At 38.2% G+C, this 288,358-nt stretch overlaps 6 protein-coding genes and 1 long non-coding RNA gene across 19 annotated transcripts in view; 1 reads left to right on the top strand and 6 right to left on the bottom strand.

Moving 5' to 3' along the window:
* dnmt3ab (DNA (cytosine-5-)-methyltransferase 3 alpha b) overlaps window positions 1-66,541 on the bottom strand; it is a 94,928-nt gene extending 28,387 nt beyond the window's left edge. Inside the window, exons 1-9 of one of the 6 annotated variants that reach the window (XM_030125999.1) lie at window positions 66,458-66,534; window positions 65,025-65,246; window positions 53,255-53,362; window positions 44,306-44,657; window positions 32,911-32,957; window positions 29,082-29,228; window positions 9,982-10,416; window positions 7,444-7,602; window positions 5,950-6,057 (exon numbers count right to left, since the gene is read on the bottom strand). In XM_030125999.1, coding sequence (XP_029981859.1) covers window positions 5,950-6,057; window positions 7,444-7,602; window positions 9,982-10,416; window positions 29,082-29,228; window positions 32,911-32,957; window positions 44,306-44,657; window positions 53,255-53,362; window positions 65,025-65,174 — 1,506 coding nt within the window. In that variant the 5' untranslated portion in view covers window positions 65,175-65,246; window positions 66,458-66,534. Of the gene's footprint in view, window positions 1-5,949; window positions 6,058-7,443; window positions 7,603-9,981; window positions 10,417-25,611; window positions 25,735-25,861; window positions 25,987-29,081; window positions 29,229-32,910; window positions 32,958-44,305; window positions 44,658-53,254; window positions 53,363-65,024 lie in introns of those variants that run through there. The other 5 variants (XM_030126000.1, XM_030126002.1, XM_030126001.1 and 2 more) reach the window with 5 other exon arrangements.
* Window positions 66,542-74,226: 7,685 nt separating this feature from the next.
* Window positions 74,227-76,384, bottom strand: LOC115413269 (uncharacterized). Its single transcript, XR_003934443.1, has 2 exons — window positions 74,783-76,384; window positions 74,227-74,373 (listed from the first exon to the last, which is right to left on the bottom strand). It is a non-coding gene; the product is annotated as an uncharacterized LOC115413269 (long non-coding RNA).
* A 3,146-nt stretch (window positions 76,385-79,530) lies between these two features.
* dtnbb (dystrobrevin, beta b) lies at window positions 79,531-166,063 on the bottom strand. 6 transcript variants are annotated; one of them, XM_030126009.1, is made up of 21 exons: window positions 165,873-166,063; window positions 157,804-157,850; window positions 153,252-153,319; window positions 150,913-150,993; window positions 150,564-150,777; window positions 145,163-145,248; window positions 143,446-143,600; window positions 143,241-143,346; window positions 137,252-137,418; window positions 133,639-133,763; window positions 121,135-121,209; window positions 107,442-107,532; window positions 104,995-105,083; window positions 102,967-103,080; window positions 96,415-96,511; window positions 94,992-95,012; window positions 85,889-86,048; window positions 84,450-84,539; window positions 83,119-83,172; window positions 82,951-82,974; window positions 79,531-80,272 (listed from the first exon to the last, which is right to left on the bottom strand). In XM_030126009.1, the coding sequence occupies exons 3-20, from the start codon at window positions 153,316-153,318 to the stop codon at window positions 82,961-82,963; spliced, it is 1,806 nt and encodes a 601-aa protein (XP_029981869.1). In that variant the 5' UTR covers window position 153,319; window positions 157,804-157,850; window positions 165,873-166,063; the 3' UTR covers window positions 79,531-80,272; window positions 82,951-82,960. The 6 variants fall into 6 exon arrangements, with proteins under 6 accessions (XP_029981869.1, XP_029981865.1, XP_029981868.1 ...); XM_030126005.1 differs by lacking the exon at window positions 82,951-82,974; XM_030126008.1 differs by lacking the exon at window positions 82,951-82,974 and having other exon boundaries at window positions 133,639-133,760.
* Window positions 166,064-170,922: 4,859 nt separating this feature from the next.
* On the bottom strand, window positions 170,923-194,669 carry asxl2 (ASXL transcriptional regulator 2). Of its 3 annotated transcripts, XM_030126327.1 has the most exons (14): window positions 194,493-194,669; window positions 192,373-192,455; window positions 192,177-192,179; window positions 191,171-191,279; window positions 189,391-189,529; window positions 186,970-187,088; window positions 184,190-184,316; window positions 183,425-183,484; window positions 181,425-181,585; window positions 181,111-181,207; window positions 180,868-180,973; window positions 177,932-178,515; window positions 177,789-177,853; window positions 170,923-176,867 (listed from the first exon to the last, which is right to left on the bottom strand). In XM_030126327.1, exons 1-14 carry the CDS (start codon window positions 194,547-194,549, stop codon window positions 175,038-175,040), a joined length of 3,540 nt encoding a protein of 1,179 aa, XP_029982187.1. In that variant the 5' UTR covers window positions 194,550-194,669; the 3' UTR covers window positions 170,923-175,037. The 3 variants fall into 3 exon arrangements, with proteins under 3 accessions (XP_029982187.1, XP_029982185.1, XP_029982186.1); XM_030126325.1 differs by having other exon boundaries at window positions 177,789-178,515; XM_030126326.1 differs by lacking the exon at window positions 192,177-192,179 and having other exon boundaries at window positions 177,789-178,515.
* Window positions 194,670-195,993: 1,324 nt separating this feature from the next.
* LOC115414313 (kinesin-like protein KIF3B) lies at window positions 195,994-211,233 on the bottom strand. Its single transcript, XM_030127613.1, has 8 exons — window positions 209,830-211,233; window positions 208,326-208,427; window positions 207,306-207,428; window positions 206,904-207,022; window positions 203,727-203,843; window positions 200,747-200,861; window positions 198,383-198,564; window positions 195,994-196,796 (listed from the first exon to the last, which is right to left on the bottom strand). Exons 1-8 carry the CDS (start codon window positions 211,231-211,233, stop codon window positions 196,646-196,648), a joined length of 2,313 nt encoding a protein of 770 aa, XP_029983473.1. The 3' UTR covers window positions 195,994-196,645.
* A 1,062-nt stretch (window positions 211,234-212,295) lies between these two features.
* hadhab (hydroxyacyl-CoA dehydrogenase trifunctional multienzyme complex subunit alpha b) lies at window positions 212,296-230,528 on the bottom strand. Its single transcript, XM_030127138.1, has 20 exons — window positions 230,411-230,528; window positions 227,955-227,996; window positions 227,776-227,846; window positions 227,541-227,674; window positions 225,393-225,531; window positions 224,648-224,767; window positions 223,259-223,361; window positions 223,046-223,168; window positions 222,838-222,956; window positions 222,665-222,721; window positions 222,463-222,572; window positions 221,090-221,224; window positions 220,727-220,898; window positions 220,526-220,612; window positions 220,311-220,451; window positions 218,351-218,419; window positions 216,287-216,482; window positions 216,077-216,191; window positions 215,843-215,988; window positions 212,296-212,825 (listed from the first exon to the last, which is right to left on the bottom strand). Exons 1-20 carry the CDS (start codon window positions 230,475-230,477, stop codon window positions 212,680-212,682), a joined length of 2,292 nt encoding a protein of 763 aa, XP_029982998.1. The 5' UTR covers window positions 230,478-230,528; the 3' UTR covers window positions 212,296-212,679.
* A 5,856-nt stretch (window positions 230,529-236,384) lies between these two features.
* Window positions 236,385-286,789, top strand: rps6ka5 (ribosomal protein S6 kinase, polypeptide 5). The gene is made up of 17 exons (XM_030126606.1): window positions 236,385-236,688; window positions 245,235-245,306; window positions 245,484-245,702; window positions 245,940-246,055; window positions 246,156-246,257; window positions 251,086-251,169; window positions 251,278-251,381; window positions 251,481-251,631; window positions 254,063-254,224; window positions 261,349-261,474; window positions 265,933-266,066; window positions 268,748-268,841; window positions 275,020-275,190; window positions 275,522-275,713; window positions 283,301-283,460; window positions 285,500-285,663; window positions 285,908-286,789. The coding sequence occupies exons 1-17, from the start codon at window positions 236,619-236,621 to the stop codon at window positions 286,217-286,219; spliced, it is 2,433 nt and encodes an 810-aa protein (XP_029982466.1). The 5' UTR covers window positions 236,385-236,618; the 3' UTR covers window positions 286,220-286,789.
* Window positions 286,790-288,358: the final 1,569 nt, after the last annotated feature.

Here is a 288,358-nt window from a genome sequence, read left to right as displayed (position 1 = left end):
GTGTTGTATCATGTCTGCTGTTATTTTTTGGGAGTGCCCTCATACTTCCTTATAATGGGTACACTGTAAAAAAATCTTGTTGTTTTTACCAAAAAAAAAACAAAACAAAAAAAATGGCAGCTGTGGTTTCCAGAACAATACTGTAAAAAACACATCCAACAGTAAACATATTTACAGAGTAACATGTAGACTGAACAGTTTAAACATGTAGATTGAACAGTTTAAACATGTAGATTGAACAGTTTCAACGTGTAGATTGAACAGTTTAAACATGTAGATTGAACAGTTTAAACATGTAGATTTAACAGTTTAAACATGTAGATTGAACAGTTTAAACATGTAGATTGAACAGTTTAAACATGTAGATTGAAGAGTTTAAACGTGTAGATTGAACAGTTTAAACATGTAGATTTAACAGTTTAAACATGTAGATTGAAGAGTTTAAACATGTAGATTGAACAGTTTAAACATGTAGATTTAACAGTTTAAACATGTAGATTGAAGAGTTTAAACATGTAGATTGAACAGTTTAAACATGTAGATTTAACAGTTTAAACATGTAGATTGAAGAGTTTAAACATGTAGATTTAACAGTTTAAACATGTAGATTTAACAGTTTAAACATGTAGATTTAACAGTTTAAACGTGTAGATTGAACAGTTTAAACGTGTAGATTGAACAGTTTAAACATGTAGATTGAACAGTTTAAACGTGTAGATTGAACAGTTTAAACATGTAGATTGAACAGTTTAAACATGTAGATTTAACAGTTTAAACATGTAGATTTAACAGTGGATTTAAATGGTAAATGTTCTGCACTTCTTTAGCTCATTTTCTCCTCCTTCATGGTGTCCACAGCTCTTTCCAAATCCACCAGGTCCAACTGGGACCAGTTTAGGGTTCAGTGTCTTCCATGGACACTTGGACACATGGACAGTCAGAGCCAGGATTGGAACCACCAACCCTTTGGTTACTGGACGAGCCGCTCTACCAACTCTACCAACCCATTCATTTACTAATTTAAAATGGTACATTGGTAAATGTTTACTTTTTTATAACTTTTATATATATATAAAAAAAGCAAATATGCCGTTATTTCAACATTATGGCCTTTGCAGTTTAAATGGCACCACATTATATTTCAATTCACAGTTTTATTTTCTAAAAACAATCATTTCTTCATACTAATCTGGTTTTGTTCACATACTCTTCCTGTAAAAACTACAGCTATATTTGATTCAATCATTAACACAAAAATCCTTTCAAATAAACAACTTTCCATTGTATTGTCACAGTTTTTTTATGTTGCAGTTTAACAACTTTTTGGTGTGAATTCTACAGTCATTTTTTACAGTGTAGAAGAAGAATTGTCCAATGTTATTAGGCTTCTTGGGAAGGGAATGTCTTCTAGTTTGTGTTTAAAAAATAGAACATTATCTACATTATATCAGTTTAAGCATGGCTACTGACCCTAAGAATGAAAAAGCAGGACAGACACTCATCAAAAAGTTGTTAAAAATCTATCTGAAAAGACAGAAATTATTCACAAAATAGTTTTTTTTCCACAGACAAGGCATCAAAAAAGTAAACCATCCTGGAAAAGTGGGAAATCTTACTTCAGGAATGTTTGTCCATGTTTGGTTTTTACTTTTTATTTGAGTTCATTATTTCATTCCTGCTATATGAACACTGACGGTACGGACCTTACGCTACAAACTTTACATCGACTTTGCATGAGTCAGAGGTTTTGTTCAAAATTCCAAACTAACATGCAGTTACTAAACCAGTGTGCAAGAAATGTAATGTGTTTGAGAATGTAGAATTTGATTCAATTGGACAGAACTTTACTGATCGTGTGGGCAGGTTCCAGGAGCAGCACAACACCGAATATAAAAGAATAAGAAGAAAATGGAAAAGAAAATAATAACAATAAAAAGTAGTACTGCTACTACTAAAAGTAGTGAAACAGGCAACTGTATATTAGAAGTACTAGTAGTAATAAATAATAAAAACTGTAATAATAATAAATAATACTAATAAAAAAATAAATAATTACACAATAATATATTATACCAGAACTACTACCACTACTACTTCTTCTACGACTACTACTTCTACTACTACTACCACTACTAGTACTAATAATAATAGCATGTGATTTGTGCATTATTTCTTCATAAATAATACAGTATGCAGCTCTGGACAATTCAATAGCATTCCAATTGTGATGAACAGACTAGCAAAGCTGCCGGCAGAGTGAACAGTAGTACAGATGCTGGTCTTTATTGTTTCATCAATGATATGAAATAATAAACCTCCTTTCTCCCAAGTGGATGTGGTCAGAAGGGGTAAGAATGTCATGTGGATGGATGGATTTAGATTAAAAAGGTCTAAACAAAATGACAATAATATCACTTTTACTGGTTACTAGCATTTTTATCACCTTGAGATGAGATGTGTGTGGTGAGACCTTATGAGAGTTCATACACAAGTCTCAACCAAAGTCCATTTTCTCAATTTATGTGTCTGAGAAATGTCATTTGAATGTCAGGATGTGAAAAGGAGAGGACGGCCATGGTCCTGTAGTGGATGATTTTACTTCTTGGTGTGAAAACTTTTACCTGTCCATCAGTGTCTCCAAAACCAAGGATATGACTGTTGATTTCTGTAGGTCTTCCCATAATGTATTACAAACCGTTATTCAAAATAAGGCTGTTGAAAATGCGCATGAATACAAATACTTAGGGACCATTATTGATGGGAAATTATCATTTGAGAGTAATATAGAGGCGGTGTGTGAAAAGGCCCGACAGGGACTTTTCTTTTTAAGAAAGATGAAATCATTGAATGTGTGCAGGACTCTGATGACTTTGTTTGACCAGTGTTTTATTCAGTCTGTTTGAACATTTTGCATTGTGCTGTGGTATGGTGGTCTGTTACGACCCTGAGGTCGTACATGTATATATGTCATTTGTTATGTAATCCCACCCTGGCCTGTAGAGGGTCAGTGGTGTATATGTGTGTATATGTGTGTGTGTGCTGAGGTCCAGGTGGCTGGATCAGATTGGTGGAACGCGTGTCCTGTGGACTGGCCAGCCTGGAGCGCACAGACTGCTAACTGGTGGAGGAAGACGGAGTCCACCTTTAAAACAGCCTGTGGACCGCCCAGCCCCGCTGCTCGACCTCACCCTGCTCCCAACCAACGCCTCCAGTTTTGTGTTATGAGAGAGAGAGTTTTTGGGCATTTTGATATTTGTATTTAATCACATTGTAAATAGTTTACGGTCATCGCAGCACTTGTTTAGGGTGAGAAGTCTATTTTATTTTCATCACGTTTTCTCCTGTTTTGAGTTGGGAGGCCAGGTTAGTCCTGTGTATTTTTGTTTCTTTATTTTTGACTAGGGAAGTATAGAGTGTTTGAGTTGGTTTGGTTTGTTCTTTTTGTCACTGCTCACCCTACATTAAATAAGTCGCTGCTTGGCTTTGATCTAACATCATCTGTCACGGTCTTTCTTGGGAGTGGGATTCCAGTGGGGAGTCATTCTATGTTCTGCCCTTTTGTACCTCTAGACTAGGACATGACACGGTCTTCCAATGACCAGCAGGAGGAAGCTAACTAGGCTGGTAAATGTAGCATCAAAGGTGGTTGGGGTCCAGCTAACCCAGCTGCAGGACATGGATGATAAACGGCTCAGCGGTAAGGCCAAACACAGTTTAAACTGCCCTGATCACCCACTGTTTGTGGAGTTTAATTTGGTCCCCTCTGGTCGCTGTTTTAGGCTTCCTCAACTGAGAACCGGACAGGCTGGGGATTCCTTTATTCCTGTGGCTGTTAGGAATCTGAACTCACGTAGCTGATATCTGGAATTTTTTTTTTTCATGTGACAATTTTTAAAATCTTTTTTATGTGATTATTTATTTTTGAAGGCTCATGACCATTCTGGCAGTTAACTGGTGTACTGCACTATTGGACCTTTTTTTACTTGTGTTGGGAAGGGAGGGGCTCCACTGTGTGTTTTCCTGTATTGTGTAATTTGATTGGGGTGGCATCTGGGGGTGCTGTTTCTGGGTATGTGTTTTTGTGTATGTGCTTATGTGTTTATGATCCCTGCTGCACACCCAATTTCCTTTCCAAAGGATAAATAAAGTTGAAAGTTGAACGGATATGTGGCTTGTGGAAAATGGGTTCAGTGTTTACTAGGGTGACTTTGGGGTGAAAGGGCCTGTGGTGTCTCCTAAAAGGGCGAGGCACCATAAAGAAACAGGAAAGGACTATCCGGTCTACTACCTAGTTTCTTTGAACAACTTTTGGTTCATTCATTCATTCATTCATTCATCTTCTGGACCTGCTTTGTCCTCAGTAGGGTCACAGGGGGTGCTGGAGCTTGTCCCAGCTACCTATGGGCAAAGGCAGGGTCCACCCTGGATGAGTTTCCAGTTCATTGCAGGACTGACATATAGAGACGAACAACCAGTCACTCTCACATTCACACCTATGGGCAATTTAGATGAACCAGTTAAGCCAGGGCTGTCAAACTCCTGTTAGTTCAGCTCCACATTCAGCCAAATTAGATCTGCAGTGGGCCGGACCAGTGAAATAATAACAGAATAATATAGAAATAATGTCAATTCCAAACTTTCCTCTATGTTTTAGAGCAAAAAAAGTAAAATTAAGCAATAAAAATGTTTATATCTACCAACTATCCTTTAAAATGATGTGAATAACATGAACAAACTGACATTTCTTTACATCATTTACATGTATAAACTTACAGATCACAGTGGATCTTATTGCAGAGCTGCTTATTTTGCACTGTTATGCACTGCTGTCTATTAAAGAAAAAACACAGTTTTTCAGCACTATGGTAGTGTATATATGTATATAATACCTTTTTTTCTCTTTTTCACTCGAAGGCAAACACTTCTGTTTTTCTACATTCTTATTCTTATTTTTTTATTTTTTGATATCTGCTTCTTTTAACTGCACCAACAGAACCAAGACAAATTCCATGTAATGAAAAATTACTTGATAATAAATCTGATTCTGATCTACAAGTACACAAAACAGTTAATAACAGACAGAATATTGGTAAACTTGCACTTCAGACATTTCAAAATGTTCGCATTTGTTTGGGTTATTCACATTTTTGTGAAATGGTAGTTTGTTTTTGCGTAAAAACAGTAAAATGACATGAAAATGTTTATATTTACAGAAAGAAAAATGTGGAGCTGTGAGTATTTATGAGTTATTCTGATAGTATTTGACTGATCTGACCCACTGGAGATTAAATTGGTCTGTTTGTGGAACCTGAACTAAAATGATTCCTATCTTCAGTGTAATTTCTGCATTTTACAGATTCATCCCAGGGGCCGGACTGGACCCTTTGGAGGGCCGGATTTGGACCCCGGGCCGCATGTTTGACACCTGCGAGTTAAGCTATCAGTGCATGTCTTTTGGATGGTGGGAGGAACTGGAGTTGGAATTGAACCCTGGACCTTCTTGTTGTGAAGCACCAGTGCTATTCACTGCACGGTCACCTTCGAATGACGTACTGTTTATCTGCAGAAAAGTACGTTGAACGTCTGGAATCTGACAGAGATTGTTATGCAGCATGTATGTTATTCTTTACAGAGCAATTACTGCCTCAACAATGAAAGAAAGGTTCTAAATATTCTGACGGGGTAATATTTTTCCCAAATGCTACTTAAACTGAGGCAGTGTGAATGAGATCGCTTGAAAATTACCTCTATCGATTGTAATGAAGGAGCACGTCCCTTATTGAAACCGTCCAGCTCGCTGAAGTGTACAATGAGGAAATACACAATAAATGGACGACTATGCAGAGGAAGAGTCAGTATTTCATATTTGAGTCAGCTGAGCTCAGTTTAAAAGGTTCGTTTTCATGAAGAAACGGTGCTGAAGAAAACTATTGGAGCTGAAACCCTCACCTGTAGCACCTCGTAGATGGCTTTCTTGTACATGGGTTGCTTGTTGTAAGTTGGTTGGTGAAAGGCATTGTTAAAGCAACTCAAAGGCATGAGTTTCTCTACACAGACCTGTAAAAATACACAGACAAGAAACACTTATTCTTGTAAAGGCACTGTTGTTATTAATGTAAAAAGTCCAAAAATGTAAAATGTATTAGCTCCATGTTTCTATTGTAAGTGAGGAACTGGCTGAATCAATAACATAAAATGTTCATTGTGGTTAGGGCTGTGTATCGGCAAGAATCTGGTGATACGATACAAATCACAATACTATGATCACAATACGATATATCATGATACTGTTAAAAAGGCAATTTTTTGTTTGCTTCTTTTTTTTAATGATTATTTCCTTGAAGAATTGAATTACATCCAAAATATGTCCAAATACTAAACACATTTTATTTGATCAGAACAGGACCTAATGCTATATCACAAAATGTTCCTGTGTTCAAACTGGAATTCTGTTTTACAGACACTACAGTTTCAGATCCTGTTCAAATGTTCAGATTCTATTAGTTCAGAACTAACATTATAACATTATTTTTGTGCAATACCAACAAAGGACCAAACATCTGCCTCTCAGACAGTAAAAAGTGTTTTTAGGATGATTCAAATAACCATTATTTAATAAAACAGTGTTAAATAATAATAAATTATAAACAATAAAGAAAAACCAAAAACAAAAATGAACCTCTGTCATATCTGCATTTGAATAAATACCTAAAAATATTGACACAGTACTTTTTTAATATCGATACAGTATTGTGAAATGAAATATCGTGATATATTGCAGAACCGATATTTTCTAACAGCCCGAATTGTGGTTCTCAATGTAAAAAGAAGGCTGTGTTGCTTAATTCCTGCTTTTACGAAAACAAATCTGACAGCAGTATTAATTAGGGGTGTAAGAAAATATTGGTTCTGCAATATATCGCAATATTTCATTTCACAATACTGTATCGATATCAAAAAGTACTGTATGGATATTTTTAGGTATTTATTCAAATGCAGATATTGTGGAGGTTCATTTTTGTTTTTCTTTAGTATTATTTAACACTCTTTTATTAAATAATGTTCGTTCCTCTGTTGGTATTGAACTCCAATCCTGTTCTGATGTTAGTTGTGAACTAATAGAATCTGAACATTTGAACAGGATCTGAAACTGGAATGTCTGTAAAACAGAATTTCAGTTTGAACACAGGAACATTTTGTGATAGAACATTAGATCCTGTTGGGATCAAATAAAAATGTGTTTAGTATTTGTGCAGATTTCTGGTGTAACTCAATTCTTCAAGGAAATAATCATAAAAAAAAAAAAGAAACAAGCAAAAAAAATTGCCTTTTTTACAGTATTGTGATATATCGTATCGCAATCCTAGTATTGTGATTTGTATCGTCTCGCCTGATTCTTGCCGATACACAGCCCTAGTATGAAAACTGACTCTAAACACCCACCACTGAGAATTTTCCATCTCCAAACCACATGACCCATCTAGTTCCCTCGGCAGCTCTGCTCCGTCCCGTCATCCACCATGATACGATGCGGCCTGGCCACCACGAGAACCCTCGCAGCTTCCCCCAAACCAGCTCGCCGATGCCAAAACCACGGCCGTCCTACACACAAAGACAAATCATGTGCTCTGGGTTTACCTTGGGGCACAACCATGAAACCTTTTAAAACCAGTCACAGCTGGTTTACTTTTCTTTACTTTGAGATGGTAAAGCGGAGATAAAAAAAAAAAAAAAAAAAATCATAAAACAGTAGTATTCCAAGATAAAACATATTACACTGGGAAAACCACAGAGGGAAAAACACACAAAAATAAACAGCAGGAGTTTCAGGTTGCACATGTAACTGGCAGAGGTGCTATAGACAACAAAAACTATAACTAGAAAGAAGAAATGATTTCATTATTCAAATAAAAATAAAAGCTGACAACATTTCAAAAGCACCAAAACTAAATAACAAAGTAAACAAACAAAACAGAACTGCAGGTAAAATCTGCTTAATTTTCATTTTCCTTCAGCTTTAAAGGTTTTTGGTGTTTGAGAAGTAAATGCATAATATCGCATCTGTAAGAAACAATGGCAAAGCATATTTGATGGCAAGCGTCTTCATGTAATGTTTTTGATCTCATATAAATCAAAAATTTCTTGCTCATACCTGAAAAACACAAACTAAAGTGACCAAATGTTCCTGTTTCTTTGGGAGTGAAGTCCTCCGGCCTGCTGCTGTCATCGGTGTGCTGCACCTCCCTGTTCTCAATACAGGTGTGCATCTGACATCAGCAACCTGTTCACTTGAGCAACTTTGTTTTTCTTCTTCCTCTGTTCATTGTAAGTTCCTGTGATGAGGTTGAATGTCCGAACCATCAGCTCAGTGTTTTCACACTATGAATGAACCAAACCATGGTTCAGTTTTGGCCCGTTTCCACTACGTGGTATCGGCTCGACTCGGCCGTTTTGCGTTTCCATTACAAAAAAGGTCCTGGAATCTGGTACCCGGTACTAGTTTTTTGGTATCCCCTCCACTGAGGTTCCAGGACTGAGGACCAAATACTAAAAGGTGACGTATAAAACACTGCAGACCACTGATTGGTCAGACAGTTGTCTCTGTGACCCGCTGTTTTACAAAAAACAGATGTGGAAGTGGACAGTAACTATGTCGGTAGGTTAATCCACATGATAACAGCCCAAAACTACACCATGGTTTGTCGAGGAGGTTCAGACATAAAAATTCAGCCTGAGCTTGATGAGACAACACGCAACGAGCAAGTTTATCCGCAACTCTGAGCAGACGACACAGAAGTAACACACCGCATCGCTATGACGACCAGGTACTCCTCAGTCAGTAGTATCCTGTAATAGAAACGGTCTCCAGAAATAGGACCTGGTACCCGAGTCGAGTCGAGCCGAGCCGGTTCCACGTAGTGGAAATGCAGCATTTGAAACAGACCAGGAAAGAGATAAAGACTATTTGCCCTAAATGGTGGTCCATGGTGGTCCACCTGCATATTTGGTCGCATCAAACTAGGGATGCACCAATACCACTTTTTTCCAGACCAAGTACGAGTACTTCCATTTGAGTACTTGCTGATACAGAGTACCGATACTAGTCCTTAATAATCCCATCATTCCAGTTGTTAGTTCCTTTTGTAAATGTGCTTTACTGTCGTTGTCATTAGTCTGACTGGAACAAAGTGCTGCTACTGACATTTAATGTGTTAGAATGAGCGTTTGTTAATTAATCCACCAGGGTGCGCTGCTCTGAATTAACCATACTGGACAAATACCACGAAGAAGAGGAAAGTTTAATGAGAAGAAGAAGAAGAAAGCCTGTAATAAACCTGTAGATGACAGAGGAACACTACTGTGATACTAATGTTGCAGCGTTTTCTCTGTAAGGTTTAAAAGTTTAGCTTCAGCAGGAAGAGAAAAGACAAATGAGTGAGAGGTTTGGTTTTCACTTCCACTGGCGGGGGTCCGCACCGCTCCGTACTCCCGCTGGTATTCTCTGTCACAAATTCATCCCAGGGGCCGGACTGGACCCTTTGGCAGGCCGGATTTGGCCCCCGGGCCCCATGTTTGACACCTGTGTTATAAGCCATCAAAATATGGCCCATTAAAGGCCAAATAAAGGCAAACGGTAAAGGTACATTTTTGATATTTCAAAAATTTGTCAGAAATTCAAAAATCTAAATTTCTCAAAACTCTGAACAAACTTTGTAGACATTGTCCCAAGGAAACTACAAGAAAATTTTTAATTAAACTGACCAGTAGTTTCATCAGAGAAAATGTTGGAAGAAATTGCTAATGAAGACGATTACGAAGACAATGGCAAAGACGACGAAGACTATGACGATGAAGACGACGACAGACGCGGTGCCTTCACAATAGCTCATGGCCTATCAGCCTCTCAAAAAAAATGAGACCCCTGTTGTCCGTTTACATTCATCTAATATCATCTGAATCTCTCTGCAGGTAAAGTCTCACCTCATATTCAGGCTCTGTGTCTGCAGGCTTTGGGGACGTCTTGTCTCCACCTCCGATGGCCACGGGCTCAGGGGTCGTAGCCACCGTGGGGGAGGCCGGGTCAGTGGGCTGCTGCTGCTGCTGCTGTTGCTGTTGCTGTTGTTGCTGTTGCTGTTGTTGCTGTGGTGGCTGAGGTGGCTGAGGCGGCTGCTGATGTTGCAGCTGCTGAGGTGGCTGTGACTGCTGTTTGTACTGAGGCTGTGGCTGAGACTGAGTGTGCGACTGTTGCTGAGGCGGTGGCGGCGGCGGCAGTAGCGGCGGCTGCTGCTGCTGCTGCTGTTTCGAAGGCAGCGGGTGTTTGATTATGAAGACCTCTTCTCTCTGGGTCACTGGCTCCTTCTCCTCATGATCTTTCATGGCATTCATTGCTGACATCAGTTTGGCTTTTTTCTCTGCCTGTAACACAAACCAAGGAGGTTTCCGAATTATTACATTTAAACACAAAGTTTACTTTGATTGAATTTTACTTTTTACATGAATATTAATTAAGGTCCTGGGTTCGATTCCAATACCAGTCGACGGGGCTGGGACCTTTCTGTGTGGAGTTTGCATTAGGGCTGAAAGATACATCGTTATCGTATCTATATCTAAATATGAACATTCAAGATATTAGTATTGAAAAAGCAACAATATAAACAATATAGATTTCCCCCACGCTCACCCTGCATGTACAGCTCTGGAAGTCACAACAAATTTCATTTTTACGATTGCCCTTGAATGCACCCTGGCTTAGCAACATGGCAAGAAAATCCTTGTACATGCAGGCCACCAGCTCTACGTCCGACAGAATCTGGAGCGCATCAGGACACACTGTGAGTTGTGAGAGGTCCTGTCTGAAGCCAGACACGGTTAACAAGCTAGTGTTCCTGCCAAAGTCTGTAGAAGCTGTGCTGTAACTGCCTCTGTTCTGTGAGGAGAAAATGCATTTTCTGAAAACAGTTCTGTTGTCTTTAGAAGAACAGAACATGTTGCACTTCAGTGCACTTTCACTGTTTCCCCCTCCACCAGCTGCTGCATAGATTTGTTATGTATTGGTAAAGCAGAGCTGCAGTAAAATGTTTGATTTGTAATTTATTTATTCGTACTTTATGTTAATGTTGATGACTGGCAGTGAGTTCTTATAAAAGAAACTGCACTTTCCACATTCTTTTGTATTATGTTTGTTTTTTTTCTGAAAAATGCTTGGTTTTCACTGAACCCGTAGTCGTATCATATCAATATCGAGATATCTGGCATGAATATCAAGACATGAAATTTGATCCATATCGTTCAGCCCTAGTTTACGGATTCTCTCTGGTACTCTGGCTCCTCCCACCATCAAACACATGCTCTGATAGGTTAGTTGGTTAATCTAAATTGTCCACAGGTGTGAATGTGACAGTGTGTTTGTCTCTATATGTTCAGTCTGTGATGAACTGGTCACATGTCCAGGGTGAACCCCGCCTTCGCCCATCAGTAGCTGGGATAGGCTCCACCCCTGTGACCCTAGTGAGGATAAAGCGGGTTCAGAAAATGAATGAATGAATGAATATTAATACAGTGTTACTGATGAGACATTATCATCAGATTTTGTGTCTGATATAAGAAAAAAAGCCAGTTCTTCTGTGTACTTCCGGTCAGGTTCTCTCTTCTGCTGAGTTGAAGGCCTTATTTTTAATATAACCAAATACTGTAGATAGGAAGGATGATTACAGCAGACAAGACTTTCAGCTTTAACATGAGAACCGGAGCATTGTTTTAGGACTGATTTATTTAAAGCTCCAAGGAACATTAAAATATCCTAAATCTAACCTGTATCTAAACATGAAAAGCATAGTGATGTGAAGGCCTCTTTTTCAACATAAATAAGGACATGGCACAATAAAATAGACAATAAAATAATAAAAAATAACCAGTCAGTAAAGTAATAGAACCTTGCAAATAATTAAATTCAAACAAATGAATCAGTTCAAATGACAACAGCTAAATAAAAATGTGACAGAATTATAGAATAATCGATTTAACACACCCTAATACTGAAAATGAAGGGACTTCAAAATCTTTCTGCAATATATTCCAAGTAGTAGGTTGATTTTAGACATTTAAAGAAGTAGGAAAAAAACATTTTATGCCAAATTTTTTATTTAATAATATTTAATGTTCAACAGATTATTCTTCTACCAACTAAAATAAAAATCTCCTGAATCACACTTGGTTAAGTCGATGCCATTCCTCACCCCTACACCCTTGTTTCCTCTTTTCTGACTGAATACTTGAAAAAGGCAAATAGAAGAACACAAACAGATTAAAAGGAGCTACAATAACCAAAAAGTAAGTAAAATTTCTTTATATCAAAAAGGTCCTTTCTGACCCACAGAGGGTATTACAAAGCTTTGTTTAGTTTAGTTTTATTTAGTTTTGACTTTTTTTCTCTAATTCAGTTAGTTTGAATTTGTTTTTAGAGCAGGTTTGCTAGTTTTTATTAGTTTTCATTATTTTCTAAATGCTTAGTATTAGTTTAGTTGTAGTTCAGTCGTCTCTTTTCTCTTCTTCTTTGTCGTACTCAAATAAATCCCAGACAGGACTCTGCTGCTTTCTCCCAACTTTAGTCTCCATGTTTCCAGGTAGAGTGGGGACCAGAAGACGACTGGAAACCACAAGTGAACACAAGTGACAGACCAACAAATATCATATGGTGCCAGCAGCTAAAATTGCTAGAGCGAAATAAATCGATTTTATATCAATCTGGCATTGACAAAGACGAAAACGAAGGGAATTTTATCCATAATTTTTATCCGTTTTAGTTAGTTTTGTAAACACACTGTACAGTTTCAGTTAGTTATGTTTTTTTTCTTTTAATTCTAGTTTTTATTTATTTCAGTTAACGACAATGTTTTTTCAATTCTAGTTTTCGTCATTTCATTAGTTTTCGTTAACGATAATAACCTTGTTCTGCAGGACAACCTTGGGACAGTCATCCTTCTCCTGTAAGAGTATTAAACTCTGGAACTCACTGCCATCAGAAGTAAAATCCAGCTCAGAGTTTAAAACGTTTACCACCAGAACCAAAACCTGCTTAAAGACAAAACACAACTGTTCTCATCTGTAAATACTGTATATATTGTGTAGGAGAGTGAGTGAGTGAATGAATGAATGCCTCATATCATGTAACACAACAACATTGGATTATTGAATTGTATGGTACGATCGTTTTAAATGATGCATATTTTATATTGTACTGCAGTGTTGTGGAAGAGCCCAACTGGAACTGGAGTTGAGAATTAGCACTAGCTATAATCTCTATATGCATCACATCAGCTGCAAGCTTGTAACCATGTTTGACTGCATTGTCCCTGTCAAATAAATAAATAAATAAATAAATACATACATTTGCCTGCAGTCTGGACGTAGCCTATGACTTTACTTATGACATTACTGTAAGGTTGCAAGGCAGTCTGCAGGTGTATTTGCTGACGTCATCTCCTACTGCAGTGGGTCCCAACCTTTTTTTGGCTCGTGACCCCATTTTAGCGTCACACATTTCTGGTGACCCCAGACTTTCAAAACAGACACATTTTTTTGCTGAAATTAATTTTATTTTCCTTGGTCAGGATATGTCCAGTCAGTCCAGCTTGTATTTACAAGGCTGACAATTAAAACTGAACAAACAAGAACTGAAAACGTGAATTACGAAAGAGCTGCAGCATCTGAACCCTCAGTGGTCTGAGCCGATTTTGGCTGTTTTTGAGTTCTTTTGATTTTGCCTTTATATAGTATATAAACAAATGTTTACTATACCCATGTTTAGTATCTTTTTTTTCAGCACAACTTCATTTATATCATGTCTATTATTTTTTTCACTTTAACCTACTATAAAAACACAAAAGGCCAAAAAACACAAAAAATATAAAATCCGATTTGAAAAATGTATATAATTTATTGCATAAATAACACACAGATGCTTAACGAACCTTCTCAAAGACTTTAAAACTGAATATTGGCTCCAAATATTAAGTATATAAAATCAAAATTGTAATAAATTAAAAATATACTCAAATATTTGACCTAAAACCATGTCTTTACATAGGTGTTTTCTCCGGTTTTCTCAATCAATTACTAGAAATTCCAGGCGACCCCATGTGGGGTCCCAAGCCCAAGGTTGAAAAACACTCTCCTACTGGAATATGTCTCCTTAGAGCAGTGGTTCTCAGTCTTTTTCTGTGGGGCCCCCCTTTGGTGCACAAAAAATCTCCAAGCCCCCCTCAACCCCCACAACATTGTACCTGTGGTGCAATTATTAGTTTTATTGAAAGAAACATCTATATCATAAGAATACTTTTTGCTTTTCCTTGAATAATTTGTTGTGCAAATTAAAAATAACAGATTTTTGATTGAACAATTCAAATGAACTCAACAAGACTGCTCTGAGACATTATTTTTCAAAAATAAAAATAGGAAATGTGGAATTATCTTACAACTATGACAATAAGGTACTTTTTTTTTTAGAACAAACACATTTTGGTAACAAAGATGAACATTTTAACAATATCAGTGGCTGCAATGAGCCTGTTTATGTTGCACATCTGACAACATCAAAGTACAAACTGTGCAAAAACAGAAACATTGCACATTTTTCTTTTCCAGTCCAATGCTTGTCCACTCTCCAAACCTAAACTCTTTGTCTAGTCCAGTGTCAGATCACCATGGCAGCAGATTTGTTTGTTGTACGTCCCTAAAATGAGTCCAGGGTGCTCCAGCGCTAAAACATTAGTTCCACCTGATACATGTTCAAACCTGAAGAAAAAATAAACACCTAGGAATGATCCTATGCCCCCCCGGCAAGCCTTCGTGTCCCCCCCGGAGGGGCCCACCCCGCATTTTGAGAAACACTGACTTAGAGGGAAATGATGTATGAATGTAACTTGGCTGCATTCAATAGTGAAAACTATGAAACCAAGAGTAAAACAATTATTTTTGTCACTAAAGTCAGTTGGACTGGAAAGTGCTTCTTACAACTGAGCGGTGAAGCAGTGACTCATGGGTGGCAGCATGTGACAGGACAGGGTTCCCTCACATTTAGACATGGGCTGATTTCATAAAGCTAACACAAAACCATAGAAGCTTTCAAGCTTGGGCAGACTTTTTCCATCTTAAGCAAACTTTGAATAATACTCCAAACACATTACACCCTACACTACTACACTTTGTTTATTTAAAGTTGTAGATTACAGCTGTTTGTTTAGTGCAGCTGCTACATGACATGGTTTAAAAAACAGTGATAGCACAGTTTTTTATGACTCCAGTCAAGATTAATGTCTAGACCTGTTCAAACAAGTTATCAGAAAAAGGACAATTCGCTGCATATGACTTCTGATCTAATGGAAACATGGCAAGATCAGTTTCACGAGTACTTGAAATTCTAATAGAATGTTGGGTAAAGCTGCCACAGACACAGAACAATAGTTACTGCATGCTGATATTCAAACTGAAGACCAAAGATTCCCACCAGTTCACAAGTGATGAAAACAACAGCTGACCTCCTTATAATTAGTAAAGCTTTGGTCACACGTAGCATTAGGAAACAAAGGTATCTGGTGTCGGATGTCACTGACCCTTCTCTGAAGATTTATAGCATTTAAATTTAAGGGTCAGGAGAGTGGATTTCTTACCCATGATGGGAGAGATTAGACCAGTGGTTCCAACCTTTTTGGCTCCTGACCCTATTTTAACATCACACATTTCTGGTGACCCCAGACATTCAAACGGAGACTTTTTTTTTGCTAAAATTAAGTTGTTTTGATCATGTAATAGTTTGCTACACTATGTTGCAAATGACATTAATTTTAGAGGACATTTAGTCTATATAATGTATATTATTGTGGGCAGAGGCAGTAAATCCAGGTGTAGATTACTGTACAAAAGGAGAATTTGATTTTCCTTGGTCAGGATCAGTCCAGTCAGTCCAGCTGTGATTTACAAGGAAGACAATTAATACTGAACAAACAACTTCAACAACAATCCATTCTACAACTTCATTTCTCTATATAGTAATTATTTGTTTTAATCTGTTTATTTCCTTGTATTTTATGGATTGTTTAATCTTGTTGTACAGTGTCCTTGGGTGTCTTGAAAGGCGCTTATAAATAAAATATATTATTATTGTTATTATTATTATTATTATTATTATTATATTATTATTATAAGAACTGAAACTATAAATTATGAAAGAGCTGCAGCATCTGAAACTGACCACAGTGAACATTTGACACAGTAACAGAACCACAGTGCTGCAGTTTCACAGTTTGTCGTGTCTGTTATGTGATTGTCTCTCTCAACTCACCATTTATTTTTTATTAGTAGGTTTTTTTTATTTATTTATTTTTTATTTCTATCAATTACTAGACATTTCAGGTGACCCCATTTGAATTCCAGGTGACCCCTAGGTTGAAAAACACTGGATTAGATCATAAAGGAAAAAAAGAGACATAAAAGTGCATGAATGTTTGCCTACATGACTGACTGTACAACTATCATAAATGAGTCCTGCCTGCCAGAACACCTCACACTGTCACTTGTCACAGGAGTCTGGGAACCGAGTTCGTTTCCCATAGGACTGTATTCAAACACAGCCTCTGGTCTTCCTTTGTCCTGGCTGCGATGTATCTGCAGATTGAAATCTTACATCTTTAGAGAGAATACTGTTACTGTATGTATGTAACTATTATCTTATTGGTATATGAACAGTCTACAAAGTGTTACTTTAACCCTTTCATGCACAGTGGTCACTCCAGTGGACAGTTCCTCTCCAGCTGTTCTCTTGTATATTCATGGGTTTTGTTGTTTTAGTTCCATATCAGCCACAGTGGACGATCATGCACCATCCCATAATACAATGACATACAGACCATTACTGTCACTTTGCTGTTCTTCATAAACCTGATCTGCACTAACAGGTTTGAGTCTAAGTCACTTGTTATTTGTTAGATATCAAGTTTTTTTTTTTTTTTTGCATATTATCTCCATAAAGTGAGTAATAACGAGCATTAGAATGTGTTAAAATGTGAGAAAACATCAGATTTGCAGCATTAAAAATGTTCTTATTTCATTGTTTTCATATTACTTTCTTAGGGAACAGGATTAGGGCCACTGGACTTGAATCTCAGAATTCTGATGTTAAACTCAGAATCCTACCTTTAATCTCTTTAATTTTGTGTTTCACCAAGTGTAAAGTTACACGTTTAGTGTGGGTGCTAGGTGTAAATGCACTGTAACAAAATTATACATTTAGTGTAGATGCTGGGTGTAAATGTAATAAAATATGCAAGTGTAGTGTAACAATCGTTACACATTTAGCGTGGACATATGTTATATGCTTAATATTGATGCTAGGTGTAAATGGAACAACATTGGTGAGGATGTTAGGTTTAAACATACATGTAGATGTACAGCCATGGCAGAAAGTTTTGCCGATAGCACATTTTGTTACATAAATGGGATTTATTTACCAATAAAAGTTTTTAACCTGATAAAATGTTATAATTGTTCAATGTCCCTTAGAAATTCATGTGTGAGTGGATTAAAGTGAGGGCAGATGTGACGTCTAGATGAACTGGGATTGTGGGTGTGAAATTATGGGATGGACCTTATGATGCATTTAAGTTATCCGCTCCTTTGGTGAAGTTAAAAAAACAAAAAAAACAAGAGTACTTTAAGTTTAAATTATTCAGAAACATTGAATTGAGATGGTAGATGTGTTTTTGTTGATTTTTTTTTTTAATTTATTTTTTATTATTCTGGTGTGAATGCTCGATGCTGTACACATTTAAGTCGATATAAACAGTGGATTAGGTGAAAAGGATAGGCAAAAAAAATAAGCTTTTGCTTCTAGCCTATTCCTTTTTTGGTTTTTATGTTTATTATGATTGATGTACTGAGTACAATGATTGATGTAAAATCAAAAATACATTCATTCATTCATTCAAATATGTGGAAAAAATAACTGAAGCAGGAAATTTGGGAAAGCAAAGTGTCACGTAGAGGAACAACTAAAAGCCTTTTAGGAGGCCATACTGTTGATACTAGGCGTAAATACAAGAAAAGAGGTTTGGTGTGTAAATTTGGGAAAAGCTACTTGTTTTAAAACAGAAACTACTGATGTTCGTTTATTATCTTTTTTTTTTTTTTTTTTACATATGATTTGCTTTATTATTTCTTACATGTTCAAACATGTGAATCAATGAATCAACTGTACACTAACCCCTGAAGTAGAAAAACATGTGAGCGCAACAGCTAATAACCTATCATCCAAGTTACTGTCAATGACTTATCAGCATCGCTGATATATTTCGTTTTCCACAATCCACAGTTCCTCTTTTACCAAGGGGTTAAAACAAACTGTCTACCTTTGTCTACACTGTAAAAAAAAAAAAATCCTGCTGTTTTTACAGAAAAAAAACTGGCAGCTGTGGTTACCAGAACAACACTGTATAAAATACATCCAACTGTAAACATATTTACAGAGTAACATGTAGATTGAACAGTTTAAACATGTAGATTGAACAGTTTAAACGTGTAGATTTAACAGTTTAAATGTGTAGATTTAACAGTTTAAACATGTAGATTTAACAGTTTAAACATGTAGATTGAACAGTTTAAACATGTAGATTTAACAGTTTAAACATGTAGATTGAACAGTTTAAACATGTAGATTTAACAGTTTAAATGTGTAGATTTAACAGTTTAAACATGTAGATTGAACAGTTTAAACATGTAGATTTAACAGTGGATTTAAATGGTAAATGTTCTGCACTTCTTTAGCTCATTTTCTCCTCCTTCATGGTGTCCACAGCTCTTTCCAAATCTACCAGGTCCAACTGGGACCAGTTTAGGGTTCAGTGTCTTCCATGGACACTTGGACATATGGACAGTCAGAGCCAGGATTGGAACCACCAACCCTTTGGTTATTGGACGAGCCACTCTACCAACTCTACCAACCCATTCATTTACTAATTTAAAATGGTACATTGGTAAATGTTTACTTTTTTTAAATAACTTTTATATATATATATATATATATATATATATATATATATATATATATATATATATATATATATATATATATAAAGTAAATACACTGTTATTTCAACATTATGGTCTTTGCAGTTTAAACGGCACCACATTGTTTTTCAATTTACAGTTTTATTTTCTAAAAACAGTAGAAATCCATCATTTCTACATCCAAATCTGGTTTTGTTCACATACTCTTCCTGTAAAAACTACAGCTATATTTGATTCAATCGTTAACACAAAAATCTTTTCAAATAAACAACTTTGCATTGTATTGTCACTTACAGGTTTTCTATGTTGTTACATTTGGACATGTAGACTGTGAGGATAGTGGATCTGAATATGTGCTGTATGAGTCCAGAGTCTGGCTGTGGGATTCTGATAGGCTTTGTAAACACTGCTTTATCTCTGATTGTAAGGGTCATTTCTCAATAGCAGTGCATACAGTCAGTCTATAGTATCCAGAGCTGCTGCCAAGGGTTCAGTGGGTTTGTGGTACCTGACACTGAACTGCTAGGTCGATCAGAGAGGACAAGATGCAGCCGCTACTTTAAGCCTCTCACAGTAAATCCGCAACAGCTGCGCTCATTCTGATGTCTCTGTCTGAAACACACACGGTAGGACTCACATGCTAACTTTCTTCTCCTCTCACTCTGCCTGGCTTTTAAACACACACAATATATGTGTGCAGTCCCATACGCGTAAACACGTGTTAGTCATACTATAGGCTCCATGTGAAAAAGGCCTACACAGCTGTGCTTACGCTCCTCAAGTCTTTCTCAGGTTCTCATGTCTCACACACAGGGTAGAAGTCCAGAGCAGGACTATACATGTGTGAGAAGGGGGGGGGGGGCAAGAAGACGACAGATACAGGGAGACTGTGGGATCGTGTATAGCACTACTACCCTGCGACCTCTCTCCCAGTGTGTCTCATAAACAATAGAGCCTTTAAGGGGAGGTGGTGCCTAGACAGCGTGGGGAGGGGTTTTTGGTGGAGAGTAGAAACATGTGCTGTTCAATCAAGAGGCTCTGTGGTTTATAAATATCTGTACTGTAGAGCGGGATGGATGGTTCAAAGCCTTTGGCCATATGTGTTAGGTCTCCAGTGTGCTTATGTGCTTGTGATGGAGCACAAGCACACTGGAGTTAGTGTTCAACAGCCTTCGTGGATGTGCGCTTCCAGATGGTAAACTGTAAAAACCAACAATTAACTCTTTCATGCACAGTGGTCACTACAGCGGACAGCTATTCTATGTCTGTTCTGTTGTATATTCGTGATTTTTGTTGTTTTAGTTCCATATCAACCAACACAGTGGACACTTATGCACCATCCCATACACTGCAACTCATACCATTACTGTAACTTTATGTTCTTGATAAACCTGATCTGCACTATGTTTAAGTGTAAATCAATTATTTGTTAGAAAGTTGTTGTTTTTTTTTTTGCATATTATCTCCATGAAGTGGGTAATAACTAGCATTAGAAGTAAGTAAGTAAGTAAATTTTATTTATAGAGCACTTTTCACAGACAGAGTCACAAAGTGCTTTATCAAACCAAAATCAAATCAAATTTACAGAATCCTCCAGAAGCTAAGACTGGTGACAGTGGTGAGGAATATGTTAAAATGTGAGAAAACATCAGATTAATAGCATTAAAATGTTTTTATTTCATTGTTTTCATCTCACTTTCTGATATTGGGTTTTAAACACGTTTCTTTACTTCAAAAATGAAATGCATGGACATTTTTTATAACTCCATGAAAAAAAAAACAAAAAAAAACTTGATCACAATTTTTTTTTTCATTCCTAAGGAGGAATAAAAACAAGATGAAAGAAAAAAATCTTGACTAAGGTTGTCATAATTCATGCATGAAAGGGTTAAACTGCTATATGTGCAGAGAGGCTGGCAGTAATCAAGTACTTAAACTCTGTCACTTTGTTACCATGGAGTTTTCAGGTATATGTGGGTTAGTTGAGTACGTTTTAGTTTTACTGAAGTAATGTAACTAAGTAACTAAGACAGAAACAACAGAAAAGACCAAAAAAAATGATTAAACTGGCATAACGACATACAACACAAAAGATTAAACAAAATGAAAAGGTAAAAAAGGAAAGGTGTGGCAAAAGAAAGTTGCATAAACAACTAGATAAAGAACAAGATAAAAACAAAGTGAAAGACATAACCAGACCAAAGCAAAGTGTATGACATAGCAAGATGTAACAAGATAAAATGACATAACAATGTATATAATACGTAAAAGACGAAAGAAAATGAAAACCATGTAAAAGACAAAACACGACAAAAGAAGACACGCAAGATCTAACAAGTCAGAAAGAAATAAAAGATACAACAAGATGAAAATGTAAAAGATGGAGCAAAAGAAAAACTACATGAAAAAAGAGTAAAGCACAAAACAAAACCAAAGCAAAGTCAAAGACGTATGTAAGTATACATAAAAGATGTAGCGAGATGAAAACCATTTAAATATATTCTTTTAATGGACATTAAAACGGTTTAATAGTCTTCATACAACCTGTACTTAACCCTCTGGTATCCTGTCCACCAAGGCCCTTACTAAGCACCAAGTGTGCCTTTTTCACACACTTGTGGAATAATGTCAAAAAAATTTTGTACAGTTTGTTTTTAATTCTTTTACACTTTTTTCTATTTCATCAACTTGAGCCGTAAATAAAAATATCAAATACTCAATAATTGTCACATTTTTTAACCCTTTAAATGCCGTGTTTGTAATGGAAACAAACCATTTTTTTAATGCAAAAAGCACAAAAAAAAATTTTTTTTCAATATACTACATAAAAAGTGGATCAGATTATTTGATTTTTTCATCCTGGCATATGTCAGTGATTAACTCCAACATCGGTTAATTTGCATTATTATTTTTGGCGCTAGGTCAAATGTTCAAAATACTAGCATCTGTCACCAAGTGTGCCAAAAATGCACACCTATAAGTCAAACTATTAAATATTATATATTGATTTATTTTTCTGCTCTAATTTGATTTTATTTTTGTAAATCCAGGTCAGTCCTAATCATACAGATCAAATAATCATTCATTTTAGATTTTTTTTAACCCTTTAAACGATCTCTTTTCATCATGATGTCACTACATTTTTTTATGCAAAAAAAACCTAAATATGTTTGTTTTTTTCAAAATACTACAAAAAATTGGATTACACATTATTTGATTTTTGCAGCCTGGCATATGTCAATGATTAACAGCAACATTAATGATGTTAATAAATTAATTTAGACCCTCACCTCTCAAATGAAGCCCAGATCTCAGTAAAAGCAGGATTTATGCCTTAAAGGCTTTTGGATCAAAAACAGTGGTTCTAATGTTAGAAATAGTGCGTTTTAGGCACACTTGGCAGACAGATCTAGCATCTGTCTGTCTGGTCATTTTCTTTTGTTTACAATGTGCAAATTTTAGTTGGTGGCCAGAATTTTAAAGATCATGCACAAATGAACAACTTTTGAATTCTAACCTTATTTAAATTGTGAAAAATAATATGAAGTTTTTTAACACAAAGTGCAAAGTGTGCCTAAAAAGCACACCTGGATACCAGAGGGTTAATTTTTTATTTTTTTTTAAAACTGGGCTTTGTCACTTCTACCGCAGTAAAGGAGTTGAATCAGAACTTCTGCGTCTACCAGTCTTTTTTTTTGCTTCCTCTTTAATTCTTGCCTGTGTATATGTAAGAGGAGACACAGTCTGTAATGTCATGAAGAGTACAATGGGCTGGCTGAGCTACAGCAAATCAAGTTTTATGCTTTTATTTCAGATTATCTCTGATGACCAATAATCACAAGAACACTGAGAGAAATTTAAGGAGCAATTAATGAGCCAAGGTGCTGTTATTGTGCTCATTTCGGTGTGTTTAGGGTCCAATGGCTGTCTCCATGGTACCTTGTGCTCAGAGCCAATGAGAAAGAGACGCTGAAAATGCCAGTGTTGGGGGGAGGAGGAGAGAAAGTACAGTGGCTATAAGAACCAGATATTTGTCTCTAGACTTTTTTCCCTCAGTTGTAAATGCCCCCTTTTGGGGGCCTCACAGTGTGTGTACAGCTCCACCAGCAAGACAGGCCCTAAAGGGGAAAATAGGAAGGGAGGTAGCAGAGACACAATGCGGTCTTTATCATTTACGCACGCCTGCCTGTCACTGACAGCTCAGAAATACCACCACTTATATCCGCTGTCACGCCGCGCTGAAGGCAAACACCAAAATGACAAACTGTATGACATACTATAGATGCAGAAACACAGGAGAGCAACTGCACTGTAAAAAAATCCTGTTGTTTTAACGGAAAAAAACTGGCAGCTGTGGTTTCCAGAACAATACTGTAAAAAACACCTCCAACTGTAAACATATTTACGGAGTAACATGTAGATTGAACATTTTAAACATATAGATTGAACAGTTTAAACATGTAGATTTAACAGTTTAAACATGTAGATTTAACAGTTTAAACATGTAGATTGAACAGTTTAAACATGTAGATTTAACAGTGGATTTAAATGGTAAATGTTCTGCACTTCTTTAGCTCATTTTCTCCTCCTTCATGGTGTCCACAGCTCTTTCCAAATCCACCAGGTCCAACTGGGACCAGTTTAGGGTTCAGTGTCTTCCATGGACACTTGGACATATGGACAGTCAGAGCCAGGATTGGAACCACCAACCCTTTGGTTATTGGACGAGCCGCTCCACCAACTCTACCAACCCATTCATTTACTAATTTAAAATGGTACATTGGTAAATGTTTACTTTTTTATAACTTTTTTATATGCATATAAAAAAGCCAATATGCCGTTATTTCAACATTATGGTCTTTGCAGTTTAAACGGCACCACATTGTTTTTCAATGTACAGTTTTATTTTCTAAAACCAATAGAAATCCATCATTTCTTCATACTAATCTGCTTTTGTTCACATACTCTTCCTGCAAAAACTACAGCTATATTTGATTCAATCGTTAACACAAAAATCTTTTCAAATAAACAACTTTGCATTGTATTGTCACTTACAGTTTTTTTATGTTGCAATTTTACAACTTTTTGGTGTAAATTCTACAGTCATTTTTTACAGTGTGTGTTGAAAACATCTACTCTCATTCTATTCAGAAAAATGCTTAAGAAGAATACAAATGACAAGTCCAACCTAATCATGAGGTGTGTAATCATGAGGTTTTTGTTACATGTCAAGAACAGAAAAAACAGAAGCTGTGCAGGCCTCAGGCAGAGTGTAGAGACATGTTGGGTGCACAATAAGGGATAATCTGACTTAGAGGTCTATACAGCATGATACCCTGAGGGCTCAAGGGGTGACAGAGTGCATGGGAGACAGAAAAAAGAGACCAGATATTGGTCTCCAGGGTGTGCAGATGATACTTTAGTATCCAACCCGGCACATACTTGTTAACAAAAAAGGTCCCATTTACTGTGTGGTTTCAGTTATTTATAAGACAATAACAATCTTACAACTGTCAGTTTTAAGGTTGTTAACTTTACAAGGACAGGTTATTAGATTCAAAATGCCAAAAGTGCAGCTCAGTTGACACAGTTCTGCACGAGGCCTGAGAACTACATTCAAAGACAACAAGCTTAAAGCAATCTGAATACATGAAAAAAGATGCTAAGTAGAAGGAAAGGTGTAATGGAATGAAAACAAACAAGCACTCTGATAGAAAGTAAAAGTTAGATTAAACAAACTGTCACTGAACATTACTTCCTCACACGACTTGACAGCGAGTCTTTGAAGCAACACAAAAGAGTTTGACCTTTGAATGCAGCAGTCTCTCATGCGCAACAGGCAGGAGAGGCACAGCGGGAACTGTTTTGTGTAATTGTTTGATGGATTATACAGTGAAATATGTCTTCAACGCAAAGACTTACAAAACTTATCTGCTGAGCGGGGTTCTCCTTTAAGTCAGGACAGGTGGAGTTAACTTGAGACTCATCAGAGAAAGAAGCTGACCTTAAACCTAAAGAAAACTGTTCTTAAAAGTAATAAAAATACGGCCCTGCGAATGGAGAAATGGCACATTACATTTGTGATTTTAGCACAGATCCCTACAAAGACAAAGTATTTTATGAGTGGCCTTGGGGGGTCACACCAAAAGAGGCCATCTGGTTCTCATTGTAGTGCATCCTTTTAAGAGATAATTAAGAATATTACAGAGTAGACCATGAATATATAAACAGAAAGTGGAGTTGTTAAAAAAAAACACTCCCTAAGGAATCTGCAAAGTAGTTCTTTGAAATGCATTCAAGTGATCAAATGGCTGTTCTTATGATAAATCTATGCTCAACATAAAACAGAACACAAAGGGTATATGATCCAGGCAGGAAAAAGCTTTCAGGCTTACACAACCATGCAACCTTTTTCCTAGTTAAATGTTAGGTAAGGTCAAATCATAGAGGCTTCGAAAAACAGCAACAATTCTAGGTGCATATTTCTGACCTAAAAAACTGACATTTCTAGGCGATACACTGAAACAGGAAATACTTTCAGCACATATTCACCCCATGGGAGAAGGTTTTTTTTTTTTGTGTGTGTGTGTGTGAGCAACTTTTTCCCTAACACAACTTCATTCTTCCTTTTTAAAGAGACGGTTTCCCTTTAAGCTGTGCGCAGCGGAGCAGATGGTCCACAACAACAACTCTCGTGGAAATACCTGAAGTCAGCATATTCCCCCCTCGCTGTAAGCAGGCTAATCAGACATGCACACACTATCCCCCCTGTGTTATCAAACAAACAATGCAGTGCACATACCCATACACGCCAGCGCGCAACCCTCATAATCCAGTAGTGTGGGGCTTACGAGTTTTTTTTTCACCCCCACTCTCCGGGTGGAGGAGATCGCTTCAAAAAAGAAAGCATGAACATTTCTTTGTCTGGGAATTCAGGGTCAGGTGATTACCGACAGGAATTCTGGTTGGCTAGAGAGGACTTGCAAAATGTTGGCAGCGAGCCAAGAGGCTGTCTTGCAAAGCAAGGGCTGGAAATTTGCAGCAAACCTCATCTTCACCCTCATATCTATGGCACAGAGTTAATTTCCATAGCAGTGGAGTGGGGGGGGGGGTGTCACAAAAAGAATGGAGGGGGAGGGAAAAATGGAGAGGGAGAAGTCCACTGTAACTAACACAAGGCATATGGGGAAAAAAGAGAGAGATCCCATCCCTCGAGAAAGTGCAAGACAGCGGCAACCCACTGTCCTGCAACCCCTCACTATGTCCTCCTCCTCCTCCTCCTCCTCCTCCTCCTCCTCCTCCTCCTCCCAGCTGCAGTGAACATGCAACAGCAAAAAGCTCTGTGGCAAGAGTAGAACCATATCTGAGGGTTATATGCATTATATTAGTCCCTGAGAAAGGGCTTTGAAGTCAAAACAAATCAGTCTTTGTGCAAATTAGATCAAAGCTCGCAAAAGACCAGATGAGAGAGGGGGCAAATAAAACAGGCCCACTCCCAATTTGCATCTCACAAATCCCCTTAAATCTCAGCCTTGTAGAGCCACTTGTTTAAGAAAATCCACCTCTGTTTTGGGAAATGTGAACTGCCCACTACTTCCCTCATATATTTTATGACATTTCACTAGTGGTAGTCCTAATTTGGCAATATTTCCTCCCCGGAGACTGGGGGTTTGGTTGGCCTAAGAAATTGAAGACCCCATGTTGTTATTAATCATTACTGAGAGCAGTCATAATTAACATGACTGAGTAATGTGCAATGTGGTTTTGATGTTAACACTGCACTGCATTACAGACTTTTATTAGTGTTCCAGAAGAAAATGAAAATGACGGCTTTAATGCCTTCTGACTGCACTAAATAACACTGATGGTTTGTTAATAAAAATAAATCAAGTTCAACACAAGGTTTGCAATTAATTGGCTGTTCTGGAGCTTTGGAACACACAGAACACTATTAAGCTCACTAAGTCCCTCCCCTCTTGGTTACTGTTGTGGGCTCAAAGGGAACTGGTTCCGTTTGGTAGCTGATGAAAAGCCTGGCGCTTGGCGGTCCGTACTGCAGCTTGGTGTACCGGGTCACAGCAGCTTAGTGCAACGGTCTGCAAGCCCAACAGGAGCCGACGTTCAGAGCCTGGAGCCCGGCTTCCTGCGGGGCACGACGCTGCGATGTGGGAGTAGGGTTGGCATTAATGACGTTAAATAAAATGACATTCGCCAGCTTTAAAGAAAATATAAACAGCAGACGAGTGTAAATGTGTATTAATTAATGGGTCGGACCTGGTGGAGAGCATTATTCAGAACTAGATCCGAGGTCTGTGGACGAGCGGCTTGGTCTCCCGGTTCACTGCGTTTTAGAGCCCCTCCCAGCCCCACAGGAGGCGGAGCTTTGAGGGTGCTAAGCGGGGCTTGGAGGTCGGAACACAGCTTGGTTCTGAGTTCTGTAAACCAAACTAGTTCCATGATCCTGAAATGGAACTGGTGCTGTAAAGGGAACCGGTTACGAGAATGAAACCAACTTCACGCTCCCCTGAAGGGTTTTCAGCAGCACAGCAGACAGGTAGAAGGAGCTCCTGCCTGGACCAGCCACGACTGGACTGGACTGAGAAGATCAGAGCCCAATTTTTATTTTTTCATAAAACAGTATCTCTTTAATTCAGAAAAACAGAGCCAATTTTTTTTATAACTTATTTTTTCTCGTAATTACAAGATAATGGGGGCGGCTGTGGCTCAGGTGGTAGAGCGGGTCGTCCAATAACCAAAGAGTTGGCGGTTCGAATCCCGTTCTGTCCTAGTCAGTCCATTGTGTCCTTGGGCAAGACACTTCACCCTCCCTGCCTCCAGTGCCACCCACACTGGTGTATGAATGTTTGGTGGCGGTTGGAGGGGCCGTAGGCGCAAACTGTCAGCCACGCTTCTGTCAGTCTGCCCCCCCCCAGGACAGCGGTGGATACAGATGTAGTTTACCACCACCAGAGGGACAATGTGAGAGCCAATGAATAATGGGTCAACAATGTAAAGCACTTTGGGTGTCTAGAAAAGCGCTATATAAATCCAGTCCATTATTATTATCATCATTATCTCATTAATTCAGAAAAACAGAGCTGAATTTTATTTTTTTGTGTGAATGCAGTACGCTTCCGTAAGTATGTAAGAAACACTGCGCCTTGATTTATTTCCAACTTTGCCTCTGATGCAGTTTTTCTTTGGGATGCACAGACCTTGAACTTTTATACTTATGCACTAATAGGAATTGGAGAATATCACCATCACTCATATGTACATCTAAACCATTTATTTGGCAGCAATTTGTATTTTTACATTTTTTATTTTGATTGTTTCTCAGGTTTGCTAATCAAATCAGGCATTGTTTTGTAAGTAAGTAAAATATTACACTACTTTACAGTAATCTGTAACCCTTTACATTTCAAATGTAACCCTGAAACCCAAACACTGTTCCTGATGATCTAGGACATACTGCTGGAAAGAGGTATGGCTGCTGAGATTTTCATGTCAAATCCAAAACGTTTGCAAATAAGAACAGAACTATTAGCACGGCTCACTTCATGAGTTAGAGGGAGAGTATGTTTTTGTATGATTTTGGTTAACTGCCCAGTGTCATTTTTAATAATTTTGTCTCGGATTCAGAACATCAAAGCAGTCAGAATGATGCAAATCTAAAATTACTGCAACATTTCCATCCGGAAATGAAATGAAACATCCGTCATGTCAAAGCATCAAACAGACGTGATCAAGGCAGCTGCCTGTGATTTTTCTTTAGCCAGTACAATACACAGAACTAAGCCAGGAAACACCGGCAGGAGCCAACCGAACCAGCAGCCCTGAAAATCCACTGAAATAAATGGTACCTTCATGAGATATCAAATGACCCATCAAATACACTTGGCTGGGAAAAGCAGCATGAGCCCTAACTTTAAACATTGGCGCCTCTAGTCCACGCCTGTCAGTCAAAGTGGTGTTTCATCATCCCCACGAAACGGTGGCTGGGACTGAGCTGGGGTACTCACCTCCATCTTCCACTTGGCCAGCCACTCCTCTCTGGTCCGCTTGCTAATGTAATAAGGGTCACCAGCCTGGAAGGTTATTCTGGGCATGGGCCTCTGACGAAGGCTGATCTCCCAACCAACTCCCCCTCGCAGCCTCCCTCGACCTCCCTGTTTGAGGTGTTAAAAAAAAAAAAAAGTTAGCTACGTATTTTTGAGTCTTCCTTTTTGAGGTTGTCTCACAAGGAAGCGTCCAGATTTGTGGTAAATCTGTGCATCCAATCTGTCTAGAGGCCATGTGACAGACTCTGATGAACATGTGAGTAATTGGTGGTTGAGGCGATGGGGTTGTCTGATTTCTAAAAAGATGATGACTCACATGTTGAGGTGACAGTGCCGTATGGTCCTATCAAATTGGTAGCTTGTGACTGGTGAGCAAACAAAATGTGATGCCACAGTATCAAAATCCAACTCCATGGCAACAGTCTTAAGGTCACCAATGCCAAACGATTCAAGAAGCTCCCAAGTGTATTTGATATTTCACATCTATATACCATTAGGTACCATTTCTTTCACAAGTCCAAAGGCAAGAGAACTGGTGAGATGTTATGAGCCTTAACGATAAACAGAACATGCAAAGCCTACCTTGGTCTTGGTAGGTACCTAGGTAGGTATGGTATAGTCTGAGTGAAAGATTTCACGATGACTGTAGGAAACAGAATTATTATAGATAATAAAAGTGAACTAAATCTTAACTAAAAATGATTTCTTAGCTGACATATACAGTCGTCCTCAAAATTATTCATACCCCTGCCATTTTTGTGATTTTTTTGCTTTTGTGATGAAATGAACAAGTTTCATCAAATTTGTTTGTGACTTACATGTGATGCACAAGTGAGGGAATAACAACAAATGATATTTGAAGAAATACTGATTGTACGTCCCAGCAGGACAATGACCCCCAAGCATACCACCAAGGTAGTGCAGCAGCGGTTCAAGGACATGACCCAGTCCAAGTCCTGACCCAAATCATATAGCGGCTAAAATGTGCTTAGAGGTCTTATTTGTGTCTTTGTGCATCAGAAATCAATCTCAGTGAATCTAAAGGAACTTTGTGTTGGTAAATGACAGTTGTTCAAATGGACAGGATTTCAGTTCTGTTCAACATGTTGATGCTCATATGAACTATGTTTTCAGCTCAAAAATGAACAATTTCAGCACAATTAATGCTAGATTTTCATGTCACAAATGGACAAGTTCTATTTGAACTGAATTGAGCTGAAAAACAAATCTTCTCTTCTTTTGGATTCCCCAGTTTTTCTTCCCAGATTCTCTCCTACATATCAAATCCGATTCTCTCTAATTATTTCTTTAGATCTGCGACTTACTGCACTCATACAATCTGTGGACTGTTGTGTTGACGGAAGTTGGAAAATCTTTTTGTTGAAGGGATGCATGCGCTAAATTAGCTTTGCTTTAGCGTTTTAGCTTTGCATTAGTTTTTATTTCCCAGATTTTCTTCCTGCAGTAAGTCACATGACCATGATCTGAGCCTCAGTTTGTGATCATACTGACCCCAGCGGACTAAAGGAATGATTAGGGAGAACTGAACTGACCCAAATCACTCCTAAAATACTACAAATCACCTCTAAAAGCCTGGCTACGTCTGAGCAGAGGAATGAAGCCATTCTGCTAAGCTAGGCTAAGCTAAGCTAACGTTAGGGCTGCAGTTCAAACTGTTTGTCCCACTGGTGGAACTCATTAGTTCAGGACAAATGAATGAATCCAAAGCCAGTGTTGAACTGTTCCTTCAGGGTTTTCCAGGCTGGTAGATCCCATCAGAATAGCCCACTGGAACGCTTTGGGAAGACTAGACTCCAGTGCAGATTCTTCCACCAGCGCAGAATGTGTGCGTCATCGCCACAGGACAAGACACTGAGCATGTGCAGAATGGAAGGAATAAAGTCCAAACGGAATAAAGGCTTTACATGTCCAGGAAGAATTTAGACCGCATTCAAAAGGGGATTAAACCACTGACTTTAATCAGGTTTAAATTTAATCCCAACTTTTCTTTTTCAACTGGAATAAGGTGTTTACATGGACATCTGAAATAGGATCCAACCTGTAATCAGTTTAAACCAGGAAGAAAAGTTGTCATGGAAACGCACGGTGTCTGTAAAGATGGACCGTGTGACAACGCCTCAAAAATGAAGCCAAAGCATCTCAATCTCTTAATATATTTATGTAGCAGGAAGAAAGTATTATGGAGTTCATCTTTGTTTATTCATTCTATGTATAAACTCCATGAAGATATCAGCATTAATGGATGAGTCCATATGAAGCACAGCAGCAGGTTCCAGAAGTAGAGCAGACTAAAGACACAAGATACTGAAGACCCAAACTGAGGATCTTGAGGGCTGTTGGGTATTCTGTCACTACCAGTGAATGAGACCAAATGTACATCCTTGCAAAACAAACTCCAAAATAAACATTCATGTAAGCATTTGTGATTCTTATCGAACCTTTAACAGTTCATGGTTCACTTTAATATAATGGTTTTCCCAATTTGGTGTTTTAATAAACAGTGGTTTTGTGAGACATCTTTAATGTCTGTTGATAGACTCTGTCATCCTTCATTCTACAACCTCTATAAATCCAGACCTTCCTTGTCACCTAAAAATTAAAATTACTTCTTAGACAAAAATACATAAGCTCTTGTAAATCCAACTAAAACCAAAATTGAATCAAAACCTCCACCAAAAGACTGCATAACAATAAATTGACTTTTCAAAACTGCAACAAGCTGTTTTATTAGTACCCTTAAAATCTAAAACATTAAATTATCAATTAAAAAACTAAAAGCTCTTCTAATCAATAGATAGAAGAAAATTATAAACAAGTCACAAGGTGAGAACAGCTGTGAAAGATGAAACCCTGACAACATACCAGTCCTAGTCTCATCTGTTTTCCTGTATGTATGTATGTATGTATGTATGTATGTATGTATTGTTACGGCTGGGGCCGTTGGTGGTTCTGTTTTTTTTTTTTTTTTTCCTTGCCTCCACCTTCAATCTGGGGCCAACTGGGAACACCTGAATTCAATTCGCCACCTGCCTATAAAAGCCTGGAGCTCCGACCATAAGGAGGAGACTGGGTCCACCGCTGCAGTTTACTTTTTGTTTGTCGTAACTTTTGTTATTTATAAGTAATTCTGGCTATGTACAATTTCTTTTTTCTATAATAAATTTCCAGTCTTTTTGCTACAAGCGACCTGCTCTCCACGTTTTCCTTTGCTGTCTCCCGGACCATCTTTTTCTTTCTTTTAATTTTTGTCATGTGTCAGTACCCTAGACCTCCTGGCACGTAACAGTATGTATGTATGTATGTATGTATGTATGTACGAGGGCTGTTCAATAAGTTCATGGCCTCACCCAGAAATACTGGTTGTTATAATACAGGATGTTACATTCTTTCGTGATGGGATAGTGATGCTTGAACATCGATGGACCAAGTGCATTGCTGTAAATGGAGATTATGGTGAAAAATAAAATATAAATTATCAGTCTGTGTTGTTCTGTTCTGGGTGAGGCCATGAACTTATTGAACGGCCCTCGTATGTATGTATGTATGTATGTATATATATATATATATATATATAAAAAACCTGCGCTTTTTCAAGTTGCAAAACCAAAATGACTTCACTTCTGTTCAGTCTGCACCTCGGTCATCTATCAGTTGGTGACAGGAAAGGTAATTCAGTACTAAAAGGAAGCTCCAGCCCTAGCAAGTGTGAAAGACACCTGAAGAGTTACATCAGCCAGAGAACAAAGACACAACAGAGCAGAAATCTTACCTCGGTCTTGACTGCATCTCCCCCATCCTCCTCCTTGTGCTCCACATCTAGAGAGAAGACAGCAACACAATGGATGGCCTGAATCATTCACAAAACACTGGAAACTGGCCACATCGGTTTTCCTTGTGTCTGTATTAGATTTAAGTTGCTTCATTTATCAATAAACCACATAGCACATTTATTAACCCCCAGCATTCAGTTTACCTATCACCGCTTCCCATTAATCAGTGTGTCTAAGGCAAATAATTTGCTATAATTAATAAAAATGCTGAGAGTTACTAGCTAGAGAAAGTCTCTAAGCATGCTGAGAGTTCAAAATTGTCCAGGATCACTAGAGCTTGTGCTCTCAGGTGCCATATGAGGGTTTGATGCAACCCAGAGGGTTAGCGTGGTTGGCCAGGTTATGATGAGTATGGACAAAAGCCAGGTTTACTTTGGCATGTGTCACACTTGTGACCTTATATTCCCCTTCATGAGACACACAGCTGGTTGCTATTAGCATGGCCCCTCCCACGCTGCTGACACTCAACTGTGAAAGCAACAGCATACTGCTTCACTTCTGCAGCTCAGGGCCTGGATATAATCTCCCTGCCAATCTCCAAAAACCTCAACAGGATCAAGACATGAGTGTTTTCTGGCTAGAGTTGAGTTGAGCAAAAGTGGACTGGAAAGAGATGCTGCAGTTGGTATTTGTCTTTGTTAGCTGGAACACACAAAAAGTGATGGAGACAATACTCGTGTCCCTTATTTTACATATTTACAATAGTGAAGAAATTAAATAGCATTCTGACGTACTTTCATCCTTGACCTTGGGCATAGTTGAAATACAGTCATACAGGTAGATCCATTTTGGAGCCGCTGTGGGGCTTTCAATCATATCCCATAATGATACAGAGACCATATTTAAATATCATTATATAGCACTGCTCTACCCTGCCAGTTTCAGTCTGCTTGATGATTCCCAGTAGGTGGAGTTTACCCAGCTGTCATGGAAATGGAAAAGTTAAAACGGCCATTTTTCTTTGCTCTCTTTGAACCCACCTACATGAGAAATCTTTTAAGTAGCTGCAGTCAGTATTTCTATTTTTAAAAATCACACAAAAGTTACTTACAGTGAGTTGATATGATTTCCAAACCCAGATTTGTGTGATTGTTCACTTTACAGTTCCCAGAGGTGGAATGCAACTAAGAACTTCTGCTCTTAAGTATTGTACTTGAATACACATTTAAGGTACATCAATTTAGATTTATATTTTATTGTGGCTTCACTCCATTGGCTTCCTGTGCATTTTAGAATTGATTTTAAGATTTGACAGATCACTTTTAAAGCCCAGCTGGGCCTGGCCCCTAGCTACAGAGCTGGCATGTTAACCACTTATGAGCCGGTACGCTGCCTTAGATCCTCGGGCGGGGGGGTCCTGGCTGTTCCAAGGTCAAGGCTTAAATAAAGGACAAACAGACTGAAAAATAGTTTCTTTCCAAGAGCCATCACCACCCTGAACTCTCACACGTAACCATCACAGCCATCAGTATAATGGACAATGTGCAATATATCTATCGCTGTCACTGCTGCTGCTACCTCATACATAACTACGTAAACATTCATTCACCCCGTGCAATACAATCATTCCCACATGTAATATATATCCATCTGTGAATATTAATCACCCTGTGCACTATAATTATTCTGTATATATTCAACCACTCTGTGCAAAACATTTTTAAATTTATTATATTCTCAATTTTATCCTTTTATCTCCAAAAAAAAGTTAATGCAAATAAGTTAATAATGTTTTTCCAGCACTCATTCTGGTCTCTACCATTTTATTTGGACATAAACATAATATACATAATAGACAATGTTGCAAATGCATGTTTTAGTACAACTGTAGCTGTGGTTAATGGGTTTCACTAAAAAGACTGTACAATTACTTGGTTTCACAGTGAAGTCAATAAGGTAGTGCTAAGCATTAGTTGAACTCTGGCCTCTAACGATCAAGTATCTCCCTTTTGTCCAAATATGGTCATTTTATGCTCCAAAACTCCAATATGATGGCAGCCAAATCACTACTACTATTTTCAAACTGGTAATTCAGAAAACAGAGGGAGGTGTTAAGATTCCTCTGTCCAATACTGATGTGCACTCTGTGGTTTGAGTGCAGAACTTTTATCTCTAGTGTGGTATAAGCAGGTTTACATTTGCTTATATGTAAGTATGTGCCCAACAACAAGACAACAGCTGGACAGGGACAAAGTGGACACATTGATGGTGAACATCATGTACCATTTGGTAGCCAACTCCCTCAGGAATTGCTATTTATGTATTTATTGTAATTCAAAGTAAAACACTTAAAATGGAAACTTCCTCCTAAAGTGATGTTTAATAAATCTGAATTCCTGAATACTAACAGCACATTCTTAGAAAGGCAAATATTTTGCAGCAGGAAAGGAAAATGTCTATACATAGATGAGGCTGAAAAACCAAAGTGAGAGGGGCAGCGGTGGGGTAAAAATGGTCAAAAATAGCAATGAAAATATTTGGTGAAATGTGAACTGAAATTATAGTCTTATAAAAAGGAACAATAAAAGCTACAGTTGGGATTTCCCATTAGCTTTGCCATGATTTATGATCTCAAGGTCTGGAACAATAAGGGCACGATATTCAGTCTTGAACTGCATTGTTTTCCTGTGTTCAGCTGAGGAGAGATGGGTCAGCCAGGGAGTGTGGACACCACCCAACTGAAACACTAGGACCGCATTCAGGATTCATACAAAGTTTTACACCCCAGCAGCAGCAAAAAAACACATCTGAAGATAAGACAGCCAAAATCAGCTCCATTGTAAGGGGCTTAAACTGGCACCAAATGGTATTAACTTTCACAATGTTTAGTTTGAACATAAGCAAGCGTTCCTAAAAGTGTGTGGGCTCAGTGACACGACACCGGTGGAGTATACAAATCATTCAGGCAGCTGTGCCTTAAATTAGCATGGTGGCACGACCTGAGTAAACATGACTACACTGTAAAAAATGACTGTAGAATTAACACCAAGAAGTTGTAAAATTGCAACATAAAAAAAACTGTAAGTGACAATACAATGCAAAGTCGTTTATTTGAAAAGATTTTTGTGTTAACAGTTGAATCAAATATAGCTGTAGTTTTTACAGGAAGAGTATGTGAACAAAACCAGATTTGGATGAAGAAATGATGGATTTCTATTGTTTCTAGAAAATAAAACTCTAAATTGAAATATAATGTGGTGCCGTTTAAACTGCAAAGACCATAATGTTTAAATAACAGCATATTTGCTTTATATATATATATATATATATATATATATATATATATTTATATATATATATATATATATATAAAGTCATAAAAAAGTAAACATTTACCAATGTACCATTTTAAATTAGTAAATGAATGGGTTGGTAGAGTTGGTAGAGCGGCTCGTCCAATAACCAAAGGGTTGGTGGTTCCAATCCTGGCTCTGACTGTCCATATGTCCAAGTGTCCATGGAAGACACTGAACCCTAAACTGGTCCCAGTTGGACCTGGTGGATTTGGAAAGAGCTGTGGACACCATGAAGGAGGAGAAAATGAGCTAAAGAAGTGCAGAACATTTACCATTTAAATCCACTGTTAAATCTACATGTTTAAACTGTTAAATCTACATGTTTAAACTGTTAAATCTACATGTTTAAACTGTTACATCTACATGTAACTCCGTAAATATGTTTACAGTTGGATGTGTTTTTTACAGTATTGTTCTGGAAACCACAGCTGCCAGTTTTTTTCTGTAAAAACAACAGGATTTTTTTTTACAGTGTATCTGCAGAACTGGAGTCCAAACGCTATCATAACACTTGAGCCCTGAGAGGCTAAGGACAAATCTGATGGCATGTTTTCTGCACATCCAACACTGGCTTGTCAGTGAAGTACCCTACAGACCTGTCCAAACAATAGTGGGCTGTCTTAGCAGCCTCTTCAAAGTTGGGTCACTGTAGCTGAGCCTCCACTCTCCAGCCCCACCCACCAAGTTCATCCCTCCCCCATCCCGTGCTTTTTTCCGTCTCTCTCTCCTAGTCTCCTTGTCCTCATTGGGAATAAGTGACTATATAACAAATCGGCAAGGCAGCACGGACCGCCAAGGTCACCGGGTTTGTGAGGGGAGCTGGCTAATGTTGCCCACTGAGAGTATACCTTGCCAGTTTGAGTGGGTTCCAGCTCCTGTATTGCTAGAGCTCAGTTAACACTCCAGCCCAAGCTCAAATCCTTCCTGTGCCCTCCAGATGGATAACAGAAACCCTGTTTAGCTGGCTATTGATCCACCGCTGCCCCGCCCCCCCCACCGAGGTCTCAGCTCTGACACAAATACACCAACACTCTCTTTATTCAGACTTAATATCTCCTGATGTGTATTTTTAGGATTTACTGTTTACTTCAAAGCACGTTGTCATTTGGACATGCCGTTTAAAGCAAACGGGCTGTTTTTGCAGGTAGACAGTCTTTTTTTTCCTTTAAAGGGAGAAGTGATAGTTGTTTTTCCCCCAGCATCTTTGCACTTTAGAGATAAGAGTCGTATTAACCCTTTCATGTATCAGTGATGAGAATCTTAGTCAATATTTTTTTTCTTGAGTGTTTTTATTCCTCTTTAGGCATAAAAAAAACAATGCAAATGAATTTTTTTATGAACCTATTTTTTGTGGAGTCACAAAAATGTCCACTCAGCTGGACACCATGCATTTAATTTTGGAAGTAAAGAAACATGTATTTAAAACTCATCATCAGAAAGTGATATACTGTGTGACAACTATGAAATAAAAACATTTTTAATGCCGCTAATTGCTAAATCGCTAATGTTTTCTCACATTTTATCATACTCTAATACTAGTTATTACTCATTTCATGGAGATAAAATCCTCCTCAGACCCAGGAATTTGACAGTTTTAGCTTTTTTACATTAAAAAAATTATCTTGATTGTAAACTGCATAATGCAACAGTTTTTTCAGATACATTTTTAAAATTATTTTTATTTATCGAATGATTTTTTTAATGGAATGTCCTTTGCAATGGACAGCAATTTTAAAGTAAAACTGTCAAACTTTTGCCCCCTACAGAGGACACAATGCATTGTTGGGTCTCAGGAGGATATGCAAAAAAAGCCCAAAACTTTTTTTTCCAGGAAAACTGTTAATTACAGTCTAATAACAATTAGCAATTGATTTACACTAAACATGTAAGTGCAGATCAGGTTTATCAAGAGCAGCAAAGTTACAGTAATGGTCTGAATGTCAGTGTATTATTATGGGATGGTGCATGAGCGTCCACTGTGTTGGCTGATATGGAACTAAAACAAAACCCATGAATATACAAGAGATGAAGAGGAGAGAGCAAGAGAGAAGAAGGTGGCGAAGATAGATAACGATTAAATTCAACCTAGAGGACATTTTATTTCAAAATAATGATATGAAGTAGCATTTTCACACATGCTGTGAAAATGACCTTACTGGTATGATTTTGGTCAACAGTTGGGAAGATAACATCAGCAACAGCCTACAACTCTGACAAATAATGTTAGCTAAGCAGTAACATACTACTCACCAACTAACAGACACAAACTATTCAAATGCTAATATCATATTCAAATCAAATCCAATGCATTAATATAGCGTCACATCATAACAAAAGTTATCTCATGACACTTTACATTTGGAGCTGGTCTAAAGCAGACTCTGCTGCTAGAGTCCTCACTAAGACCAGAGAAGTGGACCACATTAGTCCACCTCTGAGCTCCTCCCACTGGACCACATTACTCCACCTCTGAGCTCCTCCCACTGGACCACATGAGTCCAACTCTGAGCTCCTCCCACTGGACCACATTAGTCCAACTCTGAGCTCCTCCCACTGGACCACATTAGTCCACCTCTGAGCTCCTCCCACTGGACCACATTAGTCCACCTCTGAGCTCCTCCCACTGGACCACATTAGTCCACCTCTGAGCTCCTCCCACTGGACCACATTAGTCCACCTCTGAGCTCCTCCCACTGGACCACATTAGTCCAACTCTGAGCTCCTCCCACTGGACCACATTAGTCCACCTCTGAGCTCCTCCCACTGGACCACATTAGTCCACCTCTGAGCTCCTCCCACTGGACCACATTAGTCCACCTCTGAGCTCCTCCCACTGGACCACATTAGTCCAACTCTGAGCTCCTCCCACTGGACCACATTAGTCCACCTCTGAGCTCCTCCCACTGGACCACATTAGTCCACCTCTGAGCTCCTCCCACTGGACCACATTAGTCCAACTCTGAGCTCCTCCCACTGGCTGCCTGTCCGTCAGAGGACAGACTTTCCAGTTCTGTTGCTGGTCTATAAAGCTCTGAATGGTTTAGGACCAAAATCCATCAGTGACCTCCTGACCCAGTATGAACCCCCCAAACCCCTCAGGTCATCTGGATCCGGTCTGTTGTCAGTTCCCAGAGTCAGACCCAGATCTGCAGAAGCTGCGTTCAGCTTCTATGCTCCACATGTCTGGAACAAACTTGTAGAAAACCTCAGATCAGCTGAAACAGTCAGTTTATTTAAACCCAGGTTCCAGACCCACCTGTTCTCAGCTGCATTTGAATACAGTTTGGATTCATCAGTTCAGATCTGCACTGTTCCTTTTAAGCTAAAAGTTTTTATCTGTTTTATTTACTTGTCTGTTTTATCTGTTTTATCAGATTTTTTGTTTGTTTGTTTTTCTCATGCATCTGCTTTGTATTGCTTTTGCTGTAATGCTTTTAATGTTTTATGTAAAGCACTTTGAATTGTCTTGTACATGAAATGTGCTATAGAAATAAACCTGACTTGCCTTAATATCCAAAAGCAAACACATGACAACTACAGACTGCTTGCACTGTGATCACACATTGCAGTGACACCATGTATTAAAATTTCATCAACATCTGCTGCAAGTCTTGAGACACTTTCATGTCTGAACCTCAGTGCACACAACTGTTGTCTTGTGTCTACGTGGCGAATACTGCTTCCTATCACCTATCTAGTTCCTCCTTTTGCTATTTATCAGTCTACTGCTTGTTTTTTCTGGTAATAATGTGATTTTAAATGGTGTCTCAAAAGACGTTGACACTAAAGGACATGCACAAAGTTTACAAATGCATGCACAAATTCTATAATATATCAAATAGTCTACTTTCCTGCTTTACTTTTCTGGACATTGTAATAAGTTGCTATGCAGCGATGATAGTTGAAGTCGTCTTCCATTTTGTTGGCATGAACTTCGCCTTCTGAAATAGACTAGAGTTCACCATTTTCAGGAAGTGACACAAATGTTTTGGGGCTTTTCCCTACAGAATTCAAGTGTGCAAACTGAAGCATGCTTTTGATTTTTTTTTTTTTTTTAAAAAGCATCATCCTGTTTGTCTAACTCTTAAAGCTATACTGTACAATCTGGCATTTTTCCACTTTTCTTTTGTAATTTTAAAATGCTCCTAATAAGAGTGTGGCAAACTAAAATGTAAAAGAAATCCACCAGGTTTTGAAACTCAAAAATGTTTAATTCTCATATATTTCTGCTAAAAGTCTGACTAATCACTTTATCAGTCGTCCATCCTCAGGAGTTTGGGTCTGCTCCAGGTTTGTGCTGTTAAAAGGAAGTTTTTCCTTCCACTGTCTCCACTCACTAGTGTTTACTCCTGGAGGATTCTGTTGGTTTCTGTAAATTGGCTTAGAGTCTGGTTTCAACCATATCAATATGTAAAGTGTCATGAGAGAACTTTTGTTATGATTTGGTGCTATATAAATAAAATTTGATTTGATTTGATTTGATTTCACAGGGGGGCATATCAGACCTGACACAGTTGGATCCGAACTGGATCCAAATGTACCTCCAAATGTACCTACAGTTGGATGTGTTTTTTACAGTATTGTTCTGGAAACCACAGCCGCCAGTTTTTTTCCATAAAAACAACAGGATTTTTTTTACAGTGTGTCAAATGTTCACTGTGGTCAGTTTCAGATGCTGCAGCTCTTTCATAATTCATAGTTTCAGTTCTTGTTTGTTCAGTATTAATTGTCCTCCTTGTAAATCCCAGCTGGACTGACTGGACAGATCCTGACCCTTTGTGCAGTAATCTACACCTGGATTTACTGCCTCCGTCCACAATAATATACATTATATAGACTAAATGTCCTCTGAAATTAATGCTAATTTGCAACATAGTATAGCAAACTATTACATGATCAAAAACAAATTAATTTTAGCAAAAAAAAAAAAAGGTTTCCATTTTCAATGTCTGGGGTCGCCAGAAATGTGTGATGTTAAAATGAGGTCACGAGCCAAAAAAGGTTGGAACCACTGACTCAGACCAAAGACCACACAGCGGTTATCTTGGTTTTTGCTTCCCAGTAAAGTAACAAATCCTAGCGGCACAGATCAGGTGAGTGAAGAGTGCAGACTCAGTTTGTAAAGTCCTGGGCACAACGCCATCCACCTGACAGGGGCCCCCCCGACGGAGAGGCGGCCACAACAGAGACCTGCCAACTCCGACAGAGGATCGTTGCCAGGAGACGAGTGGCTCCTCCCATGGCTTTATTTACTGCACTCCTCATCAAGGTCAGAGCCGGTGAGTCCTCAGTCAAGAGACGGGTGAAAAAGACACATGGATAATAGAAAGAGGAAGACAGGACGAAGAAAAAGAGAGAAGGCGGCAGTAGCTTAATCGTCACCTTCCAAACCTCCAAACTACAGAACCTGTCAGCACTAGTTTAACAAACAATGAGCCACGAATTTGGATCTAAACAACTTACAATTTACACTCTTAGATTTAAGGCTTGTTGAGACCTTAAGAGGATAACTTGTAGCAAACTTTAAGACACATTTTATTTAAAAAGTTTATGACAAATCTTCAAGCACTACAGGTAAATAGAAAGTTAAGTTTGCAGGTCATGCAGAGATAAGTCTGATGTAGGGCTGAGCACTATGGTCAAAAGTACTGGTTGTAGATTTAAACTATTTGTAAAAGACTTAATGAGATAAAAATGACATGACGGACATTATAAGACGCAACTGATCAAAGAAGCAAAAAACCCAAAGGATGTAAAAGATGTAACAAGACATAAATAATGTAAGACCCAAAAAGACACAAACAACAAAACAGACACAACAAGATGCAAACTAGGTAAAAGATGCAAAAAGATGGAAACACAGTAAATGACATAAAAGAAGCAACAAGACGCAAAGACGTAGAAGAACCAACAGGATGCAAATCAAAGTTCATGATCAATTATCATGATAAATGTCAAGTCATAACTTCCAGAGGAAGTCACACAGTTATTTGTAAAACATAACCTAACAGCCACAACAAGACAAAAACTATGTAAAAGAAAAGATAACATGATGAGAGCAACGTGAAAAATGATGCACAAGAGGCAGTAAGGTGAAAAGAGTGTAAAAGACGCTTCAGACAATTTATTCAAAAAAAAAAAAAGTGATATGAGCAGTGTAAAAACTGTGTACAAGTACAAGTGAATTCATTATTTTACAAATGAGAACAATTAATTTTGTATGTTTTTGTAGTTTTAGTTGAAGGGGTACAAAAATTACACCCCAAGGAAAACGTAATATTGTAATGGAATACATACAATCATTATTTAATTTCCTGGTCGTAGTTTTATGTAAGAATATGTTTTTTTAGAGTGTTAAGTTACTTTACATCTTGCTAACAGGTAAATACAAGTATCAAGTAAAAAGATTTAGGTGTCAGATGTAGGTTTGAAGCTTTGTAAGATCCAATATGTGGACTTTAACACCGAAAAACTGGACTCATATTGACAAAAAGATTCATTTGAAGATGTGTTAAATTAGCTGTGTGAAATTAGAGAACATGTATATCTTAACCTCACATTTAACACTATTTAACCCTTTCATGCATGAATTATGAGAACCTTAATCAAGATTTTATTCTAGACATTTAAGCATGAAAAAACAAAACAAACAAAAAAAAACTACGCAAATTATTTTTTTATGATTCTATTTTTCATGGAGTGATATATTATAGTGATTGGACTGATATACTGTGAGAAAACTATGAAATAAATGCTGGTAATCTGAAGTTTTCTCACATTTTAACATAGCTGCATGGATATATGCAAAAAAAAACAACTTTTTGTTTAACAATTCACAATTTTTTACACTCAAACATATTATTGCAGATCAGGTTTACCTAGAACAGCACAGTTACAGTAATGGTCTGAATGTCAGTGTATTATTATGGGATGATGCGTAAACGTCCACTGTGTTGGCTGATATGGAACTGAAACAATAAAATCCATGAATATACAAGAGAACACCTTTGAACTGCTGTCCACTGGAGTGACCACTGTGCATGAAAGGGTTAATGACTATGGCTGAACATTGACAAAATGTAAGATTTGGAAGTGCACCACCTGTAATTAGACCAGGGCTGTCCAACTCATGTTAGTTCAGTTCCACATTCAGCTAAATTAGATCTGCAGTGGGCCCAACCAGTAAAATAATAATATAGAAATAATGTCAACTCCAAACCTTTCTCTGTGTTTAAAAGCAAAAAAAGTAAATTTACATTATGAAAAGGTTTACATCTACAAGCTATCCTTTCAAACATTATGAATAACATGAACAAACTGAAAAAATAAGTGTAATTTTAACACTATTCTGCCTCAGTTTATCATTTACACATGTTTATTATAACTGACTGATCACAGTGGATCTACAAACACACAAAACATTTAATAACAGGCAGAAAATTGTTAAAATTGTACTGACTTCTCTTAAGACATTTCAGGTTGTTCATATTTGTTCAGGTTATTCACATTTTTTGCAAAATTATACTTTGTTTTAGTATAAATACATGAAAATATTTACATTTACAAAGAGAAACATTTGCAGTTGTCATTATTTCTCTGTTATTCCGATAGTATTTGACTGGTCCTGCCCACTGCAGATTGAACTGGTCTGAATGTGGAACCTGAACTAAAAGGATTGTTCATATCTTAGTGTAATTTTTGCATTTCACAAATTCATCCTAAGGGCCGGACTGGACCCTTTGGCGGGCCGGATTTGGCCCCCGGGCCGCATGTTTGACACCTGTGAATTAGACTAATACTGGTACAATCTACAAAGTGTATTGCAGCATCAGTGCAACACTTCCAGCCTGTGTGTCCCTCATCCTGCTCGTATCAATACCAAGCTCTGAGTGCAGCTAGACACACCCACTCGCTCTGACATCCATTTATAGTTCATTAGACTAAATCTTTTCCTGGTCACATGCGTACGACTTTTCCCTGCTGAAAACCCACACAGAGTGGATCAAAAGATAAAGACTTGAATGAAACCCAGACTCACATTTGGTCGGGCGCTCCAGTTTCCGCCTCCCTCGTTTCTTGCGCGGTGGCGTCAGGCTGCCGTCCTTGTCTTTCTCAGAGTCCTGCTCTTCCTGACTGGGAAGGAATCCGTTCTTATGGGAAGGGTTCAGGCTCTGACCCTGGGAGCCGTCCTCTGCCCAGTAGGTGGAAGGCTCTCTGGGGATCCTGTTCTCCACTTCCCTCTTCTCCTGTTTGGGGAAGCTGGCCTCAGACGTCCGGTCTCTGTGCCCGCCCATGTCTCCGTTGTGGACCTGTGCCATGGACGGCCTACTGATCCCAGTGTAGCTGTTGCCCACTCCCACACCATCTCTGAGAGAGCAACAGCTCTCCACCTGCAGGCATGAGGAAGAGGACATTGAAATGTTAGCCTCCTGGCAATCTGTCAGGTGCAGAGCCTGTAAATGCTGCAGTAGTATTTTACAGTTTGATGTTTTGAAGGTGCCCAACACTGGTGTTCCTGTCAGCAGTTAGGACACATCACTGGATACACTCCTGATCAAAATGTTAAGACCCGTTGAAAAATGGCAAGAATTTACATTTTGCTCTGTTGGATCTTAAGAAGGTTCTAAGTCAGGGGTGTCAAACTCTTTATAGTTCAGGGGCCACATTTAGCCAAATTTGATCTGAAGTGGGCCGAACCAGTAAAATAATAACATAATAATATACAGACAATGTCAACTCCAAACTTTTCTCCATGTTTTAGAATGAAAAAAGAAAAATTACATTATAAAAATGTTTACATCTACAAACTATCCTTTAAAACAATGTGAATAACAGAAACAAATTGAAATGTCTTAAGAAAAATAACTTACATTGTAACAGTTTTATGCTTCAGTTTATCATCTACACATGTACATTATAACTTACAAATCAAAGTGGATCTACAAATACACAAAACATTTAATAACAGACAGAATATTGGTAAAATTGCACTTAAGACATTTCAGGTTCATATTTGTTCAGGTTATTCTTTTTTTATGAGAAATGATAGTTTGTTTTAGTATAAATAAAGTAAAATTACATAAAATGTTTACATTTACAAAGAGAAAATGTTCGAGTTGTCATTATGTACAGGTTATTCTAATCGTATTTACTGGTCTGACCCACTTGAGATTAAACTGGTCTGAATGTGGAGCCTGAACTAAAATAATTAATATTTTCAGTGTAACTTTTGCATTTCACAAATTCATCCCACGGGCCAGAATGGACCCTTTGGCGGGCCGGATTTGGCCCCCGGGACGCATGTTTGACACCCCTGTTCTAAGTAGAGTTTCAAAATGCAGAAAGAAGAAATGGAACTGAAAAAATTCCCTGATGTTCAAACCTGGTCATTCAGTACATTTAGGCAGTTAACTGACATCATTTTATGGACACATGACGTTGTTGAACCTACATCTGACCAACTGAGGCAACAGGAGATCATACCACTGCCCATAGGTGCACTAGGCATGAAGGCTCATCACTTCACCCACTTGGTCTTCTCACCCTGACGTGCCCATCACTCTGGAAGAGGGTCAGTCTGGACTCCCCAGATCAGAAGACCTTTTTCCATTCAAACACAGTTCAATGTATGAAAGTGTTGTTGAACTGTTGAAACATATGAATCACTGCAGTTATTATCCAATGGCAGGATCTAAAATGAGTTTAATTCAGGTGGGGACTTTTTTTCCTGCACTCAGAAGCACGGATCATCGGCAGTATAGAAAGAGGTTTATTATAGACATGAGTTTTTAGAAACTATATAAAAAGTTATGCATGCAAATCGATTCTATTTCCATTATCAGTGTTGCTCATGAGTCCTTTTGAGTCCTGTGATTTCTAACTATTTTCTGTATAAAAAACAGCAGGCCTACACACATTTTTAGCACCAACACAATTATTTTATGGTAAGATTTCTGTAAGATTAAGGAGGGTTTAGGTATTTTGAAACAACTGTGATGTAGAGCCATTTAACTAAGATACATGTAGAGGACGATTAAAGTACAAACTATTGGCTATGGTGGAGAATCGTTAATATTTGGCTTCTCCACAAACACTGACTGTGGGGAAATTTATACCTTGCATGATTAAAAAAGAAGCTGTTACCTAGATTTTTATGGTTAGTTTCTTGTTCAGTTCCACTTTTTTTTTTTTATTTATTACTTTGACCTTGATATTCAGTTAAACAATTATTGTATTTCTTATAAACATATATTATATAGTAAGAAGATAGTTCATGTTAGACATGCATGTGTTTTAAAGTAACTTTTCAGGTGGAGGGGTGAAGATTACACTGGCACATATGTGCCATGTTCAGGGCACATGTATCACCACAGCACTGAGTACATCCACAGCGTCTGTGAGCTGAAACAGGCCTTCATCTCCTCATATATAGGCATGTGCTTTTTCCTGTGCCAAACTATTCTCATTTGATCTGCCTTTAAAATCAACAATCCATGGCCTAGTTTAAATATTCAGAGGATTTACACCAAATCAACCAATAGAGCAGGGCTGTCAAACTCATTTTCTTCTGGGGGCCACATTCAGCCCAATTTAATCTGCAGTGGGTCGGACCAGTACAATAATAGCATGAGAACCAATAAATAATGACAACTGCAAATTGTTTTAGTGCAAAAAATAACATTCAATTATGGCAATATTTACAAATTATCCAAACAAAAAGGATAACCTGAAAAAACATGAAATTTGTTAAGAAATATAAGTACAATTTTATCAATATTATGTCTTGACTTATCATTTATACATGTGCGTTACAGATCAGATCCACAAAGGCACAAAACATTTAGTCACAGGCAGAATATTGTTAAAATTGCACTTAATTTACTTTAGACATTTCAGGTTGTTCATATTTGTTCAGGTTATTCACATTTTATTGTTAAAATATAGTTTGGAAATGTAAATATTTTCATAATTTAATGTTTTTTTGCACTAAACCAGGGAAAAAATGGTGTTGTCATTTTTCATAGGTTATTATATTATTTTTGAATTTGATGCCCTAACTTGCACTTTGCAAATTCATCCCAGGGGCCAGATTGGAACCTCTGGCGGGCCGGTTTTGGCCCCCGGGCCGCATGTTTGACACCTGTGTCATAGAGGCTCTAGAGATGTAGTGCATGATACATCTGATTTTATCAACGTTTCATAGTTAAAGGAAATTGGTCAAAAGTCCATAATCCAGAGACTCTCAGCAGGTGATGTGATATTTGACTGGGAAACAAAGAAAACAATAAACAAGGTCATTTGAAAGAAAATGTGAATGAACAAATACTTCCATTTAGGGATGTAATAATAACAACCGGTATAACGATAAACTGCAGTAAAATTGCCAATGGTTAGTATTACCGTTTAAATTCTAATTCTCATGATAAATTTGTTTGATTACCGCAGAAAACTCCTATGTAAAGATATGTTTTTATGTAAAATATTTGAGTATACTTTTAATTTACTCCAATTTTAATTTTCTATACCTAATATTTGGAACCAATATTCAATTTTAAAGTCTTTGAAAAGGTTCGTTAAGCATCTGTGTGTTATTTATGCAATAAATTATATACATTTTTCAAATCGGATTTTATATTTTTTTTGTGTTTTCTGGCCTTTTATGTTTTTATAGTAGGTTAAAGTGAAAAAATAATAGACAGATGATATAGATGAAGTTGTGCTGAAAAAACAGATCCCAAACATGGGTATAGTAAACATTTGTTTCTATAGTATATAAAGGCCAAATCAAAAGGACTGAAAAACAGACAAAATAGACTCAGACCACTAAGGGTTAATATTGGAATGTTTCTGCCAACACAAAGTGCATTCTGCCAATTATTTGATTTGGGTTTTTGGTTGTTTTTTTGTTTGTTTTCAAAATCCAACTTGGTTAAATTCTTTCAGTGTGTGTATTAGTACTTTTAGAACATTTTGAGCACAATTTCAACAATACCACGATAATAATGATAACCGCGAAAATTTTAGTCACAATAGCCGTGATATGAAATTTTCATATGGTTCCATCCCTACTTCAGTTTCAAATTGGACAGGCTTTCTGGAGCTCTATCTGAACAGAATCAGAGTTGGACCTTGCGTTTAACATTCATTAGTCGGTGAATTACAGCAGCTCTCATTCAGCTCTGTTAAATTAAAGCTGTAAACTTTAGAGTCGAGTAAGTAAACCTGCTGCACAGCCATTAACTTTGGGGTGAGTAAGGGATTACATTACAGTGCATCAGGTACACTAGTGCTGCACTTCCTGTAGCCCTGCAGTCTTCATTACAACAGCACAGAAACATGTAAAGAATGTTGGCTGTTTGACAACAGATTTTCCCTCTGTCCAGTTTGTTACGCCCATTACTATCTATTTCATACAAACAGAGACACTCATCTAAAGCTTTCTGAACATGGGTTACAGAGGGCGACAATCACTGAGGAGAATATCCAAAGGTATTCATGTCTGGAATTTAAAGAACAGCAGGAGTGTGTGTCTTGATAGTGTCTGTGTTTCTGCCTAAAAAAGCCATGAATTCACTTTCACAGACAAACTCATTTACTAGGTCACAGAGCAGAAAGTAGAGCACGTCTTGGGAGATCAGACTGTCAACACTGATGACAGCAGCGTTGAAGCTTTTATCTGCTGTACAAGGAGAAGGTGGCAGCTTGCATTTAGTTGCTGGTCAGGCAACCCCTCAGGAGGGATCTCTCTTTCAGCAGAACATATTTAGCAAACATAAGACCCTGTGCCAGAGGCTGAAAGGTCAGCTCCACTCTGAGTCATGTATCAGGCAAACACAAACAAAGTCAAGTCGAGATTTAATATGACCCACATACTTATAAAACACGTTTGGACTACGTCTGCGTCATAAGTGCAACGCCGATTAAGCATATCCTAGCAGCTTGAGATGCAAAATAAAATTCAGTGAAAGTTGTACTGTATCGTAAAACAAAGCTACACTGAGCCAAGCTTGGTTTTCAGGCATCCCCCACTGGCCACAAAAGCCTACATGACTTCATCCTTGTAGTAACTGAGAACAAATTAACTGTAAATGTTGAACAATTCCACTCATTCAAAGAGCAGCTCCCAAGTAAATCAGTTTGACAAGATGAATGAAAACAACAAACCCACAGCTCAGGCACTATTAATACTCTGACTCACTTCATAACTCGAAAAGAGGATGCAGTGTGTGTGTGTGTGTGTGTGTGTGTGTGTGTGTGTGTGTGTGTGTGTGTGTGTGTGTGTGTGTGTGTGTGTGTGGGAGGGAGCGTAGGCAAATACACACAGACACAGGAAGTCATGTCAAACAAACACTCACAAAGAGCCAAACTACAGAAAAGACACACAAAGCAGTTCACACAACTGTTGCAGAAAGAATTACACAGTGAATTCAGTGACCCAGTCAACTGCATGTGGCCCCTGGCAGAGGTCAGAGGTCACAGTCGGTAAATCTGGTAGCGCAGACAAACACACAGAAGCCAAAGCAAAAACACCGACTGCCAAAGACAATGTGCTGCTACTTAACAACTTTCCACACTGATACACACAGCGCAAACTAACCCATAGACACTGATACATAATAAGACAGATAACAGACAGACAGGCACGTCCTCTGAACATCTAGTCAGTTTGATGGCAGCTCAGTTTCCAAAAAGGATGGCAGGATGGCAGCAGGCAAACTCCGAAAACTGAGACTTCAAAACAGCTCTCCATAGTCCACAAACGTTAAAAAAAAAAAAACAACCTCATATTGTCTCTCATAGGTTACAGTCACATTATTAACTCAGTGGTTATACTGAACACCTTTATTTTTGATGGGCGCTCCTATCTGAAAGCACTAAATGTTACCATACCCATCAGATCTTTGTGCTTTCTGGGAAAAACAACAAATCACAAAACCTTAAAGCTTGTAACATCACATCATTCCCAGCTATCAAGAGCTCTACCATCATTTAATTGTAAGCATAAAAAAGAAAATGTCCAGGTCAGGGAGCCCCACATAGTCAAAACCCAACCCAAACGAAGGCCTGCAGACAGCATACTAAGTTTTTCAGAGTTAATAACTCATTGAGCAAAGGTAAAACGACACTTGTGTAGTTGCTTTAAGCGTCTGGCACATGTGGATGCCCCACAGCTGTGAAAACACTCACTATGGGGTATTACTTGTTATTAATGTGCCTAAGCTGCTTTAAATACACTGATGCAAACCTGCAGCATATCCAACTACATGTGTATTTATCAGAGGTGTTTTCTGTCAGACTGCAGTGGAAGCTCAGCTTCCCCTAAAATGACTCACATTAAATGCTCAAATCTGTTCAGTTGTTTTCATTTCATTGACTCCAAATGTGTTGGAACACGTTCATCTCTCAGACCAGTTGGTTCAGAATCAGTTTGATCCCAGATCAGTGGACTGGATGTTGTTCACTTCTCCTCCATTCCCGTGTCTGTGTTTGTTCATTCCATCTCTGCTCAGTGCATTTGTCTGTAGACGCTCAGCGTCCATGCACTTCAATGGGACTGAGTGGAACTGCTTTAAACTGACTCTAAACTGGACGCTAATTGGATAAATGCCACCGTGTTGTCCCGCCCCCTGGACGCTCAGCGTCTCTGGGGGTGAATGGAGCTGTGGGCGGAGCTCGGCCGGGCCGGACGCTGAGCTTCCACGTGCTGATTGGAGGATCAGTCCAAAGGCTGAATCCTGTTTGATTGACAGCTGTTTTCAGATCTGCTCCTTCACTGACACAGTTCAGTTTAATACCGTCACACATTCTGCTGGGAAATCACAGAAACCAAATGAACTGTTCATTTCTTGCACTGTAAATAAAACACACTCACTGTACTTCCTTGTTTCAATTTAACATAATTTCAGCGTTTTCTTGTTTAGTTGGTACGATAAGGTCACTGAGCATTTTCTGAAAAAGGAACGGAGGACGAATTTATGTTTAAATAACTGGACTTTTTTTTGACGTAAGCTGAAAATGAGCTTCCTCTGTCTGAAAGACGAGCAGCCGACACTGGTACTTATGTGTAAATATATTTAAGTCTTCCTTTTTTAGTTTGTCGAATCACAGTGAGAATTAATTAGCATGTTTTTAAGGAGAGGATTATGCAAATGGTAACATCTCAGGGAGAAAAACCCAAATACGCCTTGGCCCTGGAGTCATTAATAAACCACTAGAGATACGAAAGGCGTTGTAAAATGATTACACATAGTTACAAGATAGTTAATGTCCAATGTTAAATTACAATTGATACAATGCTATCATTAACAATCAGGCTTCAAGAATTTACTACGGCCTCTAGCCAAAATATCTTATATTGTGCAGAAAATACAGTACATATAGTAAAATTGCAAACCTCTCAGTTGACTTTTTTACAAATCAAAGCCACTGAAATGACATCATTAGAGCACCACGGCCTCTTCAAACCCTAACGGCAGGTAAGTGCTCCTAAAGTGTGCTAAGTGCTAATGCTAATGCTAGGTACTGTGTGTGTATTAGGATGAATAAAATGCAGATCTATTTTTATTGGCCCTGTTGGAGACCATTGGTCCAACACGGCCAATAAAAACAGTTAACCTTTAACCTTCTTTCTGCCACGCTCATAAGCCCAGCTCTCACAAATAAGGAGGAAACACTGGAGTGGTTTACACAGAGAAAATGGACAGGGAGCTGTGTGATGATCAGACATTTTCTGTCTGTTCTCTCCCCACCGACACCTGACCAGACACTGAAGTGGGTACGACTGTTGAATTCATAATAATAATAATAATAATAATAATAATAATAATAATAATAATCATCATCATCATCATCCTACTATAACACACATTCTGTGTCCGCCTGGCGTACAGCCGTCTGATCAATGTTCCACCACAGGAGGGCATTTGTACGGGTTTTCCTCAGCCTTCACAGGCCCGATCACCACCAAACTCGCCAAATGAACACAAACATTACATGACTATCAACGACGCACAATTTTATGTCTGTATTCAAAGGTTGTGAGGTATGCTGGGAGATTTTAACAGGGTCCCAGTTCACCACGCACCAGATCCCAGTACACCTCAGACCGGGTCCCAGCTCACCACAGACCGGGTCCCAGCTCACCACAGACCGGGTCCCAGCTCACCACAGACCGGGTCCCAGCTCACCACAGACCTTCACAATCGCCGCAAAACTCACCAAATGAATAGAAACATTACCTGACTGTCTACTAGGCACAATTTTATGTCCGTATTCAAATGTTGTGAAGTATGCTGGGAGATTTTAGCTTCTCATGCTATTGTACAATGGCACCACGGGTACAATGCCGCTAGTAATAATAATAATTATTATTATTATCATTATTATTATTATTATTATTATTATTATTATTATTATTATTACTAGCGGCATTGTACCCGTGGTTCCTTGTACGATAGCACCTTCCCGTGGTGCAACAGCAGCATTGCACCCAAACGCCCTCCCGTGTCCCGTGTTTGTAACATCGATCGGACATCGATGGGATGGACAGATATCAAGATTCCGGATGGCTCCAACAAGTCTTCAGTCTTATGACCTGTTTAAAGTTAGAACCGTGTTTTGAAGTTAAAGCAAGATGATATAATGTGGATCTAAAAAGGTCCACCCCAAACCCCCTGGGGGAGCCACCACACTCCATCCCTCCCCAGTCTTGCATGCACTAGGGGTGCAGTGCCACCCCGCCGCAAGAGACCCAACAACCAGCACCCCGCCCCAGGCCCCAACCGCCACCACGGCCGCACCCCGCCACCACACCCTGAGAAAACCCCCAGAGACACCCCCCAACACCCGTAGAGGCAGCAGCCCCCCAGTCACACCTGCACAGCCCCCCCCACCACCACCACACCACAGCCCTCCCTTAGTCACTAATTCACCTTTTTTTTTTTTTTTTTTTTCCCCAAATATACAACAGCTGAACACTGAAACTCACTGGAAATTGTTTGCGCTTTCTTCCAACCTTGCCAACTTTACAAGAGGCACTACTTTTAGGTGACTTCTCCTCTGTCATCAGGTCCATGTCCAGTATTGTGCTCTCACCCTGTAAAAAAGAAAACAATGCCATGATTCAGCCAGAAAAACAAAAATTGCTGTACTTAAACTGAAGGGTGTGATTGGCATATAGAGCATCCTTCTAGGACACAGGTGTCAAACATGCGGCCCGGGGGCCAAATCTGGCCCGCCAAACATTCCATTCTGGCCCTGCAGGATGAAAGCGCAAAAATGAACCTGAACAGTCCAGGCTGAACAAATCCTTTTGGTTCAGGTTCCACATACAGACTAATGTGACCTCAAGTCCAAATAACAACACAATAACCCATAAATAATGACAACGACAAATTCTTTGTGAAAAATTATGTGGAAAAAATTTAAATGAAAAAAATAACATTACACTGTGAAAATATTGACATTTACAAAACTATTCTTTCACAATAAAATGCAAATAAATACATAAATAAAAACAAAGATGAACAACCTGAAATGTCCAATTTGAACAATATTCTGTCTGTTCCTAAATGTTTGGTGCATTTATGGATCCACTGGGATCTGCAGTTGTGTTCATAATAACAGATGGAATATTGGAGAAACTGTTCACATTTTAGTTCCAAACTCCAAAATTTTCACAATATTCTGCCTGTTCCTAAATGTTTATGGAACACTGTGTGTAAATGTACATGTAGAAATAATAAGTTGAGGCATAATATTGTTAAAATGTTGGTGTTTGGAACTAAAATGTGAACAATTTCTACAATATTACATCTCTTATTATGTGGAAATTGTTCACATTTTAGTTCCAAACTCCAAAATTTTCACAATATTCTGCCTGTTACCAAATGTTTATGTAACACTGTGTGTAAATGTACATGTAGAAATAATAAGTCCAGGCGTAATACTGTTAAAATTGCACTAATTTTTCAAATGAAATTTCCGTTTTTTCAGGTTATTCACATCTTTTTTTGTAAAATGTAAATATTTTCATAATTTAATTTGAGGTGTTTTTGTACTAAAACAAAAAGAAAAACTTGGATTTGTCATTATTTATAGATTATTAAGTCATTATTTTACTGCTCTGGCCCGCTTGAGATCAAATTGGGCTGAATATGGAACTGAACCAAAATGAGTTTGACAGCCCTGGTCTAGGACAAACTGGATTATGAGTGACACGTTCACCTCTACAGGAACACACAAACCTGCACAGCACTAAAACACTTGAACATTTCGGGGTGAGCGGGGGGTGCTGCAGTGGGTACTGGAGTGTCTGTGGCTGAGTGGACTATGAGACAGATAGAAATGGAATGACACGTCCCTTTGAACGCGGCTGAAGTGAACGCAGCGCTGACCTTCCACAGACAATTCCCTCTTGACACTGTTACAAAGACGTCGAGCGGCCCCCGTCTTCCCCTTCTCACTACAGTTTCCCTTTGATTAATAAAAGTGTCTACACCACGAACAAAGCTCCATGTCCGCCACCACCAAGTACCCCTGGGGTGGATGGGAGAAAAGATGATCCTAATGTAGATGCTTTGAGTTTCAATATTGACTGAATAGGACCACCAGCACCAGCTCTGAATGCAAATGAGACTGCAAGGCCGTTCATGACAGCTGCGGTGAGTGTGTGTGTGTGTGTGGGGGGGGGGGGGCTGGGTCCTTATTAAATTCCTGCAGTACTGAATGTGAGATTCCCTGGCAGATAAATGTGTTCTTCACACTGGAAGGCATTCTGCACTTGTTCTGCTGACTCCGTTGGGTGGTTCTGTTTATTTTAAGCCTACACACTGTATCAGAGGATACAGTGAGAAAACCACTGAGACAAGATATAGAACCATGTCTGTTCAGACTGGGTGGCTTTAAACTACTTAGGGCAGTGTTTTTCAACCTTGGGGTCGGGACCCCATGTGGGGTCACCTGGAATTTCTAGTAATTGATAAAAATAAAAACTTACTAATAAAAAATATATGGTGATTTGAGAGAGACAATCACATACATAAAAGACAAACTGTGAGTGTGAAACTGCAGCACTGTGCTTCTGTTTCTGTGTCAAATGTTCATTGTGGTCAGTTTCAGATGCTGCAGCTCTTTCATAATTCATAGTTTAAGTTCTTCTTTGTTCAGTTTTAATTGTCAGCCTTGTAAATCCAAGCTAGACTGACTGGACAGATCCTGGCCAAAGGGGGGTAAACTTTATTATCCCCAAGGGGCAATTTGTTCTACAGCCAGCAGTATCACACAGACAACAAACCAACAATAAATACAATAAACAGTACATTAAAGACAATAGCACCAACATTACAAAGAGTTATTAACACTGTATCTGCGACCTGATGGAAGCACCTGAACTCATCATCCAGGGGATGGCTGGGATAATAAGTCCCTCAGTCTTAGGTGAGTCAAAGTTGCTTCCATTACGCACACACTGTAAGACCGGATAGTTGAGTTTACTTAAAAAATCTCAGTTAACTCGTTGCCTTAAAAAATTTAAGTAATGAGTAACGAAAACTTGAGTGTATTAAACTTCAATGCTTGATTTGAATGGAATTACTATTTTAAGTACAACACACTAAATGTCAAGTTAATTTAACTTCAAATTTGTTGCAATGTCAATTGTTTTGTAGAATCATTAGACTGAATATCATCAGTTCATTGGACTCAATTTCAAGTTGATTTAAATTAAAATCTTTTGCAATATACAGTGCTTTATTTGATTATTCAATTTAGTATATTGTAGCACAGATGGAAGTTAATGAAGTTAGCTCAGTGTCATTTGCCAGTACAGGAAGTGCTTTTAATTTGGCAAAACCTTAAGATTTCCTTTGAACAAGAACTATGTTATCTGAACAGTAAACCCATAGTTGTTCCTCTGGCTCTGACTCCTGGTGCAACTGGACAAAAATACAAACAAACACAAAAAGGCCAATAAACACTGACACACACACATTAAGTCCAAATGAACACTAACAGCACAACCCACTGAACCCCTGCACAGAAAAACAACACATTTTCAACAACATGCCCAAGACCCACAATGCACTGCACAGATAAAAAGGTGTGGTCAGGGCTAAAACTGAGTGATTTAAATCCATTCAACTTCAACTTTTTCGTACTTTCGACTATGTCTATAAATTAGTAGAATATACTGAACATTTTATAGTAATGTCATTAAACTTAAATCATTTAAGTACATTGGAATTAAAGCATTTTAGTAAATACAACTTCCGGGCTTACAGTGCAGATCAGTTGAAGAAAAAATGATGATAAACACGATAAACACTGGTTAGACACTACCACACACAACACACTGCACAACTGCTGCTGCCTGTCGCCATTACCAGCACCACCGCTGCCTAAGGAAAAGAAAATTCTCCCTTTGTGCAGTAATCTACACCTGGATTTACTGCCTCCGTCCATAATAATATACATTATATAGACTAAATGTCATCTAAAATTAACATTTATTTGCAGCATAGTATAGAAAACTATTACATGATCAAAAACAAACACATTTTAGCAAAAAAATGTCTTTGTTTTGAATGTCTGGGGTCACCAGAAATTTGTGATGTTAAAATGGGGTCAGGAGCCAGAAAAGGTTGGAAACCACTGATTTAGGGTTTAATTACGGAGTTAAAGTAAGCAGAAGCAAGTATACATGTTATTCTACCACAGTGTCTCTCTACTTCAATATTTAAAAACAGTCTTAAAATATATTAAAATCTATAAAGCACTCAAGACAGAACAAACCTTTGGCCAGCAAAGCTAACACTACATTACTTGTGTCACACACTATGTATAAGGCACAGACTGACAGAGAGGGCATTAGTCTGATCATCATCATAATTAGGAAATATCAATATTTAAGACAAAGCAAAACTACAGTAAGCAGCAGTGAGAGGGGAAATGCAACTAGAGCTACACAAAACTGTTTTGCATTACATTACATTATGTTACATTACATACATAGTTGTATTTTTGCCTGTTCTATAGCTATTAGAGATGAGTTTTTTTACATTTGTGTTCAAAGAATGAGCGCCAGTTTAAGTTGGTTAATCAGTTGGTCATATCGTCATTGTTAATTCATGCTCTCCATACAAACCAATCATGAACAGTCTGGTCCAACCAGCTGTAAAGCATCATGAGATCATTTCTGTTATGTACATGGCACTATAGAAATAAAATAGGATTGATTGATTGATTGATCAATTGATTGAAGAAGTGGGTAAACCTCAAGTATACTGCTTATTTTTTAAAACACTGCAAACAATTTTTCTGACTTTACATACGCAGCACTCAGGGACAAACAGTACTATAAATATTAGCTCTCCATCTCTATAATGTAAAACATGAATCTCTATCTTTTAGATCACCATGTATATATGTGTATGTGCATAGTGTCAAAGATACTGTTATGTACATTTATTTGTGACATTAATAGGGGAAATAAATAATAATAATAATAATAATAATAATAATAATAATAATAACAATAATAATAATAAAATATTAAGACAAAGGTCAATAGGTCGATAACCTGAAAACTTCTGAAATACAGTCAATTTAAATAATCGTCTGTTGTGACCATGACTTTTGATCTTTCAAGATTAGAATACTGTTTTTAGTACTAGCACATTGAGACAAATTAGATTCAAATTAAATTGTTTTTAAACCTAGATATGAATTTAACCAGGTTAACGAATGGGAATGTAGTGGGTTCTCCTGACCTTGACCTAAATGGGCAGAATGTAATTATCTATAGTCAATGATTACTTCAAATCAGGGTGATTAGCTCACAGTTGTGAATGCTAGACTGCTAACAGACAAACAAACAATGATGTAGGAACGTAACGATTACCGGCATAATGATGAACTGCGGTAAAATTCCTGACAGTTAGTATTACTGCTTCAAATTCTAATTATCATTAAAACCATGTTTAATTACCGCATTTTGAAAACGTCACAGTGACACTGCTCATTTCCTGGAGAAGCAGCAGCATCCCAGGTGCGCATGTGTCGTTTGGCCTGTTTGGCCTCTGACAACAGGATGGACAGCACCAACAGCACTAACCCTAACCCCTAACCCCTAACCCACTGGAAGGTTTAATGTGGATAATGTTTCTGCCACACTACTTTGTTTAAAACGGTAGTGTTGCTTTTATATGCTCATCTGATTTGTAGATAAGGTACATGAAACAGTGAAAGTGTTCGTTCTGTTCCAGTTCTTAAATCTGTGAGCCTAGATCTAGTTTGGAGGACTGAATGTAAAGAAAAGTATTGTTGGTTCTTATCTACAATTTCCACAAAGTGCAGTTTCTTCTTACGGCCATAAGGTGCCATCTTTAATGCACATTTGTATGTTTGATGTTTACATGATAATATTTTAATGTTTCTGCAACAGAAAGTAAATTGTGCATTTTTTTTTTTTTTCAAAATAAAACGTGGTTAAATTGTTTCAGTGTGTCTATAAGTACACTCACAGTCAACGAAAACTTTGAGACCATATTTTTTGACATAATTTTCATTTTGAAACCCTAAACTGGAATGTTTTCATATGAATCATTTGTTTAGGATATCTGCATACAGAGACAAAAATCTAAAGTTTCAAGAATAATTTCCAAACAAAAAACTTAACTAAAGAAAATGGCTCCTGCCAAACACACAGTCCCTACAGTAGTGGTCCTGGTCCTGGTCCTGGTCCTGGTCCTGGTCCTGGTCTGCAGTTGTCCCTGTCTCTCTCCCTGGACTCGGTCTGTGTTCATCAGAGCCTGTGGTGTTGTGGCGTTCCTCCAGGTTTGGGACCAGCCCATCCATAGTCCTGGCTGTATGACTGGAGCTCAGACCGGCCTCCACCATACCCAGGTCCAACCCACAGACGACGTTCAGGTGACAGACGTGGCATGGTGCGTTCACTGGACTAACAATGGAGGCCTTTTTTGGGCCTTTATATAGGCCTTCCAAACCAGTCCTCAGATTGTGCACAGACCCACTGAGTACTGCTCAGTGTGTATTTGGTCCACTTTAGTAAACAGACCAACCCATGTGCAATGAACCGAGACAACAGGACAACTCCTCATTATCTGAACGACCCCAGCACTAAGGCAGCAAGAAATCCACTATGAAGAATTACAACCAACTACAAGTAGAACTATGCAGACATTTACACCTCAGAGTTTCTGATGACTGTCAGTATACTTTCTGAATATTTTGAGTACATTTCAACAATAACGTGATAATAATAACTGTGATCATTTTGGTCAGAAAAACTGTGACATGAAATGTTCATATTGTTACATCCCTACAATGATGTAAACATAATGTAATGTAATCAAAGACCCCCCCCCCCCCCCCCCAAGACATAAACACTGTCCATCTGACCTCAGACAGAGCAGAGCACACAGCATCATCACCCACACAACACAGTTCCACACCAGCGTCTGCCCTGCCACAGAACGACTGAGGAACAGACTGGGAGTGTGTCCTACCTGCAGCGTTCTCATGTGCAACATCCTTTACAGCAATTTGTGGATAGCATTTATTTTTAGATATTTATTACAAGTCACTGTGCTAGTGTCTTTTAACTGTTTTTATACTGCTTTCAGATTTTTAGATATTTATATACTTCTATACTGCTTATATCTGTGACTTTTATTTAACTGTATCTTATAACCTTCATACTTGCACTGAGAGACCACAGCAGAGTAATACCAAAAGACCTGAATGTGTACAAACGACAAATAAACTATCTATCTATCTATCTATCTATCTATCTATCTATCTATCTATCTATCTATCTATCTATCTATCTATCTATCTATCTATCTATCTATCTATCTATCTATCTATCTATCTATGTCCTCACTGGAGGTAATTAAAAATTCTAGATACTGTGTTTAAAAAAGTATTGCTGTAACTTATTACTCCAGCTGATTAAAATAAACATGGACTCTGACACAGTAGCAGCACCGAGCCCGTTTACAGAACCTCAGACCAGTTATTACCCCTCTGCCTACCTCTGCCCAAATGGGTACTGTAATCATTTTGCCGTCTGTCTGTCCCTCTATCTGTCCATTCAACAACGTAATCACATTATCTGAAGAATGCACTAAAATATCTGCACCAAATGTATTCTGTGGATGCATCTTGGCATGGAGCAGAAGCCTATTGAAAACAGGTCAACTTGACCTAGTTTTTTCAAGGTCAAATGTCCGTGTGCAGTTCGAATATCTGAGTACTTTCAAATATAAATATGTATGGAATAAGCTTTACACACAGACAATCTAATCTAAATTATAGGGCAGTAACTTTTAACAGAATCTTACACTATATTAAAACTGTGCAGTATGTTATGTTTATTATTTATGTGCTTATATATTTTAAATCTAGACACATTAACCATTATTTCTCATTGAATTGTCATTCTCACATTTTCGGCAGATCTAAAAGACGCTAAACTACATTGCATAACATGGCAAAATATTAAATTCCTGATGATATACATGTCAGCTATGTTGTAAAACCACTCATGTAACACATAACTGTATCTCCTCTCAGATTGTCTAATATACAGATGAGGCTAAAATGGTACCTACACATTATTATTTCAAAATGTGGTCTAACACACACATCCACATGGACATTTTGCAAATGGTTTAAAAGATGGAAGACATTAATTAGTGTGGGGGGATTTCAAAGGTCAGGCCCTGCTCCGCTCTGAGTGTGTGTACTGAAAAGATGGAATAAATCCATCAGCCATTTCTGTCCCTGGGTATTACATACCCTCATTTACATAAAGAGATAGATGTTTGTGATCAAGGTACTGATACCATGATTGATGAGCAGGGGGATAAAAGAGAGAAACATGGTGTTAAAATGTGGGAAAAAACATGATTCTAATAAACGCATGTGAACAGAAATGTACAAACCTAGAAATGGTTACTTTAAATGTAGATGTTAATGTAGGGAAAAAGTCTTTTCCAGACAGCGCTGGATTCATTGTGTGATGACTATTAGAGCGTCTGGTCCTTAGGTTTTGTGGCAGAATTTGCATAGATAATGGCACGTTTTGAGTGCAGCCTGGTGTGCAGACTCATTTGGGAACCACTTAAATGGATGACACAATTCAGTGGTGCCGGGCTATCGCTGCAGGAACAGATTATGCCAGCCCGTTCATCCAATTCCCAACCAAGACACTTGGATGAAAACATGAAAATACAACGCCATTTTCAAACACAGACTCAACCTCATATTTAAAGAAGAAAAACCACAACAGAAAAATGATCAAATATGATCTGTTGTTGCCTGAAGTGAACCCTATTTACACTGTCAAAATCTCTGCACTATTTCTGTCTGGGTAACCGGTTATTTAAGGCAGTGTCTGTTGCCAGGCAACAAGACTAAGGGCAGTACTGTGTAATGGGAACATGGAAGAAGAGGACAGATCCCCCCAGTAAAAGAGCCAGAGAGCCATTCCAGCTCCAGCTCCAGCTCCAGTTCAACCTCCACCAGCCAACGCCCACCTCACCAGCCACCATTACAAACAGCAAATGTCACGTAATCCAGCTGCAACTCGCATCCCTCACAGATGCTGTCGTCACTGCGGTCACCAAGCATCAGCGATAATGACGCTGTCTGCATCATGAAAGATGACAAGGCAGTCGACATGCTACCATTCTTCACACATTCGGCTGTTTCTTCAATAAATATAAGAAATGACGAATACTCCAGTGAGATTACAAAGATCCTGATGGATTAGACTGACTGAGTGACTCCATTCATAAAACTGGGAGTGTTTTTAGTGGACTCTGATCTGAAGTGACTGCACAACAAATCGTTTTGATATTTCAAGGCTCCATCCACGCTACAAAAGCTTCTCTGACCAAAAATCTTGAATCATTTCAGCATATATTCAGGCAGTGCAGGAATGTCTTCATAGAGGTAAAAAAGTACTGACACATTGTAGTAACACACTGTTGTTGAGCTCACGAGTGAATACTCTCCTTTGAAATCAGCTCTGGGGAGGGTTTTTTTTTTCTTAAAGCTTTTATAAAAGGTGCAATTTACATTTAGAGAGTGAAATCCACACCAACAGTTATGCACAGTTCATAAATAGGTCATGCAAATCATGCAAATAAATCTAAACATGGTTGAAAACTGCTCAGATTTAAACCCCTTGGACCCTAGATACACAATGAACAGTGAAACTGTAGGAAGATCATGAGTGTAGGGATGGAACCATATGAAAATTTCATATCACGGTTATTGTGACCAAAATTATCACGGTTATCATTGCTATCGCTGTATTATTGAAATTGTGCTCAAAATGGTCAAAAAGTACTGATACACACACTGAAATACTTTAATCAATTTGTATTTTAAAAATATTAAAATAAATAAAATAATAGGCCCAATGTCCCTTCTGTGTCAGAAACATTCAAATATTAACCCTTAGTGGTCTTAGCCTCTTTTGTCTGTTTTTCAGTCCTTTTGATTTGGCCTTTATATACTATAGAAACAAATGTTTACTATACCCATGTTTGGGATCTGTTCTTTCAGCACAACTTCACCTATTTCATCTGTCTATTATTTTTTCACTTTAACCTACTATAAAAACATAAAAGGCCAGAAAACACAAAAAATATATAAAATCCGATTTGAAAAATTTCTACTTTATTGCATAAATAATACAAAGATGCTTCATGAACCTTTTCAAAGACTTTAAAAGTGAATTTTTGTTCCAAATATTAGGTATATAATATTAAAATTGTAATAAATTAAAACTATACTCAAATATTTGACATAAAAGCAAATCTTTACATAGGCGTGTGGTAATCAAACACGGTTATCATAATAATTAGAATTTAAACGGTAATACTAACCATCTGTAATTTTACCGCAGTTTATCGTTATACCGGTAATCGTTCCATCCCTACATGAGTGTCACCTCTTTGCTTCTATACTTTGCTGTGTAGCCAACATTCCTAGCTAACAAAATGTCAATTAAAACATGACCTATCTCATCTACACAGCCTTGAGAGATAAGCTAAAATTACTACGGTTCCCAGGTTATGAGTACTAAAAATGCATTAACCAAGACAACACATAAAAAAATGTTTTGTAAAATATGTTCAGTTGTAGTATTTTTGATTCCATATCATCCTTTTAATAAGTGAGGCTACAGGATAATTAACGGTTAGCCAATAACATACACTGCTAGAACAAAATAAGAGCAGACGTAGCTAAAATGATGACTAGTATGGCTTCATATGGGGAATATTAAGAACAAATTTGTGTCCCATATAAACTGTACACAGCTCTGTCCTACACATGCTGCATACTATTGGATTTATTGCCATACATGATGGTACACACAGATGCAGAGGACAGAATACTTTGTGAGGGGGCATAACAAGATTTAGAACCATATAAAATGAAGAACAAACAGTTTTTGGACTACATTTTAACTCAACTTTGACATTAGACATGTATTTTTCCTGTTCCAACACAAATTTCTAGAGATTGTAAGTTGACAAAATTCTCATTTACCTTACACCAGCACATCACACTGTAGAGGAGTCTAAATGTTGAAGAGACTTGCAGTGATCGTATATTTTTTTAAAAACTACTGTATGCAAGTAACATCCAAGAGGGCTGAACCAGGTAAATTTAATACTGGTCTTAATAGGTTATTGTATTCAGTCTACAATAGCTTACATTTCTGATTATTAAAGATGACATTAGTTAACGTTGATTCAATTGTGATCACATTGGGAAATGCACTAAAAAGAGATCACCAGGTATGAGCATAACTACTACTGATCCAATTATTGTACATTTGGTATTATTGCCGCCAAAATTGTAGTAAAAATTAGATATGCCTGATGACACACATCTGGCAACAATGAGTCTACCTTCAAACAGGTCATAAACTCTACACTGTAAAAAATGACTGTAGAATTAACACCAAAAAGTTGTAAAATTGCAACATAGAAAAACTGTAAGTGACAATACAATGCAAAGTTGTTTATTTGAAAAGATTTTTGTGTTAACGATTGAATCAAATATAGCTGTAGTTTTTACAGGAAGAGTATGTGAACAAAACCAGATTTGGATGTAGAAATGATGGATTTCTATTGTTTTTCGAAAATAAAACTGTAAATTTAAAAAGAATGTGGTGCTGTTTAAATTGCAAAGACCATAATGTTGAAATAACGGCATATTTGCTTTTTGTTTTTTTTTTAAATAAAAAGGTTATAAAAAAAGTAAACATTTAACAATTTAACATTTTAAATGTGTAAATGAATGGGTTGGTAGAGTTGGTAGAGCGGCTCATCCAATAACCAAAGGGTTGGTGGTTCCAATCCTGGCTCTGACTGTCCATATGTCCAAGTGTCCATGGAAGACACTGAACCCTAAACTGACCTGGTGGCTTTGGACACCATGAAGGAGGAGAAAATGCACTGAATAAGTGCAGTCCATTTACCATTTAAATCTACATGTTTCAAATGTTCAATCTACATGTTTAAACTGTTAAATCTACACGTTTAAAATGTTTAATCTAATGTTTAAAATGTTAAATCTACATGTTACTCTGTAAATATGTTTACAGTTGGATGTGTTTTTTACAGTATTGTTCTGGAAACCACAGCTGCCACTTTTTTTCCGTTAAAACAACAGGATTTTTTTTTACAGTGTACATACTTTGGAGTATTTCTTACCATTCTGTTTCCCTGTGGTTCAGCATAGTCGGAGCTTTTGAATGCAGGGCTGGTGGCGTTGGTGACAGTGTTGGACGGCATTGTTGAGTGTCTTATGACCTTAGGGGTTATGTCTGCGATGGGTGATGTGCAGCTTGGGAGATGTTTCATATGAAAAATAAAGTTAAAATAAATTTAAAAAAAATAAAAAACAGAAATGAGAGATGAATCCTCTTCTCTCTCCTGAAAGATCAGAAAAAGAAAAACAGAATCAGCGTGGGAGCAACATCATTTCTACTGTGATTGTGATTTGACATCAGTCTGCAAACTTCATGCTGTAAAAGAGTTGAAATCTGTCACATCCACAAAATGACTTTCGGTTTGTCTTTGGTGAACAGGCATTATGTGAGCATGAAGCTGGGCCACTGCACAGACCACGTCACATATAGAAGCTCTTCTATAGGATACTGTGTGTTCCTACTACCGCCTATAGGGTCTGTCTGTGGACACCACATGTGTGCATGGCTGTGCAGCTGCATACAAGTCCACCTTAAATATCCGCTATTGTGCACACAACTTCTCCAAAAAGCTGCACAAAATCTGAGTGATGATCATGCAGTTTGAAGTAGATCTTTCAATAATTCATGTGGCTTTTTCACCCTCAGAGTGTGGGTTAAAGTTCCTCCAGCAGTCAGACAGACATGCGCACACACCACAGCCACTTCCACTGCTGCACTGACAAAAAACACTGTGCACATATCTGTTCATGTGTTGCTCTATCAGTTCATTGTATGGAAGGGCTGAGGCACGGTTCCTGACAGTGGCTTCTGCTTCAGTTCTGCAGAGGCTGCTGCAGTCCAGTCCTGCTAAAGAACTGCACCAACAAGCAGAACATCCACAGAATCCCGGCTTGTGTCCCCGGCCACAGGCGGTGTTGTCCGCGCATGTCCATGCCCATCCCAGCTCTGCACCCCCTCCACACTCTGCACAGATCCCATCCACTCACTCCATGGATGACTGAGACGGTGTGTGCGCTGAAAATGTGCAGTTTTTGCATGTGTTTGCAGCAGGGGGTGTCTGCAGGGTGACCAGGGCACTGGGCTCTGCTACAGGCCACAGCCACTGGAGCACCAGTGCCGTTAGTGGTGAATGAGGCCGGTGCTCTGACGGCGTGATCCGGTTCCTCTGTGAAAATTCGGTCAAGTTCAAGTGCACATCCCATCTGCAGCAGCACCTCTGCAAAAGCACAGCCACTACACTAGGTCCCCGGTTCCATCGACTGCCTTCCGCTCTAAGGGCTTTCAGCTTTTTGGTTTTTTTTTTTTTTTTTTTTTTTGGTTGTTTTTTTTTGTGTGTGCTTTTTTTGTCCTGATAGCAGAGGTTCCTTCCTGTGCGCTTCTACCGGTACCGGCTTCAACGGCTCTAAACGCATTCAATCGCTCTGTGTTCGTTACCCTTTTTTCCCAGTCCCAGGCCTGAGCCTTTTTGTCTCGCTTGCTCCCGGAGCCTCCTTCCTCTTCTCTCCCCGTCCTCCTCCTCCCCAGCCGGCCAGCTCTGCTCCAGATGCGCCGCTCTCACTGCAGGGGCCTGCACAGGCTGGGGCTGCTCTGGGTCCTAGAGCCAGCCGGGTTCAGGCTGCACAGAGCAACATGGACACCACAGCCCACAGCCTCTGGCTCCTCCTCCTGACATCTACAAGTGGCACAAACCCACTGTTTACTCTGGTAGAAGGACAGACAGGATAGAAGAAATACCAAAAATGTCCAAGATCTGAGATGTCTTCAAAGTACAAGTTAAACAGTCTTTCAGACAGAGGAAGCTCATTTTCAGCTTACGTCAAAAAAAAAGTCCAGTTATTTAAACATAAATTCGTCCTCCGTTCCTTTTTCAGAAAATGCTCAGTGACCTTATCGTACCAACTAAACAAGAAAACGCTGAAATTGTGTTAAATTGAAACAAGGAAGTACAATGAGTGTGTTTTATTTACAGTGCAAGAAATGAACAGTTCATTTGGTTTGTGTGATTTCCCAGCAGAATGTGTGACGGTATTAAACTGAACTGTGTCAGTGAAGGAGCAGATCTGAAAACAGCTGTCAATCAAACGGGATTCAGCCTTTGGACTGATCCTCCAATCAGCATGTGGAAGCTCAGCGTCCGGCCCGGCCGAGCTCCGCCCACAGCTCCATTCACCCCCAGAGACGCTGAGCGTCCGGGGGCGGGACAACATCGTGGCATTTATCCAATTAGCGTCCAGTTTAAAGTCAGTTTCCAGCAGTTCCACTCAGTCCCATTGAAGTGCATGGACGCTGAGCGTCTACGACAAATGCACTGAGCAGAGATGGAATGAACAAACACAGACACGGGAATGGAGGAGAAGTGAACAACATCCAGTCCACTGATCTGGGATCAAACTGATTCTGAACCAACTGGTCTGAGAGATGAACGTGTTCCAACACATTTGGAGTCAATGAAATGAAAACAACGGAACAGATTTGAGCATTTAATGGGAGTCATTTTAGGAGAAGATGAGCTTCCACTGCAGTCTGGGAGAAATCACCTCTGCTGGCCAGGTAATGTATTGTTTAAGAAACAAAAATGGGGACTCATTATCGTTAACATTAGAAATGCATTATGCTGAGATGTTGTTAACACAGCATGGCAATATGAAACATAATTCAGACATTACATCGGTCAAATGAGTCCCTTTTTAGTCTTTACACATTGTATAGTAGCCTGTAGAACAGAGACAGTGGTCATATAGCAGATTACAGAATCCATGCTAGTGCCTCGATATACGCCCGCTGTCTCTCCTGTAGAATTTAACTGACTACTCATGCAGAGGAGTGAAGAGCAAGTTGACCAATATGACCATTGCTAACAGTAGTTATTTGTCAGTAGTCTTGATCTTTAATTATTTTGCAAACCATCACTAATGAAGCATAAACATAATTAACAGATGATAAACTTACAGTGTAGGACTTGTTGCTTGCCATGGTGGTTCCTTGTCGTAAACGCTCATGCTGGATCTGGCAGCCTGTAGTCTGGGGGGTAGGCGGAGGGGATACCACGCTCTACAGGAGTTTGAATGTGATTGCAGTACCAGTTTAACCACAAACCTACATTCGGCTCCTTTAAAGGAGTGATATTTTTCTTTTTTAAATGGAATTATGCCTTTTAAAAACATTTCCCTGTGGTCTCCATAAACTGTAAATGCTCTGCTTGGCTCTGAATTCTTCATTCATTCATCTCCACAGGTCCAGCTTCAACCCTATTTCTGACTAATGACACCAGAAAGGTGGTTTGGAGTGCTGGCCCTTTAAATGCACAGGAGACACTTCAGGCCCCGCCCCCTCCAAATTGTCAGCTGTGCTGCTCTGTCCTGTCCAATCAACAACTGAACATTTTAGGTAATCAGTTTAAAGTTTGGACATATTTTCAGTCTGGCCTACAACCACTGCTGCTGACAAACAATGGGCTCTATGCTCCGCCCCACTACTGCCTGAACGTCAGGGGGGTCCTCTATTTCCTGTCTCTCATGATTGGACACACTGATTAATGCAGGTGTGCCTAATTAATCAGTATCACAACAAGAAGTAGCAGACACACCTGGATTAGTCAGTGTGTCCAACAATGAAAGACAGGAATAAAGGACCCCCCTGACGTTCAGGCAGTAGTGGGGCAGAGCGTAGAGCCCATTATGGCGTACTCTGAGGCATGTCCGTCTGAAGTCTGGACCTCATATGTGCAAATGTGCAGATGGAACGAGTTATAGACTCAACAGCTGAAGCAGGAATCCACTCAGTTTTTGCCAAAATGAATATAAAGATAACTGCAGCACCTGGAGGGTTTACATTCAAACTTTTTGAACTATTAGGGTCTAAATACACAAATAAATGAACCCAAGACTAATAAAAGTGGGTTTAGACAAATATGACCCCTTTAACATCCTTCTGCCCCAGTTCCACCCTTTTTTAGCTTAGTAGCTTAGTGGCCAATAGGCTGTAAGCTACTGTCGTCATGCGGCATCCAGCGGCGTCTGTCGTCCGTTACAAAACATTCCATCGTCTTCTTCCCTGAAACTCCACTTCTGACTTCAAACTTGGTCTACAGCTTCTGTATGATGATGTCAACACAAGGGATTGAAATTATTTGGATCCGGATCTGATTCTGGATTTGGTGCCACTTTGAAACATTTTCCCATTATAACAGATAGGAAGTGGATTGATCCAATAAATCATTAAGTATCAATGATATCAAGTGTGAATTTGAATTTTTGACAGATCTGATTGGAATATGAGCAAAACATGGACTATTTCTGTAATAGAATAAATACACAGAACTGGGTGAGAATAAATGGATCTGGATACATTTCCCAAAGCTTTGAATTTGGCCGCTAAGATACAGGGCCACTGGTCCGATTTGTACTAAATATGGACAGTTATTTCCTGAAAATAGCAACAGTAACGTCAAGGCTTCAGAATGGCGGTGGGGGATGTCACAGAGGGTTTGTATTTAGTTAATGATGTGAATCTACCTTTATTTACAGAGGAATTTGGTTATGTTGAAAATGTATGCAAACATGTCAGTCGCTCCAATGCCATAATCTTTCAAAGTACAATTGGCTTTACACCTGCACATCAAAATGGAAGTGTGATACAGCAGCTCATCCATTCAAAGATTTTAACTTAAGATTTAAACCAAGTTCCACTAATGGCTCTTTGTCTACATTTCATTTCCTCAAGTGCAGATGGAACGAGATATGCATTCTCTTATCACGTTCATTCCATTAACCCTACAGCAATCTACACGGCCTGATCACAATCAAGGTGTACATGTATATTTGCATCAGTTCTTAATCAGTATTTCAAACAGATCCCCCCAAAACCATTCCTAAAATGTTTCTTTGTCCATCTTATTACTAGATCTGTCAATCCTCCAAATTGAAAGAAAACTGGATCAAAACTGATCAAATGTCGACCCAATGAGCGTGAAAACATGGGCACAATTTGATTGTTATAAGAGAGCAAAATGATTGTCCATAATGTTTTGTAACACAATAAATAATTCCTCCTCAACTCCTGTGTCTGTTTTATTCCAAATACACACATCACATTGCTTTTCATTTATTGATCCTTTTTGTTGAACAGCTGTTTGATTATCAATTCTTATTTTCAGTATTAAGACAATCCACCATTTTGTTGTTAACCCCTTCTTTTCCAGCCCTTTAATTGGAATAATAGAATGGGAACCTGTTCTTTCAGTATTATTAGGACTAAATCTGCACAACTAGACAGATGTGGCTCTGCTCCCTGGTATGCTGCACAACATTTGGAACAATGTGTCAAAAGGATGTTTACGTGGAAGCGCATGTTTTCAATGGTGCGTTGTTCACCCAAATTCCTGGAGTGTCCGTACACCAATATACTTCCATCACTAATCTGGACTCTATGCCTTACAGATCTACTGTTCTCACTGGTTCCACATGTTTGTGTCCTCCTGTACCAGAAGACTTAGTTCCAGATGGAACACAGATGCCACCATGTGCTCAGAAACATTTCCATTCACATCTGCTAGAGTCCGTACACCAGTAGTGTCCGTACACCACATTCTAAATATGTGGCTCTGATTTGACTGTTTCTGTCAATATATGGAATTTTTCAGCAGGCATGCTTTGGACACCACATCTATGCAAGAAACAATGCATGATTCTGCTGAGGTCTGAAACATTTGTATATGTGTGTAGGCATTAAATATGGAGGCTGTTAGGCTGGAGTGTCCGTACAGCCAAGAATGTGTGATCTGACAGGGGTACAAGCCTGACACATTTAGAGGAGACACCAGAATACACACAGATTTTGGACTTTAAAAGAGAAATATCAGACAAATCAAATGGCCTGTCTGATTTTTGGATAGAGCAGTATTATTTTTTATCTCTATGTGCACCCTTTCTGGTACCTGGACTGGGATCAGGCCGACAGCACCGCTGCATATTTTATTCCTCGCCCGCCCACCAGACGGAGACACAGGGTGAGTTAAATGTCACAGGTTTGCTCGATGCAGGAGTGCCAAAGGGCTCAGAGGACAGACGTTCTGTGGGGCAGGTCAGGGGCGTTTGAACAGAAGCAGTAGGAAATGTTCATGCAATGTTCAGGCGGATGTGGTTGACTGATTTCCTCTTTTTCACGGACTGTCGAGTCAACGGCGCAGAGTGGTTCACGTGATGACAGCAGCAGTGAAACCATGACACTTGACCTACAGGCAGGAGCGGAGCTGTCAACTCTGTGCGTCTCCCTAGAAACCCACAGGGGAGGATGCTGATAGGTTCACATGTCTTGACCTGATCCCATCTGTTTAGTTTCTGAACCTGAAGCACCAGTAAAAATGACCTTTTCTACAATATGAAGAAAAACACATCTGGGGTTTGTTTAACCACCTTGAGAGCCTGGGATGGACATACTGTGTAAATATGAACAATTTTAGATTTAATGATTGCAAAACACTTGTCGTCACAGATATGTCAATCAATGAATCAATGGTTTTCTGGTTTGTCCTCCTAAATCCATGCGTCCATATTCATCGTGCTGTGAGGATTTCTCATGCAGCATCTTGGGTTGAAGGTCACACACATTCAGTGTCGGTTTCCATCCTTGGTCTTTACGCAATGAGAATTCCTTCGACTCCATGAGTCCTGTAGCTGGTAAAAGACTGAAATTGTTTGCACATATGTATTGAGAAATATTCATTTTGAGATTATTGTCAATACTGTCAGTTACAAGTTTCTGTTGAATCACAACCCATTCTTGTGCAGACTCATCCTCCTGTTGCTCACCTGACAAAACAGACTGTTGTGTATATTCTGTATACTTTAATCTAATATTGTCAGTCAGTGAAAATAGTGAAAATGTTTTTTCTTTGCATTCTTGGTTAAGTAAAGGTTCAAGAGAATTAACAAGTCACACATTTTAGTTTTGATCACGTTAGAAAATGTCCAAACTGATCTGGAGATAGCGATTGTAAAATAATGAGGGAGGAACACACGGCCCTTTGTTACTGGAGCTGTTTTGAGGCTTCACCTTCTGGACCACTGGGTATGTTTCAAAGTTACACTGTTTTTGGAACAATACTGAAGCTCTGAGTAGCATTGTAGGTCAGCAGATTGGTCTGTCTGACTGAAATACCGCTTCAACCTTTTTTTTGGTACATATATTTTCTACCTTTTTTTTCCCAGAGGTCTCTGCCCACGGGATCAGTAATGTTCCATCTAATCTAACCTAACCTAACCTAATCTAATCTAATCTAATCTAATCTAATCTAATCTAATCTAATCTAAATATTCATTGTAAATCCTTAAAATGTTGATCTGCCAACATTCTCTCCCCTATCAATTTTTTTTTTTTTTTTTATTTACTTAACCTTTATTTTACCAGGTAGGTAAAATAAAGGTTAAATAAATACATAAATAAATAAATACCAGTTCTCATTTACAATGGTGACAATCATGCATTTTTGATTAAATGTTTTTCAGTTAATTTTCATGCTCTGTATTACATGAAATCTCTAAACATAAACAAGATGGACCAGTGTGAGTTTCAAATTTTACATTTTCTCTCAGGAGATTACTGCTAATGACTTCAGTGATCCCATGACTCTGACATTTTTAGTTAATAACACTGAAAATGTATCTGCACTTATACTATCAATAATAATCATGACATGACCAGTAAGAGCAATATTTTACATCTTTTTTTAATATATCTCACATTTGATTTATTTACAAAAGACAGTGACTTTGTGACATAAAACTATGTTTTGTAAAATCAACATGAGAACCAAATGTTTACCAGAAGCATAACCATACAGAACACATACACAGATCAATAACATTAGGGGAGTGTTGTCATTGAGGATATCCTCTTTGCACATTATTTCTCTGCAAACAATAAAAGGGTCACAATGTATGCACCTCTACATGACTCACTGTGTTTTGTTTGTTTTATTCCAGGTTTGGTCTGACAGGGTATATTACACTATTGCCTCTGCAAGAAATGACATCAGTGACTGTCTACGAGAAGGGCTGGAATGTGTTTTCTACCTTTAAGTATTAATGCAAGTTTTTCCAGGTTCCAGCAGTGGAAATCATTAAATGTGAATATCTCCAGGCATTCTGTGAATAAACTATATGGGCAGCGACAACAACATACTAATGCAGATATACTTTAATATATAGCATACCTGTACTTTGTATGACACACAATGTCTGGAAACAGTGTGGCACAAATGTAAAGGCTGAGCATAACTTTTTTTCCCCCAGAACACAATAAATAAATCAGATCTCTACAAAGTCACAGACTAAAACTCAGAAAGGCTGATAGATCATCTTATTTGCTGAAAGTTACTTACAAAACAGCTACAGGCACAAACTGAAAGAATGAAAATAAATAAATAAATAAATAAATAAGGAAGCTAATGTTTGACAGTGCACTGCAAAGGGTGGCTAGAATGAAGGGGAAGACAGTGACTCACTTGGTTAAATTGTGAAGCGTTTTACTCATTTATGGTCCTTTGCATTTGGATAAACAGATCTTTTTGCAGCACAGAATTTGAAGTCACATATAGCTTCAGTTTGCCCTTCGATATCAGGGTGACTTCTGCAAAGTGTGAGTGTGCATGTGATAATCTCATTACAATTACTCTACTCCACTAATACTGTAAACCAGAAGAATAACAAGGATGGAAACAGAGCATTAACAGAGAACGGAATGAAAAAAACATCACAATTAGAACGACAATAACAGAGGAGCCTTGCTTGGTTCCTTTTCTTTGACACAGTGTAACAGGTTGATGAAAGCTTCTCCGTAGCTGACACAACAGGCCGACTGTACAAATCTCACATCTGTCTGATTAGACTTCCTTTGAGCATTGGACATAATGCTTTTTAAATAGATCATATTCACACTGTGGCCATTCTTCTCTGATGTCATGGTCTAGGTGAGGAGCACATTTAGCATTAGCATATTAAAAAACAAACAAACAAACAAAAAAAAAGCATTAACATTTCACAGCTTCACTACTGATCAGCGACTGAAAACACAATGAACAGTGAAAATCCAGTGAGCGGTGCACTGGATCATATTTCATTTTAAAACACATTTGATAACCATTAACTACCGTTACACAATGGCTAGCATTAACATTTAACCGTTCCCTAGTTAACTTTGTTTCCAGGTGTCTTTTTAGTTGGCGATAACCTTGAGCTACTGTTGGCTAATGCTAAAGGCTAAGTTAGCATTATGCTACGTACTAGCCAACACTGCCATTTGAGAGCATTGCATGACGCAGTAAAAATGTAAATTACATCTGAAATATTACTCTGTCTATTCACAATTTAGAATTTGTTGTAAATTTATTCATCTTATTTGGAAAATTTCATATACATAAAAACAAATACACTGAAACACACCCAAATTTTAAAATCTTCCTATTGGAATTTGAAAATATTAAATCTTTAGAATTTATCAATAATAAATTTTTAAAAAAGCTCTAACACCTTGGCTATTTATAAAAAAATTCTTTAATATTGTCTGAACTCTGTTGCATTTATTTATTTATTTACTTTTTTATACTATTATTTGTATATCATGCTTTGTATCTTTAAATCTATGCATTATTTTCTTAAACTTATATGTTCAAATGCTTTTTCCCTTTTGACATCTTGTTGTTTGTTCAAATTATTGTACTGTACACTCAAATGTTTTCAATAAAGTTGGGAAGTTGGGAACTCTGTCTTGTTAGGTTGCTGTCTTTCCATCTGTCTGTACACAGCAAAACAGTGACTGATATTTTCAAATGAATTTACATCTTTATTATCATAACGTGAACTAGGAAGTGGTTTAATGCTAATATAAGCTATCATCATGTCAGGCAGAATAAATATGTTGTTTTGCCAGCAGCTAGAACATTACACTATTACTATCACCATTTGATCTTCTCACTTTGAGTATGACATCAAAGGAAAACGACTGCTGTGTGAATGTGGTCAGTTTGGAGTTTTGCATTATTAAAGCAGAACCAGAAAACTGATCTGCACTTTGTGTTGGATTTGAACAGCTACCCTGGAGAATAAAAGACTGTGAATGGGAGTATGAAACTGTGTCCACCTGTATGTCTGATCGTCCTCTGATATAACTTTCTTCCTCTGACAGAAAAATTCACACACACAAACAACAGAATATCCAGTGACATGCTTCACCAAAAAGCACTTCAGAAAAGTCCTTTAGCCTTCATATGAAGCACATTCTCATCCCAGTGTTTATTCACTTACTGATATTTTCCTCGTCTAAGAGTTAAAATCCAAAATAAGTTGAACTACTTTACAAGCCATCTGATTCGCTTTTGCTGACTTGGTTAACAATGGAAGTATCTTTTTGGAACAAAACCCCTTCATTTGAATCATCATAGACTTTTTCCATCTGTGTCCAGTAATCTCTATTCAATAAGGACATTACTACGTTTCATCTAGAATAGCTCTTTAGTCCCTGAGCACCTACCATCATTGCACATAAATGTTCAATAATCCTTTATTAACTAAATAAAGCTATCAAAGCATCTCCTACTTATGTACTATGACATCACATCCCCACATATGGTATGAGTGTTCATTTTACAACTAAAACTCAACACCTAATTCATACTCAGAAACATCCTGAGGTCCATCCCTATGCTTGAAAAACAATAAATACTTAAGACTATCAGCTCTAGTCGGTGTATTTGGAAGGAGGCACCATCCTGCGATGAGTGTTACAAATGCCCTTAAGTTGTACGTTTGCTTGGTTTGTTGAACTTTTCACCAGTGGGGGAAGAGACAATGAGCCTCAGCTCATTCTAGTGTTCGTTGGACAGTAACCCCTTGGTTGGTGTTGACCTTAAGCGCAGCCCTCTTGTTTGCACTGAGAGCACAGTAGCAGCAGTACAGTATGGGACTCAGCAAGTGTGTTTATGAAAACCAGCTTTACAGGGATGGCTATAAGCTTTGCAACTGCATCTTATTAATGCAATAATAAAATGTGCTAGAAAACACACTGATGAACACAGCAACTGATCAGATTGACTTTTCAGTCATTTACTGTAATGAGGGTTGATTGTTTTCAAGATCCTACAGTGACAGTCATTTATGTAGTTCACAGTAGGGTAGAAAAACAGAAAACCTGGACTGGAACTGAGGACTTTTGTTTGATGGGGAATGACATGCAACAAATGCACTTCAGATCTGAGAACACTTGTATCTTGGTATATACACAGCCTAGCTAAAAAAAAGGCCCCCAAACAGGTTTAACACAGCAAATGGTGAATCTCTTTCATTTAGATAATTACTGCAGTGATTAAACATCTGGTTCCAACCAGCTCTATATATAAAGCAGGGTGGTCCAAAAACAGTTTTTTCAGATTCTCTGGATTCGAACCCTGCATTTGGTTCCATATGTGGCCAAATTACTTTGGTCCAAATTTTATGCAAATTAATTAATATTTAGAGGTGTCACAGACAGGTGCAGATGTCTCTATATACTCTAACAGAACTGTCCAAATGAATAAGGCAGATTAGAAGAATTTGTAATTTTATTCTCAAAATCAAACTGACACTCACATAAAAATGTTCCTTAAAAGTCCAACAACCACTGTTGGTTTATTGAAATGACCAAAAATGTTCCTGTGTTCTTTGACAACTTGTTGCCAGTACTGTTTGTGATCTGCATTTGTTGTTCGGCTACAGTTGAAGTCTGGAATAAGCTCCGCCCCTCTGTCAGTGACATCACTGACAGCTTTAGTGGAATGCCCAGTTTTCTCCTCCTTCTGAAAGTCTGCATCATCAGCCCAGTCTACTGGAGGAACTGTTCAGAATGTTTGTGGCAGATCCAAAGGTTCAAACAAACGCATGGTGCTGGTGGAGACAAAAGCCCTGATCTGCTTCCCTTCAAAATCTGATGGATGAAGGACATCCCAACGCTTTAGAGGAACCAAAGAACCTGCATTTAACATCATGGTGTCCACCATCAGCTGCTTCTGCTCTGGTGTCACACTGGAGTCACAGAATGGACCACAACCAGTTCTACACTCCAGTACCACAGATGTGGGCGGAGTTACTTCATCCATATATTTACTCCAGTACCACAGATGTGGGCGGAGTTACTTCATCCATATATTTACTCCAGTACCACAGATGTGGGCGGAGTTACTTCATCCATATATTTACTCCAGTACCACAGATGTGGGCGGAGTTACTTCATCCATATATTTACTCCAGTACCACAGATGTGGGCGGAGTTACTTCATCCATATATTTACTCCAGTACCACAGATGTGGGCGGAGTTACTTCATCCATATATTTCCAGCTGAATCCCTCAAACCGTGGTTTTGATAGTACTGCTCTTCTCTTACAGCTCAGCTCGTCTATGCTGAAAATGAACGATTAGTCCATTTCCAGGAAACTTCCAGCAACTTGTGCAACCTCTAAAACATCTGCTTTTTCTTCCAAATTTTTTCCTAAATCATCTTTTGAATGCCAAAACCTAATGCAGGGTTCTAATGGAGGTGATCTGAAACTGTATTTTTCACCAGGATTGTTGGACCACCCTAATGTAAAGTGTCATGAGATGACTTTTGTTATGATTTGATGCTATATAAATAAAATTTGATTTGATTTATTCTTCAACTGCATCAAGTTCTTTAACCTTAACTGCTGCAGTGAGTAACTTTTTATTTCTTAAACAACCATCCATTTGAATAAGAACACAAAGATTTGACTGTGTTTCAGTGGAACAAAAAAAAGGTCATGTGGTCTGATGAGTCCAGACCGACCCAGACCGACCCAGTTCCGATGTGATGGGCACATCAGGGTGACAAGAGAGGTGGATGAAGTGATGAGCCATAATGCCTAGTGCTTACAGTACAAGCCTATGGGGGCAGGGTTATGATCAGGGGTTACAGTTACAGGTCTAGGTTCAACAATGTTAGACGTCCATAAAATGATAGAAATAAATGTAATGGCATGGCACACGCTTATGGATATGATAGATCAGTGACTGGGCGCCATAATAATAACAGCTAAAGGTGATCTGGTGACTATGGATGTTCATTTTTTTGGCCAGGCTGTGTATTTCCTCCTCCTCTGCTCATGTATTGAACCACTGAAAGCCTCTTCAGCAGAATGAACAGAAGAGCTCATTACAACAGTTTCACTGGTCCTTCATAGGTTACGAAGCAGTTTTAGAATTCAGCTCAAACTTTTGGTTTTGGAGGTTTAGGACTTTGCAGAGACAGGTTCTCCAATCTGTCATAGACCTGTTGGAGTCCTACTATTCTACTCAGCGTGTCAGGTCTTCTTCTGATCACACATTGTTAGTGATTTCCCACACTCCTTCCAACCAGTGTCACCTGTAGACTATGGAGAGCACTGTCCTGTCTTTACATTTGGCTGATCCAAGACCTTTTATTTCAATAAGTCTCTAGTTAGCTTGCTAGTTAGCTAGCTAGCTTATTTACAATATTTGTTTCTGAATATTGTTATGTGTTTGCTGCATATATGTATCTGGATTTTGTCATTTGTATTTTGTTGTCCTTTGTTACCTGCCCAGAGACTATAGATGCAAATTACCAATTTTATGAAATGGATATCAATGGCCAAAAAACAAAACCTCCAATCTGCAAATTTTTAGATTTTGAGTTTTCACATTAAATGGTGAGAACAAGGATGACTCCACATTTTCAGTCTATCTGCAGAAAAATCCCACCCTTTCTTACGACATGAAGGTCACCTGACAACAACAACAAAGACCGTACTATAATAAAACTAGAAGCACTCGGAGAGCGAAGACCTCCGCCAAGGCTGATCAGTGGCCGCCCACGTGGGCCCCCCCACCCCCGATCACCCCCAAAAGTTAATCATTTCTTCCTTATCCCATTTCCAACAAACCCTAAAAATGTCATCCAAATCTGTCCATAACTTTTTGAGTTATGTTGCACACTAACGGACAGACAAACAAACAGACAAACAAACCCTGGCAAAAACATAACCTCCTTGGCGGAGGCAACTAAACCATCAATGAATCAGATTGTATTTATATAGTGCCAAATCATAACAAAAGTTCTCTCATGACACTTTACATACAGAGTTGGTCAAAACCAGACTCTAAGCCAATTTATAGAAACCAGCAGAATCCTCCAGGATCCACATTTTTTTTGTTTCCTGAAAAAAGTAATTTTTTCAGATAGGAGGTTTTGTATTTTGGCCATCGATATGTTTAACCTTTGAACATCCATGCTTTTCATGGATTCCAAACCCTATCCTTAGTTTAGGATTAGGGTAAGAGTTTAATCTGATCTTTGTATAAACTGATGTAGTTTATGTTCTGTAATCATAAAGACACAAACCAGATCAAATACAGTCGAATAAATGCATTTTAGCTTTAAACTCTTTCTGTTATAAAAAGGGTAGTTGGTGACTTGGTGGAAGTTAAGTGGATAAATCTTGCGTTTTTTACACTGATGTTCATCAACGTGCGTTGTCCTGAACGAATAAAAACAAAGTACAGTATGTACTAAGTAAAGTAAGGAACCCCTGCCACATATGAACTGCTCAACAGTAGACAACACCTCAGATTACACATGTGAATGTAAACACACAGCATGAATTTGGAAGCAGGACATTTCTGACACCCCAGCTGTCATCATAAACCCACAAGGAGCTGGCATAGCATGGTACAGTACTGAAACCCAGACATGAGTGCAAGTTCATGCAAAAATGATTCAAAACCAAAAAATTCAAAGAAATGCTAGCACTAATTATACAAAAGCAACAACAGGGAACATGTTTCGACTTGAGGCCTCCTCCGCATCGCAGTGTTCCCAAGGTGGTGTGTTTACAGTTTTATATACAGAATGATCAGCTGCAATAAAAGAGTTAGGGGAGAAAGCACAGCAAGCCATTCCTTAGCAGTCAGAAGGGAACTTGTTGGGTAATTACAGTAGTTTTTGTATACAGGACAACAAACACACTCGCTAATTAGACACATCTTGCTACCTGCAAGGTGCGGCGAAACTTTTTTTTTTTTTTCACATAGTGAAATCCTGTTAGATTACAGCATGCATTAATCTACGTGCTAATGCCAGGGGAGATTTAGTTGTTGTTACTGATTCTTCCCAGTTGATGACTGTATGTCCTTACAGGATGGGATGGTCGTCTCTTTCCCTCAGTGCTTCTGTACTCTCACTGTGCCTGGACACACACACACACACACACACACACACACACACACACACACACACACACACACACACACACTCTTAATATGCATCAATCCTCTGCAGTCTGGATGTATGACTTTGCAAAAGCATAATTGTTCATATAAATGACTATATGGCGATGTGCCATGGTGTCGCTACTTCTGGATGGAGAGTTGTAGAAGCCGCTCAGTAGTAAAAGCCAAACAACTATATTACTCTCTGATGAAGGTACCATGCAAATGTTGAGCTTTTCCAGGCCAACAAATGAAGACACAATGCAGTGATAATTAGCTGCTACTGCTCTGATTACTGAAAATAAATGTTCTCAACACAACTTAATTCTGAAGTTGACTAAAACAATTATAAATGAATAATGAGAAGGGTTTTAGTTGCAATCATTTCATCTTAACTTTTAACTACCATTTTATCTCTGAATATGAGAATTTAAAAAAGGCTGATGCTATTTACACTCATGTAACCCTTAGCCAACCATGAGATTTGAACCTAGGTGTTGTACTGTAGGAAATTTGGATCTGACAGACCTGTGTTCCAAAGCAGGGCTGTCCAACTCATTTTAGTTCACTTCCACATTCAGCCAAATTTGATCTGCAGTGGGCTGAACCAGTAAAATAATAACAGAATAATATAAAAATAATGTCAACTCCAAACTTTTGTCTATGTTTTAGAGCGAAAAAAGTAAATTTACATTATGAAAACGTTCACATCTACAAACTATCCTTTTAAAAGATGTAAATAACATGAACAAACTGAAAACATCAGTGTAATTATAACAATATTCTGCCTCAGTTTATCACTTACACATGTACATTAGAACTTACAGATCACAGTGGATCTACAAACACACAAAACATTTAATAACAGGCAGAATATTGTTCAAATTGTCCTTACTTAATATTTCAAGTTGTTCATATTTGTTCAAGTTATTCACATTTTTTGCAAAACTATACTTTGTTTTAGTGTAAATACATGAAAATATTTACATTTACAAAGAGAAAAATGTGGAGCTTATGATAGTATTTGACTGGTCCTGCCCACTGGACATTGAACTGGTCTGAATGTGGAACCTGAACTAAAAGGATTGTTCATATCTTAGTGTAATTTTTGCATTTCACAAATTCATCCCCAGGGCCGGACTGGACCCTTTGGCGGACTGGATTTGGCCCCCAGGACGCATGTTTGACACCTGTGTTCTAAAACACTGCTCATGTTGTGGAAAAATCTATTATGTGCCAAACATGATGATTTTTAATATATTCCCTAAAACTAAGCAAGTACTTTTGGCACTGAACTCACAAAACAAAGTAACTGAAAAGTGTAGTGTAAGCTCTACTCTAAAACTACTCGATTTCATGTGGGAATTGAACCCTGCTCTCAACCTACGAAGTCACTGATGGATCTATTTAGTCATAACAACAGGAGACCTCTACAACCCTAAAATTAGAGACAGACAGAACCATATGGAAAGTGCTAATTAAAATGAAATGCAGTGATATTAAAATGTCCTTTGACTTGTGTTTCATTGTAGACCAAATGAATACAACATGTTTGTCTACTGTCTGTTTCATCTGTCACACATTCTACAGATCCGTTCCATTCACATCCAATGACTTCAAATAATAATGTGACATGAACAGATGATTGTAATCATAATTTGAATCAAAAACAGCATCCAGAAATGGAGCAAAAAAATCCATGTAAATCCGTGTATCATTCGTTCATTCGTTTTTCAATTTAAAAACAAAAAACAAAAAAAAACACTTGTTTTTTTGTTTTTCATTTTCAAAACCACAATGAAAATATGGTTTGATAATGATTTGTTTATCCATTTCCCGATTTTGTGCTCAAATGAAAAATGGAAAAAACGGATAACGACCGTTTTATCCAATTTTGCTATTTTCAATATAGTTCAGTTGTCTGACCCGGAAGTAGTCGCTACTAGGGAAAAAATAAACAAACGGAATTTTCCAAATTAACGAGATACTGTTTTCTGAAAAAATTTAAATTCGGAATTCCAAATTAATTTTTTGTGTGAATGTGATACGCTTCCGTACATATCAAACAGCTGCTTAATTATAGCAAAATATTCCTCCAGTCCAGCCATGATTCCGTTTATTTATTTTTTCCCCAGTAACGCCTACTTCCAGGTCAGATAACTGAACTATACTGAAAACAGCAAAATCCGATGAAACGGTCGTTATCTGTTTTTTCCATTTTTCATTTGAGCACAAAATCATGAAATGGAAAAACAAACCGTTATCTGTTTTTCATTCTGGTTTTGAAAATGAAAAACAAAAAAACAAGTCGTTTTTTTTTGTTTTTTTGATTTTAAATTGAAAAATGAATGAACAAATGATACACGGATTCAAAAATAGTCTAAATATTGCCAGTTTGTCAACAGATAAATGGGAAAATTATTGAAATGTTTAAAAAAAAATGTCCCTAAAACAAATATAGGAAGGAATTTGGGTCTATTTCTTATTTGGGGTTGTAACATTAAGTATAATTTTGTACACATACATGGGTGTAAAAAGCAGAATAATTGCTGTATGACTCTTTCCCCCGGGTGCAGATTGACACTCATTGCAACTATGGCCTTTTCCCACTTCTGTGTTGTGTGTATAATATTTATGAATTAATTACAATTCCTACTTTGTGTTGTTCATTCTGCTTCATCTGAAAAAAGAAAGGAAATAGTGCATGCTTATATAAATGGCCAAGCTTTATACATGACAAATAATAGTGCATTCAGTCTGTGAGTGGCATACTGTTTAACATTACTATGACTGATGGCATGCAGCCAATGACAAACAGGCTCACCTCTGTCTCCTCCGTTCCTCATGTTGGTCTCATCTTCATCTCCCCCATCGTCCACTTAAAAAATGAATTGAATTTAATGATGCACAGTGATGTTTAAGCAAGATATAAAGACTACATTAGACAAAAGCAGACACAAGGATGTTCTAGATAAGAAATCTGTAGTAGAGAGTCAAATAAAAGGTTGAATTCCTTAAAAGACCACAACTCAAACAAGCGTCTGAAGACTCATCAGGTTAAAATCTCAGACTTTTAAATAACAGGGTGAGAGGTAATACTTATATATATGTGATATTTATGTCACACTTTCAGAGAAAGATATGTAAACAGACTGTATGTGTTATTTTCTATTTGTGCTTTCTTTCTATTTTCTTTATTCTTTGATTATCCCTCTGGTACCACGTCCACCAAGGCCCTTACTGAGCACCAAGTGTGCCTTTTTGGCACATTTGTGGAATAATGTCAAAACATTTTTTCATAGTTTATTTTTAATTCTTTTACACTTTTTTCTATTTCATAAACTTGAGTCATAAATAAAAATACCAAATACTCAATAACTGTCACATTTTTTAACCCTTTAAATGCCGTGTTTGTAATGTAAACAAACCATTTTTTGATGCAAAAAAAATTAAAAATTAATGTTTTTTCAATATACTCCATAAAAAGTGGATCACATATTATTTGATTTTTTTATCCTGGCATATGTCAGTGATTAACAGATACATCGGTTAATTTGCATTATTATTTTTGGTGCTAGGTCAAATGTTCAAAAATACTAGCATCTGTCACCAAGTGTGCATAAAATGCACACCTATAAATCAAACTATTAAATACTATATACTGATTTATTTTTCTGCTCTAATTTGATTTTATTTTTGTAAATCCAGCTCAGTCCTAATCATACAGATCAAATGTTAGAAATAGTGCGTTTTATGCACACATGGCAGACAGATGCTAGTCTGGTCATTTTCTTTTGTTTACAATGTGCACATTTGAGTTGGTGGACAGAATTTTAAAGATCATGCAAAAATGAACAACTTTTGAATTCTAACCTTATTTAAATTGTGAAAAATAATATGAAGTTTTTCAACACGAAGTGCAAAGTGTGCCTAAAAGGCACACCTGGATACCACCGGGTTAATCAATTGATTGATGTTTTGATATATGTTTGTAATGAATTACTAAATTACAATAACAAAAAAAAGGAAAAGAAATATTTCATAACTCCAAAAATGATAAGATTGCTCTTTTTTTGGACTTTCTAAGCCCTACAGATACTCAAATAAGACAAAATGAACGTCATAGATATAAAACGCATGCTGCCTCAGACTAACCTGAGTGGAGCTCTTTCACCAGCGAAGACATGGTGTTTGTGATTGAATCAGCAGCAACTAGTAGATCATTCCGAAGATTTCTAGGTACACCTGGGGAAGCCATTTTCAAAGTAGAGGAAAACACAGAACACAGTAGAATGAAGTGTGATCATGAAGGAGTAACACAGATATGAAACAGGATTAGGAGGGTTTGGCTTTAGTACATCTGCTTATTAAAGAACGGCTTTTTAAAGAGACCTTAAATCTTTTCGACCTGATCACAGTCAAGGTGTACAAGTATATTTGCATCAGTTCTTAATCAGTATTTCAAACAGATCCCCCCAAAACCATTCCCAAAATGTTTCTTTGTCCATCTGATTACTAGATCTGTCAGTCCTCCAAATTTGAAGAAAATCGGATCAAAACTGAAAATGCCGACCCAGTGAGCGTGAAAACATGTGCACAATTTTACTGTTATAAGAGAGCAAAATGATTGTCCATAATGTTTTGTAACACAACAAATAATTCCTACTCAACTCCTGTGTCTTTTTTATTACAAAATACACACTTGTACAGCATTTCTATGTTGTGTATTGTCTATATGTCCATACTGTTGTTTTATGGTTTAAATTGGAGGCTGACAAGTTTCCTCACTGAGGATTAACCCTTTCGTGCACAGTGGTCACTCCAGTGGACAGTTATTCTACAGCTGTTCTCTTGTATATTCACAGATTTTGTTGTTTTATTTGCGTATCAACTGACACAGTGGACGCTAATGCATCCTCCCATACATTGCAATTCATCCCATTACTGTAACTTTCCTGTTCCTGATAAACCTCATCTGCAGTGACATATCTGAGTGTAAACCAATTGCTAATTGTGATTAGACTGTAATATTTTTTTTTTTGTTGCTAAATCAAAAAGTGTTTTTTTGCATATTATCTGAGTGAGTAATAACTATTATATGTTAAAATGTGAGAAAACATCTGCGGCAGCATTCAAAATGTTTTTATTTCATAGTTTTCATGCAGTATGTCAGTAAATGCATGTTTCTGTGCTTCACAAATGTCATTTTTAATCTGTTCTGTTGTTTGTACATGCAGCCTGTGCTGCTACTCATTCTGTTTGTGTGCTCCCTCTTGGCCAGGTAGTTATTGTAAATGAGAATCAGTTCTCAACTAACGTACCTGGTTAAATAAATGTTAAATTAAAAAAAATAAATTAAAAGGCATGGTGTCCAGCTGAGTGGACTTTTCTGTAACTCCATGAAAAAAAAAGGTTCATAAAAATGTCAATCACATTGTTTTATTTTCATGCCTAAAGAGGAATAAAAACACTAAGGGAAAAAATTTTGATTAAGGTTCTCATAATTCCTGCATGAAAGGGTTAATAAAGCTAATTGAGCTGAATCTAATCTAAAATGTAACATCTGGATCTATGACATTACCAAGTAGACTCACCCTGAGCGAATGCCTCCAGCACATCCCCTCCCACTCCTGCCAGGCAGTCCTGTGGTGTGTGAGTCGGGGTGGACCCAGCTGAAGTGGAGCGAATGGGCATGGGCATGGAGCAGCCCGCACCGTGACTGGGGGACGAATGAGGGGAGCTTCCGGACTGGGACTGCAACATGAACACCACAACAAATAGAATGTCATCTGCATATTAGCATTTCAACACAGGATGCAGTTTCTGCTGCGACAGGTCTTACATCAACACAACAGACATGTGGTCATAGATGATGGTCGGAACCAGCACAGGGCTGTCCAGCTCATGTTAGTTCAGTTCTACATTCAGCTAAATCTGATCTGCACTGGGCCCAACCAGTCAAATAAGAACAGAATAATATAGAAATAATGTCAACTCCAAACTTTCCTCTATGTTTTAGAGCGAAAAAAGTACATTTATATTATGAAAATGATTACATCTACAAACTATCCTTTCAAAACATGTGAATAACATGAACAAACTGAAAAAATAAGTGCAATTTTAACACTATTCTGCCTCAGTTTATCATTTACACATGTACATTAGAACTGACAGATCACAGTGGATCTACAAACACACCAAACATTTAATAACAGACAGAATATTGTTCAAATTATACTTACTTCTCTTAAGACATTTCAGGTTGTTCATATTTAATAATAATAATAATAATAATAATAATAATAATAATAATAATAATAATAATACATTTTTTTTGTATAGCACTTTTCATAGAACTCAAAGACACTGTACATACAGCAGATAAAAACAGACACCAAACACATTAAAAACAGATAAAAAGCAGGTGAAAAAGGCAGGTATACAAATATAAAACAATTAAACATTAAAATTACACATTAAAAGCAATCTTAAATAAATGAGTATTTGTTCAGGTTATTCACATTTTTTGCAAAATTATACTTTGTTTTAGTATAAATACATGAAAATATTTACATTTACAAAGAGAAACATTTGCAGTTGTCATTATTTCTCTGTTATTCTGATAGTATTTGACTGGTCCTGCCCACTGCAGATTGAACTGGTCTGAATGTGGAACCTGAACTAAAAGGATTGTTCATATCTTAGTGTAATTTTTGCATTTCACAAATTCATCCCCAGGGCCGGACTGGACCCTTTGGCGGGCCGGATTTGGCCCCCGGGACGCATGTTTGACACCTGTGAACTAGCATGAGACCATGGGAGTTTTTGTCGCCACCGCTGAAGAAAATCTACTGTTCATAATGACATGACACCACTGACAGATGATGAAATAAAACACATTTATGTGGAATGAAGGATTTCTCTGAATTTGAGCATAATTTGATATAATCTAAGTACTTACAACAAAACATCTAACATAGCCCCAGTTGTTGTGAGATATTTTAACCCTTTCATGCATAAATTAGGAGAAGCTTAGTCCAGATTTTTTTCTTGAGTGTTTTTATTCCTCTTCAGGCATGAAAAAACAGTGCAATTGAATTTTTTTATTGAACCTATTTTTTATGAAGGTAGATTTGTTTCTTTATTGCTCTAACCATAAAAAAAAAAAATTCAATCAAAGAAAAAAAGTGTTGAATGCAAAAAAAAAAATTATAAGATCCAAAAAAATTGCATTTGAACACTTTTTTTCTTTGATTGAAAAGTATTTTTTATTATTTTTTTTGTTTTTTTTGAGTGAAGTGAATTTATTTATTTTTTTATTGAAAATATTTGTTTTTGGTTTGTACTTGTACCATAGTAAATGTACTGTGATTCATTCCACTACTAGAAAACAAAGTCAAATAAAGCAATTTCGGGTGATTTAACTGGTAAAATATTCAATAAAATAATCAGAAATATAATTAAAAGTAACAAAATAAGACAAATGCAAAAAATTTTTAAGATCCAAAAAATTGCATTTGAACACTTTTTTTCTTTGATTGAGTGAGGCTTTTTTTCTTGATTTTTTTTTTTTTTTTTAATGGAAAATATTTCTCTTTTTTTTTTGTTAAAGCAATAAAAAAACAAATCTACCTTCAGAATTTTTCATGGAGTTCCAAAAAAGTCCATTCCGCTGGACACCGTGTGTTTAATTTTTGAAGCAAAGAATGCAAATATCAGAAAGTGATCTACTGTGTGAAAACTATCAAATCAAAGCATTTTTAACGCAGCTAATCTGATGTTTTCTCACATTTTATCATATTCCCAATTTTTATTAGCAAATGATTTACACTCAAGCATGTTAGTGCAGATCAGGTTCATCAACAACAGCAAAGTTACAGTAATGGTCTGAATATCAGTGTATTATGGGATGGTGCATTAGTGTCCACTGTGTTGGCTGATATGGAACTGAAACAACAAAACCCATGAATATACAAGAGAACAGCTGGAGAAGAACTGACCACTGGAGTGAGCACTGTGCATGAAAGGGTTAATGCAGAAATGTTATGTAATCAACCCTGGCATTGACACTTTGCTGTCAAGTGGAAAAAATACCCACAGACTTAATTCAAGCCCAGATGCCATGGCCATGGTCTGGACTTCAATCAAATGAATGACTTTAGAGGCTTGAGTAGTTCAGTACTAATGCTCCTGTTTGCCTTTACACTGTGTCCTTAGCTCCTGAGAAGCTCAATCATGGAAAAACAAACTGCTTAGAAACACTGTTGGAGATCCTGTAAGTGGTATTCTGAAACACAACCATTCTTATTTTCATGTGTTAATACACCAGTGAAAACATAATTCTGAAGATTATGTTCCATTTCTGCAATTATAGCCTCCTAAACCCCCCTAAATCTTAAACAATGTTGGTTTAAAATGTGTGTTTCAGCTCAGGTCAGCAGTGGTTGTGCTGCCACTGCCTGAATTCAGGTGTTTACTGAACCTGCACTGCAACAACAACCTTTTCTCAAACTCTAAACAAATAAGAAACACTCCTGAATGATGCTTGAATATATACACATCACAAAAAAATTAATTCAATGAGACATTTGTAAGTCTTTTCATAACGTTAACAAATAATTTTGGTGTTTTCCATGAGATGCTACATTCTTCAGATGTGGAGAAAATAGAAACTGCCTTTGCTCGGTCTGCATTCTCCGTGAAAGGAGCTAAACTGTGGAACCTGGTCTCCGCTGAAATAAAATCTTTGACAAGCTTAGGTTTATTCAAAAAACTTACAAAGAAAAGGATGTGCCAGAAACAGCAGTGTGCTCATGTTTAACGCTTGTATAATGTTTATGTTTCTTTGTTTTAACCTGAGTATTTTCTTTCCTAAACCACAGTTTTGTATGGAAAAGGTCACTGTCTCTTCATTCCTGTCTGTATTTTAACTTTTCATAAAAGCCCATCTAGGGACCGGTGCTGCAAATTAGCTTTTGCTATAAGCACTATGATGCATGCATGAGAGTGCTGGGTTACAGTAATGTCAGTGTTTTTCAACCTTGGGGTCAGGACTCCAAGTGCGGTCCCCTGGAATTCAAATGGGGTCGCCTGAAATTTCTAGTAATTGATAAAAATATAAATAAAAACTTACTTATAAAAAAAATATGTTGAGTTGAGAGAGACAATCCCAATCCATAAAAGACAAACTGTGTCTGAAACTGCAGCACTGTGGTTCTGTTTGTGTCACATGTTCACTGTGGTCAGTTTCAGATGCTGCAGCTCTTTCATAATTCATAGTTTCAGTTCTTGTTTGTTCAGTATTAATTGTCCTCCTTGTAAATCCCAGCTGGACTGACTGGACAGATCCTGAGCCTTTGTGCAGTAATCTACACCTGGATTTACTGCCTCTGTCCACGATAACAGACATTATACAGACTAAATGTCCTCTAACATTAATGCTGATTTGCAACATAGTAGAGCAAACTATTACATGATTAAAAATCGGACCAATGGCCCTGTATCTTAGCGTCCAAATTCAAAGCTTTGGGAAATGTATCCAGATCCATTTATTCTCCCCCAGTTCTGTGTATTTATTCTATCACAGAAATAGTCCATGTTTTGCTCATATTCCAATCAGATCTGTAAAAAATTCAAATTCACACTTGATATCATTGATACTGATTTATTGGATCAATCCACTTCCTATGTGTTATAATGAGGACATTTTTCAAAGTGGCACCAAATCCAGAATCAGATCCAGATCAAAATATTTTTAAATCCCTTGTGTTGACATCATCATACAGAAGCTGTATACCAAGTCTGAAGTCAACCAAAACTGGAGTTTCGGAGAAGAAGAAGATTGAAATTTTTGTAACGGACGACAGACGATACCAACGGACGCCGCACGACGACAACAGCATACAACCTGTCGGCTGGTAAGATAAAAACAAATAAATTTTAGCAAAAAGTTATCTCCGTTTTGAATGTCTGGGGTCACCAGAAATGTGTGATGTTAAAATGGGCTCATGAGCCAAAAAAGTTTGGGAACCAGTGACTTTGACCGTTCTGCTACGAGGCTGACAACCACTGGAAGTGTTCAGAAGAAACACAGAAGGTTTGTGTTGGGGTTAGGCTTCAGTTCAGCGCTCCACCATTCTAATCCCAGACTCCAGGTGGGCCTTCTGTGTATTTACGTCTCGTTATGCCTTTCACATTGTTTACCTCGTTTTTTTTCTTGATAAGTCATTACATTTTTTTCATCTCATTGCATCTTTTATGTTTTTTTCATATTGCATCTTGTACAATGTTTTCATTCTGTGTCTTCAGTTACTATTTTTATCATGTTACACACGTCATTTATATCATTTTAATTCTGTTGCATATGTCACTATGTTTTTATTTGTTCTGGACATTTTTGTCACACTACGTATTGTGCTGTTTTCATCTAACTGCCTCTTTTACATCGTTTGTGTACAATGTTTTTATCATGCACCTTCTATAACATTTGTATCCTGTGTCTGCCATCTTGTTGCAGCTTTTAAGTGACTAGTGTCTAGTTTAATTTTTAAGGCTGACTTCTTCCTCTGTTTCATTTGGTCTTTAATGTGGTTTTTTTTTGGGGGGGGGGCACTGGTCTATGTCTTTTGTATCTGTCCCTATCAAATAAACCAAATAAATAAATAAATGGATGGATAATTATCAGTCTCTCATTAACAAAGCCAATTGTGGAATAGTGTGATCTGATGGAGGATGGTGTAGTGTGATCACAGATTGTGGCTTTAAGCTGAGGTGACCTTTTGCTTCTGACTTTGATTAAAACAAACTCAGACCCAGATGTGACCAAAAGAACTTAATCCTTCTGGGGAGAACAAACAAAAACAATGGTTTAAAGGAAGAGAAAGCCTCTTGGTAACGCTATCCTCACTGGCGGTGCAACAACATCCATCCATATTCTGTCTCTATAGTGCACCTTTCCTGCAACGGGCTGGTAATGAGAACCATGTGTGGCTGAACGAGCGGGGCCTGTGCTGAGTCGGGAGCTAGATCTCACAGAGAAAGGATCAGTGTGTGTTTGTGGGACTGGTGCAGGTCCAGGTCTGTGGCTCTGGGCCAGGCAGCAGATGGCCAGCCAGACTGCAGTCACATTAGAAGGGAGGTTGTTAGCACCCATGAAAGGAACGAGTCCCTGACATTCGGCTGCAGGAAAAAAACACAGTTCTCTCAACTTGTGCGGACCACAGATCTGAGAAACCTAGCGGTAGAGTATCCTCGATTAATAAACCAGGGGCTCGTATCTGCGTTAAATAGTGAACAAACCCGTTAGCGCACCTTTCAGGGCAAATAGTGAGCTAACGATGGGTCCGTGAACGCAGGGGCTTAACGAACGCAAAATCTGTTTCTGGGCTCGTTGCATTCACTAAACCATCGTTAGCTCACTGTTTGCAACTATATGTGAGCGAATGAACACGAACGCCTCCGCTGTTTCCATTCATCTGACAGCACTGTGGTACGAATGAAGAATTACTATAGGCCAGGGCTGTCAAACTCATTTTAGTTCAGCTCCACATTCAGCCACATTTGATCTGCAGTGAGCTGGACCAGTGAAATAATAATATAATAACATATCAATAATGTCAACTCCAAACTTTCCTCTATGTTTTGGAGCAAAAAAAAGTATAAGTGTGCAATGAAAATGTTTACATCTACCAACTCTCCTTTAAACCAATGTGAATAACATGAACAAACGGACATTTCTTAAGAAAACTAAGTGTAATTTTAACAATATTCTGTCTCAGTTCATCATTTACACATGCAAATTACAACGTACAGACCCCAGTGGATCAACAAATACACAAAACATTTAATAATAGGCAGAATATTGGTAAAATTACACTTCAGACATTTCAGAATGTTCATATTTGTTGTGGTTATTTGTGTTTTTGTGAAAAGTTAGTTTGTTTTAGTGTAAATACAGTAAAATGACATGAAAATGTTTACATTTACAAAGAGAAAAATTTGGAGTTGTGAGTATTTCTAGGTTATTATGGTAGTATTTGACTGATCTGACCCACTGTAGGTTAACCCTTTCATGCATACTGGTCACTACAGTGGACCGCTATTCAAAGCTCTTCTCTTGTACATTTATGGATTTTGTTGTTTTAGTTCCATATCAGAAAAGCACAGTGGACGCTTACGCATCATTCCATACACTGTGATTCATACCATTAGTGTAACTTTGCTGTTCTAGATAAACCTGATCTGCAGTGACATGTTTGAGTGTTGAAGGGGTGGGGATTAAATAAATTAGACTTCCTCCCACTGCTTTTCAAATGTGCAAATGAAGTCATGTATATGTATACGTTTTTTTGTTTTTTTTTTTGTTTTCTTCCATGACCTCTTACTTCCTGTTTTATTTCTAAGGACTAAGTAAGATTACTTTGTCTTGTTGCATATTCGAAATAAACTAAACTTAAAAAAAAAAAAAATCAGTTGCTTGTTATTGTTACTACACTGCAATTAACCGTTTTTGTTTTGTTTTTTTTAACAAAAAAGTTGGGATTTTTTTTTGCATATTATTTCTATGAAGTGAGTAATGACTAGTATTAGAGTTTGTTAAAATGTGAGAAAAATGCAGATTAGCAGCATTAAAAATGGTCTTATTTCATAGTTTTCACACGACATATCAGTAAATCCATGTTTCTTTGCTTCAGAAATTAAATGCATGGTGTCAAGCTGACGTTTTTGGAACTCCATAAAAAATAGGTTCATCAGAAAATTTTCAGTTGCATTGTTTTTTTTTCATGCCTAAAGAGGAATAAAAACTCTCAGGAAATAAATGTTGATTAAGGTTCTCATAATTCATGCATGAAAGGGTTAAATTGGTCTGTTTGTGGAACCTGAACTAAAATGATTCATATCTTCAGTGTAATTTTTGCATCTCATAAATTCATCCCAGGGGCCGGACTGGACCCTTTGGCGGGCCGGATTTGGCCCCTGGGCCGCATGTTTGACACCTGTGCTATAGGCCATTTAGGAGGTGGGACCTCCTCCCTCACCCTCAGCTGTCTGGATGGACCCCCTCAGCTGTGTGCATGTGCCCCCACCCTCCTGCATCCTTACAGACTGGAACTCCATCAGCAGATGCACGTCCATCAGTCCTGCTCTCATCTACAGCCTGTCCGCTGGGCTCTCCTGTCATATGTCTGATTATTTTCATTTTGTGTTTTTTTTTTTTTTTAATCAATTCAACAATTTCCGTAAAGCATTGTGAGGGGACTTTGTTGTGATATTGGGCTCTATGAAAAAAACTGAATTGAGTTGAATTATTTATACACATACATCATGCGTCTAAGAATGACCTGAGTTATTCCACACTGGTGAGTTTGTTAAAGACCTCAAAATGGTTATTGTTGGCCGTAACCAAGGTTCTAATAGTTTTGGATTTTTCATTCTAGTTTAGTTTTATTTGGTTTTGACTTTTTTGTCTCCAATTCAGTTAGTTTTAATTAGTTTTTAGAGCAGGTTTGCTAGTTTTCTATTAGTTTTCATTATTTTCTAAATGCTTAGTTTTAGTTTAGTTGTAGTTCAGTTGTAGTTCAGTTGTAGTTCAGTTGTAGTTCAGTTGTAGTTCAGTGGTCTCTTTTCTCTTCTTCTCTGTCGTCGTATTCAAATCAATCCCAGACAGGACTCTGCTGCTTTAGTCTCCATGTTTCCAGGTAGAGTGGGGACCAGAAGACGACTGGAAACCACAAGTGAACACAAGTGACGGAGCAAAAAGTGTCGGATGGTGCCACCAGCTAAAACTGCTTGAGGGAAATAAATCAATTTTATATCAATCTGACATTGACAAAGACGAAAACGAAGGGAATTTTATCCAGAATTTTTATCCGTTTTAGTTAGTTTTGTAAACACACAATACAGTTTCAGTTAATTATTGTTTTTTTCTCTTAATTATAGTTTTTATTTATTTCAGTTAACGAAAATCTGTTTACAATTCTAGTTTTCGTCATTTTGTTAGTATTCGTTAATGATAATAACCTTGGCCATAACTACGCCGAACAACAGGACAAAGAGATTGTATAGAAAAACTGAACTATCCATGAATCGATGCAGAGAATAAAATTCAGTGAGCGGATCGGTCCTCACACGGTAAATTTGTTTTTGTTGGTGCAAAATGTCTGGGGGGAAAATCTGATATCATCAAAGATATTGTCAAACTTCTGTTAAAAATCTTCTTTTTCAAATGTTAATAATATTTCAAAGGAAACAGATGACAGAAATAAAGTTGAATGAACACAGCTACAAGAATATATCCTCATTCTACCGTGGGCCTCCGAGGTCTGTGTAAAATCAGCCCTGGAACGTGGAACTGGGTGAGCACAGACTTTAACCAACTAGCCCAGACACGTTATAACACAAAATACGTCCATTTAACGCATTTTGCATTGCATTAAGCTTAACCATTTAACGAGCAAGTGCAGAAACGAGTCCCTGATTAGTATAACCCATATAGAGAGTGGAATCCTGTGATCTCTCCTAACCCTTCTTCTAGAGTGTATTTAAACAGTTTCTCTTCATCCTCCTCATGCAAAGGGAAGGCAGTAAGGCAGGTAATCCCATTTCAGAGGGTGGGCCACTGTGCTGTAGTTGTGTATGTTAAGTGCTGTGACCAAAGCCATGTATTAAGCCTTGGAAACTGAATTAAGTGCAACTTACAGCCTGCTTCTGTTCCTCATCCTATCAGGCAGCGAAGGCAAGCAAAAAGAGAGTAAGAAGAGTGAGAGCAACAGAGTTAAAGCAGCAAAAGAAGAAGTAGCATTTTTGCATGCACTATAGGGTACAGTAACATAAGGCTCTCCATTAACTTAGTTTAAAAAATGCCCATGTTTTATTTCAGAATGAGACTTTTAACATCCACCCTTTTCAGTGAACCCTAACCCCAACGTAGGGCTGGGGTGATGCTTAGGATTGTAACAGAGGAATATGTATATATATATATATATATATATATATATATATATATATATATATATATATATATACATACATACATATATATATATATATATATATATATATATATATATATATATATATATATATATATATATATATATATGTATACTAGGGATGGAACAATATGAAAATTTCATATCACGGTTATTGTGACCAAAATTATCATGGTTATCATTATTATCGCAGTATTATTGAAATTGGGCTCAAACTGTTCAAAAAGTACTAATACACACACTGAAATAATTTAACCAAGTTGTATTTAAAAAAAATAAAAATAAAAAATAAGATAAAATATTTGGCACAGTGCACTTTCTCTTGGCAGAAACATTCAAATATTAACCCTTAGTGGTCTGAGCCTATTCTGTCTGTTTTTCAGTCCTTTTGATTTGGCCTTTATATACTATAGAAACAAATGTTTACTATACCCATGTGTGGGATCTGTTTTTTCAGCACAACTTCATCTATATCATCTGTCTATTATTTTTTCACTTTAACCTACTATAAAAACATAAAAGGACAGAAAACACACAAAAAAATATAAAATCTGATTTGAAAAATTTATATAGTTTATTCCATAAATAACACATAGATGCTTAACGAACCTTTTCACAGACTTTAAAAGTGAATATTGGTTCCAAATATTAGGTATAGAAAATTAAAATTGTAATAAATTAAAACTATACTCAAATATTTGTCATTAAAGCAGATCTTTACATCGGCGTTTTCTCCCCTAAAAGTGTGATAATCAAACACAGTTATCATGAGAATTAGAATTTAAACAGTAATACTAACCGTCGGTAATTTTACCGCCGTTTATCGTCATACCGGTAATCGTTACATCCCTAATATATAGACACACACACACACACACACACACACACCTGCAGCTCAAACAACTCATTCGATTACACAAATATTAACTCCAGCCCTAACACTACAGCAGGTCATCAGTGATGTGATGGATGTTTAGAGCTTTGTGTTTGTGTTCAGTAAAATAAGACCAACGAAACTTAAAACTTAAAATACTAAAGACCCAGTGTTGAAATAGCTAGGTAAGTCATTTAATACTGATTAAGCGGTCCACAGAGATAAAAGCTTGTAAAACATCAGGCAGTGGTTCTACCTTTAGCAGCCTCATGAGTCCTTCCAACTGCACCATCAACTCCCGTCTGCTTTCTTGTAAGGCTGACATGCGCCGCTCCAGCTCATCCTTCCTGTGTCTGTGGCAGAGACACACAAATGTTGAGTACAGCTCTGAGAAGCAGATTATTTCACAGATGCGCATGGATTTTTTGCAAATACTGAATATAGCAGCAGTGTCCAGATTTGTCCAAAAAGTCAAGAGTCAGTTACCACAGATTATCCCTAAGTAGGTGGGCCTAAGTGAGCATACTGGCTTTAGAGTTATATTTCAAATCAAATCAAATCAAATCAAATCAAATCAAACATTATTTATATAGCAGCAAATCCTAACACAAGTTATTTCATGACACTTTACATCGACAGCCAGTCAAGAGTGGACTCATGACCAGGGAATTCATTGACACCCAACAGAATCCTCCAGGAACAAACAATGGACAACAGTGGCGAGGAAAAATGTCCTTTTAACAGGATGGTCGTCTGCCTTAACCAGTTTAACCCTTTCATGCACAGTGGTCACTCCAGTGGACAGTTCTTCTACAGCTGTTCTCTTGTATATTCATGGGTTTTGCTGTTTTTCTTTCACATCAGCCAACATATTGGACGCTCATGCATCATCCCATACACTACAACTGATAACATTACTGTAACTTTGCTGTTCTTGATAAACCTGATCTAACATGTTTTAGTGTAAATCAGTTCCATGTTATTATTAGACTGTAATTAACAATTTGTTTTTTGTTTTTTTTGCACATTATCTCCATGAAGTGAATAATGACTAGCATTAGAGTACGTAAAAATGTGAGAAAACATCAGATTAGCAGCATTAAAATGTTTTTCTTTCATAGTTTTCACAGTAAATACATATTTTTTGCTTCAAAAATTAAACACATGGCGTCCAGCTGAGTGGCTATTTTTGCAACTCCATGAAAAATAGCTTAATAAAAAAAATAATGGCATTGTTTTTTCAATTCCTAAAGAGTAATCAAATCACTCAAGAAAAAAAAATCTTGATTAGGGTTCTTGTAATTCATACATGAAAGGGTTAAGGTAAATGTATTAATTATGATCATTTTTTCTCATTTTCGAGGGGTCGTTTTATGGCATTATACTGTGTAGAGTCGGCATAAACCAGAGTCCTGCTTGTGTCCATTTTTGCGAACCCGTGCTCACCTGCACTCACCTGCACTCAGTACCCAACCTGTTCAAATAAAACCTGTAAGATGACCTGTCCCTCCTGAGGAAAGACTTGGAGTGGTGGAAAAACAACCCCCCCCCAGAGTCTACAGGTGGATGCTGGGGTGGCGGAGAGGGCTTCCTGTCACCAGCACTGGTGTGGAACAGGGGAAGCTGGGAAATTCTGTTAGTTTCAACAGACTGCCAAATTGAATTTATTGATGTGTAGGGAGAGAGTCATGTCATTCGAGTGTGAACAAGCACAACTACAGCTGCCCGTCTGAACGAACACACTGGCATCACTTGTATTGTGTATTATTGTTTATTGTTCCTTGGCATGTATACAAGACAATAAAAACACAATAATAATAACTGTAAAGGACATGCCGGGGAAGCCAAAAACCAAAGTGGTTTATCGTGGGCCTCCCCAAAGACTTGAAATAAAAAAAGTACTTACAGTGTCTAATACAATATACAATCATAAATAAACAAAATTAATTAAAAGAAGGAAATGAGTCAAAAACAAAACAAAACAAAAAAACTAAATACATCGTGAGCAGTGCACGTAGAAATAAATAAGAATCGACAAAACTATGAAACGAAATTCAGAATGAAACTAATGAGTTATCAAACTAAGAAAAATGAGAAATGAATCAAGAAGAGCAAACAGATCAGGTGAAAGCAGTGTTCGGGTGTTCTATGAAATCCAGTTTTAAGAGTTTTTTGAGTCTGGGTCAGAACACACACGTCTGCTGTGACTGGCTTAAATGGTTCCATATGATGGGGTATGATACAGGACTGTAAACAGTTTCTGATTGGATTTGGTCCTAATCGGTCTTAGTAGATTCCGCTGTCTTGTCCTGTGGTGATGAATGTCTGAGCTGAACCGGAAGAAGCCTTTGCATTGATCAGGTAAACATGAACTGTTATTAACAATTGCATGGACAAATAAGGCAATCTGACATTTGTTGATGTCATACACAGTCCTAACTTTTCAGTGGTGAAACAGATCAGCAGGGTGTGCTGTAAAAGAAGCATTGGCTGCGATTCTGACAAAGCGCTTTTGTAGTTGATAGAGTGGTTTGACAGAAGTTGTGTATGTACTAGCCCAGATAATATTGCAATATGTTAAATAAGGATATATCAAACTGTAGTAAAGGGTCATAAATGTGTCTTGTGTGAACACTGATTTGACTTTTCTTATGATTCCTATGTTTTTTGAAATTTTCTTACAAATAAAGCTAATATGATTTTTCCATGACAGTTTTTCATCTATCAATATACCTAAAAAGCGAGTGTGTGTTACCTGACCGATGGATTTATCATTTATGAAAATTCTAGCCTTCTCTTTATTGTATTTCTTGTTCCTACCTGCAAAGATAATGACATTTGTTTTCTGGATATTAAGGGACAGTTTATTTGCCCTGAACCTCTGATTCACTTTGTACAGTTCTTTATTAACAGATATCAATAAGATGTCAAGATTTTTGTGGGACATAAATAAGTTTGTGTCGTCTGATTTATTAGATATTTATTTTCTTTTCTACTTTTCTGTTTGCCCCATGTTTACTTCATTTTACCTGTGCCTGGGAATTTATCTAGATTTATTTTCTATGCGCTATGCCACATGTTTACCTGTTACCTGGCAGGACCCAGCACAGATGAACTGATTTGGCAGATGAATCGTTCTGGGAAAAATTTTTATCAGGCCATCACTATCAGCAAATCTTAGCACTGATAGCCCCGGTAGCCCCTGGCAATTAAAATCATACACTGGAAATAGATTTGGAGTGCAAAGAGTTGGTGAAAAGAAAAATCATGCTAACCTACCTTTTTGCAGGTAGGTTAAAGATGCTGGAGATTTTCATTGACCAATTTTTCATCAAATGTGTAAAAACTCAGTCATATCCTCAGTGTCATGAATCTGTAAGTCTTTCTGGGATTACTCGCCTGAATCTCTTAAATTATGATGAACAGTTTCAAAGTGCCATCCACCGTAAACAAAACCCATGTGTTTACATTCAGACCAGGAGGTCACTAGGGCATCTGGGGAATTTTTTGTCGCGACGTGCATTGTGGGAAACAGAGGATCGCGCTGCCGCAGGTGGCTGGGAGGTTCGCGCAGCACAAGCCTCCGTTTCCCACAATGCACGTTGCGACAAAAAATTCCCCAGATGCCCTAGTGACCTCCTGGTCCGAATGTAAACACATGGGTTTTGTTTACAGCTCACATCAAAAAGCCTCTTGAATTCATGACTTGGAGCACTGACATACAATTTTAGGTAGATATGATAGTTTGAGTGGCTCTGTTATTATAGTTCAACTTCACATAAACACAATAACATAACTGGAGTTTCAGGCCCTTGATAAAGTGATAAATAGCTGGATGTCCCTTTCTGCCTGAGACATCTACTCATCATCGCCCTCTGGTGTTTACACTGTATACTGCAAATTAAAAAACCAAAAAATCTGAGTCGTGTAAACTCAGAAACATCTGTGCTCGGACATTTACCCTACAGAAAGGAAATATCTGTGTAGTGGAGCCAGCCTCCAACTGTAGAATGTAATGAGACAGTTTCCACCTGACAAGATTCTGCTCCAAAATCATAAATCTCGATCTGGCTCATGGTGCGAAATATGCAACATTAAACTGATAATGCTACCTGGGATAACTGTCCTGCAGTAATACACACCCATTCATTTTCAAATGAATTCGTATATTTTTGCTATGATATGCAGAACTGGTTTCTTCTAAATAATAAATCAATCAATCAATAAATAAATAAAACTGAAAAAATATTCTGTTCCATCTACATCACAGGTGTCAAATATGCGGCCCAGGGGCCAAATCTGGCCCGCCAAAGGTTCCATCCCGACTCGCAGGATGAAAGTGCAAGAATGAACCTGAACAGTCCAGGTTGTCCAAATCCTTTTGGTTCAGGTTCCACATACAGACCAATGTGATCTACCGTCAAAAGAACAACACAATAAACCAGAAATAATGACAACCACAAATTTTCTTTGTGAAAAATTTACACGAAAAAAATAAGCTTACACTGTGGAAATATTTACATTTACAAAACTATTTTTTCACAATAAAATGCAAATAAATACATAAATAAAAACAAATAGGAACAACCTGAAAATATTCTGTCTGTTCCTAAATGTTTGGTGCATTTATGGATCTACTGTGATCTGCAGTTGTGTTCATAATAACAGCTGGAATATTGTAGAAATTGTTCAAATTTTAGTTCCAAACTCCAAAATTTTCACAATATTCTGCCTGTTACCAAATGTTTATGGAACTCTGTGTGTAAATGTACATGTAGAAATAATAAATCGAGGCAGAATATTGTTAAAATTGCGCAAATTTCTCAAATGAAATTTCTGTTTTTTCAAGTTATTCACATCTTTTTTTTGTAAAATGTAAATATTTTCATAATTTATTAGTTTTTTTTTTTTTTTTTTTGTACTAAAACAAAAAGAAAAACTTGTATTTGTCATGATGTATAGGTTATTAAGTCATTATTTTACTGGTTTGGCCCGCTGCAGATCAAATTTAGCTGAATGTGGCCCCTGAACCAAAATGAGTTTAACACCCCTGGTTCTACATGCTTCCTAGAAGTAATCAAAGCTGTATGTATTTAATCTGCTCTGATGATAACCCCTATGAAATGAAGATTAAATTTAAATTTGTTTTGGCTTTACTGACCTTAAACTTTGCTACTTATTCATTATTTAGGCCAGAACAAGGAGTCATTCGGGGTAACAAGTGCTATAACACGTCCTCTCAGGGTGAGTTTCTTCCAAGAAGTGGACCCAAAGGTCTGAGGACCCTGCCAACATGACGAATGTCTGTGCTGCTGCTGAGGCTAATTTAAAACCACCCCCTGAACGAGGAAGACACCATTCCTGTTGAAGAAGGAGTTTAGCCCATATAAACATGACTATGGGAAGTTGGTTTGTAGCTTGATTTCCTTAGCCCTCTCATGCACAGTGGTCACTCCAGTGGACATCTCTTCTCCAGCTGTTCTCTTGTAGATTCACAGACGTTGTTTTAGTTCCAGATCAGCCAACACAGTGGACACTTATGCACCATCCCATAATAATACACTGACATTCAGACCAGTACTGTAGCTTTCCTGTTCTTGATAAACCTGATCTGCACTGACATACTTGAGTATAAATCAATTGCTAATTGTTATTAGACTGTTAACAGTTTTTTTAAAAAACAAAAAGATGTTTTTTTGCACATTACACTGGTCTACAATTTTTTAGAAATGATTTGCTTCAGAGATTAAATGTGCTAAATGTTACGTATTTTAATAAGATTAATTGGAAAATAAATGACAAAAGTGCTGGTTTGCTGATGTTTTCATGGTATATGATTAAGTGTTATTACACATATATATTGGTTTATGTACATTTATATAATAGTTTTATAAATCTGCCACTAAATAGAACCTGTACAGTGAATGTATTCTAATGTGCAGACAGTGTTTTGAAGTAGATCTTGTAGCTCTGAGACAAATATTCCTTTTGAATCAAACCCATTCTCTCGTTAATTCTTGAATTTCACATTTTGACCCAAGGCTGTATCTTGGAAAGTTCAGCCAACCAGCATTTTTGACTGGATTTTTCTTTATCAGTGACTCTCATGTGGTAAAATTTCATTACTTTTATTCTGGAAGCATTTTCCTTGTAGACCAGTGTTATCTCAGTGTTTAATAACAAGTATTATCGTATGTTAAAATGTGAGAAAACATCAGATTAGATTAGAATACTTGACACAGGACATTGTAGATCATTTCCCGATATTCCGAAAGTTTTGAACATTTCCAAAAAACCTGAGAATGGTCAACATCCATCTCCCCGCGTTCTCTCCAACATTCCTAATGCCTCTGGAACTGTTTACTTTTAAACTTGGGTGGAATAAAAAATCTTATAAGGTTTTTTCCAGGCAAATTCCCTCCATGTCCGAGAGCTAGTAGTTGTATGATGTAATTTCCACATGTTTAGCCAATCTATATCATCCATTTCTATGTCAGATTCTCTTTCCCATTTTACTTTTACATAGTAAGTTGCTTTTTCTTAGTTTTCACACAGTATGTTACTTCAAAAATGAAACGCATGGTGTCCAGCTGAGAGGACATGTTTGTAACTTCTTGAAAAATAGGTTCATAAAAAAAATTCAATCACATCGGGGGGTTTTTTTTTTTTTGCTTTTTTTTCCCTAAAGAGGAATAAATACACTCAGAAAAAAAAAATCTTGCTTAAGGTTCTCATAATTCATGCATGAAAGGGTTAATGTATGCCTCTGTCCTCCTGTGGTATGGAGGGTGGACGGTGGGGGCAGTACCTTAGAAGCCGTAGCTCAGTAAGAAGCGTGGGGTTCTGCTGTGCTTTTTCTGGGGTTGGCTGAGACGCCTGTTCGTGCTCCAAACGCAGCCTCTGGATCTCCTGGAGGATCTCTCTGAAAAACACAACCCATCCATTAACCCAACTTCAGCTGTTACTGAGGGTTTTACACGTCAATCCTCAGTCGACAATATTTTTTGCTGCCATTGGGTAACAATCAAATCATAATACTGGAAGGCCTCAGAGTGTGTGTGAGGGTGTGTGTGTGAGGGTGTGTGTGTACATGTGTGTGTGTGTGTGTGTGTGTGTGTGTGTGTGCGTGTGTGTGTGTGTGTGTGTGTGTGTGTGAGGGTGTGTGTGTGAGGGTGTGTGTGTACATGTGTGTGTGTGTGTGTGTGTGTGTGTGTGCGTGTGTGTGTGTGTGTGTGTGTGTGTGTGTGTGTGTGTGTGTGTGTGTGTGTGTGTGTTGGCACAATTCTGACAAATTCAGACATTTTTACCTGGACAATTTAGTACCTACAGCTGAGCAGTAGTCCAATCTCCATGTTAAATATCTCGGCAAGTCATTTTGGAATACAACTACCTGAATCACAGAGTGAGTGAGTGAGTGAGTGAGTGAGTGAGTGAGTGAGTGTATGTGAACAACCTGAAATGTCTTCAGAGAAGTCAGTACAATTTTAACAAGATTCTGTCTGTTATTAAATGTTTTGTGTGTTTGTAGATCCACTGTGATCTGTAAGTTCTAATGAACATGTGTAAATGATAAACTGAGGCAGAATAGTGTTCAAATTAAACTTATCTTTTTCAGTTTGTTCATGTTATTCACATCTTTTGAAAGGATAGTTTGTAGATGTAAACCTGTTCATAATGTAATTTTACTTTTTTGGCTCTAAAACATAGAGAAAAGTTTGGAGTTGACATTATTTCTATATTATTGTTCTTATTTCACTGGTTCGGTCCACTGCAGATCAAATTTAGTTGAATGTGGGCCCTGGACTAGAGTATTGTTTTTTCCAATCACTCACTCACTCTGAGTTCTGTAAATGAAACTGGTTCCGTTTATGGATCTTGAAACTGGTTCTGAGATCTGTAAACATAACTGGTTCTGTAAATGTAACTGGTTCTGAGATCTGTAAACCGAACCAGTTCCGTTTACAGTTTTCGGAGCTGGTTTTGAGAACAGAAGCAACTTCCCTCTGCCTGTAAAAACTTCTTTTGTGGAGACTGTACTGCTGTCGATACTGTCGTAAGAATGCTAGTTCCTCTAAAACAGGGCTGTTGAACTCATTTGAGTTCAGGGGCCACATTTAGTCCAAACTGAACTCAAGTGGGCCGAACCAATAAAATAATAACAGTGAAAAAAGTAAAATTATATTATGATCAGGTTTACATCTACAGTGTTTCCTTAAAAATTTAAATAACATGAAAAAATTTAATTGTCTTACGAAAAACAAGTGCATTTTTAACAATATTCTGCCTTGGTTTCTCAGTTTATCATTTACACGTGTGTTACAATCACACAAAACATTTAGTAACAGGCAGAATATTGGTCAAATTGCATATGCTTTTCTTAAGACATTTCCGTTTGTTCATATTTGTTCAGGTTATTCACATTTTTTATAAAAGTATAGTTTGGTAATGTAAACATTTTCATATAGTTTTACTTTTTTGCACCAAAAAACAAAGAGAAAATTTGGGTTGTCATTATTTATAGGTTATTATGATAATATTTTACTGGTCTGACCCACTTGAAATCGAATTGGACTGTATGTGTATGTATGTAGATTGGTTGTTAATATCTTCAGTGTAATTTTTGCATTTCACACATTCATCCCAAGGGCGGACTGGACCCTTTGGTGGGCCGGATTTGGCCCCTGGGCCGCATGTTTGACACCTGTGCTCTAAAATCTGTGAAAATGCCTCAAAGGGTACAGTAACTTCTTTAAATCATACTGCTGTCAAGTCACCAGTAAAAATATACAGAATAGAAAATATTATATACAATTTTTGTTAAAATCATGAACTGTACCTGTTTTTGTTCTCCAGCTCTGCAATCAGCTGTCTCTGTTGCTTATTGGCATCGAAATTAAAACTCAGATCTGTCGGAGGACACTGTTGCTGAAAAACAAAATGACCACAGAATGGCATTAAAAGTGTGTGTGGAACAAAAGTCAAACACAAAGAAATACAACATGACCACAGGGAGCAGTAATGATGCTCTGTTGGAGAATTAAGCCTCTACACAAACTACCATCCATTCCTCTTATCTTTTACTCTCACATAGAACAATGGAAGAATAAATCAGACAGTACTCTTAGTGCAGGGCTGTCAAACTCATTTTAGTTCAGTTCCACATTCAGCTAAATTTGATCTGAAATGGGCCGAACCAGTAAAATAAGAACAATAATATAGAAATGTCAACTCCAAACTTTTGTCTGTTTTAGAATGAAAAAAGTAAATTTACATTATGAAAATGTTTACATCTACAAACTATCCTTTCAAAAGATGTGAATAACATGAACAAACTGAAAAAATCAGTGTAATTTGAACACTATTCTGCCTCAGTTTATCATTTACACATGTTCATTAGAACTTACAGATCACAGTGGATCTACAAACACACAAAACATTTAATAACAGACAGAATATTGTTAAAATTGTACTGACTTCTCTTAAGACATTTCTGGTTGTTCATATTTGTTCAAGTTATTCATATTTTTTTGCGAAATTCTACTTTGTTTTAGTGTAAATACATGAAAATATTTATATTTACAAAGAGAAACATTTGGAGTTGTCATTATTTATGTGTTATTATGATAATATTTGACTGGTCCTGCCCACTGGAGATTGAATTGGTCTGAATGTGGAACCTGAACTAAAAGGATTGTTAATTACTTTGTGTAATTTTTGCATTTCATAAATTCATCCCAGGGCCGGACTGGACCCTTTGGTGGGCCGGATTTGACCCCCCGGGCTGCATGTTTGACACCTGTGGACTAGTGTATTTGTCCTCATGATATGTCTTAAACAGTGTCGGCTGCTGGTCTTTCAGACAGGGGAAGCTCTTTGTCGGCTTACATAAAAAAAATGGTCAGGTTATTACCTCTGCCAAGGAGGTTATGTTTTGGCCAGGGTTTGTCTGTCTGTCTGTTTGTCTGTTTGTCTGTCTGTCTGTCTGTTAGTGTGCAACATAACTCAAAAAGTTATGGACAGATTTTGATGAAATTTTCAGGGTTTGTTGGGAATGGGATAAGGAAGAAATGATTAAATTTTGGTGGTGATCGGGGGTGGGGGGGCCCACGGGGGGGGGCCACTGATCAGCCTTGGCGGAGGTCTGCGCTCTCCGAGTGCTTCTAGTTTAAACATAAATTCGTCCCTCCGTTCCTTTTTCAGAAAATGCTCAGTGACCTTATCGTACCAACTAAACAAGAAAACACTGAAATTATGTTAAATTGAAACAAGAAAGTACAATGAGTGTGTTTTATTTACAGTGCAAGAAATGAACAGTTCATTTGGTTTCTGTGATTTCCCAGCAGAATGTGTGACGGTATTAAACTGAACTGTGTCAGTGAAGGAGCAGATCTGAAAACAGCTGTCAATCAAACTGGATTCAGCCTTTGGACTGATCCTCCAATCAGCACGTGGAAGCTCAGCGTCCGGCCCGGCCGAGCTCCGCCCACAGCTCCATTCACCCCCAGAGACGCTGAGCGTCCGGGGGCGGGACAACACGGTGGCATTTATCCAATTAGCGTCAGTTTAGAGTCAGTTTAAAGCAGTTCCACTCAGTCCCATTGAAGTGCATGGACGCTGAGCGTCTACGGACAAATGCACTGAGCAGAGATGGAATGAACAAACACAGACACGGGAATGGAGGAGAAGTGAACAACATCCAGTCCACTGATCTGGGATCAAACTGATTCTGAACCAACTGGTCTGAGAGATGAACGTGTTCCAACACATTTGGAGTCAATGAAATGAAAACAACTGAACAGATTTGAGCATTTAATTTGAGTCATTTTAGGGGAAGCTGAGCTTCCACTGCAGTCTGACATATGTCCAAGTGTCCATGGAAGACACTGAACCCTAAACTGGTCCCAGTTGGACCTGGTGGATTTGGAAAGAGCTTTGGACACCATGAAGGAGGAGAAAATGAGCTAAAGAAGTGCAGAACATTTACCATTTAAATCTACATGTTTAAACTGTTCAATCTACATGTTACTCGTAAATATGTTTACAGTTGGATGTGTTTTTAACAGTACTGTTCTGGAAACCACAGCTGACAGTTTTTTTCTGTAAAAACAGGATTTTTTACAGTGTAGCCTAAATGTGGGCAGTTTTGTAGAGCTCACACTTAAACAGATTCAACATTGACTTAGTTCTGCAGACACAAAGAAAAGCCTCACAGTATCTTGTCAAAGCATTAAATCTGAACTGCAGGGAAAGTGAAGCTCAAAGGTGTGCACTGGAGCCACTCACCGTGGAGTTACCTGCCTCGGCTGCTAGGCGGGCAGCGTAGCGAGCAATGAGGCGATGCTCTTCATCTAGTCGGCTGGGACTCTCCAAGACACTGAAAAGTCAAAGACAGGGAGATGATTCACACACACACACACACACACACACACACACACACACACACACACATACACACACACACACACACACACACACACACACACACACACACACGCACACACACACACACACACACATAACCCAATGTCAAAAGCTCTTACATAAGTAGTAGTTTGTGAAGTGTAAAAGTATTTGTCTGTGGTAACTGGTCATAAGAATGTACAGAGACGGATAAGAGAGGATGCAGTATGCCAGATGCATCTGTGCCCATGCCAGCGCCCATTCTGGCCGTTTCATCACCAACTGGAAAAGTCAAACAGGCGTGAGACTTTAAAGCATCATGGGCGTGGCATATGGCATGGACAGATGACAGGACATATGTTGCTCCTTTTCAGCAGGTGGTTTTTGCGATGAAGGAGCGCTGAAATAGTCGTGGGCACTCAGCCTCAGACAGGACAGCCGTCTAACTCCAACTGAAGAGTGAGTGATGATTAAGAGCATAAAACCCAATCTGGTGTTGGACTCACTGCATCAACAACCACGCTTTCCACAGCACTTCACTACCCAGGCATCAAACACACCGCAAAACTTCTATTCAAATCTTATCTGTCACAAAGCAGAGAGAAAAGCTGCCAGTGTGATAATTTTAGCTGCTCCTACCCCTATCTCATTTGTTTTAGAGGGTTTTCTTAACCCATATGTTCTTTTTCTGTCCTATGTTACTGAAATTTTGGGGTGATTACTTTATGATCACGACTAATACTCTGGGGAAAAATATCAATACGTGTCCTTTTATAGTGATATTTGGGCTCCCTGTTGACTCCTGTTTGAACCAAATACAGTCTGATAGAACAGCTTTGACATCCCTCCTTGCGAGACGACGTATCTTATTTTTGTGGAAGTTTCCTAAACCCCTGTCTATTTCATTTTGGCTTAAGGATGTTATGTTTTTTCTCTCACTACAAGGCTCCTCAACTAAATATTTTAATAAATGGCAATCTTTTTTAGATTACTTTCAATCTTTACAAACGCTGCCTTCAGATTGATCTCTCACACCTCCACCCTACTCTATTTTATTATTGTTTAGTTGTTGTTGTTCTTTGTCGTAATTTGTTCTGTCTACCAATTATTGTCACATTTGATACATCTATGCAATGTCTAATATTTTAAAGTGAGCACAGGCATCTACAAGCTATGACTTTTAATTTTTTTAAAAATGTTTATTTATTTATTTATTTATTGTTATTTTCTTCCATTTCCATTAGCTCAGTTAACATTCTTGTACATCACAGATTTGATACTGCTTGTACTTATTTGATTTTCTGCAGCTCACAGACTATGTTATGGTGTTCTTGTTTCTGCCGTTGCCCCTTCTCGGAGGGCCGTGGGGTTAGTGTGGGCATGGGGGGAAAATGATATAAAAGGCAATGTACAATGAATGCACTGTAGTTCTGCTCCTTTGTATGTACTGTTACATTGCTCAAAAAAAGATAAATAAAAAAAAAAAAAAGTTTTCTTACTCACACTGATGATACCTTCAAATACTCAAAGGATCATTCAACTTATTTCACGGTAGAGTCACCTGGCTTGAGAAAAATCACTTAATTTATACTAAGAAAAAGTCAAATCCTTGTACCAACACATCAAAGTATGTGAAAACAGTATTTCAAGACTGCCTAGAATTGCCTAGTTAAATGGGACACTTTGTAAATAATTGACACTCTCATCCTCAGGCTGAAGCACAGACAGGGCCTGAGGTTTTGTGTAGGATTAAAGTAATACATGAAGACACATCAGGGAGTTGTTCGGGTTGGCACAGGACTAGGCTGACCTCTCAGAGTCTGCTCGGGCTGGCCGTGCATGTCTACATGTTTCTCTTCAGGCTATCGGTATAGAAGCTGTTCCTGCTTTGCTTCATCAGGGAGTTTCCTGGCATGACCTGACGGTCTCTGCCAGGTTTTGGACAAAGAACTGCCTTCCAGCCCCCCTGGATTGGCACCATTCCCAGGTACTTTTATTTGGTTCCACAAGAAGAAATCAGCATTTTTTTTTTTCCTTTTTACTGAAACACACACTGTCTCCCTCTGGTCTGAACTGAGGAAACAGTTGATGGATCATGATAGACTCTGCGCATAGAGGAGATAAAATGTTTATTAGTTCCTGGTTGCTATATTTAGAGTACATCTCACAATGACTTCACAGAGAATATATTATTTATTTGTAGTGACGGATTTCAGTTGAATAGCTTCACTGAAAAGAAGGAATAATCATAACATGTAGCTTTAAAGCTCCGTTCTTGAAGCGTCCAACAAAGTCTCACAATTCTAATGCGGAATTTTAACAATATCTACTTAAATATTCTTATTCTTAGAGATACATGCAGCGGATCTGTAGTGGACAGATCCGCTGCATGTATCAGGACTGGCATCAGCCATGATCGAACAGATCCATGTTAAATGTCAAGACTTTGATGTGTCAGCTATCAGCAGTGTTAGGGACGAACTCATTACAGCGTATCGCCATCAAACTACCAAATATCTGTGGGAAAACTAAATCATGGTTATTACTTAGATTACGTAGGGGTTACATCTGAAAATCTTTTCAGTAAAATGTGTATAAATAGCATATCATAGTCTGTAGCTTTTGCTAGATTTGTAGACGGTATGGATCTCCAAAGGCTCCCAAACAAATACAGTGCAACATAAAGAACACAGATCTGTCTGTCTGTCCGTCAGCCATGAATTCAATTTGCAAAGAAAGATTAGAAATGGGTTCAATGTGAAACTAGAAGCACTCGGAGAGCGCAGACCTCCACCGAGGCTGATCAGTGGGGCCCCCCCGTGGGCCCCCCCACCCCCGATCACCACCAACATTTAATCATTTGTTCCTTGCGCCAGTATCAACATTTCCTGAAATTTTCATCCAAATCCATCCATAACTTTTTGAGTTATCTTGCACACAGACAGACAGACAGACAGACAGACAGACAGACAAACAGACAGACAGACAGACAAACAAACAGACAGACAGACAAACAGACAGACAGACAAACAGACAGACAGACAGACAGACAAACAGACAGACAGACAGACAGACAAACAGACAGACAGACAAACAGACAGACAGACAAACAGACAGACAGACAGACAGACAGACAAACAAACAGACAGACAGACAAACAAACAGACAGACAAACAGACAGACAGACAGACAGACAAACAGACAGACAGACAGACAAACAAACAGACAGACAAACAGACAGACAAACAAACAGACAGACAGACAAACAGACAGACAGATAGACAGACAGACAGACAGACAAACAGACAGACAGACAAACAGATAGACAGACAGACAGACAAACAGACAGACAGACAGACAAACAGACAGACAGACAGACAGACAGACAAACAGACAAACAGACAGACAGACAGACAGACAAACAGACAGACAGACAGACAGACAGACAGACAAACAGACAGACAACAGACAGACAGACAGACAACGACAGACAAAGACAACACAGACAAACAGACAGACAGACAGACAGACAGACAGACAAACAGACCGACCAGACAGACAAACAGACAACACAAACGACAGACAGACAGACAGACAAACAGACAGACAGACAACAGACAAACAGACAGACAGACAGACAAACAGACAAACAGACAGACAGACAGACAGACGACAGACAGACAGACAGACAAACCGAACAGACAGACAGACAGACAAACAGACAGACAGACAGAAAGACAGACAAACACAGACAGACAGACAGACAGACAGACAAACAGACAAACAGACAGGACAGACAGACAACAGACAGCCAACAGACAGACAACGACAGACAGACAGACAGACAGACAGACAGACAGACAGACAGACAGACAGACAGACAAACAGACAAGACAGACAACAGACAACAGACAGACAACAGACAACAGACAGACAAACAGACAGACAGACAGACAGACAAACAGACAGACAGACAAACAGACAGACAGACAGACAGACAGACAGACAAACAGACAGACAGACAGACAGACAAACAGACAGACAGACAAACAGACAGACAGACCAACCAGTGTCGGCTGCTGGTCTTTCAGACAGGGGAAGCTCATTGTCGGTTTACATCAAAAAAATTGTCAAGTTCTTTAAACATAAATTCGTTCTCCGTTCCTTTTTCAGAAAATGCTCAGTGACCTTATCGTACCAAGTAAACAAAAAACATTGAAATTATGTTAAATTGAAACAAGGAAGTACAATGAGTGTGTTTTATTTAAGGTGCAAGAAATGAACAGTTCATTTGGTTTGTGTGATTTCCCAGCAGAATGTGTGACGGTATTAAACTGAACTGTGTCAGTGAAGGAGCAGATCTGAAAGCAGCTGTCAATCAAACGGGATTCAGCCTTTTGACTTATCCTCCAATCGGCATGCGGACGCCTGGTGTCCAGCCCGGCCGAGCTCCGCCCACAGCTCCATTCACCACCTGAGACGCTGAGCGTCCGGGGGCGGGACAACATGGTGTCATTTATCCAATTAGCGTCCAGTTTAGAGTCAGTTTCCAGCAGTTCCACTCAGTCCCATTGAAGTGCATGGACGCTGAGCGTCTACGGACAAATGCACTGAGCAGAGATGGAGGAGAAAACACAGACACGGGAATGGAGGAGAAGTGAACAACATCCAGTCCACTGATCTGGGATCAAACTGATTCTGAACCAACTGGTCTGAGAGATGAACGTGTTCCAACACATTTGGAGTCAATGAAATGAAAACAACTGAACAGATTTGAGCATTTAATGGGAGTCATTTTAGGGGAAGCCGAGCTTCCATTACAGTCTGACAAATCACCTCTGAAACCAACGCCGGCAAAAACATAACCTCCTTGGTGGAGGTAATGGCAGTGTGCACCTCGTTTTAGGGTACATATGAGTGAGATATGAGAAGTGACTACCTGAGACACATTTGTGGACGTTTGCTGATGCCAGGTCTGAACAGGGCCCCACTGATTAGACAGGCCCCACTGATTAGACAGGCCCCACTGATGTCAGATTTTGAACAGTGTTTCTCTTGGTTCTCTTGAATGTACACAGTTAAAAAAAATCATTAATCCATTTTTCTGAATGGCTTAGTCCTTTCCAGGGTTGCAGGGCTGCTGGAGCCTACCCCAGGTATGAACGGGTGAAGGCGTGGTACACCCTGGAAATGTCGCCAGTTCATCACAGGACTGACATATGCAGATGAACAGCTATTCACTGTCACATTCACACCTATGGGAGATGTACATTTACCAGTGAACCTATTAAGGTGCATGTCTGTGGACGGTGGAAAGAAGCTGGAGTACCATACATCTAAAATAGTCAGAGCTGTCTTTGCAGAAGCACAACTTCAATATATATTTCCCAACAACCTTTCATGTAGCATTAACAAGATCAGAGCTAACCTAATGTCTGCTTTTAATGGGTGAATGGGATCCAGACTAAACCGAAGCTGCAGACATACATTCAACTAAAAAACACACAGAAAACAGTTTTACGTCAGCGCAAACTGGACCAGGAACCAAAGGTCCCTAACTGCTCAGCTGCGTACAGGAATCCTTCCCTTGGCTTTAGAAACTGGGAGACTCAAACAAACCCCAGAAGAAAACAGACTTTGTGGACTGTGTGATTTGAAGGAAGTGGAAAATGAATCCCATTTTCTTTTGTATTGTCGTCTATATGATAAACTGAGAGCCTCTGTGTTTGATGACATGTTTATCCGAAATCCTGATCTGTTCTAGAGCAACTGATGATGACCAGATGAAATGGTTGTTTAGTTCAAATGTGTTTAAATTAGCACTATTTAGTTCTAAAGCCTGGAAAAAGCAGCAGATGTGTTTGTTTAAATAGGTCAGTACTTTGTTTTGTTCATATCTCTTGTGTCTGTCGTCTGGTATTTGATCTTTGGTTTGTATTTTTGGTGTCTTATAAACCCGTGGAAGGGCTGGGCATGTCTGTATGTGAGACACAATAATAAAACATTCATTCATTCATTCATTCATTCAATAGTTATTTTCTGAAATGACAGAAAGGTTCTAACATTACTGTAGACAGTATTGACTACACTTCCTGATATATATTGATGTTTTCAGGACATTTCAGACACTTAAAAAGTACTTCAAATAATAATATCAGGAAGTTACATTACTTTGATGAAGTACCTAAAAATACATTAATATTTACATGTTTAACTGGGAATAAAAAAAAACAACAACAACCTTCCAACACTGGCTAACCCTAACCCTAACCCCCCTAACCCTAACCCTCTAACCTTAACCCCTAATCCTAATCCTAACCACTGGCTATTATTTTGCAATAGTTTTTTGACCAAAAAAAAAAGGAGATGGATGTGAGTGCATGTGTACAGCAGTCTTAAGAGGACTGTTTAACAGTTGAACAGCTCTGATGTCAATATCCTTCAAAAAGTTTTTACATAAATATGGTTAGATGATACCAACTGCCTGTCACTTATTTCCTTTTGGCCGGTCTTTGTGGATCTGACTAATGGCTTTTTTTCTTTTTACAAAGAATTAGATTCACAAAGAATTATTATTATTATCTGGTACATGAAATAAAAAATAATAATTCATTCAACTTCATTTAACTATATTCCACTGATGTGAATTATAGAAGATAAAAACCGTCAGTCAAATGACACCCTTTGAAATAACTCATTTTGTTCAGTTTTGTTAATTAGCTTGGACTCATTCATTTGAATAATAGTATAGTGTAATCTACTACACTATAGTAATAGTGCAAAATAATAATTCATTTTACAGGAAGTTAATATCATTTATTAAACAGGATGTTAATAACTTTTAAAAGGACTATTGTTAAAATATTTATTATAATAGTTTCATTTGAGGCATTAAAGCCTAGTTTTTAGTCACATGACAACATGAAGACCCAGAGGCAAAAAACTGATTCCACGTGACGGCCAACACTCTGTCAGGTCATAAATACTTAGATCACCCCTCAGAGGGATTAAAATAAAGATACTTAGGATTCATACACAGCCCTCATCACAGCATTTCAGTCACTCAACAGCAAAATCCCTGCAAGAGCTTCACTTCTGCATGTTTCCATTCAACAGGCTATAGGCTACCTGTGGACGAACAGCCTTCTGCTGCCACCGCTGCATGAGCCAAGTGCAGGAAACTGATGGTTCAGTGGACTTTGGACTGGATGGTTATTTGCTGCTGCTACTGTTTGGTGAATGACAAGCAATTCTTCATTATCAGAGGTGAGAGTGATTAACTAACATTAATTAGCTCCGTATCAATCTCATCTTAATGATGGCTACTTGAAGTTGAAGTGACTGATTGTATTTTCAGGTTCTTAAAGCAGTGGGAGCTATCGTTTTACAGACACCGAAAGACAAAGAAAAGAGAAGGAGATGGATCCACAAATCCAGGAAACCAAACCTAGATCTGTGGATCCTGTTTGGTGTCAGCTGTCACTCATCTCCCTCATTTTGCCACTCAGTGGGCGGAACCACAGTGACTTCCACTCGCGGTGACATCACATGCAGACCCTCTATAGAACAGACCATGATGGAGGCTGGAAGCACTATTTTATCAAACATGATGCACTCTAATATGCACTGACATCTTAATGTGAGCTCACTATCCTGTGTGTTGTATAAAGGATCAACAATCAAGGAGAGTTGTGTTGGTGCTTTCCAGGTCAGGGGCTGTTGAACTGCAGCCACAGGGTGCTTTGCATTATTCAGCAGGGACATCTTTGACTCATAGATCCTTCATGTAGGAGCAGGCGGGCCAGTGTGGGGATAATTATAACAAGAGATTCATATTTACAAGCCAAAGGTCAAGAGTATGTCAGCAGTGAGTGAAAAGTCTTGTAGAAACGGGCCTGTCTAGTTTCTACTGAGCACCAAAAAATGTCTGGTATTCTTAGTACTGTTTGAGGCTAGGGAGGTGAGATTAACCAACCTAAAGCCTAACCACAAATATTCATTTCCTACTTTTTATGACATTTGTATACATCAATTTCTGTCTTTTTTAAAAATCTTTTTTTTGGTGGAAATTTCTACATTTATATAAAAGAAAAATAACATTCAAGCTCCATTTAATAACTCAAAATACAGCTGGTTATAATAGGCTTATCGGCCTGATCACAATCAAGGTGTACATGTATATTTGCATCAGTTATTCATCAGTATTTCAAACAGATCCCCCCAAAACCATTCCCAAAATGTTTCTTTGTTCATCTTATTACTAGATCTGTCAATCCTCCAAATTTGAAGAAAATCGGATCAAAACTGATCAAATGTCGACCCAATGAGCGTGAAAACATGGGCACAATTTGATTGTTATAAGAGAGCAAAATGATTGTCCATAATGTTTTGGAACACAATAAATAATTCCTACTCAACTCCTGTGTCTTTTTTATTCCAAATACACACATCACATTGCTTTTCATTTATTGATCCTTTTTGTTGAACAGCTGTTTGATTATCAATTCTTCTTTTCAGTATTAAGACAATCCACCATTTTGTTGTTAACCCCTTCTTTTCCAGCCCTTTAATTGGAATAATAGAATGGGAACCTGTTCTTTCAGTATTATTAGGACTAAATATGCACAACTAGACAGATGTGGCTCTGCTCCCTGGTATGCTGCACAACATTTGGAACAATGTGTCAAACGGATGTTTACGTGGAAGCGCATGTTTTCAATGGTGCGTTGTTCACCCAAATTCCTGGAGTGTCCGTACACCAATATACTTCCATCACTAATCTGGACTCTATGCCTTACAGATCTACTGTTCTAACCCTTTATTCCGTTTGGACTTTATTCCTTCCATTCTGCACATGCTCAGTGTCTTGTCCTGTGGCGATGACGCACACATTCTGCGCTGGTGGAAGAATCTGCACTGCAGTCTAGTCTTCCCAAAGCGTTCCAGTGGAATATTCTGATGGGATCTACCAGCCTGGAAAACCCTGAAGGAACAGTTCAACACTGGCTTTGGATTCATTCATTTGTCCTGAACTAATGAGTTCCACAAGTGGGACAAACAGTTTGAACTGCAGCCCTAACGTTAGCTTAGCTTAGCCTAGCTTAGCATAATGGCTTCATTCCTCTGGTCAGACGTAGCCAGGCTTTTAGAGGTGATTTGTAGTATTTTAGGAGTGATTTGGGTCGATTCAGTTCTCCCTAATCATTCCTTTAGTCCGCTGGGGTCAATATGATCACAAACTGAGGCTCAGATCATGGTCATGTGACTCACTGCAGGAAGAAAATCTGGGAAATAAAAACTAATGCAAAGCTAAAATGCTAAGAAAAGCTAATTTAGCGCATGCATCCCTTCAACAAAAAGATTTTCCAACTTCCGTCAACACAACAGTCCCAAGATCGTATGAGTGCAGTAAGTCGCAGATCTAAAGAAATAATTAGAGAGAATCGGATTTGACAAAATCACTGACAAAAGACGACAAATCACCTTTAAAAAACTGGCAACGTGTGACCATGGAAATGCAGTGACTATGCTAAGCTAAGCTAACAGAAGGGCTAAGCTAAGCTAACAGAAGGGCTAAGCTAACAGAAGGGCTAAGCTAAGCTAACAGAAGGGCTGCCAGAACCCAATAAACGTTTCTCATGTAAACCTTTATTCGGGTTTAACATTTCCATGTAAACAGAAGAGAAAGTACTTTAGTTCCAGATTAATTTTTTCTGGAAAAATAAATCGGATTTAAAAAAACATGTAACCATACCCGGTGTTTGCAGGAGAGCATAATTCTAAATTAGAAAACCCATTGTTACGTCTGTGGGTTGTAAATAAAAGTCCTCTGCTCGTTTCATGTTTTTATTTGGGAATAAACCTGACCCCCTGCACCTCCTAAGATCTGTGCCACAATATCGAGTTATGTTAGGAAAATGGAAAATTTGCACAGAAAAATTCTGGTTGATGAACCTGTAACGAAGCACAGGAATCAGAATCATTATGGAAAATGTCCTTTATCACCCAGCCTTAACTCCTGTCCAAAACAAATCCAACCTGACAGAAACCTGCTCCTCTCTCCTCATTCAACACCTAATATACTGATCCTCAACACAGCCTATTTTAGAAGCATCACGGTGGCTTAACACGCAATTTCTGCCCTAAATATGGCAGCTTTGTAGTTGTTCTGGCCCCTCCAGGCAACAGCATCCTCAGTGCATGACATCTTTCCAAAGCAGCTCTGACTCACAGAGCAAAATGTCAAGACAAAGGTTATCAGGCTTCTACATTACTGCCACAGTGAAACAAACTCTCAGAGGAGAGAGTGCTGCCTGACTATCTAACACGTCATGTCTGTCCACTGACCTCCACAGGGCATCACTTCCAGCCTTCAGCATCCCTATACCTGTCAGCTTCCCTCAAACCTGCTCCATTCTGGATCCAATCAGCCTTCAGAGAGAATCCCTGCCCAGCTCAAAATGTTCATCTCAGCAAGAAACTTAATCTAATATCCATTCTTAGCAACGCTGAGCAAAAATGGGAAATGGGAGAAGGATACTTTGAGGAAAAATGCCTCAAAAACACATAAATATTAAAAAATCTTATATGAACAGAAATACCCCTGTTAATGGCTGTTACTACAAACTCTATCTGAATGACACTGCTGGCTCTGTGAACATGTCATACAGTGTTTGTGTGTTGACCTCCAGCTGCCTGAATCTGGCAACTTGTTCACGGCCTGATCACAATCAAGGTGAAGAAGTATATTTGCAATCCGTTATTAATCAATATTGCAAAAAGATACCCCCGAAACCATTCAACATTCTGGCTGAAGGTGTCGCTGCAATCCACTTTAAACCAATTCTCTGTGCAGGACCTTTAACAATACCAGGTGGCATAAATGAAACTTAAACAAAATAAAAAGAGCAAATCCATTGTGAGCTACCACAGAAAAATAGCAGTTAGGTATCTAGAACGAGGTGAACTGGGACCTGCTGGCTCGACAGTAAAACACAACAGAACTACATCCCCTTTTATCCCCACTAAATCTTACACACTGGACATGTCACTCAGTTTGGGAGAGCTAAAGCAGAAAAAAACATCCACAAACTTCATTCAAGCCAAACACCACAGCAAATGTCTGGATTTCCATCAAATGGGAATTTTGTAATGGTTCAGTAGTTTAGTATTTATGCCTTCTCTTTTATAACGCATCCTTAGTCCCCAAGCAGCTCAATCAGGCAAAAACACATCACTGGCAAGCAGCAACAGTGATGCTATATGCAAAAAAAATTCAACTGTCCAAGAACCGACCTGCAGGACAGAACGCAGGCACATCACTTCTCTCTTACAGAACTCTGTCCGTGATCAAATTCATAACCACAATGGTTCATTATCACTGTGTATAAATAATAATAGAGGTGGCCTTTAACTGAGAGGGGCTGAAATGATAGGACAATTAGACTTGTTTCATGGGGCCCTCGCTGACTATCCGCTTACACGATAAGGCTCCAATTCTATCATCATCTATTTGTCAAATCAGCCCATTAAGTAGGAGTGCACATATATTCCTCATGACAGCGTAACAAATTTTCCTCTAAAAATACACTCACAAGGGCATGCTGCTAGGATGCAAAAATGTGTGTTAAGTGTGAGGGAACAAATAACATCTGTAGTGAGATTTGCACTGGTCTTGTTATTTCAGAGACCAACTGAATCCTGTGTGATTCCAAGAACTTATTTTACATGTTAAACGTGACCTTTTATCCTCTTTACAGAACATATTAGAGGTAAGAACGAGAAAATGTGAGCCTAGTTCTGTGCACTAATATCTTCACAGCCTGATCACAATCAAGGAGCACAAGTACAGTATATTTGCATCAGTTATTAATCACTATTGCACACAGATCCCCCCAAAACCATTCCCAAAATGTTTCTTTGTCCATCTTATTACTAGATCTGTCAATCCTCCAAATTTGAAGAAAACTGGATAACAACTGATCAAATGGCGATAGATCATAGATCCTTCATGTAGGAGCAGGCGGGCCAGTGTGGGGGTAATTATAACAAGAGATTCATATTTACAAGCCAAAGGTCAAGAGTATGTCAGCAGTGAGTGAAAAGTCTTGTAGAAACGGGCCTGTCTAGTTTCTACTGAGCACCAAAAAATGTCTGGTATTCTTAGTACTGTTTGAGGCTAGGGAGGTGAGATTAACCAACCTAAAGCCTAACTGGAAATTTTCATTTCCTACTTTTTATGACATTTTTATACATCAATTTTTGTCTTTTTTAAAAAATAACTTTTTGGTGGAAATTTCTACATTTATATAAAAGAAAAATAAAATTCAAGCTCCATTTAATAACTCAAAATACAGCTGGTTATAATAGGCTTATCGGCCTGATCACAATCAAGGTGTACATGTATATTTGCATCAGTTATTCATCAGTATTTCAAACAGATCCTCCAAAACCATTCCCAAAATGTTTCTTTGTCCATCTTATTACTAGATCTGTCAATCCTCCAAATTTGAAGAAAACTGGATCAAAACTGATCAAATGTCGACCCAATGAGCGTGAAAACATGGGCACAATTTGATTGTTATAAGAGAGCAAAATGATTGTCCATAATGTTTGGAACACAATAAATAATTCCTACTCAACTCCTGTGTCGTTTTTATTCCAAATACACACATCACATTGCTTTTCATTTATTGATCCTTTTTGTTGAACAGCTGTTTGATTATCAATTCTTCTTTTCAGTATTAAGACAATCCACCATTTTGTTGTTAACCCCTTCTTTTCCAGCCCTTTAATTGGAATCATAGAATGGGAACCTGTTCTTTCAGTATTATTAGGACTAAATCTGCACAACTAGACAGATGTGGCTCTGCTCCCTGGTATGCTGCACAACATTTGGGAACAATGTGTCAAACGGATGTTTACGTGGAAGCGCATGTTTTCAATGGTGCGTTGTTCACCCAAATTCCTGGAGTGTCCGTACACCAATATACTTCCATCACTAATCTGGACTCTATGCCTTACAGATCTACTGTTCTCACTGGTTCCACATGTTTGTGTCCTCCTGTACCAGGAAGACTTAGTTCCAGATGGAACACAGATGCCACCATGTGCTCAGACACATTTCCATTCACATCTGCTAGAGTCCGTACACCAGTAGTGTCCGTACACCACATTCTAAATATGTGGCTCTGATTTGACTGTTTCTGTCAATATATGGAATTTTTCAGCAGGCATGCTTTGGACACCACATCTATGCAAGAAACAATGCATGATTCTGCTGAGGTCTGAAACATTTGTATATGTGTGTAGGCATTAAATATGGAGGCTGTTAGGCTGGAGTGTCCGTACAGCCAAGAATGTGTGATCTGACAGGGGTACAAGCCTGACACAGTTATAGGAGACACCAGAATACACACAGATTTTGGACTTTAAAAGAGAAATATCAGACAAATCAAATGGCCTGTCTGATTTTTGGATAGAGCAGTATTATTTTTTATTTATCTGTGCACCCTTTCTGGTACCCTGGACTGGGATCAGGCCGTCAGAAAGACACTGTGTGATAATGCCTGCTTACCTTTTGGTAGGAGTGGGTGCCCCAGAGGACATGAGCATTGTGTCGTTCATGTTGTTGGCCACTGGTTTCGGCTGACTAAAAGACAAGATTAGAGGTCTTTAATGCTACGCTGCAGAGGTCTATGGTGCTTGTCACCAGGGAACGGAGTAGAGGGCATTTGCATTTTATTAATAATAATGAATCAGTGATCTTGACTTCAATTTAATCACACTGTACAAAATAGAATAAGGGGGGGCCACCAGGACGATTATAATCGATTGCCAAAAAACAAAACCTCCTATCTGCAAATTTTTAGATTCTGAGTTTTCACATTAAATGGTGAGAACAAGGATGATACTGTTAACACATAATATAGAAAGAGAGTCTGAGAACAGTAGAATATGCTTGGATATCTCTAACAAAGACCATACTAGAATAAAACTAAATGTTTTTTTTGTTTCCTGAAAAAAGTGATTTTTTTAAACTACTGGACTAGATGCTGTGCACTAAACAGGCAACATGTTGTACTGGAGTACACTTCAAACTGTTTCACAATAATTGACTTTTTTTAGGGGAGCTGGAATTTAGATGTTTTTAGGGCAATTAGCTTAAATCTAATTAACATGAGCAAAGCACAACAACAGCAGACAAGAAATCTAATTAAACTGGAAGTTTGTGAAAAAGCAAGGAAAGGTGACATTGTGGGAGGTAATTTGCCAGAGTAAACAAAGCGATGGGGTCCATCTGGTGGCTGAATCACATGTGCTCTGCTTGAGCACAGACCTGAACCATGGCGTCTCATTAAAGCAGATCAAAATGTCAGTCTGTGCGTGTCAAGGTACTCTGAGCTTCACAGTTTAATCGTCTTAAAATAACAAACACTCACCATAAGGCATTCAGTTTCATGTTTCTATCATTTCATCTGCTCCATCTTCACTTCTCTCTGTACTTATCTGCCTTGATTCTACACTGAGTGACTGTTTTATTTAAAGCACTCATTATCACATAAAAGGCAACACGCTGCACAGCTTTGTGTCCCATTATGCTTATTTGTCCAATCAGCATTTTGTGGCCAAATGCAACTATTTATATCCACAGAATATTTTTACCAGCATAAAGCACTGGGGCACTTCTTTTTTTTGTTTGTTTTTGTGCCCAAAGCTGTCTTCTAAACAAAAACAGAAATCAGAGCGAGGGAAACTGCACAGTTTTTTTTAGTGCAGTGGTTATTTGTTTACAAACCACATTACATATTTCTTGAATTACTTTTCTCAGAGATTTTGCCCTGTTCTTTAAAAAGACATACTGCTGATTATCTATTAGGTCATAACATGAAAAGTCACTAAAAAACCACAAGGAATTCATGGACATCTGATCTGACCGGGTCAAGCCTCCACTCACTGTCTCCTCATCTCTGTCTGAATCATGTGAAATATGTTTATCTGTCGTTTAATGCTCCATCTATTCAGGCAATCGACACTGAAAAGTGAGCTCTGGGACGGACAACAAGAACACGAGGCGTCCCTTACCTCTGTGAGGAGAGAAAGCACCTGCCTGGCTGGCAAAATACATCCAAGTGCTGCTGCTTCTCCTGCTCCTGCTGCCGCTGCTGCTGTTGCCAGATGCCTAATCTGCCCTCAACTGAGCAGGCGAGCATCTCAATGTACTACACTGCTGCTGTCTCCAAGGAAACTCAGCGGTCACATGACTTAATGACGACGTAGATTCTCTCTCTCTCTCGCTCTGTCTCGCTCTGAAGCTCTCTGCTCCAGACCCATCTTTGCACCTCTCTTTTAACGCACACACACATACACACGCACTGAAAATTAGGAAAATGCCATTTACTCAAAATACCCCGACTGCATCCTCTTATAAAATCTCCATTCTGCTCTCTTCTCTGGAGGAGATGAAATAACCTCTTCAATAGCCTCTCCAGTCCGCTCCATAATTGCATTTACATATCTTTAACTCTTCCTCGCACCTTGAATAAGTTACATAAGTCAAGCTCTTCACAGCTATCCTGCTATAAATAATCATCAGGTCTTTTTTAGTACATAAATATAACTCAGATGGAACAGCCAGGTACAATAAAGAAATAGCATCTTTTTCAAACAGCCTTAGAGCTGAAGTATTTTATTTTGACACTGCTCTTTGGAGCATTTCCATTCATTCTAAGTAGAGTCCATTCTCATCTGCAGCCTGTTAGTTCACTGAAGGAAGGAATATCGATAAAAGATAAATATTTGGTTTAGCAGTTATTGATAATTATCATTACTGACTATTTTCCTTTACTCATTGATATGGCATAGGGATTAGAGGCAGAGAAGCCTATGGGAATACAGTGTATGTGCATGTATGGAACAGTGTATATATGAATTTGTACATGTATATGTAAGTGTATGTGCATGGGTATGTATATGTGTGTATATGCATATATGTGTATGTATGTACATGTATATGTATGTGTATGTATGCGTGTGTGTGTATATATATGTATATATATATATATATATATATATATATATATATATATATATATGTGTATATATATATATATATATATATATATATATATATATATATATATATATATATGATATATGTGGATGTGTATATGCATGTGTACATGTATGTATGTATATGTATGTGTGTGTATGTGTGTGTGTATATATTTATAAATGTGTGTGTGTGCATGTATATATATGTGTATGTGTGTGTGTATATGTATATGTGTATGTATGTGTGTGTATATATGTGTGTATGTATATATATATACATATTGTAGGTTTAGACAAAGGGGTCAGAGCTGATAAGCTCTGCTTCTTCCACTCCTTTTTGAAAACGACTTTTTTTCTTTTTCTTTTTGCGTGTATCATTATTTTATGCTTCCTTGAATTTTCATTTCTATATTATATTGCGCAAAGAAGTCAAATAGTAATAATCAAGAAGCTTGTATCATATCCATACTTGAAATAAACCAATAAAAAAAAAAAAGGACACGCAGCCTCGTCTTTCAGCCTCTGACTCAGAGGTCAAATAGGAGTGAACTGACTTAACATTTAGGCACTAAGAGATCAAAGCCTGCAATGCGCTAAGCCTCGTGCTACCTGCGTGTGGCGAATGACAATACCGCCTCCCACCCTCTGCTTGCAGTTGGCAGGGGTACAGGGGAAATTAAGTTGGGCTCTGATGGTGCTTCATTTTGTTTCAAGCGTGCCCGCTTATTTCTGACAACGGCTGATACTCGGCTGCCTTCAATCGGCCCTCAGTCGGCTAAAAATAATATGCAAACATGAAGCATCCTCCCTGCTGGCAACAGCTCCTGTTTCCCTGCAAGGCTGTGAGCAGTACCTTGGCTATGAAAACCCAGTGGATCATGCACACAGAAAAGTGACTTATATGCCCGTTGTTTCCATTTTAATGACAATTGATGGAACTTGTACTAACCTGGAGAAACAATAAAAAAGATGTATGAGAGACAGGGAGGGTTTTTTTAAATGTTGAGGGATTTCTGGGGATTATACAGAAAGGGGAAATTGGTTGCTAAATATTAAACACGGCACTGAGACTTTATGGTGTGTACTCCACATTAATGCAAAGTACGGTAAGATGCCTATTTTCAACTCTATTGCAACGCTTAAAGTATTTTGGCAGATGCGGTGCTAAGTCTGGAGGTAAGAAGCATAGATTTAAAGTTTCCCCGAGACAGACTGTACATCCCAAAACTATAACTCCTCTCCAAAACACAAATCCCCAAGAATCTTGCTGACAGTTTGAGTGGAAAGAAAAAAAAAATAATCACAGCTCAGCCGCACTGGTAGTCTTTGCTTTTAGATGCCAGTAAATATTTCAAAACAGTATCAGAATAGCTACAACTCTGTTTGCAGATGATGCGAGGGATCGGACAAGTGGGAGAGTCGTGTCTGTTCGATTTGGGAGTTTTGATCAAACTCGACGCTCTACCCTGATTCTGCCATTATTACTCACTCCCAGTGCTTTGTCAGCCTCACACAAACACCATGCTGATGGATGCCTCCCAGTCTGCAACATGAAATAACACCTCCACACACACATCAGATTGGCAAGTAGCTGCACTAGTTTCTGTATATTTGTCTCTCTCTTCTGTTATGTCTCATAAGTCACAGCAGAATAAAATTGGCAGCTTGACAATTTTTCTGTGACTAATTATCGAAGGGGATCCAGTCTGAGGGAAGATTTCTGGAGCCAGCAAGGAAATCAACAAGGGAATGGTGGGCACATAATTACTTTACTAACAATTACTCTGAAATCGACCATTAACAAATGCTGGGGTTCTTCTTCCTAATGGCTCAGGACCACAGAAGTGAGTATGTCGTTTACTTAAAGGGACACTTCAGCATTTGGGGAATTATGTTTAACCCTTTCATGCATGAATTATGAGAACCTTAGTCAATATTTTTTTCTTGAGTGTTTGTATTCCTCTTTAGGCATGAAAAAAGCAATGCAATTGATTTTTTTTTTTTTTTTTATGAACCTATTTTTCGTGGAGTTACAAAAATGTCCACTCAGCTGGACACCATATGTTTAATTTTTGAAGCAAAGAAACATGTATTTAAAACTCATCATCAGAAAGTGATATACTGTGTGAAAACTATGACATAAAAACATTTTTAATGAGTGCTAATCATATGTTTTCTCACATTTTTTTCATACTCTAATACTAGTTATTACTCATTTCATGGAGATAATATCCTCCTGAGACCCAGGAAATTCACAATTGTAGCTTTTTTACATTAAAAAATTGTCTTGATTGGAAACTGCATAATACAACAGTTTTTTCAGATACATTTTAAAAATTATTTTTATTTACTGATTGATTTTTTTTTAATGGAATGTCCTTTGCAATGGACAGTATTTTTTAAGTTAAATTGTCAAACTTTTGTCCCCTACAGAGGACAAAATGCATTGCTGGGTCTCAGAGGATCTGCAATAAATAAATAAATAAATTTGTTTCAGAAAACTGTTAATTACAGTCTAATAACAATTAGCAATTGATTTACACTAAAACATGTTAGTGCAGCTCAGGTTTATCAAGAGCAGCAAAGTTACAATAACTGTGTGAATGTCAGTGTATGGGATGGTGCATAAGCTCCACTGTGTTGGCTGATCTGGAACTAAAACAACAAAAGCCATGAACAAACAACAGAACAGCTGGAGAAGAACTGTCCACTGGAGTGACCACTGTGCATGAAAGGGTTAATTGGCTGCTGTTAAGAGTTAAAGTTTATTGTGTAAAATTTACTGACAACTAGCAGTATGAGTGCTAATCAAAGCTAATCAGAAAATCATCACTATGAATATTATCCTCCAAAAATGCCCTAAATCTTACACACTGAGCCTTCAGTTTGATGCCAGTTTTGTGCATGTTTCTGAAAAACAAGTTGGACACCAGTAGAAATGACTGCACCGTTGCATAAAGACTAGCTAACATGGACACAGCTGATGTTCTGTTCAAAGCCACCCAGTCACCACTGCCTGACCAGGTCGGACTAAATAACAGTTAACATTCTAGACATTTAGTTTTGTGCAGATCAAACAAATAATATGAAATGTTAATTTGACTTCAGAGGTGCTGGCAGGCAGAGTTTATTTTCTTGAGACACAAGGTTGGTCCCTTTTTGTTTACCTTATCGGCCGATGGGCAGTTAGCTATTGTCGTCATGCAGTGTCCGGCGGCAGCGTCTGTCGTCCGTTACAAAACTTTCAATCGTCTCCTTCTCCAAAACTACAATTCCGACTGACTTCAAACTTGGTATACAGCTTCTGTATGATGATGCCAACACAAGGTATTGAAATTATTTGGATCCAGATCTGATCCTGGATTTGCTGCCACTTTGAAAAATGTTCCCATTATAAGAGATAGGAAGTGGATTGGAGGAGGTGTCTGGGGAGGGGGCAGTCTGGGCATCCCTGCTTAGACTGTTACCCCCGCGATCCGGCCCCGGATAAAGCGGAAGATAATGGATGGATTGATGGAAGTGGATTGATCCAATAAATCAGTATCAATGATATTAAGTGTGAATTTGAATTTTTTACAGATCTGATTGGAATATGACCAAAACATGGACTATTTCTGTAATAGAATAAATACACAGAACTGGGGGAGAAGAAATGGATCTGGATACATTTCCCAAAGCTTTGAATTTGGCCGCTAAGGTACAGGGCCATTGGTCCGATTTTTTTAATGCAAGGCTAGGTCACTGAAGCAAAACTGGCAGTGGTTTTAACGAAATGCAGGTTTTCTTAAAAAAAAAAAAAAACTGTACATGAAAAGTGGATGGAGGTGAAGTGGAACCTTGCAGTACGAATCTAATTTGTTCCATGACTGTGCATGTTTTGCGAATTACTCATTTTACGAATCAATTTTCCCTACTGAAATTAATTAAAATACAATTAATCTGTTCCAGCTGGCCAAAACCACCCTAAAATCCTTTTTAAGGCTTTAAAAAAAGTGCAGTTAGAGAGAAAATAACACTTTTCAAAACAAATAAACTGGTTTTATTAACTTATTTACCTTTAAGACAATCCTATGAGATAATATCTGAGAAGGAAGAAAGAAGGTGGAGCAGAGAAAAGGAGGAGGACGACTCTCCCAAAACGTCAGAAGAATTTCTGTCATTTTCTCTCTCTCCACTTCATTTGTGGCCTCACTTTCACTGTCTGCACTTGCAGGTCATTTCATTAAAAACCTATCCATAAAAATCTTCTTTGTTCTGCTTCTTAAAATGTTCTGAAAATGTGCCGGACCATCGTCATTAAAACTGCAGCTGCACGACGGGAACTTGATTTGTCTGGATGATGTTCTTCAACCAAATCAAAAACCTCTTGCCACTTTGCCAACACTTGTAATTCACTCGTACAGATAGCCTCTTCCACAACACTGTCCTCAAGTCACACTCATTCTGTTTTGCATCTACATTCGGCTACCGTCGCTGCATGTACTCAAACAGTAAGTCAAATGTGAATGTATGTGTATGCGTATGGGGACGGCCACTGTGCTGAGTGTGCGCCCTCGGTCACACTGAAATGTGGGAAAGGGTCAAAGTCCGCTGTTGATGTCATGACCACTAAGTTTGGAGCCCAGTGAAAACGTGAGCCTGTTCATGGTTTGGCAGGTGTTGGCGTGTGGGGGGGTGAGGGGGTGGGGGGGGGCGTGGTGAGGGGCACGACTGCTCCGTCACAGAGAATTTCCCAAACTCCTCTTCCATCTGAACGCTGGTGCTCCTGAAGGTGAAGTGAGCCTGCGGAGGCTGCACCTGCACTCGTACCGTAAACTTCCACTCCTACTGAGACAAAAATTCTCAAGAGCCGAGGCTTGGAAAGAGAGTTACTGGTGCGATGGTGCACTCGTAGGTTCACTGCACTGGGATGTCACCCACTGGTTATTGTACCGCCATCTTCAAGACATCTTTAAGTTAGTTTTGTTTGGTTTTTTTTGCGCCCTATGGAGGGAATGCACACATAATCACATGTAATAATTTGAGCAGAACACATTTAAAGGAAAAAACAAGTTGGAAGAAAAAGAATTGCATTTCCATCTCTATTAACTTGCCAGTATAAGCTCTCTGTTAGCTGTCATTACCCAAAATGTGTGAAAATACAACTTCCTATCGCCAGTATTTCAAATCAAAATGTGCTCTTAATTGAATAGTAATGATATCGTTTGCATCATTAGTGGCAAAATAGAAGAGTTGAAGACTAGAAGACTAGACGCTGTTTCCATTTTCTTTTCTAAAAAAGTAAAGTTATGATGCTAGTGAAATAAAATCTTATCTATATTTTCTCCCAGTTTGTTTATTTCGTATGCTTGGGTTTGTAAAACAGCTTTGTTTTTGCAATTTCCACTCAGTCCAGTTGAACTGGCAAACACTGCTGGCTCACAACCTAACATTAGTATTTGATGTGTATAGATTTTTAACTGCAATTATCTGAGTGACTTATGCCCCGTTTCCACAGTGTGGTATCGGCTCGACTCGACTTGGCTCGGTCTTTTTGCGTTTCCATTATGAAAAAGGACCTGGAATCTGGTACCTAGTACTAGTTTTATGGTATCACCTCCGCCGAGGTTCCAGGACCGGGGACCAGATACTAAAAGGTGACGTGTAAACACTGTAGACCACTGATTAGTCAGACAGTTTTCTCTGTGACCTGCCCTTTTACAGAAAACAGATGCACAAGTGGACAGTAAATACAGCGGTACATTAACCCACATGAGAACAGCCCAAAACTGCACCACGGTCGGTCCAGCAGATTCAGTCTTTGGTGGCCGACGTAAAAATTCAGATGAGACAACAGTCAACAAGCGAGTTTTCAGCAACTCTCTGAGCAGACGACACAGAAATAACACGCCACATCGCTATGACGACCAGGTACTGTAGAGTCAGTAGTATCCTGGAATGGAAACGGTCTCCAGGAAAACCGAGCTGAGCCGAGCCGAGCCGAGCCGGTTCCACGTAGTGGAAACACGGCATAAAATCTCATGATCATGATTCTGGCTTCCCTTCACTGGCTGCCAAAAACTACAACCTGCTTTTACAATAAAAATAGTTACAGGCAATTTTCTTTTTAGAGACATGAATAGAAGCAATAGTATGAAAACACATATTTTCCATGCTTATTTTCTTCTTTTTCTTTTTCACCAGCCCTAGAAATGACTATATTCAAACTTCACACTTTTGCAGACAGTGTACAGACTCTAATATTATTGTTATTATTAAATGTTGACAAGGAAGTAAAGCAGTGCTCCCCAAAATACCAAACTATTTCTTTAATTTTAGTAATTTTCAATGATGTGTCATATTCCAATCTAAAAAAAAACCTGGGTATTTGCTGTTTGTACAAAAACATCCATCACATATTCTTTGGAAATACATTTGCCAATAAAACCTGGTCTTCAGTTTAAAGATATGCACACACAAAAAGGAGTGTTTAGTTTGAAGTCTCACTGACAACAGCAGCCAGTGATTGAGACACATTTGAACAGGGTGGCAGGTTTCAAAACATCTTTTCATTTCACGGGTGAAGAACGGCTTTTACTTCATCAGCACACAAAAACACAATTAACTTCAGGAACCAAAACGGCTTTCTTTCTTTCTTTCTTTCTTTCTTTCTAACCATTGTTGCATCAGACATAACAATAGAGACAGAGTGACATACAAGACAAGTCTCAGGGGTCAAACAGTCACATCCATTATCCTTAAAGTCAGTGAACACACACGTACATACATGATGTGCCACCAACCTTCAAATGCCATCTGTGAGAGCAAGAGAATACACTTTGTCCATTTAAGTCTTAGTACATAAGACCTTGAATATGTACTCAAAACAATTTTAGAGAGCTTGAAAGTCTATATATAAACAGTGTATATATATATATATATATATATATATATATATATATATCAACATTGACGAAGATGAAAACAAAGGGAATTTTATCCATAATTTTTATACGTTTTAGTTAGTTTTGCAAACACACAATACAGTTTCAGTTAGTTATTTTTTTTTCTTTTAATTTGAGTTTTTATTTATTTCAGTTAACAAAATGTTTTTTCAATTTTAGTTTTATCATTTCATTAGTTTTCATTAACGATAATAACCTTGGTTGGGAGAAAGTAGCACAGTCCTGTCTGGGATTTCTTTGAATACAACGGCAAAGAAGATAAAAGATATGAAAAAACTAAAGCTAATACTGAAACTAAACTAAAACTTAGCATTTAGAAAAAAAAGAAAACTAATAAAAACTAGCAAACCTGCTCTAAAAACAAATTAAAACTAACTGAATTACAGGGGAAAAAAAGTCAAAACTAAATAAAACTAAACTAGAATGAAAAATCCAAAACTATTAAAACCCTGTTTTCTGCATAATCAAACAACAGCTCTTTCCCATCTTAGCTGTTTTTTTTTTTTTTTGTGTTTTCACAGCATTCAAGCTAAACACTGTCACTCAGTGTGTGTAATGGCAGCAAAATCACATGCACGCCATCTATTTTTAGTTCATGGCAAAATACAAAGAAAAGCCTTTGTGCTAAAAACTCCTGAGCTCCAAGTGCAATGACGATGACAGAATACACTATTCTAGCCTCCATCATCTGAAATAATCGACATAATAAAAGACGACACGGATTACTGCTTGCTGAGGGCACTGGAGATATGAATCCAAAATTGTTCATCCACAAATTTTATTCTAATCAATATTAATCTACTTTCATGATGGGATTTCATGCTACACCAGCCTATACTGTGAGGGCTAATCCAATCACATCATCTCTCAGTTTAGAGGAAAACATCCGGGTTGACAGTTGATTCTCCGTGCTGTGATAAACTGCAAATTTATTCAAATGCAAAACTTCATCTTAAATGCATAAGTTTGGGTACAATGCAGAAAAGATTCCCTCCCGCCAGTGGGTAAAAGCCTTGATGCGAGCGCTGATTCAGAAATGATGGTATCTATCACAGTAAAACAGGAAATGGTGTTGATGTATTTACGTTGTGTCTATTTTTTTTTTTTTTTTTTTCATTCGCTGAGTTATTTTGTCCTCCGTGATGTAGCTCACTATCAATTACTCTGTGACACTTGCCAGGAGCAAAAGCATATACAGAGATGATGTATGGTTGTGACTGGAATATGAAGCAGGATTTTGTTGTGAAATGTGCCATATGAGAAATGGTGAAAACTCAAATGGGAAAGTTCCGAGAATTCCTTGCGATCCTATTGATGCCACGAACAAGCACAACCATAAATCACTTTTTTAATCTGGAGCATTATTAGATTTTGTCTTGGTGAAGGCCAAAGCAGTTTACGTGTAGCTGTGGAGAAAAAATGCCATGTGTGCTGTGAATGTATCTCAGCAGTGGGATTGATTATAGAATTCCTACAGTTTTTCAATTGAAATGTAAATGAGTGTGCAGGGTTTAAAACAGCGGCGGAATATAATGCATTTCCTAGAATGACTTCCACGAGTCTCAAAGCCTGCACTGTAAAAAACGACTGTAGAATTAACACCAAAAAATTGTAAAATTGCAACATAAAAAAACTAAGTGATAATACAATGCAAAGTTGTTTTTTGAAAAGATTTTTGTGTTAACGATTAAATCAAATATAGCTGTAGTTTTTACAGGAAGAGTATGTGAACAAAACCGATTTGGATGTAGAAACGATGGATTTCTATTGTTTTTAGGAAATAAAACTGTACATTGAAAAGCAACGTGGTGCCGTTGAAACTGCAAAGACCATAATGTTGAAATAACGGCATATTTGCTTTTATATTTATATATATATATATATATATATATATATATATATATATATATTTATATTTATATTTATATTTATATATATAAGTTATAAAAAAGTAAACATTTAATAATGTACCATTTTAAATTAGTAAATGAATGGGTTGGTAGAGTTGGTAGAGTGGCTCGTCCAATAACCAAAGGGTTGGTGGTTCCAATCCTGGCTCTGACTGTCCATATGTCCAAGTGTCCATGGAAGACACTGAACCCTAAACTGGTCCCAGTTGGACCTGGTGGATTTGGAAAGAGCTGTGGACACCATGAAGGAGGAGAAAATGAGCTAAAGAAGTGCAGAACATTTACCATTTAAATCCACTGTTAAATCTACATGTTTAAACTGTTCAATCTACATGTTTAAACTGTTCAATCTACATGTTTAAACTGTTAAATCTATGTGTTTAAAATGTTAAATCTACATGTTTAAACTGTTAAATCTACATGTTTAAACTGTTCAATCTACATGTTTAAACTGTTAAATCTATGTGTTTAAAATGTTAAATCTACATGTTTAAACTGTTAAATCTACATGTTTAAACTGTTAAATCTACATGTTTAAACTGTTAAATCTACATGTTTAAACTGTTAAATCTACATGTTTAAACTGTTAAATCTACATGTTTAAACTGTTCAATCTATGTGTTTAAAATGTTAAATCTACATGTTTAAACTGTTCAATCTACATGTTTAAACTGTTAAATCTACATGTTTAAACTGTTAAATCTACATGTTTAAACTGTTCAATCTACATGTTACTCTGTAAATATGTTTACAGTTGGATGCGTTTTTTACAGTACTGTTCTGGAAACCACAGCTGCCAGTTTTTTTCCGTAAAAACAAGAGGATTTTTTTTGCAGTGTGTGCATGAGATTTATAGCGTCCGTCCGTGTTTCATTGCCAAAGGACTGATGAGGAGGACTGCGTTGTTATTGGCGGCGGCGGCAGCAGAACCTGTGCTCCGTATCAGCTTTTCCACATTAGCAAATAATCAGGACTTTGTCATCTTTGCAAGAAGGCACTCAATCAGTCATGGAGTGACAGCGAAATGGAAAGATGGAGGCTGTTGCATGATGGAACAGACTATAGATCATGAACACACTGGCACCTTACTGCGCTGTTCATCAACACATCAGTTGGGCTTCTCTCATTAATGACTCAAATAGTGGCAACAAATGTATAATGACAGGCACTTACACAGTGTGGGTGAGTTCCTGCGGTCTCTCGGCCTGCTCTGGGAACACAGGATGCGGTGGCTCACCGATCGGGACGCAGCCTAGGGATTTACTGATGGCATGGCTCAGCTTTTTAGCCGGAGACTTCTGTGAAGAGGGCAGGACAAACAGAATATATGTCACCTTGTGTGCGGTATCTACCTCTGTCATGATTTTTGGAATGGTAAAAACAGTTCTAAGCTGATTCAAAAGTCATTTACATAACTGGGTCAACAGCTTGTTTACTGTGTCAAAACTGTGGCTCAGCAGTAGTGCGTGCTTATTCAGTAAATATGTGAATCTCCTACTTCACATTCTGTTATCCCCTCTATCCTAAAGCTGCCATGCAATGCAATTTTCCCATTTTGTGCCATCTGAATTATATTGCATGGACAATAGAGATTATTCTTACAACTTGCAAGCTTTCAGCACATAACTGAAGGCAGATATATACAGAATTTATCATAAGAAGTTCTTGAAGACTTTGCAGTAAAATAAAACAATATGGCCAGTTTTAATAAGCAAAATTAGTATGAAACTGCAATCCAGAATCTGCAGGTGATTAACCCTTTCATGCATGAATTATGAGAACCTTAATCAAGATTTTTTTCCTGAGTGTTTTTATTCATTTGTGGGCATGAAAAAATAATGTGATTGAATTCCAGCTCTCCCCTGGAACTCATGAATGAGCCGATATGTTAGCGCTAAAACAGTCGACTAACTGTCTGTCCAAAAGCCGATCCCATCTTCTCTTTCACAGCCGCATGATTTGACTTGACCGCATTGTAGGGATGCACCGATACCGATACCAGTATCAGGCATCAGCTCCAATACTCAGTGTGTGTACTCGTACTCGTACTCGTAAAAGATATCCGATACAAATGCACCGATCCCACTTCTGTCCGTGTGACATTCCCAGTTCAGTGCAGCAGGTACGAGGAGGAGGAATAATGTGTGTGAGTGTGAAGAGTGTGGAGACTGAACCAAAGAAATGATCAAAGTAAGGCTGACTGACAGTACCGTTCAGACACAGACAGATACAGACGCAGCCTTCTGTCTGTAATCTGAGTACATTCCATCTGTTTTCCAGCTGATGGAGGATGAGTACCCAGACACAGAATACCAGCGGGAGTACGGAGCGGTGCGGACCGCCGCCAGCGGAAGTGAAAACCAAACCTGTCACTCATCTGTCTTTTCTCTTCCTGCTGAAGCTAAACTTTTAAACCTTACAGAGAAAACACTAACATTAGTATCACAGTAGTGTTCCCTCTGTCGTCTACAGGTTTGGTATTACTGACTTTCTTCTTCATAAAACTTTCCTCTTCTTCGTGGTATTTGTCATAAGTTTCATTTTCACTTCCACTGGCGGCGGTCCGCACCGCTCCGTACTCCCGCTGGTATTCTCTGTCTGGGTACTCATCCTCCATCAGCTGGAAAACAGATGAATGTACGCAGAGGACGGACAGAAGGCTGCGTCTGTATCTGTGTCTGAACGGTACTGTCAGTCAGCCTTACTCTGATCACCCTCATTTAGTTTGAAAAATCTCCACACTCTTCACACTCACACACATTATTCCTCCTCCTCGTACCTGCTGCACTGAACTGGGATTGTCACACGGACAGAAGTGGGATCGGTGCATTTGTGTTGGATATCTTTTACGAGTAAGAGTACACACACTGAGTATCGGAGCCAATGCCCGATACTCGTATCGGTGCATCCCTAGTTCTAATCACATAAAACAAATGCTGTGACAAAGCAATGCTCTTCCCCTGAAAGAGAAGTCATTTTTGCATTTAAGGAGGGAGAACTGGCAGTAATACTGCCATCAAGTCATAATAATGGAGGATGGATAAAAAAAGCTATCAAACACCAAAACCAAACATCAGATATGCAATAAAATTAAATTTAAGAAATCAGTTAAGAAACATCTATTGACCATAAATGATTGATACCTGGGCTAATTGAATATATGTATTGTATATACTATACTGCTGCTGACCTAAAGGAGCTGTCATGTTTGTATTTTTGTCTGTTTTTTTTGTATGTTATTGTGGTGTAAAAAAAATCAGCATTTTAATCAAAAGTATTCAGTTTGTATTCAAAAGTATTTAACCTGTATTCAAAAGTATTTAACCTGTATTCAAAAGTATTTAACCTGTATTCAAAAGTATTTAACCTGTATTCAAAAGTATTTAACCTGTATTCATTTGGTTATTCTTAGTGTAATGTGTAGATTGTACCAGAATAACTAACTTTTTTTCCTGGGAGACCCACAAAAGAACGAACATGTGTAGCCATCGAAAGAACACATGAAATTGTGGAAAGTTACAAAACGAGGCGGGCAGAAAGAGCATGTGAGCTCATGGGAAGTTTTGGCAAATGTGGTATACAAAAGAAGCACACATGAGTGGAAATTTTGGACATTCTGGGAAATAATTTACATTTTCTAGGAAAAAGTTTAATATTAATATATGATAAATTAATACTAGGAATTAGCTGCATATGTATATGCTTTGGCCAGTCCTGACAGACACCAAAAACCACACCCTATCGAAGACAAGCTAAAAGGGGGGGTTTCCGACGTGACTAGATTAATGTTCAAAATATGATAAAAAAGTGGGTATGGTTTGTAGCCAAACCCAACCTACTTCTGACAATATAAAAATGGTCTCCCGGGGGGAAAAGTCAGTTGCTTCTGCAGATGTCAGCTCAGTGCTTATTTTTTGTAAGAATAAATATTTCATGCGGCTCGAATTCTGCTCGATCTCCGACTTTTGCCTTGACTCTGTGTGCATTTATTCAACGGAGCTTCACAACTTAGACTGAGCTATAAAGGTATAAGTTTCTGAAATATAGTGTGGAAGAACTCCAAAAGGGACCAAAGACATCTCCCACCTGCGGCAGTAAATTTTTCACAACATTATGTAATATGTGAAAATGGTTTTGTATGATTATATTGTATGTTATTCGCATTGACAAGTTGTAAAGATTCTTGTAAGGACCCCAGGAAGAATAGCTGCTGCTATGGTACAACTAATGGGGATCCCACATAAAGAAAGAAAGCAAAGATATGCTGTTGTGCTCTGGGAACCACATGTCCTATTACGAAAGTTGAAAACATCTTGTTTCTGATATCTTGCTGATTTTAGCAATGTACATTAGAAAAACATTCATTCATCCAAACTTTTTGATAAACACCAGAAATGCAGGTTCATGTTTTAAGAAAATGGTTTGTGTTCTATGCACTCAGGCACATCGTCCTGCAGCTACATGGTATTCTTTTCTACCAAAAAGTGAGTGGCAATGGAATTGCATTTGGAATCCAGCGCCTGTGACTTCCCTCATTTCGATTTAGAACATAATGATTGGATTTTGGGGTGGGGATGCATCAACACAGAGAATTTAGTCAGTACTATTTCTTTTGCAAAAATGTGTAAACTCATTAAAATCCCTCTCGGATCACTTTGAGAGGATGGAAAATGTAAGGAGACGTAAAACCCCTCCACACACTCAGGACAGATAATGACTTGGGAATTGTTCAAAGAAGGAACAAACAATGATGTAAAAACTGAGAGTGGTCTTTGCTTTTCCTTACCCAAGATGAGTGTTCCTTCATCTGGTGCTGGTTGCTATGGGGACCATTGGCATGGCCACGCCAGAAGCAGCTCTGGCAGAGCTGGTAGCCATGGCACTGTTGGCACCGATACCGGAAACCCATCATGCTCTCACTCCGGCAATACGAACATTCAACCGGATGGAAGACTGAGGAGTGGAAATGAGACAACAAAGACATGATTTACATGGACCCACTGACAAAACAAACCCTGCAGACAATAAGTGTGAGTCTGTGCCGAAAGGCCTTCATCACTTTAAAATGCAATTACATATTTGATATACCCTTACTGAATTACTGGACTGACTGATATATGATATGATTAATGCTGAAAATTATTCAGGTTGTAGAATATTTGTATAATGCAATTCAAATTTGTTTCGTCTTATGAAGCCTTAACAGTGAGTGCTAAGACATGAATTCAGCAGTGATAAAAATCTCATTACACAAGGTGTTTAAGTCACAAAGAACACTGCTCTACATTGAATGTTTACTTTTAATACTTGTGGTTGTATTTATATTTGTATATACATGCTGTATGTTCTAAGTAATACTTAAACATACCATTTTAAATCCAATCCAACTTTATTTATAAAGCACTTTAAAACAACCACAGTGGACCTAAGTGCTGTACAGAAAAATAAAAGCACAATACAAATCAATAAAAGCATTAAAAACATTAAAATCAAATCAAATAAAACAAGTTAAAACATAAAAAACAAAATGTCAACATTGCACGAGTGTTAAAAGGCCATGGAGAACAGGTGGGTTTGAAGAAGAGATTTAAAAACAGGCAAGGAGGAAGTCTGTCTGATATGCAGAGGCAGGTGGGTCCACAGTCTGGGACCAGAACCAGCAAAGGCCTGGTCTCCTCCAAGCCTGCACGTTGTTCTGGGCACCGTCAAAAGCAGCTGATCAGCTGATCTGAGAGAGCGAGTGGGAGGGTATGTGTGAAGGAGAAAATGCACGACTTTTATCTGTAATAAAGTATCACTGCACAAATATGTCATTTTAAATAAATAAATAAATAATAATGTTAAAGAATTAATTCAAACAGATTTTCCTGGGGATACGTGGTTCTGTCGAACAGAACATGTCCCTCATCCAGTGGTGTATTATCCTTTACTTAAGTGACACTAATAACACACAGCGGTCAAGAGAGTTCATTACGCTGCTGTTAAACACACAAGCAAATAGACAAAGCCCAAATAAATCTAGACAGTATCTTGATCAATTTGACAACAGCAAAATGACCTTCAAACGCAATCGAATTCTAGACCACACTACAACTGAAATGTTTGAAATGAAACTTCCATTCCCAGTTGCACTGACACTAGTGGGACAGGCTTTAGGAGTCAGGTAAGGACGAAAAAAGACGGACTAAAGAATGACCGTATTTTCCGGACTATAAGCCGCTACTTTTTTGTCACACTTTGAACCCTCCGGCTTGTACAACAATGTGGCTCAGGTTTTGCACATATGTCACATGATCATGTGGTTTTCTGTTTACGACGCCATATTGGTAGGCAAGCTTTCCTTGGATCGTACAAGTGTCCATTGTTGGTGATATTTCTCTGTCTCCTGTGTAGATCTACAATAGCATAAAGCTTTAAGCAGTGTTACCATGGGAACCACATGTGTTGCGGTCGGTTGCAATAATCGGCAAGAAAAAAAACACCGGTAAATCCTTCTATAGATTTCTGAAGGATCCAGAACGGAGGGGGCTGTGGACCGCTGCCATAAAAACGTGAAGGCTGGCACCCATCCAGCAGCAGCCCAGTATGCAGCCACCATTTTACTGAGGGTAAGTGAACGCATTAAAACACAAATGAGTTTATGGTACAGAGACGTTAGCAGTATTTAGTTCAATAAACATGGACCATAGGCCCCCCACCCCCACCCCCTACCGTTCTAAGTTTGGGTTTATTTTTAGGTGTTTGTTCAGATGTTTACACTTCCTTTATTCTTGTTCCAGGAAAAAGTGACACTCCTATGTCCCCTGATTACGTGCCTTGGTTGTTTTCACAGCTGATATAGCAGATAGTTGTAAATCTGTGGGTAGCTAACTGCTGGTACTTCTGAGCGCTGACAACAGCACCGAGTTTATCCAAGGTCCAGCTGTAGGGCTCCACGGCAACAGATCTGATCTGTTCCAATAACGAACCTCAGAGGTGCTATCAAAGGCTCTGGCGATATGGGACAGGACAACGGAGCCTTTAACACAAGCAGACAGACTCGCAAATAACAAAACACGCAAACACCAGTCCAAAGAAAAACACCAGATAAAGCAACAGTTGGGACTTTCTGGATCCAGATAGCCTGCCTACCAATATGGCGGTGTAAACAACAATCACATGACCAGTGACGTCAGCTGCAAGTCCTGAATAGACGTGTCTGTCCAAGAAGGAAATAGAGCTGCTTCCTGTAAAAGCCACTGAGAGCGACAACGGAAGAGACGCAGAAGGTGTGTGACGGAGCCTCTGGGAGGATGTTCAGCTGAAGAACACTGAAGGAGACGACTGCACTGGTTCCAACGCGCAGAAGGAAGATGAGGATAGTGATCAATGACTGTTCTGGGTTTTTAACCAGCTGTGTTCTGGCCGTGTTACAGGCACTGATTGGAAAAAAGCAGTTAAGGCAGGGGTGTCAAACTGATTTTAGTTCAGGGGCCAACCAGGGTTTCAGTCTCAAGCGGGCCAAACTATTAAAATAATAGCATAATAATCTAGAAATAATGACAACTTTCTCTTTGATTTAGTGCAGTAAAGAATGTTAAATTCTGAAAATATTTACATTTACAAACTATCCTTTCACAAAAAAGATGTGAATAACCAGAAAAAATTCTAATTTCTTTAGAAAAATAAGAGCAATTTTAATACTGTGCCTCAATTTAACATTTGCACATAAGCATTACACACAATGTGACACAAACATTTGGTAACAGGCAGAATATTATTAACATTTGGAAGTTTGGAATTTGGAACTAAAATAAGAATAATCTCTACAATAGGCTATTATGTGTCAGCTTAACTTACAGATCAGACTTACAAATACACAAAACATTTAATAACAGCCAGAATATTGTTGAAATGGCAGTTAATTTTCAGGCTGTTCACATTCTAGTATTAAAGGGTTATTATAGTATTATTTACTTTAGATCACATCTGGCTGAATGTGGCCCCTGAACTAAAATGAGTTCAACACCCTCGACTGTTAATATCTTTAGTATAATTTTTGCACCTCGTGAAATCACGCTGTGGGCCGGACTGGAACCTTTGGAGGTGTAAATATCTCATGTTACAACATGGACACCTGCGGCTTATAGTCAGGTGTGGCTTTTATATGTACAAATATTGTTTTCTTTTAAAATTTGGTGGGTGCGGCTTATATTCAGGTGCGCTCTATGGTCCGGAAAATACAGTGAAAGAAGTTGATGGTGAAGGAGTGGTTTGTACAGCAGACGAATAACCAGGAAACTGGGATTTTCAACTTGTTATTTTTAGAACTTGACTCACTATTTGTCTTTTACTTTTGTTATGTTCACTTTACTGTTGCAGATTTGGAAAAGTTTTGAAAAAGATCCAGTTTTGGGCTCAAATTCAGCCTCATCTGTGCCTAAAGGGAAACCTCTCTGACATGGAAACAGTTTTGCTGGCTAAACCTACTCCACCAGTGTCTGTAAAGGAGGACAAAACCTCCGTTCTCCTCAGTACATGTCCTCTCAGCGGACCACTCACCTACTGGGATGTTCCTTAAAACCCGTCTGTCAGTACTGTCAAGATTATTTAGAATATCAAACACTTTAATTAGAGCCTGTTCTGCTTGTAACACATTTTTGGTTGCCTTGTATAGTATAGTTTCTAAACATCAGTATTTTCTGAAAGTTTATGGGAGATCGCTCTTCCTCAGTGAGACATGAGGAAAGTCGATGGTTAGTTGTAGTAGAAAATTATCATTCAGTCAGAGCAAAAAAAAATTTTTTAGAAATTTAGAGGCAGAACATTTAAAATCATAGTCATGGATACAAAAAATAGGATAAATTAAAAAAAATAAATAAATAAAAAAAATCAATGTTGAGAGAAATTCAGTAAAAACCATCTCTGGGGCACTATGGAAGCAAAGATAACAATTTAAATAAAACTAACCAAAGCAATGTAATGATATTTATCACAATATAAAAGTATATAATGACATTTGGTCATAATTGTTCTGTAGCCCAGACCTGTTAGAAAAGAAACACCTGAATTCAACATGTCCCAGTACTACGCCCCTGTTGAGAAACACTACTTCAAAGGATGTAACCTCTGTCATGCCTCGTCAGATTTCTTAATTATGTTAATGTGTGGCGTTTCATGTCTCGTCTTTGGTTTTCAGTGTTTTTTACGGCCTGTTCTGCTTGTAACACCTTTTTGGTTGCCCTGTGGGTTAATTTTGTGGACAAAATGATAATTTTTTTCATAATTTACCTACGTTTAATCTATTCTTTATCCACTCAGCCACCATACTAGTAAAAATTATGGATTCGAAGGTTTGTAAGTATTATCAGCAAAATGTGCTCAAAGAATGAAAAGTCAAATAGAAGATGATCATTTGTAGCGCTGTCCGCTGTCCTATGAGAACCATCGTTTTCAACAAAGAACTCATCAGCTGTTTTCATCTTTGAGGCGATGTATTTTCCAGTGAATCCAAGAGGGTTTTGATTTATATCTGAAGGATTTCCTTGATCAGTAAAGGAATAGTTGATCCTCTAGCTTGCCTTAAACATCCAAAATCAACATATTTAGAGATAAGTGGTTTTCATTTGACATGAACGGGATAAAAAAAAAAAAACTGCAATCTGTAAAAGAACTAAACCTGTCTATGCAATGTGGTGGAACAAAGACTACAACAAAAAAGGAAAATGGAAATAGTCCAGTAAAGTGTAAAAACTCCAAAATGAGTAAGCTGAAGTGCAGTACTTCAGTGCACTCACAGTTCGGCTAAAATTTACTTAGAGGTCTTATTTGTGTCTTTGTGCATAAGAAATCAATCTCAGTGAATCCAAAGGAACTTTGTGTTGGTAAATGACAGTTGTTCAAATGGACAGGATTTCAGTTCTGTTCAACATGTTGATGCTCATATGAACTATGTTTTCAGCTCCAAAATGAACCATTTCAGCACAATTAATGCTATATTTTCATGTCACAAATGGACAAGTTCTATTTGAACTGAACTGAGCTGAAAAACAAATCTTCTCTTCTTTTGGATTCCCCAGTTTTTCTTCCCAGATTCTCTCCTCCATATCACATGTTTTATTTGTACAGGTTCAATCTGGAGTATGGTGCTGATCCATCCTGCTTCTGTTCCACCAATACATACATGAAGAATGGCACACAGCACTGTTTACATCAACACTTTTACAATAAGAAGCATTTTTAGACACAAAGAACAATTCTAGATTGTTCTTTCCTCTTCAGTCTGATGCTAAACTATCCAATAAATAATAGTGCTCCTAGTTTTTGCACAGGGATCATTAGTGTAAACGCTGACATGGCTGCAGAGCATCAGTATGATGGGATCCACAACAACCATGTCACATCCGTCCACTGACACATTTAGTGTTTTTGTGTCAGCTGGGATTGTTTTAGATCCACAATACCAACATTTATGAAGAAGAGCACAATTAGCAATAGGAAGTCTAGAAGTTTATTCCTAATAAAGTACTGGGACTGACCAGAGCATCATGGGTAATGTCACGTCCGTCCACCAGCAAAAGTTTTCACATCCACGTGCTATTCCAAATCCAGTATTTATGAAACTAGAGCTTCCACTGTCAGAGAATATCAGTAGTCTGTGCACAAATGGATTAGCATTATTTACACACACTTCTATGACTGTAGGACAACTGTTTTTATTTGACAAAAATGGACACTCATTTGACCCCCTAAGGAAATTTTAGCCGAGTTACATTCCACTGTTGCCCAAATCTTACCGTTTTCAACATTAGCAAGTCGGTGCATGAGTGGCAGCCATACAAGGCATTGAGGAGGAGGATCTGCCATCAACACATCCAAAAAGGTGTTCAGCATGATCTTCTTCTAGATACAAACACATATGAATCCATTAAGGGTCTTGAAAAGAGGCTTTTCTGTCAGGATTGGTGAATGAATCCGTCAGGCGTTGAACTGTCCTCCTACCTGCTGGGGGAAGCATGTCCTCACTGAATGCTCCGTGTATCCAAAGGAGGGTCCCTCGAACACGGCTGTGGGCAACTTCAACACCTCCCGAAGAAACTGATCAAACTTAGCAAACACCATGACTCCACTGGAGTCCGATATCTGTGAGAAAATATCTAACAGACAGCAGATGTCACATGTTTTTTTTTTTTGCTCACTGTAAACAGGCTGTTGACATTTCTGTGAGTGTAGGGATGTAACGATTACCGGTATAACGATAAACCGCGGTAACGGTTAGTCAAGGTTATTACTGTTAACGAAAACTAATGAAATGACAAAAACTAGAATTGTAAAAACATTTTCGTTAACTGAAACAAATAAAAACTATAATTAAAAGAAAAAAACGATATCTAACTGAAACTGTATTGTGTGTTTACAAAACTAACTAAAACGGACAAAAATTCTGGATAAAATTCCCTTCGTTTTCGTCTTTGTCAATGTTGGATTGACATAAAATCGATTTATTTCCCTGAAGCAATTTTAGCTGCTGGCACCATATGATATTTAAGGGTCCGTCACTTATTGTCGTTTAGGCATCTTCTTGTCCCCACTCTACCTGGAAACATGGAGACTAAGCATTTAGAAAATAACGAAAACTAATAAAAACTAGCAAACCTGCTCTAAAAATGAATTAAAACGAACTGAATTAGAGAAAAAAAAAGTCAAAACTAAATAAAACTAAACTATAACGAAAAATCCAAAACTATTATAACCTTGCAGTTTTAGTATTACCGTTTAAATTCCAATTCTCATGATAACTGTGTTTGATTACTGTATTTTTAGGGGAGAAAACGCCGATGTGAAGATCTGCTTTTATGTCAAATATTTGAGTATAGTTTTAATTTACTACAATTTTAATTTCATATGCCTAATATTTGGAATCAATATTCACTTTTAAAGTCTTTGAAAAGGTTTGTTAAGCATCTGTGTGTTATTTATACAATAAATTATATACATTTTTCAAATTGGATTTTATATTTTTTGTGTTTTTTGTCCTTTTATGTTGATATAGTAGGTTAAAGTGAAAAAATAATAGGCACTGTATATAAATGAAGTTGTACTGAAAAAACAGATCCCAAACATGGGTATAGTAAACATTTCTGTATATAGTATATAAAGGCAAACTCAAAAGGACTGACAAACAGACAAAATAGACTCAGACCACTAAGGGTTAATATTTGAATGTTTCTGTCAGGAGAAAGTGCATTGTGCCGATTATTTTATTTGTTTTTGTTGTTCTTGTTGTTGTTGTTTTTTTTCAAAATACAACTTGGTTAAATTCTTTCAGTGTGTGTATTAGTACTTTTTGAACAGTTTGAGCACAATTTCAACAATACCACGATAATAATGATAACTGTGATAATTTTGGTCACAATAACCGTGATATGAAATTTTCATATGGTTACATCTCTATGTGAGTGCAAACTTTTGATCCACTATGCATAAACTTGGCAGAGACTTCAAACATGTAGAGGGTTAGGGTTTTAATGCTAATGACTGCTGAATGTCCTTGACAACAGTGCCACTGTGTGTTCACTGTGAACAACTACACACAGACAGCAGCTTCAACACAGTCATGGCCATCCTGTCTTCTACAGCTTTGTCATAGTATCACATTTTAGAAAACAGGCCAACTCTTTTTTCATTAATGTGTAAATAGAGCTTGAAATTGACTTACAACGTAGTTTGTCTACAATTTTTCCTCCACACATCGTTGCCAGCATGGCTTTCATTGAGAAAACTGTCAGCTTTCCATGGCTTTCACTGCAAGGAGAAAGAAAAATGATGCTCCATCCATACATTCATGAACAAAAAGAACTTTTCAGCAAATATTTTTGAATAAGCTCGCAGATTTGCCTGATAGCACCTCTTTCGTAGGTATATAGGTTCATTTAGTTTAATTATATTATGTTTATTGTTATTATTATTATTATTATTAATAATAATAATAATAATAATAATAATAATAATAATAATAATAATAATAATAATACGTTTTATTTATAGGTGCCTTTCTTGGCACTCAAGGACATCGTACAGTAAAACAGGAGAGTATAAAACAAGCATTAAAGCAGAGTAAAAAATAAAAGGCAGGTTAAAAAATTGGACAGTGCAATTGTGGTCATAAAGAGAAAGAGGTCCTAAACAGATGGGTTTGAGTCTGGATTTGAAGACAGGGAGTCAAGTGGTGTTTCTGAGCTCCGGTGGCAAAAGGAGTTCCAGAGTTAGGGAGCAGAGCGGCTGAATGCTCTGGTCCACATGGAGGTGGGAGGGGCAGAGAGAACAGTGAGGGGGATGGAGGAGGAAGATCTGAGGGTACGAGAGGGAGGGGCCACATGAAGGAGGTCAGACAGATATGGAGGGGCGGGGTTATGGATGGCCTCGAATGTCAACAGAAGGATTTTACATTCCATCCGGAACTTAACCGGGAGCCAGTGGAGCTGTTGGAGGACAGGAGTGATGTGGTGAGGGGAGGGGAGGGGGTCCTGGTGAGGGGAGGGGGTCCTGGTGATGATGCGAGCAGCAGAGTTCTGAACCAACTGAAGTTTATGGAGCGATTTGTGTGTGAGACCAAAGAGGAGAGAGTTACAGTGACCCAGACCAGGGGTGACAACACTGTGAACCAGGATAACAGTGGTATGGGGGGGGGGGCATTAATGCTGCATAGGTGTACACTGTAAAAAATGACTGTAGAATTTACACCAAAAAGTTGTAAAATTGTAACAAAAAACTGCAAGTGACAATACAATGCAAAGTTGTTTATTTGAAAAGATTTTTGTGTTAACGATTAAATCAAATATAGCTGTAGTTTTTACAGGAAGAGTATGTGAACAAAACCAGATTAGTATGAAGAAATGATGGATTTCTATTGTTTTTAGAAAATAAAATTGTACATTGAAAAGCAACGTGGTGCCGTTTAAACTGCAAAGACCAGAATGTTGAAATAACGGCATATTTGCTTTTTTATATATATATAAAAAAGTTATAAAAAAGTAAACATTTACAATGTAACATATTAAATGTGTAAATGAATGGGTTGGTAGAGTTGGTAGAGCGGCTCGTCCAATAACCAAAGGGTTGGTGGTTCCAATCCTGGCTCTGACTGTCCATATGTCCAAGTGTCCATGGAAGACACTGGACCCTAAACTGGTCCCAGTTGGACCTGGTGGATTTGGAAAGAGCTGTGGACACCATGAAGGAGGAGAAAATGAGCTAAAGAAGTGCAGAACATTTACCATTTAAATCCACTGTTAAATCTACATGTTTAAACTGTTCAATCTACATGTTTAAACTGTTCAATCTACATGTTTAAACTGTTCAATCTACAGGTTTAAACTGTTCAATCTACATGTTTAAACTGTTAAACCTACATGTTTAAACTGTTAAATCTACATGTTTAAACTGTTCAATCTACATGTTTAAACTGTTCAATCTACATGTTTAAACTGTTCAATCTACAGGTTTAAACTGTTCAATCTACATGTTTAAACTGTTCAATCTACAGGTTTAAACTGTTCAATCTACATGTTTAAACTGTTCAATCTACATGTTACTCTGTAAATATGTTTACAGTTGGAGGTGTTTTTTACAGTATTGTTCTGGAAACCACAGCTGCCAGTTTTTTTTCCATAAAAACAACAGAATTTTTTTTTACAGTGTAAGTATGCAGACCGAGTGATGTTATTGATGTGGGATTGAAAAGATAGAGCACTGTTGAGGATGACACCCAGACTCTTAACCTGTGGGGAAGGGGAGACCGCGGGGTTGTCGATGGTGAGGGAAAAACTATTGGTATTGTTACGTTTGAACTTCTAACAGACAGAGGTTTGAACAAAGTGTTAACAGTCCTTCTCCTGGTTGTGGTTCACATCAAGACCAACATCCAGCCAAGACTAGTGACAGACATTTGGCTTAGGGAAAGCCCTGAAGGTTTCCCAGCCACATGTAGATCCTCATATCAGTGGATATTGGCTGAACACACTGGTATCAATCGTGGGAAATACAGCGACTTAAAAAATAAGTCTGTCAATCTGAACATTGGTACGACACATCAGTTATACCAACGCAAAGTAGTTTAGCGTGGCTAATGCCGCGTCTGCACCCTCCCCACAACAGTATGCTGTGACTATTTTTGGAACCTGAGAAAAGTCACAGCATACTATTCCTGAGCTTTCTGAAACTTGGATGTGTAATTTGTGGTTTCTTAAAGCTGCCAGGTGACTTATGCACTGAACTTCATATGGAAGAAGAAAAAACACACACACTAAGCACACGCTTTGACTTGACTTACAACTTCTACTTCAAACTCTGACTGTTCTGTGAATCCTGCAATGATTACTAATTTTATTTATTTACTTATTTATTTATTTACTTTCAACTTTATTTTACTTGAGCTGATGGACAACTGAATTTCCTCTAGGGTATCTCACAGCAGGCACCAAATACTGTGTTAACATCATTCAAAATCCATTGAAAGGTACATTTTATTTCATTCTTGGGTCATTCCATATAATTTCATCCAGTGGTCCCCACCTGACCCTCTCAGATTTTTCTACATTTTTACATACTTCTAGTACATTATATATGATGGGAAAATCCAAAATTTCAAGGCTTAATTGTAAATGGTTCCAAAGTTCTGACCATTTGAAGTAGGTAGGGGGTACCCGAAAATTGCGACCAAAAGTAAGACTGGAAATTTTTGGCTGTTTTCAGGCTTCTATAACTTCTGAACAACAAGAGCTAGAGGTCTGAAATTTTCTGAATCATTTCACAGAATCTATAGTCCTAAGAAATGGGAAAAGATTTACTTAAAATTCATAATTGCATGTTACAGAGAATGACAAAGTTGAAATTTTATCCATCGCGAACTTCTAAAATGCTACATTTGTCCACTCATTACACAAAAACTAATCCTCATATTCATTAGAAATTTTCTGTGCCATATCTGGGCTACTGAGGGAATGGATCTGTGGAAAATGAAAGTGCTCTGTTATGTTATGCATGATATATGAACAGCTGAAAGTCAAAAGTATCTGTCCGACCTTTGGATTCACAGGTCAGTGTCAGCATGTGGGATAGGAAGGATCACAAAATAAAAGACACCATGTGAAAGGACAGGAAGTGACTACATTTTAACACCAAGCACAACTTGCTTCTATAAATCCTTCTGTTAAATGTTCAAATTAAATATGGATATTTTCGCCCTCATATTTTAGCATCTATATAACAGTATAATGTATAATAGTGATAATATTATAATAGTTAACAGTTGATAATAATAATTCTTCAGTGCATGTTCTGTCTGTGACAGTTTTCTCTTTGCATATGAAGCTGTATCCCTACTGCTGACACAAGGTGTCTTTTATTTTGTGATACTACCTATCCCACATGCTGATATTGACCTTAAAATCCGAAGGTCACAAGGTCCACAAGTATGATTCAAGTAACTGTTAGTTGTCAGCTGAAATGAATGTTCATTCATCATTTCCTTGCTAACATCATTGTTTGATCCTGTTAGCCTGTTCAGTAATATTATGTGACATTATGGTCAATGCAACATATATTTGTGTAATATTCAAAGGAATAACATCAATCACAACACAAAAGTCATATGACGATGATAGAAAATATCATCTGATGTCCCTTTGGATTTGCACCAGCCATATTCTTTTCAGTTGTTGATCAGCTGTAAACAGTAATAAAACCCTGTGTTTCTATTTTTATATAAACAGCATTATGACATTATGCTTTTAATGATAATATTTGAACATATGAGCTTATGCTGAGCATGATGTCAGAGGAAAATGGCTGCTGTCTTAATATGGTCTATGGCTTCAGCTTGTATCGACACTGTAATGATCTATTTCACAGGTGTCAAACATGCGGCCCGGGGGCCAAATCTGGCTCTCCAAAGGTTCCATTCCGGCCCTGCAGGATGAAAGTGCAAAAATGAACCTGAACAGTCCAGGTTGAACAAATCCCTTTGGTTCAGGTTCCACATACAGACCAACGTGATCTACAGTCAAAAGAACAACACAATAACCTAGAAATAATGACAACTACCATTTTTCTTTGTGAAAAATTATGTGGAAAAAATTTAAGTGAAAAAAATTACATGACACTGTGAAAATATTTACATTTACAAAATTACTCTTTCACAATAAAATGCAAATAAATACATACATAAAAACAAAGATGAACAACCTGAAATGTGCAATTTTAACAATATTCTGTCTGTTACCAAATGTTTTATGCATTTATGGATCCACTGGGATCTGGAGTTGTGTTCATAATAACAGATGGAATATTGTAGAAATTGTTCAAATTTTAGTTCCAAACTCCAAAATTTTAACAATATTCTGCCTGTTACCAAATGTTTATGGAACACCGTGTGTAATGTACGTGTATAAATAATAAGTTGAGGCATAATATTGTTAGAATTGCACTAATTTTTCAAATGAAATGTCTATTTTTTCAGGTTATTCACATCTTTTTTGTAAAATGTCAATATTGTCAGAATTTAATTGGGTTTTTTTGTACTAAAACAAAAAGAAAAACTTGGATTTTTTCATTATTTATAGGTTATTAAGTCATTATTTTGCTGGTCTGGCCTGCCTGAGATCAAATTGGGCTGAATATGGAACTGAACCAAAATGAGTTTGACAGCCCTGCTGTATTTTCTTATTATTGCAGTTTTAAATTTCTCTGTAATGTAACACAGTGATGCTCATAACATTGTTATCCTTGGAACTGAAGCTATTGTGCTCACCCTCCAAAATGCCTATGGTTGACATAATATAGTTAGTATAATTATACCTGTCAACTGTTATAGCATAGGTAGATCATTTTAATAATGTCCATAAGAGGCAACGGATGCAATGACTGGCCAAATAACTGCTAGAACCATCGACTGGAAAAGGGTGTGGATTAAAGAATGTGTGCACCCCCTTCATGTTTAAATGTTATCTCAGTGAAATTTTTTTTACTGCTTCTGCTTAAAATGTCAAAAACAAAAACAATGGAAAAGGTGACTCAGATGGAGAGGCTGTGGACGCCTGTGGTGAGCATCTACCCCTTACCTGTCATAGGTGGCCACCATGAAGTTGAGCAGCAGCCCGATGGACTGCTCCACATTGATCTGGTGCGTGGTGGGCAGCCGCTTGTTGAGCTGGTAGTAGATGGAAGATAAGATCGTTTCCAGCCGTGAAACATTGATCTCAGCATTGTGGTCCAATGTGTTGAGCCCGTTGTCACGAAAGGCTTCGATCATGTTCCAGACATCCACCAGATGAACTGTGACGGAAGGGGGGACGCAGTCAGACTGATCAATTGTGAGTGTGTTTTCATATTGGAACAAATGTTTCAGCTGGTGACACAATGTCACTGAAATCACTAAAAAGAGGGAAACACAAAGAATCGTGCACTTACGGTTGCATCTCTTCTGCACAAACCGCAGTTTACAGGCTGTTCTATACGTTGACAGTCTGATAACGTCAAAATTTTGAGCTCCTGTAAAAACAAATATGTAAGAGAAGGCTCAAAAGGTGTTCATCCAGTTCAAGACAACATGATCAGAATCTGTACTTACATGGAACTGGATGTTAAAGGTGCTGGAGACTTTCATGACTCATTTTTCATCAGATCTGTCAAACCTCGGTCATATCCTCAGTATCATGAATCCCTAAGTCTTTCTGTCATTACTCACCTGAACCTCTTGCATTACGGTGAACAGTTTCTTAGTGCCATCCACCAGAAACAGTCCATGTGTTTACAAACGAGCCGGGAGGTCACTCGGGCATCTTCGGAATTTAGTCACAACGTGCATTGTGGGAAACGAAGGCTCGCGCAGCCGCCTGACAACGGCAGCTGGAACAGACATGATCGGAAACGGCAGGAACTCCCCTCCTTCTGTCCATATTCCTCCAGCCGTTTCCGTGTTTCCGCGTGTTTGTTTCATCCATTTAATACCATACGGTTGCGCTCCTGCTGCTGCTGTCAGGTGGCTGCGTGAACCTCCGTTTCCCACAATGCACGTTGTGACTAAATTCTGAAGATGCCTGAGTTACGTTCCGGGTCGGTTTGTAAACAACTGGACTGTTTCTGGTGGATAGCACTTGGAAATTGTTCAACGTAATGCAAGAGATTCAGGTGAGTAATGACAGAACGACTTACAGATTCATGATACTTCGACTATGACTGAGGTTTGACAGATTTGATGAAAAGTTGGTCACGAAAGTCCCCGGCACCTTTAAAACTGATGACAAATATCACATTATTATTTCCCACACTAACAGGTTAAATGGTTAAGCTAAATTCCCCATTGGTGTGAATGTGAATGTGAAAGTGAACGGTCGCTCATCTCTGTCAGCCCTGCCATGAACTGCTGACATGTCCAGGGTGGACTCCGCCTTTGCCCAGAACTTAGCTGGGATAGGCTCCAGCACCCAGGCGACCCTCTTGAGGACAAAGTGGTTCAAAAGATGAATGAATGGATGAATTCCCCTAAAGACCCATGCAAGAAATATTTGACAAATGTATGATTTAATGTCCATGTTCTAAGAACCAGTTTAGGGCCCCCGTACCTGGCTGACCTGGCTCCGTGGTCGGCCCACAGGAGTCATTTAAATTTGGATTAATTTTAGCTTTTTATCCTCAACAGGGTCCTTGAGGGTTCATGGGAGTTTGGCCATCCAATCCACATGGTGGATTTAGTAGATTTTTAGTGGATTTGGAGAACTCATTTGTATCTTTTGGGGGATACTTCAGCTGTACGGCGTCCATGGCCCACTGCTGCGGGCTATTAGGTCCCTCTACGACCAGAGTCAGAGCTTAGTTTGCGTTGCCAGTAGTAAGTCGAATTTGTTCCCAGAGCGGGATGGACTCTGCCATAGTTGCCCTTTGTCACCAGTTCTGTTCAGAATCTTTAGGGACAGAATTTCTAGGTGGCGCCAGGGGGCAGAGTGGTCCTGTTTGACAACCTCAGGGTCGCATCTCTGCTTTTTGCAGGTGTGGGCTTGTTAGCATGGAGTGTGAGATCAGCAGGTGGATCAGAGCAGCGTCGGCAGTAATACACTACACCAGTCTGCTGTGGTGAAAAAAAAACTGAGCCAAAAGGCAAAGCTCTTGATTTAACGGGCCGATCGATGTTCTGAACCTCACCTATCGGCCTGATCACAGTCCAGGTGTACAAGTATATTTGCACCTAACCCTAACCCGGAATAAAGGCTTTCCATGTCCAGGAAGAATTTAGAACGCCATTAAAAGAGGATTAAAGCACTGACTTTAATCAGGTTTAAATTTAATTCCAATTTTTCTTTTTCAACTGGAATAAGGTGTTTACATGGACATCTGAAATAGGATCGAACCTTTAATCAGATTAAACCAGGAAGAAAAGTCGTCATGGAAACGCACAGATTGTCCCTCAGATCTGGGAGATGATTCACTGCTGATGTAGAAAATCGCCCCTGGATTAACAATCGGATTCCTGAACTTTCACTCAGTCTATACAAATAATGATTTAACATTTAACATGATCATGATAGAAGTTCAGTGGCATTAAATGTTTTATAGCGATAACATTTTAGCCTTAAAGCTCAGTCCTTTTTATAAGACAAAGAGCATTTACTGAATGTCTTGGTGTGGGAGGAATCCAATGTGTGAGGGACCACGCATCTCCTGTGCAACTAAGAGCCAGTCGTAGAAATCTGCACGAGCTGGGACTGACTGTGAATAGTGAAAAGAAATTTCTCTCAGTCGACTTCACTCACTCATTTCCATGAAGAGCTGTCTCTTCTCCACCATGGCCTTGCCTCGTTTGCTGCCCTCCTCGATCATTCTGCGGCACATCACACAGCACAGTACGCAACGCTCAGTGCTCAGACCATAGAAATCACTCTAGTGCAGGGGTGTCAAACTCATTTAAGTTCTGGGGCCACGTTCAGCCTAATAGGATCTAAAGTGGGCCGGACCAGTGAAAGAATATAAATAAGAGGATAAGAACTTAGAAATAATGTCAACTCCAGGATTTTTTTCTATGTTTTTTGACTGAAAAAAAGTCAAATTCTGTAATGAAAATGTTTACATCTATGAACCGAACATGAACAAATATGAAGCTGAAAATTCTTAAGACAAGTAAGTGCAATTTTAACAATATTACGCCTTAGTTTATCATTTATACATATGCAACACAACTTACAGATCACAGTGGATCTACAAATACACAAAACATTTAGTAAGAGGCAGAATATTGGTAAAATTCCACAGACTTATCTTAAGAAATTTCAGGTCATTCACATTTTTTGTAAAAGGCTAGTCTGTAAATGTAAACATTTTTTTGTAATTTTACTTTTTTTTACACTAAAACAAAGAAAAATTTGTAATTTTCATTATTTATAGGTTATTATGATAGTATTTTACTGGTCTGACCCACTTGAGATTGAATTGACCTAAACTTATTCCAACACCCTTAATTGTTAATATTATCAGTGTAATTTCTAAATTTCACAGTTTCATCCCAGGGGCCAGATTGGACCCTTTTGTGGGCCAGATTTGGCCCCCGGGCCACATGTTTGACACCTGTGCTCTAGTGCCATGCTAGGGAGAATTTATTTACATATGAATAACATGCACTAACAAATAAAAGGACTGACATGAGTCTAAACTAAACCAACATCTTTCCAGTGTGCAGCCTCAGTGGGTGAAAGGTGTGTGAACACTGGTGGACCAAACGTCCACACTTTCATCTCTCCTATGTGCACTCAGTGGATTTCAAGGACTGCATGAGTCATCCCATCAGATATTCACTGTAAAATACTGTACAGACAGGCTGACGTGTCTGTGGTTGGCTTTTCAATACAAGGAAAAAGCTCTTTTTGTGACCAAAATGTGACGGCTTTAACCCTTTCATGCACAGTGGTCATTACAGTTGACAGCTGATCAAAGGTGTTTTCTTGTATATTTGTGGATTTGTTGTTTTGTGCATCATCCCATACTAAAGATGTAACAATTACCAGTATAACGATAAACTGTGGTAAAATTCCAGACGGTTAGTATTACCGTTTAAATTGTAATTATCGTGATAAGAGTGTTTGATTAACGCACTTTGAAAGAGAGAGAGGGAGACTATCTGTTTATCTATCTATGAAAAAGAAACTAAAAACAACTCAAATTTGACATTGAAAATGGTCAAACAATGGCCATAAAGTGACATCTTTAATGTATATGTGCATGTTTGATGTTTACATGGTAATATTTGAATGTTTCTGCAACAGGAAGTACATTATACCGATTATTTTATTTGTTTTTTGTTTTATTTTATTTTATTTTATTTTTTTTTTCCAAAATACAACTTGGTTAAATTATATCAGTGTGTGTATTAGTAGTTTTCGAACATTTTGAGCACAATTTCAACAATACTGCAATAATAATGATAACCATGATAATTTTGGTCACAATAACCATGATATAAAATTTTCATGTCGTTACATCCCTATCCCATACGCTGCAATTTAGACCATTACTGTAACTTTGCTGTTCTAGATAAACCTGATCTGCACTAACATGTTTGAGTAGAAAAAATTGCTAATTGTTACTAGATTATAATAAACAGTTTTGTTTTTTGTTTTTTTAAACAAAAAAGTTGTTTGTTTTTTTTGCATCTTATCTCCACGCGGGTATGTTAAAATGTGAGAAAACATCAGATTAGCAGCATTAAAAATGTTTTTATTTCATAGTTTTCATATGGTATATCAGTGAATACATGTTCACTTTGCTTCTAAAATTAAATGCAGGGTGTCCAGCTGAGTGAACATTTTTGTAACTCCATGATTAAATAGAGTCATAAAAAATCCATCGCATTGTTTGTTTTTTTCATGCCTCAAGAGGAATAAAAGCACTCCGGAAAAAAAATCTTGATGAAGGTTCTCATAATTCATGCATGAAAGGGTTAAAGCCAGAGTAATAATCGGAGCTGAATCAATTGCCTAAATAAAAAGCTAAGAATATAATAGATAAAGAAGAGAATTAGAGGTTTGGAATCAGGCTGATAAAGCTCAATATATCACAAATGTAAGTGCTTTTTGCTCCAGATAAAGGCGTTTTTGAGCAACCTTTTCCTGCTTCTTGAATTTGTTCCATTCAGGATCCTCTGAACCTCGGTATCATCCAGTGAAGGGGCCCTGGGTTCCACAGGTTTTTGAGTGAAATAATAATCAATAATCAATAATCAAGGATGCGTCATTAACCCTTTCATGCATGAATTATGAGAACCTTAATCAAGATGTTTTTCCTGAGTGTTTTTATTCCTCTTTAGGCATGAAAAAAACAATGCGATTGAATTTTTTTTATGAATCTATTTTTCATGGAGTTACAAAAATGTCCACTCAGCTGGACACCATGCGTTAAATTTTTGAAGCAAAGACATATATTTCAAACCCATCATCATAAAGTGATTTACCGTGTGAAAACTACGAAATAAAAACATTTTTAATGCAGTTATATCTGATGTTTTCTCACAATTTATCATACTCTAATACTAGTTTTGACTCATTTCATGGAGATAGTACATTAAAAAAAAAAAAACTTTTTGTTTGAGAAAATTAGCTGTTGATTTCCACTCAAACATGTCAGTGCAGACCAGATTTATCAAGAACAGCGCAGTTAAAGTACTGGTCTGAATGTCAGTGCAGATGATGCAGGAGCGTCCACTGTGTTGGCTGATATCCTCTTGAGACCCAATAAAGTGAAAATCTTTAGCTTTTTTACATTAAACAGTCCTCTTAATTGGAAACTGCAAAATGCAAGTTTTTACAGATGCATTTTTAAAATTATTTTCATTCATTTATTTTTTAATGGACTGTCCTTTGAAATGAACTGCATTTTTTAAAATTAAAACTGTCGAACTTTAGTCCCTCACAGAGGACACAGATGCATTGCTGGGTCTCAGGAGGACCTGGAATTAAAACAACTAAACCCATGAATATACACGAGAACAGCAGGAGAACATCTGTCCACTGGAGTGACCACTGTGCATGAAAGGGTTAATGGATGACTTGATAATTCTTTAATTTTTGACTTCTTTGTTCTTGCATTCAAATGAGACCCAGCTTCTTACTCTGTCTGTGCTTGTGTTCTAGCTTTTCCTCCAGCTCAGTAAATACTGCTTAACTCTCATTTACTGGGTTTAGTTCAGAGTTTTTGCCCTTTTCTTCGACACCTCACACTGTTCTAGTGGTTGTCTCAATCATCACTTTCCAACTTGTAGAGTATGATTTGCCCAAAACCTACTATTTTTTAGTTCCATTTTTCAGTCAAAATGCTCAGAACAATTCAAAACTAAGTTTGTAAATGGAAAAAACACACGTTCCATCGAATACTGATGTGTCTGGATTCTTAGTGGCTTTACTAAAACGTGACTTTTAACCAGAAATCTAAAGTCAAACTGATGAATTGAAGATTGACTTTATGATACTCAGTGACATTCGGTGGTAAAGTTGTAATCAGCTGATTACCCCCCCACCCCACCCCCACCCTAAAACTGTGGCCACAAAAATCACAGAAGTCCATCTCATTTGTTGTGTCAATTAATGTGACATTAACTCTTGTCCACTCTCAAATGTGAAAAAGTAGATGACAGGAACGCAGCTTATGGCTCTACGTCAACTGGTATAAAACACAAAAATCTAATGAAGTCTATGTTGAGCGACTGTAAAATCATGTTGGACTCCATGAATGGACTCAGTTTATGGTAATGAAACAGGATTCTCATTTTTATGTGGGTCGAACAAAAAGCTCATTCTGAAAGTCATTTATTTCTGTAATTACATCTTTCTTTATCCCCCTAAATCTTACACACTAGACCTTTACATGTTACAATAAATTAAAAAACATGTTCACATGTTCATAGTGTCACCACAGTTAAATCACAATTTTCAGAAAATCTTTAAACTTGTACTTGTCAGAGTAAGGAATCTACACTTCACTTCTTAACTTTTGTTTTTGCAATGTATGGTTTGATTTAAGATTCAGCTGTTTTGAAATTTTACAAAAGATTATTTAGCCTCGTTCTCACTCTCATTCTGATCTACATCTAATAACTAATTTTATTACTCTGGTAATTGTTCAAAAGTCACATAAAAAGTATATTTTAATGCAATGACATAGGTTTGAACTTCAGTATTCATTTTTCTTTTGTTCAGTTACTGTGTCCTAAAGGTGAACGACCGTACCCGACACACTGGAAATGTCTACGACCACATCAGTAGTATTCTGCCTCACACTGGGGAGTGAAAAACAGATTTGATAACAGTCAGATGTATTTACCTGTCACCAGCTGAATGTCAAACAAAGTGATGAGCTAAACGTCGACCCTGCAAAGACAAACCACAATGGAAGAGTTAGTGAGGGTGTGTGTCGACCTGATGTCACCATTACTATCAGAGATAAGCCATTCACTCCAGCACATAATGGACCGGACTTTTAAATGAGTAATTAACACCTCCTCCTCCTCCTCCTTCCTTCAAGGACTTCATCAACTCTCAATTTGTGCTTTTGTTTCCCTCTTCGGCTTCCTGTCGAGATACCGGCAAGGCGGCTGAGGAACACTCCACAGCCTGATCACAGTCAAGGTGTACAAGTATATTTGCATCAGTTATTCATCAGTATTCCAAACAGATCCTCCAAAACCATTCCCAAAATGTGTCTTTGTCCATCTTATTACTAGATCTGTCAATCCTCCAAATTTGAAGAAAATCGGATCAAAACTGATCAAATGTCGACCCAATGAGCGTGAAAACATGGGCACAATTTGATTGTTATAAGAGAGCAAAATGATTGTCCATAATGTTTGGAACACAATAAATAATTCCTCCTCAACTCCTGTGTCTTTTTTATTCCAAATACACACATCACATTGCTTTTCATTTATTGATCCTTTTTGTTGAACAGCTGTTTGATTATCAATTCTTCTTTTCAGTATTAAGACAATCCACCATTTTGTTGTTAACCCCTTCTTTTCCAGCCCTTTAATTGGAATAATAGAATGGGAACCTGTTCTTTCAGTATTATTAGGACTAAATCTGCACAACTAGACAGATGTGGCTCTGCTCCCTGGTATGCTGCACAACATTTGGGAACAATGTGTCAAACGGATGTTTACGTGGAAGCACATGTTTTCAATGGTGCGTTGTTCACCCAAATTCCTGGAGTGTCCGTACACCAATATACTTCCATCACTGATCTGGACTCTATGCCTTACAGATCTACTGTTCTCACTGGTTCCACATGTTTGTGTCCTCCTGTACCAGAAGACTTAGTTCCAGATGGAACACAGATGCCACCATGTGCTCAGACACATTTCCATTCACATCTGCTAGAGTCCGTACACCAGTAGTGTCCGTACACCACATTCTAAATATGTGGCTCTGATTTGACTGTTTCTGTCAATATATGGAATTTTTCAGCAGGCATGCTTTGGACACCACATCTATGCAAGAAACAATGCATGATTCTGCTGAGGTCTGAAACATTTGTATATGTGTGTAGGCATTAAATATGGAGGCTATTAGGCTGGAGTGTCCGTACAGCCAAGAATGTGTGATCTGACAGGGGTACAAGCCTGACACATTTATAGGAGACACCAGAATACACACAGATTTTGGACTTTAAAAGAGAAATATCAGACAAATCAAATGGCCTGTCTGATTTTTGGACAGAGCAGTATTATTTTTTATCTCTATGTGCACCCTTTCTGGTACCTGGACTGGGATCAGGCGGTCCAGCTCTTGTGGTCTGTGCAAAAGGATCATTCTCAGTGACATCCCGCCTCAGCAGTGACATAACGACCCCACTGAGCTGAACCACTTCATGATGACTTCCACACAATAACATTATGGACACTTAATGAGCTGTAAACACCAAGCGCCCTGAAGCTCCGTGGACCATGGAGCCAAATACGGCTGGGCCATAAAACCGTACTGATATTTATCATGATATAAAAGTAGTTCTCGATAACTATTACTATCGTGATGAACATTTGCTTTTGTTTTGTCTTTAGGATTCATATCATTTACATTGTCAGATAAAACACTTTCAATCTTACAACAAACTCATTCATATTTTGGTGTCGCACAAACATATCGTTAGCCTCATAATAGCATAATTGCTTTGGTCATATTTTTGGCCAAACTGTGATATCTATATAAAATGAATCAGCAGTGTCAGCTAAGTGAAGTTACACAGATATCACAATTTGCCCAAAAATACAACTTAGGCCAGTGTTGTTCAACCTTGGGGTCAGGACCCCACACACATGGGGTCGCCTGCAATTCAAATGGGGTCACCTGAAATTTTAAGCAAATTGATAAAAATAAAAGAAAAACTTTCTAATAAAAAATATATGATGAGTTGAGAGAGGCCATTCCAAACCATAGCAGACAAACTGTGAGTGTGAAACTGCAGCACTGTGCTTCTGTTTGTGTCACATGTTCACTGTGGTCAGTTTCAGATGCTGCAGCTCTTTCATAATTCATAGTTTCAGTTCTTGTTTGTTCAGTATTAATTGTCCTCCTTGTAAATCCCAGCTGGACTGACTGGACAGATCCTGAGCCTTTGTGCAGTAATCTACACCTGGATTTACTGCCTCTGTCCACAATAACAGACATTATACAGACTAAATGTTGTGTAAAATTAACATTTATTTGCAACATAGTATAGAAAAACTACTACATGATTAAAAACAAATTAATTTTAACAACAAAAAAAAAGTCTGTGTTGTGAATGTCTGGGGTCGCCAGAAATGTGTGATGTTAAAATGGGCTCATGAGCCAAAAAAGTTTGGGAACCAGTGACTTTGACCGTTCTGCTACGAGGCTGACAACCACTGGAAGTGTTCAGAAGAAACACAGAAGGTTTGTGTTGGGGTTAGGCTTCAGTTCAGCGCTCCACCATTCTAATCCCAGACTCCAGGTGGGCCTTCTGTGTATTTACGTCTCGTTATGCCTTTCACATTGTTTACCTCGTTTTTTTTCTTGATAAGTCATTACATTTTTTCATCTCATTGCATCTTTTATGTTTTTTTCATATTGCATCTTGTACAATGTTTTCATTCTGTGTCTTCAGTTACTATTTTTATCATGTTACACACGTCATTTATATCATTTTAATTCTGTTGCATATTTCACTATGTTTTTATTTGTTCTGGACATTTTTGTCACACTACGTATTGTGCTGTTTTCATCTAACTGCCTCTTTTACATCGTTTGTGTACAATGTTTTTATCATGCACCTTCTATAACATTTGTATCCTGTGTCTGCCATCTTGTTGCAGCTTTTAAGTGACTAGTGTCTAGTTTAATTTTTAAGGCTGACTTCTTCCTCTGTTTCATTTGGTCTTTAATGTGTTTTTTTTTGTTTTTTGTTTTTTTTTACATTATGTCTTTGCTTTTTGTATTGTTGCATCATTTATATTGTTTCCATCTCATTTTCTTGTGTCTTTAAAGTTTCCACCTTGTTTTGTCATTTGCAACTAGGGATGTAACGATATGAACATTTCATATCAGGGTTATTGTGACCAAAATTATCACAGTTATCATTATTATCGCAGTATTGTTGAAATTGCGCTTAAAATGTTCAAAAAGTACTAATACACACACTGAAATAATTTAACCAAGGTGTGTGTAAAAAAAAAAAAAAATAATAATAATAATTGGTACAATGTCCCTTCTGTGTCAGAAACATTCCAATATTAACCCTTAGTGGTCTGGGCCTATTCTGTCTGTTTTTCAGTCCTTTTGATTTGGCCTTTATATACTATAGAAACAAATGTTTACTATACCCATGTTTGGATCTGTTTTTCAGCACAACTTCATCTATATCATCTGTCTATTATTTTTTCACTTTCACCTACTATAAAAACACAAAAGGACAGAGAACACACAAAAAATATATAAAATCTGATTCGAAACATGTATATAATTTATTGCATAAATAACACACAGATGTTTAACGAACCTTTTCACAGACTTTAAAAGTGAATATTGGTTCCAAATATTAGGTATAGAAAATTAAAATTGTAATAAATTAAACTATACTCAAGTATTTGACATAAAAGCAGATCTTTACATCGGCGTTTTCTCTGGAAAAGTGCGGTAATCGAACACAGTTATCATGAGAATTAGAATTTAAACGCTAATACTAACAGTCTGCAATTTTACCGTGGTTTATCGTTATACCGGTCATGGTTACATCCCTAATTGCAACACTGTTTTCTTAAACATTTTCTAGGTTATTTTTTTCTTGTCTTGTTGCATCTTACTACATTTGTCTCTTGCATCTTTTAGGCTGTTTTTCTCATAGGTCTTGCGTCATTTTCATCCTGTTGCACCTTTCATGAATCATTTAAAACTACAAATAACCAACTCTAACCCAGGACCAAAAACACTCCTGTATTAAATGAAATAATAATTAGACATTTATGGTAATAATCACAGATATCAACAGTAAGTCTGTTTTTATTGTCATCCATTGTGGCAGTCTCATCCAGCCCTACGCACAAGCATACGTGGATCACCTGTGTGTTCATGGGATGCGTTCGCTGACCAGGGGGGATCATCTGATCAGCAGAGCATGAGCCAAGGAACCAAGGCTTTTCTGCTACAGGAGGATTTTCTCTATTTTGGTGTTTGGTGTGCCCCCCTCCCCCATCTCCGTCTGCCTCACAACATTCTTCTTCTTTTCCTGTCCCCCTCCCACAACCAAATCAACCAGCCAAATGAAAAAGTTCCATCACATGACCACGTGAACTGTGTTTAGAATGTCTTATGTATGTGATGGATGTGCTTGCATTATCTTCACTGGAATTCTTTCAAAGGATTTGTGTTGGGCGCATGCGCACGCAGCGACCGGCCGTGAGCGAAAGCTGCAGAACAAATCTACCCACGGGTACAAATAAAGTCACCTTGAACCTTGAGATGTAACGATTACCGGTGTAACGATAAACCGCAGTAAAATTGCAGACAGTTTGTATTACTGTTTAAATTCTAATTATTGTGATAACCGTGTTTGATTATTGCACTTTTAGGGGAGAAAACGCCGATGTAAAGATCTGCTTTTATGTCAAATACTTGAGTATAATTTTAATTTATTCCAATTTTAATTTTCTATACCTAATATTTGGAACCAATATTCACTTTTAAAGTCTTTGAAAAGGTTTGTTAAGCATCTGTGTGTTATTTATGCAATAAATTATATACATTTTTCAAATTGTATTTTATATATTTTTGTGTTTTTTGTCCTTTTGTGTTTTTATAGTAGGTTAAAGTGAAAAAATAATAGACAGATGATATAGATGAAGTTGTGCTGAAAAAACAGATCCAAACATGGGTATAGTAAACATTTGTTTCTATAGTATATAAAGGCCAAATCAAAAGGACTGAAAAACAGACAGAATAGACTCAGACCACTAAGGGTTAATATGGGAATGTTTCTGACACAGAAGGGACATTAGGACTATTATTTTATTCAGCTTTTTTGTTGTTTTTTTTTTTTTTCAAAATACAACTTGGTTAAATTATTTCAGTGTGTGTATCAGTACTTTTGAACATTTTGAGCACAATTTCAACAATACCGTGATAATAATGGTAACTGTGATCATTTTGGTCACAATAACTGTGATCTGACATTTTCATATGGTTCCATCCCTATTTTGGTGTTTCTCATCATTTTCGATCCCCTCCTCCCCCTCATGCAATGCTATCCACTGTTATGACAGCAGCTCTTTCAAATCCCAAACTTGTACCACTTCTGACTGGTGTTGAACACTTCCTGTTGCTTACAGCTGCTGACACTTAGTGGCAGAAGAGCAGTAATAGAATATACAGCCATATGTGGTTGAATAATGACAAACAAAGCAAGGCTTGAACCCAAACAGGACCCAGAGATCAGCCAAATGTCATAATAAATATGGATAGCAGCACAAAGTTGGAGTCGTTTTTGCTCTTTTCGGCTAAAATTTCCTTCGGGGGTCAAATGAGTGTCCATTTTTGTCCAAAAAAACAGTTGTCCTAAAGTCATAGAAGTGTGTGTAAATAATGCTAATCCATTTGTGCACAGACTACTGATATTCTTTGACAGTGGAAGCTCTATTTTCATAAATATTGGATTTGGAATAGCACGTGTATGTGAAAACTTTTGCTGGTGGACGGACATGACATTACCCATGATGCTCTGGTCAGTACCAGTACTTTATTAGGAATAAACTTCTAGACTTCCTATTGCTAATTGTGCTCTTCTTCATAAATGTTGGTATTGTGGATCTAAAACAATCCCAGCTGACACAAAAACACTAAATGTGTCAGTGGACGGATGTGACATGGTTGTTGTGGATCCCATCATACTGATGCTCTGCAGCCATGTCAGCGTTTACACTAATGATCCCTGTGCAAAAACTAGGCGCACTATTATTTATTGGATAGTTTAGCATCAGACTAGGGATGTAATGAGTACCGGTACAACGACAAACAGCGGTAAAATTCCTGATGGTTAGTATTACTGTTTAAATTCTAATTATCGTGATAACCGTGTTTGATTACCGCACTTTGAAAACTAATGGTACTGCACATTTCCTGGAGAGGCAGCAGCATTCCAGGAACTATCTGTCTATCTATGAAAAAGAAACTCAAACTTGATCTGGAAAATGGTCAAACAGTGTCCATAAGGTGCCATCTTTAATGCACATTTGTATATTTGATGTTTACATGTTAATATTTGAATGTTTCTGCAACAGAAGGCACATTGTAGCTATTATTTAATTTTATTTATTTATTTATTTTCCAAAATACAACTTGGTTAAATTATTTCAGTGTGTGTATTAGTACTTTTTGAACATTTTGAACACAATTTCAACAATACTGCGATAATAATGATAACGGTGATAATTTTGGTCACAATAACCTTGATATGAAATTGTCATATGGTTGCATCCCTACATCAGACTAAAGAGGAAAGAACAATATGGAATTGTTCTTTCTGTCTAAAAATGCTTCTTATTGTAAAAGTGTTGATGTAAACAGTGCTGTGTGCCATTCTTCATGTATGTATTGGTGGAACAGAAGCAGGATGGATCAGCACCATACTCCAGATTGAACCTGTACAAATAAAACATGTGATATGGAGGAGAGAATCTGGGAAGAAAAACTGGGGAATCCAAAAGAAGAGAAGATTTGTTTTTCAGCTCAATTCAGTTCAAATAGAACTTGTCCATTTGTGACATGAAAATCTAGCATTAATTGTGCTGAAATGGTTCATTTTGGAGCTGAAAACATAGTTCATATGAGCATCAACATGTTGAACAGAACTGAAATCCTGTCCATTTGAACAACTGTCATTTACCAACACAAAGTTCCTTTGGATTCACTGAGACTGATTTAATATGAACACAGACACAAAGAAGAGCTGTGAGTAAATTTTAGCTGATTTCTATTTGTTGTCACATGTTAGACTTTGTGAAACATTGCTCTGCTGTGGGAGACTTCTGCAAAAATAACACAAGGGTTCATTGTAAATATTCAGTGTGTGAAGTATGTGTGGAAATTCATGAGTAGGCAACTTGGGCCTTGCACTGGCAGGCAGTAGTGCAGAACAAACCCAGAGCAGTGCATGGCAGCTGAAGACATCCACTGTGAGGTCGTGTTTAGGATCAAAGACACAAGTTGTCAATAATTCAGAGACAAAAATGAACTGACACACAGAGCAGAACGGCTGTGACCGCTGCCATGAGCCGTGTGCGACACTGGCAGGTACACACTGCCTCATGTTCCTGCTGGGACTGAAAATGATGGAATCCCAATTTTAGGGTCGAAAAGGTGGATTTGAGTCAAACCGCACCTTCTGCTCCTGGTCATGACAGCATCCTTCAGACGGACTGGGCTGCTGCAGTAGCTCCTTCCGTTTTTACCTCAAGCATCATTTCTGTCCGTGACCGTTCGTGCAACACTTCAGACATTCAGCACACTAACGCAGCCATGTTGCTGGTTTAATTGCCTATTTACCTTCTTATTTCCGCAATGGGACTGGGCTGTGGTGATGCACACACATTTAGGGACAAGAAACAATGGCAAGCACGCATCTTTTCAACTCTGAGCTGATGGCGACAGTCGAGTAGGAGATAAAAAAAAAGCCAAACTAGGAGATAAAAGCTACAGCTGACCGTTACAGAAGCCAGAGCTGCAGGTTGCGTTTACAGCATCCTCATCCTCATCCTCATCCTCATCCTCATCCTCCTCATCCTCATCCTATTCATCCTCATCGGCAGCAGCGGCGTCAGATGAAGAGGATAACTGCTCCGAGGTGAATAAGGAGAATATTTTCTACGGGATTTTCCGCCGCACTCTCACCTTTGACGAATCCACGCGTGTGTCCGCCGCCGTTACAGCTGTGCGCGCGCTGAGCCGCAGTTCGGATCATCCGTCATCATCTCAGCCCGCACTCCCGTCTCATTCGACTTCAGTCTCTGGAACTGCGGTTGTAGCCGCTCACAGAAATGGACCAGGGCTCCGCTCCGCATCATCGGCACCCCAGCAGCAGAGGACGGCAGAGCGCAGGCAGGCGCGCAGATGCCATGCGCGAACTCCTACTCCACTTTACGCATGTGCGCACGCACGCTGCTTAAAGGCGCACCGCTACTATGAGCTCCTGTGAGTTCCATCCTCTGGAGACCCAGCACAGGCCCGACACGAGCTGACCACACATCACCTGTGTTCTTCAGTGAACACACTTCCACTGCTACACTCTGGAAAACAGAGGAGGAGATCAGAACATTCCTGCACCTAGAAGGGCATTTTAAAGACTGTTCTCTCAAAAGTACAGTATTGGTCTGTAGGAGGCCAGAAGTGCACCTTTAGGAAAAAGGCTCCAAAGTTCTGCACAGTACAAATGTGTGCTATAAGGTACCCTGCAGCATTCAAAACTGTGTGTAGACCATGAGAACAGGCCACACTGGGTTACAAAACAATGTTTTCTCCAAGTCGTCTAGGTTTTTTCAACTGAATCAGGACCATTTTGCAGCGCTAAATCCAAAAATGACGTGTTTTTCTCAATCAGGTCAGGTTTTTTTGCTAATTTGATTTTGAAACACTTGATCCTCTCACAAAATTGATGACATTTTTGTGACTTTATCAGTTGATTTTTTATAGAGTTCTCACCCAAAATAGGTTTTAAGAGAAAAAAAAAAAAATTTTCTGACAGGATTCCTGTTAGGTACAATGGTGTATTCACCGCAGATGTAGCAGAATACGTCAGGCTTATTTTTGCAAGATCTTCTAGTCGAAGCCATTTCATTCACCTGTAATATTAAAAAAAAACAATCATAAATTGGCAAAAGTCAAATCTTCAGAACTCGTTTATTGCAAGAAATATGAAAGAATTTTGTATCATATGATGTGAAAATGCCCATAAATATAAGCAAAAAGGTTCAAAAGCCAATATGTAGCATAGTTCAGAAAGTTGACCTGATTGAGCAAAATTAATGTGATTTTTGGATTCAGCACCAAAATGATCCTAAATCAGCTCAAAAAACTTAATATATTATACTTATGTATATTAAGTATATTATACTTAATATACTTAATAAATTTGTTGTTGACCAGTGCTATCGGCTAGAACTCAACAGTAGGACGAATTAGAGTTCAAACATTATTTATTATATATCATACTGTAATTACTCTATATTATATTTAACCCTTTCATGCAATTATGAGAACCTTGGTCACAATATTTGTGCGTTTTTGTTGCTCTTTAGGCATGAAAAAACCATGCAATTTAGTTTTTTTTTTTTTTTTTTAAGGAGTTACAAAACTGTCCACTCAGCCGGACCGCATGCATTTAATTTTTCAAGCAAAGAAACATGTATTTAAAACCTAATATCAGAAAGTGATATGGAAAAGTATGCAATAAAAACATTTTTAATGCTGCTAATCAGATGTTTTCCCACATTTTAACATACTCTAATACAAGTTATTATTCATTTCATGGAGATAATATGCAAAAAAAAAACAAAACTGTTTTGTTTGTTGAGTTACACTAAAACATGTCACTGCAGATCAGGTTTATCAAGAACAGCACAGTTACAGTAACGGTATGAAATGCACTGTATGGGATGGTGCATGAGTGTCCACTGTGTCGGCTGATCTGGAACTAAAACAACAAAATCCATGAATATACAAGAGAACAGCTGCAGAAGAACTGCCCACTGGAGTGACATCTACACATGAAAGGGTTAATAATAATTTGTGTTTTAATTTAATAGCCCAATTAGCTCAGTGATAATAGCCTAATAATGTATTTCTCTTATTAGAACCTCTGATTATCGCCATAATCTCTGTTTGATCCAGTTTTCTTTCACACCTCCATGTCTTGATGTCGAAGTTTGCCTATGCCGTTTTTTTTGTTGTTGTTTTTTTTCTCAATTAGTCCACCGGTTCAAACTTTAAACATCATGGCATTATCAACTATATGAGAGTTTTCTTTCTATGTAAAGTACTTAAGGTACAAAAATGGACCATTTCCAAAGGGTACAGAAATGCCTCTGAAAAAAGTCCACCCCCAGAGACAAGCATCAGTACCCTTTAAGTCCAGGCTGGTACCTGTGTTTATGACAGTGCAGACCAGGGCTGTCGAATTGTTTGAGATAAATATACATTTCTTCATTTTAAGAATTTTGTGAATTTTAAAAATTCTTGCCTGATATATAAAGTCTTGCTTGGACTGGCCCCTCCTCCCTTGACAGGTTTTATCCAATCCCGCTCTATCAGTGGGAGGGGCCACAGCTCCAGCAGACTGGGAGGGGCCACGCAGGCGCACTACTGTTGGACAAACTCCACTGTCAGTCACCAGAACTGAATATTGGAACAGTTTACCTCAGCAGAACAGACTCCCAGTCATCTGCCTCCTTCAAATCACAACTGAAACACTGGACGAAGGAAAACCAAACCTGGGACCGTCAGTAGATCGTCCTCACTGTGTTGTTCTGTGGGTTTTTAGGATGTTTTGCATTTTTGTCAGCTGTCTTTCCTGTCACCTGCCTAAAGACTACAGATGGAAATTAACACTGCTGTTACAGTCTGACATATTTACAGCTGCAACTGCTGCAGATGTTCATTAATATGCACTGTCCCTATTAAATAAATAAATAAACTCATTTTAGTTCAGTTCCACATTCAACTAAATTTGATCTGCAGTGGACCGAACCAGCAAAATAATAACAGAATAATATAGAAGAAATAATGTCAACTCCAAACTTTCCTCTATGTTTTAGTGTGAAAAAAGTAAAATTATATTATGGAAAGGTTTACATCCACAAAGTACCCTTTAAAACAATGTGAATAACATGAACAAACTGAAAAAATAGTGAAGTTTAAACAATATTATGCTTCAGTTTATCATTTACAGACATAATCTTGTTAAAATTGCACTTCCTTCTCTTAAGACATTTCAGGTTGTTCATATTTGTTCAGGTTATTCATAGTTTTTGTGAAATTATACTTTGTTTTAATGTAAATATATGAAAATGTTTACATTTACAAAGGGAAAAATTTGGAGTTGTGAGTATTTCTAGGTTATTACCATAGTATTGTAATGATCCGACCCACTTTAGATCAGGGCCCAAATCCGGCCCACCAGAGGGTCCAGTCTGGCCCTTTGGATGAATTTGTGAAATGCAAAAATTACACTGAAGATATGAACAATCCTGTTAGTTCAGGTTCCACATTCAGAACAATTCAATCTAAAGTGGGTCAGAACCAGTAAAATACTGACTTAATAACCTATAAATAATGACAAATCCAAGTTTTTCTCTTCATTTTAGTGCAATAAAAACATTAAATTATGAAAATATTTACATTTTCAAACTATCGTTTCTCCAAAAAGATGTGAATAACCAGAAAAAAAATGTAATTTCTTAAGAAAAATAAGCTAAATTTTAACAATATTATGCCTCATCTTATCACTTGTACATGTGCATTTACACACAGTTACATAAACATAATATTGTTGAAATTTTGAAGTTTGGAATGAGTCACTAAAATAAGAATCTCTACAATATTATCTGTTAACTTATGAACACAACATTACAAATCGGATCTACAAATCCACTAAACATGCAGTAACAGACAGAATATTGTTCAAACTGTACTTAATTTTCATGTTGCTCACATTAGTGTCAGGGTTCTTCGACTGTTATTTGACTGTAGATCACACTGGGCTAACACCAGTTCAACACCACAGACTGGTCAGACCTTCAGTGTCATTTCTGCACTCTATAAAATCATGCCGGGGGCCGGATTGGAACCTTTGGAGGGCCGGTTTTGGCCCACGGGCCGCATGTTTGACACCTGTGCTGTACAGTAACAGTAACATGCCGGCGACTCTAGCTGCCAGTATTTTACTGTTATTTAACGGGAAAATGTGTTACAGTGTAGTCTTTGAGAAATCAGCAAAAATCTTGGAAGGCAAGACTCAGCAAAGTCCAAAACTGGACAGAAAATTCAACCTGCAAACGACAACATGATGAAACTGTACGACAGAGGACAGAATATCAGCGGGACCAGCTGATACATGAGCAGGGTGGTCCATCCATCAAACAACTATGTATACATTCAACTGTTCATCTGTACATTCAACTGTTCATCTGTACATTCAACTGTTCATCTGTACATTCAACTGTTCATCTGTACATTCAGCTGTTCATCTATATCAGGGGTGTCCAACCTGTGGCTCTGGGGCCAAATGTGGTTCTTTCCCATCTGTCTGTGGCTCCTCTGGTCAAAAAACATAAGGAACATTTGGGAATGAACTGAGTGAGTCAGTACTTTTTAACATAGGCCTAAATCTATTCTAACTTTGTCCCTTTGCAAAAATGCGCAGGCTTTACATGGAATAAACACATTTTTTGACAGCATAAAGACCAAAATGGATTATTTTCTTGCCAAATTCAATACAAGATGCTCAGTTTGCATTTGTTTGTAGTTTGTAAGTAAGCCACTTTATATGAAAGTTGTGCTTTTTCTCCATTACACAACGTAAATATGCTGTGGAAATAGTGTCCATCGTTAAAAAAATTGTACAAATCTTGAATGTTTTCTTTCTCGTAGTTGTATAATTTCATACATGCACCAGACATTGTATTATTATAATGGAAATACAAAGTTAAATAGCAAACTAATCACAAATCGGCTACAGCAGAGCAGCCACCTCATGGAAAAATGTATTTGGGTTTAAATGTTTTTTTCATGGCTCCAGTCACATTTCTTTCTTTTTTTCCGAGACAAAATGGCTCTTTCGGTTGTAAAGGTTGCTGACCCCTGATCTATACATTCAGTATCCATCCATAGCAGGTGCATAATAAATAAATCCACATTTACTGTATAAAGACATAAAACACAAACCTCATTTCCTTTCATTATTTATTCATAATAGTCTATAACCTTTGATAAAATACACTTTGTTTACAAGTGCTGATTACTATATTACATTCACCCAGAGTTTAAATGGAGACAAAATGACACAAACAAATCTACCAAGAGACGAACATGACATTTTCTGTTTTTTTTGTTTTGTTTTTTTTTTAAATGGTGGTGGTTGCTAATGACACATTTCCCACAGCCAATTCTACATGAAGTGCTCTTATGTATGAACACACAACAGGCTGCCTGCTGTTCATTCCGTATTAAAAAAAGATTTCAGCTGCCTTTTGGGTTGATAGAATGCTGTTGTTTGTTTTGTTTTGTTTTTTTCTTTTGGAGTGCAATCCAGTCCTTAACTCTGCTTGATTAAATATAGCGTTCTACTATGACTTTCAACCAAATAAGACCTAAACATGTGGCAGTTAAATGTACCAGCCAAATCCAATATTGCTGAACCAGTTTTAGAACTCAACTCTCAAAACATTATTCTCCAAAACACACAATTTCCAATTTCATAAGAAAAACATGGATTCCGATTCATCTGCTGACCTAAAAGGCTGATAATTTCTTTCCGTACGGTAACGACACAAATCTAAAAAAGTTGCACACAGTAGACAACGTCTCTATGGAAAAATAGAATTGTCAGCGGATCCACTGTAAAACCTGTATCACATACCTGGGCAATTACAAAAGTCAAGTTACAGTCTAAACAAAATTATAGGAAAAAACAGACAGCCAACATATTATTATTATTATTGTTATTATCATTATTATCATCATCCTCATTGTAAATACCCTGTTGATTTTTCAAAAAAAAAAAAAAAAAGCAAATAGATTTTGTATTAAAATATATTAATTAAAATATATTACTTTGATTAACTAGTCAGATGTTAACAAGATCTGATTCTTTTGTTTTCTTAAGGTGACTTTGGCATATGACCTTGAACAGAATTGCTATAAAACACAGGCCTTTACTTTGCCTTTCCTGGATATTTAATTGATGTTTTTTTTTTTCCCCCACAATCGGCATGGGCACAAGAAAAACAAGTAGGGGTAAAACTTCACTACTGTCTCTCTCTTTTTGTGTTAATTGGTGATAAAATATCCATAAATGGTGAGTTAATGTAATGGAAATTGCAGTAAAAGAATATTATTTTGCAGAATAAGCATGAATTGTGGTTTCTAGGTGAAGCCTTACACTTGCCTGTTCATCACTGTGTCATGATGTAATCATTCAATGATTGAGCATTTAGCGTTTTGTTAACGTCACTAAAACTTGTTCTCTATTTTCTTGCCACAGACTAGGAAAAAAAGGGCATCACTGATTACTTGGGGGGAAAAAAATACAGCAACAAACATTACTAAGTTGCAAACAATTCGAATATAATTTAAATAATCAAATGTGGTCTGAAAAATAGTTGAAAACATATATTTAGCTCGTCAAAGTTCCTGGATATTTTGATGTCTCATTTACATTTAGTTCAATACATTATGTGTCCATAGGACGAAGTGTCGGTCATTTGTTGTAACTAACACAGTCAAGTGCAATGACGCCATGAAAATGTCAACGAAAAAAAAAAAATCTGCGGAATCAGGAGTAAATTTGTTAAAACTACCTATTTTCAACAACTACCATTATTATAGTTAACTAATTAGTAAATAGCAATTCACTTCAATCCGAGTTCTGTTTAGGTGTAAATAAAAATATCCAGGGACTTATTAAAGCCAGATTAATAATTGTGAAAGTTTCATAAATCTGATTTTTTTTCAAACATATTCAACAGACGTGATTTTTCTTACTTGGCAACGTTAGATCAAATTTTGCCGTATATTTCAAGTAACCAGTGACGACCGTTTTCCCGGTGCAGTAAAACCATCTTGTAATAATAATTAGCTGAATATGCTCAAGTGACGTGTGCTGAACAAATAAAATTAAATTCTACATCTAGGCAGATTACTGTAAATTGGCAAATATTTACAGTGACAAAAACAACATGGTAATTGTCTTCATCTTCTCCCCTTTGCCTTGAGTGTTTTTTATTTGTTTCCCACTGTATAGATGCAAAAAAGCATGAAAATGCACACTTCAAGGGAGACAATATCTACAAACTGGCATTTTTTGGGGGGGGGGAAGAAATGCAGCTTTATACAGTAGGAAGTGATTCTTGACGTCAAGCTGAAATGAGAAAAGATCTAGAAAGACAACAAGCATATAGAGATGCTTCATCTTTTCTCTGAGTATGCTTTGAGTGGCGTGCACTTACTCACATATTGTTCGTCCCTGTAGTTTTTAAGTGCTTCACCCTGTCGCTGCTAGTGAAAAAAATGATGTCATGTGCAATCCTCACGAGTTAATTTTTTATAAAGTATTTTTTCAAAAAATCTTTTTAAAATCTCTTACTAAAACTATACGTATCCTCTACTTTTAAATCTGAGTGTATTCAGTAAGAAATGTACAGTTTCTCTATAAAATAGTTACGGGTAGTTGCACTTCCCTGCCATGTGTGCATTACAATGCCAAATAGGAGGTACTCTACAACAAATGATTATCATTAGCGCCCTTTGTTTTCCTTTAAACCATAATGATTAGGCCCAATAATACAAAGTGTCAGTCTAAAACACAACAGTCATTATGTTCTACAAAAATAGCAACATTCATTTTACCCTCTTTTTTTGTTTTTAAAAACTACACTCTCTCTCTCTCACACACACACACACACACACACACAGATATATATATATATAGATATTTAAAAAAATATATCACGCTAATCCTAGCCAAGTGCAAACATTGCCAAATTTTATACTTGTTACAAATCTGACAATCTACGAATCTGATTGAAAACTGATTGACATTTCTACCAAAATAAATTGCACAAAGTGACATTTCTTAAGCCCAGTTCAGACTAAATATTCACAACCAAATGAAACCACTTCAGGACGTCTAGGTAAAGTCAGCTGACAGGACTGCCAACAAAGCCAGGTTGTCAAATCTCCAGTGGCTGATTTTAGAATATAAGGGTACTGTGTATATAGTGTGTATTTTCAGCAGTATTTTATCAGCTGTTCTGCTCAAAGTCGGTCAAGATTGTTTTTCGCTCTGCTCAGAGTTGACACGAGCTCCTCTTGATATCACAGCCACTCACGAAAGAGGCAGGAGATATTCTCCACCCTTCTGTGTGTTGACGTCTTTCCATTGTCATGAATAGCAGAAATGCAGCTGTGTCAAATGCAGGGCTGGGCAACATGGCCAAAACTGTAGTCATAAGTTGATGCTGCTAATCAGCATAATAAATGTCAGAAACCACGAGAATGAGCGGTTCTGAACTATTCCGAAAACATGCATGATGAAAAAGATGACAATTATGTAGAACATGTAGCAAGATGAAAACCATGTGAGAATCAACAAGATGAATACAACACAAAAGCTGCCACAAGACGAAAAGGACAAAAGGGAAAACTAGACAAAAATAATAGAAGATCCAAGAAGCGAAAAATCATACAAAAGATGGACCAAGATGGAAATGATGCACGAGATGCGAAAAGGCAAAACATTTTGTTTCAGATGAGAAAGAAAACAAATGAAACCCTAAAAAAATAAAAAAATAAAGGTATCCCGATAATGTGAGTTATTGTGATAAATATTATTACTGTTTTACATCCCGGCTTTAGTACTTGGAAACTCACTACCACTATTCATGTTCATGTTTTAAGGAACTGCAAATTATATTCTCCAGCTATACAAAAGCCTTGAAAGCTGGCTGTTTATGTACAAGTACAGAACTGTGGAAATGACACGCTGTTTCATCACACTGGTATAGTTTTCAGAACAATGTAGACTGACACTTGGCAAATATTTGCAAGTTTTCAGCTCGTCTTGTTGTGAATCTTTGGCCTGAAGTGGGCTTTAGATGTCTGTGAAACAAAAGACCGTCCAGTGTAAATCGTCCCCTTTCCAACAGTGACTGCATGCTGGAATCCTTGTCTGGAGCGTGGCTAAACTCATTCACCCCCAGGATACTGATTCTGAATGACCTGCTTCTGGCTGCACCTTGATCCAATACAAATCAATGTTATTCTCTAGTTCTGATTTATTTCACATCATCGTACCACTAGACATGAAACACACAGTTTTGAAGGGCCAATGCAGTCATCGTGGCAGAAGGCTCCACAGCCTTTGCACATGATCATGGCCTTCAGTCGGCAGTAGCATTTTGACTGGACGTCCTCCATGTTGGAACCTTCCATGAATGAGGGTTCCGGTGATGGCTCGCCTTGGTTACCATGGTCTAATGAGTGACCGGCAGGTATGGTGGTGACAGTCACTGAGAAAGACATGACGCTCCCGTGGACGCTGCTGTTGTCGGACTCCGATGAGGCTGTGGAATTGCCCGTGCCTCTGTTATTGTGATTCATAGTGTGCGGTACAGACATGCTGATGGTTCCGCCATAGCACGGTGCCGCCGCTGCTTCCTGATTATCGAGCATTTTCTGGGTGTGAAAGGCAGGCAGCCGCTGGTGACCGGGGTCCATTCCCATTTGAGTAAGATATGGCTCGGAATTTCCTTGATTGCAGAGTTCAAGGTGCCTTCGGCGTGATTGAGAAAAAGCGCTGGCATCTTTGGCTGTCACACTGGTGTTCCAGTTGTCGGCACCAGCTGTACTATCCTCTGATCCTGATTCATTCTTAACGTTGGAACAAGGCTGAAAACCAACTTCTTCAGAATTGGTAATGGAGTAGATCTGCTGCTCTGTTTTAACCCCAGAGGACATTTTCCCAGTGGTTTCGTCACCCTTATCCACCTCCTCTCCTTCTGTGCTTTCCTTTTTCAAACTCAGTGCGGATGTGTTTGGAATGGTAGGCTGCTGCAGCCTTTTGCTCTCTGAACCTCGACCATATGTGGACACATTGAGCAGGTAATGTCCTGTCATTGCAGGCCTCTGTGTCCTCTTGCGGCCTAAAAAGCCTACAGCGATCCTGGATTGGCCCTGACGCTCTTCTGCGTGCACCAGATGATGGGCTTTGTATTGGGGAGGCTGAGGCCCCATGCCTCCGTAAGGCTGGCTCTGTTGGACTTTCCTCTGCATCAGAGCCTGAAGGATCTGCTCCTGAGTCTCCTTATCAGGAAGTTCTCTGTGATGTCTCGTGTATTCTGAGAAAATTCGGCCTGCTGTGTTGAAGTGGCGGGCCATTTGCTTGTCAGTCTTGTGTTCAGCAACGCCCCCACTGACTGACTGGAATGTCTTCCCCTTACTTCCAGAGCTCAGTGTTGACATCTTCACGTCTACCTTGGACAGCGGTTTTGGAAGGATCTGCTCCAAGGGGACCTCTTTTCCCTGAAGAAGCTGAGTGACCAGTGGGTTATTTGCAGGAATACAGGAGCTGGTTCTGGCTGATGATCCAGCAGACATGGGGTTTTCGTGTCCCTTGATAATGTGCACAGATGATGGAGTGTTTTGTGCTGATGATTTTGAACTTACGTGAGTGCTACAGGGTGTGGCACTTACAGTACCTACAGACACACCCTTTTCTCTATCATCAGTTTTTCTTGTGTAAGATGTTTGAGATGGGTTTAGCTGAGCAAACGAGTCCAGTGGGTGAGAAGGAGGTGAAGTGGTTTGACTCCTGGTGGTGGTGGTGGCTGCTAACCTTACTGATGCCTGTGAAGATGTCGGGCTTGGGCTTGGCAGTGGGCGTATGTGCTCAGCACCTCCTCCTCCTCCTGGCCCTGGCCCTGGCACTGCTCCCTTAGACGCAGATGATACTGCAGCCGCTGCCGCTCGTGCCCGGGCCAGTTGTGCTTTTGCTTTGATGTCAGCCAAAGTGCGAGCCCCGGTGCGCCCTGGGCTGCTGAGAGGAGCAGGAAGAGGAGTCCTGGGTGAAACCTGGCCAGGTGACACAGGAACAGGAAGAATACGTGACACTGGGATCTGCAAAAGAACAACAAAGTCATATTTAAGAATTATGTCTTGATAGGCAAATTTATTGTGTAATGTTACCCTCCTGAGTCCACCCAGTGCACGAGCTCAAAAAGTGCTACAGTTTCCACACACCTGCTGTACTGTTTTGCTTGACAAAGCCGGCTAAATACACTTACAGTCAATGAAAACTCTGAGACCCTATTTTTCCACGTAATTTTTATTTTGAAACCCTAAACCGGAATGTTTTCATATGAATCATTTGTTTAGGATATCGACATACAGAAACAAAAATCTAAAGTTTCAAGAATAATTTCAAAACAAAAAACTTAACAAAAGAAAATGGCACCTGCCAAACACACAGTCCCAACAGTAGCGGTCCTGGTCTGCAGTTGTCCCTGTCTCTCTCCCTGGACTCGGTCTCTGTTCATCAGAGCCTGTGGTGTTGTGGCGTTCCTCCAGGTTTGGGACCAGCCCATCCATAGTCCTGGCTGTATGACTGGAGCTCAGACCGGCCTCCACCATACCCAGTGCCAACCCGGAGACGTTGTTCAGGTGATAGACGTGGCATGATGCCGTTCACTGGACTAACAATGGAGGCCTTTTTTGGGCCTTTCTAGAGGCCTTCCAAACCAGTCCTCAGATTGTGCACAGACCCACTGAGTACTGCTCAATGTATATTTGGTCCACTTTTGCAAAGAGACCAACCCATGTGCAATGAACTGTGACAACATGACAACTCATCATTATCTGCACGACTCCAGCACTAGGGCAGCAAGAAATCCACTATGAATAATTACAACCCTCTATAAGTAGAAATATGCAGACATTTACACCTCAGAGTTTCTATTGACTGTCAGTATACAAGGTACCATTGTGAAGTGTCAGACATCTCATCAACATTCTGCAAGTAGTGAATGTAACGATTCTTACCTTGAGTGGTGGAACCTTTTGTTTTGATGCTGGCGATGGGGTTGCGGGGCTGGATATGGACGATGCTGGAGGAGAAACAGATGAGACTGAAGACACTGAAGAAACTGAGGACATACGTGGCCTTTTTTCTGGTGTCCATTCACCTTCTGCCTCACTGGTGGACTTGCGTTTAAATGGCTCTGAGAGGCCACTGGATTCAGGGGTCGCCACCTCGCTCTCTTCAGCGGGCTTAACTGCAGCCACCGGCTGCTCCACTTTGAACTCTGAACTGGCCTTTGGTGGACTATTTTGCTTGACGAATGACTGAGGGAGCTCTGTCTTCTTCAGCTTTGCTTCAGAGAGCTCATGTTCAGGAAGTTTACCCGCTCCAATATGCTCAGTCTGTCTGTAGCCCTCTGGTGTTGTCACCGCAGACACTGATTGTACAGATATGTGTGACTTGGACTCCTCTGTGGACTGCGAACGCCGTGTCTTCATGGGTTCTACGACCGAGATGGACTCTTTTTGAGAAGGTTTTGGAGGCTCTAGTGATGATGTCTGTGTTGCCTTTATGTCTCTCAAACAGGCAGCAGGACTATCAGTCTGGCTGCTGTCCTCAGTGCCCTTGGGATCCTGTGGTGTGTGGGTAACAGGTCCTGTTGGATGTGGAAGATACTGGGGCCTGGCAGACTTCTGATTCAAATCAGCCTTTGTCAGCTCCTTGGATTCCTCATAGCTGAGCCCAGAACTATACAGAAAGAAAAGGACAGAAACAAAGAAACTAATCAAATTTCATAAGTGGCACAGCTATATATACTACATAAATCACACTATATAAATAGTTGAGCAGAGAGCAAAACATTTTAGTTATTACCGTTGTTTTATTAGACGATCACACACAAAGTTATGGAATATGAGCAGTTGAACACAATTTTTAAGAAAACAGATATTTTGTCCTTAATTCCATAACAACAATCACACAAGGGCCAGAAAAGGCACTGGGGGGAATGGCTTTTTCTGGGAGCATTCCACTAGTAATATGAAGTTTTTTGACACAGATGCAGCCAGTTCATTGCAGCTTCTCTCAGGAAACAACAGTGTAGCACTGACTTGACTCACAAGGAAAAACAACATGGTGTTAGTGTCAAAGTTGGCCAGTAGATATATTCATTCTATCTGGATTGTAGGCTATTACAAATTGCCTGTACAGGCTACAGAATCGTTAAATTGAAGCTTCCATGTATTTCATATCAGTTTTTTTCATGTGAAGGATGACATGAAGCCTTGGGACACTTATATGAAAATCAGAGTTCATTAAACACCTTCATGACTTGTTGTTGAACCTCCTGAACATAGTGGTAATGGTAACACTAATACTGTATGTCTAATAAGTCTTTCCTGTAACAACATTAGGACCAAGAACAATACAGGTGAAAATGCCAACTGTTTTCAAATCAATATGTTCTGATAACACCTTCCTAAACCTTCTAAATAATTAACAAGTGAAGAAATGCTCTCCCTTCCACCATCAAAAACACTTTTCATCATTGAATAATAGTAGAATTGGCAGTAAATTGACCACCACAAATCTTAGTAAACCACCTCGAACAAATCATTTAAATACTCTCTTCCCAAAAATATACTTCACTGAAAGGGAAACTCTTTCCAATGTACATGCACTAAATTCAGACTCAATAATCACACCCACTTAGGCAAATCATGACAGTAGTTCTTTTTTTATTTATTTTTTTTTTACACTAAAAGAGGATATGCCCTCTATATACATTAAACCTGTGTTTCATAGAGGGAAGCGTGAGCTGTTATTAGTATTCGCAATAACAGTCATGAAAACAGCTGAAATGCAATCTTCAACTGTACAACATTATCTATAAAATTGTATCCCACTAGATATGAAATTCTGGAAAAACAACACTGAGACTGTCCCAAATGCCCAGATTTGGACCCCATTGGTTCTCTGGAAATTGATAAAGGGGAAGGTGGGTGGTCAGGGCATCAAATAAAGCCAATGTGCTTGCATCTTTGGTGGGTGAAACACTGTTGGAGAACATCCAAGATGTATGAAAAATGTGATTAAAAATTAGGGTTTTTCCACCTAATAATTTCTGAATGCTTCTTTTTTTTCCTGTTCTGCCCTTGTTAAAAAATGAACATGCTTTGTTTGCCTTAGTAAACACCTGAAAACTGTGATTTTCTGCAAATAAATGCCCTGCATGAGAAATGTTGTCAGTAGTGTCTAGTACAAAGTAAAATGTTAAAACTAGTAGGTATAAATATCAATCAGTCAATCAAATTTTATTTATATCACGCCAAATCATAACAAAAGTTATGTCATGACACTTTACAATTAGAGCTGATCTAGATCAGGCTCTAATCTAGATCAGATTCACAGACACCCAACCAAATCCTCCAGGAGCAAACACTTAGTGACAGTGACAAGGAAAAGCTTCCTTGTAACAGGCAAAAACCTGGAGCAGACCTCGGTTCTGGAGGATGATCTTCTGCCTTGACCAGTTGGGGAGAGAGGGTTACAGGAAGAGGAATATGTGGGCTATGCCTGGCAAATGTCTGTGAACTGTCTTGATTCAAATGACTGAAAGTGTCAGTGTTTTTAAAGAAACAGTCTTTCCTGTGCTGGACTAGAAGAGTGACTCAAACCAATAAATCAATTCATTCATTCATTTTCTGAACCCGCTTTATCCTCACTAGGGTCACGGGGGTCGCATGGAGCCTATCCCAGCTACATAGGGGCGAAGGCGGGGTACACCCTGGACAAGTTGCCAGTTCATCGCAGGGCTGAACATATAGAGACAACCAATCACTCTCACATTCACACCTATGGGCAATTTAGATTAACCAATTAACCTATTAGTGCATGTCTTTGGATGGTGGGAGGAAGCCGGAGTACCCGGAGAGAACCCACGCAGACACGGGGAGAACATGCAAACTCCACACAGAAAGGTCCCACCCCCGTCAACTGGTGTTGGAATCGAACCCAGGACCTTCTTGCTGTGAGGCACGAGTGCTAACCACTGCACCACCGTGTCGCCCCCAATAAATTAATAAAATATGAAAAACGTACTTTTCTCCATAATAGTTTTCAAAGAAGGCTTCTTTCCAGTGCTCAACTTTTTTCTCCTTCTCAATTTCTTGCCGCATTCGTAGCTGCAACTCAGGTGTGAATTCACCTGTAATGAAAAAAGTTCTGTCAATGGAAAAAAAAAGTCTAGACTTGTTTTTAGAACTCAGTCAACCTCGATGATATAATATTTCTGTTAATGTAAACCGAATGCTGTTAGTGTCAGCTAAAAGCAGCTGTACAGACCCTCAGCCAGTCTCTCCTTCCAGGACTGCGCTGCGGATGTGAAGAACTCATTGTTTAAGGCAGAACTAGTGACCTTCAGAAGACCATCCATGCAAGCCTGGGAAGAGGAGGTGCAAGGTTAGGAATTTATCAGCAAAATGAACATAACTCATCCTTCTCACACAGTGTGCAAAGAAGACAACTGCATCTACAAACAATATACCAAAAGTAAATGCTTCACTGAAGATAGTGTTTCTGAAAAGTATAACCCTGTCTAAATTTTATGTTATCAAATGTATAAGGAACAACAAAAGTATGGAGAATTGTAGAACCACCTGTTGATCAACTTCAGGCAGAAGTTCAAGCAGCCTTTGTTGGCAGTCTGGTGGCAAGACAGAGAAGGTGTGCTTGTTGATGATAGCCCGCAAGTTGGTGTTAACCAAAATAGAGTCTGGTGTCTCCACATCTATTTTACATTTGGTGCGTTTCAGCTGTCCTGCAACATAAAACAGAAACACGACCAAAATTGCATTATAAAGTGGTTTTAATACTTTCATAGACTGAGACAACCAACTGATACTAGCACAATGAAATAGACTATATATATATACCGTACTTTCCTGACTATAAGCCGCAGGTGACTTTAAGTCGCACCTGACTATAAGCCGCAGGTGTCCACGTTATGACATGAGATATTTACACAGAAAGATGATAAACAGACAGATTATTTAAATAGTTATTTCCATACCTTCACTGCTTTTTTCCAAACAGTGCCTGTAACACGGCAGTAAAACGGCAGGAACACGGCTGGTTTAAAAACCCAAAAAAGTCATTGATCTCTATCTTCATCTTCCTTCTGCTCATTAAACCACTGCAGTCGTCTTCTTCAGTGTCGGAGTTGAACAGCCTCAAAGGCTCCGTCACACTCCTTCTACGTCTCTCTTTCATTGTTGCTCTCAATGGCACTTGTGTATCGCAGCTCTATTTCCTTCTTAGACAGATGCATCGATTGCTTTTAACTTAAAAGCTGCATCATATGCATTTCTTTGTGTGTTTTCCATGAGGAGGGTTTGTGCATGACACGCAAAATGATTGTTAAAAGTTCAGCTTAAAACTTCTCCTCTTCATCACCTCTTCCACCTGTCTGTCTCACTTTTGCACTTCCTGCTAGAGCGCCCCCTGGAGGCCATTAGCCCGTAAAAATCTATACTTGAGCTGCATCGCTGTATAAGCCACAGGGTTCAAAACCAGAAAAAAGTAGCGGCTTATAGTCCGGAAAGTATGGCATATATATATAACACACACACACACACACACACACACACACACACACACTTGGCATCCATGAAAACTTTACACCTGATTTTTTTCATTGTGAAAGCTTAATTATATTCTTTCAAATTAAATATACTTTGATTTATTGCCTGTACAATTTTAAACATGAAATTTAATTAATGCTGTGTATTTATTGCATAATTAAGGCCAGTAAATTTGTTGAGAAGAAAACAATACAAAATTGTAAATCACTGCAATCAATATCTGGTATGACCACCATTTCAGAAGCAGAGGCTGGCCACGGCAGACCATCAGTGTTGTTTTGCCCCAGGAAGGCTGTAGTGACCTGAGCCGTGTGGGCACGTGCACTATCCTGTTGCAGGATCTGGATTTCTGGGTGGTCACTGTTAACCCAAGGCACGGTGACATTGATTCTCGGATAATCTTGGCATGGTGTTGTTCTTGAGGTCTGGTTATTCTTCACTTTTGGGGGCATTTTATAGACCATTTCAGTCCCGGGATTATAAATATAGGATAGGTACTGACCACTGAGGGAAATCACCTGATCCATTTTTCAGCCAATCACATGGCAGCATATAGAGGAGGTCAAAAATAGTCACAATTGAGTGGTCATCAACATGACTTGAGCTGTTACAGTTAACTAGGCCATAAATCATTGCTCAAATTAGTGTTTATAAAAAATAACAACAAACAAAAAAATATGTGTAAAGTTTTCATTGATGCTGAGTATATAAAACAGGTGAATAATATGTATGTTTTCTTCCTAAATTATGTTTAAAAGCAGAAATGAGTGAATTGGTTGTATTTAAAACAGGAACATCACATTAAATTACAGCAATAACATTAACAAATTCATCAGACAATGCACAGGCTGAAGCTGTGGTCTTCACTAGTGTTTAAATTAAATTCTTGGTCTTCTTTGGGACTGAGGCAAGACCTACCGAAAAGAGGTCTGGAAACTAGTCTTCCTGCTAAGACCGATCATATACTACAGCACATCCTAAATCACACATTTCATTGAAGTGGATATCAGACTTACCTGCATTAAGGCGACCTGACCTCTGGGAAACCTTCCTTGCCCCAACAGTGTGGCACAGGTCTGTATTTTATATGGAACAAACAAAAGAACACACTATGATGAGCTGCAGCACAAAGATTCTGATTCAGCTTCAACAGTGATGCTTTCAACGACATGCAACAGCTTTTTTGTTTGTGATGAGAGGGAAATACCTAGACATTGCATCAATCCAAGTCACTTTTCTTCAAAATTTGTATTTAATATCATACTATAAACACTCAAAGTATTTCATGTCAACTCTGTAAATCACAGCCTAGTTTTGTTTATTGTTCATTCTCATGTATACAAGACAATAAAACATAATAATAATAATAATAATAATAATAATAATAATAATAATAATAATAATAATAATAACAATAAAAGACATGCCATGGAAGCCGAAAACCTAAGTGGTTTATTGTGGGCCTCCCCAAAGACTTGAAATAAAAAAAGTATTTGCCGTGTCTAATAATGATATACACTCATAAGCAAACAAAATTAACTAAATGAAGGAAATAAGTCAAAAACAAGTATAACAAAGTATACATTGTGAGCAGTGCACGTGGAAATAAATAAGAATTGACAAAACTATGAAATGAAGTTCAGAATGAAACTAATAAGTTATCTAACTAAGAAAAATGGTAATTGAATCAAGGAAAACAAACAGTTCTGTATGCATCTCCTGTAAATTCTGAGTGTGCTGCTACTGAATGATATTTATTTACCAGTGCAGTATCCACCTACCAGTCTTTGTAGTAATGTTGTCAGCCATTGTTATATCTTTAATGGTCTTCAGAAGCAATCTGGGACTGGAGGCAGTTGGCATCCCCCCCTGTCGACGCTGATTTCTCTGTTGCTGCTGCTTCAAGGCCTGAAATAAGAATAATAATGAAAAAAAAAAATTGCCAGCAGTATGTGATAACACTGTGTATGTGCGTAACACTAGTTTTTCTTCATCTGCTCCCTCAGGGCCACTTGCCTCATTAAATAGCAGCTAAATAATGGAGCAGCAATGAAACATGTTGCGTAACACTAGCATGAACCAGCCCTGGTGTAGTAAAAGTATCGAAAAGTCTCATCACCCTTAAAAAACTGACTTAAGAGACAAAAGGCACTCCAGTGATGACTGCTCTGTTGTTTAGGCTGACAGAAATACAAACACAAGGGTTCCATCATGCTTACATTTTAGCCAAACTGACATCTTCTTGTGCTGTCTATGTCCAATAAATGAATACAAATAAGTCTTGCAAAGCTGAGAATTCCACACCAGCACAGATGGAGTGAATTACAATCTGTGCAATTAAGTCAAATCTAATTAAATGGAACACAAATGGCACAGAGCAGCCAACAGGAAAATACTGAATACATGGACTATGACGACATTAATACTGTAAAACCAGCTATAGGTGTTTTTTCGACACCTGATTGTTTTTTTTGTTTTTTTTTTGTTTTTAATAATTAGCACAAAATGTTTAACAGACAGTGGAGTGGAAAGATAAATAGCACCTGCTGAAACACTAACAGAGATAGAAAGCTAAATGTGGACAAATGTGCATAAATGTATGAGTAAGCCTTTTTCTATTTAATTCTCTTTTTACTACCACGTGATGCAACATATCACATATTAAGTAACATGATCATGATGTCTTTTCAAACACTGATAAGACATAGGAGGAGAAAAACACAAAGAAACAAGAACACACACATTAAAAACCCCAGCAATAATAACAATAACAATAATAATAAAGCAAAATAAAGTAAAAAATAAAGTTAAGAGAAAGTCTGGTCTGATGGTAGAGACACATGTATCCTTTTTGCCCAATTATCAATATACCTTTCTGTGTCTTAAATTAAAAGTAGTTCTATCATTAAATAAACACAACACAAATAAATTATTCTCCAAATCAATGCCACCAATGATATTCCTAACAGATATTTATTTCTCTTCCTCTAATCAAGTTCCTCTAGATAAGTTGTTTTTCTTAAAAAACAAAAAAAAGAGTCCTATGCTATGACCTTGCATCCAGAATAGGATCAGAGCAGGGCAACCCCAAAATATATGAAAATGACTTCATTCTTTGTTCCCAGAATACCTCACACAATTTCTCTGATTAGGCCTTAATGTGATTTCTTTGGGAAGAAGTACAAAAATAGAAAACTCTCTCTAAAATGTTTCTACACTGTTACTTGAAAATTTCTTCCCATTTCTCAAGCATCATTGTCACAGCACCCCTGTTGACTTAAGTACAGATGCACCTGGACTGAATTCTCACACATCACTGCATGAGCTTCACAGCATAATTACCTAAGTCATATTTTTGGCCAAATTTTGCTCTCTGTGAAAAAATCTACTTTCCCAACACTGCTGTTTAATTTTGTATCATTTGCTACGACTTGAAAAAAATATGACTTAGGCCAAATCATTAGCTTTATGCTATGAGGTTAACAATAACCAAAGTCCATTTTCATACGCTTTTACAAAAAGTAGGTCTTTGTATGTAGGTATGTAGAAAATCTGGCGCAAATCATGTCAATATGGACATATCAATATGAACATATGACCAAAAAATTACCTTTACAGGGTTGTGGGTCGGTTCATGATTTTAATCGATTTTTTTTTCCATCTACATCAACTCAAGATAAAACATGATTTAAAAGTTTTTCTTCAGTGACTGACATAAAACTAAGTAACATGTGCGTGGATGCAAATGGGAACTACTGATTAAAAAACCAAAACAATTATACAGAACATAAAGCACCACTGATAGACAATCACTGGAGAAATAAAATCATCATGAATTGAGCAATAAAGGAAGCAGCGACCTTAATTTTGCAATTTAGGAGTTTTCCGTCAAAGTGAAAACTCAGTACATTGAACCAATTCTATGTATTGCCCTACTCTACACTAGTACAACATATACAACTAGAAAAGCACTCGGAGAATGCAGACCTCTGCCAAGGCAGATCAGTGCACCCCCCCCATCACCACCAAAATTTAATGATTTGTTCCTTGTGCCAGTATCAACATTTCCTGAAATTTTCATCCAAATCTGTCCATAACTGTCTGAGTTATCTTGCACATGGACAGACAGACGGACAGAAAGACAAACCAACAGCAAAAACATAACCTCCTTGGCAGAGGTAATAAAAACATGCACAAGGCAAATCTAAATGTTGACATACAACTGATTCTAAGCAGATCGGCACCAAATTTTAAAACAAAACACATATAATTCATAAACATGTGCAAACATGTATACACAAGTTTTCTGTACTTTATAATATTATTGTTATCAATTATATATCTATATATGTGTGTGTGTGAGAGAGACAGAGAGAGAGAGAGAGAGAGAGAGAGAGAGAGAGAGAGAGAGAGAGAGAGAGAGAGAGAGAGTGTGTGTAAGTAGATATAAGGGTGTGGTCTGTACTCATGTAACATCTGCTTTTGTCAACAGCAAATTTATTTATCCGTCTGACATTATGACCATCACAATAAAAACATGTAGAAATATATAAGTCTGTACCTGTTTGAGAGCTTTCTTGCTGTGTTTCTGAGAGGGAGAGATGAGTTTACTGGTGGGGATAGAAGGCGATGAACATCGAGGCTGCGGAGATGACGGCTGGGACTGCAGCTTGGAGGGAACTATGAAATACGAAGGCACAAAATATATGTGACAAAATACATTTCCTGAGGGAGGTGTGCAGATGTAATCACACATCATGCTTTGTTTTGTTGAAACTGAAACTGCCACCACACACACATTCCACACACACATTACCTTACCAAAAGATCAGATTACTGAAAAAAGACCAGAAAGTCCAGAAAAATCTCTTTGCTACCTACCTCTCCTACATAGTGATGCAGTGCCAGTGTCACTTAATATGCATTTGACTTCTCTGCATTGATTAGTTAAAAAAAAAACACTCGAGCCCTCCCACTCACTTGCAAACCCATGGTATTTGCTTGGCAGGTTATAACTTGTGCATAATGAGGAAGTGGTCACAGGTCATGCAGAGAAAATACAGTTTCCTGTTTCAACAGTCACTTAAAATATTCAAGTAGGAGAGAGAAGTAATGAGAGTCAGTCAGAGTACAGCATGAGAAAAACAAAATAATTGCTACTTGATGAAAAGCTCAGTGTTGAAATGTGTGCTGCAATCAGGCACAGGTGTCCAGGTGTGCAATTCACAGAGCACGGATAGAAAGCACATCCTGCTACATATGACCATCATGTGCGGCCTCTCTAATGGTAAATTACACAAAATCATTATGGTCTCACTCACCTTTTGCTCTTATCATGTCTGGTGTTCTCTGTATTCCAGGAATAACTTTAAAATAACAGTGGCATAAATGTTTGCTGCGAAGCCTGTTTCTCTCAACTCGCCTGTTACACTTCTACTGCAGCTGTATTTCCTGTGTTTCTGAAACAACTTCAAAAATGTGCGAGAAGGGGCGGACTGCTTGTTATTGTAACAGAGCTACTGTCTGCAACCAATCAGCAGAAATGTGCTAATGAAGACCGGGGCTTTGTCAGCCACAGCAGCTACGGTCTTTAAAGACTACATTATGATCTACTGAGGCTAATTTAGATTGTCGCCAATAGGATATTTTCACAAACCATCACATCAACCATAGATTATTTTTTTCATTTTGGATTATATTTAGCTCAAGAGATACTGATTAATGACTTCAACCTTGACATCAGTTCAATGATTTTCCAGTTTGTAATAGTGCCGAATTTTAATGGGTGAAGAAGGGAAGTGACAGTAGCCAATTGGAGGTAATTAAATACAAGATGCAAACAAGTGAAAAAGGAAGCAGAGCTTACTAATACTACAAATACTATTTACTAAAACAATTTGAAAACAATCGGATGAATAGTGTCTGAGAAATGGGTTGGACAAAAATTCTCAAACGGAATTTCTTTTTGATATATCTATGATATAATTTAATTAACATAATTGTTATATCAGACTTTGTTTATATATAAAAAAAGCTTACTTTAAAAAGACAACATGGAATTTGGCAGTAACAGTAGTGAATTAGTACAGTTCTGGACAGGAACACAGAACATGATGAGTTCTGTAGGAGTTCCACCTCAACCAGGACCTCCATCTGTGTCACAATAATTCCAAGTGGTATTTTGAGATCACCATGTAACAGACTGAGGCTTGTTTCAATTGCGTTTTGCTACCCAGAATGGTAGTTTTGTCTGTGCAGAGGTAACATTTCGTCTCTGAAATGTTTGACTCCAGTTCAGGCAAAAGATGTATGTGTGAATTAGTGTGAAATAGCTTTGAAATCGAAATAGCTTTGAAATCAGGGAGAAATCAAATGACAACACAAACTTACAAGATCTGCCGTCTTGTCATACTGTTCAAGCTTGCTACTAAAGCCAAGGTATCACAGTGAGAGGAGCGGCTGTGTTCCTTCTTAAGTGTGCCATGGGATACAGCATTAGAGCTGTACCTGGCTGATTCTGAACAAGTGATTGGTAATTAAAAGTTCTCAATCACATATTTAACCCCCCAACCTCTCTGAAAACACATGCCAAATTCTAGCCAAAAACTTCAGACATGAAGTACATTTCCTACAGTGTGACAGCCCAATTAAAAGGAAGACCTGGAGTCCTAATTCATACAAGAACACTTAAATTCTAATATGCTGAAAGGTGGAGTGTGGACCCTAACCCTAACCCTGCACCGAACTGTTCTTATTATATTGCCCTTTAAAACTATCAATTGACCTTTACACTACGTGGGATTTTTTTTTGTTCTACTAATTCTACCTCAGTCATTTTGAACAGCAGTGCACAATACTTCAACATCAAAGATGACCGTAAAAGCGTCAAACAGTGTTTGTGTAAACCCTTCACAAAAACATGAGTCTGTTATTCAGTAATAGAGCATGGCTTATTCATGATGCTACATGTAAATAACAGTACCTCTTCGCATCCACCTTCCCCTCCTGCTCTCTGGACTGATGGCGGTGTCGTTCTCTGTGCTTTGGGAGTCGGAAAGATTGTCACTGCTGTCCTCGGAGCCCTCCTCAGACAGCTCCTTCACCACATCTGAGATGTCCTTCTATAAAACATACATTCAGTTTATTATCCTGACATAATAAGAAACAGTCAAGCAGAAGCTCTAAAATCATTTTGGGGTACATACTCATGCCACATTTGCAGGATTCAACCAGAAAATCCACAATTTTGATGAAAGTTATATGAGGATGTCTACATGTGCCAAACACTTAAATTGAATCTTTTTTAAGACCTTAAGACCTTTGAAGACAACTACGTTTGAATGTTTTGACCATTATGGTGAAGAAGAAAAAAGGTATCCCATACATTGTCCAATCAACTTGCAAAAAACTTTTTCAAGCAGGGAAAACCTGTGGATTCCTCATGCTTCTACGCACCTGTCCTCTGAAGACTTTAGGTGTGCACTAGCCTCCATACCTTGTTGACCATTATGGTCACATAAATTCAAATCTAAAACTATTAAATAACTTCTAAAAGCTATTTATGCATTTACTTTTTTAAAATATTTTTAATGACTCTAGACCTGACTATATATTACTACTTTCTACTAGGGCTGCACAATTCTGGCCAAAAATAAAATCCTGATTTTTTTTCCTCAAAAATTAAATTTTCGATTTCAATTTCAATTTTTGTGTAAAACTACAAAAGACAACAGAAGTTGGCATGTCATTTTTGTGAGCAGCCCGCAATGTAACGCACTGCTCCCTACCAGAAGTGATACCAATGTAAGTCAGTGACAGGAATCAGTCATGCGTGCGTGGACCACGTAATATGAGTGATCTCCATGCAGTTATATTTAAATTGGGGGATCCGTGCATAAAAGAGACCAACCCAGGACACGCTGGAGGGATTATAACTCTGAGCTGGCCTGGGAATGCCTCAGGATTCACCTGGAGCTGGTGGATGTGGTTGGGGAGAGGCTGGGCTCCTCTGCTGAGACTGCTGCCCCCGCAACCCGGACCCCAGTTGGAGGAAGACAGTATGGTAGGGATCCATGCGTGGACACCGTAAGACGAGTGATCCCCATGCAGTTATATTTGAATCGGGGGATCCATGCGTGAAACCACGGCTTACACTGACATCACTACTGTGGGCCCATCACAGATTTAAGGTCCGTGGTCATTACACGGACTTCTGTGAAAGACCACTCCCACAGTTAGGAGGAGGGGCCTACGGTATCCCGGAGGCACGCAGCCCAGAAGCACAAGAGAGATGAAATCAATTTGAGGATTTCCCTTTTTTAAAAACTGTCCTAATTAAAAAATCCAATTTCGATTTAAAATTGATTAATCACGCAGCCCTATTTTCTACCTGCTTCCCACTTCCACTGACGGATTTTGGAAATACCTAAGCAAGGGTGAGATGGCCAAAAATGTTGCCATGAGTAAAACTAAGTTTAACAACAAAGACTGAAACATTTGTACATGTTTCAGGTGAAACCAAAAGCCAAACACATCCAAGAGGTAAACGTATTTCACAGAAATGACATTCATCACAATACTCAATCATATCTGTTGAATCTGAATCTGTTTTTGAATCATATAACAATAATTATAATATTACCTTATCACCCAGCTCTAGGACTCTCACAAATGCATTCAAATGACCAGTTATTCCATGATTAATTCAATATGTCGGGTTTTCTCTTCAAGTTTAAGTGATGGAAGCGACCGTCTTAACCAACCTTTAATGTGTAGACTCCCATCCTGCCTGGGACTTTGTAGAAAATCCCTTCCTCACCACGTGAGTTTGTGTGCAGCATTGCATTCAGACATGCCAGCGGTGAAGTTCCACTGAATCACGACAAAAACAAACAAAAAAACATCAATTACACACCTCTTCCACTATACCTAAAGCAGACAGCTCGAAGAAAAGGCGCAAGAAGGGTAAAGGCTGGGCTGAGATCTGGGGAGAAACATCTATCATGCATCAGGAGGACATCAGTGAGTTCATTTCAGATTCACATCTATGTTGCTGTGAGGAAATATTTCAAAAAAATTTAAGGAATCAGTTGCATAAAATGTACTTAAGACTCATCTATTCATCCTTGTCTGAAGAAACACCTGAGATGAGCCTTCTCTGAAATGCCTGTTGCATAAAAACATCTAACTACTTCTTTCAATTCTTTTTAAATAAATTAGAGATAGATGAGTAATGCTTCAACAGACAAGTAGCTGATATATCGTATAAGTACACACGCACTTAAACACATGTATGTCAGCTTACATATGAGGGATTCTACATAGCATGATCTGATGTGCAGTATATTAAACAGAAGTTTTAATCATAATATGCAGAGATAAACATCTATTATGCATGTTACAGAAGTTAGAGTTAAAATCTGTGCAGTAAGTAGCCTAGTTGTATAAATATTTTACCTAGTGATACTTCTGTATTGTAACCTCTGCTTTGCATAATGACAACAGTGTCATTAACTTTCAAGAGCTATTATATTTAAATGGACAAAAAAAAACAAAACAAACTTGTCATAGTGGAAAAGATAATGTTTTTATGCGACAGGTGGCTGTAGCAGGTACAGGTAAAACATGGATCTGTGTATTTATGCAACTGAATCTGGGACATGTTACTGTTAAAAACATGCAAAAGGTAAAAACCAAATGAAATGGCACTGCAGTGAGTTTGTTAAGGTAAGGGTTTGGAAGGAATGGGGGGGACTAGCTTTTTCTTACCTTCTGGATGAGAACAGAGACAATGAAACAAAAAGAAATTAAACAATTATTATTGAGTAAAATAACCATGACTATGTGAACAAGAAAAGGAAAAGACTATGATATGAGCAATTATTAATAAAGGACAAAAGCTGTTGTGTATGAATATCCCACTTTTTCAATGGTACTTCATCAATGACCCTGAGAACATATTTACCTTATCTCTTTAAGTCTTTCTCTTTGGATCACCTGCAAGATCTCTTTATGGCTCATTGGTGTGTTAGGATATTTTTCCAAAACCTGGAAGAACAATAAACACTTATTTTTTTCAGGGGAAAAAAAAACAGAATGCAGAAGAAAAGCTGCTTGGATCTGGAGCTGATTTGGCTCATATATCGTTCATACTGATATAGACTGAGCTTTGAGTTTAAGACATCTCGGGTCATGCTCAAAAAAAGTGACTAACATGCGTCCAACTACCAACTTCGTGTGGTAATATAGACCATCTAAGGCACAGGTGTCAAATATGTGGCCCAGGGCACAGGTGTCAAATATGTGGCCCAGGGGCCAAATCCAGCCCGCCAAAGGGTCCAGTCCGGCCCCTGGGATGAATGTGTGAAATGCAAAAACAACACTAAGATATTAATAATCCTTTTAGTTCAGGTTCCACATTCAGACCAATTCAATCGCAAGTGAGCAGGACCAGTAAAATGCTATCATAATAACATATAAATAATGACAACTCCAATTTGTTCTCTTTGTAAATGTAAACATTTTTCACATGTTTACACTAAAACAAAATATAATTTCAAAAAAAATGGGAATAACCTGAACAAATATGAACAACCTGAAATGTCTTAAGAGAAGTACAATTTGAACAATATTCTGCCTGATATTAAAATGTTTTGTGTGTTTGTAGATCCACTGTGATCTGTAAGTTATAATTATGTACATGTGTAAATGATCAACTGAGACAGAATATTGTTGAAGTTACACTTATTTTTTCAGTTTGTTCATGTCATTCACATTGTCTGAAAAGATAGTTTATAGATGTGAACCTTTTCATAATGTAATTTGACTCTTTTCGCTCTAAAACATAGAGAAAAGTTTGGAGTTGACATTATTTATACATTATTATATTTTCATTTTACTGGTTTGGCCCACTTCAGATCAAATTTAGCTGAATCTGGCCCCTGAACTATAATGAGTTTGACACCCCTGATCTAAGAGGCATTACAGACATGGATACACAGACTTTACTTGTCATTTAGATATACATCAAAATTAAATTTTGATGCAATGGCTCAGGAGGCAGCCGGAATACATAAAGCAGACACTTTACAAGATAAAATAAATATGCATATAAAACTGTGTATCAAGTCATAACAACTATGATTCAGCAATAAAAACTATGGTTCACGTAAACATGATACAGGCTAAAAGGTCCATGACACAGTACATTAAAATGACACCAAACCCGATGAAAACAGTAAATGAAACAAGCACTGTTTATTTATTGACGTCCCTTCAATGTTTTTGGCAAGAAGTGATGGCATTCAAAACACTGGTTAAGTTTGGGGAGTTAGGAGTCACGGTTACTATCTGTTTAAAGAGGAAACGTTACATTCTGTAAAACAATAAGAAGTTGCACTGACAGACAAACCACTTTATGTGTTATATGACTGCTTTAATAACACAACAGGGCAGTGAATGTCCACGCAACTATAGCATTACACATGATTTCTTCTAAAGCTTAGAAGTGTGTTTTGCAGTCATTAGCATGCTAGGCTAGACTGCTAGCCACTTATGCTAGCATCGTTCAGTATTGTAGCTGTTCCTCTTCTGACATGTCGCTGACTGTTAGCATGCTATAGATGAACTTCGTCAGCGATACGGGGAATGGGGCTGCGCTTGGAATAAATATTTACAAGAGTCTTTGCACATATCACTGTGCTTTAATGATAAATACTGCCAAACAAACTTGTTGACGAAGAGAGTTACGTTAGCAGGAGCTAGCATGCTAGCCTGGCTCGAGCGGCTACAACTGAAACGATAAGTTGACGGTTAGTTTATTTCACTTCATATCATGAGTCGTGACAGCCGTATGGTCTAGACACAACACACTAAGAAGGCCTTTGGGGAACATGCTGTGGTGCGCTCAGGTCGCAGTCACTACGGCCAGTGGTGCCAGCTGCTGCGGCTCCACAGCTTTGACAGCAGTCTTCCAAATGTCTGCCCGTGCACAGGCCTAGCGAACAGGTCATGAACTCACACACACTTGGACAAGTGTTCAGGAAAACAAGCACAACAAACGGCACACCGAAGCACACCCAGTACCGTTTTAGCCGCTTCCGCCCACGTCCTCCCCTTCTTTTTCTTCTGTCTCTCCCTCATTGTTGATGTCTTGTGCACACTAGTGTCCAATTGTCTGTTTGACTTGAAATGTTGCTTTAGTTACCGCGTAAGATCCACTAGGTCTGCCATGTTGGACTTACTGTAAAGAGTCACGTGACTGCCAAGGAAGGAAACGTCATCTTACTGTATCCAGCTGTCATGTACCTGGAGTTCCTACAGACAGTCCAACAGCTGAGCACAGGAAGAAGACCCACTACAGCCCATCTGGGCTGTCACACTCCTGTTAGTTCAGTTCCACATTCAGCCCAGTTGGATCTGCAGAGGGCCGGACCAGGAAAATAATACCAGTGAAAAAGGGAAATTACATGATGATAACATTTACATTTACAACGTTTCCTTCAAAATGAATGACATGAACTTAAAACCTGAACTTGAAATGTCTTAAGATAAACAAGAGCGATTTTAACAAAAACAATATTCTGCCTCAGTTTACACGTGTGCATTACAACTGACATTACAATTACAAATACACCAAACATTTAGTTACAGGCAGAATATTGGTCAAATTGCATTCACTTCTCTTAAGACAGGGCTGTCAAACTCATTTTAGTTCCACATTTGATTACATCTGATTTGTTTACATCTACACAGTTTCCTTAAAAATTTGAATTACATGAACAACTTGAATTCTTAAGAAAAACAAGTGCAGTTTTACCAATATTCTGCCTCGGTTTATCAGTTTATCATTTACACGTGTGTTACAATCACACAAAACATTTAATAACAGGCAGAATATTGGTACAATTGCATTTACTTTTCTTCAGACATTTCTGTTTGTTCATATTTGTTCAGGTTATTCACATTTTGTGTAAAAGTATAGTTTGGTAATGTAAATATTTTCATGTAATTTTACATTTTTACACCAAAAAACACAAAGAGAGAATTTGGGGTTGTCATTATTTGTAGGTTATTCTGATCATATTTGACTGGTTCTGACCCAGTTTAAATCTAATTGGACTGTATGTGTCTGTATGTGGAAGCTGAATTAAAATGATTTTGACGCCACTGATTGTTTATATCTTCAGTGTAATTTTTGCATTTCACAAATTCATCCTGCGGGCCAGATCTGACCCTTTGGCGGGCCGGATTTGGCCCCTGGGCCACATGTTTGACACCTGTGGCTTAAAACATTTCAGGTTATTCACATTTTTTGTAAAAGGATAATTTGTTAATATAAACATTTTCATGTAATTTTACGTTTTTTACACTAAAACAAAGATAAAATCTGCAGTTGTCATTATTTATGGATTATTAGGATACTATTTTACTGGTCTGGCCCAGTTGAGATCTAACTGATCTGTACGTAGAACTTGAATTCAGTGTAATTATTACATTTCACAAATTCATCCCGCGGGCCAGATTGGACGCTATGGAAGGCCAGACTTGGCCCCCAGGCCGCATGTTTGACACCTGTGGTCTAAACAGAGGCACACTGACATATTTGAATGTTTATTGTCATGTGTAAGAGAAATTACTTTGCACAATTCCACACTTATGAAAAAATAAGGCAGCTAATTAACAGAGCACTGCAAGCTTCTTCACATTTTTGGCTCACAAGAATTACAGTAGCTAGAAATAAAAGCAACAAGAGGCAACCCAGGATGGCCACAGGTAGTATCGGGCCCTATGTTCACTAAATGCCTGTCTTTGGGAAATAAAAGGCATCTTAAGTGTAGCAGATAAATAGATGGATAGATAAATAGACAAATAAATAAATAAATAAATGAGGAAAATAAAAAGGTAAGGCTTGAAATGAGCCCAATAGCAGTTTACCGTTTGTCAAAGCAAATTCCAGTTCAACTTTACTCGCGGTAATTGCATAACCAGCAAGTCACTAGGCAATTGTGGAAAAAAAGCCAGAAAACAGAGAGTGAGACCACAACACTCATGTAACATTTCTTAATAAACCAACAAGGCTAAATTAAATACATGCTTATTACTAAAGTGAATCGTTGTCAGGAAAAAAACTTGAAATCAATGCAAAGGATCCCACTCTAGTCTGTGCCTGTTGCCTTGTGGTCAGTCCAGTGTCCTCTGTGCACTCTGAAGCAGGACGGTCCTGTATAGAAAGTGTCTCAGGGGCTGGTCTGAAGTGGACTTCCATGGGACAGATAGGTGGCAGAGGCTGGCCTCTGTCTTGGAGACTGATAGAAACTCTGAGATCCTGATGCCAGGGCGGCAGAGGATGGGGATGGGGTGACAGATGCTGCTTGTGGAGCCTGATACCTGCGCACAAACACATCGACTTCAATGAGAATGAAGTGTTTTACAGACGCTGAGATACACAGGAGATGTGGCTCTAGAGCAACGTGTCTGTCATCATGTAACACCGGTCTACAATTTTTTAGAAATGATTTGCTTCAGACATTAAATGTGCTAAATGTTACGTATTTTAATAAGATTAATTGGAAAATAAATGACAAAAGTGCCGGTTTGCTGATGTTTTCAAGGTATATGATGAAGTGTTATTACACATATATATTGGTTTATGTACATTTATATAATAGTTTTATAAATCTTCCACTAAATAGAACCTGTACAGTGAATGTATTCTAATGTGCAGACAGTGTTCTGAAGTAGATCTTGTAGCTCTGAGACAAATATTCCTTTGGAGTCAAACCCATTCTCTCGTTAATTCTTGAATTTCACATTTTGACCCAAGGCTGTATCTTGGAAAGTTCAGCCAACCAGCATTTTTGACTGGATTTTTCTTTATCAGTGACTCTCATGTGGTAAAATTTCATTACTTTTATTCTGGAAGCATTTTCCTTGTAGACCAGTGTACTCGAACAGCTAGTGATTTGTGTTTTATGATGTCATAAAACACAATAAAAGTAGGCCTATAGAGCCAAGTACACAGCATTCCTTCATTCATTCATTCATTCATTCATTTTCTGAACTCGCTTTATCCTCACTAGGGTCACGGGGGTCACTGGAGCCTATCCCAGCTACTTACAGGTGAAGGCGGGGTTCACCCTGGACATGTGACCAGTTCATCACAGACTGAACATATAGAGACAAACAATCACTGTCACATTCACTCCTATGGGGGATTTAGATGAACCAATTAACCTATCAGTGCATGTGTTTGGATGGTGGGAGGAGCCAGAGGACCAGAGAGAACCCACGCAGACACGAGGAGAACATGCAAACTCCACCCAGAAAGGTCCCACCCCCACGGACTGGTGAAGTACATAACATTTAAAATGAAAAAATTATTACGAATATTAATAAAAAAATATTTATCACATCATTGTGGAAGTTAGAGGAGCAGGAGTGTTTATTAACATCGTTCATAACAAGTTTTCAAAGGTGCAGTTTTCAGGATTAAGTACGTAGACCCAGAGATTCAGATTACAAAACAAACTAATTTGTGAATTGACACGTTGTCATGATTTGATAAATATGGTGTTGTGAAATATCATGTGTTGTGACATTTAGTCACGTTTTGTGGAATTTCATGTTTTGTAACAAATTGTTTTAGCAAAATGTTGGGTTTTGTAGCATGTCACGTTTTGTGAAATATTGTGTCTTATGACTTATTTTTGTGTTTTGTGAAATTTCATGTTTTGTGACGTTGTGTTTTGTGAAATTATGTATAATGCAAAATAGGATTTTGACATGTCATGTTTCATAAAATGTTTTCTTCTAACTGTTGGGGTTTTTGAAATAGAATAGAATAGAATGTTGTGTTTTGTGAGATGTCACCATATTTGAACTTCAGGGCGACCATACTCAGTACTCCCAAAAAAGGACTTCAAAAGGCATCTGTAATGCAAAAGAGATCTGCTTTTCTCCAGTGTTTCTCTTACCAGGATTGGGATTTCCTGACCCGTGACGACGCTGAGCTGCTCCTTTCTCTGATGGGAACATGAACCAGCAGATCCTGCATTAGCCTGGGAGAGAATGCCCTCTCCAGGTGAGCTCCATTGAGGTTCAAGGTGAACAGTGTTGGAGGACTCATGTCTAACTCCAGCAACATAATATTCTCTGCCTGAAGAGGAGACAATCAGACAGTTGGAGTTACACAAAACAACCTAGAATTAAATCAGAATGTGGCATTTGTCTAAATTAAGAAGAATCACTGGTCAGTTTGATACTGTCTGGGCTAAACTAATTCTGCAAAAGGGCTTAAATTTTACCAGCATTCGGCTGTCAAGTAGTCATCTAGCATCCACAATTTTCAATAAACAGTAAATCAGCTAAAATTTACTTACAGGTCTTCTTTGTGTCTTTGTGCATCAGAAATCAGTCTCAGTGAATCCAAAGGAACTTTGTGTTGGTAAATGACAGTTGTTCAAATGGACAGGATTTCAGTTCTGTTCAACATGTTGATGCTCATATGAACTATGTTTTCAGCTCAAAAATGAACCATTTCAGCACAATTAATGCTATATTTTCATGTCACAAATGGACAAGTTCTATTTGAACTGAATTGAGCTGAAAAACAAATCTTCTATTCTTTTGGATTCCCCAGTTTTTCTCCCCAGATTCTCTCCTCCATATCACATGTTTTATTTGTACAGGTTCAATCTGGAGTATGGTGCTGATCCATCCTGCTTCTGTTCCACCAATACATACATGAAGAATGGCACACAGCACTGTTTACATCAACACTTTTACAATAAGAAGCATTTTTAGACACAAAGAACAATTCTATATTGTTCTTTCCTCTTTAGTCTGATGCTAAACTATCCAATAAATAATAGTGCTCCTAGTTTTTGCACAGGGATCATTAGTGTAAACGCTGACATGGCTGCAGAGCATCAGTATGATGGGATCCACAACAACCATGTCACATCCGTCCACTGACACATTTAGTGTTTTTGTGTCAGCTGGGATTGTTTTAGATCCACAATACCAACATTTATGAAGAAGAGCACAATTAGCAATAGGAAGTCTATAAGTTTATTCCTAATAAAGTACTGGTACTGACCAGAGCATCATGGGTAATGTCACGTCCGTCCACCAGCAAAAGTTTTCACATACACGTGCTATTCCAAATCCAATATTTATGAAAATAGAGCTTCCACTGTCAAAGAATATCAGTAGTCTGTGCACTAATGGATTAGCATTATTTACACACACTTCTATGACTTTAGGACAACTGTTTTTTTTGTTTTTTTTGACAAAAATGGACACTCATTTGACCCCCGAAGGAAATTTTAGTCCATGGGCCTGGAGGGGTTACCATGCACCCCCCCAGAACCCTTCATGAGTGGCATCATTTGGTTTGGTGGATCATAACAATTAGAGATCACTACGTTAATGCTTGATATCGTGGGATGGACTCGCATTACAGCGGCTTTTTCAAAATGCCTGATATGAAATCTGGGAAAATCTATGTTCTTCATATCTCAGCTCCTTGTGTACATACAGACATGAATTAGGTAACAGTTCCCATGTTTTTGAGGTGAAGGCATTCACTGAAGACCATACTGAGTACTAAAATCCAATATTTCATCCTCTCTGAACAAAATTCAAGATGAAGTACATAGTGTTTATGTATAAAACACATGTAATTAGGATCACTTAATTCTAACCCCTTACCATATGCAAAATAAATAAATAAATACATTTAGAAATAAAATGGAGATACATACTGTCATGCATAGAGTCTGGAGTGTTGTGTTGGTGTGCAGTGGTCGGACACTTCTCTATTCTGACTGGGTTTTTGGGAATTTTGTAACGTTTGTGGCTCGTTTTCTTTGACTGGCTGTTGCTACAGCCCACAGCACAGCAGATAGAAGGCATGTTGTGTACCTTATGGTGTCTGGGCAGTCCTCAAGATGGCAGCGGGACTGCTCTGTGATGTCACGTGACATCTATGAATACAACAGGTATGCACTCGTTTTTTGTTTTTTTTTTACAACGAATATACCTGCCTTATATTAGTTGGTATTTGTAACAATAGAGAATATCCCATTAATTATTTAAATGCTGATGTTTAATTACAAATTTGCTGCATTAACTTTGCAAGTTTAATGCTTCACTAATGTGTCATGCTTTGATTAAAAATGTCAATGGTTTCAGCGGTTACAATCATAATTGCATAACCCTGCCTGCAAAGCAGAAATGTCCAATGAGCATGAATATGGAAGGAAAAGACAGTCGGCTCACCTCTGATTCTCTCTATACTTTGACCAACTTGTTCTCGGGAACATCCGAGCACTGACCTGGTATCTGGATGGGGCCCCGGTTGCCGCGGCAACAGCCATCTGTGCGTACTGGCTGATCGGCCTCTTGTATCCCACAGCAGAGAGAGGCCTTCTCTTGACCTGAGTGGGTGTGCTGGGATACAGACATGGGAAAGGGAAGGCTTTGGATGTGCTGCGATGCAACCCACTGAAAACTCATGTTTCTATGTACGAACTGCTAAAAGTCCACGAATAACTTTCTATCTGTGCCCATACAGGTAGAGACTAGGATAGGTGGTCAAAAGCAGAACAGGAGAAAGCATAGCATTAGCATGCAATATTAGAATGTGTTATATTCTATAAAGGTTTCTGTTTGGGGACTGAAACGACAGACAGTAATAGGACATTCTGGAACACAACTTCTACCTGCACAGCCTAGTGTTAAACCAGGGCTGTCAAACTCATTTCATTCCAGTTTAATCTGCAGTGGGCCGGACCAGTACAATAATAACATGATAGCCAATAAATAATGACAGCTCCAAATTGTTTTAGTGTGAAAAATAACATTCAATTATGCCAATATTTACATTTATAAACTATCCAAACAAAAAGGATGTGAATGAATTGAAAAAAATGAAATTTGTTAAGAAATGTAAGAACAATTTTATCAATCTTATGCCTCCACTTATCATTTCTACATGTGGATTACAGATCAGATCTACAAAGACACAAAACATTTAATATCAGGCAGAATATTGTTAAAATTCCACTTAATTTTCTTTAGACATTTCAGGTTGTTCATATTTGTTCAGGCTATTCACATTTTATTGTTAAAGGATAGTTTCTTAATGTAAATATTTTCATAATTTAATGTTTTTTGCACTAAATCAAAGAGAAAAAAATTGGTGTTGTCATTATTTATAGTTTATTATGATATTATTTTTGAGTTTGATGCCCTAACTTGCATTTTGCAAATTCATCCTGCGGGCCGGATTGGAACCTTTGGTGGGCCGGTTTTGGCCCCCGGGCCGCATGTTTGACACCTGTGTGTTAAACTAATCAACTAAAACTCATTTTTTTGCTCTAACTAACCTCAGTTTGCTTAGCACACAGCTGCTATGGAAGAAACATGGTTTAATTAAAGGTCCTTTCACGTTCAGTCTGTACAGCACATTTAAGAAAAAACAGTCAGACTGGTTTAACACTCGTTTTTTTCCCGTCTGATAACAACTGTGTCTAAACTAGTTAGCTAGCTAGTGTCTAACCTGAGAGCAAACAGTTTGGATTTACATTAATTAATGTTAGATTATGAAAGAAGCCAATAACTATTACCTGACAAATTATATGATTTCCTTTAGAATATTTCAATCAACAATTTAGTTACTGTAATATCATAAAAGGATGAAAAAATCCCCTTACAAGTTCACAGATATCTACAAATGACCATACCCACAACATTATTTGTAGTCTTATGTGTCCATGATCAATATATTCAGTAATATAGACCGTAATGTTGAGCTGAGAGTGGATTTTGGCTTTGGCAAGGAAAAAATTCCAGTGCCCTTGGGTTAGGCAATATGTTAAAAAAAAAAAAGATGTCATGATAAGGATCTTCATATCAGTAGTTAACCAATAGTTAACAAGATAAATGTGCAATCATTATTTCTTATTCTTTAATTATTCCTAAAAAGAACAAAAGGACAAAAAACACAAACAACAGCACAAAAATGAAAGGAAAGTTTTAAGGAAATGAACAATTTAAAAGATTCAATAAGATGAAAACGATGTAGATCAGTTCTGTCAATCTCATGTTAGTTCAGTTCCACATTCAGCTAAATCTGATCTGCAGTGGGCTGAACCAGTAAAATAATAACAGAATAATATAGAAATAATTTCAACTCCAAACTTTTCTCCATGTTTTAGAGCGGAAAAAGTAAATTCACATTATGAAAAGGTTTACATCTACAAACGATCCTTTCAAAAGATGTGAATAACATGAACAAACTGAAAAAATAAGTGTCATTTTAACAATATTCTGCCTCAGTTTATCATTTCCACATGTACATTAGAACTGACAGATCACAGTGGATCTACAAACACACCAAACATTTAATAACAGACAGAATATTGGTAAAATTGTACTGACTTCTCTAAAGACATTCCAGGTTGTTCACATTTTTTGCAAAATTATACTTTAAGTGTAAATACATGAAAATATTTACATTTACAAAGAGAAACATTTGCAGTTGTCATTATTTCTGTTATTCTGATAGTATTTGACTGGTCCTGCCCACTGCAGATTGAATTGTTCTGAATGTGGAACCTGAACTCAAAGGATTGTTCATATTTTAGTGTCATTTTTGCATTTCACAAATTCATCCCAGGGCCGGACTGGACCCTTTGGGGGGCCGGATTTGGCCCCCGGCCCGCATGTTTGACACCTGTGATGTAGAGGATGCAACAAGACAAAGATAAAAGATAAAAGATGCAACAATATGAAAACAAATAGAAAAGTAATAGATGCAAAACATGTAAATGACATCAAAGACAAAACAAAACCATATACTGACAATAATATACTGATAAAAATGTTTTCTGAGAATTAATTTTACTGCACAGTTACACATTCCTGTAAAGAAATACTACACACACACACACACACACACACACACACACACCCCTCCTATGCCTGGTTACCTCCCATCAGACTGGACAGTGGGTCAGTTTGTGAAGGGCGTCTGTTGTGGAATCTGTGCAGATTTCTGTCACTGACCCCTGGGCCTGCTACACAGGTGCACTGTGGTGTGTGATGTGGAGGTCAGAAAAGCTCCAAATATGACCGTACCTTATGGTGTGTTCGCTCTGTGGACCTTTACACATGTATTACATTACAGTTTAAGAGAAAAAAGGGTCACTTTCTGGCCTATTTGTTGCAGAAGTGCAGATGTGGAGTTGGTTACTGCTGTCTTTAGTGTGCCTCTTACTGTCTGTGTCGCTGGTACAGAATGAACCCACTGACCTCTCAGATGGAAGAACCGGTTGAAGCTTCCACTGATCCTCCTCGCTGTCAAAGTGCAGCCGGTTCACGATCTTATTCTTTTCCTCAGGAGGTATAAAATTCTCAATCAAGAGATATCTGTGAAGCACAATGCAAGGGCGACAGAATGAGCCAAACTGTCCACAGACGTTAATGCTAATGATCGGTTGTCTTGTATCCACCAAGGTTCAAATAGTTTTGGATTTTTCATTCTAGTTTAGTTTTGACTTTTTTTCTCTAGTTCAGTTTGTTTTAATTCGTTTTTAGAGCAGGTTTGTTAGTTTTAATTAGTTTTTGTTTTTTTCTAAATGCTTAGTTTTAGTTCAGTGGTAGTTTAGTTGTAGTTCAGTTGTAGTTCAGTGGTAGTTCAGTTGTAGTTCAGTTGTAGTTCAGTTGTAGTTCAGTTGTAGTTCAGTGGTCTCTTTTCTCTTCTTCTCTGTGCTCCTATTCAAATCAATCCCAGACAGGACTCTGCTGCTTTAGTCTCCATGTTTCCAGGTAGAGTGGGGACCAGAAGACGACTGGAAACCACAAGTGAACACAAGTGACGGAGCAAAAAGTGTCAGATGGTGACAGCACAGAAAACTGAGAGCAAAATAAATCAATTTCATATCAATCCAACACTGACAAAAACGAAAACAAAGGAAATTTTATCCAGAATTTTTATCCATTTTAGTTAGTTTTTGTAAACACACAATACAGTCTCAATTAGTTATCATGTTTTTTTCTTTTAATTATAGTTTTCAATTATTTCAGTTAGCGAAAATGTTTTTTCAGTTCTAGTTTTGATCATTTCGTTAGTTTTCATTAACAATAATAACCTTGGTATCCATGTACAGTACATAATAAAGTCATTTAGTAACACCCCCAGGGGCTTTTTGAAGCATTTCATCCATTCAACTGTAAAAAAAAAAAAACTGCTTACAATGCAATTTTTTTCTTTTATTCAAATTTATGACTGTTTGTTTTACGTGAATGTGTATGTTTATGTGTATGTTTCTATGCTGCTGTTAACACTGTGAATTTCCCCATTGTGGGATCAATAAAGGAATATCTTATCTTATCTTAACTCAGTTCTGAAGCCATCTACCATTACATCAGTTATAGAGTAATAAAGAATTCATTTTGTTGGATTTTCATTTCAAATAATACTGTCTTCTGTGCTTTCTCTGTCTAAATTTGCAAGAGAAAGATGCAAGAAAACTGGTCACATGTAATCATGACGATGAAAAAAACAAGAAGGACATCTTGAGCAGCCCAGATACTGACCAGCTTTCATCCATCATCCCACCCACTGCTTGATTGACCCTTTAAAGAAACATCAAAGGTCCATTCAACCCACAAACCACAAATGAACAAATATACAAACCTATGGTTGCACTTTGGTGCATATGTTAGCCCGGTGTGTGCATGTATGTTGGAGTTACTTATGCTCGTACACTGTAAATTAATCACAATCACAGTGTTATTATATTAAGACAAAGGCTATAGTTTCAAGGTTCAGTGTGTGTTACCATTTGTAATCAGTGACAGAAAGCAGCCAGACACTGTGCTGTTTTGATACACGTGTAGAAATACTACTTTAAGATGCAAGTTTAAAAAAACTGCAAATTTCAAAATTACCAGTGCTCTGTGCATTTTTCTTGATAACCAAGCAAATAGACTCCTACTGAAATATTATCTACTAAGTGCATTATGACTTTTTCACCAACGAGTTGTGGTGATATAGTTATGATTAGTATAATTAGTTTTTTGGTTAAAAACTAATTACAACAACATCGCCACAACTATTGCACCTAAACCTGCAGAAACCATAATCCAAAATGTTACATTAGTTATCTTTTGATAACGGCCTGATCACAATCCAGGTGTACATGTATATTTGCATCAGTTATTCATCAGTATTTCAAACAGATCCTCCAAAACCATTCCCTAAATGTTTCTTTGTCCATCTTATTACTAGATCTGTCAATCCTCCAAATTTGAAGAAAAACGGATCAAAACTGATCAAATGTCGACCCAATGAGCGTGAAAACATGGGCACAATTTGATTGTTATAAGAGAGCAAAATGATTGTCCATAATGTTTTGTAACACAATAAATAATTCCTCCTCAACTCCTGTGTCTTTTTTATTCCAAATACACACATCACATTGCTTTTCATTTATTGATCCTTTTTGTTGAACAGCTGTTTGATTATCAATTCTTATTTTCAGTATTAAGACAATCCACCATTGTGTTGTTAACCCCTTCTTTTCCAGCCCTTTAATTGGAATAATAGAATGGGAACCTGTTCTTTCAGTATTATTAGGACTAAATCTGCACAACTAGACAGATGTGGCTCTGCTCCCTGGTATGCTGCACAACATTTGGGAACAATGTGTCAAACGGATGTTTACGTGGAAGCGCATGTTTTCAATGGTGCGTCGTTCACCCAAATTCCTGGAGTGTCCGTACACCAATATACTTCCACCACTGATCTGGACTCTATGCCTTACAGATCTACTGTTCTCACTGGTTCCACATGTTTGTGTCCTCCTGTACCAGGAAGTCTTAGTTCCAGATGGAACACAGATGCCACCATGTGCTCAGACACATTTCCATTCACATCTGCTAGAGTCCGTACACCAGTAGTGTCCGTACACCACATTCTAAATATGTGGCTCTGATTTGACTGTTTCTGTCAATATATGGAATTTTTCAGCAGGCATGCTTTGGACACCACATCTATGCAAGAAACAATGCATGATTCTGCTGAGGTCTGAAACATTTGTATATGTGTGTAGGCATTAAATATGGAGGCTATTAGGCTGGAGTGTCCGTACAGCCAAGAATGTGTGATCTGACAGGGGTACAAGCCTGACACAGTTATAGGAGACACCAGAATACACACAGATTTTGGACTTTAAAAGAGAAATATCAGACAAATCAAATGGCCTGTCTGATTTTTGGATAGAGCAGTATTATTTTTTATCTATACGTGCACCCTTTCTGGTACCCTGGACTGGGATCAGGCCGAAACAAAATTAATTTCTTAAGTCTCTACACAAAGTCATGCTTCCTTTAAATGCAAGTAACAGAAAAAGTCACATGAAAAAACCAAACTTTAACTGACATATATAAGACTGTACTCTGTGTATATGGAACATGTTTCCTCACTTGTACTTGAGTTCTCTGGTGAGTTCGTGCTGTGTCTGCTCCAGTTCCTGTCGGTTGACAACATGCTCATCGATGATATCTGTCATCTCTGCCTTCACTGCCTGCAGTCGGGCATACAGCTGCACACAGCAGACACATTCACTTCTACAGCAGCCAGTGGAAGTCAAAGATGTTACAGAACATTGAACAAAACAGTCACAAAAATGATTCAAATTCTGCTTGCGGCAAATGATATGAGTTCATTCTGATTACAAAATGCACGCAGACCTGTGCTGTTGCTCCTGCTAATGTGGCTTTTGCAAAAACTATTCTTTTTCACAAATGAGATCAAGTGATTTAATAATGGTTAATAGCTTTTCAGATAATAACATTAGGGACCCGTCATCAGATGACTCATCTTACCCTCTTTAGTTTCTTTGTCTTTAGCTCCACCTCCTGCTGCAGGGTGGAGAAGGTCTCCTTCATCTCTAACGTCTCCTCATCCTGCAACATCATCTGCTGCTGAATTTCTCTCTCTCGCCTTATCTGGAAATCATTCAACTCCATTAACCTCACATTAGGGATGTAACGACAGGAAAATTTCATATCACGGTTATTGTGACCAAAATTATCACAGTTATCATTATTATCACAGTATTATTGAAACTGTGTTCAAAATGTTCCAAAAGTACAAATACACACACTGAAAGAATTTAACCAAGTTCTATTTGAAAACAAAACAAAACAAAACAAAAAAACAAACAAACAAATAAAATAATTGGTACAACGTTCCTTCTGTGTCAGAAACATTCCAACATTAACCCTTAGTGGTCTGAGCCTATTCTGTCTGTTTTTCAGTCCTTTTGATTTGGCCTTTATATACTATAGAAACAAATGTTTACTATACCCATGTTTGGATCTGTTTTTTCAGCACAACTTCATCTATTTCATCTGTCTATTATTTTTTCACTTTAACCTACTATAAAAACATAAAAGGACAAAAAACACACACACACAAAAAAAAAATCCAATTTGAAAAATGTATATAATTTATTGCATAAATAACACACAGATGTTTAACGAACCTTTTCACAGACTTTAAAAGTGAATATTGGTTCCAAATATTAGGTATAGAAAATTAAAACTGTAATAAATTAAAACTATACTCAAATATTTGACATAAAAGAAAATCTTTACATCGGCGTTTTTTCCCCTAAAAGTGCGGTAATCCAACAAGGTTATCATGGGAGTTAGAATTTAAACGGTAATACTAACCGTCTGCAATTTTACCGCCGTTTATCGTTATAGCGGTAATGGTTATATCCCTACCTCACATGTACAGTTTTGTTTTGTTTTTTTAATGGGCAATTGAGTCAGTTCAGACAGCTCACAATTTTACTCAACATGAATGAAACAGATTATTCTTCTTTGTTTTACACTTACCTGCTCTGCAATCTCTTGCCTCCGTTGCTCCAACATTTTTTGTTGTTCATTTGTGTGATCAATTATAGTCTTTCCTCCCACTAACAGTTTGCTCTCCATGGCCTGTGAACAAAGACATACAATTAATTATTGATGCAAATTTTCTTTTGTTCTGCCTGCGTCTCATTTATTGAACGCTGTAGTGCAGGGCTGTCACACTCCTGTTAGTTCAGTTCCACATTCAGCCCAGTTGGATCTGCAGTGGGCCGGACCAGGAAAATAATACCAGTGAAAAAGGAAAATTACATGATGATAATATTTACATTTACAACGTTTCCTTCAAAATGAATGACATGAACTTAAAACCTGAACTTGAAATGTCTTAAGATAAACAAGAGCGATTTTAACAAAAACAATATTCTGCCTCAGTTTACACGTGTGCATTACAACTGACATTACAATTACAAATACACCAAACATTTAGTTACAGGCAGAATATTGGTCAAACTGCATTCACTTCTTTTAAGACAGGTCTGTCAAACTCCTGTTAGTTCAGTTCCACGTTCAGCCCAGTTTGATCTGCAGTGGGCCGGACCAGTAAAATAATAACAGTGAAAAAAGTAAAATTCTATTCTGATCAGGTTTACATCGACACACTTTCCTTAAAAATTTGAATTACATGAACAACTTGAATTCTTAAGAAAAACAAGTGCAGTTTTACCAATATTCTGCCTCGGTTTATCAGTTTATCATTTACACGTGTGTTACAATCACACAAAACATTTAATAACAGGCAGAATATTGGTACAATTGCATTTACTTTTCTTCAGACATTTCTGTTTGTTCATATTTGTTCAGGTTATTCACATTTTGTGTAAAAGTATAGTTTGGTAATGTAAATATTTTCATGTAATTTTACAATTTTACACCAAAAAACACAAAGAGAGAATTTGGGGTTGTCATTATTTGTAGGTTATTCTGATCATATTTGACTGGTTCTGACCCAGTTTAAATCTAACTGGACTGTATGTGTCTGTATGTGGAAGCTGAATTAAAATGATTTGACGCCACTGATTGTTTATATCTTCAGTGTAATTTTTGCATTTCACAAATTCATCCTGCGGGCCAGATCTGACCCTTTGGCGGGCCGGATTTGGCCCCTGGGCCACATGTTTGACACCAGTGGCTTAAAACATTTCAGGTTATTCACATTTTTAGTAAAAGGATAGTTTGTTAATGTAAACATTTTCATGTAATTTTACTTTTTTTAAACTAAAACAAAGATGAAATCTGCAGTTGTCATTATTTATGGATTATTAGGATACTATTTTCCTGGTCCGGCCCAGTTGAGATCTAACTGATCTGTACGTAGAACTTGAATTCAGTGTAATTAATGCATTTTATAATTTCACCCTAGGGCCCAGACTGGACTCTTAATTTGGCGGGCCAGATTTGGCCCCTGGGCCACATGTTTGACACCTGTGCTGTAGTGGATTATCACAAAACATGCCATCTCCACCGATACCTTATACTTCTCGATGATCTTCTCCAGAGCGTCCTGGTCCCACTGCAGGTCCTCCACACTTGTTCGGTTTCCACTCAGATGCTTCAGCTTCTCGGTGTTTCCCAGGCAGGTCAGAACACTGGGAACGTCGCTGCCTTCCTTTATGCGCTGTTTCACATCCGCTTCCTCCTCAGCGGTCTTCCACACCTCCTCGTTCCTTTCTCTGAAGAACTCTTCTTCCACACCGACCATACTTCTGCTCAGTCTTTTGCTGTTCCTCCTCCTCCTCCTCTCCTTTGCCAGCAGCCCTCTCTCCTCCAGCTGGGCTTTCAAGCGTGCGATCTCCTCCTGGAACTCCCTCAGAAGAGCATCCTTAGGATCCTCGTTAATCCGAGGCTTGTTCTTGATGTTTTTGGCCCTGCAGGCGTACCTCAGGGTGGCCAGGGATTCGTTGTGGTTCTTGTGTGAAGGTCCCACAGTTGCAATCATGACAGTCTTTGCGTTGCCACCCAGCGAGTCCTGGAGTAAACGGGTCAGCTTGGAGTCCCTGTAGGGCACGTGGGTGCTCTTCCCATCCACCAGAGCAGAAATGACGTTCCCCAGCGCGGACAGGGACAGGTTGATCTTGGCAGCTTCCTTCAGTCGCTTTCCCTTCGCACCTGTCTTGCTCTGGCGCTCGCTGCCAGCCAGGTCCACCATGTTCAGCTTCCCCACACGGATGTGGTCTTCTCCATCCGGCCCTAGCTCACTACACTCCACAGTGATGACGAAAATGGCGTGGGACCTGGAGCTGCGTTCGTTCATGTTGGTGAAGCCCACAGACCTGGACTGGTTGCCTATACTCATCACATGCTCGATCTCAGTGGCGTTCTTGGTCACCACCGATGACAGGTCCTTCACGTACACCCCAAAGTCTGGGCTCTCCTTCAGCTCCAGCTTCTTGTTGTTGTCTTTACAAAGCAGATCTCTGATCTCCTCCTGGTAGATCTCCAGATAGGATGACCTCACCAGGTATTTCTGGTTCTTAGTTCTGGAGATATGAGTAAAAATGTGCTCAAATGAACTGGGGATGACCCCCCTTCTGTCTGGGTCGTTTGAAACCCCCTGCATGGTGTAGGTTTTACCTGTACCGGTCTGTCCGTAGGCGAAGATGGTCCCGTTGAACCCCTGGAGCACAGACTCCACCAGAGGTCTGACCGCATCGTCGTAAACGTCGCTTTGGTTTGAGTTCCATCCGTAGACGGAGTCGAAGGTGAAGACTTTCATGGGCTCATCAGGTGGCGCCTTCGGGTTCCTGATGATGATCTGGCCCAGTTTGGCATCAACCTCCAAAATGTTCTCACAGTCCGTCATCTCCTCCTTCCTGCTGAAGGGTCTGCAGCGGACCACCACCCGCACCGCCTCACTGGCTTTGCTTTTAGACATTTAGACGTTTAGAACGAAACACAGAACAACATCAGAAAGCGTCCGCACTGGGCGGTGTCTGCAAACTGTGCGCGTCTTCTCTCTGTGCAGGTGCGTCAGGCGGTGCGTCAGGCAGGCGGACAGGCGCACAAACAGACACACGCACCTCATGGTCTCATCACCCCCGCGGATGCAGAATCCTCCTCCGCCCCGAGCATTCTTCACAAAGGAACATGTGACACAAGTGATGAAGGATGCGGAAAGAGGAGAAGAGCAGAAAAGCACCTCCACCTCCAGCTCCAGCTCCACCTCCAGCTCTGCCCACAGCCTCCACAGCCTCCCAGGGAACACACCCTACTCTGCGGACAATGGAGACTAGACATGTGACCTTCTGCAGCCAATTGGATCCCAGCAAATCCTCTCACCGCCTCAGCGGTGGTCTCATTCTGTAACCAGTGATGAATTACACTCCAGCATAAGGGCCTAATAGTGCTGGATTTTTCATTCTAGTTTAGTTTTATTTAGTTCTGACTTTTTTTTTTCTAATTCAGTTAACTTTAATTCGTTTTTAGAGCAGGTTTGATAGTTTTTATTAGTTTTCTTTTTTTTTTTTTCCCAAAGGTTTAGTTTTAGTATTAATTTGTTTGTTTTTTTTTAATATATATATATATCTTTTCTTCTGTCGTCATATTCAAATAAATCCCAGACAGGACTCTGCTGCTTTCTCCCAGCTTTAGTCTCCATGTTTCCAGGTAGAGTGGGGACCAGAAGACGACTGGAAACCACAAGTGACAAACTGTTAAATATCACATGGTGACAGCAGAGAAAATTATTGGAGTGAAAAAAATCTCTTTCATATCAATCTGACATTGACAAAGATGAAAACAAAGGGAATTTTATCCATAATTATTAGTTTTAGTTTTGTAAGCAAACAATACAGTTTCAGTTAGTTTTTGTTTTTTTTCTTTTATAGTTTTTATTTCAGTTAATGAAAATGTTTTTTCAGTTCTAGTTTTGGTCATTTCATTAGTTTTCGTTACGGATAATAACCTTGCTCCAGCAACAAACACGTGAGAGAAGTTGTTGTGATTCAATAGCAAAATTTATTTATGTTGATTTCACATTTACATGACTGCTCAAACCAGGACAGACAGTCTCAATGTACAAAAGAAAAAGACACATTCAGCCGAAAGAGAGAAGAGTTTGGAAATATGTCATCCTTTTTGATCCTCTTCTTTACATCTGCATTGTCAGACCTATGTCATGCTCCTCAGTCTATACATTTATCAAGTTAATAGACAACCTTAAAGTACAAAAGAATCACCACATCACCCATTCCTGCTGAAAACACGCTGACAGAAGGTCAGCAGATTTGCCTCCACATGTGATGTAAATGTTCAGGCACATACTAGTGGCAGACTGAAGTTTTACTGTTAAGTGCTACTGATAAATCTGGTCACCGCTTGGTCACTTGAAGAACTTCTTGCTGGGATCCTTTGCGTGATCCAGCAGGAGCTGGCACGGTGTGAAAGGGCTTCCGTAGACCGCTTCGTACTGCCTCATCTTCTCCACCAGCTTGTCTGCGCCGAAGCTGTCCACGAAACGGAAAGGTCCTGCCAGTGTTGAGATCAAGAGTTAGATACAGGATCAGCAATGTGTGGTGTTAAAGGGCACCGACTGGATGTTCCATAAACTTACATCAGTAGAAATTTACTCATGTCAGGTGTCTACACTGGAATTAGTCCTGAGTAGTCTGACATTCTGACAGTATTTTTTTGGGTTGAACTTGGCTACATCTGCCATTACAAATCCACTGTTAGTTAACCTCTAGTACACAGGAGTCAAACATATGGCCCGGGGGCCAAAAACGGCCCACCAAAGGGTCCAATCCGGCCCGTAGGATGAATTTGTGAAATGTAAAAATGACACTAAAGATATGAACAGTCAGTCCTTATATATAAAGCCCTACTTCAGTCTCAAATGGGTCAGATCAGTAAAATACTACCATAAAAACCTACAAATAATGACAATTCCAAAATTTCCCTGTTTTAGTGTAAAAAAGTGAAATTACATGAAAATGTGTAAATTTACAAACTAGCCTTTCACAGAAAATATGAAAAACTAGAAATGTCCCAGGAGAAGTAAGTGCAATATTATCAACATTCTGCCAGTTACTCAAATATTAGGTGTATTTTCAGATCCATTGTGATCTGTAAGTTGTAATGCACATTTACAAATGATAAGCAGAGGCAAAATAGAGTTAAAATTGCACTTATTTTTCTTAATAAATTTCATTTTTTTCATGGTTGTTCGTGTTATTCACATTTTTAAAAGGACAGTTTACAGATGGAAATGTTTCCATAATGTAATTTTACTTTTTTCACCATAAAACACATTGAAATGTTTGGAGTTGCTATTATTTATATATTATTACGTTACTAATTTACTGGTCTGGCCCACTTCAGATCATATTGGGAAGATACGGCCCCTGAACTAAAATGAGTTTGACAGCCCCGCTCTAGTAATTCCTGAGCTGGTCCTTCGAAGGCTCCCTGGGAAGCTTTGAAGTAAAACATGTCTACTTTTTTACAGTATGTGTCCTTGCAGTGTAACAAATAATGATTCCATTCTGAGAAAAACACTAGAAAGTGGAGGATTTACGAACAATTTAAACTTTCCATCCATCTAATAACCTCTGTTTACCACTCTGGTCTGACTCATGGGGGAAATTTGACTCAACTGTTTACTGTTATCTTCAGATTTGTTCCTCACTGCACTCACTGTGTTTGACCTATGAGTGGCTCACAATTGTGGAATATTTGAAAAGTTAGGTCATCTTATCTTTCACTACATCCTGGGACAACTCACTCTGTATCGTTTGAGCTGCAGTCCTGACCGTCACACTGCCACATATTTAGTAAATGTCTGTTAATATTGTAGATTAAAGCAAAAGTAGCACCAGGTTTCCACCATATTTGTTAGCAAGATAACAGGTCTTAAGGCTGTTCGAATCCTGAAATTTGAGCAGACAATCACTGGTCATAAAGTAAATTACAATGGATAACATTATTGACTATTCTCTATTCTTAGCTTAATGTAAAATTGGAATTTAAGTCTAATAATAGTTTAAATCACCATCATTTCCTGAGGGCTCTGCCCAAAGGACCAAGTCCTGTACTGAAGTATTCAAGGAACAGTGAGGAATTTGTCAGCGAGGACCAAAGAAATGAGGACCTCAAAAATCAATATGAACAAGATAGAATGGTCAAAACGAGGCATATCATTGTCAACAGTCAATCATGATGCCTTTTTTTTTTTTTTTTCTTACTAGTTAAAGAGATTCTACATGAAGAACACAAACAAACATGTCATCTCATCTGGCCTAAGGGAAGATCTCTTTCCTGCAACTCAACAAACCACCTCTTCCAAGTCACTGTTACTGGACTCCGTCTTCAAACAGAAGTCTCCGTAGTGGTGCTACGGTGTAACTGCAACTAACTCTAAAACACAGGTGTCAAACATGCGGCCTGGGGGCCAAAACCGGCCCACCAAAGGTTCCAATCTGGCCCACAGGATGAATTTACAAAGTGCACGTTAGGGCATCGAACTCAAAAATAATATCATAATAACCTATAAATAATGACAAGACCAATTTTTTCTCTTTGATTTAGTTAAAAAAACATTCAATTATGAAAATGTTTACATGAACAAACTATCCTTTAACAATACAATGTGAATAACCTGAACAAATATGAACAACCTGAAATGTCTAAAGAAAATTAAGTGGAATTTTAACAATATTCTGCCTGTTATTAAACATTTTGTGTCTTTGTAGATCTGATCTGTAATGCATATGTATAAATGATAAGTCGAGGCATAATACTAATAAAATTGTACTTATATTTCTTAACAAATTCCATTTTTTTCAGATTATTCACATCCTTTTTGTTTGAATAGTTTGTAAATGTAAATATTGGCATAACTGAATGTTATTTTTTGCACTAAAATAATTTGCAGTTGTCATTATTTATTGGTTATCATGTTATTATTTTACTGGTCCGGCCCACTGAAGATTAAATTGGGCTGAATGTGGCCCCCGGAAGAAAATAAGTTTGACAGCCCTGTTCTAAAACAATGAAGTCTGTTGAAATAAGGTTGCTCAAGGTTAAATGTCACACACTCGATCCCTGTTGTACACAGACATGGTGTCATTTATAAATGTGGTATCCTTGAATGATGGCAAACAATGTGTTTGTTAGTTTCACCAAACTGGTTTTATCCAGGTGAATACAGGTGATTATCCCAGTGTAAATTAATCATGGTTCGCTTAAATAATCAGGCTCTGTTCAGTGTTTCACCCTGATACTCTCACCAAAGTTTAGTCTAGCACAGTTCTATGCATTTGTGTTGCTTTCATGTGTAAATCCAGCAGAGGTCACTGCTCTATACAATAAATACTTGGACTATAATATTCAAAGACTGGGGGATGCTTCACTGTAGAAATTCTTGGATTGCCTGTAAGACCGTTTTTCATTCCTAAAATGCTTTGACATAACTATTCCTGCTTTTTCCCTCATCTACAGAAATTACAAACTGCTTCAAGTGTCGACATCCAAGGGCGACCTCTGACCTCCTAGGCAGGGAGGGAATCCCAGCCCGAAGACGGCTCCGACATCCCCTTCCAGTGGACTGTTCAAAATGCCCTCCTGCAGGCACAGCAGCGCCTCATTGACGAATCGAGTTATGAGGCGGTACTGTATGTCAGAGTCAGATGAACTGTTGAAAAAAGGAACAAAAAAACAGAAATTCAGAATTTTCTATGAGACAAGATGATGACCAAAACTCAAATTACACCATTTCTTACACAGCAGGGTTTGGTGTTAATTTGTATTTCTCAAGGATGTCTTCAATTTCTGGATTGATGTCTTTGACTTTGAGTCCGGGCTGGTAGATGTAGCAACCCTTTCCAGATTTGCGACCTTGCAGAGAAAATGTGTGAATTAAATTTTTTTTTTTTATTACTAATCCATTAAGCCACTACAAAGACACAGTCCATCAGCACGAATCTTTGTACCTTTGAAATCCATTTCCACCATGGTCTTCAGAACCTCTACATTTCCACCACCAAACCTGGAGCCAAAAGCTTTGCCGAGGTCCTCAGCCACGTGTGCAGCGACATCGATGCCCACTTCATCGATCAGTGTGGCAGCACCCACAGGAAATCCAAAACTTGTGGTGAGGCCATCTAACTTCTTAGGGTCAGTCCCTTCCTGTAAACACACAACAGAAATAAGCATATACTATTACCTTCCAGCTGAGGTCTGAACAATTACGTTATGTCTAAATAGAGTTTCACACCTTTCACCAGACTCAGCCGATCAGTCTGGCCAACACTGTTACTGACGAAAGGTTAAAAGTTAATTCTGTTTACTTTACTGTCCCTGTAATCAAATTCAGTCACTGCATTTTACCCATTGTTACTTCCAGATGTTTGGCTAACATGGTATTTTGATACTGGGATTTGAGCATTCTAATTTTGGTGCATCATTAGCTCAGATTGCTGCTGGTTTTTCAAAGTGCCTGTATGCATCTTTGCAACAGCATTTTATGCCGCGTTTCCACTGCGTGGTACCGGCTCGACTCAACTCGGCCTTTTTGCATTTCCATTACGAAAAAGGACCTGGAATCTAGTACCCGGTACTAGTTTTTTGGTACCACCTCTGCTGAGGTTCCAAGCGATACTAAACCGTGACGTATAAACACTGCAGACCACTGATTGATCAGACAGTTTTCTCTGTGACCCACCGTTTTACAAAAAACAGATGCAGAAGTGGACAGTAAATACAGCGGTACATTAATCCACATGATAACAGCCCAAAACTACACAGTGGTCGGTCCAGGAGATTCAGTCTTTGGTGGCCGACGTAAAAATTCAGACGAAACAACATGCAATGAGAGAGTTTTCAGCAACTCTCTGAGCAGATGACATGGAAATTATGCACTGCATCGCTATGACGACCAGGTAGGGATGTAACGATATGAAAATTTCATATCACAGTTATTGTGACCAAAATTATCATGGTTATCATTATTATCACGGTATTGTTGAAATTGTGCTTAAAATCTTCAAAAAGTACTAATACACACACTGAAATAATTTAACCAAGTTGTGTTTAAAAAAAATAAAAAATAATAATAATAACTGGCACAATGTCCCTGCTGTTGCAGAAACATTCAAATATTAACCCTTAGTGGTCTGAGCCTATTTTGTCTGTTTTTCAGTCCTTTTGATTTGGCCTTTATATACTATAGAAACAAATGTTTACTATACCCATGTTTGGGATCTGTTTTTTCACCACAACTTCATCTATATCATCTATTATGTTTTCACTTTCACCTACTACATCAACACAAAAGGCCAGAAAACACAAAAAAATATATAAAATTTGATTTGAAAAATGTATATAATTTATTGCATAAATAACACAAAGATGCTTAACGAACCTTTTCAGAGACTTTCAAAGTGCATATTGGTTCCAAATATTAGGTATATACAATTAAAACTGTAATAAATTAAAACTATACTCAAATATTTGACATAAAAGCAGATGTTTACATAGGGTTTTTTCGTCTAGAAGTGCGGTAATCAAACACGGTTATCATGATAATTAGAATTTAAACAGTAATACTAACCGTCTGCAATTTACCGCAGTTTACTGTTATACCGGTAATTGTTACATCCCTACGTCCAAGTACTATAAAGTCAGAAGTATCCTGTAATGGAAACAGTCTCCAGGAATACCGAGTCGAGTCGAGCTGGTTCCACGTAGTAGAAACACGGCGTTAGTTACAAATCTGACAACAACCACAGCAGCAGCTCCACCAGCCCCATAAACCAGCACACAGGAGGAAGAAATGAATACTTTTCTGATGTCAACTTTTCTCATTTTTGATTTAAAGTTACACCTGCCTGCATGCCTCCATCTGCTTACTATTGAACATAACCCACAACAGCAATGACAGAAACCTGTGAGAGGCAAAATTACTCTAATGAACTGGTCTTTCTACGACTGCCAAAGTCCTATTAAAAACAGTAACCAAAGAGGCACCAAGCACAAAGCTGAAAATTGTTACTCACCTGGAGAACTCGAATTGCTTCTGCCAAAATGGGAGCCAGGCACCTCGTTGTATAGAATCCAGGACCATCCTTTAGAGAAAACTGAGTCATGATTTTCTTCTGTACAAGTATTACCATGCATCAGACCTGTGACACTTCCAGCTTCTCTTCTGACTAAACCTTTGTGTCAGGAACATTTAATCCTATTTAGCGGATCGTAATGATCTAAAACAGATATTTATAGGTGGATTGATTTACAGTTTATATGTACAGTGATACATGAAGTAGTTTGGACTTTGGACAAAAAACAGAAAAAGAAAGCAGCCACAGTTTCTTGACCTCTGCTCTTCAGTGAAATGGATAATTGTTTGATGCTGTATGGAAGTAAAGAAATCAACTGCATCTAGAGTTTTTGTTTGTTTTTCACAACCTCAAACAGAGGACTGTTTGAGTCAACATACAGTTTTTTCCAGTGAAAACCAGATAACATCTCACACTCACATGGGAAGTAGAGTTTTGAATTTTTGTTATTTAGGGGCCTGCACCATGAAGTAAATAACGAACAAACAACTACATAAAGCACCCCTCATACTACCCTGTTAGTCCAAACTAAACAACAGCAGTCACATTTCATGCATCAGGAAGGCCTTTACCCACTCACTCTGTCCAACCAGGGTTTGTGACTCTAGTTACAGCTGTGTTGACATAAACAGGACAGAAGTGGTACCCTATGACTGATTACACATTTGGACAACTCTAGAGCTTCAGACAGATGTGAGACAGGAATACTACGGTCTCTTCAGTCCACGCTGCCTGTTGTGTGTGATATGTTTCAATACTATACCGAAATACTGTATCTGAGAAGACACAGCAAACAGCTGAGAGGTCAGCTGACCATTCACAAGAGTTACATGTTCACTATGTCAAAATTTATTCAAAAACAAGTACGTATTTACTCTTTGGCAAAAAATGGGAAAAAAAACCTACCTAAAAAACTCCTTACATTTCTTTTGCATTTCCATAAACATTTCAGTGTAAAATTTCAATATACATATTTAAAACATTTATGGAAACATATCTACTGAAAACCTAGAGTTGAACCACTGGACATGTTATGTTGCTAATCCGTTTATTTTCTTAGTTATACATTGTAAATGTTAGACTGTAAATATTATAATACAGGGTTCTCACTAGGATTTTTCACAGCGTAGGGGCACCATGTACGCGGCGCCTCCGGGGGCATCCTCCCCCAGAAAATGTTTAAATTTATAACTCTCTGAAACACTATTTCCTGCATTTTGAGGGGCAAATTTGAAGCCAAGTTTTCATCTTTGTTCCAACAATGATTAAAAGCAAAAACTGTTTTTTTTTTTTCAATTTGTGAATGGTAATTATTGATGGGAAACAACGAATGAAACAATTATGAAACAATGCAATATTACCCTTGTGTTCGGCGTTACTCCTGTGCTTCGACGCAGACATGATCGTAGGAAAATATTCACTTGCACGAAATTAGGGACAATGGGAGCGGCACTCACACTACACACATGCACAGGCTAAATTTTAGATATAACTTTCCATGGGTGATCGGTCTGTTTAAATCAGATAAATTGATTGAAGTCTCATTGTCAGCCAATGAGCGTAAGGCAAGTGATGTTGGTGGGCGGGGTCAGACAATACCAAGGCACACAAAGGGGTGTGGATTCGTTCTCATTTCCTGTCTGCAGTGCTTTGCACCAAGACAAAGGAATATATTTTTTCAAATTCAAATCTCATTATCATTATGCTGGACGATCACACACACACACACAAAAAACACAGCCATGCTGGTTGAAAGACAGTGTCGCAGGTCAAATCTCAGCGTCGGGGACCCCTAGGGACAGCGTCGGGGGGCCCCGACGTTCAATGACGCTAGCGAGAACCCTGTATTATCATAAGTAATATTACAATGCCTGGAAAGGATTGTTATCATGTGTCTCACCCCAACTACAATGATGACTTTGCCTTGTTTCAGGCCGACTGCCACAGCTGAGGCCGTCGTATCGTTTGATGTCTGATCAGTGGTTATAATCTCTAGAAGCTGCATCTTGTCCACTGGAGAGAAGTAGTGCATTCCAATAACCTAACAAAATACAGAGGACAATGAGACGTGTATTTTTCTTCACTTTAGAAGCGACAGGGTTCCTGACAAAAAACCTTGTCTGGTCTCTTGCTTGCAGCAGCGATGTCTTTGATGGGCAGAGCTGATGTGTTGCTGGCAAATATGCAGTGTGGGGGGACCACCTGCAGAGACACATTCAGACAGGTTCAGTGTTTCAAAAGGTGAACACAGTGGACCCATATTTACAGCTAAGTGTGCACATCTTCTGTATCACAGGCATTTCCAGTCACACTTACAGCCTCGACTTCCTTCAGGACTGCATGCTTGATGTTGATATCCTCGAAGACGGCCTCAATAACCATGTCGGCTTTTTCAAAACTGCTGTAGTCCAACGTGCCAGTCAAATTGGACAATATGGAGTCTCTCTCAAATGATGTGATGCTCTTCTTTTTAGTTTTGTCATTTAGTCTAGCAAAAACATAGAAGTTAAGAGTAAATGTATACTGTGGTTGATTTGAAGTTTAAGGTTGTCCTATCAACAAACGGTGCCTTTGTCTGCCATGTTTACTTTTGTAATATAGAGATGGTATTTAGCTAAGAGTAAAATAACTAAATCTTTGATGTGATATTCTGACATATCACTCCATAGACGGACTTACCCTTTGTAGACCTGCTGCTGGCCTCTGGCTAGTCCAGCCTCTGTAGTGTCCTTCAAGACTGTATGCATACCTTTGTCCACGCTCACCTGGGCGATACCTGCCCCCATCAGACCCGCTCCCAAGATGGCAAGGGTCCTATGAGTAATCGAAAACAGACAATTTGTATAGAATTCAACAAAGATGAGACCACAGGAAAACTGGCTTTATACAGCAATCTCACACATTTTTACTGATCAAATTCAAACGTTTTTCATTATTTTGCAAAGACCAATTATGTAATTTTCATGACCATTCAATACCTTTAACTTTTATTATTAATTATATGTGACTGCGTGAGGGCATGTGCCACCAGGTACTATGTCTAATACCACCTTTACAGAGGTTCAAAATGAGCTGAAGTGATGTAAACGGGACAAAGTCATAGATCAGTCAATCCAGTGTTGTTGCTACATTAGTATTGTTGTGTATCATCATGTTGTGATGTGGGACACCATGCCAAGCTAGCGAGAAATCTCTGAAAACAGATTTGGAAGTCAGCTCTATCTTGACAAATCATCCACAGATCTGAAGTCTAAACAACTACATTTTTGTTTGAAAACACCTTAATATAATTTTCCCCCAAAAAAATTATGACCAAAACTTGACTATAACCAAGTTTCTTCCTCTGTTTTTGGGTTACTTAAAGCTGTAATCCCACTGACGTTGACTTCACAATAGTTTGTGTTGTGCCACTATGACAACCAGCCAAATTGAAGGGCTACTACACCTGCTGTGGAAATGCAACAAACGTGGGTCAAACTGAATCACACCATGCCAAGTCAAAGCAAATCAAGCTGAAACCACCGGTGAAAAAGTGGCCTAACTGTTGATATTTGAGAGGAATATAAAATTAACCAACATAAGCAACAAAAAATAAATAAATAAATCCACCAATTTCTTATTTAGAAGCCAACTTTAAAATAAAGTGTTGTTTTTAGTCAATAATACCAAATAATTCCATAGCCACAAACTGAGGGACAACCCTAACTGTCTCAGAAGTTTTTCCTCATTCTTATTTAGCAAAAAGAGAAAAAATGCAATCGAAGTTTTTCTTGACCACAATAAAAACACAGAACAAAATTATTTGAGATTTTTAACTCTATTATCAGGACATAAACATCTAGTGGTAGATCACTCAGCACCATTACAATGACAAAATGTTTGCCAATATATATACCCACATAGAATTAAGTCAACAATAAGTATCATTTTACCACCCAGTCCTCCATTACTATTATACAGCCTGCTGTAGCATGATTATACACACAATAGTACTCTGAGTGCATGTTTGTGAGCTTATAAATCTGCATACCTGAAGAATTCTATACACTTACTTCACTTCTCTTTCAGGAGTTCCAAAGCGGTTCTTTTTGCATGCAACTTGACCGTGGTAAAGACCAATCAGAGCTGCTGATTCTGAGGTTTTTGCCAAGTGCCCAAAATTCTGAGACCAACACAAATGTATGAAGAACAATTTAGTGTGTGCATTGTAGTAAATGCCAAGTGTACTGAGGATGTCAAACCAACAAACCTTACCTGTGACTCAGCTAAATACCCAGCAACAGGGCCTTGTTCTACACCAGTCTTCACACACTGAAAGGTTTTACAGAGAGAGAGAGAGAAAAAAAAAAAAAAAAAAAGACGTGGCGTTCTATTTAATAAACTCAAGAAGTCAATTTTGACAATATTCTGCAAAGGATTTCACTCACTTCAATGATTTTCAGGGGAGCTGGATAAAGTCCTTTGCTCTGCTTCATAACTTTACCTTGTACCGTTTTGTAAATTTGATTTCGTACAAGTTCAAAGCTCATGATGTAGTCTTGAATTTCTATAGAAACAGGAAAACAATGAGTCATTTGGTGTTGTTTGTGATTAATTAAAGACGGTCATATGTTCATCAAAATCATTCAGACTTACTCTGCATTGTGCCTTTCTCTTTGTGAAGAGAGATTTTCTTGTTGGCAATCCCTCTGGCACAGTCCACAGCAATTTCCTCAAGGTATTCAATGGTTCTATCCTCTGGACTCTTCAGTCCAGGTCCTTTAATTTGTCCCAAAATTTAACAAATGTTAAAATTAATTTGAATCAGCTCCCTGTCTTAATTATATGCAAGTAGAGATGACGTTTTACCTAGGGTGTCGACAAGTCGGTCAATGAGCCCCATCTTCTTGGCTTTATCTGCACGGATATTTCTTCCTGTCAGCATCATATCAAAGGCACTAGGTAGACCAACCTAAAAAAAGCAATAGTAGCAAAGACATGAATTTATACGTTACTGTAATTATATCAAGGTGTTATGCAGTGTGTAGTATAGCACTAATTCTAAATGAAAATAAATTCAGATATAGTTTCAAGTTTCAATAAACATAAAAATCTGAAGATTCAAAAAGTCCTGATATTCAAAGAAAATATTTTGAGAAAAAAAGGTAATAAAAAGGACTATTGTGAACTTATTAAAAATTTTTCCTTATATATTACTAGAGCTGTCCAACATCCCAGCTGATCTAAACAAGCAGTCTAACAGGTGTCCTCCTAATACATTATTTGATCTTATATAGTTTCCTATATTAATACAACTAAAAAAATGCAATTTAATATCATGACTTAATTCCCAAAATTTGTCAATTTTTTTTATCCAATCGGAGACTCTACTACTCCTTTGAGTTGCCCACACAGTTTGACTAAATTTCAGAAAATTTCCATGACTTTTCAAAGATATATAATATTTTCATGACTGTTTATGGTGACCCTTCAGATAATTATCCATCCATCCATCCATCCATTATCTTCCGCTTTATCCGGGGCCGGGTCGCGGGGGTAACAGTCAAAGCAGGGATGCCCAGACTCCTCCTCCAGCTCTTCCGGGGGGACCCTGAGGCGTTCCCAGGCCAGCCCAGAGACATAGTCTCTCCAGCGTGTCCTGGGTCTCCCCGAGGTCTCCTCCCGGCGGGACATGCCCGAAACACCTCCCCAGGGAGGCATCCAGGAAACAAATGCCCGAGCCACCTCAGCTGGCCCCTCTCGACGCGGAGGAGCAGCGACTCTACTCTGAGCTCCTCCCTGGTGACTGAGCTCCTCCCCTTATCCCTAAGGGTGCGCCCAGCCACCCTGTGGAGGAAACTCATTTCCACCGCTTGTATCCGGGATCTGGTCCTTTCGGTCATGACCCAAAGCTCATGACCATAGGTGAGGGTAGGAACGTAGATTGACCGGTAAATCGAGAGCTTCTCCTCTCGGCTCAGCTCCTTCTTTACCACAACTGACCGATACAGTGACTGCATCACTGCAGCCGCTGCACCGATCCACCTGTCAATCTCACGCTCCATCCTTCCCTCACTCGTGAACAAGACCCCAAGATACTTAAACTCCTCCACTTGGGGCAAAGGCTGTTTTTTATTTTTTAAAGCAGTTGCAGCTAACAAAATTTAATTCCATGACTCTTCCAAGTTTTTCCACCTACTGAAATTTGAACAACATACTTGACCACTGTAGGTCATTACAAACCAAATAAGTACTAACCATTTTGGGGAGTCTCTGTGTACCACCAGCTCCAGGTAAAAGACCGAGCATGACTTCAGGAGTACCGAGAACTGTTTTCCTGCTCTTTGTTGCAATTCTGTAGTGGCATGCAATGGCAAACTGAAAAAAGAAAAAAAGCAACCAATAGACAACACATGACCACAGACAATCATTACTTAAGAAATAAGGAAAAGTTATGCCACTACATGGAATCGGCTCGACTCAGCTCGACTCTGGTACCAGGTCCTATTCCAGGAGACCATTTCCATTACAGGATACTACCGACTTCACAGTACCTGGTCGTCATAGCGATGCGGTGCGTTACTTCTGTGTCGTCTGCTCAGAGTTGCTGATAAACTCACTCGTTGCGTGTTGTCTCGTCAAGCTCACGCTGAATTTCTACATCTGAACCTCCTCGACAAACCATGGTGTAGTTTTAAGGGCTGTCATCATGTGGATTAACCTACCGACATATTTACTGTCAAATTCCGCATCTGTTTTTTGTAAAATGGCGGGTCAGAGACAACTCTCTGACCAATCATTGGCCTGCAGCGTTTACACGTCATGTTTTAGTATCTGTTCCCCAGTCATGGAACCTCGGTGGAGGGGATACAAAAAAACTAGTACCAGGTACCAGATTCCAGGTCCTTTTTCATAATGGAAATGCAAAAAGGCCTAGTCGAATCGAGTCGAGTCAGTACCACGTAGTGGAAACGGGGCATTAGATGCTCAAAGATCGGTTTACCTCCAGGCCACCCCCTAAACATGAACCATTGATGGCAGCTACAATAGGCTTTGGAGACTTCTCAACCAGTGCAAACATCCTCTGCCCTTCCTGAGAAAGTTTGGTGACCTCCTCTGCAGTGCCACAGCCCTGGATCATACTGTGAATGGATGCAGAAGTTACAAATAAACAAACAACAGAAAATAACAGACTCCATTTTATCCACAGACAGGAGAATTCTACAACTAAGACTGCATAATAATGTTGTTTTGCAATTTCAGCAAAAAAACAAAATGGCTAATCATGCGCAGCAGACCAAGATGCAAATAAAAGAAAATGTATAAGGTACATTACAATAAATTACAGGTGCAGGTCAAATAATTAGAATATCATGAAAAAGTTCAATATTTTTTGTCACTCATTTCAGGAAGTGAAACCCATATATTATATGACTCATTAGACAGAGTGAAATATTTCAAGCCTTATTTCTGGAAATTGTGATGTTTATGGCTTACAGATAATGAAAACCAAAAATTCTGTGTCTCAGAAAATTAGAATATTGCATAAAATCAATTAAAATGGATATTTTAAACAGAAATGTCAGGCTTCTGAAAAGTTTGTTCATTTCTATGTACTGAAGAGTTGGATGGTTCTACTTTTACATCAATGTGTCATGTCATGGAGGTGATCAGCCTGTGGCACTGCTCAGGTGGAATGGAAGCCCAGGTTGGTTTGATAGTGTCTTTCAGGTCATCTGCATTGTTGGATCTGGTGTCTCATCTCCCTCAGGATAATACTCCATAGATTCTCTATGGGGTTCAGGTCAGGTGAGTTTTCTGGCCAGTCAAGCACAGTAACACCATGGTCATTAAACCAGCTTTTGGTACCTTTGGCAGTGTGGGCAGGTGCCAAGTCCTGCTGGAAAATGAAATCAGCCTCTCCATAAAGCTTCTCAGCAGAAGGAAGCATGAAGTGCTCTAACATGTCCTGGTAGATGGGTTGTTGACTGTGGACTTCAGAAAACACAGTGGACCAACCCCAGCAGATGCCATGGCAGAACAAATCACCACTGACTGTGGAAACTTCACACTGGACTTCAAGCAACGTGAATTCTGTGCCTCTCCACTCTTCCTCTAGACTCTGGGACCTTGATTTCCAAATGACATGCAAAATGGACTTTCATCTGAACAGAGGACTTTGGACTTTCCACAGTCAGTGATTTGGGCTTGGTCATCATCATTCCATATTCACTTCCAGAGTTTCTGTTATGTGTTACTTTGCTACTGTTGAAGAAATAGTAACAGAATTACTGTAAGGCTATTAGCTGTGGGTCCAACTTCTGCACTGCCTGATTTACATGCATGTTTTAGAGTTAGGCTAGAGAGTAAAAAGATTTTAGATTTATATAAAACTCTGGCAGGACAAACCAGTAACCAATAACTAATGAAAATACTGCAGCTGTATGTTGAGATAAAGGTTTATATTTACTTCTTTGTATAGTTCTACTCAAATCTGTACTCAAGTTCCTAGTCAAATAATGTTAACCATAAGCCATGAGACACAGTCTAAACCTCTAGAGCAAAACTTTTTGTTTAGGTGCAGCTTACCTACACTGCATAAAATGTGAGCAATTCAGATCAGAAATACACTGAGCTTTTGAAGTCAATCATCCAGCTCTACTTCTGCTGTACTAAAAATACTTCATTGTTATATGTGATTGTATACACTATGTGCTCTATTCCAGTTTTTAATTCATTTATCAATTTTCATCAATTTCCCCGCAGTGACATTTTTTCACTGACAGAATTGAAATGCCTGTACTAGACAATCAACAATTAGATCATCTTCTGGATCAGCTTGAAATTGACCACATTTATTAGTGCAATAAATGCTATCATTTCAAAGAAATTATTTCCCAGTTATGAAAATTCCTTCACATAAATTGTAGGATCCAAACCATCTTCTAAGAGAACTGGGATATGACAATGGCCTAGCTTGAGTAAAAATTCCAAGGCAGAATGTGCTGTAGTTTTTGTGCTACAGGTGCAGACAGACAAACACGTGGATCTAAGTGCATTAACCTCAAAATCTTTGGTTAGTTGACATGGAATGACAATTAGTGTCACATAATAATTCAATGCGCTGTAGATTTAAGGAAGTTTCACCTACTTGATATCAGCTCCTGCTATGAAGCATCCTGGCTTTGTGGAGATAAGGACAGCACTCTGAACAGCATTATTGGCCAACACTTCATCCATTACTTCTGTCAACTCTTTTTGCATTTGGATTGACAGGGTATTAACCTGGAAGAAGAGTAACGCCTTAGACTCCTTTTATGATGTACATCTACATCAAAACATCTAACAGGTGCTGCATGCCATGCTAAACTAAAACGTGTGCAAACCTTTGAATTTGGATCATTCATTCGTATAACAGCAACATCTCCCTTGACTTCACAGTCCACGTGGGTTCTGGCTAAAAATAAAGACGGAAGTTGATATTCAGTTAAAAACCACTCTGTCACTGGAGATTGTGACCTATTTATTTATTTACTATGTTATTTGAATGGGAGCTGATAGTTACCTTGCATGACGGGAGCAACTGAGAAGGTTCGAAAACTGTTTGCTGTAAAGAGGAAAATCTGATGAAGCAACACATTGTTACAGTCACATATTTACATATTGCTTTAGCCAAAGGTGTCAAAAATGTGGCCCGGGGGCCAAATCCAGCCCACAAAGGGGTCCAATCTGGCCCGTGGGATGAATTTGTGAAATGCAAAAATTACACTGAAGATATTAGCAATCAATAGTGTAGAAATCATTTTAATTCAGTTCCACGTACAGACCAATTGGATCTCAATTGGGTCACATCAGTAAAAGAGTATCATAATAACCTATAAATAATGAAAACTGCAGATTTTATCTTTGTTTTAGTGAAAAAAGTAAAATTACATGAAAATGTTTACATTAACAAACTATCCTTTTACAAAAAATGTGAATAACCTGAACAAATATGAACAACGTGAAATGTCTTAAGAGAAGTAAACACAATTTTACCAATATTATACATGGTACTATATTAGGGTGGTCCAAAAAATTTTTTTTTAAAGATTCTCTGGATTAGAACCCTGCATTTGGTTCCATATCTGGCCAAATTACTTCAGTCCAAATTTTATGCAAATTAATTAATATTTAGAGGTTGCACAGACAGGTGCAGATGTCTCTATATACTCTAACAGAACTAGCCAAATGAATAAAGCAGATTAGAATAATTTGTAATTTTAGTCTCAATATCAAACTGCAACTTGCAGAAAAATGTTCCTTAGAAAGTCCAGCAACCACTGTTGGTTTATTGAAATGACCAAAAATGTTCCTGTGTTCTTTGACAACTTGGAGCAAGTACTGTTTTTGATCTTCATTTTTTGTTCGGCTACAGTTGAAGTCTTGAATAAGCTCCACCCTTCTTTCAGCAACATCATTGACAACTTTACTGGAATGCACCATTTGAGCAGCCTTCTGAAAGTCTGCATCATCAGCCCAGTCTACTGGAGGAACTGTTCAGAATGTTTGTGGCAGATCCAAAGTTTCAAACAAACGCATGGTGCTGGTGGGGACAAAAGCCCTGATCTGCTTCCCTTCACAATCTGATGGATTAAGGACATCCCAACGCTTTAGTGGAACCCAAAGAACCTGCATTTAACATCATGTTGTCGACCATCAGCTGCTTCTGCTCTGGTGTCACACTGGAGTCACAGAATGGACCACAACCAGTTCTACACTCCAGTACCACAGACGTGGGCGGAGTTACTTCATCCATATATTTCTAGCTGAATCCCTCAAACCTTGGTTTTGATAGTACTGCTCTTCTCTTACAGCTCAGCTCGTCTATGCTGAAAATGAACAATTACTCAATTTCCAGGAAACTTCCAGCAACTTGTGCAACCTCTAAAACATCTCCTTTTTCTTCCAATTTTTTCCTAAATCATCTTTTGAATGCCAAAACCTAATGCAGGGTTCTAATTGAGGTTATCTGAAACTTTATTTTTTTTTTACCAGGATTGTTGGACCACCCTGTACTATATGTTTTGTGTATTTGTAATTGTAAAGTAAGTTGTAACGCACATGTGTAAATGATAAACTGTTAAACTCAGGCTTGCACTTGTTTTTCTTAAGACATTTCAAGTTATTCGTGTTTTTCAGCTTTTTAAGGAAATGTACTAGATATAAACATTATCATAATGTAATTTTTTAAAAAACTTTTTTCTCTGTTCTTATTTTACTGGTCCAACCCACTGGAGATCACACTGGGGTGAATGTGGAACTGAACTAAACTGAGTTTGACACTCCTGGCTGAAGCTATCAACAGGGCTAGGCTTACTAGCTGACTCAACGAAAATACTGGTCCCATTAAAGACATGTAGACCATCCTCATGTGGCATGCACAAGACATACCGGTGACAGGTTACCATAATAGTATCTTGACCTCAAATCTCGGTCATCGTAGGCAGACACAGTGCAATATGACCTTTTACCTACTTCCCCGCCTACAACACAGAAAGACACGACCACCACATCACAATGGCGAATGAATGAATGTCAGAAGTCTAAAAATATCAGGCTGGGCTGCCTTCAGACCGATATCCCACCGACAGAAGAGCAAACAACCCGTATTTAAGTTGAACTAAAAAAAAACGCCAAGCTAACTTTTAATAAGAGGCCGTCTGAACACATCCGTAGCAGTAGGTTGGTTAGCACGAACACTTACTACACTCCTTCTTTTGCATATAACGTTTAAATGTTCGGCATTTGAAGAATAAATTACTTAACTCAACATGAATGTGTCTGAAGAAGAAGTAAACACTCTCAACCTGAAACTCCGATCTACATTTCCAGTTGTATTCTCTGAAGCTATCAGCTAATGCTAGTGGAACAAGCTAATTTCCCGACTACTGCTACCGACACTGCCCCCCCCTCCAGTTACAGAATAATTATTATCCACTTGGCGTTTGTTGTTGAAGTTTTCACCGGTGTCATTTTTACCTGTGAAGAGCGCGTATCGCCGTGATGTTAACCTGGAGAGAACGCCAAGGGCTCGTACACCGGCCATGTTGAGCGGAGGTCAGACGGCTCCAGCTACCTGTCCAAGCACTGGGATTGGCCCAACGGCGCGTGTTCACTTCCGCATTTCGTTCTGGCGGAGAAGGCTTTGATTGGCTCTGGACGGACAAACTCGCATATTATTGGTCCTGCTGGAGATGTTCGATGTTAATTGGTCTGTTGAGGACTTCACGTAAAACGCGCCTCTTCCACATTTAAACCTAATATACCTAAAACATCAATCTAGAATTTATTGTAAATTTGGTCATATTATTTGGAAAATTTCATACACATAAAAACAAATATACTAAAAAACACCCAAATTTTAAAATCTTCCCATTAGAATTTGGAAATTATATTAAATCTTTAGAATTCATTTTATAATAATAAAAAAAAGTACTTACACCTTGGTTATTTATACAAAAATTTTTTTAATACTAACTGAACTCTCTGTTGCATTTATTTATTTATTAATATTTGTCAGAATTATTATTTTGTATTTATTTACTTTTTCTTTGTTTTGTTTTTGTTTTTGTTTTTGTTTTTTTTTTTTTTTTACTATTATTTATATATTATGCTTTGTATTTTTAAATCTATGCATTATTTTCTTAAACTTATATGTTCAAATGCATTTTCCCTTTTGACATCTTGTTGTTTGTTCAAAATGTTGTACTGTATACTCAAATGTTAATAAAGTTGAAAAAAAAAAAAAAAACACAACAACAATATACCAAAGACACAATATCGCCAGACTCCCTTTGAAACTTTCTAAATCCTATCAACAAGCTCTACTTTCTTGGGAACTTTGCTATACATGCAATTTTTCTCCACACAAAGCTATCATTTGGAATAATGAAAACATTATTGTTAGAAAAAATCAATTTCTCACAGAGCTGGATTGACAAAGACATTATTTTCATTAATGACCTTGTTGACAAAGATGGGAACTTATTAAGATATGAACAATTCATGACAATAAATTTGTTTCCAATTCCAAATAAAGAATACAACTATGTATTCAAAGCGATACCTAATGGTATTTTCTTACTTATGAAAAATCATCTTAGTTATCTATCATCACAGACAAATAAACCTTGTTTATTGATCAATGGCATTAATATTTTTAGTTCAAGCTGTAATAACAGACATATAGGCAATGCATTGAATGGAAAGAGGAAAATTTCCCCCAGAGGTAAAACAGTATGGAATTCAACTGTCTCTAAAACTGAGTGGTCAAAAGCATGAACATTACCACATAAATATTGTATTACAAACAAAATTAGAATTTTACATCTCAAAATTTTACATAACATATATCCCTCCAATGCTATTTTGTGTCAATTTTATGATGTGGAAGAAATATATAACTTTTGTCATTCTTACTCTGAAACTACTCTGGACTTATTCTTTTTATGTGAACATTCTTCTAATTTTTGGTCCAAAATGGAAAATTATATCATATCTAAAAGTAACAATAAAATAAATATAACATCCCAAAATGTAATTACTTATTTTAAACATGATACTGACAATCTAGAATTTATTGTGAATTTGTTCATATTATTTGGAAAATTTCATATACATAAAAACAAATATACTAAAACACACCCAAATTTTTAATTCTTCCTATTAGAATTTGAAAATTACATTAAATCTTTAGAATTCATTAAAAAAAAAACAAAAAAAACAAAACACTAACACCTTGGTTATTTATAAACAATTCTTTAATACTGATTGAACTCTCTGTTGCATTTATTTATTTATATTTGTGAGATTTATTTATTTACTTTTTCTTTTTTTTATTATTATTTGTATATTATGCTTTGTATTTTTAAATCTATGCATTATTTTCTTAAACTTATATATTCTAATGCTTTTTCCCTTTTGACATCTTATTGTTTGTTTAAAAATCTGTACTGTATACTCAAATGTTGTTAATAAAGTTGGAAAAAATATATAAATATATATACCAAAGAAAATAATGAAAACATTATTGTTAACTCATTTGTTTTGGGAATATGACTTTTGTCAAATTTTTTTTGGTGTGATATCAATGGGTTTTTTTTTTAATAGAAAGCCGGATATTTCTTTTAACTTCAAAATTGAAGATATTTTATTTGGTTTCTGTATTACTGATCTGCCTACTTGGAAATTGTTTATTCTTAATCTCATTTCCTTATTAGCCAAATTTCATGTACATGCCAGCAAATCTGCCAATCAGAAACCCAGCTTTGTGGTCTTTAAATCTTACTTAAAATCCTACCTAGACACACTTAACTTTTGCACTAACCCTAAAGCTGTGGAGACTAAAGCCTTATGTGACGAATTTAAGTTGTAATTTTATTTATTTATTTATTTATTTATTTATTCTCTTCTTGTTTATTCCTTTACTTTTATTTATTTAATTTTCTTACTTGTATCTTTAAATCTATGCATTATTTTCCTAAACTTATATGTTCAAATGCTTTTCCCTTTTTGACATCTTGTTGTTTGCTCAAAAATTTTTTACTGTATGGTCAAATGTTTTCAATAAACTTGAAAGAAAAAAAAAAAGAAAAAAAAAAACAAAAACAAAAAACTAATATACCAAAGAAATGAAAATTAAAAACAGGGTATACCTATTTTTTTTTTTTTTTTTTTTTTTTTAGCAATTTACTGGGAAATGTTTCTCTAGTTATCACATATACGAGGGCCGTTCAATAAGTTCATGGCCTCACCCAGAAATACTGGTTGTTATAATACAGGATGTTACATTCTTTCGTGATGGGATAGTGATGCTTGAACATCGATGGACCAAGTGCATTGCTGTAAATGGAGATTATGTTGAAAAATAAAATATAAATTATCAGTCTGTGTTGTTCTGTTCTGGGTGAGGCCATGAACTTATTGAACGGCCCTCGTATCAAACATCTATGTCACGTAGAAACACATACTTTGAGATGCAGCAAGCAATGACAGACTGAAACCACAGAGGGGAGCCAAATGACTCATATCAAAAAAGGAACCTTCTCTGTTCCTATGTTAAATATTAACTTGAAAACAAACACTCACACAAAGTAATGTCTGATAAATTAACTGAGCAAAAATAAAATGTTTGTAATAGGCTATTCTTAAACTATTTCGGGAAATATGTTTCATTACATCTGTAACTGTCCAGTGTTTGACATTTTGCAGTTAAATTTGTAAACTTCTGATGAGAATTAAAAGTTTTAAATCCAACACACATCTTTCAAAGTAAACACTTTCTATAAAAAATGAAGATGGAGGACCAGGGTGAAATTATTTTCTTTTGTTCTTACAATTTTGTCACTCATAAAAATGTGCTATAATTATAACTTATATAACAACACAACATGTGTCTGCAACAGACGGCTCTTTATGTAACTTGAGTAATTTAATGTGAAATTCATATTTTATTCTGTGAAGTTAATTTCATTTTCTGCATACTCATGTTTATTTTTTCTGTTTATGTTTATTCATGTAATCCTTCATTAGCATTGCAGTCTTACTTCTTACTTGAAATCTTGTGGGTTTACTGCTGCAAGCTTAGAAAAAAAAAAGTGCAAAACCCAAATGCACTCACACACAGTAATGATTAAATCATAATCTTAATCTGTAGAAGCTCATCTGTCAGGAACTGACAGGTGAAGACATTTTCTGTGCTGTTAACTTGCCTGATAAATGTTGCCTAACACTTGTTTCACCATGGCTAAAAATAATGCTTATGTAAAAAAGTGTATTCAAAACAATATGTGTATAAATGGATATTTTTTATATGGTAAAAACCTATAATACCCAGATAATCCACATGTGACATTTATCCCTTTCACACATAGCGGTCACTGCAGAGGACAGTCATTCTCCAGCTGTTCTCTTGTATATTCATGATTTTGTTGTTTTAGTTGCATATCAACCAACACAGTGGACTTATGCACCATCCCATAAAACACTGCAATTCATACCGTTACCGTAACTTTGCAGTACTTGAGAAACCTGATCTGTAGCAACATATTTGAGTGTAAATCAATTGTTAATTGTTATTAGACTATAATTAACTTTTTTTTAAAAACGAGAAGTTGTTGTGTTTTGTTGTTTTTTGCATATTATTTGAGTGAGTAATAACTACAATTATAGTATGTTAAAATGTGAGAAAACATCAGATTAGCAACATTAAACAAAAACCATTTATTTCATAGTTTTCACACGGTATGACAGTAAATGCATGTTTCTTTGCTTCAAAAATTTACTGTATGCTGTCCAGCTAGGTGGACATTTTTGTAACTCCGTGACAAATAGGTTAGTAAAAAATAAATAAATAAAAAAATTCAATCGCATTGTTTTTTTCATGCCTAAAGAGGACTAAAAACACTCAGGAAAAAAAATCTTGATTAAAGCTCTCATAATTCATGCATGACAGGGTTAAGGGTCATATCTTCATATTTCATGTTGCATTGACTGTTCCACACAACTGCATTGTAACAGCACAAGTTCCACCAAACTTAATTTTCAAATTTGTGAAATCAATAAGGTCAAAAACTTTTCTTTTAGATGGGAGAGTTACAATAACCTGCTGCTGCACGTTCAGTGCCATCTTGAATAATTTCTTTACACATTTGCAATTCAATTTACCCATGACACTTCCTCTGCGTGAGTACCTAGATCCATGCACTTTTGACCTTTGACATGTAGACTATACCCTCCTGAGACCCAGCAATGTTTTTTTGTCCTCTGTAGGGACAAAAGTTTGACAGTTTTACTTCAAAAATTCTGTCCATTGCAAAAAGACATTCCATTAAAAAAAAACAATAAATAAATAAAAATAAATTTTAAAATGTATCTGGAAAAAAAACAAAACAAAACATTGCATTATGCAGTTTCCAATCAACACAATTGTTTAATGCAGGGCTCTCAAACTCATTTTCTTTCAGGTTCTACATTCAGCCCGATTTGATCTCCAGTGGGCCGGAACCAGTAAAATAGTGACATAATAACGTATAAATAATGACAACTCCAAATTTTTGTCTGTGTTTTAGTGCAAAACAACCCCGTTCAATTATGAAAATACCTACTTTTATAAACTATCCAGACAAAAAAGATGTGAATAACCTGAAAAAACTAAAATTTCTTAAGAAAAATAAGTACAATTTTAACAATATTCTGCCTCAACTTTTCATTTCTCCATGTGCATTCTGGCTTGGATCTGCAAAGACACTAAACACTTAGTAACAGGGAGAAAATAGTTCAAACTGTGCTTAATTTTCTTTAGACATTTCAGGTTGTTCATTTTTGTTCAGGTTATTCATATTTTATTGTTAGAGGATAGTTTGTAAATGTAAATTGGCTTAGAGTCTGGTTCTGACCAACTCTATAGGTAGAGTGTCATGAGATAACTTTTGTTATGATTTGGCGCTATATAAATAAAATTTGATTTGATTTAAATATTTTCATAATGTAATGTTATTTTTTGCACTAAAACAAAGACAAAAATTTGAAGTTGTCATTATTCATAGACATGATGTAATATTGATTTTTTTTTTTCACATGAAACTTAGAAAAAAAAATGGAGTCATTATTTTTTTAGGTTATTATTATTTTACTTGATCATATTGAAGCTGAACTAAAATGAGTTCCACAGCCTTGACTGTGGAATTCTGGCATTTTGTAAATTCATCCCAGGGGCCGCATTGGAACCTTTGGCATTTGTCCCCTGGGCCGCATGTTTGAGCCCTGGTTTCATGTAAAAAGCCAAACTTCTCCTCTCCTGGCTCTCAGGAGGATTCAGGAACATCTGAGGCGTAGTACCAGTCTTTTGAGGGAGGCGGGACTTATGTGTCACTGCCACGAAAAACAACCAATGAGAGGACACATGTTCACATAGCAACCCCAATCAGCGCAGAGGGACTGGCTGGTTGAAGGTAGTGGAGTGGTGTTGTGCTGGAGAAACAAGTGTTTCTTCTGGGTTGGCTTGCATCTGGGTATAGTAACAACATTCTTCCTATTTTTCTGTTAAGTTTGACGTGTGCCTCCCATGCCGGTTGTTCTCTTGCTTCATAACTACAATCTTCCATGTTAATACTGCAGATAAGGTTGCGAAAAGAACGTAACCTTGTCTGAAAAGCATCTTTGAACATAACTGGAACACGAAAGTACGATGCCATCCCCGATGGAGGGATCTTCCAGAGAAGGTGACCTGTTTACTGTGAAACATGAGCTGAAAAATGGTAAGTTAGCTGTGAGCTAGTTGCACTCTGAGGACAGTGCCTTTTATTTGCATTTTGTCTTTTGCAGCCCCTTGCCAGCACAGAGGTGTTAGCTGGCTAGCTTGGAACAGACAAGTGTCTGTGAATGGGCGTTTGGACAGAGCTAACATGAACCTAAGTCCGGTCCAAAAATGGCAGAGGAAGGCTAGCGGTGACTGACTGCCCTTAAGACTTGTAACGTTAGCGCTAACTCACGCAAACTACCGTTATCTAACCATCCAACTAATGTTAGCTATTTGCTAGTCAGTAACAGCGATCAACACAAGTAATACATTAGCCGAAGCTTGGTAAGAAATTACTGGGTAAAATCAGACCTCTGACAGAGATTTGACTTCAGAGAAGTCCATGCTCTTGTCAGCGCTGAGCTAAATGTTCAGTATTGTTTTCATCAGTTTTCCTGTTATTGTGATTGCTAATGGTTACAGCTAACTTCTCCTTAGCCGACGAAGAGTACAGACATCTGCAATGCTGTCATTTCACATAAGCTAACGTTAGCATGCTTTTACACTGTAACATTATAGCATGTGTGAGGCTACTGCTTAGTATGTCATATTCAGACTTATTCATGTCTGTGAGCCAGCCCCATTCACTTTAGAGTTAGCAGAATTCAGTATCATGCACAGATGCTGAATCCTGTTTGCCTTTTTTGTTGTTTTTGCTAAATTAAGTAGGCGAACATGTGTTTACATGCATCCTGCATCTCGAACGTCACACAGTCAGGAATCACAGTTAAGGTCATAGTTATTGCTGTATTTTCAAGCAGAAATTGACATTAGTGGTTGATTTAAGTCAAGTGTAACTGTAGTTTGTTGCACGTGATGGTTGAATGAAGATTTCAGTTGCAGATGCTCTGCAAGTGCTGTGCTGCCCATTTACTGCCCTGCCCTAAATATCCAGTCAGTCTAGTTGTCACAGGCAGTCTTTTTTTAATTTAATTTAATTTTTTTTAATGCTACTGAATAAGCTTAACTTTGCTTTGGACTTGTAGCATTTAACCTGGTGGCAGTATCAATAATAGAGACAGGGCAAAAGCCAAGACCTGTAGCATTCTGCTCAGTTCTGTTCAGGTAAAAGTTCTGCAAAGTCATCTTCTCAAACAAATCAGGACAAAATTACCTGACAAGCCATCACCATTCCTTTCTGTCAAACCCTTCCGGCTAGATATCAGAAGTTGTTTTTATATGAAAATTCCATTTTAATTTGGCCCTCTACACCAAACAATTGCAAATTTTGGGTTATCAGTGTTTTATATCATCCATTTCCAAGAGCTGTGTCATGAGAGATTACATTTGTGTTGCCAAATACATTTTTATTTCAGAGTACTTTCAACCATTACCTTTTTTTGATATTACAGTCAAATCACTAATTTCAGGAGAATGTAGGCCTACCCCTTGAAAAAAAACTCACAGGGTGTCCATTGCTAAACTTTTGTGGAAATCCCAAATAAAAGGTCTTAATCTCTAATAGCCATTTGGAATTACATCTCAGTTTAAGCATTTTACAGAATGAGCTTTTCAGTCCAACTTGTGACATATATTGCTCTTTTGATACATCATCCACAGTTGTGAAAGTCTGGGATTAGAGCAAAATCGTCCTGTAGAATTCTAACATGACCTTGTGTAGTTTTCTTCCTACAAGCCTCTTACAATGGTAGAAAATTCAAAAACATTGCAAACAGACTCCTCTATTTAAGAGCTTCTCACTCAAACAGCAAGCTAGATAAAGCACACGTATCATGTAGTACTTATTACACATATTAGGAATGTCCAAATTATGTTTTGGAATGTCCTTGATTTTCAGATTCCCTCAGAATTGCCTGTTTTCATGTCCTTATTTGACCTGTGGGTAGTTAAGTTACATTTTCATACTTTTTAGGATGTGTAAAACATGCAGCACTGTGCAAAAATCCTGGGCCAACATTAGGTTTGTTGGTTTAGTAAAGGTCTAATGACCATACATCAGCCTCTTTATTAAGATACGGTGTGGATATATGCAGTATATATCATTAAAAATGAGTTTATTGGGAAAAAACATGTTCTATAAACCAAAGAGGACAGGGGTCACACTAAATGGTGAACTCATTTAGTTCACTTTTAAAAGCTGTGTACATATTTCCTGTTTTTACCCTCGGCCCTCACTGCAGGGTATTGTTATCAGTTCGTCATCAGTCCATATGTGCAAAAACTTTGGCATGGACTTAAGGCCAAGGGTTTTATGTTACGTTTTTTTGTTGTATCTGGTGAAAAGAGAATGAAAAATAAATATGTATGTTTATTTCAACCCTACAACAACAACAAAGGTAAAGGTGGCCTAAGACATTTACACAGTACTGTATATCTCAGGGTCATCTGACATAAATGTGCTGTTGTTTTTCTGAGTTTGTGATTTTTGTGTTGTACATTTAATGCAATGTGACTGATACAGTTATCAAAGAAATATTGTTTCTGCAACCTTCAGATGGTAAATTCTGCCTGAACACAGTCATTTGGCCTCATTTATGAACACTTTAAATGTGAGGGGAAATGAGACCAATCACTTACCACAAAGACCAAATAATTTATTTTGACCAACGTGATAAAGTATTTTACAAGTATGTGTTTTGAGTATTGCTGTCAAACAATTCACAGTTTTAATCAGATTAATCACAAGGTTGCTGTGGATTAATTTCAATTAATCACGATTAGATATCATTCATTTTTAACCTATATTAATTGCGTTTCATTTTGCATGAACAAACAGACTCAAGAAAGAAGGGAATATATATGCACTTGATGTGTTTGTCGCAAGCTGGGTGACACGTTAGCCGAAGTGCTAGCAGAATCTCCGATTAATGTGTGCTTCGCATTAATGTTAATGTGGTATTTTAAGTGGGAAGTGCTTTGGTGAAAAGAAAATCCTTCCTGCAGAGTGTGCATAACACTTTTATGTTGGTCGACTGTTCTGTCGTGGTTTTTTTGTGCTCAAATTTCCCGTCCAGAGGGCCAACGTGCTGTTTAGCGTCTTCCATCTTTATGGGTTGGTTCTGCTGCCTGTCACTACCGGATCAACTGCCCATTTGCACATGCATGACGGTAACTCTACTTGGACAAACTGCCCCAGTGCTTTGGTAGAGATGCTCAGAGTCATTCTGTGCTGCAGATGGGTTAATTGAATTAAAATTTTTAATCAGATTAATCATGATGATGGATTAATCTGTGTTAGTGCGTTAATTTTGACAGCCCTAGTTTTGAGTAATAGTATGTGCTTAAAACAAAGTTGTTTTTGAAAGTAATCTCCTTGAAATGGCTGGTTTTTCTATAACTCCAGATAATATTATGAGATGATATGGAAATATTAGAAGAAACAGTTAGGAATTTCTGCACAACTTCAGTTATTCTGCACAAATTCTGCAGTTAAATTCAGTGTTGATTATCAGATGTGTTTTTTAGAGTTTGGTTCGACCGGGAAAAACAAAATCTGAGGAAAGTTCTACATTTTGTTGCCTACTGTCAGGGTGAAAAGGTTCATGTTGTGTAGCAGCAGTCATCATCTGGCCGCACACCTCTATTAGTCTATTAATATACACTGAAATCAAACTTGGCCTTGACGGGGTGAGCTTGACAAGAGCATTACGCAACATGAACCCCCGACCTTGTATCTGAAGGACGGCTGCGATGTTTTGAAACGATACAGCCTGCACTCAAATTACCTCATAGTTGCAGCGTGTCTTCCTCTCCTCCTCGTGTGTTACGCGAGAAAAATAACAAGAAGAAGCAGAAAGAGATTAAATCAGCCGCCATAATTGCTCAGTAGCCTATTTTCAGAGTGTGAGACAGAAGGAATGTGTTCACTACAATGGGCATGCACGATGAAGGAGAGTGTGGTGTGCTCAGTCAGCTGGACTCTTAGACAGTGATCTAGAAAGACACGAGGTTTCAGTCAGTGGCATCGTGTGCTCAATTCACTGAAGAGCTTTGATGGAAAATAATGACCTTTTTCAAGCTAATGTAGTGAGTTTGCATTCAGTCGAATGAGTGTCATCTTTTGCTGTTGCATATCCAAGTGACAGTCGAGTCGGTTTTTCAGCACAGTTACTTTAAGATCAATGTTTACGTTAAGGACATTTACAGACAATATGGATGGATTCTTAACCCTTTCATGCACAGTGGTCACTCCAGTGGACAGTTCTTCTCCAGCTGTTCTCTTGTATATTCATGGGTTTTGTTGTTTTAGTTCCATATCAACCAACACAGTGGACACTTATGCATCATCTCATAAACTGCAATTCATACCATTATTGTAACTTTGCTGTTCTCGATTGGTTCTTGAGTGGAAATCAGTTGTTAATATTTATTTTTTGCATATTATCTCCATGAAGTGAGTAATAACTAGTATTAGAATATGTTAAAATGTGAGAAAACATCAGATTAGCTGCATTAAACATGGTTTCATTTCACTGTTTTCATATCACTTTATGATATTGGGTTTTAAATACTTGTTTCTTTGCTTCAAGAATAAAATTCGTGGTGTAGCTGAGTGGACATTTTTGTAACTCCATGAAAAACAGGTTGATTTAAAAAAAAAAAAAAAAAAAAAAAAATTCAATCACATTGTTTGCCACCACAGTTTTGTGCTCTTTAACCACCCAGACTCTTCTTGTTTAGCTGTACTGGGGTTTTAAATGACGGATCTTCCTGTCTCCATTTCCTCATCCTTCTGACTATGTTCCGTTTTGCCTCTGCTGAGCTGGAGAATGTTTCATCAACATTTTTTTCATGCACTATATCAGGGCTGTCAAACTCATTTTAGTTCAGGGGCCACATTCAGCTAAATTTGATCTGCAGTGGGCCGAACCAGTAAAATAACATAATTATATATAAATAAAGTCAACTCCAAAGTTTTCTCTGTTTTACAGTGAAAAAAGTCAAAATAACAATGAAAATGTTTACGTCTTCCAACTATCCTTTCAAACGATGTGAATAACATGAACAAACTGAAAAAATATGTTTAATTGTAACAATATTCTGCCTCACTTTATCATTTCCACATGTTCATTATAATGTACAGATCACAGTGGATCTACAAACACATAAAAACATTTAATATCAGGCAAAATATTGTTAAAATTTTACTTACTTCTCTTAAAATATTTCAGGTTGTTCATATTTGTTCAGGTTATTCACATTTTTTTGTGAAATTATACTTTGTTTTAGTGTAAATACATGAAAATATTTACATTTACAAAGAGAGAAATTTGAAGTTGTGAGTATCTATATGTTATTATGATAGTATTTTACTGGTCTGACCCACTTTAGATCATATTGGTCTAGATGTGGAACCTGGAATAAAAAAATTGTTAATATCTTCAGTGCAATTTTTGCATTTCACAGCTTCATCCTAGGGGCCAGACTAGAATCTTTGGTGGGCTGGATTTGGCCCCCGGGCCGCATGTTTGACACCTGTGCACTATATTCTGTTGCTGCCTTGACCAGTGAATTTCCCTGTTGTGGGATCAATGAAGTCTGATCTAATCTAATCTAATCTAATCTAATCTAATCTAATCTAATCTAATCTAATCTAATCTAATCAGGTTGTATATGGCCCCTGCACTAAAATGAGTTGGACATCCCTGCTTTGTACCTGTTTTTTCTTTGTTTTAAGGGTGATAATAATAATGATAGCAGTACACAGTATTGTTCTTAGGCTTTGTCCGGTCAAAATGCTCAATCGATTGTAGTCCATAGTATGGGCGCATGATTACCGGTTCACAGGTCTTGCACATTTTCCAGCCAGTCGTCCAAGGTGCCACCAGTCCTGGTCAGTAGGAGATTTATAATGCAATTCCAAACAGAAGAGCTGTCAGTGGTGTAAATATAAACATACATTTCCCTGTGTTCCAGATAAGCCTTAGATGGTCCATCAGTGGAAAATTACCAAATCTTGGCTGGGTTCTTGGTTCTTTTTTCAGGTCTCAGTCACACTGTGTGGTCTCCCAGAATTGTATAAATATACGTTCATACATAATTAATCCTGAACAGCACTTTAGTAGGCTTATTGTTTACATTTATGTCTGTGTGTTTGATTAGCACAACTTACAAACAAAGACGTTTCATAAAGTCTGATGCATCTGCCTGTCTGTCAGCAGGATTTGGCAGTTTGTGTATAAACTTGCTGGTGGACAAACTGACAACACTTTAGAAATTGTGGGGCCTTGCTGAAGACTGTGGAGTGACCCTCTGTATTTATAGTGGCTGTGTTTCTTTGACAATGTACATTTGAAATTAACTTTTAAAAAGTAGCAAAAAAGAAAAGCAAAGGAGTTGGGAATTTTGTATATTTCCATAAACTGGTCGGAATGAATAAATTAGGGTGCATTACATCACACTGTAAGCTATGTTATCCATGACTGTAGTAAACAGTAGAAATTCTGTTGCTGTTTTCCATCTAAAATGGCTATGATTTTTTTTTCACAGATGAAGGATAATAGTTTAGTCTGTTCACACCAAGCTGCCTGTCATAATGCCACACATTTTTTATACATACATTCAGCATTAATCAGAAGTTAAATGTTTGCTACTTATTTAAAAAACAAAGTGTTTCCACATACCATTGTTGTGGAATTATTAGAGTTTGATTCTTTTAATGGTAAATTCCTCACTGGCACATAAGCCAAAATTGTTTTTTTGCCTTCCTGCTCAGACCAATGAGCCAATGGGCAGAAGATTTAAAATGTATAAAAGCTGTACATAGGGATGTGTAAATGCCCAGTATAATGAAAATTTCCCTGGCAAAAAAAAAAAGGGGGGGGGGGTAAAGAAGAACAATAACACAAGCTAACACAAAATGATATTGATATCAGCATTAGCTACCAGAAAACTTATTTTAAATATTGCTCCTGAATTTTGTAATCAGTGCATCCTTATTTCTGTATCAGTGTTCCTGCTGGTAAGGTTTTGTGGCAAAATCCTTGCCACCACACCATACATTTGATACAAAAAATAAATTATAGGCCTACACATTAGGCTATGCATATTAAAGTCTAAAGAATTTAAAATTTTAAGGTTTTACAACACAGAACAGTGGTTACAGTGGTGGCGTGTAGGGATGTCCTGATCCGATCTAAAGATTGGTATCGGCTGCCGATCTGGCATTTTTTAGAAGATCTGATTAAATCAGATTTAGTCACAAGATTGGGCCAATCTGCACCCGGTTCTGGGGGGTAAACAAACATCCTGATCCCACAAATTAATGTTTCCGAAGGTAGGGCAAAGGAAAATTACCTGCACAACAGCAGGAGGCTTAGAGGAATTAGTTAAGTGTCTGTAAGTTTCATTTTCAATTTATGATCCGGTAGTGATGCGCAAATCAGATTTTTTTCAGCCCTCAGGCTTTTGTGGAATTATTTGACTTGACTGAACCCTCCCCGCACATAAACCGACATTCTTTTGACCCGCCCCAACCTGCCCCATGAATATAACCCGCTGATGTGCGCATCACTAATGTACGGCACAGAACGCACCCCCACATAATCCTGGGATGAACCTGTCCATAGACGCGCTACAGCAATGGCAAACATATGGCCCGCGGCCCAAAACTGGCCTGCCAAAGGTTCTGATTTGGCCCATAGTGTGAATTTGGAAAGTGCAAAAAATGATACTAAAGTTGTTAAGAGTCAAAGGTATCATACTTGTTTTAGTTCAGGTTCCACATTCAGACCAATTGTGATCTCAGGTAAATTGATAGCATGATAACGTATAAATAATGACTCCAAATTTAAATCAAAATTTCATTGTAAACAGTCTGTATCAGATCGGTATTGGATCGGTATCGGCAAAACTAATCCTAAAAAAAATTGGAAGCAAAAAAAAATCCAGATCTGGACATCACTTGTAGCGTCTTCTATCTTTATTAGTTGCGCAATTGTAAATCTACTTCGTCAAACTGTCGGAAATACGTTGCCAGAGATGTTTAGAGTCATTCTGCGCTGCACATGACTATGGCATTGAGTGTATCATGACTCAATAGTTATCATTAAAAATTATTATTAAATGATGTTGCAATATAGTTATTGTCTTTCCTTAAAAATGCAGAATAGAAATCGACCAACCCATGCCCCCCCCCCCCCCCCCCCCAATGACACAGCGCCACGTCAAGAGATCAGTTCCACAGGAAACACTCTGCACTCAAAAACCTGATAATAAACAGAGCTAGCCGGTCTTGTAGATGCAGGTGGCCTGTTCGAAGTTTTACTTGTACTTCTTTTACTATTGTGCACTGTAGGGAAAATGCTTCTTGAACCTCAGCAGATTCTTTGGCTGCAGCACCATGAATGTTGTCTGGGGGAAATGGGCGTTGTTCTTAGTGACAGTGTCGAACCCAGAGCTCTGAATACATCCGTGGCCCTGATGCACTCTCAAAAAAACACCCCAAACAATTGTAAAAACTATTTGTGAAACGGTGGACTTTTCTACTAATTCTAACATGACTTTATGCCACTCACTTGTAAAATGTTCTTTGTCGTCTAACAGCGAACCTGACTGGCCATGTCGAGAGGGTGGGCATTGAAAACTTTGAGCTATTAAAGGTGCTCGGTACAGGAGGTGAGTTCAGCTGTTGGCTTCAGTCTCTCTGCATGTTGAAAGGAACAGGACATTCAGATAACGGTTTGCATGCCACTCTGACAGCTCATATTTATGTTTCATACCACTCATTTGTAATTGTAGGCTTTGCTTTTCACTGAACTTTGCACTGTATTACATTTTTTTTGTTCCCTTCAGCATACGGCAAGGTGTTTCTTGTGAGGAAAGTCAGCGGCCATGATGCAGGGAAGCTTTATGCCATGAAGGTTTTGAAGAAGGCCACGATTGTACAAAAGGCGAAGACTGCCGAACACACACGGACAGAGCGACAAGTGCTGGAACACATCCGTCAGTCTCCGTTCCTCGTCACACTCCACTATGCCTTCCAGACGGATACAAAGCTGCACCTCATTCTCGGTTAGGATATTTTATGTGAAACCTTTCACACGTCACTGATTTCCATTTTCCTTTATGTTTATGGGAGCTGGAGTAGAGGTTAATGATTTCCTCAAACCCAAATAAGGAAACGGACAAACGAATGAATGGGTCTAAACATAGAGTGCTTGTCCCTCACATTGGAGATGCTAAGAGAACTATATTGTTTTGTGCAAACATGGGATAAATATGTAGTTTTAATAATGTCTCCCTGCACAGATTATGTAAACGGTGGGGAGCTCTTCACACACTTGGTGCAGAGGGTGCGGTTTAAGGAGCAAGAAGTAGCCCTGTACAGCGGAGAGATTGTGTTAGCACTAGAGCATCTACACAAGGTAAATCCTAATCTTACTCTTTGCAATAGGGATTTTTTTTTCTGCTGCTTACATACAGTATTTTTAAAAAATTTGTCCCTGTGTCATTTTCTTGTTACAGCTCGGAATTGTGTATCGCGACCTGAAACTTGAGAATATTTTACTGGATTCATATGGTCATATCGTCCTCACAGACTTTGGACTCAGTAAGGAATTTGATCAGGTATGTATTGACAGTTTATGTGCCAAAAGCTCTTCACAAACATTTAACACATTGGTGTAAGCTTAGTTTAACACTCTTGTTATTGCTCTTATAATACAAACCATTTTTCCAGTGAGGTGGTCAATGCCTGCAGTAGACTCAAAATTTTGCAATATGTGTTTACGACTATGTGACATGGTCTTCTGCTGTTTCCAAGTCTTGAGCTGTTCAACAGTCCATGGTGGCCCTTGTTCAGTTCTCCTCAGGATGTCCATCAGCTAAAATTTGCGTAGAGGTCTTATTTTTGTCTGTGTTCATATTAAATCAGTCTCAGTGAATCCAAAGGAACTTTGTGTTGGTAAATGACAGTTGTTCAAATGGACAGGATTTCAGTTCTGTTCAACATGTTGATGCTCATATGAACTATGTTTCCAGCTCAAAAATGAACAATTTCAGCACAATTAATGCTATATTTTCATGTCACAAATGGACAAGTTCTATTTGAACTGAATTGAGCTGAAAAACAAATCTTCTCTTCTTTTGGATTCCCCAGTTTTTCTTCCCAGATTCTCTCCTCCATATCACATGTTTTATTTGTACAGGTTCAATCTGGAGTATGGTGCTGATCCATCCTGCTTCTGTTCCACCAATACATACATGAAGAATGGCACACAGCACTGTTTACATCAACAGTTTTACAATAAGAAGCATTTTTATACAGAAAGAACAATTCTAGATTGTTCTTTCCTCTTTAGTCTGATGCTAAACTATCCAATAAATAATAGTGCTCCTAGTTTTTGCACAGGGATCATTAGTGTAAACGCTGACATGGCTGCAGAGCATCAGTATGATGGGATCCACAACAACCATGTCACATCCGTCCACTGACACATTTAGTGTTTTTGTGTCAGCTGGGATTGTTTTAGATCCACAATACCAACATTTATGAAGAAGAGCACAATTAGCAATAGGAAGTCTATAAGTTTATTCCTAATAAAGTACTGGGACTGACCAGAGCATCATGGGTAATGTCACGTCCGTCCACCAGCAAAAGTTTTCACATACACGTGCTATTAAAATCCAATATTTATGAAAATAGAGCTTCCACTGTCAAAGAATATCAGTAGTCTGTGCACAAATGGATTAGCATCATTTACACACACTTCTATGACTTTAGGACAACTGGTTTTTTTTTTTTGACAAAAATGGACACTCATTTGACCCCCTAAGGAAATTTTAGCTGCCATACATTGTTAATAGGAGGTGAGTGTGGACTAAAGGCAGGACAGTCCAGCACTAGCTTTCTGTGACATTGAAAACACACTCTTGGATCCGATGCAGAATGAGGCCTTGAATTGTCCCTAGTACCATCTATGCCTTCACACTGAAAGATGCACATGTGCAGGTCTGTCATGTACACACATGCAGCCCCAGACCACCACAGATAATTTTGCACTGATAACAGTTTGGATGGTCTTCATATGTTAAACACGATGTCTGTTTTTCACCCCAAAAAAGCTGAAACTTGGGACTCGTCTGACCAAAATACATTTTTACTGGTTGAGTTTAGGTCCAGAAAACTCAGAGGTGTTTCTGCACAGAACTGAGACAGTTCTTTCTCCTTGTGTGTTACAGTTGCAGGTTGTATTACTGGACGTAATGGACTGTGTTAAGTGACAGCAGTTTAGTAACGCACATTATCGCCATGTAAAACTTTTAGAAATAAATGATTTATTTAAGACTTACATAGTGGAGCCTTATCTAATGGCACAGTTGGCAGCCAGGCGGGTCCCAGCCGGATTCACTGTGCTTTGTTTTTTCTTTGCCCTCTCTTCTCCTGCTCTCTCCCTTCTTCTATCCTTCTCTCTCTTCTTCCCTCCCTCTCCCTCTTCTTCCCTCCTTCTCTCTCCTCTTCCTTCCTGCTCTCTCTTCTTCCCTCCTCCTCTCTCTTCTTCCCTTCTGCTCTCTCTCTTCTTCCCTCCTGCTCTCTCTTCTTCCCTCCTCCTCTCTCTTCTTCCCTCCTCCTCTCTCTTCTTCCCTTCTGCTCTCTCTCTTCTTCCCTCCTGCTCTCTCTTCTTCCCTCCTCCTCTCTCTTCTTCCCTCCTCCTCTCTCTTCTTCCCTCTCTCTCTGTCCTTCCCTCCCTCTCTCTCTTCTTCCCTCCTCCTCTCTCTTCTTCCCTCCTTCTCTCTCCTCTTCCCTCCTGCTCTCTTTTTCCCTCCTTCTCTCTCCTGCCACCCTCTCTTGCTCTGCCCCTCCACTTTTCTCTTCTCCACTAGTCTCCTCCACTACTTTTGACTGTTTAGTAAACAGACAATGAGTGTTATATTCTTTTATTGTTTATTGTTCATTCGCATGTATACAAGACAATAAGACGTAATAATAATAACAATAACAGACATGCCGGGGAAGCCAAAAACCAAAGTCGTTAATCTTGGGCCTCCCCAAAAACTTGAAATAAAGAAAGTATTTCCAATGTCTAGTAATGATATACAATCATAAGCAAACAAAATTAACTAAATGAAGGAAATAAGTCAAAAACAAGTATAACAAAGAAACTATATACATCGTGAGCAGTGCACGTGGAAATAAATAAGAATGGACAAAACTATTTTACATTACTAATATTGCACAGTTAACGTTGGGAACATTTAAATATTACACTTGCCACCGTACTCATCAACATCTCTTCTATTCCTCTGACCCTGACGACATAAAGTCATGATAAAGAACATTGAACCTCTCCGTTAGCTTACGTCACCTGACACTCTCCCTCAGGTTCCTTCCTCTTTGAAAATATTTTGATATTGGCTTACTCATCTGAAAATACAACCAAGAATGGGTCCTTACAGAAAACGACCTGACATCGTTCAGTTTTTCGAAATGTAACTAATGTCATCTGAAACCAAGCATGAAGGCGAAACTTTCTATCATTAACATTAAAATGTTACTGTCGCTAACATTGCATTATTAACACTGATGTTAACATTAGGGTCATTTTCACAGGCTTGAGTAAAATATTTGTTGAACTTATTCTTGCTTAGGTACATTCTCTCTCCCTTTACCCCTCTCTGTCGCCTCTTCGTCACCACTCTCGAGCAAGCTTAGCACATCAGCATGTCAATTGCCTCTATATACGAGCCAAGTTTGAAGTAAATTGAAACAAAATTGATGTTTATTATAGACATATGAAATTTTGCCCATCATAAGTAAAAGGGGAAAAAAAGATTCAAAAAATTCATAAAAAATTTAAACTTTGACCTACTTTTCTCAGAATGTAATCACATTCATTTTGGGTCACTGGCAATGTATAAACCAGATTTGGTATGAATTCAACCAGTAGTTTTGCTGCTACAGACATTTGAAATTACACCAATTATAAGCAAATGGGGGAAAAAAATTATTTTAAAAATTTATAAAAAAAAATGTGAACTTTGACCTACTGTTCCCAAAATGTAAAGAGACCTACTTCTGGGTCACTGGCAATCAATAAACCCAATTTGGTGTGAATTCAACCAATAGTGTTGTGGTAGAGTGTTAGTGTTTGTTAGTTAAACGAACAAACAAACAAACCAAACCAAAAACAATACCCCTTGCCTCCCCTTTGGGGGGCGGGGTAAAAATAATCAATAAATTATAATGATAAATAGGGATGTACCGATACTGATACGAGTATCGGGCATCGGCTCCAATTCTCAGTGTGTGTACTCGTACTCGTACTTGTAAAAGATATCTGATACAAATGCACCGATACCACTTACGGCCGTTTGACATTCCCAGTTCAGTGCAGCAGGTACAAGGAGGAGGAATAATGTGTGTGAGTGTGAAGAGTGTGGAGACTGAACCAAATAAATGAGGCTGATCAGAGTAAGGCTGACTGACAGTACCGTTCAGACACAGACAGATACAGACGCAGCGTTCTGTCCGTCCTCTGCGTACATTCATCTGTTTTCCAGCTGATGGAGGATGAGTACCCAGACAGAGAATACCAGCGGGAGTACGGAGCGGTGCGGACCGCCACCAGTGGAAGTGAAAACCAAACCTCTCACTCATTTGTCTTTTCTCTTCCTGCTGAAGCTAAACTTTTAAACCTTACAGAGAAAATGCTGCAACATTAGTATCACAGTAGTGTTCCCTCTGTCGTCTACAGGTTTGTTATTACTGACTTTCTTCTTCTTCTTCTAATTAAACTTTCTTCTTCTTCGTGGTATTTGTCCAGTATGGTTAATTCAGAGCGGCGCCCCCTGGTGGATTAACTGACAAACGCTCATTCCAACACATTAAATGTCAGTAGCAGCACTTTGTTCCAGTCAGACTAATGACAACGACAATAAAGCACATTTACAAAAGGAACTAACAACTGGAATGGGATTATTAAGGACTAGGATTGGTACTCGGTATCAGCAAGTACTCAGATGTACTTGTACTGGGTCTGGAAAAAAGTGGTATCGGTGCATCCCTAATGATAATGAACCATCTGACAAGTGGGGTTAAATATTAATCATTATTTAAGTAGCACTCCTTAATTACATTTGCATAGTGTGGGTCTAAAATGCATAAGAAGTGTAACTTTCTTTTAGAATAATTCCCTCCATGCCAACACTTGGCTTCACAAACTCATTCAAATCTGCAACAAATTAAATTATTTTTATATATGACTAAAGTGTGCCAAAATAACCAACTTTGGGCTTTTACAACCAAAATGCTGTCATTTGCCAGGGCGCATGCCCCTGGATCCCCCCAGTTGGCTGGCTGTTCTATACTGTACTTCCCCTAGGATTCACAGATGGTACAATCCAAATGTGTCTTGTCTTTTGTAACGTGTCTTAATTACTGTGTTTTCTACAACAGGTAGAAAGGGCATTCTCCGTGTGTGGAACGATTGAATACATGGCTCCAGAAATCGTGGAAGGTGGAGAGTCTGGACATGACAAGGTAATTTGTTGCCCGTTCAATCAAATCAGTCAACCGTGCGATCCTTTCTGTCTTCCTGAATGAGTACGTAAAGCCAACATCACGGGTGGCTGCTTTGATCCATTCCAGGCCGTAGACTGGTGGAGCCTTGGAGTGCTGATGTATGAGCTTTTGACCGGCGGATCTCCCTTCACTGTCGACGGAGACGAGAACTCGCACACAGACATTGCCAAGTACGGATTCTCTCTGATCATCAGCCAGAGTTATGAGCTCATTTCAGTTATGTATTCACTCCACAAACACTCACCACGTTTTTGCCTCTCACATCACAGGAGGATTTCCAAAAAAGATCCTCCTTTTCCCAAAGACATGGGATCACTGGCCAAAGACCTCATCCAGCGACTCCTCATCAAAGATCCAAAGAAGCGACTAGGCTCAGGTCCTAATGGAGCAGAGAATGTAAAGAAGCACCCATTTTACCAGGTGAATGTCACTGCCTATCAGGAATATTTTACAATATTAAGTATCAGTGTAATGGTTTCGTAAATGAGGCCAAATCTGTGATGTAGACATCTGTGTTCTTGAGTCGTGGATTTGTCTTCAAATATCCGCTCTGCTTGTTGAGCTCTCATTATATTATTTATTGTGCAAAGGTCCGGTGTGGAGGATTTAGAGGGATTTAGGAGGAGCTAATTGCAGAAAGGGAATAGTATGGTATTCATTATCATGTTTTTTATGTTTGAGATCACACAAAAATGGGAGAATTTAGTCTATTATGTTGCACTTCAGTCCTTCTACAATTGCTCCAAAATAGACTTCCTATTCTTTTTTCCCTTCATTTTGTAACAGGTGACATCCAGTGTTTTTATTAATAGCACTGACTCTAATATAAACTTCTGTTTTTTTTTTTTTTTTTTTTGTTGTTTTGCTTTTTGTGGCATTTGTGGGGGTATGAGGTATTAAAACACATTACACAAATCTACATTAATAAATTCTCCATCTCTCAAATCACGTCAAATGGGAAGTGCTGTGATATGATTGCACGTTTCACTGAAATGTGTGTTTTTACATGTAATGTTGCAGTTATGCGTTCCATGTTGTGAACCTCAAGGAGGTCGTGGTTATAAGAAGTTGACATAATAACTATACTTAGGAGAAGGAAAAAGCCAATAAATGAGTAACTGGCTGACATGAATGCCTGGAAAACAATTCAACACAATTGAAACTGAACTGGCTTTGATTTAGGATTAAATGCTGACCTGAATATCTGATTCACTGTAATAAATTGGTAAACATACTTGGATCACTGAGCCCATCACTCCTAAAATGAAATATTTGCAGGTTACATTCAGTGCCAAGGTTACTCTTACCTGCTGTATTTAAATGTGCACCTGAGTTTATATAAAAAGCCCCCAACAGCCTAAACATAGACTGGCTTTCACTTTTTTTTTTTTTTTTTGCAGCTACCATAGTGGAATGTGGAGCGGTATATACAGGGTGTATTAAAAAAAAACTATACATTTTGAAAAATCTAACCCTAACTTGGCCTGTCCTCAATGACATTTTCAGGCCTAAACAAGTTGAATTAAGTGAATTAAGTGAAAGGCAGGAACAGCTGCCATGGGTAAAGAAATGAAATTGACATGATGTCCAAAGTATTAATGCTGTAACCTGGCAATTTGCTGGAAAACAAGATGGATGCCCATTGGCCCCTCCCATGACCTTTGAGTGGATTTAAATCCCACCGCTACTTCACGCAAACCAGTTTTAACTTGGATTGTGCAATTTGCTCCTGCTCACTCATGCATGAATACCTGAGTCTGTAAATTTGGACAAATATCCTTCAATCCCCTACCTACAGATGTCCAGAAAAGAAAATTCCAACAATTATTAAATGTGGAACTGGGGCTAATTTTTCAAAATGTATAGTTTTTTTTTTTATGCACCCTGTAATTGTTTTCAATCTACAGATACACCTCTAGATATCCCTAAATATCCCTACAATACATAAAAATTCCAACACAATTTGAAGTACGATCTAGTTATGTATTTTATTAGAGTATTGCATTTTTTTTGTCTTTTAACTGCATTTATTTCACTTGTAGCATGACTGACTTTGATCATGCAGTCTATAGAGGATTTATTTAATTATTTATTCATTTAATTAATCTTAACATGTAGACAAATCTTCGATACGGTTAATTTATTCATTTTGTTGACTTGGTGAATTTATGTGAAATTAACTTATGAAGTTAATATACTTGTTTTCTTGATGGTCCAAATTGAATTTTGTTTTTTGTCCTTGATTTTCTCATCCTACAAAAGGAAAAAACAAGGTCCTAGAACTAAACTCTGAGTGTGCAGGTCCTCAATCTGTTTAGTCTTTTTTTATTTGAATCTGGGATATCCAAGTTCATTGTTTCCGTTTTTATTTATTTTTGCCATTTGTGAGTTTACCCATCACTGAACCTAATACTATATTTTTACGCTGTACTTGATTCACCTCTTAGCAAAATATAATTTACTGGAGTCACAATATCCCTCATTAACCTTGCACAGAAACACCTACGTTTACTTTGGATGCTGATGAAAAAAACTCTTAATTTTGGTTAAAAATAAAAAGGTCTTTGTGGGTGGCTGTGGCTCAGGAGGTTGTCCAATAACCAGAGGGTTGGTGGTTTGAATCCTGCTCTGTCCTAGTCTGGCCAAGACACTTCATCCACCTTGCCTCCAGTGTCACTCACACTGGAGTGTGAATGCATATGAATGTTTGGTGCGAATTGGTTTCCATTCAGATTACCACATGTGAACGTGAGAGTGAATCTAAATCCAGTTATTAAAAGCAAGCATCTAAGTGCTGATATGTGTAGATGACATGTATTAAGGATTTCATTTTTCTTTTTATTCACTTTAGAAAATTAACTGGGAGGACTTGGCAGCTAAAAAGGTGCCCGCCCCATTCAAACCAGTAATCCGGGATGAGTTGGACGTCAGCAATTTCGCAGATGAGTTCACCGAGATGGACCCCACCTACTCCCCTGCAGCTCTGCCTCAGAACTGTGATCGCATCTTCCAGGTGGGAGGGAGCAGCATTTTAACATCCCTTAACCTATTTCTGGTCTGACTTTTTTTTTTTAACATCCGTTGTGTGCTGATGTTTGTCTGGGCTTCGGCTGCAGGCGGTGTGAGGAAAATGTTGACACGGATGAAAAATTGCATTATACATTAGCCACTTTTTGTCTGTGACTATATTTGACATACTCCACAGCAATCGAAGTAATCAAGTGAAGTTGTGAATGTCCTCAAAAGGTTGCTGTAAGTCAACATGAGTCTGTCTGTGTGCATTCGTATTCAAATTGACTAAAGGGCCTTTTATTGAAGTAATTGCTGCCATATGCAGCTTTTATTGAAGTAACAGATGTGAATGACTATTTTTGATGTAGCTTTGAACCATAATATGGCCCACAACTCAGTGCCAGCTGATGGCTGTCTGATGTATTGCATGAAATTTCAACTCTGATTGCCTTCTGGATGCTTGAGCTCGGTAGATCAATAGATCCATTAACAGGCTTCTCTCATGGAATAAAAGGTTACACTTTGAGAGCATCACCATGTCTGTCTCGGTTACGCCTTCAGTCTTTGATTGCCAACTTCATCTTGCCGTTTTTCACTCTCAGCTGCCATTCACATAGTCTGAAATTTTGTGGTCTTTATAATTTGCAAGCCTAGCAATCTCTGAGATAACGACAGCAATCCCAGTTTTAAACCGTGCACTTGCCTCCCCACCGTGCCTCACAAAACAAAATTAAAATTGCATTAAGAGCGCCAAGATGTAATTTCACAGCAGAGCAATCAAATATTCAAGCCCGGCAATTTAGGGCATCTCATTCATTCAATATCCATCCTTCCGTCCATCCGTGGCTGACACTACATACCACACAGCTGTGTGTGTGTGTGTGTGTCAGTGGGGGAAAAAAAAAAACGGGGAGAGAGAGATTAATGCCAGATCAAAGCTGTGGGCTCCTCACAGCTGGAATGAAGAAGGCAGTGCTTCACAGTGACAGGTCGGACAATAGGAACAGCTGGACGGCCACTGTCACTCAGTAATTATCACAACAGGGCTTATTGTGGACCTGACAGGCTTTTCTGACACAGGAACACTGAATGAAAAATTAAATGCTATTTAGCATTTAACTGTCAATGTGAAAATTTAAATAATGCTTTGGTACAGTACTGTGGGAATGTCTTAAAGCCACTTTTAGCAGGGTTATATTGAGCATACATACACATCTCTCAGTTTTTGTATCAAGATGCATCATGACAATACTGGAAAAACTGCACTAAATGACTTCGAAAACTGGTCAAATGACCAGTGGTCATGGCCAAAAGTAGCCCAAACAATTAGAAACATTGAACATTTGGGCAGTAAAACTCATACTATCTGTACAAAGGTAGATCACTTTGAACTGGATTCTTTTGTCTCCTCAAACAGTTTTTTTCTAAAATGTTCGTTTTTAATGCTTTTGACATTTGTGGTGTATTGCATCATATCGTTCCTCACTTTTGGCTACTTCATAAGAATTGTGTAAATGTATGTGTTAAAACTTAAAAGCAAAACTAAACTTGTTTTTTGAGCTGCAAACTGTATAATGTGACTTAATTGTAATGAAAGATGTGAACGCTGCAGATTATACATACAGAAATCAGGAGATATTTAGACATCTGCTTTTTATAGGAAAATGTTGGTTAACTCACCATTTCCTGTTTAACTGTCATTTGTAGCCCTTCCACTCTGACTCTGCTGTAGACTCAACAATATGGAACTATGCTACATCATGAAACTTGTACAAAAACATCTATATCAAAGTGGCGATGTGTAGTATTTCCACTTTAAAATACTTCTAAAAAAACTTCAAAATGACCTAAAAATATCATGACCATTAATGTATTTTTGTGGAGAAATGAAGTGAATGTGTTCACAGCCACAGGCCGACACGTCACTGTAAATGTATGTGACCACAAGAGGGAGTACAGAATTACTGTGCCTCCGATGGTGATGAAAACTAACGCCGAGGCTGAGGTGAGGATGGAATGCATTAAGAAACTACTTTTAGAGCCGAAGAGAGTCACGCGTTGATTAACAAATACAAGCCCTGCAGTTGTTTTCACCACTGGACACAGCTCTAAATTGAAAGGATTGGAGTTTGATGCTGAAATCTCAGAGTTTCTTCTTCATGGATTAGTTTGATTATTGGGATGCACCGATACCGATACGAGTATCGGGCATCGGCTCCGATACTCAGTGTGTGTACTCATATTCGTACTCGTAAAAGTAATCCGATACAAATGCACTGATACCACTTACGGCCGTGTGACATTCCCAGTTCAGTGCAGGAGGTACGAGGAGGAGGAATAATGTGTGTGAGTGTGAAGAGTGTGGAGACTGAACCAAATAAATGACGGTGATAAAAGTAATGATTCTGCAAGTACCGTTCCAGACACAGACAGATACAGACGCAGCGTTCTGTCCGTCCTCTGCGTACATTCCATCTGTTTTCCAGCTGATGGAGGATGAGTACCCAGACAGAGAATACCAGCGGGAGTACGGAGCGGTGCGGACCGCCACCAGCGGAAGTGAAAACCAAACCTGTCACTCATTTGTCTTTTCTCTTCCTGCTGAAGCTAAACTTTTAAACCTTACCAGAGAAAACGCTGCAACATTAGTATCACATTAGTGTTGCCTCTGTCGTCTACAGGTTTGGTATTACTGACTTTCTTCTTCTTCTAATTAAACTTTCCTCTTCTTTGTGGTATTTGTCCAGTATGGTTAATTCAGAGCGGCGCCCCCTGGTGGATTAATTGCCAAACGCTCATTCCAACACATTAAATGTCAGTAGCAGCACTTTGTTCCAGTCAGACTAATGACAACGACAATAAAGCACATTTACAAAAGGAACTAACAACGGGAATGGGATTATTAAGTACTCATATCGGTACTCGGTATCGGCAAGTACTCAGATGTACTTGTACTCGTACTCGGTCTGGAAAAAAGTGGTATCAGTGCATCCTCATTTGATTATTAGGTTTATGATCGTATAAATATGTTATGTGATGCTGTTATGTTGCTGTGACCAACTGGCTCTTAACTTGTAGAAAACTTGATGATACCATGATACAGATGTAGGTAAATGATAAGCTTCACACTTTATTCAGTGAATGCTAGAGACTGTGGAGATGAAGCATTAAGTTGTTGGGTGGTGTTGGTGGTCTGGAGTGTGTTCTGGTTCCCCTTACTGTTGATAGCTGTGAATATCAACACCACACTGAGCAAAAATATAAATGGACCATGTGCAGTATTTGTGTAACACGAGATGCACGGCCCAAAATGAGCTCATGATGTTTTATAATTGTGAAACATGGTTAATTCTCTTCATTTGTAAACAAACGTTGTGTCCATCTCTGAGAGTGAGCACTTGCTCAGTGATCCAGTGATTCTACTCACAGCACAGGTGTGACATGTGGAGACGCTGCTCAAACAGTGTTAACAGTATTCAGGCACTCCTTATACTGGGGACAATGAAAGGTCACCTCAAAATGTCAAATTTTATCACTTGTCACCATAACACAGACGTTGCAAATCATGCGGGAACGTGCCATTGGCATGCTTGATGCAGGGATGTCCATCAGAGCAGTTGGTGCACAGTTGAATGTTCACTATCGAACCATCGGTCGTCATAGAGCACCCATGGGATGTTCTTGATTGACGTGTCGGCAATCGTGTTCCATTTCCTTTTCCAGATAACAGCCCACAGCTCCATGTGGCCCTCAAAGAGGAGTGGAATAACATTCCACTGGCCACAGTTGACAATCTTGCCAAGACAGTGTGTCACTCTACAGCAGTGGTTCCCAACCTTTTTTGGCTCGTGACCCCATTTTAACATCACAAATTTCTGGCGACCTCAGACATTCAAAATGGACCTTTTTTTTTTCTGCTAAAATTAATTTGTTTTTGATCATGTAATAGTTTGTTGCAAATTAACATTAATTTTAGAGGACATTTAGTCTATATAATGTATATTATTGTGGACAGAGGCAGTAAATCCAGGTGTAGATTACTGCACAAAGGGAGAATTTGATTTTCCTTGGTCAGGATCTGTCCAGTCAGTCCAGCTGTGATTTACAAGGAGGACAATTAATACTGAACAAACAAGAACTGAAACTATGAATTATGAAAGAGCTGCAGCATCTGAAACTGACCACAGTGAACATTTGACACAGAAACAGAACCACAGAGCTGCAGTTTCACACTCACAGTTTGTCATGTCTTTTATGTATTGACATTGTCTCTATCAACTCACCATATAATTTTTTATTTGTACATTTTTTTATTTTTATCAGTTACTAGAAATTTCAGGCGACCCCATTTGAATTCCAGGTGACCCCACATGGGGTCCCGACCCCAAGGTTGAAAAACACTGCTATAGTGTATGTTGGTAGCTCAGTCAAACACTTTGTAAACACTTCTGCGTTAGTCACACGGCTAGCTCTGTGACGTGGGTAATCTGTTTTATTTGGAGCACTGGTTCAGTCCCAAACTAAGGGCTTTGGACGGTGACACTGAAATGGTTCCAACCACAAATTGGTTAAACCAACCACAGTGAACATTTGACATAGAAACAGAACCACAGTGCTTCAGTTTCAGACTCACAGTTTGTCATGTCTTTTATGGACGGGGATTGTCTCTCACAACTCACCATATATTTTTTATTAGTAAGTTTTTACTTAATTTTTGTCAATTACTAGAAATTTTAGGCGACCCCATTTGAATTCCAGGCGACCCCACTTGGGGTCCCGACCCCAAGGTTGAAAAACACTGCTCTACGGGAAGCCAGTGGTGGACTGGACACACAAGACACTTGAATGGTGATTTTTTTTTTTCCAACCAGCCTCCACCTTGTCCACACGAATGTCCCTGAGTGCCAGACACCACAGTCGCGTTCTATTGGACAGCAATCTGTACCACATTGATCAATAAAATAAACTGTATTAGATTTAATATGTTGTACAACACCTAATGCTATTTCTATTTTTGCTCAGTGTATGTATAACCCTCTAAACCCATTCTAGTCAGAGTTGTACAGCCTGCCCTTCAGTCGGAGTCTGACAAACCTCTGTCATTTTCCAACAGGGAGCTGAAGCTGTTATATCGCTATATTCTCAAACAGTGGTTTTGTGTGGAAAACTAAAGTCCACCTGTTTATTAGTTTGTCAGTTTGGATCCTAAGTAATGTGTTTAAGCAGTTGCAAAAAAATGAGAATGATGGGGAAAAACTGTTATTTGTGATTATTCAAAACATAAAATCTTTTGTTAGTGTCAAATTAATTAATTCATTAATATTAATTAATTAATAATATTAATTAATATGAAGTAGAGCATCGAAACAGTGAAACAGTTTGTGTGTTATCAAATTAAACCCAAAAGAAAAATGTATATGTAGATAACAATAACAATATTTATCACAACTTAAAGTTCACATTTATCCCCTCGCTCTAGTAAAGCAGAAAACTTATTATAAACATAGCATACTTAAAGAGATCTTGTTTTTGTCAAGGGGTAAAACTCTACTCCTCTCTCACAGATCCACACTGGACTTTGAGATAGCGGACACTATTAAGTAAATGTTCACCTCAATAACAAACTGGACTAGACAGACAATACAGACACCTAAATTATTTATCCAATGTGGGTTTATCTGGAAGGGAACCATGCAGTTAGTATCAGGAGAGGTTGAATTTAATGTATGCCTAGATTCATTGCTGTGGAAGAACTCCTTCCTAGTCAGGCTAGGAACTTTTCAGCCCCCCCCCCCCCTCTCCTCTCATCTCATCACATCTCATCTCATCTCTTACAACAAGAAAATACAGGAAATATGTGAACAGCCTTCAAAGAAACACAAAAAACTGAACTAAATGTGTTCTAAAGGTTAGGTTAAGTCATCTTTAGTGTGACCTCTGCTCTGTCCAAATGACAAGAAGCAGCATCTGACATGTGGTGAATGAAACAAATGTATAAAACACCAGAAAATGAATGCAATAAATCTCATATTGTCTGGACAAAAGGGTTACAGACATGTTAAGTGTAAAGGTGGCTCACACTAAATACTACCACTTTGGTTTATAGAAGCAGTTTTTTTCCCTGAAACTTTTGTTTTAATGGCATGCATACTTCATATATATCCAGAGACTAAGAAGTGCATATGTGTGGTTATTAGAACTTTACTAAACCAACAAACCTAATGTTGGCTTAGGCCAGGGCAGTCAAACTCATTTTAGTTCAGGGGCCACATACAGCCTAATATGATCAAAAGTGGGCTGGACCAGTAAAATAATATAAATAATAGGATAAGAACTGATAAATAATGTCAACTCCAAGGTTTTCTCTGTGTTTTTGAGTGAAAAAAGTAAGATCATGAAAATCTTTACATCTACGTACTGTACTTGAACATAACACGAACAAATGCGAACAAATATAAACTTCTTAAGAAAATTAAGTGCAATTTTAACAATATTACGTCTGAGTTTGCCATTTATACATGTGTATCACAACTTGCAGATCACAGTGGATCAACAAATACACAAAACATTTAATAACAGACAGAATATTATTAAAATTCCACATGCTTCTATTAAGACATTTCAGGCTGTTCATATTTGTTCAGGTTGTTCACTTTTTTGTAAAAGGCTAGTCTGTAAATCTAAACATTTTTGTGCAATTGAATTTTTAAAAAAAAAACTAAAACAAAGAGAAAAAAAATGGCAGTTTTCCTTATTTATAGGTTAGTATGATAGTATTTTACTGGTCTGACCCACTTTAAATTGAACTGACCTAAAATAATTTGAACATCCTTGATCGTTAGTTTCTTCAGTGTAATTTTTGCATTTCACAAATTCATCCCTGGGGCCAGATTGGACCCTTTAGCGGGCTGGATTTGGCCCCCGGGTCGCATGTTTGACACCTGTGGCCTAGGCCTTTTGTACAGTACTGTATAGAGGACAGAAAATTCAAGTGTGGTGATTTCCATGGTGTGTGTATTGAGGCTCAGGCCCATCTGTCTGTTGTCCGTATCTTATAGCCCAGTCCATACTGTATGTTTCAGTAAAAGATAAACAATTGGAGTTTCTTTGTTTGTGTTTTTGCAGGGCTACTCTTTCATGGCCCCCTCCATCCTGTTCAAAAGGAATGTGGTGATGGACGATCCTGTCCAGCTGTGCGGGGGCTCGGAGAGGCCTGGCTCTGCTGCCGTGGCCCGCAGCGCCATGATGAAGGTAAGACGAATGGACCCGGATCCTCCTGCACAAACACACCAAAGCTAATGGTTACTGTCACGGATAGATGGCTTTTCTTTTCTCTTTTTTTTCCCTTTTAACAAGAACTTTTTGACTTGCTGAACTACACGGGTTCATACCTACAGTTGAGATCAGCCTGTTTATTTAATGGTGTTTGTTCATGAATGCGCTTGAGTATATTTACAACATAATGAAGAACAAGATGGAGGGGTTGCAGTGGATTGCTTTGTGTGCAGTCAAGGAGTTTCAATCATCAACAGCTTGGGTGGATATTGGTTTAGAAATCGATTCGGTATATTACTGATTGAAGTGAGATTTGAGTGTATTGAGTGTCTCATCAGACTCGCCATCAGATTTTTACATTAGACAAAGATAATTTTAGTCCTTTCTCAGTTAAGCACAAAACCTCGATGTTTGTTTGACAAGTAACTTATAGAGCAACATCTTTTACACTGTTTGCATAACAGACTAGGGCAGAGCTATAAAACGATGATATTTATTATGGTGTAATTTTATATCATGATAAATATTTTGACTTTTCTTATCAGCTAAAATTTCCTTAGGGGGTCAAATGAGTGGCCATTTTGGTAAAAAAAAACAAAACAAAAAAAACCCAGTTGTCCTAAAGTCATAGAAGTGTGTGTAAATAATGCTAATCCATTTGTGCACAGACTACTGATATTCTCTGACAGTGGAAGCTCTATTTTCATAAATATTGGATTTGGAATAGCACGTGTATGTGAAAACTTTTGCTGGTGGACGGATGTGACATTACCCATGATGCTCTGGTCAGTCCCAGTACTTTATTAGGAATAAACTTCTAGACTTCCTATTGCTAATTGTGCTCTTCTTCATAAATGTTGGTATTGTGGATCTAAAACAATCCCAGCTGACACAAAAACACTAAATGTGTCAGTGGACGGATGTGACATGGTTGTTGTGGATCCCATCATACTGATGCTCTGCAGCCATGTCAGCGTTTACACTAATGATCCCTGTGCAAAAACTAGGAGCACTATTATTTATTGGATAGTTTAGCATCAGACTAAAGAGGAAAGAACAATATAGAATTGTTCTTTGTGTCTAAAAATGCTTCTTATTGTAAAACTGTTGATGTAAACAGTGCTGTGTGCCATTCTTCATGTATGTATTGGTGGAACAGAAGCAGGATGGATCAGCACCATACTCCAGATTGAACCTGTACAAATAAAACATGTGATATGGAGGAGAGAATCTGGGAAGAAAAACTGGGGAATCAAAAAGAAGAGAAGATTTGTTTTTCAGCTCAGTTCAGTTCAAATAGAACTTGTCCATTTGTGACATGAAAATATAGCATCAATTGTGCTGAAATTGTTCATTTTTGAGCTGAAAACATAGTTCATATGAGCATCAACATGTTGAACAGAACTGAAATCCTGTCCATTTGAACAACTGTCATTTACCAACACAAAGTTCCTTTGGATTCACTGAGATTGATTTCTTATGCACAAAGACACAAATAAGACCTCTAAGCACATTTTAGCCGATATGCATACATTGATGCTGGACAAACTAGTTTTTTATATTTTCCCTCTCAATGGGCCTCATTTAGAAACAGTGCGTGTGCACAAATCTGTGCTTAAACTCTGCGTATGATTGTTTGACACACGAATCCGGGATTCATCAATATTTTTTTACCCGAATTTGTTCTTACTCTGAACAAATTTAGAACTGGCTCAGACCATGCGTATGCACAAATGAGGAAGGCCGAACTGACGTAGAAAATGCAAGCACGTACCTTTTAAGTACATGCAGAACATATAAAGCCACATTCATTATGAAGAGATTTAATTAACATTTAAAAAAAAAAAAATCATTAATTTACTAATATATTGGCCAAATGTAATAAACAAGCATGAAATTGACACCCCTTCACTCTCATCGTGAATGGATGTTTGTCCAGTTATTGCTGCTGTTCTCTCATCCTGTGGCGTTAGATCAGGTGGACCTTATCCTCCACCAGCCTTCTTCCTTTTCTTCTGGTCCTTAATGGGTTTTTTTGGCATCAACTTTTACGTCAAACCACTTTTTTTTCACCTGGGCCACAGTGCGCTTCTTCAGGGAACAAAATTGGCCAGTGCACAGGTGTCATGAATCCCACGGTGTTTTTGTGTACGCACTTATTTTATGCACAAAGTAAGAACATTTCCATGCACATATTACTGAATGAGGCCCAATGTCTGCAATTTTTTGTTGTTTGGCAAGTGTTTGTCATGTTCTGACCATGAAGAACAGTTGAAATTGAAATATTACTACTACTAATAATACACTAATCAATAATACTTAGATTGCTCTTGTTTATTTTGATTTAATGTTGAAAGCCAGCATGTGCAACAGCAAACAAAATAGGCACTTGGCTAAACTGTAAAATTAATGACTATAGGCATGTTTTGGTACGTCTTATGTCTTTTACCTTGTTTGTCATTTTCTTCTTGATACTACTTCATCTTCTTTTTCATAAATTGTTACCTCTTTTTTGTTTATTTTTTTGTGTGATTCTTAGCTCACCAGCCAATAGGCCATGAGCTATTTCTTGTGAAGGTGCTGTGTCTGGCGTTGTCTTCATCATTTTTGTCATCTTCATCTGCGTCGTTGTCATCTTCGCCGTCTTTGTCATTGCCATCTTCGTCATTGCCATCTTCGTCGCAATTTCTTCAAACATCTTCTCTGATGAAAATACTAAATCGCTTTCATTTCAGATTTTATATGTAGCTTCCTTGGGACAATGTCTACAAAGTTAAACAGTTTTCACATATTTTAATTTCTGAAATTTTTTGCCAAGTTTTTAAAATATTCAATATTATATCAATATTTATTTTTAAAACATCAACATCAGCAACTTTCACCACTGGCAGGGTATAGGCCAGGCACAAGTGACCTCCATCTTTATCTATATTTTGATGGTTTATACCATGGAAATGGTTAGAGATATCAATATACTTACTATTGAGCACTGATAGAAAGTCATATATGGACGGTGATTTAATTTGTTGAGTTATCCTCCAGTGAAAGTACCACCTACTTCTCTTGGGAGATTGATCTCCTGTGTCAACACCACAGGACTAACATAGCAACCTGACAACCTCGCAAATTCACCTTGTTATAGATTCCTTATAGAACATTTTGGTGAGGTACAGGGACATTGGTCCTATTATTGTGCTTTTCACATCACTTTTTTTTTTTTTTTTTCTTAACATTTGTTATGTAATTTTTGTCTTGCTAAATGTTCTACAACAATTGCATCTTATTGCAATTTTTTGGACATTTTTGTCTTGTTGTACCTTTTACATCTTTTTTTCTGATTTCATCTTTAATGTTCTTTTCATCTAGTTGCTTCTGTTGTTATTCTCTTTATGCATTTTTTGGGGGGGGAGGGGGGCAATTTCATTTTGCTCCATCTTTCTTTTTTTTTTTTTTTTAATTTTATTTGTTCTTATTCTACTTGTCTTGTTCAGCATCCTAACAGCAAAATGGTAGTCTGGTTCCTTTTGGTGCTGAACAAATTTGCTTTGCCAAGGGTAACTTTGTAAAATATATGAAGCTCCCCTTGATATTCTACTGTGTTTGTAATGAGTTTTGCTGAACCACATTTCGATGCCAGACCTGACATGGGGGGTGGGGGGTGAAGGGGAGAGAGCAAGAGAGAAGAAGGTGGCGAAGACCCTCACAAGGAAGTATCCACAATACAAACAGTAACAACCATGGTGATAATTATAATGGAAACAGTAACTACAACCAGAACTGAGTAAACTGGGCAGAAGAGAGAGAAAAAACACAACAAACAAAACTCCAAAACAAAAACAATAAAATACATAAGACCTATTAAATGATGAATATAAGAAAATAAAGCATGAACAAAATATCGTATACTATGTTCGCACAAATAATACCAGTAACAAATCCACACAACATCAGTTGTTCACATTAATCTGCTGTGACAGAGTGAACTCTGTCCATCTTTCATTTTGTTTTTGTCCTTTAATAGCATATAACAAGAACTTATCATTGAATGTAAAATATTGTATAATCTAGGTACAGTAATTTTCCATGATTTTCAGCACTTATTTGTTTGTTTGTTTTTTCATGCACTGAATGATTGACATAATCAGTGTTTCAAGTTGCTATGGCTTTCATTTCTCTTACATAAATTTAATTTGATCAATATATTCCAAAAAAGTCTTTCCCTTACCACTGTTATGACCTCACACTGAAACTAATGATGCCTGTCAGCTGTGTGTACTCATACTGTTAGTTTGACCAGACATCTTGTCTTGTTTGCTTAAGAGGCTGGTTTAGATCAGCTCTAAATTTAAAGTGTCAGGAGATAACGTTTGTTATGATGCGGTGCTCGATAAATAAAATTTGACTGATTGATTGTTGGTCCATTCTGTTCCATAGGACTCCCCTTTCTACATGAGTTATGAGATGGACCTGAAGGACAGCGCTCTGGGAGAGGGCAGCTTTTCCATCTGCAGACGGTGCACACACAAGAAGACCGGACAGAAATATGCAGTCAAGATCGTCAGCAAAAGGTGCTTGGCTCACACCCTACTCACTCACATGTGTTTGTCTACTATTGCTGCGTTTCCACTACGTGGAGCCAGCTCGACTCGACTCGACTCGGTATTCCTGGAGACCATTTCCATTACAGGATACTACCCACTTTACAGTACCTGGTCGTCATAGCGATGCGACGCGTTACTTCCGTGTCGTCTGCTCAGAGAGTTGCTGATAAACTCACTCGTTGCGTGTTGTCTCGTCTGAATTTTTACGTCGGCCACCAAAGACTGAATCTCCTCGACCAACCATGGTGTAGTTTTGGGCTGTTATCATGTGGATTAATGTACCGCTATATTTACTGTCAACTTCCGCATCTGTTTTTTTGTAAAATGGCGGGTCACAGAAACACCTCTGACCAATCAGTGGTCTGCAGTGTTTGTACGTCACCTTTTAGTATCTGGTCCTCAGTCCTGGAACCTCGGCAGAGGTGATACCAAAAAACTAGTACCGGGTACCAGATTCCAGGTTCTTTTTCATAATGGAAACGCAAAAAGGCCGAGCCGAGTCAAGTTGAGTCGAGCCGATACCACACAGTGGAAACGGGGCAAAAGACTGTGAGTTTACAAGAGCTGAGTTTACAAGAGCTGATCCATCTTCTGCTTCACGTCTCAAAGCTGATTATACACTTCAATGTAATGGCATAAGACCATGGCTGGGGCATGAAGAAGAGGAGAAGGTTAGGAGAGAGGAGGAGCAGAGGGGAGGTCAGACAGGAGGAGGAGCAGAGGGGAGGTCAGACAGGAGGAGGAGCAGAGAAGAGCTTGTGTATGATGATGAATCTGCCAGCGGTCTAAGCCTATCGGCATGAATAACAGCAGCCTGAGCCACCCGAACTATGAGCTTAATCAAAAAGGACCGTTTTTAACCTACTCTTAAACATACAGAGGGTGTTTGCTCCCGGACTGAGGCAGGGAGGTGGTGCCACAGTAGTAGAGCTCGATAGCTGAAGGCTCTAGCTCTCGTCCTACTTTTGGAGATTCTAGGGACCACCACCAGTGCACCTGCGTGTTGAGAGCGTAATGCTCTAGATGGATTGTATGGAACTCAAAGCTCTTTCAGATCAGTAGGTGCCTGGCCATGAAGGGCTTTGGAAGTGAGGAGGAGCTTAGAAAAGAAGCTTAAAAAAGTGACTTCACTTTTCCATAACAGCATGGAACAATGTTTGGTCATATATCTTTATATTTTGTCTTTTTATATGGACAAAAATGAGAGAGCTTGAGAAGGAAGGGGTGTAATTCTAATTCTGACATTTTTACCCCTCAGCCAACATCTGGCCGAAGGGGTATTGTAATCATTTTGTTTGTCCGTCTGTCTGTCTGTCCATTCAACGACATAATCGCATTATCTGAAGAATGCATTGAGATATCTACACCAAATTTATACTGTGGATACATCTTGGCATGGAGCAGAAGCCTTTTGAAAATAGGTCACCTCGACGTACTTTTTCAAGGTCAAATGACCTTGTGCCTTGTGCAGTTATAATATCTGAGTACAAAGACAATCTAATCTACATTATAGGGCAGTAACTTTCAACAGAATCTCACACTATATTTGGTCGAGGGGTATTAAAAGTCTACAGCTATCTATCAGTGACTTAGTAGTTCAAGTTGTTGCCCTAATGAGAAGCTTTTTTTAATTTTGCCATTTCTTTATACATTTTCGAATGGAAAACACACACAGTAACATTGCAGAGAGTGAACATCATAGCTCCAATAATGGTGAGCCTCACTGGAGCAGTCCTCCTGATACAAACATGCAGCCCCTTAACAGAATTACAGAGATCCCAGAAGACCCTGAAAAAGAAATCACACTTCCTCAGACGATTAAGGTTAAATATCTGGGTCCTCATTATTGCTTTGGACCATTCTTGAAGTTTGCTCTGAGATAAAATAGACTGGATTTAAAGGTGCTGTTTAAAAGCATTTTGCCTGATGTAGTAGGAACTGATTATGTTTCCCTCTTCTGTTGTCTAAATTATAATGCAAGGCTCTCTGTGAAAATAGTACACTAGGGTTGCAAGACTAGGTTACGGTAATGTTTTTAGGTACAGGTGGTGATTGTGCCTATTTGTCTATGACAGCATTTTTTTCTGTCATGTGGTTTAGTTTTGAGCTGCTTTATGGCAGGAAATAGCTGAAGGGAAAAAGCTAACCCCAGAAACCAACCTCAGCTTAAAAAAAAAAGGTGTCACCTATATGTCTGCAAATGTAAATCTTACACTATACTGACAGTTTAGGGGCAAATATATAATTCAAATGAAAATACAAGAATGTGAATGAATGAATGAATGTTTTTATTATTGCGTCTTGTATAAAGAACATGCCCAGCCCTTACATGGGCTTATAAGACACCAAAAATAGACACCAAAAATCAAACAGCAGACAACAGGCACAATAGATATGAACAAAACAAAGTACTGACCTATTTAAACAAACACAGCTGCTGCTTTTTCCAGGCTTTACAAACAAATAATGCTAATTTATATACATTTGAACTAAACAACCATTTCGTCTTGTCATCATCAGTGCTCCAGAACAGATCAGGAATAACACCTGATTAAAAATCTTGGTTAAAGGTAGGTTTACCTCTGTGCTGTGTCTGTATTGTATTAGGTGACTGTTATATGGACTCCTGCTTGTGTTTTTTGCTGTAGAATGGAGGCGCAGACTCAGCGGGAAATAGCAGCCCTAAAGCTCTGCGATGGGCACCCTAACATTGTCAAGTTACATGAAATCTACCACGACCAGGTAAGGTTCATGACAACGGGTGTGTTTTCTGTTTGCACGGCTGTATCGCTGGTTTTTTTTTTGGAACGCATGAGGGCTGCAGCCTTATTAAGTCCTGGAACTGGAACGGTACAGATTAATGGGGATGCTGGAAGCCCTCGAGGTCTTTCTTTATCTCTTCATGTGTTTTGTCCCACAAACACCACGCCATGTGTTCAATATTTCAAGCATATTTTTTTAAGGTGCAGCTGTACAAACACCTTTTTTGTAGCACCGAATCAAAAACGACCCACATTTGCTTGAATCGCTGATTGAGATGCGTACTTAACCTGAACGTAGCAGACGAGTTCAAATTGCGGTTTACTTCAGTTGTGGGGAAGGTGCGACTGTGTCGCTGGCAGTGTACAGGTTCATTAGTCTGGGTCCTTCAAGCCTCGGAGCACCACTTTAGTCCTGATGAGCTCCACAGGGTTGTTACTGTACCTCAGAGGCCTGTGACCCAGATCAAAGCAACACTGCCTTTGCATGGCTGAACCCAGACCTGCCTTTGTTCCTCAGACTCAGCACTAATGAGAAACTCTGCCCCGCTGCCCAGACACATTATTCCCCTCCTATGTTGTTTGGCCTCTTTCACTTTTACTCATCCATTATGTTTTGATCTCATTGTGGGATAAAAACATAGCTTTTTTTTTTTTGCTTTATCTGTTACACAAAAGGTAGAATTACTCATCTGTTGTTTTACTCAACAGCATGCACATGTTATGAACTTGTATTTCCAACTGTGAAATAGAGATTAGTAAATTACAAATGATGGCCAGTTAATCAGCATATATCACTTTACCCTGATTTTTTTTTTTTTTTTTATAACACTTTACTATTGTATACCTACTTTCTGTTGAAGTCTACTCGTCTGACTTTATCAGAAGGTAAGTGTTAAACTGTTATACTTAGAAGTCAAAGTAGTAAATACCTAGAGTAATAAATAAAGTAATAATTTAACTGAATAAATAAATCTAGATCACTGAACATCAAACTCAAAGTAATGACTAGGGATGTAATGATATGAAAATTTCATATCACGGTTACTGTGACCAAATTTATCACGGTTATCATTATTATTGCGGTATTGTTGAAATTGTGCTCAAAATGTTCCATAAGTACTAATACACACACTGAAATAATTTAACCAAGTTGTATTTAAAAAAAAAAACAACAACAAATAAAATAATTGACACCATGTACCTTCAGTTGCAGAAACATTCAAATATTAACCCTTAGTGGTCTGAGCCTCTTTTGTCTGTTTTTCAGTCCTTTTGATTTGGCCTTTATATACTATAGAAACAAATGTTTACTATACCCATGTTTGGGATCTGTTTTTTCAGCACAACTTCATCTATTTCATCTGTCTATTATTTTTTTCCACTTTAACCTACTATAAAAACATAAAAGGACAAAAAACACATCAAAAAATATAAAATCTGATTTGAAAAATGTATATAATTTATTGCATAAATAACACACAGATGCTTAATGAACCCTTTCAAAGACTTTAAAAGTGAAAATTGGTTTCAAATATTAGGTATATAAAGTTAAAATTGTAATAAAATTAAAATTGTAATAAATTAAAACTACACTCAAATATTTGACATTAAAGCAGATCTTTACATAGGGTTTTTTCTCCTAAAAGTGCGGTAATCAAACTTGGTTATCATGATAATTAGGATTCAAATGGTAATACTAACCGTCTGCAATTTTACCGCGGTTTATCGTTATACCAGTAATTGTTACATCCCTAGTAATGACTTAAGGTTCATTGAGTAAAATTAAGGTGGAAGGAGGATCTGTTTGCTGAAATGGAATGTAACATCCATGATTTTGCTTTCATGCCTATATAATACAATGACAAATGCAATTCTGATTTAATTATCTTAGAATCAATTTTTCATTGCTGAAGAGGAAGTGGGTCACTGTTCAGAGTCCACCATGCTTCTACAGTAGCTCCAAATGGACTTCGTCTTCTGCTTTCTATCTTGAGAAGCTTCCATTGAAAACTGGATGCTTCTCTGTTAGAAGGTGTGTCTGCCCATCACCTCCTATTATGTTTACAATACTATTGAGGGTATGCACATAGTGTCAGACTGAGTGTCTTAAACCAACCTGCTCAACATGACGGAGTATAGCAGTAAACACAGCCAGAGAAAAGGAAAATGTGAAATCTGAAATTAAATGAAGGACAGTTGGACTGGACATGGATCTGTACGAGCTACCAAAGAACAAGTGGTCCGTGAACACTGACATGTGGACCCAAATGGAGGATCCAGACCTGATCCAGGGGGGAGGGGATCAGCGCTATTTGGACCTGAAACTAATATACATGGTTTCATCAGGACTGACAACCAGGGTCCAAAACTAGGACCAGAACCAGCTGATCCAAAGGGTCTAAAACTAGGGCCCAGAACCAGCTGATCCAAAGGCTCCAAAACTAGGACCAGAACCAGCTGATCCAGAGGGTCCAAAACTAGGGCCCAGAACCAGCTGATCCAAAGGGTCCAAAACTAGGGCCCAGAACCAGCTGATCCAAAGGCTCCAAAACTAGGGCCCAGAACCAGCTGATCCAAAGGCTCCAAAACTAGGGCCCAGAACCAGCTGATCCAAAGGTCATTTCCAGTCAAGCGTGGACTGACCCCAGTGAATCTATGCATGATCTGCTGGGACTGAGCAGATTTACTGAGTCTAGTTCAGATCCAGTCCTTTATCCAACACAGATACTACTGCTGTGGACCAGCAGGGCACCACTGGATTCTGGGAAATTAGCAGATTTACACCACCTGGTTTAAATTAACACATTATTCTGGTAATATTATGGCTTTATTGTCAGAATATGACGAATTTAATCTCATAAACAAATGACATTTTTGTTAAATTATGAGGTTTTTTTTTTATAACTACGACTTTATTCTCAAAACATAGTGATTCTTTTTGTATTTGACTTTATTCTCATAAAATTACAGGTTTTATCTCCATATTTTCTGACTTTATTCTGGTAGTGACCAGTGTTTTTCTTTTCTTCTGTGGTCCTAATACTCCGTCGTAGCTTTATTCTCCAGTTCCTCCGTATTTGTAAAACTAGGTTGGCCTCAGTTTCAGTTCGTTTACTAATCATGTAGGAGCACAAGGTTCACAGTCACAAAATGAGACAAAAACCAGGAAAGATCTGATCATGAAACCAAGAGCTGCACTAAGAAGGAACATTAGCCAAAACAATAGGTCATTTCAGATCTGATTTGACCCAAAAATACAGCAGAAATTAATGTTGGCTGACACCAAACAGGATCCACAGATCTAGGTTTGGTTTCCTGGATTTGTGGATCCATCTCCTTCTCTTTTCTTTGTCTTTCAGTGTCTGTAAACGATAGCTCCCACTGCTTTAAGAACCTGAAAATGCAATCAATCTCACAACAGCTCTGCCCCATTTTTAATTAAATATTGTTCTTCAGGTTAGAAAGTATTGAAGCTAACGCTGCCACTCATCTTCCTCTTTCTGCCACTCAGTGGGTGGAACTATGGTGATTTCTGCTAGCAGTGACGTCACGTGCAGACCCTCTATATTTCAGGAATGGTTAAACACACAAGTCTGGTGTCGAAAGACCAAGGATGCCATGACCTCATTTCTGTCATCTCTGGAATACCTTGATGGATTTTTTTCTCCCATTTAGCACAAACACTCACTGAGAGGCATGGGTCCTGGCTTGTCCTTGAACACCCTCAGCCTGACTTATGAAAATTTTCAAAATATTGGCTGTCACTGATATGTTGATTTGCAATATGTAAAATGTTTGAGACTGTGAATTAATGCTGGAATTGGTTTGTACAATAGATTTGTAAAAGGAATCCAAGATTTATGTAAAACAGTACATACATTGGTAAAGAATGAACATAAATGAACCATAAGTCTAAGAGAAATAAATATACAATAAGAAATAATTCAAACTGTTTAGATACTTAGCATGCTTAAGAAATTGTGTGAGTTGGTGCCATGCCTTTTAATAGTGAAAAAGAAATGTGAATGACAGAATCCACACAGTGGGATAAGTGGAATAAAGATTTGTCATATTGAGGCTTAATTATGTTTTATTTAAGAGAAAACATGTCAAGGAAGTGTAAAGGGTGCATTTCAAGTTTATTATACAGATATTTTTTATTTATCTATTTGTGTTTTTTTTTTTTATTTTAGTGTATTTTTTTTGTCTGCAATTTAGTGGCTCCTCCAGCAGATGGTGCCCTAGGCAGCTGCCTGTGTGGCCTGTACCCAGAGCCAGGCCAGACTCTAACACTGCATTATTAACATTCGCGTTAACGTTAGGGTCATTTTCACAGGATTGAGCAAAATATTGGTGAAAGTTATTCTTGTTTAGTTACATTTCTGTCACCCATTCCTCCGTTCTATCGCGTCTCCACTGTCAAGCCGCAGTGAAGCTGGGCAGGAAGTTGAGACTCCAGTGTTCGTTTTTCCAAATGATTCCAAATGATTCTAAATGATGGTTAACAGAGGCATTTTCATTCATCCCTCTTTTTTTCTTTTGCCATGCTGTGCACTATCATGTCCGATTTGGGACCACATCAGAGTACACTAGTACGCACAGATATCTGCGGAGTGTACACGGCCAACTCCGTCCAGCTCTTTGGGGCCTGCCCCTAGTGGCCTGACTTATCACTGCATGGCAAAGTTTTTGGACAGAAGGACAGACAGACGGATGACCAATTGATAACAATACCCTGCGGCCAGTGTGGTCAAGGGTAAAAAGCTTGAAAAAGTTGGACCTGATTACGGTGCTGCTTTAGACTTGCTTAACCTGCTGTATCGCGATAGCACCGAAGATGGTGCTGCTTCACTCCCGTTTGTTCTTTTCATTATTTTGTATTTATTTGTGGATGGCAAAGCAGCCTAGGTGAATTATTGCTGTCCTGTGGACTGGAGCTGCCACATTCTCAATCATAGGCTTTGGTAGTCTCATTTCTTCTCTTTTGTTGAGTGGAAGTGTGACAGTAGCGATAAAAGCTGGTACATTGGTTTGGTCTGGTGCTTCATTTTTAACTTGTTAATAATTAGATGCTAACCGGACTTGAGTGTTCAGTTAGTTGCAAACTGCAACTTCACCGCTAAATGTCACTAAATGACACAGTGAACCGTTCATAAATCTGGAACCAAACGTCAAACTGTTAAGGTGCAACTTTTACTTTTGTAGTGTGAGTCTAGTTTAAAAGTCTTATATTAGTCACCAGACATTTAATTTGCCAATTCGTCAAACAGCCTTCTGAAATGTATTCATAAAATGGAAAATATACTTGCATTGTGGCAGTTCATGGATTGCATTTATTTAGTCTGTAATCGTCTCTTATGCCGCGTTTCCACTACGTGGAACCAGCTTGACTCGGCTCAGCTCGGCTCGGTATTCTGGAGACTGTTTCTACTACTGATACTACTGACTTTACAGTACCTGGACGTCATAGTGATGCAGTGCGTTATTTCTGTGTCGTCTGCTCAGAGTTGCTGATAAACTCGCTTGTTGCGTGTTGTCTCGTCTGAATTTTTACGTCGGCCACCAGAGACTGAATCTCCTGGACCGACCATGGTGTAGTTTTGGGCTGTTATCATGTGGATTAACCTACCGCTATATTTACTGTCCACTTCTGCATCTGTTTTTTTGTAAAAGGGCGGGTCACAGAGAAAACTGTCTGACCAATCAGTGGTCTGCAGTGTTATACGTCATGGTTTAGTATTGCTTGGAACCTCGGCGGAGGTGATACCAAAAAACTAGTACTGGGTCCCAGATTCCAGGTCCTTTTTTATAATGGAAATGTAAAAAGGCCGAGTGGAGTGGAGTGGAGTGGAGCTAGTACTGTGCAGTGGAAACGCGGCATTAGATCTATCCATATCAAGTGAAAACCACATATAAACTTATCGTTACAAACATACATTTTATTGACATCTTGTTTGAGATTTGAGAAATAGTCCTTTGATACACTTAAGCCTTATTGGTGAATTAATTAAGATAGTTAATTGTTAATAAGGTAACTAGTAACATGTACCCTGGAGGATTTCTATCCTGAATACTGTGAGGTTACTACTCCAGGTCTAGAAGTGGGTATAAGACAGAGTGTTGGTGGAATGTGTAAGTATCCTCTGTGTTTGTTGTAGCTCCACACGTACCTGGTCCTGGAGCTGCTCGGTGGAGGGGAGCTGCTGGAGAGGATCCGCAGAAAGCAACATTTCAGCGAGACAGAGGCCAGCCGCATCATGCGCAAGCTGGTGTCTGCCGTCAGTCACATGCACGACGTCGGGGTGGTGCACAGAGACCTTAAACCGGAGGTATTGGACATATACTCAGGGAAGACTGCTGCAAAGTAGAAAATCTTTTCTGTCTGGGCACAGTCTGCCTCTTTCTGATGAATACAGATACCCTGGATCATCAGCTTTTGAAAGAGAATTACTGTGTTTTACTGGAGTCTGCATGATATACCAGATTGTCATTCTGACTCTGCCAACTACTAGAAAACAAGATCAGAATTGTTGGACCATACGAGGGTCAGAAGTACCTGGTCAGACAAATCTTGATGTCCAATTTAGTGAGCTCTTAAGAGGACCAGGTCTGCTGTGCAGAAAGAAATGATTGTTGTCCGTGTCTCGAATTGCTTTGCAGAACCTGCTCTTCACAGATGAGAGTGAGAACTCTGAGATAAAAATCATAGACTTTGGCTTTGCTCGCCTCAAACCACCAGACAATCAGCTCCTGAAGACTCCCTGCTTCACCCTGCAGTACGCAGCGCCGGAGATCCTCAAATATGATGGCTACGATGAGTCCTGTGACCTGTGGAGTTTGGGGGTCATTCTGGTGAGTGGAAGTGGGATAACTGATTCATGCTCAAGTTAAAACAAAATGCAGGGGACTGGACTGATACAGAATCACTCTGAAGAGAAACACAACACCACAGTAAAGCTAGATTTGGCTTCAAACCTGCCTTTGTAGACACTGGAGCATAGTTTGTACAACACAGTAAACAGATATTCTTACACACTGCTCTTTTTTCGGTTTCTAGTCAACAGGAAAAGAATAGAATTTCATTTTCATTTCCAGGCCTGGATCAGTATGGAGAAAAGATTCAATGTGAAAATATTGGTTGTTTCCAGACCGTTGCCCCCTGCTCTGTGTTCTAAAAATAAATCGATCAATGTTTTTCCTGGCTTTTGGAGAAAGCAGCCAAAATGTATAAGAGAGAGGAGGGGGAGGAAAGTGAGCTTGAAGTCTTTGAAAGCAACAAAAACAGTATGGCATGTGATTGAACACACACTCCTACACAGAGCCGCCTCTACGAGGCTGGAACGCTGTCCGGCTTTCTGTGGAGGTGTGGATTGAATGGCCACAGTGAGTAGATGCAAGTTTCTTTTTCTTCTTTCTTTTCTCTTTTTTTTCTAAGCACTGACTTGATCCCAAATGTAACAGCTTTTAAGTGGCTGTGTAAGTATACAGTATGAAGTGGGGACAGAGAGCCGGACGCAGCAACATTTGTGTTCCATGTACAAGGACGAAAGCATTATGCCCTGTCACACCATCCTTTGGACGGAGTAGGCCAGACTGGCCATAAGTAAAGAGTCCACCATTACTCCATATTTGGAATGATCATAATTTAACTTACATGTTGAATTTTCTGTTAACTTATTTACACAATGAACATTGCCTATTGTACTAAATGTCAAATATATCTGAATAGTTTGGGAAAGTATGGAGTTTGGAAATCGAAAATCTCTTTTTGGAGGGAAAACATCTATCTATCTATCTATCTATCTATCTATCTATCTATCTATCTATCTATCTATCTATCTATCTATCTATCTATCTATCTATCTATCTATCTATCTATCTATCTATCTATCTATCTATCTATCTATCTATCTATCTATCTATCTATCTATCTTCAAATGAAATATATTTGAGGGATTTTTAAAATTTTATTTATAATATTTGTGTATTCAGGCTTAAGGGCTTTTGTGTAAGACTTGTGCTTAATGAACTATATACAGAAGATTTAGATCTTTTGTAATGTTCACTTCTGCATCGCAGTCTTCACCGCTACATGTCACTAAATATTACACATTGAACCTTTAACCCAGTGGTTCCCAACCTTTTTTGGCTCGTGACCCCCTTTTAACATCGCAAATTTCTGGTGACCCCGGACCTTCAAAAGGGAGACATTTTTTGGCTAAAATTAATTTGTTTTTGCTCACGTAATAATTTGCTATACTATGTTGCAAATAAATGTTAATTTTTGACAACAGGTAGGCTATATAATGTATATTATTATGGAGGGGGACAGAAAAGCCAAGTTGGCATGAACAGAACCACAGTGCTTCAGTTTCAGCTTCAGAGTTTGTCATGTCTTTTATGTATTGTGTTGTGTCTCTCTCAACTCACCATATATTTTTATTGGCAAGTTTGTTTGTTTATTTTTTTTTTTTAAATCAATTACTAGAAATTTCAGACGACCCCATTTAAATTCTAGGCGACCCCATGTGGGGTCCCGACCCCAAGGTTGAAAAACATTGCTTTAAGCCATAAAACCCAGAGTGTTTAGAATATGCAGATTAACAAGTGATCAGGTCAGAATTGACTAAGGATACTTTCAGAATTACACTCCACATTTAAATAAAACTTTCCGTGTGTGGTGCTTTTGATGGCCCTCACATTCAGGAATCAGACTTAATAAGAGATCACTGATTAGGCCGCTTCAGGAACGTCCATATTTCTACACTTAAGAAGTAGAAGTGCATATGCCTGCTTTAAAGTCAAACTTTCTGCAGTGCCCCAGGAAAATGACCTGATTTTATATATAAAAACCTTTTGAAAACCCACAGCTCCAGGCTACTGTTAACTGAAGCGTTTCTCAAACCAAATTAATGTTTAATCACGAACATCATACAGGGTCGATTTGTTGATACCATCACGTTTAGAGATTAAACGCGCTGCTACAGGCTATTCTGATTAAGCAATCAGCTGCCATTGCATGTACTTTAGGTTTTTCACATGTGTATAGTATGTGAGCGGACATGAACACATAAACACACGCTGTATGCATTTATGCATGCGTGTTCATGTAGAGTTTAATCTGTTTTGCATGATATTCATGTTCCTGTCCTCTTGAGCGCTACAACCTTCAGCATCCTGTGGTGAGATGACACAGTGTGAACGCTCACCATGGAATAAAGAGCAACCAGCCCCAGCTCTGAGAGCTGGGTAAGGCTGCACTTAGATGAGATGTTGCTTCACCATGAGCGGAAATGTCATCCTAATTCAACTTTTTTTTGTATAGAGGAGCAAAATTAACAGGAGAGGTAGAGCAGAGAAAGGGGTGGAGAGTTCAGAGAGAGATTTTTCTACTTGGCCAGTCATCCATACAAAGCTGGGGCTCTCTCTGCTGTTTTTTTGCACCGTCGCCCCCTGGGGGGATATGGGAGTAGTGTGCCTCATGGAGCTCTGATGAAATGGGTACTGACAAGCTGTGCACACAATGGCCTGGAAGCAAAGTGAGCTGAGACGTAGAGGGAGAGAGAGGGGGAAAGATGAGTGCATGGCAGCCCTCCAAAAGGGCTGTGCCCAGCACCTGTCATTTTAATGACAAATCTAAGGGGAGATTTAAACAGGCCAAGGTGAGAGTGGATCTTGTTCATCCAGCTGAGCAGAGACCACTCTTCTGTTTAGTGCTGGTTCAACCGCGGTCAACAACATGCGCCACAACAATCCAAAAAATGTGGAGAGTCGTGATCGGTTAAGAGCCCTTTTAAAATATGTTGTTGAAAACACAGTTTCAAACCTTATTCACACAGGACTATAGGGCGCAACAATACTGGTTGATGCCATGTCAGGCTGGTGAATCTAGAACCTTATTGTCTGAAAAATAAAAACACATTTTAACTTTCCCCAGTAGTCAGAATGCTTCATTTCTAGAGGTCGATTCTGATTGTTTCATTAGCAAGCATAGCACATCTTGAGGAATCTACTCGGCTCATTCCCAAACTAAGGATTGGAACCCAAAATGGGTCACACACATTTTTATTGGGTTGTCAACTGGCCCAAAAAACCCCCATTAAAAATGCTATAGAATGTCAATTCACTTTCAGAAGTAAATAGTACAGGAGAATTGCGTGAGAAACGGTTGATTGGTTCTTAAGTTGTATCCTCATGTTTAATGAGGTGGTGGGAAACTTAGCATTACACTAGTTTATATTATTTACTTGATTGGTTTATTTAACAGGAACATTGTACATTAATTCACATTGCTGTAAATGCACCACAGTTAGCCTAATGGCTATTTTTCATCTGCAGTCCCTGGACAGATGTTCAGTTGTCACCCTAAAAGGTAGCACAAGATTATAAACATGCAATTTTTAGGAAAGAATAAATTTAAAATACCTGAACACAGATGAGTACAAGACAAGTTTTGCAATAGAAACATTTACAAGTTAATTACAAATCAGACAAATCAAGTAAAAATTGTTAGAACACATTTTGCACTTGGACATATTAAAAAAAATACAACAGAGACAGGACAAAAAAAAATTCTAATGTTGGTAGCTCCAATTATTAATGTACCAGTTTTTAGATGCATTTGGAACTCATAAGACGTCAGTTCTCTGATTGCACCTGGAATAGACTTCCACTCATGTAGCTGTAACTGCACATGAGGCCTGACCAAATGCACTTTTTGTCAGTGGAACTATGTTGAATTTGGTTACTGCATTTATAATGTAGTAAATACACATTTTACATTCTGGTTGTTGTGCTCTTTACCAGTAGTTTTTCTAAATGTAGATGAGATGGGATTTCCCGTGAGTTGTTGTAAGTCTGTGTTGCAGGTAAGGCTGCACAGCATCCATCCATCCATCCATTCATCCATTATCCACCGCACAGCACAGCATATCAAAAGAATTAATTCTTGCTCAATAAAGAAAAAATCAAAATGCATCCTGTTTGCCATGTGTAATAAATTAATTTTCAATGTGTTTCTCGAGTCACATATGGTAGATAAAGTTAGTGAATAAAAAATACTTTTGAATCATGTCTTGATTTCACTTTATGTAGTCAGAAAACAACTGATTAAAACTGCAAATCAAATAGAATCTTTATTGTCATTGTATGTTGCACTACACAATTTTAAGTCTAAGCTGTCTCAGAGCAACGTAGATACAGGGTGAGTCAGAAAAAATGCTCTTTTCATTTAAAGAAATTGTACCACTGAAATGGAAATGCTTATTTTTCTTTTGATTATACAGTCATATTGATGTGGTTATTGAGCATGTCTGGCGATTGAATCATTGATTTATGGCATAGCATAACAGAGGGAATGTCCATTGTTTATTGTGCACCGAAATATCTGCCAACACAGTTTATGCCACCGTGAATGAAATTGAAATTGTCAACCATTACAGCATGTTTACTCGCCATCAAAATGTTTTGTCTCAACGAAGTCGTCCGGCACGACCTTCGACCTGGCCACCATTCAGACTGATGCAAATCTGTGCTCGTTGTCGCATCTCTAACACAGCTCCTCTCGCCATTCGTGTTCGTCGTAGGGCTTGGATTTCAGCCGTGATGCGATTTCGGAGTTCCTGAAGAGTTTGTGGAACAGTCTGATACACACGGTTTTAAGATACCCCCACAGCTGGGGCACGGACATCAGGGAAGCGGTCTTGAAACTGCCGGATGGTTTCTTGGACGCTACCAGTTTCGCAGAATTTTGTCACCATGAAAGCTCTCTGCACATCCGTAAACTGTGGTCTTGCCATGATGAAAACTCCCTGGGCACTGTCATGTAGGCCTATGTCCTGAGTGTGAAAGCAAAGCCCCGACTCCTGTAATTGTTGTCAATTTCAAGTTTGTTCAGTGGCATACATTGTGTTGGCAGGTATTTCAGTGCCCAATAAACAATGGACCTTCTCTCTCTTATGCAATGCAATAAATCTATGACTACATCACCAGACATGCTCAATAACCACATCAATATGACTGTATGGTCAAAAGAAAAATCAGTGTTTCCGTTTTAGCAGTACAATTTCTTTAAATGGAAAGAGCGTTTTTTCTGACTCACCCTGTATAAAAAAAGTATGCACAAAATCAAGTGAAAAACTGATCAAACTAACTCAAAAATAGGAAGTTACCAAAAAATATATGGCCTTGTGTATGGATTTAAAGCTTTTGCCATGTTGCAAAGGTTTAGTCCCAAGTACATGCCAAATGTGTCTTTTGGGTCTGGAGTTTAAAATGTTTGGGTTTGGGAACCCCTGTTTTTTTTTGTTTTGTTAAGTTTTTTTGAAATTAATTAATTAATTAATTAAATCGTACCTCCTTACTTACACAAAAATGTTCTGGATTTCAATAATGTTTACATTTTTAACAGTGTTAAATAAATGTCCCTTACTGACTGTTTGACATTCAAGATACATCAGGGAGGGAACGTTAGAACATCTGTTACAGATGGCCAAACATCAGCATTTAGGCCAGCACTGAGGAATTATGATCACTAGCTTGTAACACTCTAACATACCAACTAACACACACATTGAGGTCTCTTGTCTAAGTCGAAAATAACTTTTTTATAACAATGAAAAAAATGTTTTTCTTGTATTTTAATTACAGGTCTATCTAAAAAAATTCATTGGACAACTGCAGCTCATTCAGAACTCTGCTGCTAGAGTCCTCACTAAGACCAGAAGAGTGGACCACATTAGTCCAGCTCTGAGCTCCTCCCACTGGCTGCCTGTCCGTCAGAGGACAGACTTTCCAGTTCTGTTGCTGGTCTATAAAGCTCTGAATGGTTTAGGACCAAAATCCATCAGTGACCTCCTGACCCAGTATGAACCCCCCAGACCCCTCAGGTCATCTGGATCTGGTCTGTTGTCAGTTCCCAGAGTCAGAACCAGACATGGAGAAGCAGCGTTCAGCTTCTATGCTCCACATGTCAGAACAAACTTCCAGAAAACCTCAGATCAGCTGAAACAGTCAGTTTATTTAAACCCAGGTTCCAGACCCACCTGTTCTCAGCTGCATTTGAAGAGAATTTGTATTCTTTTAAGCTTAAAGTTTTTATCTGATTTATCTGCTTATCTCCTTATCTGTTTTTATCTGTTTTATCTATTTACCAACTTTTTACTGCTTCTGCTGTAATGCTTTTAATGTTTTATGTAAAGCACTTTGAATTGTCTTGTACATGAAATGTGCCATAGAAATAAGCCTGCCTTGCCTTGTCTTAGGAAACTTCATTCACATATCATGGTTGTCTATCTTGAAAGGCAGCATTTTCCAAGACACGTCAAGTTTCTGAAAAACATTGCTGGAAGGAAGTAATAAGTAAAACCATTAATATTGGGGTAAATGAAAGTTGATTTCTAACCTTTAACAATTAATGTTTTACACTGGACTAGTACAACATGGGGACCTTTGGTAATTTATCATCTGTTCATGACGGATATGCGTGGTTTTAGGATCACCAACAATCCCAGTAATTATTAAAGAAGTCCACATGTTCTTGACTTCAGCAGAAGTAGAGGTACAGGTACTGATTCCATATCATTACTGAAGTAAAAGTGAAGAAGTCTTGACTCTTAAATGTACTTAAAATATAAATAGGATGGACATTTCCATCAAGTGGCAGGAAAATGAAAATAAAAAAAAGCAATATAATGGAAATGAACAATAATTTCACTCAAACATGCAAATAAGTTTCTAATGTTGGCAACAGAACTTCAAAAATTTCCATGACTTTTCTTCTCGATCCAGTTTCTGTTTTGCTTTGTTTCAAGTTTTATGTCATTTTTGTCTCATTGAATAAATACTAAGAACTTTTGGCATCTTAATAAAACTAAACAAATTGAAGTGACATTTCTAAATTACATGATGTCCACAGATTGTAGCACACTGTGTGGATAGAGCTGAGACTTTCTGTTTCCATGGGATGTACAGGGGTTGGACAAAATAATGGAAACACCTTCACCTCAAGATGATAATGCCCCAATCCATACAGCTAGAATTGTTAAAGAATGGCATGAGGAACATTCTAATGAAGTTGAGCATCTCGTATGGCCGGCACAGTCCCCAGACCTCAACATTATTGAGCATTTATGGTCAGTTTTAGAGATTCAAGTAAGACGTCGATTTCCACCGCCGTCGTCTCTAAAAGAGTTGGAGGGTATTCTAACTGAAGAATGGCTTAAAATTCCTTTGGAAACAATTCACAAGTTGTATGAATCAATACCTCGGAGAATTGAGGCTGTAATTGCCGCAAAAGGCGGACCTACACCATATTAAATTATGTTTTGTTGATTTTTTAAGGTGTTTCCATTATTTTGTCCAACCCCTGTATTTATTTGGAGTTGTGGTATGTCCATCCTCACTCTGATGGCGCTTTTGTTGGGTTTCCTCTCTTTGCAGTACACCATGCTATCTGGCCAGGTGCCTTTTCAGTGTCAGGAAAAGAACCTGACCCACACCAGTGCAGAGGAAATCATGAAAAAAATCAAACAGGGCGATTTCTCCTTTGAAGGAGAGGCCTGGAGGAACGTATCCCAGCAGGCCAAGGACCTTATACAAGGTGATGTATTTGACAGTTTTATACAAAATGACGTTTTAAATGAGAGATGAGCTTTAGAGAAGGTTTTTCATCTGATAATCCCTGAATAGATACGGCCTGATCCCAATCCAGGGTACCAGAAAGGGTGCATGTATAGATAAGAAATAATACTGCTCTGTCCAAAAATCAGACAGGCCATTTGATTTGTCTGATATTTCTCTTTTAAAGTCCAAAATCTGTGTGTATTCTGGTGTCTCCTCTAAATGTGTCAGGCTTGTACCCCTGTCAGATCACACATTCTTGGCTGTACGGACACTCCAGCCTAATAGCCTCCATATTTAATGCCTACACACATATACAAATGTTTCAGACCTCAGCAGAATCATGCATTGTTTCTTGCATAGATGTGGTGTCCAAAGCATGCCTGCTGAAAAATTCCATATATTGACAGAAACAGTCAAATCAGAGCCACATATTTAGAATGTGGTGTACGGACACTACTGGTGTACGGACTCTAGCAGATGTGAATGGAAATGTGTCTGAGCACATGGTGGCATCTGTGTTCCATCTGGAACTAAGTCTTCTGGTACAGGAGGACAGAAACATTTGGAACCAGTGAGAACAGTAGATCTGTAAGGCATAGAGTCCAGATTAGTGGTGGAAGTATATTGGTGTACGGACACTCCAGGAATTTGGGTGAACAACGCACCATTGAAAACATGCGCTTCCACGTAAACATCCGTTTGACACATTGTTCCCAAATGTTGTGCAGCATACCAGGGAGCAGAGCCACATCTGTCTAGTTGTGCAGATTTAGTCCTAATAATACTGAAAGAACAGGTTCCCATTCTATTATTCCAATTAAAGGGCTGGAAAAGAAGGGGTTAACAACAAAATGGTGGATTGTCTTAATACTGAAAATAAGAATTGATAATCAAACAGCTGTTCAACAAAAAGGATCAATAAATGAAAAGCAATGGGATGTGTGTATTTGGAATAAAAAAGACACAGGAGTTGAATAGGAATTATTTATTGTGTTACAAACATTATGGACAATAATGTAGTGTAATAACAATCAAATTGTGCCCATGTTTTCACGCTCATTGGGTCGCCATTTGATCAGTTTTTATCCGATTTTCTTCAAATTTGGAGGATTGACAAATCTAGTAATAAGATGGACAAAGAAACATTTTGGGAATGGTTTTGGAGGATCTGTTTGCAATACTGATTAATAACTGATGCAAATATACTTGTACACCTTGACTGTGATCAGGCCGATAGTATTTTTCTACACTATACAAAACAAATGCTAAGATTAGCGTTGATGATAAAACATTTCATGATTTGACATATATTTGATCCGTACAGAGTTTTATTAAAGAATTTACTGATTAGAGAACTGATTGTGACCTTAACCCTTTTATGCACAGTGGTCACTCCAGTGGACAGTTATTCGACAGCTGTTCTTTTGTATATTCATGGATTTTATAGTTTTAGTTCCATATCAGCCAACACAGTGCAACATCCCAAACACTGACATTCAGACCATTACTGTAACTTTACTGTTCTCGATAAACGTGATCTGCACTAACATGTTTTTGTGTAAATCAATTGCTTGTTATTATTATTAGACTGTATTTAACAAGGTTTTTTTTTTTTAAACAAAAGTTTTTTTTTGCATATTATCTCCATAAAGTGATTAATAACTAGTATGAGACTATGTTAAAATGTGACATCAGAAAACATCAGATTAGCAGCATTTTTAAAAAAAAATGTTCATAGTTTTCACACAGTATGTCAGTAAATACATGTTTCTTTGCTTCAAAAATTAAACGCATGCTAACCAGCTGAGTGGACATTTTTGCCACTCCATGAAAATAGGTTCATAAAAAAAAAAAAAAAAAATGTTGAATCACATTGTTTTTTTCATGCCTAAATAGGAATACAAACACTTAGGAAAAAAATCTTGATTAGGTTCTCATAATTCATGCATGAAAGGGTTAAAGCCCCATCACAGCTCACGTTAGCTGAAGGACCTTATGTGTGTCTTTTCCACGCAGAGCTGCTGACGGTGGACCCAAACAAGAGGATTAAGATGTGTGGCCTTCGTTACAACGCCTGGCTCCAGGACGACAGCCAACTGTCCTCCAACCCACTCATGACCCCAGACATCCTGGGCTCCTCCACTGCCTCTGTCCACACCTGTGTCAAAGCCACCTTTAATGTAAGAGTCAAACAGAAATACTAGTTAGGATTTCACAATTGTTAGTTTTCCTCTTGGAAAACTTAGATCTTCAAATTGCCGAAAATTTCATATATACTAAAACGTTTTAGCTTACCAGCCGACAGGCCGGTAAGGTTAGGTCTAAGTGTGAATCTACTTGCAGTTCTACAGTTTCAGTCTTGCTTGTAACTCCTGTACAAAGAGTCAAAGATGTGTTTAATGGTGCTTTTTTTTTTTTTTTCAGGCGTTTAATAAATGTAAGAGGGAAGGTTTCCGTCTGCAAACGGTGGACAAGGCTCCGCTGGCCAAAAGAAGGAAGATGAAGAAGACCAGTACCAGCACGGAGACGCGCAGCAGTTCCAGCGAGAGCACCCACTCCTCCTCGTCCTCCTCCCAGTCTCAGGAGAAGACGTTTCAGGAGGGGGACGCCAACCCTCAGCCGTCCAACAGCACGCCCCTCACCACCCCCGTCAACACGCCCGTGGCCCTGGGTACAGACTCGGAGCACGGCCACCAGCCGCCGCCTCCGGCCTTTCACTTCTCAGAAGGACAGTGAGACGGCTCGGATGAGGAGGAAGAGGAGAAGGAAAAGGACAAGGGGAGAGCCTGTCAGAAGTCCAAAGCAGAGGGTTTTTCAGACCGGTGTGCAGACAGATGTCTTCTCTTCTTGTACTCTCAGTCCCTGGCGGCGCTCTCTGCCACCGCCTCAACAACAGTCACATTGCATGGACGTTCGCACGTCTCCAAAACCAAGCATGCATAGCAGGAGCGAACCGCCGTCACCTCCTCGGTCAGTCAGTCCAATCCAATCCAGTTAATCAATCAGTCATCACTAGCAATAGCCTCTTCTTTTCTTTCTCTCTCACTTTTCAAGGTAGACTGTATCATTCAGGGACTGAACCAGGAAGAAGTGGTCACTGGTGTCCAAAAGGGAAAAAAGGGCTGCCCTGTTGCCCCACGTCCAGACAGACAACGGAGAAACGTTTTCAGTCTCGTCCTAAAATTGCAACGAGCAGTCTGTCTGTCTGTCCGTCTGCCCCATTTACTGTTCGTGTCCTCTGGAAAGGGAACGTCGCAGTGTTTACATCACGGTTGCTTTGTATTTTTTGTCATAAGGAAAGAGGGATAAAAATGCAGTGTAATGTACCATGGGTCCACTTCTCTTTTCTGAGAAGTTTAGAGCAGGCTATTTATATGTGAATTTTACAGACTGATTTTTTTTTTATAAGCTATATTGTTAACTTATTTATAGTTGAGACTGATTTGAAAAGAAATAACGGATAGAGTGAGTATTTAAAAAAAAAAAAAAAAAGATATTTTTTGTGTGTGTGTGTTTAGACTTTTTCCGTCAGCTTAAAAGACTGTTTTCATGTTGTAAAAAATGGTGTTACATCTTTGTTTTGTCATATACATCGATGCTTTGAGTAGACGCAGTTCTATAGATGTAAGATTAATATATAAGCAGAAGAGATTATAACGCTTGTAACCGCAGGTTCATGGTCTTAAGCCACATGTCCAGTTTATGTCTCCAACGTTTGGTTGGACTTTAAAAAAAATGTTTTTCTAAGTTGGTGAGTTTTTGGATTGAAGGTTCAGTGTGTGATATTTGGGGGGATGTAGGAGGATCTATCTGCAGGAATGGAAAATTTTCTTCTGTTTAAATTTGTCTAAATTTGGTTACATCTACAGAGTTAGTCCACCATGTTTCTATAGTAGCTGAGAATGGACTTCCTTTTTTTTTGTCCTTTTTGTAGTTGTTTGCATTGCTTATTTTATTTTATTTTATTTTATTTTATTTTATTTTATTTTATTTTATTTTATTTTATTTTATTTTATTTTATTTTATTTTATTTTGTTTTGTTTTGTTTTGTTTTGTTTTATTTCATTTTGGAGAGTGGGGACCAGAAGACGAATGGAAACCACAAGTGAACACAAGTGACGGACCGTCAAGTTCCGTATGGTGACAGCACAGAAAACTGCTAGAGCGAAATAAATCAATTTCGTATCAGACACTGACAAAAATGAAAACGAAGGGAATTTTATCCATAATTTCTATCCGTTTTAGTTTTGTAAACACACAATACAGTTTGTTAGTTATGTTTTTTTCTTTTAATTATAGTTTTTATTTATTTCAGTTAACGAAAATGTTATTACAATTCTAGTTTTTGTCATTTTGTTAGTTTTCGTTAACGATAATAACCTTGCTCCGAGATGCAACTACACTGAAAATGGCAAGTTCAGACAAAAACATATGTCTCCTCACATGCTATCTTTTTTTTTGTCTTTTTTTTTTTTGGAGGGACTGGTTAACACCCTCTTTACTAAAAAAGCCCAGGAGGACTTTTTTTCGTGATGCAGAGGGAGGGTATTCAGTCAGTCGCAATCTGCCCCTTCACCACTAGATGTCACTAAATATCACACACTGAACCTTTCAGCTACAGACGTGCATGTGATGAAAAATCCTTTACTTTTTATAAGGATTCAACAGAGCAAGTGTTTTTACAGGGTCAACCAAATGCACATGTCATGTGTGGAGCAGGATCTGTGTTTTTATTGTTCCGTGGGGAGACTTTAATGTTTTCGTGACCCATCAAGAAGAGCTATTTTCAGAGGTATTTTTCCCTCTGTGCTGGGAGTGTGACTACTTTGCCAATGTTCCACATGATCCTCAAGTGTCCAAGCATTTAGTGTGACG

The sequence above is a fragment of the Sphaeramia orbicularis genome, chromosome 22, assembly GCF_902148855.1.
Source record: "Sphaeramia orbicularis chromosome 22, fSphaOr1.1, whole genome shotgun sequence".
NCBI lineage: Eukaryota > Metazoa > Chordata > Actinopteri > Kurtiformes > Apogonidae > Sphaeramia > Sphaeramia orbicularis.
Note: the sequence above shows the minus strand (reverse complement) of the source record. Positions and strands in the feature narration are given on the sequence as shown.

Coding starts and splice junctions, on each gene's coding strand:
- dtnbb (XM_030126005.1), bottom strand. CDS start 153,318: ATGATCGAGGAGGGCAGCAAACGAGGCAAGGCCATGGTGGAGAAGAGA. Junction 143,601..145,162: donor AATTGTAGACAAACTACGTT/GTAAGTCAATTT, acceptor GCTGTCTGTTAG/ATATTTTCTCACAGATATCG. Junction 84,540..85,888: donor GCTGGAGGCATTCGCTCAGG/GTGAGTCTACTT, acceptor TGGCTTCCCCAG/GTGTACCTAGAAATCTTCGG.
- asxl2 (XM_030126325.1), bottom strand. CDS start 194,549: ATGAGGGAGAGACAGAAGAAAAAGAAGGGGAGGACGTGGGCGGAAGCG. Junction 189,530..191,170: donor TGGGAGTCTACACATTAAAG/GTTGGTTAAGAC, acceptor TATGTTTTATAG/AAGGACATCTCAGATGTGGT. Junction 176,868..177,788: donor AAAAGGTTCCACCACTCAAG/GTAAGAATCGTT, acceptor GTTCTTTTGCAG/ATCCCAGTGTCACGTATTCT.
- LOC115414313 (XM_030127613.1), bottom strand. CDS start 211,233: ATGTCTAAAAGCAAAGCCAGTGAGGCGGTGCGGGTGGTGGTCCGCTGC. Junction 207,429..208,325: donor GGCAAGAGATTGCAGAGCAG/GTAAGTGTAAAA, acceptor AATGATTTCCAG/ATAAGGCGAGAGAGAGAAAT. Junction 198,565..200,746: donor GGGCCCCATCCAGATACCAG/GTCAGTGCTCGG, acceptor TCTCCTCTTCAG/GCAGAGAATATTATGTTGCT.
- hadhab (XM_030127138.1), bottom strand. CDS start 230,477: ATGGCCGGTGTACGAGCCCTTGGCGTTCTCTCCAGGTTAACATCACGG. Junction 223,169..223,258: donor CCGACTTGTCGACACCCTAG/GTAAAACGTCAT, acceptor GACAAATTAAAG/GACCTGGACTGAAGAGTCCA. Junction 222,722..222,837: donor CTCCCCTGAAAATCATTGAA/GTGAGTGAAATC, acceptor AAAACCTTTCAG/TGTGTGAAGACTGGTGTAGA.
- rps6ka5 (XM_030126606.1), top strand. CDS start 236,619: ATGCCATCCCCGATGGAGGGATCTTCCAGAGAAGGTGACCTGTTTACT. Junction 245,307..245,483: donor AAAGGTGCTCGGTACAGGAG/GTGAGTTCAGCT, acceptor TGTTCCCTTCAG/CATACGGCAAGGTGTTTCTT. Junction 285,664..285,907: donor GTGTCAAAGCCACCTTTAAT/GTAAGAGTCAAA, acceptor TTTTTTTTTCAG/GCGTTTAATAAATGTAAGAG.